Source organism: Xiphophorus couchianus, unplaced genomic scaffold, assembly GCF_001444195.1.
Source record: "Xiphophorus couchianus unplaced genomic scaffold, X_couchianus-1.0 Scaffold1000102, whole genome shotgun sequence".
NCBI lineage: Eukaryota > Metazoa > Chordata > Actinopteri > Cyprinodontiformes > Poeciliidae > Xiphophorus > Xiphophorus couchianus.
The window spans coordinates 254,389-511,525 of record NW_020963015.1 but is presented as its reverse complement, the minus strand read 5'-3'; the positions used below and the strand labels follow the sequence as shown (position 1 = coordinate 511,525).

General features: G+C 39.3%; 24 protein-coding genes, 1 long non-coding RNA gene and 2 pseudogenes across 43 annotated transcripts; 10 read left to right on the top strand and 17 right to left on the bottom strand.

Moving 5' to 3' along the window:
* Positions 1 to 10,279: 10,279 nt before the first annotated feature.
* Positions 10,280 to 15,204, bottom strand: prpf38a (pre-mRNA processing factor 38A). Its single transcript, XM_028011958.1, has 10 exons — positions 15,006 to 15,204; positions 13,800 to 13,959; positions 13,572 to 13,693; positions 12,656 to 12,741; positions 12,390 to 12,500; positions 12,191 to 12,297; positions 12,089 to 12,115; positions 11,917 to 12,008; positions 11,045 to 11,093; positions 10,280 to 10,663 (listed from the first exon to the last, which is right to left on the bottom strand). Exons 1-10 carry the CDS (start codon positions 15,133 to 15,135, stop codon positions 10,618 to 10,620), a joined length of 930 nt encoding a protein of 309 aa, XP_027867759.1. The 5' UTR covers positions 15,136 to 15,204; the 3' UTR covers positions 10,280 to 10,617.
* A 2,428-nt stretch (positions 15,205 to 17,632) lies between these two features.
* On the bottom strand, positions 17,633 to 31,500 carry LOC114141392 (zinc finger protein 37-like). Of its 2 annotated transcripts, XM_028011931.1 has the most exons (4): positions 31,172 to 31,500; positions 30,425 to 30,520; positions 30,083 to 30,352; positions 17,633 to 20,113 (listed from the first exon to the last, which is right to left on the bottom strand). In XM_028011931.1, exons 1-4 carry the CDS (start codon positions 31,208 to 31,210, stop codon positions 19,172 to 19,174), a joined length of 1,347 nt encoding a protein of 448 aa, XP_027867732.1. In that variant the 5' UTR covers positions 31,211 to 31,500; the 3' UTR covers positions 17,633 to 19,171. The 2 variants fall into 2 exon arrangements, with proteins under 2 accessions (XP_027867732.1, XP_027867731.1); XM_028011930.1 differs by lacking the exons at positions 30,083 to 30,352; positions 30,425 to 30,520; positions 31,172 to 31,500 and adding an exon at positions 21,213 to 21,797 and having other exon boundaries at positions 17,633 to 20,575.
* On the bottom strand, positions 22,341 to 26,082 carry LOC114141403 (zinc finger protein 771 pseudogene; annotated as a pseudogene).
* A 1,803-nt stretch (positions 31,501 to 33,303) lies between the features above and the next one.
* LOC114141381 (zinc finger protein 26-like) lies at positions 33,304 to 42,825 on the bottom strand. Of its 2 annotated transcripts, none has more exons than XM_028011901.1 (3): positions 42,568 to 42,825; positions 41,290 to 41,480; positions 33,304 to 35,399 (listed from the first exon to the last, which is right to left on the bottom strand). In XM_028011901.1, exons 2-3 carry the CDS (start codon positions 41,461 to 41,463, stop codon positions 34,170 to 34,172), a joined length of 1,404 nt encoding a protein of 467 aa, XP_027867702.1. In that variant the 5' UTR covers positions 41,464 to 41,480; positions 42,568 to 42,825; the 3' UTR covers positions 33,304 to 34,169. The 2 variants fall into 2 exon arrangements, with proteins under 2 accessions (XP_027867702.1, XP_027867701.1); XM_028011900.1 differs by lacking the exon at positions 42,568 to 42,825 and adding an exon at positions 41,746 to 42,561.
* Positions 42,826 to 44,547: 1,722 nt separating this feature from the next.
* LOC114141398 (zinc finger protein 569 pseudogene) lies at positions 44,548 to 48,647 on the bottom strand (annotated as a pseudogene).
* Positions 48,648 to 49,688: 1,041 nt separating this feature from the next.
* LOC114141401 (oocyte zinc finger protein XlCOF22-like) lies at positions 49,689 to 52,797 on the bottom strand. Its single transcript, XM_028011943.1, has 2 exons — positions 52,689 to 52,797; positions 49,689 to 51,433 (listed from the first exon to the last, which is right to left on the bottom strand). Exon 2 carries the CDS (start codon positions 51,416 to 51,418, stop codon positions 50,210 to 50,212), a length of 1,209 nt encoding a protein of 402 aa, XP_027867744.1. The 5' UTR covers positions 51,419 to 51,433; positions 52,689 to 52,797; the 3' UTR covers positions 49,689 to 50,209.
* A 1,534-nt stretch (positions 52,798 to 54,331) lies between these two features.
* Positions 54,332 to 56,801, bottom strand: LOC114141402 (zinc finger protein 571-like). The gene is made up of 2 exons (XM_028011944.1): positions 56,509 to 56,801; positions 54,332 to 55,666 (listed from the first exon to the last, which is right to left on the bottom strand). The coding sequence occupies exon 2, from the start codon at positions 55,631 to 55,633 to the stop codon at positions 54,440 to 54,442; it is 1,194 nt and encodes a 397-aa protein (XP_027867745.1). The 5' UTR covers positions 55,634 to 55,666; positions 56,509 to 56,801; the 3' UTR covers positions 54,332 to 54,439.
* Positions 56,802 to 58,937: 2,136 nt separating this feature from the next.
* On the bottom strand, positions 58,938 to 63,639 carry LOC114141375 (zinc finger protein 2-like). The gene is made up of 2 exons (XM_028011887.1): positions 63,384 to 63,639; positions 58,938 to 61,851 (listed from the first exon to the last, which is right to left on the bottom strand). The coding sequence occupies exon 2, from the start codon at positions 61,762 to 61,764 to the stop codon at positions 60,001 to 60,003; it is 1,764 nt and encodes a 587-aa protein (XP_027867688.1). The 5' UTR covers positions 61,765 to 61,851; positions 63,384 to 63,639; the 3' UTR covers positions 58,938 to 60,000.
* A 4,513-nt stretch (positions 63,640 to 68,152) lies between these two features.
* LOC114141374 (zinc finger protein 883-like) lies at positions 68,153 to 73,094 on the bottom strand. 3 transcript variants are annotated; one of them, XM_028011886.1, is made up of 3 exons: positions 72,864 to 73,094; positions 70,410 to 71,806; positions 68,153 to 69,220 (listed from the first exon to the last, which is right to left on the bottom strand). In XM_028011886.1, exons 2-3 carry the CDS (start codon positions 71,800 to 71,802, stop codon positions 69,186 to 69,188), a joined length of 1,428 nt encoding a protein of 475 aa, XP_027867687.1. In that variant the 5' UTR covers positions 71,803 to 71,806; positions 72,864 to 73,094; the 3' UTR covers positions 68,153 to 69,185. The 3 variants fall into 3 exon arrangements, with proteins under 3 accessions (XP_027867687.1, XP_027867685.1, XP_027867686.1); XM_028011884.1 differs by having other exon boundaries at positions 68,157 to 71,806; positions 72,864 to 73,093; XM_028011885.1 differs by lacking the exon at positions 72,864 to 73,094 and adding an exon at positions 71,916 to 72,073 and having other exon boundaries at positions 68,157 to 71,806.
* A 472-nt stretch (positions 73,095 to 73,566) lies between these two features.
* Positions 73,567 to 78,406, bottom strand: LOC114141397 (zinc finger protein OZF-like). The gene is made up of 2 exons (XM_028011941.1): positions 78,152 to 78,406; positions 73,567 to 76,241 (listed from the first exon to the last, which is right to left on the bottom strand). Exon 2 carries the CDS (start codon positions 76,224 to 76,226, stop codon positions 74,943 to 74,945), a length of 1,284 nt encoding a protein of 427 aa, XP_027867742.1. The 5' UTR covers positions 76,227 to 76,241; positions 78,152 to 78,406; the 3' UTR covers positions 73,567 to 74,942.
* A 787-nt stretch (positions 78,407 to 79,193) lies between these two features.
* Positions 79,194 to 90,740, bottom strand: LOC114141383 (zinc finger protein OZF-like). Of its 4 annotated transcripts, none has more exons than XM_028011902.1 (6): positions 90,631 to 90,740; positions 87,449 to 87,523; positions 84,676 to 87,082; positions 84,336 to 84,398; positions 83,429 to 83,553; positions 79,194 to 81,571 (listed from the first exon to the last, which is right to left on the bottom strand). In XM_028011902.1, exon 6 carries the CDS (start codon positions 81,483 to 81,485, stop codon positions 79,932 to 79,934), a length of 1,554 nt encoding a protein of 517 aa, XP_027867703.1. In that variant the 5' UTR covers positions 81,486 to 81,571; positions 83,429 to 83,553; positions 84,336 to 84,398; positions 84,676 to 87,082; positions 87,449 to 87,523; positions 90,631 to 90,740; the 3' UTR covers positions 79,194 to 79,931. The 4 variants fall into 4 exon arrangements, with proteins under 4 accessions (XP_027867703.1, XP_027867704.1, XP_027867705.1 ...); XM_028011903.1 differs by lacking the exon at positions 84,336 to 84,398 and having other exon boundaries at positions 84,676 to 86,526; positions 86,927 to 87,082; XM_028011904.1 differs by lacking the exon at positions 84,336 to 84,398 and having other exon boundaries at positions 84,676 to 86,526; positions 86,948 to 87,082.
* On the bottom strand, positions 89,999 to 91,158 carry LOC114141409 (oocyte zinc finger protein XlCOF8.4-like). The gene has a single exon (XM_028011952.1). The coding sequence runs from the start codon at positions 91,136 to 91,138 to the stop codon at positions 90,140 to 90,142; it is 999 nt and encodes a 332-aa protein (XP_027867753.1). The 5' UTR covers positions 91,139 to 91,158; the 3' UTR covers positions 89,999 to 90,139.
* A 2,257-nt stretch (positions 91,159 to 93,415) lies between these two features.
* Positions 93,416 to 107,149, bottom strand: LOC114141390 (zinc finger protein OZF-like). Of its 4 annotated transcripts, none has more exons than XM_028011919.1 (2): positions 97,209 to 97,605; positions 93,416 to 95,978 (listed from the first exon to the last, which is right to left on the bottom strand). In XM_028011919.1, the coding sequence occupies exon 2, from the start codon at positions 95,961 to 95,963 to the stop codon at positions 94,530 to 94,532; it is 1,434 nt and encodes a 477-aa protein (XP_027867720.1). In that variant the 5' UTR covers positions 95,964 to 95,978; positions 97,209 to 97,605; the 3' UTR covers positions 93,416 to 94,529. The 4 variants fall into 4 exon arrangements, with proteins under 4 accessions (XP_027867720.1, XP_027867724.1, XP_027867722.1 ...); XM_028011923.1 differs by lacking the exons at positions 93,416 to 95,978; positions 97,209 to 97,605 and adding exons at positions 98,391 to 100,338; positions 106,805 to 107,149; XM_028011921.1 differs by lacking the exons at positions 93,416 to 95,978; positions 97,209 to 97,605 and adding exons at positions 98,391 to 100,338; positions 101,277 to 101,472.
* Positions 107,150 to 116,858: 9,709 nt separating this feature from the next.
* LOC114141385 (gastrula zinc finger protein XlCGF26.1-like) lies at positions 116,859 to 121,863 on the bottom strand. Its single transcript, XM_028011913.1, has 2 exons — positions 121,487 to 121,863; positions 116,859 to 120,162 (listed from the first exon to the last, which is right to left on the bottom strand). The coding sequence occupies exon 2, from the start codon at positions 120,096 to 120,098 to the stop codon at positions 118,560 to 118,562; it is 1,539 nt and encodes a 512-aa protein (XP_027867714.1). The 5' UTR covers positions 120,099 to 120,162; positions 121,487 to 121,863; the 3' UTR covers positions 116,859 to 118,559.
* A 695-nt stretch (positions 121,864 to 122,558) lies between these two features.
* LOC114141400 (oocyte zinc finger protein XlCOF6.1-like) lies at positions 122,559 to 127,182 on the bottom strand. Of its 2 annotated transcripts, XR_003594824.1 has the most exons (3): positions 126,803 to 127,182; positions 123,762 to 125,676; positions 122,559 to 122,969 (listed from the first exon to the last, which is right to left on the bottom strand). XR_003594824.1 is itself a non-coding variant. In XM_028011942.1 (2 exons), the coding sequence occupies exon 2, from the start codon at positions 125,659 to 125,661 to the stop codon at positions 124,453 to 124,455; it is 1,209 nt and encodes a 402-aa protein (XP_027867743.1). In that variant the 5' UTR covers positions 125,662 to 125,676; positions 126,803 to 127,182; the 3' UTR covers positions 122,559 to 124,452. The 2 variants fall into 2 exon arrangements, 1 of the variants encoding a protein (XP_027867743.1); XM_028011942.1 differs by having other exon boundaries at positions 122,559 to 125,676.
* Positions 127,183 to 129,909: 2,727 nt separating this feature from the next.
* On the top strand, positions 129,910 to 132,936 carry LOC114141404 (gastrula zinc finger protein XlCGF8.2DB-like). The gene is made up of 2 exons (XM_028011945.1): positions 129,910 to 130,219; positions 131,505 to 132,936. The coding sequence occupies exon 2, from the start codon at positions 131,520 to 131,522 to the stop codon at positions 132,624 to 132,626; it is 1,107 nt and encodes a 368-aa protein (XP_027867746.1). The 5' UTR covers positions 129,910 to 130,219; positions 131,505 to 131,519; the 3' UTR covers positions 132,627 to 132,936.
* A 4,115-nt stretch (positions 132,937 to 137,051) lies between these two features.
* On the top strand, positions 137,052 to 140,130 carry LOC114141429 (zinc finger protein OZF-like). The gene is made up of 2 exons (XM_028011981.1): positions 137,052 to 138,591; positions 140,027 to 140,130. Exons 1-2 carry the CDS (start codon positions 137,095 to 137,097, stop codon positions 140,096 to 140,098), a joined length of 1,569 nt encoding a protein of 522 aa, XP_027867782.1. The 5' UTR covers positions 137,052 to 137,094; the 3' UTR covers positions 140,099 to 140,130.
* A 3,653-nt stretch (positions 140,131 to 143,783) lies between these two features.
* Positions 143,784 to 146,247, top strand: LOC114141362 (zinc finger protein 2 homolog). Its single transcript, XM_028011863.1, has one exon. The coding sequence runs from the start codon at positions 143,797 to 143,799 to the stop codon at positions 146,233 to 146,235; it is 2,439 nt and encodes an 812-aa protein (XP_027867664.1). The 5' UTR covers positions 143,784 to 143,796; the 3' UTR covers positions 146,236 to 146,247.
* Positions 146,248 to 146,623: 376 nt separating this feature from the next.
* On the top strand, positions 146,624 to 149,615 carry LOC114141348 (zinc finger protein OZF-like). Its single transcript, XM_028011805.1, has 2 exons — positions 146,624 to 147,074; positions 147,792 to 149,615. The coding sequence occupies exon 2, from the start codon at positions 147,901 to 147,903 to the stop codon at positions 149,419 to 149,421; it is 1,521 nt and encodes a 506-aa protein (XP_027867606.1). The 5' UTR covers positions 146,624 to 147,074; positions 147,792 to 147,900; the 3' UTR covers positions 149,422 to 149,615.
* Positions 149,616 to 151,185: 1,570 nt separating this feature from the next.
* LOC114141457 (gastrula zinc finger protein XlCGF57.1-like) lies at positions 151,186 to 155,851 on the top strand. 3 transcript variants are annotated; one of them, XM_028012000.1, is made up of 3 exons: positions 151,203 to 151,314; positions 152,948 to 153,114; positions 153,209 to 155,851. In XM_028012000.1, exon 3 carries the CDS (start codon positions 153,224 to 153,226, stop codon positions 155,105 to 155,107), a length of 1,884 nt encoding a protein of 627 aa, XP_027867801.1. In that variant the 5' UTR covers positions 151,203 to 151,314; positions 152,948 to 153,114; positions 153,209 to 153,223; the 3' UTR covers positions 155,108 to 155,851. The 3 variants fall into 3 exon arrangements, with proteins under 3 accessions (XP_027867800.1, XP_027867801.1, XP_027867803.1); XM_028011999.1 differs by lacking the exon at positions 152,948 to 153,114 and having other exon boundaries at positions 151,186 to 151,314; XM_028012002.1 differs by lacking the exons at positions 151,203 to 151,314; positions 152,948 to 153,114 and adding an exon at positions 151,321 to 151,549.
* Positions 155,852 to 157,500: 1,649 nt separating this feature from the next.
* On the top strand, positions 157,501 to 162,227 carry LOC114141456 (gastrula zinc finger protein XlCGF57.1-like). Its single transcript, XM_028011998.1, has 2 exons — positions 157,501 to 157,861; positions 159,525 to 162,227. Exon 2 carries the CDS (start codon positions 159,540 to 159,542, stop codon positions 161,481 to 161,483), a length of 1,944 nt encoding a protein of 647 aa, XP_027867799.1. The 5' UTR covers positions 157,501 to 157,861; positions 159,525 to 159,539; the 3' UTR covers positions 161,484 to 162,227.
* Positions 162,228 to 163,876: 1,649 nt separating this feature from the next.
* Positions 163,877 to 169,070, top strand: LOC114141458 (gastrula zinc finger protein XlCGF57.1-like). The gene is made up of 2 exons (XM_028012003.1): positions 163,877 to 164,237; positions 165,901 to 169,070. The coding sequence occupies exon 2, from the start codon at positions 165,916 to 165,918 to the stop codon at positions 167,743 to 167,745; it is 1,830 nt and encodes a 609-aa protein (XP_027867804.1). The 5' UTR covers positions 163,877 to 164,237; positions 165,901 to 165,915; the 3' UTR covers positions 167,746 to 169,070.
* Positions 169,071 to 169,335: 265 nt separating this feature from the next.
* On the top strand, positions 169,336 to 172,840 carry LOC114141459 (gastrula zinc finger protein XlCGF57.1-like). Of its 2 annotated transcripts, XM_028012004.1 has the most exons (3): positions 169,336 to 169,417; positions 169,516 to 169,698; positions 170,765 to 172,840. In XM_028012004.1, the coding sequence occupies exon 3, from the start codon at positions 170,780 to 170,782 to the stop codon at positions 172,430 to 172,432; it is 1,653 nt and encodes a 550-aa protein (XP_027867805.1). In that variant the 5' UTR covers positions 169,336 to 169,417; positions 169,516 to 169,698; positions 170,765 to 170,779; the 3' UTR covers positions 172,433 to 172,840. The 2 variants fall into 2 exon arrangements, with proteins under 2 accessions (XP_027867805.1, XP_027867806.1); XM_028012005.1 differs by lacking the exon at positions 169,516 to 169,698 and having other exon boundaries at positions 169,348 to 169,417.
* Positions 172,841 to 194,361: 21,521 nt separating this feature from the next.
* Positions 194,362 to 201,423, bottom strand: LOC114141454 (uncharacterized). The gene is made up of 8 exons (XM_028011995.1): positions 201,083 to 201,423; positions 199,726 to 199,830; positions 198,290 to 198,566; positions 197,015 to 197,038; positions 195,798 to 195,842; positions 195,586 to 195,695; positions 195,372 to 195,459; positions 194,362 to 195,150 (listed from the first exon to the last, which is right to left on the bottom strand). The coding sequence occupies exons 2-7, from the start codon at positions 199,819 to 199,821 to the stop codon at positions 195,400 to 195,402; spliced, it is 612 nt and encodes a 203-aa protein (XP_027867796.1). The 5' UTR covers positions 199,822 to 199,830; positions 201,083 to 201,423; the 3' UTR covers positions 194,362 to 195,150; positions 195,372 to 195,399.
* A 2,473-nt stretch (positions 201,424 to 203,896) lies between these two features.
* orc1 (origin recognition complex, subunit 1) lies at positions 203,897 to 215,463 on the top strand. Of its 5 annotated transcripts, none has more exons than XM_028012010.1 (18): positions 203,897 to 204,172; positions 204,909 to 205,036; positions 205,118 to 205,290; positions 206,400 to 206,796; positions 206,868 to 207,123; positions 208,158 to 208,229; positions 208,419 to 208,478; positions 209,775 to 209,861; positions 209,938 to 210,146; positions 210,232 to 210,340; positions 210,604 to 210,705; positions 211,270 to 211,441; positions 212,514 to 212,621; positions 213,206 to 213,355; positions 214,201 to 214,320; positions 214,395 to 214,549; positions 214,624 to 214,711; positions 215,137 to 215,463. In XM_028012010.1, the coding sequence occupies exons 1-18, from the start codon at positions 204,078 to 204,080 to the stop codon at positions 215,329 to 215,331; spliced, it is 2,676 nt and encodes an 891-aa protein (XP_027867811.1). In that variant the 5' UTR covers positions 203,897 to 204,077; the 3' UTR covers positions 215,332 to 215,463. The 5 variants fall into 5 exon arrangements, with proteins under 5 accessions (XP_027867811.1, XP_027867810.1, XP_027867809.1 ...); XM_028012009.1 differs by having other exon boundaries at positions 208,422 to 208,478; positions 209,938 to 210,160; positions 210,234 to 210,340; positions 215,137 to 215,462; XM_028012008.1 differs by having other exon boundaries at positions 209,938 to 210,160; positions 210,234 to 210,340; positions 215,137 to 215,462.
* Positions 215,464 to 227,297: 11,834 nt separating this feature from the next.
* On the top strand, positions 227,298 to 235,556 carry LOC114141464 (uncharacterized). Its single transcript, XM_028012013.1, has 6 exons — positions 227,298 to 227,487; positions 230,263 to 230,411; positions 230,499 to 230,648; positions 230,735 to 230,759; positions 230,849 to 230,893; positions 234,533 to 235,556. The coding sequence occupies exons 1-6, from the start codon at positions 227,454 to 227,456 to the stop codon at positions 234,739 to 234,741; spliced, it is 612 nt and encodes a 203-aa protein (XP_027867814.1). The 5' UTR covers positions 227,298 to 227,453; the 3' UTR covers positions 234,742 to 235,556.
* Positions 232,661 to 234,526, bottom strand: LOC114141465 (uncharacterized). The gene is made up of 2 exons (XR_003594844.1): positions 233,652 to 234,526; positions 232,661 to 233,152 (listed from the first exon to the last, which is right to left on the bottom strand). It is a non-coding gene; the product is annotated as an uncharacterized LOC114141465 (long non-coding RNA).
* Positions 235,557 to 257,137: the final 21,581 nt, after the last annotated feature.

Sequence of the window (257,137 nt, the reverse complement as noted above, 5' to 3'; positions counted from 1 at the left end):
GCAAAAACCTCAACCTTAGCAAAAACCTTAACAAAAACCTCAACCTTAGCAAAAAACCTCAACCTTAGCAAAAACCTTAACAAAAACCTCAACCTTAACAAAAAACCTCAACCGTAGCAAAAAAACCTCAACTGTAGCAAAGACCTTGACAAAAACCTCAACCTTAGCAAAAAACCTCAACCTTAGCAAAACCCTCAACCTTAACAAAAACCTCAACCGTAGCAAAAACCTTAACAAAAACCTGAACCTTAACAAAAAACCTCAACCTTAGCAAAACCCTCAACCTTAACAAAAACCTCAACCGTAGCAAAAACCTTAACAAAAACCTCAACCTTAACAAAAAACCTCAACCTTAACAAAAACCTCAACCTTAGCAAAAAACCTCAACCTTAGCAAAAAACCTCAACCTTAACAAAAACCTCAACCTTAACAAAAACCTCAACCTTAGCAAAAAACCTCAACCTTAGCAAAAAACCTCAACCTTAGCAAAAAACCTCAGCCTTAGCAAAAACCTCAACCTTAACAAAAAACCTCAACCTTAACAAAAACCTCAGCCTTAGCAAAAACCTCAACCTTAACAAAAAACCTCAACCTTAGCAAAAAACCTCAGCCTTAGCAAAAACCTCAACCTTAGCAAAAAACCTCAGCCTTAGCAAAAACCTCAACCTTAACAAAAAACCTCAACCTTAACAAAAACCTCAACAAAAACCTCAACCTTAACAAAAAACCTCAACCTTAGCAAAAACCTCAACCTTAGCAAAAACCTCAACCTTAGCAAAAACCTTAACAAAAACCTCAACCTTAACAAAAAACCTCAACCGTAGCAAAAAAACCTCAACTGTAGCAAAGACCTTGACAAAAACCTCAACCTTAGCAAAAAACCTCAACCTTAGCAAAAACCTCAACCTTAGCAAAAACCTCAACCTTAACAAAAAACCTCAACCTTAACAAAAAACCTCAACCTTAACAAAAAACCTCAACCTTAGCAAAAACCTCAACCTTAACAAAAACCTCAACAAAAACCTCAACCTTAACAAAAAACCTCAACCTTAGCAAAAACCTCAACCTTAACAAAAACCTCAACCTTAGCAAAAAACCTCAACCTTAACAAAAACCTCAACCTTAGCAAAAACCTTAGCAAAAACCTCAACCTTAACAAAAAACCTCAACCTTAACAAAAACCTCAACCTTAACAAAAAACCTCAACCTTAGCAAAAACCTTAGCAAAAACCTCAACCTTAACAAAAAACCTCAACCTTAGCAAAAACCTCAACTTTAACAAAAACCTCAACCTTAGCAAAAAACCTCAACCTTAGCAAAAACCTTAACAAAAACCTCAACCTTAACAAAAAACCTCAACCTTAGCAAAAACCTCAACCTTAACAAAAACCTCAACCTTAGCAAAAAACCTCAACCTTAGCAAAAAACCTTAACAAAAACCTCAACCTTAGCAAAAAACCTCAACCTTAGCAAAAACCTTAACAAAAACCTCAACCTTAACAAAAAACCTCAACCTTAGCAAAAACCTTAACAAAAACCTCAACCTTAGCAAAAAACCTCAACCTTAGCAAAAACCTTAACAAAAACCTCAACCTTAACAAAAAACCTCAACCTTAGCAAAAACCTTAACAAAAACCTCAACCTTAACAAAAAACCTCAACCTTAGCAAAAACCTCAACCTTAACAAAAACCTCAACCTTAGCAAAAAACCTCAACCTTAGCAAAAACCTTAACAAAAACCTCAACCTTAACAAAAACCTTAACAAAAACCTCAACCTTAACAAAAAACCTCAACCTTAGCAAAAACCTCAACTTTAACAAAAACCTCAACCTTAGCAAAAAACCTCAACCTTAGCAAAAACCTTAACAAAAACCTCAACCTTAGCAAAAAACCTCAACCTTAGCAAAAACCTTAACAAAAACCTCAACCTTAACAAAAAACCTCAACCTTAGCAAAAACCTCAACCTTAACAAAAACCTCAACCTTAGCAAAAAACCTCAACCTTAGCAAAAAACCTTAACAAAAACCTCAACCTTAGCAAAAAACCTCAACCTTAGCAAAAACCTTAACAAAAACCTCAACCTTAACAAAAAACCTCAACCTTAGCAAAAACCTTAACAAAAACCTCAACCTTAGCAAAAAACCTCAACCTTAGCAAAAACCTTAACAAAAACCTCAACCTTAACAAAAACCTCAACCTTAACAAAAACCTCAACCGTAGCAAAAACCTCAACCGTAGCAAAAACCTTAACAAAAACCTCAATCTTAACAAAAAACCTTAACAAAAAACCTCAACCTTAACAAAAACCTCAACCTTAGCAAAAAATCTCAACCTTAACAAAAACCTCAACCTTAACAAAATTGAATTCATTACATACTAAATTTCTCTGTAACTTTGTTCTTACCTGTGTGATTAGATGCAGTTTTTCCAACAGGTTCCATATTGACATAAATTTCCTCCATCGCTTCAGACTCTGTGTTGGCTTTAAACATTGACTATAAAATCCACAGCAGTAGTGGAACTAAGTGAAAAACTGTGGGAAAGAGGTGAAATGTCATTAAACGTAAATATAATTTAGAGATAACAACCAAATAAAGAAATTCATGAGCGCAGATTCAGTATTATTTTCTTAAATATCTTACACAACATCAAATTCTTGAAGGTTTCAATAGTTTCATAAGTTCATATTTGCTGATTCGGTTCTGTATCAATGAATATTTATTTTCTTTGTTTTCCTTCAGCTTGGTTAATCCTGCTCATAATAAACACATTGCACTTTTCTATGGGTGAAAAAATTATTGACTTTTACATTCATGCACAACTTTGCGGTTTACAGCATGGCATCAAAAATTAAAAATAGTTTTAAATCACTGATATAAGGATGTAAAATACATGTTGTGATGTTCCTGCTCTGTGTGTCCAAAAATATTTCCTAAAGGCTAATAAATTATTGGAGCAGATGACTGGTTCCCTCCTTGGTCTCATTCTGTCCTGATAACTAGTCACAGCCTTAGTCTCAGTAAAAACAACCATCATCTTTGTACTTTTCTTTCTAAATCCTTTTAACCCTGTTTTTTGTCCAGTAGCAGAAACACTTACATTAAGAAACCACAATCCCTGAATTGCTTTATCACCAAACTTCTATAACCGCTGGATCAAATAATTATGGAATTGTACATATTTATTCATATTTTAAAGGTATGTACTTTTAGGACTGCCATCGAGTGAAAAGCTGCATGAGCTACTGGTGTCTAAAACTCAGTCACCATGTCTCCTCATCTTCTGAAACGGCCACCAGGCAGATCAACAGTTTGACAACCGGTTTGCTTCACCGCCTCACTGGGAGGGAATCAAAAGGGAATCAGGTGCAAGTTGGGCAGGTTAAAGTAAGAGAAACCAGATACTGCATTCAGAGCATGATGAAGACCAGCAAGCAAAACATTCAGAGTGGATGTAGGAGAATATCAGAGTTCAGGAGATACAGGAGAGAAGATTTGACTGAATCAAGACATTGCCCAGAAGTTCAGACTGGGAAGCTAACTGGCAAATTGCTAACTAAGTATGTGGAGCAGGAAAATAGGCCGTATTTACTTTAATTTATGCAACCAATTGCCTCAAAAAGATTAAATTACTGCTGTAGAGGCTAAGCCAAAGCTTTAAGCCCCTGAGGTGGTACACCGGGGTAAAGTTGACACGCCGATCACTTATCCGCTGATTGAAATGAGAGCCGTCCTTGATGTTAGTCCAGTTCATCCATTTATTTCCATGACTCGGCAATCATCATCTTATTTCCTTTGTACAACAAGTCATTCCTCTAACATGTTGTCAATAACACCTCTAACATAGTTCCAGCGATCCACACAGCATTCATTCAATAGCATTGCGTCACGTTAATATTGTGTTGCGTTGCGTTGCGGTCAAAAATTGTTTCCCCCTTTCGGGTGGAACACACCTCCTGTCATCAACACCGCATGCTACCTAAATAGACAGCTGACAGATCATGTGACCCAAACCATTTAGAATACAGAAAGGCACAATCTGCTCCTACACACCGGCCCCTAATTGTTATGGCAGGCATACATAACAATTATACAATAACAATAGGAGCAAGTGAATACATATCTGTTGATTTACACCCCTTGTATCAAACAAAGTTTGGTAACAGGTCTTTCAATAATATTGTTCTTTGTCTGCAGTTTTACAGATCGCGCCATGCCTTTTTTATCACAGAAAACCGATATTACTTTAGCAAGAGGCCAGGAGCCACGTGGGGCAGATGAATCCATGATGACAACGACATCTCCAGATTTCAAATTTTGTTTCTGTTGATTCCACTTCTGTCTTTCTTGCAATAGGGGCAAATACTCCTTGATCCAGCGTTTCCAAAATAAATCTGAGATGTATTGAACTTGTCTCCAACGACGCTTCACATACATATCTGAGGGTTCAAACAGCCCAGGTGCTTTTTTTTTTTTCCTCTCTCTTTTTTCTTTTCTTTTTTTTTTTTTTTTTTTCTTGAATGAAGCAAGTAACTTGACCTCCTCCAACCACTGTTCCCACCGTTTCAAAATATCCAGTGGGATGACATCATCCCATCCACAGCTCCTCCTACAGAGCTCTTGCTGCATCATCTTAGCAGGTAGGATGGCTGGTGACAGAAAACCCAAAGGATCGTATACTGAACTGGTGATGGACAGCATGCCACGTCTGGTTGGAGACTGATGTTTCATCTCAATCTTAAATTTGAAGGAGTCTGACTCGACACACCACAGTAGACCTAAAACTCTTTCAGCTGGGAGGTCATCTTGATCCAAGTTGAGCTCTTTTAAATCCTTTGCCCAGTGTTCTTCTGGGATAGACTGCAACACTGCTCGACTGTTACTGATCCATTTCTCCAACTGAAAGCCACCTCTTTTACAGAGAGCATTTAATTCATTCACCATTTTTATGGCCTCTTCCTCTGAACCCAAACTCATCAGGCAGTCATCAACATAAAAGTTTTGCTTGACAGCAAGAACAGCTTGATCAGAAAAATCATCTTTGTTGTCATCTGCAGTTTTCTTTAGTGCATAACTAGCACAGCTTGGAGATGAAACGGCTCCGAACAAGTGCACAGTCATTCTGTAGACTTTCAGTTCTCTGCTGAGGTCTCCTTCTGGCCACCAGAGAAAGCGCAGAAAATCCCTGTGTTGTTCTGCAACCTTCACCTGATGGAACATGGCCTGAATGTCACCCATGAATGCTACAGGCTCCTGCCTGAAGCGAAGGAGTACTCCAAGTAAGGAACTGGTAAGGTTCGGACCTTGTAGTAGTTCTTTATTTAATGATGTTCCTTGATAAGTGGCTCCACAATTAAACACCACTCTTAACGAACCCTTTTTTGGGTGAAAAACACCATGGTGAGGAATGTACCATACTTTCCCAACTGTACCTTTCAACTGTTGATCTGGTACTTGCTCGGCATAACCTTTTTCAATAACATCCTGGAGGCAACTTGAATATTCCTTATGAAGTCGAGGGTCATTTACGAACCTCCTTCTTAATCCAAGTATCCTCTGCTTGGCTACAGAGTAGCTATTTGGTAGCGTAGCATCTGTGTTCTTAAAGGGTAGTTTCAGACAATATCTCTTATCCTGTAAAATTGAAGAGGATTCCATGATTTCCATAAAACGAATGTCTTCCCTTGACATTTCAGTTTTCTCTGAGGTTTTCTCATTGAAGTCATGGTCATACTGTTTGTTGAGCAGGAACTCCAAGTTAGATACAGAGATCTTGTTTACTAGAGCAGAACGTGGCTTCACTTTAGTACTGCTGTTATTTCCATCTTCATTCAATAGACCATTGATCACCCAGCCCAACACTGTCCTTGTAGCATATGGGCCATCTCCACAGCTGTTGACCACTTCCCAAGGCTCTAGTATCTTGGGAGCGTTGGTTCCTATCAACAAGTCAACATTAGCTTTTATGGTGGGGATTTGAACCTTTGACAAATAAGGCCATCTTTCTATTTCTGCAGCAGTAACAATATTATCTGAAGTAACTGGCATTTGCTTCTGTGTAAGGACTTCTGGCAGAGGATGAAAGTTGTTTCCATTCAACCCTGATACCTCAATGCCAGACAATGAATAAGCAGTAACAACCCTTTCTTGCCCCATTGTTTTTAAGAGAAAGTTAGTCCTTTTCCCTGAGATGTTTAATCTTTGCATAAGATGTTCTGAACAAAATGTAGCTGTACTACCAGGATCTAAAAAAGCGTATGTCTGTATGACATCCACTCCCTTGGTAGATTTTACTTGTACTGGAATAATGGACAGAATACAGCGACTCTTTCCGGCCCCTGTATGTCCACATGTCTGGGGAAGAGATGATGGTTTAACTCCTGTTGGCTCTTTTACTGGTTCAGGTTCAGAATTTGCCTTTGGAATATGCAACACAGTTGGGTGTCGTTGATCACAAATTTCACAGATTAAACGTTTATTACAATCTCTGCTGATGTGACCAGTACACAAGCATCCAAAACAAATCCCTTTGTCCTTCAAAAGACGGATTTTTTCTCTGTGTTTCTTGTTTTTAAACTGTTGGCATTTATCCATAAAGTGAGCACATGAACAACAATGACAGTATGGCCTTTGTGTCTTTGATCCATCTTCAGAGTAATCCACTGATGTTGCTGTGGTAGCAAAACTACTCCCTTTACTTCTGATTCTTGACTGTAGCTTGAAGCTGCTGGAAGACCTCAGGCCAGCTGTATGTTGTGGTGCATACACTTCAATGTCACCAAAAATTGGATCAGACAAGATCCTCACATGTTTCTCCAGAAATACAACCAAATCAATAAAATGAGCTCTGTGGTCGTATGACTCCAAAATATCATGAGCAACTCCATCTCTCTCTGAGTTTGTATGGCAGCTTAGAAATGACCAGTTTCATGTTACTTGGCATATCCAACTCCTGCATATAATGAAGTTCTTCCATCACATTGCAACATCCTCGTAGAAACAAAGCATAAGCTTGTAGAGCTTTAACGTCCTCTGGTTTTATTGATGGCCAGTTCAGAGCTTTGTTTATATAAGCAGTTACTATTTTGTATTCATTTCCAAAATGTTCCTGCAGAAGACCCTTTGCTACAATGTAGCCACGTTCAGGATCCATATGCTGGCAGCTGCGGACCAGTTCCTTAGGCTGTCCTGCAGTGAACTGCTCCAAATAATACAGACAGTCAGCTTTACTGGCTTTGTTTTCCACTCCTTGTTCAAACGCTTTAATGAAAGCTTTATATTGAAATGGATCTCCTTCAAACACAGGAATGTCTCGTGGTGGTAAAGACAGTAGACGCTGTTGATGCACAAGTGCAGCAGTTATTTCATTTTGCTTATGCATAATAGTGACAACATCTCCATTTTGAACTTGATCAGTTTGATGATTTATCCTTTGTCTGGTTTGATTTCCACAAACAGTTGTTACATCATGTTGCAAAACATGTGAATTTTGTAAGTCCATTTGATCATGTGCATCAAAATACTGCTTGCTCATAGAACTTTTCATTTCAGTCTGTTTTGGTCGCACATCCATTGTTTGCAGTTTGGTTTGTGTTGGTACTGCATTTCTTTGCTGCGTTACTTTACATGCTGCAGGATAGTAATCCTTTGCCATGACATTAAGAGTTTTATCTGATGTCAGTTTCCTTTTTTCCCCTTCAAAATAAGAGTTCATTCCGTCAGTTGGTGCACGGGAAAGACACTGTTCATCAGAAGCCTGCAGAACTGCCAACTTTGCAGTAGACGCAGCTAGCTCAGTTTCTAGCTCAAACTGTTCCTTTTTCCTTTTTATCAGTTGCTCCTGTTCCTCCAGTGCATGACGTTCCTTCAAAACAGCCATTCTTGCAACCAGTGCAGCTCGCTCTGCTGCAGCTTTTATTTGTGCAGAGGAAGTTGCACTTGTCCGATTGCTGGTAACACTTTTGTTGTAATGTTTACTCACATTGGAAACACTATCATTAGGCCTAATATCATCGTTATCCAACCCATGATTAATATCAGCACCACTAATTAAATGACCAGCACTTTCATTTTTAGGTTCATCGTTTTCTTTTGATTTAACCCACCTTTTCACATTTTCAGCAAATTCATCAGTGAACAACATTTTTGCTTTAAACCATATTTCATGTTTTTCTTTCTCCTCAACCGGCAATAAATTCATTAATGAATCATGCATGCATCTTATTTCAACACACAAGTCAATGTACCCATCAAGAGACGTTTGAACTTCTGAAACCAAACCATTTTGCATCAACTCTTGTATCTTTTTCCTTAAACTGCTAGCTTTATCTAGCTTAGCCTTTCTACTAGCTTGCAATCGATCTAACCGATCAGCAATTGCTTTAGCAGAAAGTTTAACCACTCGTTTGCCCGTTTGTGTGTCACAACTGCTGGTCAGAAAGTCCTGGTTGTCAGCAGTAAATGGCGCACTAGCACCCGCTGGTAAATCCACGTCCGCTATGCAATCTTCCATAATAAAAGTCCGTCAGTCAATAGATTGCAACCAGTTAATTGATACAAAGTTAATTGTTCCTCCACTTCAGCAACCAATGCATTGGATTTATGCCATTATGTGTGCACACGTTTAGATTTAGATTCAGATGGCCATCTTAATAAGTGTAGCGCTACACATACCTATTCGATGCATGCATTTCAAATCCAGCAACAAGGAAATCCAGGTGTCCTCCTGAACGCCGATCCTGTCCGACGTCACCCCAGGCTGCAGATGAGCTGATGCCAATCAGCTGACGCTCCGTTCCCAACAAACAGGCTCCGTCTGCGTCCCTCGTCGTAGACAAACGCCATCCAAAGTTCCTTTCCCACGATCAGTTCTTGTCATAAACAATTTTTGACTTTTATGTAGAGGCTAAGCCAAAGCTTTAAGCCCCTGAGGTGGTACACCGGGGTAAAGTTGACACGCCGATCACTTATCCGCTGATTGAAATGAGAGCCGTCCTTGATGTTAGTCCAGTTCATCCATTTATTTCCATGACTCGGCAATCATCATCTTATTTCCTTTGTACAACAAGTCATTCCTCTAACATGTTGTCAATAACACCTCTAACATAGTTCCAGCGATCCACACAGCATTCATTCAATAGCATTGCGTTGTTTTGCGTTGCGGTCAAAAATTGTTTCCCCCTTTCGGGTGGAACACACCTCCTGTCATCAACACCGCATGCTACCTAAATAGACAGCTGACAGATCATGTGACCCAAACCCTTTAGAATACAGAAAGGCACAATCTGCTCCTACAACTGCAACATATAAAAGACAGTGTAGTTACACCGTATGATTTTGGCAAACAATATTCTTAAACTCATACAAAATATTATTCTCCACAAAACTTCCTTTATTTCCTGCCTACAGCAGCTGCAATATATTTGCTACGTAGATTAAAGATTCATGGTCTCATTATTTGACATGGTTGTTTTGTTCAAAACCTTTTGGTTTGCTTGAGCAGAAATGGTGTAGTGTCTGTTTGTTAAAATGTTTAACTTTTACCACCCAAAATCCCCCCTACTTTCAAATAGTTCACTTTTTTTTCCAAATAGTTCACATCAGCCAGAACCCCAGGCTGCTGTCCGTGTCACGCTGCATTGATGCAGAGAGAATGCAAAAGGAGCCCCAACCGATGTCTCAGTGACCTGACATTTCTGTTTAAGAGCTCCTTTTTTATTGTTTTAGTGTCATATTCAAATATTCTGACACAAAGTTTGGGGTTTGATTCTCTGGTTCTCAGATTTAGTAGAAATTGAGGCTGGAAACGTTTCACACTGATGGATCTGTGGACGAGACGTTTCACTTTCTGAGTCGAGGGACAAAAACGGAATTTTTTCACATTAGTTAAATGTTTTAAAGCTGAAGCTTCATCATCTCAGATGCATTTTCCTTCATGTGACCAAGAACAGAATTACTTCAGTTCATTTACCTGAGAATAAACTTCATTAACTCATCGGTTAAAAATAACATTTCAATAAAACTGCACAAATAAAAACCTAAAAGAATCTTCGGTTGATCACTTGCAATAAAATAAAATCAGCAAAGTTTACAGAACATATTTATCCCAACAGAAATTCATTCAATGGAATGCTGTATTCATAAATTAAAACACAAACAGGATCAAATTCAACTTAATTAGATTGTTTACCAACATTTGTAAAAATTGAGATCCATCTTTAAAAACGACTTCAGCTTCCTAAAAAATTGCAAAAGGCGACACTAACCGTATTACATCCATCATCTTTTCCAATATTTGTTTTATTTCACCTGAAAAGTTCCCATTAATTTACTCCAAGCATAAAAAAATCATCTTATATCAAGGTTTTTATTTCTGGGATGTTTTCATTGTTCAGAAACAAACAAACAAAAAAACATTTCACTATTTACAGTTTTATCTGAGGCGCTTTAAGCATCTGGAGAATATTGTTTTGTTTGGTTTCCAGAACCATCAGAGGTCCAGATTATCAGAACCTGAAACTGCTGGAATAAAAATAAAAAATAAAAATGTCAAGTGGAAGATTGAAAAAAAGAGTTTGGGTGGATGAGAAAGTAAAAAACGTTGGGAGGGACTGAGGTCAGTCGTTTCCTCTCCGGCTCTTCTTGTGGCTCTTTTTGGAGCTTCTGAGGATAAAGCAAACAGAACCTTCAGTCCAACAGAACCAGGAACAGAAATCAGGATTTTACTGATTTTAATGGAAAAACCTGAACGAGCCTAAAAACAAAGTGGTAAAAATACAGTTTATGAGATAAACTGAGGCATAAATCTACACAAACACAGGAAACGTAACTAACATTTAACCGCTTAGGTGTTTTAAATGCTTTAATTCTAATATGAAATATGAAATAATACTGCTAATGTTTTAAACTGGAACAGCAGTTTAAACCCACTGGTTTAATGGGAACCAGTGGGACCAGGAGTTTCTGCTGCCAACTGAAAATTATTTCTGTTGCTAAACTTGATTCAGATGAAATCTGCTGGAGACGGAAGCGATCCGGACTCACCGCTCCGGGGTTTTGGAGTGGCTCCGATGTCTGTGGCTTCTGTGGTGACCTGATGAACAAACCAACAGCTCTCATTTATTTCCCATCATGCAGCAGGAGAAAACATCTGCTGCTTTAATATCTGAACTCAAACTGAAGCTGCAGGTTTAAACTGTTAAAACAAAACAAAGTGAAAGATTCAACTGCAGCAGAAAAAACATCCTGAGATGCATGAATCAAGGAAATTAATTCATATTTATCTAAAATAAATGTGGACATTTTGCGTTTTATTTTATTTAAAAAAGAAAATTAATCAACATGTTGTCATTTCCTAGTCATTTAATGCAGCACATCATACATTTATTTTCTCCTCTTATAAATCAAAAATACTGCAGGAAAGATGACAGATCTGCAGCTGATTGGCTGAATTTAATTATGTAATAAATTAAGATCTTTAAAATACATTTCATTATTAATTTGATGCATCAGGTTAAAACTGTTGGATGTTTAACCAACATTTATCACAGCAGGATTATTATCTAGACCAGATGTAAGGAGGAACGGATCTGGTTCTGGTCATGGACCTGGTCCGGTCCGATGGAGCTAAAACTGAAGGACGGATCAGATTTGGATGAATTTAACCTGAGAGGCATCAGAACCGGGACAGAACCGGGACAGAACGGAGAGCGTTTCTGTCCTGATGACTTCCTGCTGAGAAATTTGTCGACTATTTTTGCTAAAAGTTGCAGCCAAAGTTAAATGTGAGTCAATCTGTCCACACAGCAGCTATTCTGCAACAGAATGCAGCTGCAGTGGCCTAGTCAAAGACCAGACCTTTACCCGACTGTAATGCTGTGCCTGGACCGTCAGAGAGCAGAAAGAGCAGAACCTACCGGGCGATTTGGAGCGGTGCCGCCGGTCCCTGGAGCGGCTGCGGTGCCGTCGCGGGCTCTTGCTGCGGTGGCGCTCTCTGCGAGGCGACGGGCTGTTGGGACGAAACAAAACACGTTTAGAGTCCGAGCAGAACCCAAACCGCCGTCGGGTCAACGGAGTCGGGGGTCGAACCTTCGTCTCTTGGGCGATCGGCTCCTCCTGAAAGGCAAACGGTCAGGTTAGCGTCGCTGCGGCAACAGATCGGCTCTGATCGATAAACGGGCGACAACGAACCGGCGAGGAGAGCGGCTGCGTCTGTAGCGAGGCGACGGCGAGCGCCGAGGCCGGTCGTTGTCACGGTGACCGCGCCTGTGGGGCTCCGGGCTCGGCAGCCTCTCGAACTGCAGACCAGAGAGGAAGAGAAAAATGTTAAATCTTGAAAGAAAGGAGAAACTTCAAGGTTAAACGTCTTTAAAGGGCAGAATCATGTGACCTTCTCCTCTTCCTCGTCCTCTTCCTCGCTGCTCTCCACCTCGTCCAGGTCTTCCTCCAGAGCGCTGACCCGCGGGTCCAGCATCTCGGCTTCCTCCAGAACCTGTCTCTTCTGCAGCACACAGAACAAAATGGAGTCACCTTGACTCGGACCAGAGCGTGAAGAAGAAGAAGGTTCAAACACACAACAGGAAGCAACTGGAAAGAACTTCCTGTTTGAACCGACTTGGACCGGACCGGGCCAAACGGCTGGACGGACAAACGGACCTGAAGCCGCGGCAGGATGATGTCACACACTCTCTCTGCATGAAGCAGCTCATCGATGAACTCGTCAACGTGCATCAGCTCAAACTCTGGAGGAGGAACACACACACACACACACACACACACTAAGAATGAGTCTGGTTCTGTCCCAGGTCCAAAACTAAACAGGTTTCAGGTTAGAGGATGAACCCAGCACCACTCCAGTAAAACCAGTAAAGACTCAGCTGCTATTAATAACCTGTAGCTTTTGGATGAAAATCCAGAGATGAAATGTTTTGACACGTTTGAACTCAACCTGCTCCACTGGCACAAAGTTTCAGTTCAGATTTTCTTCTAAATGATCTCTGAGTTTTTTTCTCCAACTCGTCTCTTTGCTGCTTCAGCTACAAAACATTCAGACATAAACCAGGAAGTAATCGCTGCGTCAGACGCACCGATCAGATATTAATATCTGTATCGGTCCTGACGTTATGGCTGAGGGCAGATCTATTCAATCTATTTCTATGCTTTATTATTTGACTGAAGGTTTATTTTTGTATTTTTACATTTGACCAAGATAATCAACTTATTGTTTTAGTCAGTTTCATTTTCTTTATTATTTATTTTACAGTTATAATCTTAACTGCACTGAATAAATTAAAGTTATCAGATAAATTTGTAATCCAAAACATTTTTATGACTCTGTTTAAAACAGAAATGTTTTAAGTTAATTAGCTGTTTTTCAGTATCAGATCAGCCGGTTCTGATCCTCAGACGTCAGCAGTGAAAAGGCGGATCAGTGCATCTCTACATTACATCACTGACATAATTCATGTGTAAAAGAAACCAGATGTGTGTCAATCTAAAGAATCTTTTGGGCTTCCTGTCTTTTCCCAGAATTCCTCTCGGTTCCGGTCCCAGTGGATCTCCACCAGCTCACCTCCGTTCCGGTTCTGACTCTTGATCTTCCTGTAGTCGTTGTAGAGCGGCTCCAGGTACTTGTAGCAGTCCACGGCGGTGCCGGTCAGCCTCATGTACATGGCTCCCAGCAGACGGACGTATCTGAGGAAACAGAAAGGAAACGTTTCCTCTGAGCTTCATGGACCCGCGGCCGGTCCGGCCGACCTGCAGCTTCTCTTGAAAAGCCTGAAACCTGGAGGAATCTCACTTAAAATCCTCGTTTTTGATGAACTCCACGATGATGTCTTTCTCCGGCTGGATCTGGAGCATCTTCAGCGTGAGGCAGAGGAACGGAGTCGGCTTGATGTTCCCGCCATAAACTCCTCCCACAAACTTCAGCTCCATGGCTTTGTCCACCACCAGCTCCGCTGCAAACACACAGACACCAAACTGAATTTATTTAAACCAAAACCATCCGCTGGAGGAGAGACTGAAGTCAGAGATAAACCCATGAAACATCAAACTGGGAGAGAAAAACTAAAACATTGCAGAATAAATAAATATGATGCAAAACAACAAGAAACGCTGTTACTTCATGTTTAGTTTATTTAGTATCAAGATAATTAACTGAGTCCATAAATCAAGTGTTGCTTTTTTCAGCAGAATCAGTGCAATAATTGTTCTTAACTAAATAAAGAAAACTAACCCTGTTGCACAAAGTTTATTTCTGTGTACAAACTGCTGACATTCTGACTATTTTACTAGATAAAGGAAAAATTCCACCTAAATCAAGAATAAAGTTTTATCTGATATTTATTATAATGTAAAGTTTCTTGCTTGTTGTTTTATGTTTTCATCTTATAAAGCAGTTTAACTTATCTTGTTAAATTGTCCTTGACTTAATATTATTTTCTATCTGCTGAACCTTTTGAACGTCAAGTGAAGAAGCAACAAACAGTAAATATAAATGCTGATATTTTATCCTTTTATAACATACAGTACCAACTGTAAGTATTGGTTTAACTTTCAAGTTGAAAAATGTGACATTTCTTGGACGGTACCGTTTCCACCTTTACTTTAATAAAACTGATGAAGTATTGCTGCTCTTGCTTAGATACTTTCTATCCACCGCTAATTAGTTTGTCATTTTACTTTTGCTGCCTGTTTTCTATAATTTTCTGATTATTATTGTTTCTCATTTCAGTTGAAAAAGCTCATAATTTAGAAGGAGGCTGGTTTACATCAAATCCACTAAATGTATAGAATTAGAATGTTTCTCAACAGAAAAGGAAATTTAGTACCATATTAACTTAAATTAAAAACAACTATTTTACAGAAAACGTTAATAAAAAATGTAATGGGTTGAGTAAACCTGTATTTTAACCATAATTACCACCGTCAAGCAGCCCTGCAGGGGTTAAATGAAATCTCGTTGAGGTTAGCCTTCAGGGAGCTAACATGCTAACTCACTGACCGGTCAGACCGAAACATTCCTCCTTCCAGTATTTGGACTCATAGATTCGGGTCCGGATGATTTTCTCCACCAGGTACTGTGGGTTGGTTCCGTGGATGCTGTTTGCATCTTTAACGGTTCTGTTTGCCATCGGAGGGAAACTCTGCTAGCAACGAGGCAAACACAAGCTAATCGAGAATCACTTCCGGTTCAGCTTTGTGGGGGCGGGAGTCGAGGGGGCCCGTTAATACCCATCCTGCCCAGCAGGGGTCACTGTTTTACTGACAAATACTCAATTCTAATGAAATTGTTTACGTTCAAAATTTAATACATGAGAAAACAATTAAAATGTTGTTTTATTTCAGTAACTCTATCAATAGTAAACCTTTGGATATTAACATCTTTGTGCCTTCATTTTTGTTGTGATAATTTTCTGCTGCCAGTCAATGAAAATACATTTATTTTAAAATATTACGAGGAAATCTCTTGAATATAAAAATGTGGGATTACTGAAAACTACATTCAGTACCTATTTAAAGGTTCTTTTCAAAATGTACTTTTTAATCAGAAAAGCCCTCATCTGATCACAGATTCTGATTTCTAGATCAGGCTGTAATTGCAGAACTGAATATTTGTGACATTAGGCAAGGATTGTTAGTTAAAACCTGGATTCTTGCTGCTTGTAGAAAACTAAAATGCATAAAACACAAACCAAATGGACCTCAGTCAATAACTTTCTGAAATTGTATTTTAACAAATTACATCGGGATTCTTTGAAATACAGAACAAATATCAAAACTAACTTTTTTAGTTTTTCACAACATGTTTGTAATATGTACAGAAATATTATGTGTTGAATTAAGTAAAACTCTCTCAATAGTTGTTTTTGTAGTAGAGAATCCAACTACTGAGCCACCATTCGACGGAAGGCCAGCACTGAGACAGCTTTAGAAAAAATAATGCAGAATTAAACAAATTTACACAAAAATATCAAAAACTTTGCACAGAAAGACAAAAATAGAACTCTAAATAACTTACTTAGGTAGCTTATCAGCAGAAATGAAAAAGACTGATTTTGGGGTTAGTTACATTTTCAGTGTCTCTAATTTGAAAGTAGTCTGACAGGAAAGACATGCAGCAAATATCACCAGGCCGGGAATCGAACCTGCGACTACCACCATGAGGACAAAGGTTTCCATATGTGGGTCATGGTTTGCCTCTGCACCACCCCAGGGTTAGCTACACCTTAACACAAGCTTCTTGAGATTGATCATATTTTTTATTTACCTTCTGCGTGGAACTTCAACAGAAGAGATGAAGCAAAGATTCATTTCTTTAAGATAAAACGCGTCACCCAGTTCACTGGTTACACTGGAGTTCAGAGAATAGACTTTAAGAGACTGTTGTAGGTTTATAAATAACTGAACGGCTTAGTACCACAATACATTAAAGATCTGCTGTTGTATTAACCTTCCAGGCCTCTCAGGTTCTGGTTCTGGTCTTGAGGTGTCTGTGGCTAATATGTAAATGTGAGTGTTTAGGATCCCAGCTGATTCCAGGATGTTGATGACTGCAGAACATGGATTGGTGGTCTGAGAAAAATGACTTTCCTAATGGGAGCAGAGACGTACCGGACTTCCTCCTTCCTATTTCGTTGTGCATTGGCCAACACGTTTTATAATATGACATGTGGACGAGAGAGATAGTCACAGCATGAGCCAAGAAATAACTGAAAAGTGTCAAATGAACAATAATCCTTAAATTTTAGATCACAAAAACATTAAAGCTCAACGAAACATAAGAGCCGTTTAAAAAATAAATAAATAAATTTATATTTCCAATTACATCTAGTTTCAATAAAAAGCTAATAAATAATTTATTTGTGATGTCCCTGGAAAATGCACCTACTCTGGTTCTCTGTTGTAATTGCTCAGACTCTTTCAACGTCCACGTCCCGAGTCCAGCCCCAAGTTAAATGCGTATCCGAATTCCTCTCTTCCAACCTCTGGACCTGATGGGCTCCAGCAGCAGCGTTCTCCAGAACTCTCAATGAACCAGTTGTCCAGCTCTGCCTTTGTTCTGGCTTCATCAGTCTCCATGTCTGGATTTCCTCAGTCATTCCTCCTTCAGCGACTCTCTTTGCCTCTTGAAACATCTCATTACTGTAGTATCGTTCTCCATATTTATCATTATTTATCCTACTGAACTTTTCCCAGCTCCTTTTCCCCCCAACTGATACAAATCAGATACTTTGATCCTCTGATTCTCCAACATCTGTTGGGAACATTTTCAGCGTATTTGTTAAGTAAATAATATTTAGTGCTCAACAGCTGCCACAGCAGTTCAAACTAAATGTAACTAGAAGCATCACAGAGCAACATCAGAGATATTTTATTTGATATTTTTACAGAATGGGAAGTGAGGCATCATCTATATCTGAAACTAATATATTGTCACCTTCCTAAATAACGTCCTAAATATTTTTTTTTTCTTCTCAAAAGTGACAGGTGCAGGTTTAGAGGAATTTGCTAAACACAATGCAACAGCCAGACAGAATAGTAAGTCAGAGCCTGTTATAATTATGTTCTAGTTTTAGTGATGGGACTAAATATTATCTTATATCTTAGTCACAGAAGAAACTGCCAAAATTTCAGGAATCAACAGTTTATTGTTGTCTGTTTATGCAAAGAAACAAAAATAGTTGCATAAATGACATGAAATTACAGACGTGACTTTATTTTTATGGTCTGATATTTGGTGATGAAAGGAATCCAACCCTTTAAACGAGATCATTTCAGCAGATCAAAGCTACAACAGATGAATTAATGTTCAAGTGCAACTTATTTGATCTGTTCTTTGTTGAATCATGAAAGTGATGTGATTTTTATCTAACTTATCAGTGACATAAGCATCAAGAGACTGAGTTACTTTTTCATTATACAGAATAGTTTGATAAAATCCTGCTAATGACCCAGTTTATTTGGGTTAGCTTAAAAGGAGGCCCATCTAAAAGCTGCTGGATGTGCAGAGCCAAAAACTTGTTGCACAGTTACCAAAAAACGTTTCGATCATCCCAAAGACTTTTTAGAAAAGTTTCTCTGGACTGATGAGATAGATGTGGATCGTCTTGGAAGATGTTCATCTTGTTACGTCTGTCATACAACTAACAATATCACAAAAATGTAACCAACCTACAGTCAAACATAGCTGTGGTGGAGTGATGGTCTAGGCCTACTTTGATTCTTCACGACCGTAACTACAGGCCATAACTAACGGAGTAATGGATTTTCCTCTGTAGCAGAAAATCCTAAAGGATAATGTCCAGCCATCTGAACCGGACCTTAAGCTCAGTTACACTTTGGTTCTGCAGCAGAACAATGATCCAAAGTAACAATGTCAGGTGAAGTTTTCGAGGGGACTAGCCAAACCATGGACATGAATCCAACTCAAATACAGTAATATTTACACAATTCACCCAGGAAAACTCTGCAACATATCTGAATTAAAGGAGCGTTGACCTCAATCTCTCTGGTGATTTTACAGACTCTGTGGAGGTTGTTGCTGCCAGTGGCGGCACCATAACTAGCTATGGAGCAATTAGATTTTCACATAGAGCCAGGTTGGTTTGGATAGTTTTATTAATTAATGAAATCATCATTTAATTATGTTATTTGTATACAGTATGTTAATCCAGTTTAAAATAATTTTGATAATCTGAAAAAGTTAAGTGTGACACATAAGCAAAAATAGAATATTTTTACCCACACTTGGTGAAATGCTGTTTTATGAGGCTCAAGCAGATGGTCCAACTGCAGTCGGTCCTTTAAAAATGGGAAATTATTTTGCTCCACCATCAACATTGTATTATTATCTGCATCAGACTGTCAATGAAGTCATTTCTCAGATCAGATTGACAATGGAGGATTGATCAGTCACTCTGTCTGGACGTCTTTCATTTTTGCAATCTTTGCTCTGTCATGTTACAACAAACTCCATTTGCTTTCAAATCTACATTAAACCTCAGAGCTAAACGTTTACAGGTGTGTGCACACTTCCAGAGGGATGTATTGATGGTGTGTCAACCATCTTACATTGTGGCCTTTCAGGCCCGGGTCAAACTGCGGTCTGCACAGTGTATGAAAGATGTGCAACTATGACAGTCTCAAAAGCACGTGCCCATGTGTTGACTATTCTGCTTCAGGTGAAAAATATCTCTCCTCTGCTTTGTGAGTTCTCATATGTCTACCCATGCTACCACATTCAGTAAAGGATTTACCACACACCTTACAGGAGTAGGGCGTTTCGCCTGTATGAGTTATCATGTGTTCAGTCAAATTGCTGCCGTACCGGAAGGAGTTACCACAAACTTTGCAAGCATACGGCTTCTCATGTGTATGACTCCTCATATGTCTGGTCACTCTGCTACATTCACTAAACGATTTACCGCAAACTTCACAGGAATATGGCTTCTCGCCTGTGTGCGTTCTCATATGAATAGTTAAATGACAGTTTTTCCCGAAGGACTTCCCACAGACTTCACAAGAATATGGTCTTTCTCCTGTGTGGATTCTTGTGTGAACATTCAAACGACTAATAAAAGCAAAAGACTTACCACACACTTTGCAAGCAAATGGTTTCTCTCTAGTGTGAGTTCTCATGTGCCGAGCCATGCTACTGCTGCCACTGAAAGATTTACCACACACCTTACACATATGCAGCTTCTCACCTGTATGGGTTCTCATGTGACCCGCTAACTCACTGCTCTGTCTGAAAGATTTACTGCACAATTCACAAGGGTAGGGTTTGTCACCTGTGTGAACCTTTATGTGACGTGCTAACTCGCTACTCCGCTTATATGATTTATCACAGAGTGTACAGGGATATGGCTTCTCTCCTGTATGAGTTTGCATGTGAGACATCAAGTATTTACGTCTTGTGAAGGATTTGCCACATATTTCACAAAAAGGAACATTTTTATGATGTTCTGGTTCTGAACTATCCACATTGTCCCTGTGATTTCGAAAGTCCAGAAGCTCCAGATCGATATCTTTACTGGGTCCTGAGTCTTCCTGTTTGCTTCCTTGTTCATGACGGTTCGCATCTTCAGGATGGATCCCAGAGAGGTTCTGGTTCTTGTTTGGTTCTGGTTCACTGCTGTCCCTTAGCTCAACAGGTTCCTGTTTTAGTACAATCTGCTTCCCATCCTGATCACTACAGAAATCTTCCTGCTCCTCTTTAATCTGTATAAGTTCTGGTTCCTCCTTTGTCTCCATCATCTGCTCCAGTTCTTTCTCATTATGGAATATTTTCTCATCAGCAGGAATCACCGTAGAGGTGTTGCTCTCCTGCTTCGGTAAAAGCTGCCCATCATCCTGAAAGATCCCCAGTTCAGTCGGTTCTTCTTTAATTGACAGAGGTTCTGGTTCCTCTTTCGTCTCAGTGATCTGTTGTGGATCCGTTTCTCCCGGTTCCTGTTTTATTTCTACAGGATTTGAAATCTTGTGATCAACTATTGAGTTCCTTTCTTTCGTTATTAGAAGATTATCAGCCAGAACCTCCCATGTAGTGATGGACATGATGCTGTGGAAGGCCTGAGGACATAAAGAGTAAAACATCGCTGTAAAACACATTTAATGAGATCTAAAAACAAAACTAGACAGAGAAGTTATAAGGTCTGGACTATTGAGCACATCCAAACGGAGCTGCACCAACCAACTCTGAATGAAATGTAAATGTAAGATATTGACACAGAAAGACTGAACTTTAATGAAACATATAGCGGTAAAACAGAAATATGTACCATAAATAATTTTCCAAACAGTACCGTAACAAGGCTGCTTTAGAATAAAAAAAGAAAATAACAATAAAAGATATTTCTATGTTCTATATTGGACATTGTTTTATGGTGGACTAACTCTAATTATTGGCATGTATGTTGTTCTGTTGATTTACGAAATTAGCTGGTCTCAGTGGAAATGTAGTTTTCCAGCCGACTTGTGTTGCTACCTGAAGAAACGTTGCCACTCACAAGATGGTGGCGGCGCTGACGTATTGTTTCTATGAGGCATCTTCTCTTCATTTTTTGTGCTTATGCATCAAATTATTTAACCTGCAGCTAATCTCACTCTGTCCGCTGCTTCCCTCTCAGGATGCTGGACAAGCGGAGACGATCATTCCGGTAAATAGTAAATATTTACGGTCATAACGGATTAAAGATGATTCTCTTACCTTATTAACTTGTTTTTATTCTTCTGAAAAACAGCTGGGAACAGAGAAGCGTCCAATAAATGTCCAACACTCTTCGCCTGAGACCGTTTAGAGCTGTTCTCCAGAGGAAGCTGCTTTCCTTCGCTTCTCGGTTAGCATGGAGGCTAACTGGTCTCTAACTGGTCTCTAACTGGTCTGTTGCAGCTAAAACGGAGGAAATGACCGTAAATGAAGGAGGCAAATAAAACCAGAGTCAAAGAGGAGACATGATGGATAAACCGAGTTCCTGAAGAGCTGATTAGTACCAACTGTTTTGTTTTAAACCCTTCTGATCCCTTCCGTTCCTGTTGGTTCATTACTGCCACCTATCGGCCAGGAGTGTTTGTTTCTGTGGCGTTTTCAGCAACAACGAAGTTCAAAGTGATAAAACATAACAATAAACAAGCAAAAAACGATGTTTACATTACATTGGCACAATAAAGTTTTTAAAGTAAAGAAAAGTTGTAATCCAGACTAAAATTAATCAATTTTCCTCTTATTATTAACCAAAGGAAGTTAAACAAACTGGGTTTCTAGCCGTGATTTAAAGGAACTCAGTTTTGCAGTTTTCTGGAAGTTTGTTCCATATTAGAGGAGAATAAAAACCGAATGCTATAATAATCGCTTCTGTAAAACATTCAAACAGTAAAAATGTGACAAATGTGAATTACAAAGAAAATGATAAAGAATTAGTCTTTGGTCAATCAAGAAAACATGTTCTATACTGCAGGACATTTTAAATAAGTAAACAGAATCAATTCATGTAGAAAAAGTCAACATGTTAAATATTCCAGGCATTATAAGCAGGACAACTGAAACATCAAATTAATGAATAATATAGATGTTAGAATAAAGGTTTTTTGTTCTTTATGTATTTTGAAGTTCCTGTTTCACAAGTCATGTTAATTTATGATGAAGGGTAAATTATGATGAAATTATACCCTTCATCATAACTTATGATGAAGGGTATAATAATGTAAAGACTTGAATAACCCATGTGTGGGGAATATACTAACTTCTCCTTCACCATGTAATGATTTTTTAAATAACTTTGTTTCAGGTCTTAGTGAAATAACATTTGTAGAAAGTCTGTCTGATTTAAAGGGAAATAAAGACAAGACTTTATTAATGAGGGTCAAAAGTGCCACAGTTCAACAATAAACAGGTGTTTATATATTTTAATCATCAATAAACAGGTTTATAATATATAGGAACAGATGCAGAATATACATTAAATACCAATGATTTCTGTATACAAAATAAAAGTATGTGGAAATGATTTAAAACATTGAGATATTTACATGTAAAAATCATACAGAAAAATGTAAATATTTATTTAATATTCCATCTGAGGTTTGGCTTATTTCATTACTGGATGATGGCTCTCATTGAAAAACTCAAGGATAAAATGAGCCACAAAGCATTTGTTCATGTTTATTTGTTAAACATCTAGAACTTCTTTACTGTTTGAACTTCATTTTGCTTTTATTACGTACGCAGAGACACAAACTAAATGGCAGATGTGGAGTCGACAAGATATTAAAGCTTCAAACTCAACATCAATACTAAGAAAAATACTTAATACCACTGCAGCATTTTTAATATCCACAGTGTTCATTCCAGTAAGACACATAATTAATGCAATGATATTCCAACTTCATTACTTAGGGACAAAACCAATAAGTATGGGAGAATTCAGTCCTCATTTATAAAAATATGTGATTTAAAACTGTGAGTAAAAGAGCAGAAAAGGTAATGCTTCCTGTAACTGCTAATGTTAAATAACATAGTGTAGTATTATTTTCTGATGTTGTAAATGTACTCTTTACAGTTATTCAATTAATCAGATTAATCAGGATTAATCAATTATTGAAATAATCGTCAACTGTCCGTGACGCCAACATCGAAACTAATAGATGTTAGCGATGTATGCAAATGATCCTCTCTGAAAATGACATTTTTATAGCATCATCTATAAATAATCTCTTTACTGTTCATCAGCAGAAGATGAAAAGCATGTGATTTACATCCAAAACTGCTTTCCATATCCGCACATAAATACAGCTTCTCACCTGTGTGAGTTCTCATGACGACTCAAATGGCTGCTATATCTAAAAGACTTTCCACACATTTTACAAGAGTAGGGTTTCTCCCCTGTGTGGGTTCTCATGTGCACAGCCAAGGAGGATTGCCTTGTGAAACCTTTTCCGCAGGTCAGACAGGAGAAAGACTTCTCACCTGTGTGACTTCTAAGGTGACGGGCCAAATCACTGGGCTGTATGAAGGATTTATCACACACTTCACAAGTATACGGTTTTTCACCTGTGTGGGTTCTCATATGTCGAGCCATTGTATTACAGTGACGAAAAGATTTACCACACGCTTCACAAGAATATGGCTTCTCCCCTGTGTGTGTTCTCATATGTCTGGCTAAGTTACTACAGTGGCTGAATGATTTTCCGCACACTTGACAGTGATAAGGCTTCCTACCTGTGTGGGTTTTCATATGTTTGGCCCTGGCACTACAATCAGCAAAGCATTTATCACACAGTTCACAAGGATATGGTTTCTCACCTGTGTGAGTTCTTACGTGATCAGTCAGGTACTTGTATGTGGTGAAACATTTGCCACATACTTCACAGGATGGTATGTTTATTTTAGATGCTTTTAGTTTTGAGTTGTTTCCACCCAGGTTGCTTCCTGGCTGATGCTGGTCCTCGGCTTTAAGGCAGTTCTCAAAAAGAAGTTGGTCCTTGTTTGGTTCTCTGTTGTCCTTTAGCTCCTCAGCAGGAGTCACCACACAGGTGTCAACCTCCTGCTTCTCCACCAGCTGACCTCCATGCTGATCCTCCTCCTCCTCCTCTTTAATCTTCACAGGTTCTGGTTCTTCTGGTTCCTCTTTCACCTGTACAGGTTCTGGTTCCTCCTTTGTCTCCATCATCTGCTGCAGTTCCGGTTCATAGTGCAATATTTCCTCATCAGCAGGAGACACCATAGAGGTGTTGGTCTCCTGCTTCACTAAAACCCGCCCTTCATCCTGGGAGATCCTCAGGTCAACCAGTTCTTCTTTGATTGGTTCCGGCTTTGATTCCTCCTTTTTCTCAAAAATCTGCTGAGGTTCTGGTTCCTCCTCTTCCTCTTTTATCTGTGGAATGTTTGGAGTATTGTAATCAATAATTAGGTTTCTCTCTTTGGTTATGAGAAAGTTGTCCTCCAGAACCTCCCATGTAGTGACAGACATGATGCGTTGGAGGATCTGAGAGGAAGAACAGAAGATTGTTTACATTTCTATAAAATGTTTTTATCAAGAGAAAACAGTAATGTGAGATTTGTCATTTAAAGTGATGGTTGTAATTATTACCATGGTTGACTAAGTAAATCATCAATATCAATACATTAAAATATGAAATAAAATTTGTTTGCAATTTAAGCAAATTTTGGATATCAAAAATTGTTTAAATTACTCAAAATTTCCATGTAATATTTGTAATTTTAATTTGGAATAGAACTTTTCTAGAAAATTTTAGGAAAGTTTCCAGAAACATTCAGCCCCTGAACAGCCCTACTGTTGTTCTCATGAAGCTACATATGACATTGATATTGTCAAACTGACATGACATTGGATGGAAACATCCAACGTCCAGCAGGAAGCAGCAGGTGGGCAGGTTGAGGACCTGGAACCACGTGTTTACTTACAGAAAGAGCTGGTAGCGGTTCAGAGTCCAATAAATGTCCAGTATTTACTGTGTGAAGTCCTTTTTGTCCTCCTTAAGAAGAGACCCATTTCTTCTTGTTCTCAGTTAGCTTGGAGGCTAACTGGTGTCTTTCAGGCTGCTGTTGCTGCTAAAACAGAGAAAAATCGCTGTTACAGGAAGGCTAGTAATACTGTCAGCCGTTAGAAGACAAGCACAAAGTTTCTTTACAACCATTTACTTAAATGGGATGTCTTTTCTAACAAAGTATCACAATATCTCAATCTACAATAAAGATCAAAAGATCATGTCTTTCTATTCTGAGTCCATTACAATATTGTAATAATTCAAATTAAATTAAAAATGAAAAAATACTTTATTAATCCCAAAAGGACATGAAATTATAAGTACATTATGTGCATCAGTCGAATAGAGACCTGAGATGTTTTTATTTTGTTAATGATCTGGAAGATTAAAGTGCAGCAAAAACAAATGTTAACGATGTAAAATCGATGTTTGTACCGTGGATCACAGCAGAGACATTCATAACGAACTAAAGACAAGTTACATAGATTATATAGATTTAAAACATTTTTACTCCCCCATTTTGTCCCTGTTGTATTTAACACCATGAAAACTACTAAATAAATAAATAAAGTTGGAAATAAACTCCAAACACAAACAGTAATGAAGAAAACAAACCATCGAGCTGATAACTCGGACATTTCCTGCTTCCTCCGCGGCATTAACTAGTTCCTTGATCATATTTTCTGTTTCTCAGCGTTGGTTCATTCAGAACCGTAAACTTAACAGACAGGAGGTTCCCAGGTGATTTGGGTTTCCGTCTCTTCCTCCTAATGGACGGTGCTGTTGAATTTTTCTCCAGCAGCCGGAAGTCGGTCTGATTAATTTTCTCTGATGATGAACCGAAGATTTCGTTAATGTAGTCACTGAAATATTCAGCCCACAAAGCAATAACCGTTTTCTAGCCGAACATATACAGATGGAATCCTGGAAGCTAACGCTACTAGCTTCTTCTTGTTTGCTTCCGCCGGAAGTCCCACACGGAGATTTGCACTCAAAACAGTTCACATCTTTTGAGTTCCGACTCTAAGCATTTGGATTTTTATCAATTATTAATTTACTGTATTTGAGTTATAATCCAAACATAAAAATATTTTTTTATACTAATGTTTTAATTATTTAATACAGGGACCCAGATAGATAGATAGATAGATAGATAGATAGATAGATAGAGTTCTAAGGTATTTCTGAAAAACAATTAATACATCACTTATAAAGTTTCCAGAAAAAACTGGAGGAGTCTGTAATTAAGTTTAGCAGCTTTATTTATTAATTATTAGTTATATTAATATCCAGAAAGGCACCCAATGGCAGTAGAATAGCAAGGCTATAACTGACATGAAGACATAAACAATTAAAATCTAAGACCTGAAAATAAAATTCTAATTATTACTACACTGACATACACTCAAAAGACAAATAACGCTGCAGAACATCAACAGGTCCACCGAATTGTTAGTTTACCCAGGACCATTAATGCAATTAATGTTTTAGTGTAAAGTGCCAAGGGACAAAGTAATCTAATAAATATTACCAGTAAGTTACTGGGACAAGTTAAAATTATACACATAGGATAGATAGTCCTAAAAACAAAACATCACACGTCAGCATTATTGTCCAAAAAATATTTTTAATACCATCAATAAAATAAATGCCACTTTATTTCTAAAGCACATAAAATACAACACAGCAGCAGGCATGTACAAAAAATAAAAAAGACAACTACAAAAAAATAGAAATCAAAGCATCAGAAATACAAGTAAAGACTACAACAGTAAAACACAGATGCTACTTCACTCCTGGTTATAAACCAAAGGAAAAAAGTGTTTTAAATGAGCTTTAAAAACAGAAAGAGATGGTTCCTGCCTCACCTTTAGCAGCAGCTCATGCCACAGTTTAGGAGCTGAAAAGGCTCCGTCTCCTCTGGATTTCTAAAAGGTAACCAGGATTGCTAAAATTATCTGGGCAGATGATCAAACAGCACATGATGGGATAGAGAGGTAAAGTAGTTAAGGCAAATGACAAGGGCAAAGACCATTCAAAGACTTAAACACAAACAAAACTAACGCTGATCAAAAGAGAGTTACAATAATCCAGACATGAAGTAATAAAAGTGTGGATTACTGTCTCCAAGTGGAACGAAGGGGCTTGATTTGGCAGGTTTCCAATTTCACCCCAGAATTTGTGACAGTGGATTTTTTTTAAAGGGGCCAAAGGAAAAAAAAAAAAATCAAGGTGGAGATACTGCTGGGCCACTAGAACCCAGTGGCAGAACATAAAGTGAGAAGAAAAGAGAACCAAGAATACAGCCCTGGGGTACACCCTGAGGAGGGCTGAGGTAAAATGATCCATCATCACACAGAAACGTCGATCAGAAAGGTAAAACCTGAACCAGTGAAGAGCTGAACCAGTGGTGACTCAAACTGGCCAATTCAGGTTGTTTTAATATTTTCACTGGCTTAACCGTTGGCTAGCACTAACGACCAATGACTACAAAATGAAAAGGGATTAGATTAGTTTAACATTTACGAAATAATAAAAATGCAAATGCTAACACAAACACATTAGGTTTTGCAGTGCAGCTTTTACCATTGGTGGCACCAAGGTCATGACTCTTTGTCCACCAGACATAAAACCTTCCCTGTTACATACATAAATACAGACATACTAAAGATTTTTAACTGATTCATGAGTATATAAATACTGTAAGGCACTCACCAAACGACTCCACACTCAGAGGCAACACAATGAGTGCTGAGATCCAGACCTTGCTGGTCTTACCTTGATCAGTACTCACAGGATAAAAAGTTCTGGGTTCTGACGACCTACATCTCTCCTATCCAACTAGGATTCCCAGACAGAACCCATTAATAGTCATCCTCCATTTTGCAACTTGCTCTCGATTCTGAGCCAAATAATGTTTAGTGACTCTTATGGAGTCCCAGGATGTTGCATTGCTAACTTTGGGTTTAAGTCAACCATTAAAGGCTTCTCTAAAATTATGCATTCTTATTTATTAAGTAATGCTTTGCAAGGGTCAGTACAGCCCAATTCTGCAGAGCAGAATATTGAACCTATCCTGTCTTTAAACAACATTGAAACTGGGGGATTCCAAGCAGAGGCTTTGGGGAGACAGAAGTTTTTATGACCCAGATTTCTGCAGAAGGCAGATTGTTGACGCATGTTGAAATGGTTTACAGATGTTTGTTTTCACGCAGACCCACTGAGCCGAGCTCCTGTGAAACTCCGCCCACTGCAGTATACCTCAGTGTTTTCTCATATATGTGGTTCAAACAGTTCAGTAAACACGGCAAACATGGCACAGAGGTTCGACTATTACGAGTTCATGACAAACAAGCAACAATCGCTACATTTTCTCAAATATCAAAATGATGGGGCGTGCTGTGGTGGCGCAGCGGGTTAGCACGCCCCACGTTTGGAGGCCTTAGTCCTCGATGCAGACGTCGCGGGTTCGACTCCCGGTCCCGACGACCTTTACCGCATGTCTTCTCACCCTCCTTCCTGTCTGCCTACTGTACAAAAAATACGAGCCACTAGCAAAAACTCTTCGGAGAAAAAAAAATATCAAAATGATCAAACATGTAGTGTAAAATCCTGAAATAAAATCTATTTATGTTCCGGTTATAAATCAAAGGCAAATCTAATCTTTTACATTTGATTCAGCAGTTTGACAGTTTTCTGGAAGTTTGTTCCAGATTAGTGGAGCATAAAAACTGAATGCTGTTGCTCCATGTTTGGTTCTGCGAACTTGACCCAGAAAACCTGAGCGGTATGGACGGTTGATACGACGACAGGTCATTTTGGTGCTAAGCCATGTTAAAGTCTGTTCTCTGCACTACAGGGATTTTAGAACTGGGTTGATGAGTTATTCTTTTCTAGCTTCGGTGAAAAGTTAGGAAAGAAGAGGAGTAACAAGTTACACCAGGTTGTTTTCAGGCTTTGGGACCAGATATTACTCCAAAATGAATGAAACTGCAGATAAGAATCAAAGATTATACATATATAGATATCAGAGTAAACATTGATATGATTGTAGAAAATACATTCAGCAGCAGTCCTGATTAGTTTTTGTACATTTTCTTCATATTTTCTGATATTAAGTGTAGTCAGCAAAGTTTATTAGTACTAGTTCTGAGTTTCTGCTCTAAGAGTTATCTTCAGTCTGTCTCCACCATTTGTTCACGATTCCTCACATTATTACATCACAGCCAATTCCTTCACAAGCAAACAGACGAGTGATGGGGATGATGCTTTCTGGATTTACTGGTTCTACATGACATGTCCTCTGGTGGAGCTAGCAGACATTTAAACTTTTAGCAGCAGCTATGATTTTCTGCCAGTCTCACCTGTGTGAGTTTTAAGGTGACAAACTAAACTTTTTCTCAATCTGAAAGATTTATCACATAGTTCACAAGAATACGGTTTCTCACCTGTATGAATTCTCATATGGCAGATCAGAGCACGATGCTGTACAAAACTTTTATTACAGAATTCACAACTAAACAGTTTCTCGGCTCTGTGAGTTCTCAGGTGATCAGCCAAATTAACTTTCTGTATGAACGATTTACCGCACAGTTTGCAAGGATGTGGCTTCTCACCTGTGTGAGTTTTAAGGTGATCAGCTAAATGACTGTTGCGTCTGAAAAGTTTATCACACAACTCACAATGAAATGGTCTTTCATCTGTGTGAGTTCTTTGGTGACAAGTTAAAATACTTCTCGTGCTAAAAGATCTATCACACATGTCACATGGAAATGGTTTTTCACCAGTGTGTGTTCTGAGGTGACGTATTAAATTACTTCTTGTGCTAAAAGATTTATCACACATGTCACAAGGATGTGGCTTCTCCCCTGTGTGAGTTCTAAGGTGAGCAGTTAAGTAGTAAGGCTTAGTGAAATGTTTACCACACACGCTACACAGGGGCAAATCAGATTTTTGCCTTTCTAGTTCTGAATTGTCCTCATTGTCCATCTGATTTCTGGAGTCATGAGGTTTCTGCTCTGGCTGCAGATCTTTACCTCTACTGGATCCTGAGTCGTTCTGGTTGCTTCTTTGGTTCCTGTCTGTTGGAGAAACCATAATGATTTCAGGCTCCTGCTTCATTGTAAGATGATCTTCATCCTTATCTCTGTGGAGATCCTCCTCTTCCTCTCGAGTCTTCACAGGTTCTGATTCTTCTGGTTCCTTTTTAACCTCTGCAGGTTCTGGTTCCTGCTTTGTCTCCGTCCTCTGCTCCAGTTCCGGGTCATTGTGGAATATTTCCTCCTCAGCAGCAGTCACCATTGAGGCGCTGCTCTCCTGTTTCACTAAAAGCTGCTCTTCATCCTGAAAGATCAACAGTTGAATTTGTTCTACTTTGATTGGCTGCGGTTCTGGTTCCTCTTTTTTCTCAGTCACCTGCTCCGGTTCTGGTTCCTCCTGCTCCTCTTTTATCCGTCTCTGATCATCAACCAGAACATCTGAAGTAGTAACAGACATGTTGCTGCGCAAGACCTGAGTGAAGAACAGTAGAACGTTAATGGCAAATGTTTAAAGCTCATTTAATATAATCTGGAAAAACTTTAAGGATTAATATTTTACTAATGTCCTTGACTGTAACATATAAAATAGCTTTTAAAAACAATATTGCAAACCTAGGCAAGATATCTCTCAATTAAACATTTTAGGTCTCAGGAGCTTCTGGCTATTGCTGCAAATGTCATCAGAAACCCAGGCAAGGATCGTGTTGTTGGATGAAAACACTTCAGAATCCACATCTGAATCTGTTCAAAGTTTTCTCAGCTAGAATCGTGTTTATTAAAGCCGACAAACCCCCTGAAACACGAATCTTTTGTCAGTCCTCCATGTTTACACGTCGTCCAGCCACGGTCTGATTTTACAGCCACAGTGACGTCAGGAAACCCGGAGGGTCAAAGGTCACAAACACCTATTCTTCTGGTGCTGCAGCCCAGCTCTGCGTTTTACACAAAGAAAACTACAAACATAAAGACATTCAGCCCGAATTAAACCCCAAACAACAACTGCTAAAAGATTCAGGTCAAAAACACAAAGAGTGATGAACGAAGCAAACCAAATCACACCCATGTCTACTTCCTCCGCGGTGTCAACTAGTCCCCTGACCCTGCTCATTCAGACTGAACGTACCGGGAGGTTCCGAAATAATTTGGGTTTTCCAGCCAACATCCGACAGTCTGAGCTGATGATCGATTTCCTCCTCCGAATGATGACATCAGGACACTCAGACGTTTCACATGAAATCAGGCATTTCCATTCAAATTAATGTTCTTCAATATTTCAGTTGGACTCTGATGAATTTTCTCTCATGATGAAAAGAAGGTTTTGTTTATGCAGACACTGACATTTTCAGCTCACGCAGTAAAAACCATCTTCTAACCAAAGATATTCAAATGAATCCTAGGAGCTAACGCTGCTAGCCCCTTCTGGTTTACTTCCGCCGGAAGTCTCACATGGAGATTTGCACTAGAAACAGATTCCATCCTTTGAGTTCCGCCTCCAGCTCTAAACATTTGGGTTTTCATCCGATGATTTATTTTATTTTGGATATGAGCCAAACATGCAACAGTATTTCTTACATAATTTTTTTTTTTTTTTTTTACAGGTGCATATTATTTACATTTCTGTAAAAATACCAGTTAGCCAGAAGGCTGTTTTTCATCTGCAGTCCCCAGACAAATGGTACAAGTCTCCTTAAAAGAATAAGAGCAAAATTACATATTTAAATGAACAAAATAACAATTTCAATACACTTAGTAATTTATTTTCCTGTACCATAAATGTGCTATATTTATTTAAAATGTTGATGATCCTGGAATGAGGTTCCATTCAGTAGCAGGTCTAACAGAAAAGGCTGTTTTGCCAAAATCGCTTTTCCTAAAAATTAAAATACAATTAAAATAATAATACAGTCTCCCCTCACTGCAAAAATGAAACCTTGGTAATAAATACGATAGACTAAAACCTCCTTTATTTTGCATAAAACTTTTAAATACATATATTTAAAGTTATTTTTAAAAGTTAATAACTGTTTATTCTATACCATAATGCGGTATTCATTATGTTATGCATAAATATCCTAGATTTGAAAGAATGACTGAAAAACTTCCAGAAAAAAGGGGAGACAATATGGTTGAGCAAAGTACAAGTCATCTAAAACGTTTCTGTGTTTGTGAACAAAAGTTTGTCTAAGTGAATTCATCTTGTCATCATCCTTACAGAGGAGCTTGTTTCTCTCCACTGGTCATTAGGCAAGAGGTGAAGTGAACCATGGACATGTTGCAGCCAATCACAGGGCAACATAGAGACACAGGAAAAGAAACCATGACACTCACACAACTATCGATGAGAATTATGCAGATAGTTGAGTTTTATTTGCATAAACACATCACCATATCTTGGATACAGCTATCGTTGAGTCGGGGTTCTGTATAAATCAAAAACAACCAGAAAGAAAACTATTAATTTGCAATGGAAATTTTGTTGAATTCTGTTCAATGACAATAAATGCTATCTAATCTAATCTAATCTAATTTGGCTTTTATTTCAGAAAGTGGGTGTGAGGGGGGAGACATGCAGCAAAGGTCAAAGGGTCGGGACTCGATGCCGTGACGGCTGCATCGAGGACGGATGCTTTGGGTTTTCCAGCTGTTCCTCAGCTGAAGACTGATCTCTGATCTCTTCCTCCTAATGGAAAATGTTTTAAAATATTCCTCCAACAGCAGCAGTTAGTCGCTCTCTGATGATTAACCGAAGATATTGTTACTGCAGACGCTGAAATATTCAGGTCACACGGCAAAAACCGCTTTATAACCAAAGGTAACAAGAAGGATGCCTGGAAGTCATAGCAAGGTTTCCGTTCTTCTTCTTGTGGCAGGTAGTGAAGGCTGGCAAAGAAATAAATGGTGCATTACTGCCACCAACTGGCAATGAGCGTCGACAAAACATATAATTTAAAAATAGATCAATAATACATTTAAAAATGTAACAACTGACTAAACCCTCACTTATCATTTCAATGGATGTTTTAAGACCATCTTTTCTTCTCTTTGTTTCTGATATTGTTCCTTTAACTTGTTTGACATTTTTAATTTCTAATCTACTGAAATTTTGATCACAATTAAAGTTTCTCCTCTGAATACAAACATTTTTTCTCTAAGTTGACACGATTCTTGCTCCACATATAAAAATATATTTTCTCCCAATTTAATCAGCCAACTTTAAGAATGACTTTAGCATTTTACTAACAAACTACAGTCATGTCCAGCTAAAAATGGATGTTTATTACTGCTCTGGATTAGGTTTTTAAATTCTGCAAAAAATCCATAGTACAAGAAGTATACATCCATAACATATTAATGTGTATCTGTAATTAATTGTGCTACAATCTGGTCCAACCACTGCAACAAAGGAAAGACAGAAAGCAGTGATAAATTATAATCAGTGTCTTTTGGATTTTACAATTCTTTTTGTAATTTTTTGCAATCAAAATCACTGATTTTAAAAATATTTGTAAGAACTTTTGCTATAGTTTCTCCTCACTAGAAGAAAAAAAGAAAAAATTAAGCAGACAGATTGGACACAAATATTTTTACTCTAAAAAAATTCAGCTCCATTTTAAGTCCCAAATAAACATGAAGCAAGAAAAGACAAGGCAGGTCAGGATTCTGTACACAATGAAAACAAACATTATACATCTTCATCAAAATCACAAAATATTGTAATAAAAACTCAAATAAATCCATTTTCCAGTTTGTATTAATAAAACACAATTCTAAACAAATGGGATTTTAACCTTGATTTAGAAAAGCTGTTCCAAAATTGGATAAATCATTAAGTGTATATCAGTGTGAGTGATGTGCTCTACTGTCAGAGTTCTGATGAAAAACCAGTTCCACCAGGTTCTTTCTAAGGCTGCTCAGAAATGTTCCCACTGGGAAAAGAATCAAAGATCATTTTGTTCTAACATTATTTTCTACACTATATACATGGATCCAATCAGATTCACTGTTTGTTCACTTTTCCTCACATTATTATATTGATGCTAATTCCTTCACGAACAAACAAGAGTAATGGGGTGGACACCTTTAGCAGAGTTAGCAAGTACTGACTGTTTAGCAGCAGCTAGCTAAGGCTTTTTATCAGTCGCATCTGTATGAGTTTTAAGGTGAAGAACTAAACTTTTTCTCCATCTGAAAGTTTGATCACACTGCTTACAAGAATATGGTTTCTCACCTGTGTGAATTCTCATATGGCAGGTCAGATCACTATGATGTATGAAAGATTTATCACAGGACCCACAACTAAACGGTCTCTCCCGGGTGTGAGTTCTCAGGTGATCGTCTAAACAGGCTTTCTGTGTGAAAGATCTGTCACACAGTTCACAAAGGTATGGCTTCTCCCCTGTGTGAGTTCTGAGGTGACGCAATAAATTACTACCATGTTTAAAAGATCTATCGCAAAGCTCACAATGATATGGTTGTTCACCTGTGTGAGTTCTGAGATGAGATAATAAATTACTTCTCTTTGTAAAAGATTTATCACACATATTACAAGGCAGCTGCTTTTCACCTGTGTGAGTTCTGAGGTGAGACGCTAAATGACTACTCCGTTTGAAAGACTTTTCACAAAGCTCACAAGGAAATAGTTTCTGTACAGGTCCATCTGAGTGGTTCCTCATGTGAACCGTCAAATACGATCGCCTGGTAAAATATTTATCACATATTTTACAATACGGCTTATCCTTCATGTGGGTTTTCAAGTGAGCAGTTAAGTAGTAAGGCTTAGTGAAACGTTTACCACAAATGTTACACTGGTGAAAATCGGATTCTTGCCCTTGTAGTTCTGAATTGTCCACATTGTCGCCGTGATTTCTACTGGATCCTGAGTCGTTCTGGTTGCTTCCATCTTCAGGCTGGTTCTTGTCTGGTTCTGGTTCACTGTTGTGATTTTGATCATTAGTTGGAGTCACCATGAAGGATTCAGGCTCTTCCTTCACTACAAGATGATATTTAACCTGATTGCAATCCTCCTCTTCCTCTTTAATCCTCACAGGTTCTGGATCTTCTGGTTCCTTTTTAATCTCTACAGGTTCTGGTTCCTCTTTTGTCTCCATCATCTGCTCCAGTTCTGGTTCACTGTGGCACATTTCCTCATAAACACGAGTTGCTGTAGAGGTGCTGGTCTCCCGCTTTAAGATGAGCTGTCCGTCATCCTGAACGACCCACAGCTGGATTTTTTCTGCTTTATTTTGCCGTGGTTCTGGTTCCTCCTCTTCCTCTTTTATTCGTCTCTCTTTGTTTATGAGAAGATCATCAACTGGAACCTCTGAAGTAACAGACATGATGCCGTGGAAAACCTGAGGGAAGAACAGCAGAACATTAATGACATTTCTGTCAAAACCCATTAGATGAAGTCTGTAAAGAATTTCAGGGTATAAATATCCTAAAACTCTTTAGGAACCGACGTCACTGCATGTCATGTTTACGTCGCTCGGCGCCATCTTGTATGGCCACAGACCAAGACAAACTTTTTCCGGTGTTTTTATTGTGTTACTGCTGTATCCTCCTCTTCCATAATGCTAAAAAACAGTTTGACAAAATGTTTGCTATATCGCAAAAAGCTTCTCCCAGTAGCCAAAAAACGCTACATGGAAAAAACAGCTAAAATTGGACATACTGACCTGTTTGAAATAAAAGGTTGGAGCAGAGACCCTGATCATTTACCTCATTTGACCTTCCCAGACATATTTGCATACCTGGTCTGTGGTGTCAGTGCTTACATGGCGAATCAGTTCAAGAATTATAAGTCAATGGAGGCACATGTCCAGTTTACGAATGGCTGGGGACATTCGTAAATGTCCCCAGCCATTTGGACATTTTTACCCCCCGGATTGCGAATATGTTGTGGTTTGAACAAAAGTACTGAGCTCCTTAATTTTATATACATTCTTATTGTACATTATTTTACAATCAATCAGAATGTTGCTTGGTATGAGTACTAAAAAGTGTGAACACGTTATTATTAAAGTACTAACTGATTTGCGAAGCTCCAAGTTTGAATTAAATTACGGCAGTTCCACCTCATTTTTACCTCCTTTCAGCTCGTCTAACAAGAAAGAAAGACTTAGAATTAATTTGTCATTTAGACATGTACAATGAAAGAAAATCCAGTTGGAAAAACTGCAAATAAAGTATGAAATATGTACAATATAAACCTAAATATGCGACCGCTGGAGATACATCAGCACCTCTCGCAATAAGCGTGTTAGAAAACGGATGGATGGAAACCCAACACACAAATAGTGTTGCACTCACGAAACTGACTCTTCTTAAGTTTCGGCAACTTTATTTGCCCATGATGTGCGTATTTCTTTGGGGGTGGGGGGGCATTACGAAGTTTCTTCTTCCAGAGCTACAACGTTTTAACTGACTACTGACACAACACAACAAAACACTGACGTAGCGCGCAGCTCAGATTCTGTAAAACGTCTCTGGCTGAACAACAAAAAAAAAAAACTAGAAGAGACCTGCACCCGTATAGGTGCCCTACTTTTTAAGGTGGAAGCAACAGTGAGGATACGAGGCACAAAAACTGCTACAGATGAGCCAGCATGCTGGACATTACCTGGCAATCTGACAAAGATTCACCCAGAAGTTGGTTATAAAATTGACTACAGTACTTCAGCTTCTCAAAAGAAGATACTTGACACAAAAAATCCATGCTGAAGTCTCAACACCAGCCAGAAGCAGCCATCCACAAAAAAGAAAAATCCCACCTGCATATCTGGAAGATTTGGATCCTCTGCTTGACACACTGTTAGTTCACAGTAAGACTGTTGGTTTGTCCGGAATGGAGAAATATTACACACTATTCACACACAAAGCAGAGCAGCCAGTTATGTTACCTCAGCCACTTGCGTCTCTGTACAACTAAAACATACAGTTCAATGACTTGTCAGCTATTTTGCTGTGCTGTGAAAAATAAAAGAAGCTGCAATAGTGACTGGTGAGCAGGCAGAAGCTATTGAAAAGCACAAGTCTTCTGCCTGGTATGAATGTCGAGCTGGGTGAGTTACAGCTTCCACTATGCATGCTGTGTTTGCCACCTGTTTTAAAGCCCAGCACTAACAGTTGTAGGTGTGCAACACCTACAGTGTCTCCAGTGCAAACAAAATGGAGTAGGAATCTTGAGGGTGATGCACAAAACATTAAAATTAGAGCTTGTCACAAAAATCTAAACGTTAAAGTTATAATGATGTGGTTTCATCATAAACACTGACTTCCCTGAACTGGGAGCATCTGCTGATGGACTCACAATGTGTGACTGCTGTGGGAATGGCTGTCTTGAGATAAAGTGTCCTTACAAATACAGGACATCCTGCATCCAGCAGGCTGTGGATGCAAACAACTAAAACTTTTGCCTTCAGCTGTCTGGTGTCAAGAAAACTGGTATGGGGTTTGAGATCTATCCAGGTACACGCAGAAAAAGGTGCATGAAGGCCTGGAAGAAATAAAGCAATCTTGTGTTTTGATTTATAATGATTAAGTTGGACATGTATGAATACAATAGGTAAAATGACTGTGTGTAAGTAATCACTGAATGATTCTGAAGTGTACGAATCATGATCTGTAATGACATAACAACAATGAAATGATTAGGTTTGATGATTTATAATAAGTGAAAGAGGTGATTAATGCTTATGATTAATGCTTAAATGGAAATCAGCACATAGTTTTTCATATTTGACTGTGTTTAATAGTTAATCAGAGACTGTGTTTAACAGTTAATCAGAGAAAAGGGTGAGTAAAAAGAGAAGGGGAACTTGTGAGTTCCTGCTGTCGCAAGCAGTTCTGAACAGATGGCCAGACGCACAGGATGGGTGGAGCGGTATAGTTGGCTAAGATCAACACGCTGAGGAAAGGACGGGACTTTCCATCCCAGCCAGCAGACAGGAGGGGCCGACGGGGGTTTCCGTGAAATCAGCAGATGTTCAGGAAACCACGTAAACTAACACTCCCCATACACATACATGGCAGAGAACTGTATATAAGCAGACGGAAAAGGAGAAGTTCTTGTTCTTTGTCTGCGGCACCGAAGTAGAGCTAACAGAAGAAGCAGATCGAGGAAACAACAGCAGACCACACCCTGGAGCCACGGGAAAAGCTGAAGCTTCGTGCCGCCAAAGGGAGACAAGTTCCAATCGTCCAACCCGGGTTCCTGATTCGATCGTCGGTCTTACCTCAACCCAAACATTGCAACAGACTTGGAGAAAAGACAAAGGTCCCGGAGGGATAAAGAGTTGGGTTTTCAAAAGCAATTGAGCCCTCTCTACTTTGCTTCTATTCTAAAGAGGATTTTTCCACACAAGGGATAAAGACTCAGACCAAGGTTTTCGGACGTTCCTGTTGCTAAAGATCCACCACCAACTGGGCATGAGTTGAACTCGCTTCCTAAAAAGCTATCTCAGAATCTGCGACATAGGTTAGGGAAAAGAGACAGTAGGGTATGATTGCACATGTTGATCTTATTACACTGCTCTTGAATTATATACAATTGATTATTGATTTGTATGTCACATATCCCTGCTTAAGCTTGCTTAATAAATTCATACTCTAAAATTCTAATGAGGTTGGTGGACATTGGAATTAATTGAGTCATTTAATCATTTTTCAGTTCTTTTAATAAAGGTAAAACTAAGGTACATGGTTCTAGTAAAAAGGAGGCTTCATAATTTCCTTTGGCGAGAGTAAAATAACGACCCAGGGACTTACATCCAAGTCACTAAATTTAATCTAGCCGGTTCCAAGAGCAAGTTATATTTTAGAAAGCGAGCTACCGTTAACAGGAGTGGTTATTGGAATTATGCAGCTGTGAGGGCTACTCAGCTGACTGTTTCTTAACTGAAAAGGGTCGTAACTTCTGGATTGGAGGTAGTTAGAGCTAGACGAATCGCTTTCGATACCAGTTTGAATAGATTATCTCTTATAGATCTCATTTAGGGTAATACCCAGGTCTTAGAGATTTTCCGGACCTGTTAGACAGAGAACTGGTCAGTAGTCAGCCCCGGAGGGTTGTGATGAAGTGGGCGGGGCTAGCTATTGCAGGATAACGGACACTGGCAATGAACTTCAGCTGAAGAAACATCATCCTTACTACACACAGATACAAACTGAGATTTTTGTGACAGAATCAAACTGCTGTGACCTTGTCATGTGGACCCAGAAAGACATGGCCGTCTCCGTGTCTTTCCAGATCAGGAATTCTGGGAACGACGTCTACAAAAAGCACAAAGCTTTAAAAATATTTCCCTTCCAGAGCTTGTAGGTAGATATTTCTCAGAGCACAAATATACTCCAGCTTCAAGGCAGACGCAGTCTAACCACATGTCAATCATGCTGTTAGTCTAATATTTGCACTTATTTTTGTGTAGCAATTTTTCTATAAAATGTATTACCTCACATAGTCGTCACATTTGTTACCTGTAATGTTCACTTTCATAAAATTCTAGGACAGGATCTATTTCATTACATGTTCACTTCTTACCTGAAATATGTTAAATACAACAATTATTTACTTGAAATATGATTTATTTCATAACTTTTACTTGTCACCTTTATTGTTCACTCTGAAATGTTTAATTACACATCAAATATTTAAAGCTGGGCTTTCATCTGGTTTACTTGTTACATGAAATTTACTGCAAAATTATATAAGCGTTTACTTTAATCACATAATATGTTTATTTAAAAATGTAATCTATTTCATTCCATGTATATTTATTATATGAAATATTTTAATAAAATTTTTACTTAAAATGTAATTCATCACCTGTTTACATGCAACTTGAAGTGCTTGAATCAAATGTTTCACATTTACCACATTAAATTATTAAATGAGAAAACAGCCACTTCCATGTTATTATTCAATTCTACACATATTTCAATACAAAATCATGAATGGAACAAATGCAATTTTCTTTTTACCATCTACATTTTACATAAAACAGTACTGACTGTACAAATATTTCAAAAGAATGAGTGCAGAAAATCTCTTTTTTCAATCTGCATTTTAATTAATATCAGTGCAGTATTGCAGTTTCATATTAACATGTGCAGGTTTCATTTGCATGAGGTTTCACAGCCACACTAGAACACATGTTCACCAAGCTGCAGCACACATACACAATCTTGTCAAGACGTGTCACCTCTTCACCCTCACATGTAAACAGCAACTTAATTGGTGTAGTTCTGTGTAACATTTTGTATTTGTTCCTCATGCAACTGATCACTCTTTCCACATGAATTCTGAGGTGAGCTAAAGCTCGTGTGTCTTCGACATCTTTAGCATCCAGTTGACATCTCCCTTTAGTGAACGACGGCATTTTAACCTCAGCACACATCATTCCTACACTGTCTTTAATATCAAAGCCTCTGTCCGCTAACAACGTCCCCAGGTAATACATTGGAGAGAAGACCAGTTTTCTGTTATGTGCTTGTCTGATGTACGCCCGCCCCATCCCTTAGAAATAAAAGAAATCGACCCATGTGGTGTTACACCAATAAGGTATTTCATAGTGTGTCTGCCTTTGTATCGGGGGAAGGATTGGCGCTCGTGCTTTTAAATTTGAGGGTCTTTCTGTGTCTAATTAAAAACAGTCAACAATAATTGCTACACGTTTTCCAAATGTTTCCAAAAACTGAGGCATTGTAGCTTGTAAGCAATGCCTCTCAGGCCAGCTTACCATGGGCTTAAGGTGTGCATACAGCACATCAAGGGTGTCAGCAAAGGCATTAGACAGAGTTTTATGAGACACATTAAAAAGATGGCAAAGATGCTGAACAGGTAGATCAAGTCTGAGACGCATTAATGTAAGTAAAACCATTTGAAACTGGGAAAGATTTGTTGATGCTGGCAGAAAAGGCCTAACGGTGTTAAACAATTATAACAAAATGACAAAGCAAGGAAGTCCTGTATAATATTTTACTTTTTTTGTGTCACCCTTGAGATAATCTGTGTCCAGCTGTTTTTTATTCAGCTGTGACCTGAGCTCCCTGTTCTCCTGTAACAGGCGGTTTATTTCTTCTCTTCTCACACAAGTGACATTCTATTTGTTGCCTTTTTGCTGCTGGTTCATGTTGCTCTCCAGAGTTTGCAGCCTTGCTGAGCTCCTCTCCTGGGTTTCCCTCATCAGCCTGTCAAACTCGCTTCTCTTCTACAGCCTCCGCTACTGTGTTTTCATTATTTACCTCTTCTGGTGATTCTGTAACTTGTTGATCTACCATGGTTTTTGCTGCCTGGCCTTCAGCTGCGCTGCTGTATGGCCTCTTTAATTGACGCGCATGTCGGTCCGATGTTGTGGCTTTTCCCTCGCAGTGACCCAGATTCAGCGTTGGAAACCAGTCAGGATTGAGCTCATACATTTCATAGGCCGGTTTGCCTTGAAGAGGGCATATCGGAACACACATCAGTATTAATACTGTAAATTATAACACTAGAAAACTTCAATAGTTTACTTTGTAAAAATGGAATAACCCAAATATCCACTGTCAAAACTCGGACTATGCTACATAAAAAATATAAGCCCGACTTAAACCAGGTTGACCCACTTAAATGAACTCAACGTAACTGAACATGAGTCACCCGGACAAAATCATAGCAAAACATTATGACACAACAGCAACAAAGCGAATTTAGAGACTCACCAGAATGGAAATGTCTGGAGCAAACTTTTAGATATCTTGGGATGTTGGAGAACGTGATATCAGGACGTCTCACCGCTGATATCCAGGCCATTCGTCTCCTTTTTGTTAGCTCCGATAGCTTAGCCCCCTCGCGTTGTTTCCACGCAGGAAAACAGTGAAACGAAAGTCCGTTTTCCATCTTTTTACCTTTTCGGTCGTGTGATCGGACATTACAGCCAATAACGCAGCAAGTTTGAACCATTGCTAAATAATTTTAAGTAACTTATATTGAAAATATCTGTGAGACAGCCGTTTCTCTCAGTTGTGTTTATGGCCATACAAGATGGCGCTCATATCCCTACGCCTAGAGCAGTGACGTCACGTTCCAAAGCTCTATAAAATAATTTTATAACTGTACGTTTTACTTATTCTTGTTATTTTCGATATTATTTGATTGATTAGCTGAAATTATAAAGGGTAGCAACAAATACTTGTTCACTGCGCTGTTTATACCAGGAATCACAGAAGAGTCCTGACGAAGCGGTAGTTGAACTACAGATGGCCAGAATCATGCAGACATTACAAGATTACACTCCTTCTGTAACTCTCTTCTATGTTTTACATCACCAAACAACAAAAATAATCCCATTAAGACCGAAATAAACTCCAAACTCCAACTCCTAACAAAACAGCCCGAAAACACAAACAGTGACGAATAAAGCAAACCATCGAGATGTAAACAAAACCCGGGCATGTCCTGCTTCCTCCGCGGTGAGAACTAGTTCCCTGATAATATTCTCTGTATTTCAGTTTATTTTCTCCAGAGCCGTGCAGTTAACATACCTGGAGGTTCCGAGATGACTTGGAGTTTCCAGTTGTATCCAGCAGTCTGAGCTGAGGATCGATATTGATCAATATTTCCTCAGCAGCAGCAGTTAGTCGATCTCTGATGAATTCTCTCAGATGATTAACCGAAGATATTTTACTGTAGACACTGAAATATTAACCCAACAAAGCAAAAATCGTTTTTTAACCGACGATAAACACAAAGAAACTTGTAAGCTAACGTTGTTAGCGCATTGTGTTTTACTTCCGCCGGATGTCGTCTTCGTCTACTTTTTAAAAAAACCTTTATTGAACAAAATGAACAAAACAAACCGGTTTTCCATCAAAGAACAGTACAGTAAAAGCAAAGACAAGATATAATGTTTAAAGAATCCTTTGTGGAACAATAAAAAGATCAATTTATCTTATCAGTTTAATTTATTTTTCATATTCCCTTCATTGACTGCCTGTTTCTTTCAGAACTGTTTTTGAGATTTTGGTTTTATTTTAAAAGGTCCGGCACTGAGCTTTTACAGACACACATCCCAAGTATTTCTCTAAGATCTGTGGATCAAAAACCTGATAGTCTCGGTTCATGAACTTCTTCAGTAGCAGATTTGCTCTGGTGTGTCCAAATTAGCTGGATACACATGTACAGCATTTTGTTTTTTCTAAAGCCCCTGAAAAAGAAACAATGATGATAATGATACAGAATACACATTACTGCCGCCCTGTATGTCTTGTCCTTTAAATAAAATGCTTATATAATATAATATTGCATTCTTTAAAATTGTTATGCAATAAATCTTTCTGATCCCTGCTTATGCAATTCTTCAATGCAAACAATATGCATGGCCTTTAAATCTCTTTAAAAAGAGATAAAAGTAAAAGATTCACAATACAGACCAAAACAGCCTAATAATTAAAATATAAAGAGTCAATAAAATAGATCAAACCAGCCAAAGGTAGAATAATACAAGTATTATTAATAAATCACAAATTCATGAGTTATAAACCAGATTTATTTCACGAGAAGTTTGAACTGTGTTTTAATCTAAGAGATAAGCTCAACATTATTGGTCTATGGATGGTTAAAACTATCTCTAAGTTTTAATAGTCTGAATTCATTAGCTTTTAGCTGCAGCATGCACAGCTGGCTACATTTGGAACAGCACCATAAAAACACACAAAACGCTAAAATTAATCACCCTGTTATGACTGACCAGACATACCAGATGTGAACAGAGTCCTGATCAATCAACCAATCAATCAATCAAGTTTATTTGTATAGCACATTTCAGCAGCAAGGCATTTCAAAGTGCTTTATGTCAAAAACATAAAAAATTCATAAAACATCATACAGTAACAGTTGTGAAACCATCAAACATTACATTTTGAAGACTGCTGTCATCAAAAGTCACCAACACACATCAAAATGTTGTTTCAACAGCAACTCAGGTGGGTTTTAGGAGCTCTGTGTTTTGCAGTTTTCTGGAAGTTTGATCAAGATTTCTGGTGCATAGATGCTGAATGCTGCTTCCCCAGGTTTGATTCTGGATGCTGACCAGAACCAGACCCAGAACCAGAAGACCTGGGAGGTCTGTAAGGTTGATACAACAACAGAAGGTCTTTAATGTATTGTGGTTCTAAGTCATTCAGTAATTTATAAACTAGCATCGGTATTTTAAAGTCTATTCTGTGAGTTGCAGGGAGCCAGTGTAGGGTGGTGTGCTCCATCTTCCTGGTTTTAGTCAGAACACCAGCAGCAGCTTCTGGATCAGCTGCAGCTGGCGGATTTTAGATAAGATAAGATAAATCTTTATTGTCATTATCACAAGGACAACGAAATTCAAAGGGTGCCATCAGTCGGTGCACATCTCCAAAAACAAAAAATAACTGTCTCACAATTCACACACAACGCAAGAATCAACAAACAACTGGCAAAAAAAATTATATTATATAATTTTAATATAAGTTTTAATATAAATATATAAGTTTATATTAGAATGAAGCATTTTATGAATATTTATGAATAATTCACAAAGGTTAGATATTATTAATGCAGATATCTGCAACCTCCTAGATTGACCCATAATAACTGAACTGTTTTTCATCAAAAAGGTTACAGTTAGTTAACAGTTTCTTGTTTTGTCCAATTAAACAAGAAAAGTACATGCAAAAAAAACCCCCCACACATATAACATACAGAGAATCAGTATGAAACTGAGCATATAAAATTTGATCTGTTCAAATGTATTTACCATTATAAGCAATGAAAAGTAGCCACATTGAATAGAACATTTGTTCTTTGCTTATTTGTTCTAATGGTGCTTTACATTCCTAATGATATTTTGATGAGTAGGAGGAACTTTAGTTTAACGTTCTAATAAAATTAAATATCTGGCCAATAGCATCACAAAGCTTAACATTGAATTATGTTGTGAATAATTAATATCTGTGGGCACAACGTCAAATACAGACATTGAACCGGCGTTGGCCGCTTCACAGAGATTCTGGAACAACAATATCAGGGTTACGAAAGACATCCTTCACTTTAATAATTAATTAGATGTTTTTTTAATATAAAGCATTCAATTCAATTCAATTTATCTGCCAGACGATTTATTGGTGCCGATTTCCTTAATTTTGGCAGATCGGCTGATTTTTACATGTGGAGCCAATCTTATCCACCGATGTCATCAACCTCAGCAAAAGTCTAAAAATCAACCGTTGTGCTTTTCTTTTCTCCCGTGAGAGAAGTTTGACTGACCAGGTCACGTCTGCACATGTACAGTTAACAATAGTCACCCTGTTGTTGCCAATTCAGCAACTTTCTTGATATATTGAGCAACATTTCAGACAAAAAAATGGTATCAGAATCGTTAAGTTTGGCTTTTCAAAAAAAATGGTAATCGGTGATCGGCCAGAAAACTGCAATCAGTGCAGGACTAGCAGACAGGAATGTTTAGGTCTATGAATGTTTTGGTGAAAACATTTAACTTAGGCTGTTAATTTCAATCTGCTGTTGTATTACATTACCAGCATCAACGGCTGGACAAACAGGACTGGCTTCAGTGCTTTGGAATTTGGATGACAAACTATTCAGATATTTGATGGGTAGAATCATAACTATTGCATATTTTTTAAAGAAGACATGCTTTGCCTTAATAAATGTGGAATATAATTTTTGACATCAAATGTATTTTTTTATTTGAAAAATCTTTGCCAAGTACAGGAGACAGGAAGGTAACAAACCTCTGAAAAAATTCATTAATCAATTTGTTAACAAATGTTACAACTGTACAAAATACAAAAATACAAAAGGTTTTACTTAACAAAAAAAGTAAAGGGACTGAATTGCCCCTTGTTTGTTGGTTTTAGTTAAAAAGTTATTTAGTTTATAACTAAATAACTGCTTCCTACAAAAAGTGCATCTCATAATTCATGACCTCTCACTCGTATGCGTTCTCATGTGATAAGTCAAAGCACTACTTTTTCTAAAAGATTTATCACACAACTTACAGGGATACGGCTTCTCTCCTGAATGGGTTCTCATATGCTCAGTTAAGGCGCTTTGCTTGGTGAAAGCTCTTAAACAAGTCAGACAAGAGAAAGGTTTCTCACCAGTGTGGGTTCTTACATGAATAGTCAACTGACCGCCATATCTGAAAGCGTTACCACAAAAGTTACATGAATATGGCTTCTCACCTGTGTGAGATCTCAAGTGCACCGTCAAGTTAGACTGTTGGGTGAAATCTTTTCCACAAGTCAGACAAGAGAAAGGTTTCTCACCAGTGTGAGTTCTAAAGTGACGAGCCAACTCATTAGGCTGTCTGAAAGATTTATCACACAGTTCGCATGGATGTGGTTTCTCGTCTGTGTGAGTTCTCAGATGTTTAGCTCTATTACTGTGGTTAGTAAAAGATTTACCACACAATTTACAAGTATATGGCTTCTCCCCTGTGTGAGTTCTCATGTGGTCCATCAAGTACTTACGCTTAGTGAAGTATTTACCACATACTTCACAAGAGGACAAATTAGTGTTTTGTGTTTTTGGTTCTGAATTGTCCATATTGTCTCTGTGATTTCTGGTGTCCTGTGGTCTCCTCTCTGTCCTCAGGTCTTTATCTTTACTGGATCCTGAGTCTTCCTGGCCCTCATATTCAGGGTGGTATTCAGAGAGCAGCTGGTCTTTGTTTAGTACTGGTTCACTACTGTCGTTTTGCTCACAAGTTGAGGTTATTATAAAAGTCTTGGTTTCGTGCTTCATTACAAGCTGTTCTTCATCTTGACCACTGCAGATATCCTCCTGTTCTTCCTTAATCTGCACAGGGTCTGGCTCCTCCTGCTCCTCCTTCATCTCTACAGGTTCTGGTTCCTCTTTTGTCTCAATCATCTGCTGCAGTTCTGGTTCACTGTCACCAGGTGTCACTGTAGTGGTGTTGGCCTCCTGCTTCACTAAAACCTGCCCTTCATTCTGAAAGATCCACTGTTCAACCGGTTCTTCTTTGACTGGTTGAGGTTCTGGTTCCTGTTTTATTTCGGTCACTTGTTGCATTTCTGCTTCGTCCTGTTCCTTTATTTCTCTAACGTTTATCTTTTTCTCAACAACTAAGGTCTTCTTTTCAGTTACAAGAAGCTGATCAGCATCAACCTCCCATGTAGTAACAGACATGATGCTGAAGAAGGCCTGAAGAAATAAAGGACAATAAGAGATTAATGTTTTTTGTTTTGTGAAATGGCCTCCACTTGTATCATGTCCAGAGGATCCCAAAGCGTTTCACACCGTGATGGTGGCAAGCTACTGGACAGCAGCCACAGGTTCCAGTCTGACAGAGGAAAGGCTGCCACGCTACTGACCACCAGCAAGCAAGATGGGTGAAGTGTCTCGCCCAAAGATGGAAACGGACAGAGGGGTTGGAACCAGCCACCCACTGGTTACAGGACGGACTCCTACCACCGGTGCCACCGTGTTTCAGAAAACTGAACCAAATAGTTTTCTGTTTGGTCTTGTACTGGTTCAAAGCCAGTACAAGTAGAGCCAGTGTTGAACTGGTTCAAGAGAAGCAATTTGGTTTTGGTCAGGTTGGAGTCGCACCATTATGCCATTTTAGATGTTTTGATTTGAAGAATAAACTCTAGAATTTTAAATATGGCTCTCACAAGCTTGTCCAGATTGGGTGCAGTTCCCTTTGAGCCTTTAGCTCCTGACAAAATGTTAGCTATGGGGTTCTGCAGGGTTCAGTACTTGGACCACCATTAAACAGCATGGGATGCATTTCTCTTGTTAGGAGGATTATTCTCAGCTGTAATCATCTATGAATCCCAATCCAGAAGACATAAACGGCTGCATTACTTTTGGGGAAACCAATTATTATTAGAGGAGTAGCTGATTCCAGTTATTCTCTCTTGGTTTGTGTCAGTTCTGCTCTCTTTCAATTTCTTTAGTATTTTCAGTCCTTATCCATAATCCATTTGCTTTATTAGCTATTAGACAATACAAATAATTTTTTTTGGAGCATTTTAAAAAATATCCAGTGGAAAGGTGACTTTAGTTTCCGTTGGATCAATTTCAATATGGATTGATTGTATGAGCTGCACTTAAGGTCATTGCTGTGGCCATAAAGTGGTTTGTGGAGGTGTAGCGTCCGGACCTTCGGGCAGAAGTCGGTGTTGCACATTCTTGATGGTGGACATTCATTCATTTCTTTTTACAAACCCACAGTATTAAGATTTAAATGCCACCATGCAGACCAAATAACACAAAGTCGCTGCTGATTTCGACTTTTGCAGCATCTACCAGAACAACCTGAAGTCTGAGACGGTTTTCAAACAAACATCTCTGTCAAACCACCTCAATATATGGATACATGTTTCATTAAAAAATACTACCACACATATTTTACACAAACAAAAACTGATGATTCAGGTGCAGCATACCTTCCAGCTGGTATCCAGCAGTCTGAGCGGATGTTAAATATTTCTCCGATGAAAAGAAGGTTTTGTTACCGCAGATACATTCAGTTCACACAACAAAAACCGACGGTAAACGGAAGGAAGTCTGGAAGCTAACGCAGCTAGCGGCTTGTTGTTTACTTCCGCCGGAAGTCTCACACTGAAATGTTCACGAGAAACAGAGCTTTGCACTTCAGTTCCTCTTTTAGCACCCCTCCACTCCTGCCCCCGCCTTTAATTATTTTTCGTTTAATTCAAATTATTTCAAATATTCTGAAGATAAATGCTGAACAACATGCTGAAACGACAGATTAGAAACAATTAAACAATAAATAAATATAGTAATATGAAAATACCTATTAAAAATGGGCATTGATCAATATCGGGTGAGTTCATTACATTTTTTTAATTAGGTTTTTATATTAAAGATAACAGCATTTTTTAACGTCCTGTTACCAAAATACTGATGTCACCTAAAAAGGTTTTTTTTTAAAAGCTTTGCAAGTAATTCTGATGTTTTTCCAGGCAAGAAAGTTTTTATTTTATTGAAATTGTTGATTATATGCTCAAATAATTACTTGTGACCCATAAATACTCTAATATCCTATGAAACTGCGTTTTTCTTAAAATTCTAAAGGCACATTCATCAACCTGCATGTTTAACCTCTTAATAATATTAATAAAATGGTACTTGTACATCATTCATGAATAAAATTCAGAAAGTATAATCTAATATATTACAGAGAACAGAAAAGCTCACTAAATATGAAAATAATGAACCAGCAAGTGTAAAAGTGCCAAATGTCGATGATCATCTTTTCACCACTTTAGCATTCTCATAGTTTGAGGATAGAAACTAATATAGATGCTTTTGTACTTTGTTCAAATGTTTTTATTTGTTTATAATTCAGAATAATGACATTATTCCTGGCTCCTGGATAAACCTCTATACACTCAGGTGCAACGCATGAAGGAAACAAACGTCAGAAACACGCCTCTAACAGGTAAATTCAGGTAAACTGAATTTTTCTGTGGTGAGATAAACTTCCTTGGACTCACATTTTATGCAGAAAGGAATCAAAGTGCATCATTACACCCATAAACACAATAGGAATATTTGTCTGAAAATAAACAAAAATGATTTGATTAAACAAATATATATAAACTGTAGAGAAACAAGAAAATAAGACAAATTTTTTATTATCTCCCATCTTACAGCAGTGAAAATAATACATGTAAATCACTTAAAAAGAACAGTGATAATAAAACCCTTTTCTCTAAATATGAAATTTCAGGTTAAAAACCTCAAATGCTGAGTAATAAGAAAATAAAAACAGTTCAATAAATTAAAATGAAGTAAACCTCGTAAACACTACAGTAAACTGGTGAGTTTATTTGTATTCCAACATTCATACAAGAGGATTTAAAGTGCTTTAACAAGAGCCTCAATATTTTGCTTTAAAAGAGAGAGAACTCAACATCTCAGAAACAAAAGTTGGATCAAATGTTGAGGAGCATAGACGCTAAACGCTGCCTCAGCTGGTTTGGTTCTGGAAACATTGAATCTTCAGCTTCATACTTGAAATAATTCAGTGATTTCTAGATGAGCAGCAGAATATTACAGTTCATTTTCCTGGTGCTGGTTGTTGCTTTGAGAATAGACAGATATTGACATTTCCCTTTAATATTGAAACAAATTTCATTTTTACTCACTACTCAAAAAAGAACTAGACTTTTGTTGGACTGTGAATGGTGGCTTCTTATTCCTATGAGTTCTCATGTGAACTGTCAAATTAGACTGCTGGATGAAACCTTTCCCGCAGGTTAGACAAGAGAAAGGCTTCTCACCTGTGTGGGTTCTGAGGTGGCGAGCCAAACCACTGGGCTGGATGAATGATTTATCACACAGCTCACAATAGTAAGGCTTCTCGCCTGTATGAGTTCTCATGTGGACAGTTAGGTTAGACTGCTGGCTGAAATCTTTTCCACAAGTCAGACACGAGAAAGGTTTCTCACCTGTGTGAGTTCTTAAGTGATGAGCCAAGTGATTGGGTTGTGTAAATGATTTATCACATAGATCACAAGGATATGGCTTCACGCCGGTGTGTGTTCTAGTGTGTCTGGCTCTGGTGCTATGGTCAATAAAAGATTTACCACAAAATGTACAGGGATACGGCTTCTCTCCTGTGTGAGTTCTCATGTGGACAGTCACATACTTGCGCTTTGCAAAACACTTCCCACATACTTCACATGATGGCAAATTTGTTTTATGTCCATTTTGTTTTGAATTGTTCACAAAGACCCTGCGATTTCTGGTGCTCTTAGGTTTCTTCTCTGACTGCAGATCTGTGTCTCTTCTTGATCCGGAGTCTTCCTGGTTGCTTCTTTGCTGATGTTGGTTCTCATCTTCTTGGTGGTTTGCAGAGGGGAGCTGGTTCTTGTTTGGTTCCGGTTCATGGCTGTCCTTTTGCTCACATGCAGGAGCCATTATAAAGATGTCAGCTTCCTGGTTTATGTCAAGTTGCTTTTCATCCTGATGACAACAGTGATCCTGATGTTCCTCTTTAATCTGTATAAGTTCAGGTTCGTCATCTTCCGTATTCTCTACAGGTCCTGGTTCCTCCTTTACTGGCTGTAGTTCTGGTTCATTGTGGAATATGTTCTCATCAGCAGGAGACACCATAGTGTTGTTGGTCTCCTGCTTCACTAAAAGCTGCCCTTCATCCTGAACAATAAAACGTTCAACTTGTTCTTTCATTGGTTGAGATTTCAGTTCCTGTTTCCTGTCAACAATATGCTGTGGTTCTGGTTCCTCTTTTATTTTTATAGTGCTTGTTGTCTTGTGTTCAACTTTGTTTCTCTCTTCATTCATGGGAGAGCCACCATCAAGAACCTTCCAAGTGATAACAGACATGTTGCTGTGGAAGATCTGAGGGAATGAAGAACAGTAGAACAATTCAGTAAAACGTGTTTATGAAGATCTTCACAAAGAGTTGATCTGTAAATTATTTATATTGTGTTTTGCCAGAAAATCAAGTACAATGAAGTAATACTTTCAGGTATCAGAGACTTCTGGGTAGTGCCAAGTTGTTTGCATAGATCTCCATATCAATGTCACACAATTCATTATGTAAAGACTTTCCAACCCAAAGACAGACAAAGAAAAACACATATATATCGACAGCATCACCATACTGGGAGAACAGACATGTCATAAATAAGGTATGTACATGTTGTAGCTGAGACGGTCGATGAAGGATCTGGCTAATATTTACTGTAACTGTTCATAAAACATGGTTCTCTTGGTAGCAATGTAACATGTAATTCTTGAGACCTTTTGACCTGTTCTTTAAAACGACTCTCGTTGCCTCTTGTACTCTGTTAGCTTATCCGTTAGCCTGGAAGCTAACTGGTCTCTGTCAGGATGTTATTGTTAAAACATAGAGAAATTAATTAGAGAGGGAGTTTAATATTATCTGAGCTTTGAAGGGGAAATAAGGGAAGAAAATTTTTCTATTCAGTATTGAATTAGCTTCACTTTTTGACTCCTGCATTCTTATCTAATGTCCTTCAAATTCTTCACATCGCCCATTTGGAAAAATAATTGTCCACCCATTAGGAAGTGATTGAAATAAGATTCACAGATTAAACTTGTTATAAATATTAATATTTTCTATCTGGTATTTACGCTATAAAAACAGCAGAAATCAAGAACAAGTGCTGAAATACCAATATTTTAATTCACTTTAAAGTTTTTACATTTCAACAGTCCAAACTGAAATAGTGGCTAAAGTCTGTTATGTACATGAAGGAACGACTGTGAGAGTTTCAGCCATTTGTTTCATGTTGGAGGTCTAAACGCAGCTTTAAACATGAAACTCAGACTGTAGATACAACTTTTAGTTTACATGTTTATTATTTGAAGGCCACTGGTCTTAACTTTGTTCAAACAATTCAAATTCTTTATTTAGTCTCGGTTAAATATCTGACAGATTAAACGAAGACAAACGGCGAAAAACGAAGCAAATCATCGAGCTGTGAACAAAACACGGTCGCGCCCTGCTTCACCCGCGACATCACCCTGATCTTATTCTCTGTTCATTCAGAACAGGAAGCTTAAGGTACCGGGTTCTGAGATGATTTGGGTTTCCTGACCGGGTTCTTACAAATACTGAAATATTCACCTCACACAGCAAAAGTCGTCTTCTAACCGATGATAAACAGGAGGAAGCCTTGAAGCTAATACTGTTAGCACCTCATTGTTTACGTCCGCCGGAAGTAGCACATGGACATTCCCCCAGAAACAGTTGTAGCTCTTAAGGTTCCGCTTGGAGGAAAAAACGTTTGTATTTCTCCGGACGTTTTAGATCTCGTATTGTCAGCATTAATGTAGAACAATAAAAGGCAAACAATAAAATACACACACACACACACACACACACCACACACACACACACATTAGCCCTGGACTAATGACAAATAAAGTGAGCCATGCACATGCAGTCTGTGTACTCTTACCTCCACCCTCTTCTTTTTTGTATTTATTCACAAACAGCTGAAGTTTACTTTTAAACAAGCTGAATTCAAACTGTTACCATTTTAAACTGGTTTCTTCATTCCAGCATGAAACTAGTAAATTTAACAACAAAATAAAACTCACTCTTTCCAGAAATTGGTGCTTTTTGTCTTATTTCAGCACTACTTCTCTGGCGAATTGTTCCTGATCTTCTTGTGTCGCATCACATGTAGTCAGTAATATTTTATCATTCAACTGTTATAAGAAAATACCCACAATTTTAATACTTTTACATTCTGAATCCTCCTGTATATATTGATCAAATTACATATATTTTCCTAAATTCCTCCATGTGTCTTCTGTCATCATATTTAGGTGAAATCAATCCAGGCCTCCATATATGCTATGATTAAAAATCACATATTTAAGGCATAAAAGTATTGATCTGCTGAGGCAGAGTAATGTCAAAAGGCATTAATGTTGTTTTTCTCTTACAGAGCTGACTGTGAAAACAGTTTAGTTTTCCTTTACAGAGGAATAGATGCAATAAAATTAGGATTAAATGTAACTTATTTGTTCGATCCAGTTTCTGTGTTGTGTTGTTTTTTGTTGACTCCTGTACGTTCATATCTTAATAGTGTTTCTTGTTTCTCCCCTTCCTGTTCTAATCTTTCCTGCTCTATTTTGAATCTGTCTTCCTTTATTTTGGCTGCATTCTTTCTGCAAACATGAAAATTTGCTTTATTGTGAAAAGTTTCAACTCTACCTGCAAACATTTTAGTCCAGGTGACCTGAGTGGTCTGGAAGGTTGATCCAACACCAGGGCTTGTAGAACTGGGTGGCTCTGAAGGTTCAGGTCAAAGGTCAGCCTGATCTCTAGTTTCCTGCTGTAATCACCGGAGCTGTGTGCGATTCTAGATCGCTCCTCTTTGGTTAAAGATAACAACTTCAGTTTTATTTCTGTTCAGCTGGATAAAGTTATGACACCACAATGAACTGTTTCATCTGTTCAGTTTTCTTTTTACTTAAAATATAAATTCCCTTACAAAAGTCATGACCTACTGCTACTCACATGAACAAACTGTAATTTTCCATAAAATGCAGAATTTGAAACATAATGATCAGATTTTTTCTCATTTCTGGCTGAAATACATAATTTTATACCTCCTGTTATCAATTTGTTACCTGTTGGCTTTATATTAATGTGTATTTGAAGACAAAACGTTAAAATTAAAAGAAATAAAAACATCTAATCAGAAATTACACGACTCCACTTCAGACCCTCTGATGCTCATTTATCAGCTAATTCAGTTACATGAACCTGTTTTCAGCCATGTTTTCCTACGGTGACATGATTCACTGCAGTTTTCTCTAAAGCGATTAATCACACAAATCACTAGAATCACTCAAACCGAGAATTTATTTTAAATGTTTACCACACACTTCACAAGGAAGTGGTTTCTCACCAGTATGAAACCTTATATGTAAAGCTGAAGTGTTCCAGGTGAAACTTTTTCCACAAGTCTGACTTGAGAAAGGCTTCTTTCCTCTGCGTTTTTGAAGGTGATAAGGCAAACGGTCACATGCTTTAAATGCTTTACCACACACTTCACAAGTATACAGTTTCTCTTGTGTGTTTTCCACTTTACTAGCTTGGTTGCTAGATGTTTTGGCATATAGTATACATTTATTTTGGGTTTTACTGGTGTGGATTATTTTGTTTTTAATTGAATGACCTCCACATCTAAAAGCTTTACCGCACACTTCACAATAATACAGTTTCTCTTGTGTGTTTTCCACTTTACTACATGGGAAAATGTTACTAAACATTTTCCCATGTAGTTTATAGGTTTTGGGAGTTTCACTTGTGCAGATTATTTTGTTTTTATTTGAATGACCTCCGTGTCTAAAAGCTTTACCACACACTTCACAAGGATGCAGCTTCTCACCCGTGTGGGTTTTTATGTTGTCAGGCGGGCTTGGACCCATTCTGAAGAGTTTACCACATATTTCACAAGAAGCCATATATGCTTTCTGTCTTTTTGGTTCTGAACTGTCCACATTGTCCCCGTTACTTCTGGTGTCCTGATGTCTCTTCTCTGGCCTCAGATTCGGATCTCCTCTTCCTGAGTCTTCCTGGTTGCTTCCTTGCTGATGTTGGTTCTCGGGTTCAGGGCGGTTTGCAGGAAGGAGCTGGTTCTTGTTTAGTTCTGGATCACTGCTGTTATTTTGCTCATCAGTAGAAGTCACTGTGATGCTGTCAGTATCCTGCTTTAGCTGAGCTTCATTCTGATCACTGCACGGATCCACCTGTTCTTCTTTAATCAGCACAGGTTCTGGTTCCTCCTTTGTCTCCATCACCTTTGGCAGCCCTGGTGTGTTGTAGAGTATTTCCTCATGAGTGGGCATCACTACGGAGGTGTTGGTTTTGTGCATCACTAACATTTGACCCTCTTCCTGAAAAACCCACCGTTCAATATGTTTTTCTTTAGTTGGCTCCGGTTCTGGTTCCTCTTTTGTCTCAGCCATCTGCTGTAGTTCTGGTTCCTCCTGTTTTATTCTTATGGTATTTGACATCTTGTGGTCAAGAGTGGCGTTTCTCTCTTCAGTCATGAGACCTTGATCAGCAGGAACCAGACAGAAAACCTGGGACAGTAGAACAACATCAATACTGTGAATGTTTGAGGTTAATATCTCCTGCAGACTTCCTGGTTCGCTACAACATTTGGAAAGTATAAGGCGCTTATTTACATCTCTGACTGTTCCTGATGCTATTCTCATATTTCTGTGACTTTGCTGCCTTTCTTGCATGATGACCCTGATCCATAAATTGATTACTCAAACTCTAAGAACTTTTCTAAGCTATAGAAGAAAAATTATGATGAAACTTCAAGCTGATATCAATATCAATATCTAATATTGTTACTGTTCTTATGTCAGTATTTGCCAATATTTACTGATATCAACCCTGTAAGAGTTTGTGCTTGAGACTCATTTTGTTTTATTAAATCAGTTTCCATCAGTAGAAAACATCAGTTGAGAAATTAGTCCCTTCTCTTTCTTTTGGAAAAGTGTTTAAAGACACTTATCAGCTTTTGAAAACGATAGCCAGACTGACCGTTAATTATTAATTTTTCATATTTTCAAGACTTTTAGGTTCTCCAGCTTTAAAATGTGATAATATTTATACACCATTTAAACGTAGCAGACCAGATGACACGGGGAGATCAGCCGTTTGTGACCACAGCATTTATTAGGGAAGTAAAAACTTTCTTTCCCAGCAGCTTCAGCTTTCATGTCTCCTGTCTGCATAAAAGCACAATCACAAGGTTGCTGCTAACATGTGACGTCAGCTAGACAAGCGAGTTATTGGAAAGCCTTTGATGATTGGGTCTTAAAAAAAACTAAATTAAACTTGAAGAGTTTAGATCAACTGCTGATCTGTTCTGCATTTCAGTGCTGGTTCGTTTAGAACCGCATTAACAGACCTGGAGGTTCCGAGATGGTTTGGGTTTCCCAGCTAGTTGTTCTCTGGAGATGAACCGAAGATTTATTGTTCTTGTAGACACATAAATATTCAACTGACACAGCAAAAATAATAATAATAATTTTTAAAAACACGTCTTTTAATCGATGATAAACAGATGGAAGCCTGGAAGCTAACCCTGCTAGCGCCTTTGTCCCCCGGAAGTCTCACGGAAGTTTCCCCCAGAAACACTTACGGTCCTTTCGGTTCCGCCTCGAGTCTTTTTTTTTTTTTTTCTCCAGATGTTTTAGCTTCTTATCCCACACATGATCTTAGGGTCTGAATAAACTAAGCGCGAACTAAAACAGGAACTAAAACATGGCTGCAGACTGAAAAATATGTAAACTTTTAAAGATGACTATACTCATACGTATTTTTATTAATTTTATAGGCAAGGTAGTTTTATTTGCAGGCTAAATAGCACATTTCCAGCAGCAGGACAATTCAATGTTCTTTACATGAAGGAAAATAAAACAAATAAGTCACCACCAGGTTGAGGTCAGTGGACAGCTCCGCCTCTCTTCACCTGAATGTCAAGACATGCGGCAGCATATCAGATGAGATTGATAGGTATTTGTCAAACCTACATAAAAAGAGAACCACAGACAACATTTATGAGTTTTCAACCAAGCTTCTGCAGAAGAAGACACAGCAAACCACTTCTTCAAGGTGTTCACCATGCATTCTGAATCCCTGCAGCACAGCCTGTATTTTTATTAAGCAGGAGAAAAGAAGGGAGTCGAGAGTGAAATGTTGGAGAGTGATAAATCAAAGAAGGGGGCTATTCTGAAACAAGGAAGAGAGAACACAGAAACTAACATCCGACACACAAGCAGCTTAAGGAGTATCCCAAGATAAGAAGCAGCTGCAGCTTCAAGGTTTAGGGAAAAGGAAAGTTTTGTCTTTCACACGGTTTAAGAAATTCCTCCTCTCTGGGGTGTGAATACTAAACCTTTAAATGAAAAACAAACTAGTAAAACTGCCAATGTAAGAATAAGAACAACACACAATTATTCTAACAGAGATGGTCAAACTGCAGCCGAGGGTGTCCTGGTGCCAACAGCACATCTGGACACCTTTACACTTTATCATGGTGTTCATCATGGACAATCCATGACAAGTACAAAAGTCCCACAACAGAAAAACACTCGGGTTCCTCCTAATCACACCCCTCCAGATCTCACCGTCATTACTCACAGCGTTGAAGTCCCCCAGCAGAACAAGGGAGTCCACAGTGTGGGCGATCTCCAGTACTCTCTTCAAGGACTAAAAATGGTGGGTAATCTGAACTGATGTTTGCTGTTGAAGAAGGCACAGCAGAGACTGTACTTTCTGAGAATACTCAAGAAGAACCGTCTCCCCTCAGACCTGCTGCAGGCCTTCTATCACTGCTCCATAGAGAGTGTGCTCACATACAGTCTGTGTGTCTGGTACGGCAGCAGCACATCCGCGGACAAGAAGGCGCTCCAGAGGGTTGTTAGGGCAGCAGAGAGAACCATAGGCTGCCCCCTCCCCACTATGGAACAGATTTACACTTCCAGGCTCCACAAGAAGGTTTTGGACATTTTAAATGACTCTTCACACCCTGGCCATGGTCTCTTCCAGCTGCTGCCATCAGGCAAGAGATACAGAGCAATAAAAACCAGGACAAATCGCCTAAAAAACAGTTTTTACCCGATGGCAATCATGGCACTAAATTCAAAGGCATAAGAACTTCTGCTCTTGACACCACTTTGTTAAAAATTTAAATTCTGTTGCGACACCTCCAGGCGCTGCAACCATCTTCTGATGTCTCTTTATTTCTCATTTTGTACTATTTATTTCTTTATCTTTGTATATTATGTATATACACATAACCTGCATCTTAACTCGAGTCGAGCAAATCTCAATCTGTAATCTGTTGATGACAATGATAATAAATCTTATCTTATCTGTACAATTACAAACCGTCAGAACCCGTCGCCCCACCTGTCGGCAGAAGGAGGCTCCCTTCCTGTTCACTGGGGTGAACCCCAACGTACAGGGATCAAGCATACCATAACAAGGATGCCCATTCCTGCTCAGTGTCTGTCCCCAGGGGCCACTGCAGAGTGGAAGAGTGTCCAACCTCTGGTTCCAGAACCAGAGCCATACGTTAGGTGAGTCCGACTATTTCTGCCTGGGAACCTCTCAACCTCACACCAGCTCAGGCTCCTTCCCCTCCAGAGGCAACAATCCACATCCTTCAGCCACCACCCATCACATGTTGCACCCGGTGCCTTTAGCCCCTCCTACAGGTGGGAAGGGGGATCCACTCCCCAGCGTGCCCCACCTCCACGCCTGGCTCCAGAGTGGGGGCTGGTGACCCGTATCCGGGTCAGAGAACATTTATTTCATTGACTGTACTCATCATACGAGGTCTTTTAAATGTTTAATAGTCCATTTGAAACAATACATTGACATAATACAAAAACAAAACCTTCTTTTGTAGAGGACTTTACAAAAATAATTACATTTAAAAAAAAACACAGCATCAGGAAGAAAATCCAACAGTAAAAGAAATTTAAGATAGGATGAAAAAGTTAAAGGGAGGGAGATAGTTGTTCATTTGCTTTCTGAGTTTTCCACAACTAAGAAAGGAGGACTGGTCTACAAACTGGAGGTACAGTCTCCATGGCTTTACCACCGCTCCGTTGATTAAAATCATATTTTATACTGTATTTTATTTTATTCTGGAGTAACCTCACAACATTGGAAGCTCAAAACATTGTCCTGAGCCGTTTGCAACGAAATTTCGTTCTGTATTCACCCTGTGCATGCAAAATGACAATAAAGTCAGTCTAAGTCTAAGTCTAAAAACAAAAAGATCAACTGACATCGTGTGTTTATATCCAGACAACTATATGTTGCCGTTGCCCTTTCAACCATTTCACCAGACATTTGAACTTTTACTGGTGTATAAAAAGAGCATATATGGAGGTGCTGTGGTGGCACAGGGGTTCAGCACGACCCACATATGGAGGCCTTAGTCCTGGATGTGGCCGTCGCAGGTTCGATTCCTGGCCTGGCAACCTTTGCCGCATGTTTTCCCTTCTCTCATTACCCACTTTCCTGTCGATTAACTTTCAAATAAAGGCCACTAGAGCCAATAAAACCTTAAAAAAAGAGTGTATATAAAATTTGGTGGCGACAGTTCACTTTCAAAAAGAAACATTTACTTTCAAACATTTGTTCAGTATGAGGGATTGCTGCAGTTATTTATCTACTCAATGAATTCAACTGGACTTCCTTTGATAGAAATCACTTCACAACAGAAACTCAACTTGACTGCACTGGATTATAACAAAGACTAAATAGGAAACAATGCAGACGAATGGAATCAATTTGATACGACTCACTTGGTAATAGATTACTTTATAAATCAGACATGTTTGCTCTGTAAAACACCTTAGAACAACATTTGTAGGGAATTGCTTCATTTAGGCTCCCCACCCATATGAGTTCTTGGAGCCAAACTACTGTGGTGTCTAAAAGATTGATCACCATCGTCACAAGCATAAGGTGTCTCAATTATGTGAGTTGCGTAATGATCTATCAAAATCGTCTCACTCATGAAAGATTCATCACAAATGTCACAAGGACAAAGTTTCTTTCTCGTGTGAATTTTATAATGATTTTTCAGAATAGTCTTAGTCATGAAAGATTTACCACAAATTTCACAAGAATAGAGCTTGTCTTCATCGTGAATTCTTCTGTGGCGAGCCAAACTACTGCAATGTCGAAAAGATTTATTACAAGTGTCACAAGAATAAGGTTTCTCGCCCGTGTGAGTAACACAGTGATCTTTCAGATTAGTCTCAGTCTTGAAAAATTTATCACAAGTGTCACACTGATATAGCTTCTCATCTGTGAGGGTTTCTGAAAGATTATAATAATCTTTCAGAATAGTCTCAGACATGAAAGATTTGTGAATTTTTCTGTGTCGAGCCAAACTGCTGTTGTGTCTAAAAGATTTATCACAAGTGTCACAAGAATAAGGCTTCTGGCCTGTATGAGTGCAATTGTGATCTACCAGATCAGTCTCAGTCATGAAAGATTGATCACAAGAGTCACAATGAAAAATGTTATCTCCTGTGTGAGTTTTATAGTGATCTTTCAGAATAGCCTTAGTAATGAAACGTTTAGCACACAACTCACAAGAATAAAGCTTCTCTCCCCAGTGACTCACTCTGTGACGAGTCAAGCTACTGCTGTGTCTAAAAGATTTCTTACAAGTGTCACAAGAATAAGGCTTCTCTCCTCTGTGAATTAATCTGTGACGAGTCAAACTACTGCCGTGTCTAAAAGATTTACCACACAAATCACAAGAATAAGGCTTCTCTCCCATGTGAGTTCTTCTGTGACAAATCAAACTACCGTGTTTTTTGAAGGATTTATCACACAACTCACAGAAATGAAGCTTCTCTCCCATGTGGGTTTTTTTGTGACGAGTCAAACTACCGATGTATCTAAAAGATTTGTCACATGTGTCACAAGTATAAGGCTTCTCTCCCCTGTGAATTATTCTGTGACGAGTCAAGCTACTGCTGTGTCTGAAAGACTTATGACAAAACCTACAAGGATAAGCCTGCTCATATGAGTGGCTTTCCATGTCCACAGGTAAGTATGGACGTTTGCCCCTTAATTTGCGAGCCTTTGGCTCCAGATCTGCATCTCCACTTCCTGAGTCTTTCTGGTTGCTTCCTTGCTGATGTTGGTCCTCAGCTTTGAGGCCATTTGCAGAGAGTACTTGGTTCTTGTTCGGTTCTGTTTCACTGTCGTCTTTTAGCTCATTAGTAGAAGTCACCATAATGCTGTCAGTCTCCTGCTTCACTACAAGCTGATCTTCATCCTGATTAGTGCAGAAATCTTCTTTTTTCTCTTTTATGTTCATCAGTTCTGGATCATTTTGTGCCTGGAAAAGTTCTGGTTCCTTTTTAATCCTGGAAGGTTCTAATTCTCCTTGAACTGCAGGTCCTGGTTCCTCCTTTATCTCTACTTTTGGTACATTGTGGACTCTTTCTTCATGAGTTACCAGAGAGGATCTAGTTTCCTGCATGAGTAAAAATTGCCCTTCATCTTGAAAGGTCCACAGTTCAATTTGCTCTTTCTTGATCGGTTGTGGTTCGTCTTTTGTCTCAGCCACCTGCTGTAGGTCTGGTTCTCCCTGTTCCTCCTTTATTTCTGTAGCGTTTGGCATCTTTTGGTCAACAATGGAGTTTCTCTCTTCAGTTATGAGAATTTGATCAACAGGACCAACACAGTTAGACCTGATGCAGTGGAAAGCCTGTGGGAATCAAGAACAGCAGAACAACTTTAATGTAGTGATCCTAATTTTCAAATTCAGTTTTTCCTTTTTGAAGTTTTCAGATGCTGGCCGATCAAACGTAGAAGACTGTGGAACAGATAACCTGACACTGGTTTGCTTCAACTGTTGGGGAGTATGAAGTGTTTGTGATGTCTGCTCTTACTCATTTTTGTTTTGCTGTTTTCATCTTTTGAGCCTGTTAATTGGTGGGCGCTCTCAGCATCACTTGCATCAACTATGAACCATCTTTCAGGAATGATTCTGCTCTGCTAATAAAATGCTCAGCGCAACAAAGACGCTTGCAGTCTGGGGATATACTCGTGTATTAATATATATATATATATATATTAAACACCAAAAAAAGTAAAAACAAGCAATGCTCAGCCTGGTGGTGTTGGGATGGTAGGGCGGGAATAAAGCCTGGTGACCCACCAGGCTTATAAAACACTGGAGGAAACCCTGGATAAAGATTTACTTTCTCACAGGTTTTGAATACTCAGTTATAATAAACTCAAATGTTATTAGAAATGGTCAGAGGGGGCATAGTTATGGCAAAATATTGTTATTTCTTTACACTCAACACCATTTGTCAGTACATGGTCTACAGTATGACAACAGGAGTGGGCAGGACTGGTGATTCTTTGAGTAAAGCCAATTTAGACTAAGATAGCATTTAAGGCTACATCTAGGCTGAGTCTTTCAGCATCAACATGAATGTCAAATTCCCCAACTATTAGTACCTTATCAGTACTCAAAATTAAATCACAAAATAAAAATCTGACTTCTGATTTAAAAATTGAGAGTAATGGCCTAGTGGATGATACAAAACAACAAAAGTGTTTCTATTGCTTTGTGATTAGGCTGAGGAAAACGAATGTGTCTAAAAGAACTGTAGCTATTCATATGCCTGTGATTGATTAATAAATCTGAAAGAAAAAATGTTGGCTTCCTCTCCACCATGCCCAGTACTTCAAGGAATATAAAAACTTTATTAATTAAACGTTGGCTCCTCCATACTAGCATAGTTTTCATGCTGCAGCCTTTTTTCTGAGAGAAAATGAAATAACTTTTTCTGGCCAATCAGTGTTGTTATTTTTAGGACATTTTCATGATTTGCACTTTTTAGGTTAATCTTTAATCCACTTTATTTTGGCCTAAGACCCCGTTTTCAAATCCTCGGCGCTCTTTTCAATGTTTCCCCCTCAGACTTTGGAAACAGAAGTTAACAAAACAATCTGGACAAAATCAGAGGTCAACGTCCAGCCTGCCATTCATCAACAAAGTGATTAAAAGCTCCTTCACCACTCGGAGAATTGGGTTTATAATTACAGAATATTTGGGAATTTGTTTTTCAAAAATGATCGTGGAGTTATTTGGACCCGCTGTACTCTCCTCTCAACACATTTAAGCTCAAATATTCTTGGGAAACTTTTAAACCGTTTCTGTCTCGAAAGCCGCTGATCTGTTCTGCATATCAGCGTCAGTTCAACAGAACCGAGCAGTTTACATACCAGAAGGTTCCGAGATGATTCGGTTCTCCAGCAGTCGGAGCGGACGGTCGACCTCTGGATGGTGTTTTGTTTTTAATATTTCTGCAGCAGCAGAAATATTGTTGCTCTCTAATGATGAACTAAATATATTGTTACTGCAGACACTGAATAATTCAGTTCAAACATCTGAAAACCGTTTTCTAACTGACGATAAACAAAGGGAAGCCTGGAAGCTAACGCTGTTAGCACCTTGTTATTTACTTCCGCCGGAAGTGTCACACGGAAATGTACCCCACAAACAGTTGGGGCCCTTGGAGTTCCGCCCCCCGCCATAAACCACATGATTTCAAGGTCTGAATGAACTCAGTATTATCTGCAATAACAACTAAAACATGGCTGACATATTTATCTTAGTGATTGATTCTTATAAACTTTAGGAGTATTTCAATATGACTCAACATGGGGCCACACGGGGCAGTAAGTGTTAAAATATAAGGAAACAAATTACATAAATAGACGTCATTAGGGAGATAAAGAACTAAACCTTATCTAGTATAATAATAATTTGTCTTTGTCATTCTCTACAAATTATTTTATTTTATTTTCAATTTAATAATTCAACCTTCCAGTTAAAACCCTTTAACCTCACAATGCTAGTAACTGTCAGCTAAACTACTAAACAAATATTGAAATACAAACCTAAAACAGTAAACAGTAACAAATTAAAATAGTTATAAACAGTGAATTTTGAGAAAACAGTTCTCGTTTCCAGATTCTGTGGAATTTGGAAATGAAGCCAAATTAGCTTTCAGGTCATTTAGATTAGTTTGCATCAAAACTACAAGTGCTGGTCAAAACATTTGAGTATCACAAAGAACTTGATTTAAATCAGTAGTTCCATTCAAAAAGCAAAATTTGTATGTTATATTCATTCATTATATACAGACAGATATATTTCAAATGTTTATTTCTTTTAGTGTTGATGATTATTACTGAGGAGGTCCAGTCAAAGTTTCCACAGTCACTGATGGTTTGAGGCACCATGTCATCTGCTACTGTTGGTCCTCTGTGTTTTCTGAGGTCAAAGGTCAATGCAGCCATCTACCAAGAAGTTTTAGAGCACTTCATGCTTCCTGCTTTATGGAGAGGCAGATTTAATTTTCAAACAGGACTCGGCACACAGGGCCAAATCACCAGTACCTGGTTTAAGGACCATGGTCTCCATGTTCCTAATTGCCCAGCAAACTCACCTGACCTGAACTCTATAGAAAATCTCTGAGCCACTGTGAAGAGGAAGATGTGATGCATCAGACCCAACAATTCAATAGGTCACCATCAGAGCAACCTGGACTCTCACCTGAGCAGAACCACAGACTGATGGGCTCCATGCCACGCCGCATAGCTGCAGTAATCTGGGAAAAAGGAACCCAACTAAATACTGAGAGCTGAACATGCTTTTACTTTTTATGTTCATACTTCTCAGTTGGCCAACATTTCTAAAAATCCTTTTTTTGTTTTGGTCTTAGGTAATATTCTAATTTTCTGATATACTGAATTTGGGGTTTTTATTAGTTGTGAGTTATAATCATCAACATTAAAAGAAACAAAAACATTTGAAATATATCAGTCTGTGTAGAACAAATGATTATTATATATAAGTTTAACTTTCTGAATGGAATTACTGACTTAAATCATTTTTTTATATTCTAATTTTTTGGCCAGCATATGTGTGTTGTAAATTACACACAGCAGCACCAAAATATTAGAATAATCAAATAACTGAAGTTTGTTTGTATTGAATATTTCAACAGGAAGGTAAATCAAAGTGCTTTACATGATAAAAACAGAATGCAAATAACAAACACAACTCAGTGTTTCAGTTGTTTTGCAGTTCTCTGGAGGGTTGTTCCAGATTAGGGTTAGCATATAAAATAAATGCTGCTACTCCATGTTTGGTTCTAGGGATGAAGAGCAGACCAGAACCACAAGACCTGAATAGTCCAGTAATTTAATTTATGTAACTTCCACATTCCAGTAGAAGTTCATTCAGAACCATGCAGTTAACATACCAGGAAATTATGTGTTGATGGATTCTCTCTGATGATGAACTGAGGATATTTGTCACTGCAGACACTGAAATATTCAGCTCACACAGCAAAAGTCGTCTATTAGAAGAGGGGAAAACACTTGGAAGCTAAAGCTGCTAACGCTGCGAACGCCTTCATGACTTCTGCCAGAACCAGTCAGAGATTGATGGCAGAACAAACCTTTTGTTTCTCTCCCAGACACTTTGTATTGTTATGGATTCTGTTGTTTTCTGTGGGTCGTATTTTGATTGTTTTATTTCAACCTTTACTGTGTTATTTTAGAATGACAGTCCATTAGGAAAATGAGAAATTTCAAATATTAATGTCAGATTGTTCTGAACAAACACTTTTTTAAAAGGTATTAACACAACCAATATAAATCAATGTTATGTAGCAACTACTTTAATGTGCACAATTTGTACTTCTACAACATAGATGAAAGTTTATTTTTGAATAAATGTGAATATTATAGAAGTATAGATACATACATACATACACACCAATTCCATGTAGATGCTAATTAGCAGGGAATGAAGAAACAGAGGAGTTATCCAAGCGTTTTTAAGTGCTTTGTAATATAACTATGATTGAAATGGATTGTATAAAAGTCATTTTGAATATGACTATTTGGAATTTGAAAATTAGATTTTACTATACATTTCTGCATATAAATATGTCCTGTAAAGCAGCTTAAGATGACATTTATTATAAACCGACATGATAAAAACTGAATGAAGCTGAATTACAAGTTGTTACTTGAGTGAATCCTAAGGTGACGCGCCAAATTGCTGCGTTGCCTAAAAGATTTGTCACACAGTTCACAAGAATAAGGCTTCTCCCCAGTGTGAGTTCGAAGGTGACGAGCCAAATCACAAGTCTGTCTGAAAGATTTATCACACCACTGACAAGAATAAGGCTTCTCACCTGTGTGAGTTCTCATGTGACAAGTCAGATCACTACTTCGTATGAAAGATTTGTCACACAATTTACAATCATACCGCTTCTCACGCGTGTGAGTTCTCAAGTGCATAGATAAGGAAGATTTCCAGTTAAAGCCTTTTCCACATGTCAGACATGAGAAAGGCTTCTCTCCTGGATGAGCTCTCATATGCACAGTCAGCTGATGACATGAAGATAACAATTTACCACATACATCGCAAGGCAACAAGGTGTTTCTACACCTTTTTAGTTGTGCATTATCTTCCAATTCTACATTTTCTGTGTGATTTCTGTTGTCCTGATGTCCTGATGTCTCTTCATCTTTATCTCTGCTTGATTCTGGTTCACTGTTGCCTCTTTGCTCATTAGTGGGAGTCACCGCAAATGTTTCAGGTTCCTGTTTCACTACAATCTGATGTTCATCCTGATCATTGCAGAGATTTTCATGTTCCACTTTAACCTGTACAACTTCTAATTCTTCATGTTCCACTTTAACCTGTACAATTTCTAATTCTTCATGTTCCACTTTAACCTGTACAATTTCTAATTCTTCATGTTCCACTTTAACCTGTACAGGTTCTGGTTCCTCTTTCATTTCTACCGTGTTTGGGATCTTTTCTCAACAATAGTTTCTCTTCTCTGTTGCAAGTAGATGATCAGCCAGAACCCGCCAAGTAGGAACCGACATGGTGCTGTGGAAAGCCTGGGGAATGAAGAACAGTAGGACAAGGTTTACTGTAAAATGTATTTAAGTTTTTCTGGAATAAACTGCACTGCATTTAGCTTCCTTCCACCATAAGCGTTTTGTTCCGGGTCAGTCGAAAAGTTTTTAATTTAGGGAGTAAATTTCTACTGATTTGGTTCAAGTCTAAACTGGAACATGGGGCGAAGAAAATCTATCACAGAAAACTAGTCTGATTAATACAAAAGGGTCCGGAAGTAAATATATATCTATCTCCCCTCTACTAACAGCTACATTAAGTTTAGGTGTAAAATGGCTCCCTGATCTTATTGTGGTGTTAGTTCATTCAGAACTGTACAGTTAACATACCAGATGGTTCCGAGATGATTTGCAGTCTGATGACGATCGATCTCTTCCTCCTAAAGGACGAGGTTGTTGAATATTTCTTTAACAGCGGTAGATAGTCGCTCTCTATATAGAAGAATAGAAGATATTTGTCACTATAGACAGTAAAATATTCAGCTCACAGAACAAAATCCGTCCTGTAAGCGATGATTAGCACAAAGAAACCTGGAAGCTAACGGCTAGCGCTTTATTGTTTACTTCCGGTGGATGTACCCAGGTACAGATTGTCAGCAGAAACACCGCCACTACATGTAAAGTTCCGCTGAAAACTGTTCCCCTCCCGGCCCTCTTAAAAAAGTTTTATAATAAAACTATTACAATTACAAAATTCTTACAATGCTGATAAAATCATTCGGCCTACACAGCACTACTCCACTTTACAGTTTTCTGGCCGGAACATTGACCACCCTTGTCCAGGATGAAAGGTGCGATACAAGAACGTAAAGGCAGAGTAGAACACATTCAAACAAGGGGATATGGAATAATTCTGGAAATATTTTTCAAACTAATTTTCCTTTATCTAGATCTGGAAGACAGATAATCTCTAGAGTTTTTCATCCTTTCCTGTTGAAACCTCCCTGAAAATTTCCAGGATGGAATTAGGAAATGAATCCACATTAACTCATCTTCCAGTAATGGGGTTCCATACTTTATTTTCCTGGCCATTAAAAATACAGACTTTCCTTATATGTTACAATTTTCTGGGCTGTCTTTAGGTTTGTTTGGTTAAAATTGATGTGTAAAATGTGTACGTTACCAATAAAGCCAATGTCCTACTTGTTGTTATTCCACAGGTGCAGGAAATAGTTCAGTGTTACACTTAATAAACATCAGGCTGATACAAGACACTCACCACATCCTGACATTTATGCTGCTGTGTTCACACACGATAGTAACTCAATGCTTTCTAACCAAACTATCAAACAGGTGAAATGAAAAACAGTGCCATCTACTGGTGCAATGGTGCATAGATGGAAGACTGGCTTTGTAACTGTCTTTATGTGGCTTTGAATGTTCAGGTCAGAGTTCATCACCAACCCCGGATTTTGGATCTGATCACTAACTTCAAGCTGTAATAACTGAAGCTGTGCTGACTCTAGATCGTTACCCTGGGCGAGTGGGAGCATGTAGATATTAAATATTCAGATTTATCATTGGCCATTATAGAAGACAAGTGATTAGAACACAATTTGGAAATGAGTGTCTTTAAATTATATTAGGAAGATAATTGCATATTTTTAGATATAAATACTTACATTAAGAATTTGATTCAACTATTAAAAATGTTCTACGTTATTCAGTCAATTTTTAAGTTGCCAAAAAATAAAAATAAAAAAATAACTGGAATAAGAAAATAAAAACATTAAAAAATCAAAGTTGTTTTCTGTAAAACGTCTTTAATGCTGAGGAAAAAGAAAATAAAAACCAGTCCTGGATACTCTGACTTGTATGTTAACGCCTTTAGTAAAGCTTTGTTTTATAAAACACTTAAAAAGTCAAGTTTCAAATGGCTTCACATCAAAAACAATCAACATCATAATATTGTACATCATTAAGTTTTCTGTCCTCAGACTTTTTACAAAACAATGCAAATTAGTAACAAATACCTCAGTTCAACTTTCAAATGTAAGGGCAGCTGTTGGCTGTCAGTCCATCGGTGTACGCCACCATCAGTTTTTATTTCAAGGTCATATAACAATGTAATCCTAGTCACATGTTCACACAGTCACCAGACTTTAAACACACTTAAGTAGAAAAAAATAAAATTTTCATAACAATAAATGTGCTGGAAATTGAAAATTTTGTTATAAAGAAGCTTGTCCATCAATTGTGAATTTGTTTATAACCCAGTGAATTTGCAGCAAAGAGTCTGACTGTGACCAGAAAGTGAACCTCAGAAGGTGATATTAAGTATTGATTATAAAAGTGATCTGATCTTTGTCTTTCAACCAAGAAATACATTATTCCAGAGTCCAGAGAACGTCTTCAGATTTTGAATTTGTTATTAATCAATTTAAACCTGAAAGTAAATATTTTACACACAGATCACAAGAACAATAACTTAAATAAATGATTATTTAGTTTGAGTGATGAAACTTTTTCCCCAAGTCAACATGAAAACCTTTGGAAATCTTCTGAAGTGTCGACATCGGCTCTAACTACCGTAGTAACAAGATGAAAACGGAGTCATTCTGCGCGTTGTGATTGGTCGCAGGTTTGTGTAGAAATAAGCTTAGACAGCAATATTGATATTTTGCTTCAACCAGTATCTAGTTTTTGTATTCACAGGCTACATGAATACTTTTGAGGGACATTTACCGAATGCGGTGAGGAATTATGTATTTACGTAATTCTTCACTAAATAACTATGAAGACTGTCAAATGGCTACAAACTCCTGGACGGAAATTGCAACAACGTTGTCCACAAAGGAGGCTGTCTGCAGGAAGGGGTGGTGTTCTCTCCATGACCATTTCATAAAAGCAAAACGGCGCATTGATTGTTCAGCTTGACAAGTATGGGAGAGTCTCAAGTCTTCTCACCGGTGTGAGTTCTGAGGTGACGGGTCAGAATACTGCTCTGTCTGAAAGATTTATCACAGAATTCACAAGAATAAGGCTTCTCCCCTGTGTGAGTCCTCAGGTGACGAGCCAAATCGCTGCGTTGCATGAAAAATTTATCACACAAATCACAAGGATATGGTTTCTGACCTGTGTGAGTGCTCATGTGATTGGTCAAATAATAAGAGTGCTGAAAGGACTTACCACACAGTTTGCAAGAATATGGTTTCTCACCTGTGTGGGTTCTGAGGTGACGAGCCATGTTGCTATTGTCTCTAAAAGATTTGTGGCACAAGTTGCAACAAAACGGCTTCTCACCTGTATGAGCTCTTGTGTGAACATTCAAGGCAGATTGCCTTGGGAAACTTTTACCACAAGTTGAACATGAGAAAGGTTTCTCGCCTGTGTGCGTTCTAAGATGACGAATCAAATCACTACTCTGTCTAAAAGATTTAACACAGAATTCACAAGGATGTCTGTCACCCATGTGAGTTCCTATGTGACGTGCCAAAATGCGACGGTCTCTAAAAGATTTATCGCACACATCACAAGAATACTGCTTCTTTCCCATGTGAGTTCTAATGTGTCGAGCTAAATTACTCTGGTCTCGAAAAGATTTTTCGCACAGTTCACACGGATACGGCTTCTCGCCTGTGTGAGTTCTCATGTGCATAGTTAAAGCAAATTTCCTGATGAAGCCTTTCCTACATGTCATGCATGAGAAAGGCTTTTCACCTGTGTGAGTTTTAAGGTGACGAGACAAGTCATGTCGTTTTTTGAAAGATTTTTTGCACACTCCACAAAAACATGGTTTCTCGTTGGTGTGAGTTCCCATGTGTCTGGTCATACCTGTCCAGTCACTGAAGGATTTGGCACATAGTTTACAGTGATATGGCTTTTCCCCTGTGTGTGTTCTCTTATGAATAGTGAAATGTCCACCATACCTGAAGGACTTACCACACACTTCGCAAAAAAACGGCTTTTCTCCTGAGTGAGTCCTTTCATGCCGAAGCAAATTACCACTATTTCTAAAAGATTTACTACACATCTTACAAGGATGTGGCTTCTCCCCGGTGTGGATTCTCATGTGCAAACTCAAGTGCTGTCGGGTTGTCAGGTATTTACCACATACTTTACAGCAGGGTAAATCTGTTTTATGTTTTTTTAGTTCTGAATTGTCCACACTGTCCCTCTGATTTCTGCTGTCCTGTGGTCTCTTCTCTGGACTCAGATCTTTATCTCTACTGGATCCTGAGTCGTTCTGGTTGCTTTCTTGCTGATGTTGGTTCTCATTTTCAGGTCCGTTTGCAGAGAGCAGCTGGTTCTTGTTTGGTTCTGGTTCGTTATTGTCTTTTTGCTCATAGGTAGGAGACACCATAAAGGCTTCAGGATCCTGCTTCACTAAAAGATGATCTTCATCCTGATCACTGCAGAGATGCTTTTGCTCTTCTTTAATCTCTACAGGTTCTGGTTCCTCCTTTATCTCCATCCTCTGCTCCAGTTCTGGTTCATTGTGGAATATTTTCTCATCAGCAGCAGTCGCCGTAGAGGTGCTGCTCTCCTGTTTCACTAAAAGCTGCTCCTCATCCTGAATGCCCCACAGTTCAACCTGTTCTTCTTTGACTGGTTGATGTACTGGTTCCTCTTTTGGCTCATCCATCTTGAGTTGTTTTTGCTCTTTTATTTTCATAGCGTTTACAGTCATGTGGACATCTGAGTTCTGCCCTTCAGTTATGAGAGCATGAGCAGGAACAGCAGGAACAGACATGAGGCTGTGGAAGGACAGCAGAAGGTTAAGGATTTTTCTGAGATCCAGCACAGCGAAATGAAAACAGAGACCAGAATTACTGAAGGCGTAAACGAATCAAAACAAAGCCTAACCTGGATCAGACGGAAAATGGGGACGTCAAATATAGTTTTCAGTTTGTGTTTAGACTTAACATTTGTCCAAATTCCAGTAAACCAGTGTTTCTCATTCCGGCCCTCAGGCCCCTGGCCCCCTGACCCCCGGCCCTGCATGTTTTAGGTGTTTCCCTGCTGCCACACCTGGACTGAATCTGTGGTGATTAACAGGCTTCTGCAGCACTTGATGGTCATGCAATCATTTGGATCAGCTGTTCTGAAACAGAGAAACATCTAAAACATGCAGAGCAGGAGGCCTGAGAAGCTCTGCAATAAACAATAAATAAATAAAGAAAAAACAAAAAAAAATAAAAATAGAGACAAGAGGTGGGAATTAACACCTTCTAATAGCTTAAATGCTATGCTGCGTTTTAAGTGCTCAACCAATAGTTTTCTATTTTTCATATTTATAGAAACGGGTTAACTTAGGGGACCCTATTCTTCAAAGTTAAAAGTTACTGTATCTCTCCTCTGTTAAAAGAAGAGGATTCAATTTGTATTAAAGTCAGAAAATAGAATTTAATTTTATTTACTTAATTTTTAAAATAAAACGTTTAAATTTGTGTTTAAAACTGTTTTTTCCTTTTACTACGAACTGGAACAAAATACTTTTAGACTTTACTCCAACTTTCCTTTATTCTTTCTTGTTTATTTGCTTAATGCATGATCCTCTGCCTGCAACTCCTAAAAATAATACATCTTTATAGGATTATCTGCTATTCTTTATGATCTATTATTAGAGAATTTAACTGCATGGTGCCGTTTTATTTAGTTCCTTTGTATTTCTGGATCTTTCTGCGTTAACCTCACACGGCTCCTGTAATAATTATCTCCAGGTTTTAGGCACCGATGCGATTTCAACATGAATCTGTTTTGATCTGGTTTTTTGTGAATTCACATTCACAAAGATGAGAATGGGAATCTTACTTCGATTAAGTCTGGATCAGCAAACGCTTCCAGGAGGTTCCGAGACGGTTCGGGTTTTCCAGCTGGGCTGATGATCGATCTGTTTGAATATTTAGCCAGCAGCTCTTAGTCTCTCTGACGATAAACCGGAAATATTCAGCTCACACAGCAAAAACCGTTTTCCAACCGAACAGAAGGAAGCTAACGCTGCTAGCACCTTGCTGCTTACTTCCGCCGGAAGTCTCACACACGGAGCTTTACTCTTGAAACACACAACACGCTTAAAGTTCTGCTTGAAATTAATCTGTATTCTTCATACCAAAATACTTTTTAGTGTTTTTTTTTTTTTTTTTGGTATAGCAAATACATAGTTTTATCCAAGCTGAATTTAAGAAACTTTAATTCTGATTTCAATACCTGAAAAAAATAAAACTGCAGTCAAACCAACGGAAAATGAAACGCGGAATCAGAAGCTTCCTGTCCTAAACTAGAACACACATCTACTCCACACACACCTACTGCACACACATCTACTCCACACACACCTACTGCACACACATCTACTCCACACACACCCATGTTAACACTCAGAAATAACCCAGAAGGTTGAAGGTCACGCAATTAATGCAGGATTTGATGTAACTGGTTTTATACTTTGACTCAGTTTGTTGCACATTATTATAATTTACTACATTAATCAACAACACAACATCCAGATTGGTAAGACATTTTACAGAGAAATGTGTTTTATTGATGTTCATTATTCATAATGGTAATACAATCTGTCGAGAACCAAACTGAAGAAAAATATTTGAGTATAGAAGTTCTTCGTCTCTCAAAAATATTCAACATTTTTTCCTTTAAAGAAAAATAGCTGAAGAACAAAAACCAAACAAACTTTGATACGTCCCATATTCTAATTATTTACATTTTTATTTAACCACATGGTGTTTAGTGACAAAAACACTAAAGTTAGATGAAAAATCCCCCTGAAAAAAAAAAGCAAAACACATCAGGGTCTCACATGGTTTAGAAAACTTTTACAAAATTAACTTGAATACAAAGAAAAGAAAAAAAAACATTTAACAAACAGTTGTAACATTGTTCTTCTTTCTGGACAAACATCCCACTGTTGTTTTCAGAACACAGTTTATTCAAGTTTATCCAGAAAATTCAAATCTTCTCAGACAACCTTCCTGATCAGACCCGGCATTTTGGGATAAATAGAAAGATTTGTTTGCAAGAAAATCTTCGTTTCAGACGTAAATGAAAGACTTGTTTAATAAATGAACTGAAATAAAAATTTTACAAATATCAAAAATCCCTCTTTAGGAATCAATTAAGACAATTTTTAACTTTCTCAACTGCTTATTAGAATGCTGCCTGAACCTTCATGTCTCTTTAATAACGTCAGCTCAAATTAATTTCTGATCTCCACCTTTTACAAATTACAAATCACCTTGCTGCTGAAATGTGCTATATAAATAAAATTTGATTTGATTTTAGTTAAATAGAATTATGGTTTTAATCAGCTAAATCAGCATCTGAAAATAAAAGCTCAGGATTCAGAAACAGAACTGCTGAACATTTTTAAAACAGTTTGTGCAAATCTTACTCTGATAGGCTGAAATACTGATGGATCCATTCACATGTAGAGACTGGAAAGAAGAAACTTATAGAAGAAAGTCTGATAGAAATACTTGAAAGAAGTTGACTTCCTGAGTTTAAATGCTTTCCTTATTTTGATGGAACTTCAATGTTCAGTTAATTGGTCTTGAATCTGGGCTGGATAATGACTTTTAGCTGGTGGTAACTGATAAAAAGTTTAAAGTTTAACTGACTTTCAAGACAAATGTTTAGACCAACCAGACACGAGTTCATGCTTTACGACAAAACCATTGGAGAGCAATTCCTCACTAGTAACATGTAAGATGGAACCCAAGCAAACATGATAGAAAGACCCCTGGCTGCTACTCCCCTGAACTACCACCTTCTGCAAAGCAACAGAGCTACAAACTGCACCACTGCAGTGTCTGTGTGAAGTCTGATGGGGTAATTCAAATTTTTCTTTAGATGGAAACGTTTTCCACAGGTTACACATTAGAAATGATTCTGAACTGAGTTCTTGTGGCGATGCAAAGTATGTTTCAGACTGAAACTTTTCTTACACTTTCCACATGAGAAAGGTTTCTCACCTGTGTGAGTACTCATGTGGCGATGCAAAGTGTGTTTCCGACTGAAACTTTTCTTACACTTTCCACAAGAGAAAGGTTTCTCACCTGTATGAGTTCTCATGTGGCTCTTCAGATTGCTTTTCTGACTGAAACTTTTCCTACACATTTCACATGAGAAAGGTTTTTCACCTGTGTGAGTTCTCATGTGGTTTTTCAGACTGCATCTCAGATGGAAACCTTTCTTACACATTCTACATGAGAAAGGTGTGAAAAGATTTTCACCTGTATGAATTTTCACGTGGGTATTCAAATTGCATTTCTGACTGAAACTTTTCATACATATTTCACATGAGAAAGGTTTCTCACCTGTATGAGTTCTCATGTGGCTATTCAAATTGCCTTTCAGATGGAAACCTTTGCTACACATTGTGCAAGAGAACAGCTTCTGTACTGAGTGAGTTCTCTTGTGGCGACTAAAACTATTTTTGCTAAAGAAGCTTTTCCCACAGGTTACACATGAAAAAGGCTTCTCATCTGTGTGAGTTCTCATGTGGGCTTCTAAACTCTGGTTCCATTTGAAACTTGTACTACAAAGTTTACATATTTTACCCGGGTTAATTTCCTTGTCCTTCATCCCTTTGTCTCCTCTGCCTCTGGTTTTCACAACTCTCTCTTGATGCTGTTCATCTCTGCTGGATCCTGAAGCTTCGAGAGTTTTTCTGTCCTGATAGTGTTCTGCTTTAAGGATGTTCTTAGAGAATTGATTTCTATTGCGTTCAGGTTGTTCCGTTTCATTATCCGTCGCCATAAGGACGAAGGTATCAGTCTCTTCCTTCAGTCCATTCTGATTTTCCTTTCGACTTGTGTCATTAGCCTCCGTCTTTACCTTCTGCAGAAAGTCTGATTCACGCTCCTCTTCTTTCACTTGTTTTGGTTCTAACTCTTTGATTTCATCTTGACTAATGTCTTCAATCTTAATCATCTGCTGAGAATCTGATTGAGAATCATCTTCCTTTATTTGTTGCAGTTCTACTGGTTCTTCTTTTACTTCAAGAGATCCGGAATCTATTTCCACTAAGGTTTCTCTCCATTGCTTTAGTCCTATGTTGTCTTCTTTCTTTACAGTCAGCAGAGGTTCTGATCCACACTCTTCTTCCTTTACTCTTATAAGATGAAGGGGCTCTGCTCTCCCTTTAAGCTCTAGAGACATGATGCTTTGGCAAATCTGGAAAACAGAAAAAAGTAACAACACAAAATGTTACCATTTTAGTTTAAAATTTGCAAAGTGTTTTTGCATGAGGCCTCTCATACATTGGAGAGGCCAATACAAGAACAATATATGTAAACAATCATGCTGAGTTTTTTCAACTTAATTATTTATTGACAGAGACTTAATCTGATTAGATTTTCTTCCACCAGATTAACTGATGGACGTCCAGAGGAACCTGCAGCTGGTGTTCCAGGCTGTTCTGTTACGTATAAATCGTACTCACAAAAATGTGCGGCGCCATATTTTACGCACAAGTCGAGATGAATAAAAATGAATATGACGTCAAAGTTAATGTAAATACACACAAACCTTTTACCTGCCATAAAAATGTGCAGCAGCCACGCAAAATATTTTGTGGATAATAAACTACAAAGTGCCAAAATTCACCTAAATACACTGAACATCCAGTTATTTAGACCAAGAAGCATCAAAGCATGTTTTTCATGATTTTAATATTTTGTTTAAACATAAACAATGAAACTGAACCACACGTATCCTCAGACAATAATATAACACACACAAAAATAAATAAGAAAAAAATAAAGGGACGTGAAAACCTCACCAAAATGTAAATAGTGAATTTCTTCAGTTTTTGTCTCATAAACTGCATCAGTCTGTACAACGAAGTGCATGAAATGCTTGTTATCTGTAGGGTCATTTCATTCTCACTGAAAACTAAACCAGCGTTGATCAGCAGATCAACTGCAAACAGGTTGGATTATTTTCAAGGTGATCAGGTGTGCAGACAGTCACACGTATACAAGTAGCTGCAGAACGTTTTGGCTCTGATGGAGAACATCACCAATGGAAGGATTCAGAGGGAGCGATTGATCAGAGACCATATTGATCTGCTGAGAAATATTGATGATGGATTATTAGCTTTTATTGCCCAGCCTGATCATCCGGCAGCTCTGAGCAGAAGGAGCCGTGTGTTTCCGGTCAGACAGTCATCATTCAGACCAGCCATGTGAATAGAAACATCTCCATTCTGTAAATGTACAACTAATACATACAATTTCTCTATTTAAAATACACTTTCACATTTGTCCCTCACCACAAAGGACTCTCTGGACGCTGTCTTTCTTTAAATACCTTGTTGCTGAAAGGTGCTATACAAATAAAATATGATTTGATTTAATCCTGGCTGCTGTTCAAACCAGCATTTCCATGTTTTTTTTCTATTTAGAGTTTTTCCTTTAGTTTTTGTGTTAGTTTATGTTCTGAAATCATATTTTAATTAAAATACATGTAATTAAAATTACTTATACTGAAACAAGCCAGGACCGTTGCCGTGGTTACTGCTTCACGTGGTGGCGGCCACGTCTTTTTGTGCGCCACACTTTTCTAAACTTGTCTTAGTGTGGAAGCAGCGCACTGTTTTATACTTTGCTTAAAATAAAGAAGATCAGGTTTACTGGATGGTTAATGAACCTGAGCATGTTGCCTCAATGGACACTTATCTTAAGTGTCCATTAAATGGTGTTAAATGGCATTTAACACCATTTAACAGTGGTGTTAAATGCAATCAGGTTGAAAATGTGGGTAAACCTACTTTCTAAAACAGAAACTAAAACAACATCAATACAAACATTTCATTAAGCTCTGACAGAAACACTAAATATTACAGGGTATTTTTGATTAGTTTAAATATCTTAGTCGACATAAAATCTTACAAAACCACTCTTAAGTAACTTAAGAGCTTGTTTTCAGTTAATTCTACAATATCTTTTAAATTCATTTTGCACTGAAAACATTTTATTTAAAGAAACATTTTTCTTACCTAACAGAACTTTTAACCTGCTTACCTGTGAAAATAGCCGCTAAAATCAAGATGTGAACAGGAAGCATAGATGAGCAAACACTACCTGCTGGTTCCGAGATGATTTGGGTTTTCCTGCTGGAGTCCAGCCGTCCGGGCTGATGGTCGATGGTACTGAATATTTCTCTCTCTGATGCTGAACAGAAGATATTGTTGCTGCAGACACGGAAACATTCAGCTCACACAGCAAGAACCGTCTTTAACCGACGATAAACAACAGGAAGCCTCGAAGCTAACGCTGCTAGCATCATGTGGTTTACTTCCGCCGGATGTCCCACGTGGAGCTTTCCTGTAGAAACAGACACCGCGCTTTCACTTCCGCCTCGAACTAATAGTTTCAGTTTTTTCTTGTTTTGACTCAAAATATTTTCTGAACGCTGAATTTACACGAGTTTAATGCTGACTTCAACATGTGAATAAATTAATAAAAACTACAGTTCAGCCACACTGTCATTCTTACTGCATAAAAATAAGATATGGTTCTGTTTCTCTCTTTAACACAACATTTGATTTTTCTCAATCAGTGCTGAAAGAAATGAGTGAAAAATATCTTTATTTTTGTTGAAAATAAGAATATTTTTTCACTCATTTCTTTAAGCACTAATTGAAAAAAGTGTTTCTGGTCACAAGAGCAGATAAAGAATCATTAGAGTAGCAAAAGCAAAGGAAATGGAATAGCAAATGCTGTGATGCAGCTCCTCTGACTGCAATGGATCATCGTTGACGTCCAGATTTCACTCGGTCCACTCTGCAGGGCTGCTTTGAGGACAGACATGGATCCATACTACCGAAACCATTGAAATAATATCAGAATCATGACTGCATATCTAAGCTTCTCTATGAAAAACACAATGAAGTCTGATTTACCTCAGAAAACACAGGTGCCTGGGACAGGTTTAGCTCAGAACACCTAATAAATATAAAACAGTTTTTCACCTAATCAATGTTGGATCTTGTTCATTTGTGTTAAACGTTTGTATTTTCCATTTGTATGTTGTATCAAACAACCAGACTAAATATTTTCTGACGTCATCAACTGTTAGGTTATAAAAACTTTGCATATTTGTTGGAGTAAGGAAGATGCAAGCTGATTCTTTTAAGATTAATTTATTGAAATAATATGGACAGTTCATGCTCACACAAAGGTTCAGAGGTTCAGGAGAGAAAACTGCATTAATTCAGCCACAATCAGTTTTATACAATAAAGTCAACAAGACCGGAAAGTTGGGCAAGTCCATGAAAAGACATATTGGTACAACACTGATACTTTAGATTATCAATTATTCTTGTCTTCTGAATAGCAAATTTCAGCAATAGTGCATATGAAGGGTTATAGTGCTTTACTGTATATGATAAAAACACCATAACCAATTATGAAACAAGCAATAAACTACATTTTGTTAAATGCCATCATCAAAATAAAGCAAATATACATCAAATACATTGATCAATGTTTCAGTTGTATCATAGACAACTCTACTTAAGTCAGCATTTAGCCTTGATTCAAAGAAACTGTTGTTTTTAAAGCCTGGGGGGAAACACAGCAAGAAGATCTAAACTGAGTTGAGTTTCATGCCATTTACCTTCATCCCACTGGACACACAGCTTCTCTCACGTCTTACTAGCAGAGCACTTCTCCAGAGGTTTCTTCATACCAGACACAGCCTGAATGGTGCGTTCACACCAAACGGGTTTCACGCGTCTTGAAGTGTGGGGCGCGTTTTCGCGGCGTGTAATGCGTTTGGTATGAACGCACCATTACTATAATGGGAGCAATAGAATCCATGTCTGAAATTTTATAATCTGTCAGCGAATGATTCCCATTCTCACCTGTGTGTTCGCATATGACGAACCAAATCACTTTTTTGTATGAAAGATTTATCACACACTTTACAGAGATACGCCTTCTCCCCAGTGTGAGTTTTCATGTGTCGAGGCATACTACTGAACTCACTTAGTAACTTACCACACACTGTACAAGATGACAACTTCACACGCTTGTGAGTTTTTAGATGACGGGTCAAATCACTACGTTGTCGGAAAGATTTATCACATAATTCGCAATTGTATGGTTTATCTCCCGTGTGAACTTTCATGTGCATAGTCAATTTATATTGTTGTTTAAAACCTTTTCCACAAGTAAGACAGGGGAAAGGCATCTCCCCAGTGTGAGATAATGTGTGGTTGGCTAAATCGCTGCGCTTTCTAAAAGACTTTCCACACTTTTCACAACGATGTGGTTTCTCATCTGTGTGAGTTTTTATGTGACAAGCCAAATCACTTCTCTGTCGGAAAGATTTATCACACAATTCACAAGAAAAAGGTTTCTCACCTGTGTGTGTTCTCATGTGATACCTCAAGGTAGTTTTCTGGATAAAACCTTTACCACAGTCTAGACACTGGAAAGGTTTCTCACCTGTGTGCGTTCTCATGTGACACAACATGGTGGTTTTTTGGATAAAACCTTTACCACAAACCAGACACTGGAAAGGCTTCTCACCTGTGTGGGTTCTAACGTGGACAGTTAGGTCAGGTTGCCTAGGAAAAGCTTTACCGCAAGTCAGACACTGGAAAGGCTTCTCACCTGTGTGGTGTGTCATGTGAACCTTTAGGTCAGGTTGTCTGATGAAACCTTTCCCACAAGTCAGACATAAAAATGGCTTCTTGTTTGTGTGAATTCTCATGTGAGATACCAAGTACCTGTACCTACCAAAACTTCTGCCGCATACCTTACATGAGATCAAATTACTTTTAAAACCATTTGGTTCTGATTTGTCCACATTGGCCCGGTGGTTTTCAGTCTCTGGCCGCGGATCTTTATCTCCACTTGATCCTGAGTCTTTCTGGTTGCTTTCCTGCTGATGTTGGCAATCTTCAGGATTGTTCGCAAAGAGGATTTTGGTTTTGTTTGGTTCTGGTTCACTGTTATCTTGTTGCTTATAGGTAGGAGATGCAGCACATGTTTCAGTTTCCTGCTTCACTATCAGCTGCTTTTCCTCCTGTTCACTGTCAAGATCCTCATGTTCCACTTTAATTAGTTCTGGTTCCTCTTTAATATGTACAAGTTCTGGTTCTTCTTTAATCTTCACGAGTATTGGTTCTTCCTGTTCTTTAATCTGAATAGATTCTGGTTCTTCTTTAATTAGTACAGGGTCCAGTTCTTGTTTTGTCCCCATCATCTGCTGCAGTTCTGGTCCATTGTGGAATATTTCGTCATCAGCAGGAGTTACAGGAGTCATAGTGTTGTTGGTCTCTTGCTTCATTAAAAGTTGCCCTTCATTTTCAAAGACCCATAGTTCAATCTGTTCTTCTTTGATTGAATAAGGTTCTGGTTCCTCTTTTGCCTCGGTTATCTGCTGTGGTTCTGATTCCTCTTTCATCTCTGGTCATAGAGTTCCACTCTTCCACCAGGAAGGAATCAGCGAAAACCTTCCAAGTCAGAAACGGACCTGGAGGTTTGTACGGCCTGGGGAAAGAAAGAACAGCAGAACTTAAGCAGTTTTATGGACTGTGACCCAGAAGCCAACAAGCTTAGCTGGTACTACAGATGAAACCTGACACATTTGGGTATTATTTATTAATTGTAAAGCATCTTTGAAGGTCCTGAAAAGGGACTGAAAAGCGTTAAGTAAGTCTGACGTCATTTAATTTTAATTATTCACATTTTGACATATTTGATTTATGTTTGGTTTGCGTAGAGTCAGGACAAAGCATCGAACATTCGAGGAAATGAGACAATTTCTCATTTCCATGAATAATCTGAAAGATCCAAGAGCAAATGCTTGTTTGAACAGCAGAGCGTTCAGCCGGGATTTAAAGACAGACTGAGACCCAGAGAGGAATCGTGTGCATGCTCATCACAAACCTTATGAGAACGGATTGGTCTAAAACTGTTTTTATTTAAAGGAGCAAATTTATAAATAAAAAAACACTAAATATGATGAGCATTTTTAAAAGAAAATTAATTTCTTAAGACAGATGCTGTTTGTTCCTCCAATCTAACAGTTTTAAATAACCGACTCCAAACTAAGCACCTGATTTTCTGTTTTCAGTTTTAGTCAATACAAATCAGAATCACAAGAACCTGATCAAATTGACATTTCCATTTGTTTTTAAAATATTATTCAATTTTACAATGTATGATAAAGCTGCTGCCTTTCTCATATTTATAGTTAAACTGATGCATTAAACTCAGAGGGTTTTTCTTTTTCTCAGAAGTTAACTTGAACTAATTTTCTTCACTCTGTCTTCTCATTGATCAAAACCATGAGATCTTAATACAAACTCAGCCGAAACATCAATGCCGTTTTTTCTGCTGTTGTCTTATGTTTTATCTTTACTCTTTAATGGATATGATTTCAAATGTAACTGAGTGACTTTATTCAAAACAAATTCAAGTAAAAGTAAAAGTTCAGGTTTTGTAAACAACTTCAGGTACAAAAAAGACAAATTGTAATTACAGCAACAGATGTAAATGTAACTAATTACTTGTCGTTGTTCCAACCCGATACTCAATACACAGGCATAAGCTGCAGTTTTATGTTTTATGCAAAATAGTTTTCTCATGGCAGTGGCATTATTAGGCCATTAACACACGTTAATACAGATAAATGGAGAAAAATTAAACAGATATTAACGTTTAGAATAAAACCAGAAGGTACTGTGTTGCATTACAATATATAGCAACATTTAACCAAATGGAAATGAACTCCATAGAATCATATTAGAATATTTTCCCTTCACTGCCCCTTCCAGACTGGTTAAACTAGTGATTTTATTAATTAACATTCTCAGTAAAATGCTTTGAACATTTTATACTCAGAGTTTCTGTTTCTCCTCTTCAGCTGCTTTTCTCAAGAAAAGGAACAAGAACCAAATAAAGTAACTAAACAAAACTCATGTTTTAGTTTGACAGGAAGTGTCTGGAATGTTCTGGTCTCATAAGGTGTGATCAAGAACTTAACAGCAACACTGGTTCAACCAGTCTGGGAGAGGCAGTGAAGGGTTTTCGTTTCCTTTGAGAAGAAAGGAAACTAAAGTCAGGCTCCTCAAATCTCTCTTGGCATTAATAAGTTGTTTGTCAGTCTTTATCAGATGCAGCTCAGCCACAACGTGTCCACTGGACTGCGCAGGTCAGTGTGGAGCTGAAACGATAGGATATGCTTTATATCCTATCATGTTTTTTTTTATACATGCCGACTTCTGTGTAAAATACGATGCCACATATTTTTTGTGCGTACGCTTTATACATGAGGCTCCTGGTATTTTGTCAAGCTCGCAACCTTCCCAGGATTTAAGCTCCTTATAATCAGTCACTACTTGCCGGTTTGTCGTGTTACTCCATGCCTCCTCTCCTCATCTTCAGTCGTATTGATTACTGCAACAGGTCTGTCCAACAAATCAATCAAACAGCTGCAGCTGATCCAGATGCTGCTGCTGGCGTTCTGACTAAAACCAGGAAGATAGAGCACATAACACCAGTTTTAAAGTCCCTCCACTGGCTCCCTGTAGCTCAAAGAATAGACTTTAAAATACTGTTGTTAGTTTATAAATCACTGAACGGCTTAGCACCACAATACATTAAAGATCTGCTGTTGTTGTATCAACCTTCCAGACCTCTCAGGTTCTGAAAGCTGCTTCTCCTCGTTTGGTTCTGGGGATGCAGAGCAGAACCAGAACCAAACGAGGAGAAGCAGCTTTCAGCATCTATGCACCACAAATCTGGAACAAACTTCCAGAAAACTGTAAAACAGCTGAAACACTGACTTCATTTAAATCTCCACTAAAAACCCACCTGTTTAGAATTGTATTTGAAATGTAATCAATTACAAATTTATTGATGGAACTTGACTTAATGATTGATTCTATGTTTCATTGTGTTTCTGTGTTTGTAATGATGTAAAGCACTTTGAAATGCCTGCTGCTGAAATGTGCTATACTAATAAAATTTGATTGATTGATTAATTGATGTCTCTGGTTTGGATTTATTTTTGCTCTTGGACTTGCCTCTTTTTTTTTTACAAGTTTGATTCTTCATTCTTTTCATTATGTTTCGGGTCCAGCTGCATTTGGGTCCAGACTTCAACCACACATCAAGAAAATCAATGTTTGAAGTTTGTGCTGATTTGGTTGTTAGATAGTAGGTCAGAGTCCAGGAGGAGAAGGTTTTTGGTTTGCTTGTTTTTAGAAAGCCTCCTGCAGCTTTTATCTACCTCCCTGCTCCAACACACCTGAGTTTCCTCTTCAGCATTCAGCCATTCACCTCTGCCGATGCCTGGTAACGAGACATCCATCTGATTTAAGAGGAAAGGGGAAGGGAAGCGTTTAAACGGATTTGGTGTGGATGTCAAACACCTCCTCACAGGATAAAGTCCAAAATATTTATTTCATTCGGAGGTTTCTGCTTTACAAGCTGCTGAAATCAGTTTTGTAATGGTTTTATTGTTCCTGTTCATTGATCGATGTAAACAACACGGACACGTCCTGCATTTTCAGCGGCATCAAATAGTTCCCTGATCATATTCTCTGTATTCCGGTGTTAGTCCAATCAGAACCGTACAGTGAACATACCGGCAGGTTCTGAGATGATCTGGGTTTTCCAGCAGGTGTCCAGCAGTCTGGGCCGATTATCGATCTCTTCCTCCTAAAGGACGACGTTGCTGAAAGTTTCTCCACCAGCAGCAGTTAGTCGATATATGATGGATTCTCTCTGATGCTGAACCGACGATATTGTTACTGCAGACACTGAAATATTCAGCTCACACAGAAAAAAACGTCTTCTAACCGACGGTAGACAGACGGAAGCCTGGAAGCTAACACTGCTAGCACCTTGTTGTTTACTTCCGCCGAATGTCCCACACAGAGAGTTACCCTAGAAACAGTTTCCACCCTTTAGGTTCCGCTTCCAGCTACAAACACATACAGCTATTTACAACTTTCCAATAATAATTTTAAAAACAAGTAAAGATAAAGTTGACATAAATGAATTAGTCTTTATGTCAAACAAAATCCTTAAAGACATTAAAATGTAATGTTTATGACTTGAAACGAAGGTCACTGCTGCGGCATAAAACAGGACAAACCTACACAAAGTTGATATTTATTAGCCAAAAACAGAAACAATGGCAGATTGGAAAAAAACATGTGATTGAAAAACTGAATTTGACCTCTGAACAGAAGTAGCAACAACTTTCAGCTGTGGTTTCTGGAATAATTTCTCCCACTTGTCTTTAACTGGCTGCTGGTAGAGCAGAATTTCCCCACATGGAACAACAGAAAATTTCTTCCATACATTCAACACAATGGAGGAATTAAGTGATTTTTAAAGATTGTCAGTAAGAATAACATGACAACCAAAATGAGTCCTTCACATATATAAAAAATCTTAAACAGGAAACCTATAATACTGAGAATAGAAAAAACTGAACGTTTAACATTAAATTTAAGTTTATAAATCAAAACTTTACATACAAAATAATGACAACAGAAGACAATAAATGAAAATTTGTCGTTAGAAAGTTTCACTGCCTCCTACAGGCCATGCATGCTACATCATTTCTATCTAAAGTGTTTTCACTCTGTGAAGTGTTTTTGGAGCCGTTGTTGTATAAACAGGGTCTAAAATGTGTTTGAGAAGAGAAGAGCGTTGACTGAAGAAAGAAATGTAAAAATGTAAATTTGATATAATGAAATCTTAAAGTTTAGGGATTTTAAGGTCTGGCGTATTCAGGCGTTTATACAGCCAGTTGGACTCGGGGCGCCAGGAATGGGTCGAGTGTACAAGCCGCTTTTACAACGGAAACAAACACAAGTGGTGCGGTTGGCAGCACAGTTGCCTTGGAAGAAGAAGGTCCTGGGTTCGATTCCCGGCCCGGGGTCTTTCTGTTTGCATGGTGGGTTCTCTCTGGGTGCTCCAGGTTCCTCATCCAAAAACATGACTGTCAGGTTAATTGGTCTCAAAATTCTCCTTAGTTACACATGACTGTTTGTCCTGTCTGTCCCTGTGATGGACTGGTGACCTGTCCAGGTGACCACGCCTGTTGACCAGCGCTCCTGGTGAATCCACCGGGGATAAGAGTGAATGATAATGGACAGATGGAAAATAGATTAAAGAACCGCACCGACCCGCGGTGGAACGAAGCAATAATCTACAAAGTTTTCAAAGTTTCTCCAGTGAATTATAGCAAGCTAACATTTAGCTTAGTTTGTAAAATGAAAATATTTTACTGTTGTGTTTTTAAAAAATATATTTTCCTCTTTTATCTGTATAGGTTCTGGTTCCTTTTTCATCTGTTGCAGTTCTGGTTCTTCACCTGCAGGATTCTCCAGAGAGGCCTTGGTCTCCTTCTTTTCATCCTGAGGCCCACAGTTCAACCTGATTGGTTGAGAGCATTTTGTCTCAGTCATTTCCACTATGGACTCCTGGAAAAACAGAACAAACTAAATATTTCAATAACAGATGCATCAGAGTATGAAAATGGCTTTTTTAATTGACTGTGGGAAATAAAGTACATTTCTTTGTATTAAAGGTTTTAGGTATCAGAGAATTCTGGGTAATGGAGTAGGAATGTTTGCATGGAGCTCCATCATATATTCATTTTTTATTATAGCAGAAAACCATAAGTTTACATACCACACAAAAAAGACACATTTACCTTTTAACCAAAAGATGCTTGGATGTTTCAGTCTTTAGTGAATCTTTATACATTAATTTCCTTCAGGAAAATCTCAGGTTTTGGAAAAGTGACACTAAACTTGAGTTAATTTGGGCTCTGATTATTTTTGTGGTAACAAACAGACAGAGCTGTAAATTATGTCAGACCTGCTGGATGGAAGCAACAACCTGAAGTCAACGGATGTTTAAATGATGATTGACCGTCGACCTTAAGCAGACCGGCAGAAGGAGCAGAGGAGAGGCGGGGTCATCTGGACAGGTCGCCAGTCTGTCGCAGGAAGACATTTCCATTCATCCTTAAATCTAGAGCAATAATTCAGAAATACTTTCATTATTTTGCAATTCAGAGAAGCTGATCCGACAGTCTTAACAGCATTTGTGATAAATGGCAGAAATATTAGGTTTCCCCAATGAAACTTTGGCAAATAAGGACCAAATATCTCCAGATTCACAGGATAATTGTGATTGATGTGAGGAATGAACAACAAAATGACTGGCAGATGTTACACAACAAATACCCAAAATTTGATGCAAGCATATAGTCAAAGGTACCCCCCCCCCCCAAAAAACAAAACAAAAAACCAAACATATTGGTATTTCTTTTAATCTGATGTGAAAATTATGAAATAACTAGTTACTAGTTACCGACTTCTGTCTGAGATAACCTACCTGCTGGAGGTTCTGGGTTTATTTGGGTTTTCCAGCTGGTTTCCAGCAGTCTGCGCTGGAAATCGACCTTTTCTCCTAGAAGACAATGTTTTTGAAATAACACCAATAATGAACCAAATATATTGTTACTGCAGACACTGCTAATGCTATATGCAAATCTGCTAATGCTATATTTACTTCTGCAGCAAGTATTAAATGAGAGGTTTAAGCGAGTAAACCATCTTAAAGGCGCTGCGCCGCCACCTTGTGGTAAAGCAGGAGAAAACTTCCTTTGAAAAAGCAACAATAAATCTAATTCTTCAGCTTCATCTGCTTAAAAGTCATAAAACATTTAAATAAAAAAATAGCAAAAACTTTGACAAATATTTCAATAGTTAATAATTTCTTCTGTTTGTCTTTTGCGGTTTTTGAGATTATTCTATAACCCAGCACTGAAAACAACATTCCTAAACCACTCTGCCCATTAAGAGCCAGTTGGGTTACAGGTCTGGGCCCATCACATGCAGTGAAGATGGAGTCTATCTTTCCCATCAGAAATATAATCCTTCATGGAAAGCGCCTTCAGAAACAGAGCGCGTTATCACTGGGGCACAAAAGAGCGTCATCACAGATCCTTCCTCCCAGCAGCTGCTCAGTCTCTAACCTCACGGCTCCCAACAAACTCGGCGTTTACATCCCTGCTGTTCTTAGCACAGTAGATTCCAGTAGAGTAGATCCCTGATCGGGATTATTTTAATCTGAGTATGCTACTATTACTAACTGTGCAGTGCTGTATTTACTGTGTTGTAAATGCATTCTTATTGTGCAGTTTATTACTTTGATATTTTTACCAATTTGGATCCATGTTTAGCTTATTAACATTTTTGATTAATTATTTATGAAATTAAGTTAGAAATTGTTTAGTTAAATCTGAGCCATCATGAAGAACTTATCAGTATTTTGTGACATAATAAATTCAAAACTACAAGCAGAAGAAACTTCATATGAAGAATCATCACTGACACTTATTTCCAATGAAGTCCGAGAATTTATTCAAAAATAGCTTCACTTAGTAACTTTACAGCTGAATTATCTCTAAATAATCTCTAACTACTGACATGTGTAACGGTTGTGGAACAGGGAGTCAGGACCACCTCGGAACCAGGATTCAGGATAATTTTATTCCTGTTCAAAACAAGAACATTTTAAGCACAGCAGCTCCTGGGCTTCGGATTCTCCAAACACCCTCTCCCCAGCGCAGCTTGGCGCGAACTCATAGAAATGCATTAAACAAAACTAAAATTCTCTGACATACAAAGCAATTAAAATAAAACCTAAACAGAAATAATCTGCCCTACAATTACAATTTTCCACCATAACATAGAAATATGCTAAATACATTAATTTAACATCAGAATAAAATCTGAAACAACCCATATACCTGTTCAAAACAAAAACATTTTAAGCACAGCATCTCCTGGGCTTCGGATTCTCCAAACACCCTAATCAACCAAAAGGAAAAAAAAAATTACCACGTTGATACGGAAAACTTGATGGGTGTCACCAATGTGGGAGACAAATGCCCATCATAGTGCTGCGCTAAACATGAGTATATATATGTGAGTTTACAACATTTTTAGAACGTTTTCAATATTTTAATACTCGAATGAAAGACAACTCTGTACACTTACCTCTCCCCAGCGCAGCTTGGCGCGAACTGAGGAGGGCAGCGGGAACGCACAGGATGTAGCGCACAAACAGGAAGTAAGAAAATAAAAGCTTCCCCACCAAAACAAAATACAATTAAAAAACAAAGGAAATATTCATAGATGAGGATGGCCTTTTACACACTAGGGGCCAAAAATGAAAGCAAGATAAAACAGAAATAATATATTACAGACATGTCAATTCAAAGAAAATTAGTTTTGAGAAGGTTCATAAAGAAAAATAAAATAAATAAATAAAATTAATTCTGCTACATAATTACATTACATGCTACACATGCAGTCTAGCTACTGATGGAAAAGAAAATAAAGTTATATATACACGCATTTAATGATAAAGTTGGAAAATGAGATTAATGAACAAACTATGGCAAATGAAATGGAGTCCTGAAAAAATAACTTTAAAAAAACAGAAGACAGATCAGCAGAACCACACAGCAGCTAAACAGCATCACAGATCAGCGCGGCCCCCTGCGGTGACCTCTGACCCCTCTGGATGGCTTTAACTGTTCTCCAGGGTGAACTATGAAGGTGTTGTCTCCATCCAACAGAAGAAGGGAACAGTTTCTCTCTGTCTGTTAGAGGCTGAGCCCCCAAAAACACGAATCCTTGAGCTCTCCAGCTCCTTGCATTACTAGGTTCATCTTGGTAAAACGGAAGTCCAACAACTCCATCAATTGCTCTACTGCTCCCCCCTCACCAGGCAGGGCAGGCAGTCAGTGAAGACAATTTGACAATCCTGAAAATCAGCTGTTGCCCTAATTTGGTCATTTTGATCAAAGCCATCAACTTTGTTTGCTTCTGGAACTTATTACTAGCCAAACCGAACCCACTGCTGCAAAACACATGAATTCAAAAGATTTATTACAGTTTATAGATAAAACTGGATCTTATCTCACTTGTTTGAGTCACATTACAACTTTAGATGATTTTCCACAAAATCAGCTTGTGTGTCTGACGTTCCTGGGTGACGAACAGATTTATCAATTTAACAAGGATCCTGCTTGTGAGTTTTAAGGTGAATAGCCAAGGTTCCATGACGTTTAAAAGATTTATCACATAATTTACAAACATACAACTTCAGTCTTGTGTGAGTTCTCCAATGAGCAGTTAATGAAGAATTTGAGATGAAACGTTTGCCACAAGTTACACATGAGTAAGGTTTCTCACCTGTGTGAGTTCTCAGGTGAATAGTCAGGGTACCTCGCTGTTTGAAAGATTTCTCACACAGTTTACAAGGAAAGGGTTTCTCACCTGTGTGAATTCGAAGGTGGCAAACTAAGCTGGATTTTAGAGTGAAGAATTTATGACACACTTCGCAAGAATAGCGTTGATCGCCGCGGCGCCTTTTCCTGTGATTGTTTTTTCTGGAAGAGAGAGCTGAATATTTTCCACGCTTTGAACATGACAAAGGCTTCCTACCCAAGTGAAGAGCCAAAAATTCATCATCATCACTGTCACAGGAGGAAGTTGTTTCACCTGTTTCATGTCTCAGTGGTGAATCGTCCATATTGTCCCAGTGGCTTCTGGTGTCCTCCGGTTCCAGATCTACATCTTCCTGGATTCTTCGATGGTGATGCTGGTTCTCAGCCTCAGGTTGGTTTGCAGAGAGGATCTGGTTCTGGTTTGGTTCATGGTCGTCTTTTTGCTCTGTAGTTTGAGTCACAATGAAGGTTTCAGGCTCCAGCTTCACTACAAGGTGACCTTTAACCCAATCACCATAGAGATCCACCTGCTCCTCTTTAATCTGCACAGGTTCTGGTTCTTCTTTAATCTGCACAGGTTCTGATTGATCTTTAATCTGCACAGGTTCTGGTTCCTCTTTAATCTGCAGGATCTGCTCTGGTCCATGGTGGAGTATTTCACATGCAGGGTTCTCCAGAGAGGCCTTGGTCTCCTGCTTCACTACGAGCCGCCCTCCATCCTGAACGATCCACAGTTCAACACGCTCTTCTTTGATTGGTTGAGGGCTTTTTGTCTCAGCCATTGTTGCTATGGATACCTGGAAAAACGCAGAACACACACAATATTTTAATAACAGTAGCATCAGAATGTATGAATATGACTTTTTTTCATCATGGAAAAATAAATGTAATCTTTGTAATAAAGATCATAGATATCAGGGACTTCTGGGTAATCCAGTTATGGATCTTATCTTGTATTATCTATAAGTATACAGAGTTTTCTAAACACAAGCAGATGAAGGACATGGATTACTGGAACTCAGTGGCAACCAGTGAACTTCATGTCCAATAGAGTTAAGATAACATTGAAAAATAATGGAGGCCACAAAATCTTGACACTTTGAGCACAATTTGGACATTTTTACTCACTTTTGTAGTTTAGATATAATTGGTTATGTTCAGTTTTTGCTGAAGGGGACAGAAAAAGTAATCCGATTACACTGTCCGGTGTCATAACTGGGCCTGAAATTCACTGCAGATGTTGATCATTATCTAATCAATTTCAGCAAATTTAGTTTTTACAATGAGGGAAATTTCTGCATACAATAACGCTCCGGGTAGCGGGTGTCGGAGTTGCACGTTCCCCACTGACAACGTTTAACCATGATTCCGTTATTTTACACCAAATCTCTGCGGAACCCCGCCAATGTTGTCGGAGGTAAAGATGGCTTCCGTTCCTCCAGGTAAGGGGCGTTTCACTGGATTCTGACCGCGGATTGGTCAGTTGCTGCGCTGACGGAAAGGCGGCGTCATGCGGTCGTGACCATGTTTGAAGAGTCAGACGCGTTTGTTTAGCAAAGACACGTTAGTCTAAAGTTAAGTTGATGCAAAAGTTTAAGCAACACGATAATACGCATGTTTCCATCCTTACCTGTGGCAGGTAACACCGCTGGTCACGGGCAGCGGTTACAACTCAACCCAGAACATGAATGAAGAATCTTCTTCTACTGCTCAACAGAGAATCATCCAACATGGCGGCAACGGAATCATAAGCGCTTATAATATTGAAGTATCGAATAGATTCTGTAATGTATAGATTATATAAAGAATAGATAATCAATACTACTGAGAACCTGCTGCAGAGGTGACGCTGTTAGCGCGTTGTTGTTAACTTCCGCCGGAAATGTTCTTCTTCTTTTATAGCAAGCAAGCAACTGCCAGGTGAATACCGCCACCTAGTGTAGCAACACATCCATTAAGTTTTCATTTTTAATTTTTTATAATGACGATAAATATATAGTGCTTTCCATTGACAAACTACATTTATTCCCAGAATCACGGTGTATAACACTTCAACTGAAATATCATAACTAAACATGGATATTTATTATTAACATAAATAAATAAGCATGAAACAGCGACCCTGTTTCCATTAATATCCCTGCTGTAACGTAAAATCTTGAGAGTGAATAAAAACTTCTGCTTTAAACTAACGGTGAGACTGAGGCAGAATGTGTATTTGTTCAACTGTATCAGAGGAAAGGTTTTCACATTTATTCACCAGATGAAAACCAAACAGCAGCAAGAGAAAATGACATTAATTTACAGAAAACAATGTGTTTCTGTAAACAGAGTAAAGAAAGCAATGAAGACTGGAACATTGAGATTATCTTTACAGAATTAACATTCGTATAATAAGATACAAAAGGGAAGAAAAACAAAACAAGAATTTTAAAAAGTCATAACTATAAATCTAATTCAATAAAAAAAGAAAAATATTGAGACTAAAACTCCCCAGAGTCCAGAGCCTTCAGCATCTCAGACCTTAGTGTCTCTGTTCGTCCGTCAGATGTTTCCAGCTCAACCTCTTCACTCGTTTGGGTTTAGCAGTTCTGTTCAGTGGTTTCTCCGAGCCACCAGATCAAATTCAAGACCAGGCGGTGAAAGGTTAACAGTTCTGCTTCTCTCTTCAACCAGAGTGTCCAAGTTGTGATGCCACAGGTCTGATGATGCACTTAGAAAATTCATCACCCATCTTAAACCTGGCAGGCTGGTGCCAAGTGCACCTATGAACCGTATTATGCTCTGACACACGCAAATGTTTTCAGTAAGTCGTATTTAGCTGATTTTAATGTCAAAACAAACTTAATGTTACCAAACTATGACTGTCTCACACCTTAGAGCTTCAGCAGTCAAATAGTAAAACTGGAAATGTGGAAAAATGTTGTGACTGAATGAAATCCTCACAGTTGATTAGGTGGAATAGGTTCACAAAATAAAAGGAAAGTTTTATTTTTCAACTCCTGTTTTATATTAGAACAAAACTGAAATACATGAAATCTTAAAAGAAAATTTGCTGCTGCAGGAGGAGTTTGAATAATTTTAATAGTTTTATGTCTGCAAAGAAGTGTTACTGGACATGTTCTTGCTCTGTGTGGAATAAATACCTGGCAAAAAACCCACACACAATGGTTTAAAGACAATATAAATATATACAAAAAAATTATGAAAATTACACTGCCTATAGAACACTTTTAAAATTTTTAATTAAAATGTTTAAATAAGTCGCAAGTAACAAAAGAACTTAGAAAACTCAATCTGTAAGAAATAAGATATTAAAAGATATCTGGAAACAACACAAGATCTTCATAATCGGTCCTGCCCGATAACAACAGGACAGATTATAAAGGTCAAATAAAAACACAGAAATCAGTGAACCAGTGACTCTGTAAACAGGAACCACATCATAGATTAAGCAGAAACAGATTTATTCCAAGCTTGATGATGAAAAAGCAAGAAATAAAGTTTCTATGAACAAAATAAATCAATAGGAGCAATTTGAGGATCATGTGCAACAGCTGCACACAAATACAAGAGAACTGACCGTAGAATCATCTGACAGCTGAGCGCTGGCGACACCTGCTGGTTTTACTGGGAAACTGTTACTCATGTGAAAATAATTATTGCACAAAACAGAGATCCATGATCACTTTTAAATTCATCCAAATATGTAAAACTATGTAATTGGCTATGATAAAATGAGCAACAAATACCAACAATGGCATTATTGATATAATTATTATAAGATATTACTGGAAGAGCACAAATGTAGAGAAAATGTTTATTAGGGGCTTACAGTGGAAAATGCTTGGATTCGTTCTGTCACATAGTTTTCTGGATTGAAGGCCATGTTTTAGTTTGAAATCTATTCAAGCGCTTGTACAAGAGGCTTGATAATTCAAAATTATTATTTTCTTGACCAATAGATGGTTCTGCGACTCAAAATAAGGGGTTGGACTATTCGCAAAATAAGTTATAAAAATAAAAGCATTCTGATTCTGAAATGATTCTGATTTTAAGTAACAAATAGTATTTTTACCAGTTTAGTAAAATATCTGATGATATATACTGTGTTAAGTCAATGTGCATTTGACAGCAAAGAATTCATCACATAATTCATGACAAGATGGCGTCTTATCTGTGAGTTCTCATGTGCCGATTGAGAACATTTCTCCATCTGAAAGATTTCTCACACAATTCACAAGAATACGGCTTTTCACCCGTGTGAGTCCTCATGTGACAAGTCAAATCGTTATTCTCTCGAAAAGATTTCTCACACATGTCACAAGAGTACGGTTTCTCACCTGTGTGAGTTCTCATGTGGACTGTCAAGGTGCTTTGTTTGTTGAAAGCTTTTCCACAATTCAGACATGAGAAAGGTTTCTCACCCGTGTGAGTCGTTATGTGATAAGCCAACTGACTACTGCCACTGTAGGATTTACCACAAACTTTACAGGAATAAGGTTTCTCACCTGTATGCGTTCTCATGTGTCGTACCAAATTACTACGATCTCGATAGGCTTTTTCACACAACTCACAGGGATATGGCTTCTCACCTGTGTGAGTTCTCATGTGTGCAGTCAGGGCAGGTTGCCTGGGGAAACCTTTCCCACAGGTCCCACAGGAGAAAGGCTTCTCACCTGTGTGCGTTCGCATGTGACAAATCAAATTACTGCTGTTAATGAAAGATTTATCACATAGTTTGCAAGCAAAAGGCTTCTCTCCTGTATGAGTCCTCATATGCACAGTTAGGATTTGTCGAGTAGTGAAACATTTTCCACATACGTCACATAAAGGTAATTTCTTTTTATGTCTCTTTAGCTTAGTGTTGTCCACATTGTCACCTTGTTTTCTGTATTTTTTGTGTCTTTTCTCCTTCAGCTTTCTCTTATCATTTGATCCGGAGCCTTGATGACTGATTACTTGCTGTTGTTGGTGTTCAGCTTCAGGGGGTGTAGAAAATGGTAGATGATTCTTAATTGTTTCACTGGAGTCTTTTTGATCTACAGGAGGAGTCTGAGTAAAGCGACTAGCATCTTTTTTCACCAAAACTTCCCCTACATCCTGAAAGACGCAGAGTTCAACTTGTTCATCTTTTACTTGCCAAGCTTCCTCTTTCACCTCAATGATCTGCTTTGGCTCCTCCAGTTCGGTATTTCCAAGTTCTGGTTCTTGGTGGAAGATTTTCTCAGATGGAGGAGACAACTTTAAGGTGTCACTCTCGTGCTTTATTACAAAATGTCCATCCAGATCCTTGCAGATTTGCTTCTGTTCCTCCTTAATCTGGACCACCTTCACCTCCGGTACATTGTGGTATATTTGCTCATCATCAGTACTCACTGTAGAGGCGTTGGTCTCCTGCTTCACTAAAAGTGGCTTTTTATCCTGTTTTTCATTAATAGATTGAGGTTCTGGTTCCTCTTTCATTTCATTGATCTGTTGTAGTTCTGATTCCTCATGTTCCTCGTTTAAATCTACAGTGTCTGATATCTTTTGATCAAGAGTTGAGTTCCTTTCTTCATTTATGAGAAAGTGATCCGCAACAACCTTCCACGTAGTAACAGACATGATGCTGTAGAAGTCCTGAAAGAACAGCACAACATTAATAGTTTTGTAAAAAAAAAAAAAGTATTTTGATAGATAATGGGAAAAAACAAAATGTAGATAATATTTTAATTAATCTTTTTTTTCTACTATTTTCAAATTGAGAAAATATGTAACAATGGAGACATGGCTACTAAAATAACTCCAAAAACTGATTAAAGATTCATCCAGGAGGTCACAGAAGAGGCCAGAACTACATTTAAAGCTCATTCAGTCTCATTTGCTAGAAGAACATTTTGCTAATAAAGTAAAAACCCTTCAGATGTGTTGCAATACTGACTGCTACAGGAGAACCTTCCTGCCCACAGAATCACCATCAACAACTCGTTTGAGATACTTGGATGATAAGTTATGATATTTAATTTCCCTTAATGCTAACGTATCCTGAAATTTAACTGAACTGAAACCAAAACTGTCAGTACTTCAATGAAGATGTTTGTGACAAATAGAATAAATAAAAATTAATAAAGGTCCTGATCATCATGGAAAAGTGCATAAGCTTTTATTTTTGTGAGGTTTTTTATGTGATAAATGTTTTGGTGTTCAGTTAAACTGAAAATCATTTTCAAAAAGTAGATTTTCTTTAATCTTAAAAATTTGATTTCCAGCTTTGCAAATAATGTTTGAGCTCTTTATAAAGAAAATGAGAAACATTGTTTAAACATTGGTTTTTTAACAAACATTGTTTATTTTCTGTTTGTGAAACAGAATAACAGTAAATGTTCACCTATACTTATTAATTTGGTCATTTTTTTCACTCACACCACAATTACGTACGTTTTGGGTTAATAAATACACTATAATTCTGGTATTTTTCAGAAGATCCTGAATTAGTATGTCACATCATTGGCAGGAATTATTCAGCAGAACATCTGCCTTAGCAAAACAAAATCTAGATTTGGAAGCGGCCTAGTCAAAGCCCGAATTTAAATCTGATTGGGATGCATGTTTAAATGCTGACAAACTATCCAATGTGGAAGAATAAAATAGTTTCAGTAAACAAAAGTGGGCCTGAATGCCTCCCATGTGATGAACATGATTCATTTATCAATTATCAATAACATTATTTGTAAGTACTTGGATTATATAAGTGTGGTATTCTGTAATATTTTACCTTCAGATAACGTAAAATTAACATACTTAGCCAGAAACAAAACTTAAATATTGCCAATTTTTAAACAAGGTAAATTAAATGTTTCATAAACTTACCTTGTATATCAAGGTTCCGTCGACCTAAACAGGGCGGGCTGCCCTAGATCAGCCACCCCAACCAAATGATCATCCGCGGTATCAACTAGTTCCCTGAACGTATTCTCTGTATTCCAGTATCAGTTCATTCAGAACCGTGCAGCTTACAGACCCGGAGGTTCCGAGATGATTTGGGTTTTCCAGCTGGTATCCAGCAGTCTGAGCTGATGATCGATTTCTTCCTCCTAAAAGTCGTTGTTGAATATTTCAGCAGCAGAAAGTCGCGCTGATGAAGAACTGAAGATGTTGTTACTGCAGACGCTGAAACGTTCAGCTCACACAGCAGAACCCGCTTTCTAACCGACGGTGAACAGGAGGAGCCCTGGTAGCTAACGTTACTAGCCTTCTGTTGTTTACTTCCGCTGAATGTCCCACGCGGAGATGTACACCAGAAACAAGAGCGCACCATTAGTTCCGCCCCCAGCACGAAACTGAACCTGGCTTCCGATTTCAATTTTTATTTTTTATTACAAAATGTTCAGTGGCTTAGATATTCTAAGTTTCAAAATGGTAAATAATTTTATTAAAATTAAACAGTTAGCCAAACTATCATAAGTAAATTATATATTTTGGAATACTTTCTCCAACCATATTTTAATCTAGTGGGTGAACTCAGATTCTTATTAAAATTAGAATTTTTTTTAAAAATCCATTAAATTGTCCACATTTTATTAACAAGCTCTCCTGGCTTACATGCACAATTTCTCTTAAACTAATATGGAACACCTGCAATATTATGTATAATATACTTTTTTTATATTTGAACACTGCTGCCTTTGTACTTATAATCTTCTTTTTATCTGTTCTGGCTTAAAAACTAGATATGTAGACTCTAAACCCGAACTGGAATATTCTACACTTGTAGCAATAAAACTCAGTTTTTAGTTTTTAAAACCTTCTCTGATCCCAACAAACTCAGTGTTTGTGTTTCTTTAAATGACTTTTTGTAAAGTGCCTTGTGAGATATTTGAAAGTGAATTACCACTACACAAAACACTCTGACACGAATTACTAGTTTTTTACTACTTGTCTGTTTTATGTAAACTTGTGCACACTCAACACTTATCAAAGTAATGGGTACGAATTGTGAACTTGTTAACTTTTAAACGCAAGTCGGTGGAAAGACAAAAAGCAAAAAACCAATTAAAAGAATGAATGTAAATAGTTTAATCATCCAAACATAACATAGTTTAATCATCTGAAGCAGGATACCTCTCATACTCAGGAAGAACAAATCAATAATAAAACCCCTTATTTTAACACTTCATTCATGTTATATCATCACATAAAGCTGTAAGCTTTGTTGAAAAAACATTTTAAAAAGTTGCTTTACATGACATGCAAGTTACAAAATAATCCCCAGATATAAAATACAGCAATCAGTAATAAAATGATGGGGAAACCCAAGCAAAATAAAAACATGTTAAAAAGGGTGTATTCTGATGAGATTTATAAACATTTCTATCACAACATCTTTTGGAAGCCCCTCTGGCCAATCAGAAATCACCAGTAGAGGCAGTGGTTTCCTGCCTGTGACCAGCTGGCTTGGTGATTCAGGGGTGTAACAGAGGAGGGTTGACTTCAACCCCCTGTATCATCATATGATTTTGATGATGGGATTTGACAAAATGTAGTTTGCTGCGTGTTTCAAAATTGACTATTGTGTTATGTTTTAATCATGTAAATCATTTCGAACTGCCTTGTTGCTGAAATGTGCTACAACAATAAACCTGCCTAGTTTGTAAATCAGAGAGCACCTCTACTGTCGCAGAACTTCCTGGTTGGCATTTTTACATTTGTGTTTAGTCAAACTAAATTTGACAGTGAAGGATTCACCACATGCTTCACAGGAGTAAGGCTTCTCACCTGTATGAATCCTCATGTGCACGGTCAAATTATTCTGCTTGGTGAAACCTTTTCCACAGATCTGACATGAGAATGGCTTCTCTCCCGTGTGAGTTCTAATATGACGAGCCAGATCGCTGCTCTGTCTGAAAGATTTGTCACACAAGTCACAAGAATATGGTTTCTCCCCTGTGTGCGTTCGGAGGTGGCGGGCCAGATCGCTGCTTTGAATAAAAGATTTATCACATAGGTCACATGGAAAAGGCTTCTCACCTGTGTGGGTCCTCATGTGATAACTCAGGGTAGTTTTCTGGATAAAACCTTTACCACAGACCAGACAGGTGAAGGGTTTCTCACCGGTGTGGGTTCTCATGTGGACTGTCAGGTCAGACTGAGCAGTAAAACCTTTTCCACACGTCAGGCATGGGAAAGGTTTTTCAGGTGTGTGAGTTCTCATGTGTTTGATCAAATGACTGCTGTCAGTCAAAGATTTACCGCACACTTCACACGAGTAGGGCTTCTCACCTGTGTGTGTTCTCAGATGAATGGTGAGATGACTGTTGTCGTTAAAGGATTTACCACAAAACTGACAGGAATATGGTGTCTCGCCTGTGTGAGTTCTGATGTGACGGGCCAAATCATTGCTCCTCCTGAAAGATTTATCACACAACTCACAAGGGTACGGCTTCTCACCTGTGTGAGTTCTCATGTGGACGGTCAAGTTGTACTGCTTGTTAAAACCTCTTCCACAAGTCAGGCAGGAGAAAGGTTTCTCATCTGCTTGAGGTATCATGTGACTAGCCAACTCATTATGCTGCATGAAAGAATTACCACAAAACTCAAAAACATTTGGTTGTTCTTCATCCTGATTACCACAGAGGTCCTCCCGCTCCTGTTTGATCTCTACAGGCTCTGGTTCCTCCTTCGTCTCCATCATCTGCTGCTGCTCTGGTTCGTCCTGAAGTGCTTCCCCATAATCAGGACTCTCCATGGAGGTGGAGGTTTCAGCCTCTTGCTTCACCAAAACCTGCCCTTCATCCTGAAAGACGCACAACTCAATCTGTTCTTCTTTAATCACTCGAGGTTCTGGATCTTCTTTCTCAGTCATCAGGGGTTCTGGTTCTTCTTTTATTTCCACACCGTTTGGTAAATCATGGTCAAGCAGATAGCTTGACCTCTGTTTGCTAATGAGAATGTGATCAGCATCAACCTCCCAAGTAATAACCGACATGATGCTGTGGAAGACCTGAGGAAGTCAAAAACAGGAAATTAGTAACTGTTTAATAAAGAACATTTATGTCTTTTTTTGACAATGTTGGATGAAAAAGAACTAATCACAACCAGCACTTCCAAATACCGCACTAAGCTGCAGAAACAACAAAACAAAATGGCAGGATAAGAAAAACGCAAAAGATGATAAAATAAACTCTTAAATTCTGTAACCTAAGAATAAATGTAATACACAATTAAGCTTTTCTAATTGTGAAATCGTAATTCACAATTATGCTTTCATTTTAGGTTATATTCCCATATTTGTTGAACTAAAATGTAACGTGTGAAAAATATATCATAATTTAACTGCAGACTTTTAGAGTTAGACCTAGGAGATAATCCTGTCAGCTCACACACCCCACACTTTTAAAACTTTGCAGTGCATCTGCAAAAGAGTGTTTGGACTCTCCTTTTTGTCATCATTAACTTAAGAAATTTTTATTATTAATTAACAATCTGATTCAGCACTCACATCGTAGTTATGAAAACCATTTGTGAAAAATAGCTGATTTATTTTGTATTCCTGAGGACAGTATGCCACTCCCAAGATGGCGGACGTAAAGACGTTACGTTCTTGCGGAGCAAAGAAACCCGAAGATGTGGAGTTTTGAGCTCCATCTCAAGTTGATCTCCAGTCACAACAACATACGAGTTTATTTGTAACACCAGTAGATCTCAATAAAAAAGCTGAATATTAATTGGAAACGTTTAGTTTGGCAGCTTCTGTTTTAAAAGTTGTTGATGAACTGCCTATATTTTGTCCCCGCTTACTCTCTTATGTAAAATATTAACATAAAGGTGATTAACGACAACAAATTGATTAACTAACTGACTCATCTTTCCACCTCAGCTACATTTTCATCATATTCCTTCCATCCTGTTAGTTCATTCAGGACCGTGCAGTTAACATACCTGCAGGTTGAGATAATTTTGGTTTTCCAGCTGGTATCAGCAGCGCGGCTGATGTTGAAACCAAGATATAATTACCCCAAATACTGAAATATTCAGCTCACACAGCAGAAACCGTCTCATAAACGACGATAAACTGAAGGAAGCCTGGAAGCTAACGCTGCTAGCGCCCGGTTGTTTACTTCCGCCGGATGTCTCACACGAAGATTTACACCAGAAACGGGGTTTGTGCTTAAGGTTCCGCCTTCAAACATAAACGTTTGTTTTTCTACAGAAGCTTTTCATTTAATTTTGTCTCGTTTTCTTCTGCTTATTTTGATTTCCAATACAGAGAACACTTGGCCCAGTCCTGAAACATTTCAGTCATACTGCCTGCGTCAAGGAGACTTTTGATTTTAAAACATTTAAAGTGTACCTTCTCTATTTGGTTAGAAAGAATAGTTAAACTTCAAATAGGCTTTCTCAAGTCAACAAGTACAAAAATAATTTACATTCAGATTAAATAATTATTTTCCAGTTAATATTAATTGAAGGCAACTCAACCAGTTGTCCTTAACCTTGATATAAAGGAACCTTTTTTCACCTGTTTAAAAGGGTTTTAAAAAATGTATTTCAGACTTCAGAAGCATAAAAACTGAATGTTGCTTCTCTCCATGTTTGGTTTGATTCTGGGGGTGCAGAGTGGACCAGAACCAGAAAACCTGCGTGGCCTAGAGTATTGATAAAACAGTTCAATGTCTGACAGGAAAAAATGACAGAAAAGGATCAACAGAATAACGGTTTGGATTTATTAATGCTCTTCAAACACCAACAAGATGCATCATGAGCAAATAGCTTACAAACTCTAAAATAATTTTGGTATCATGTTATAATACTCAATATATCTTATAAAAGATAAGGAACATGGACTTTCCTCCGTCAATGGGTTTCTCAGCATTAAATGCCACATAAACCTTTTAAAGTAGAATTAACAGGAATACAAACTGTTGGAAATCCTAAAGCAACTTGTGCAAAACAAAAGGAGCTGAGGTAAACCAAAACAAAGTTAACTTTTTACGTAGACATACTTAGATGTTCGGCCATTTCAGCATCGTTTAGAAAAGTGGGGATTTCTCTACTTTTTGTAAAAAAAATAACTTAGTTTTTCACACAACAAAAATGGCTTGTTTTTGAATATTTTTTGCAAACTACAAATTTAGTTTTTATCAATAAGCTGCTTTGTTTGACTCCAACTGGAGCCTAATTGCAGTGCAAAAACCTTTTACATCAAAACATTTATGAGTCTACAGTCCCCCAACTAATGTTTACATCCTTACTGCGCTCAGCTGTACTCGTCGGGCCACTGCTCAAAACAGTTTCTTTTCACATTCAGACAAAGAGCGACTTTACAGGCCTTTACAGGCGAATTGAAGTTTTCACCTTTTGGGCGACAACCTGAAAATCCTCCTTGACTTGGTTGCGGTGCCACCGTGTAGCCTGGCACTCAGATTACTGTTGGTGTAAACGTGGGTGCAGCCAGTGATGTGGATGAGGGCAACAAGTTGTCAGAAAACTGCAACTTTTGTTTTGCAAGCTGCTCCTGGAACCGTTTGAACGTGTAGGCCGGATCGGACTGCCTGCTGTGTAGCTGCTTGTGTATGATGAAGCTGTTCACTATGGTGATATCAACAAAGTGGTAGAAAAAAGTCTAGTACCACTTCATCGTTTTGTTGTGCACAGAGTACCTGCCCATGACTGAATCCGACTGGTCCACTCCCCCAATGTTCTTGCTGAAATCCACCAGAGTGTCAGGGACAAACACCTGACCGCTTCATTCTGCGCGGCACGGTGTTCCCAGAGAAGGCTTTGTGCACGTGGAGCACATGGCCACTTCTTGGGAGACCATCCACTTCAGAAACAGAAGGTTCTCTTTCTGAATCCAGCGCATGTCGCCCCTCTCCATCTGTTTTGTAAAATCTTTCTTGTCTGTACGTGGAAATCCAGCGAGATCTTTGCTGATTATGCCACAGCAGCCGATGTGCTTCGTGTAAAGATGCTGAAAGAGAGGGCTGGTCAAAAACGGTCTACATACAAAGTGTAGCCCTCAACCTGCAAGGACAGTGGCAAGAGGTTCACAACAGACCAGTAATTCGGCCCTGACTCACGCTGGACTCGCTCTTCTCAGTATGAACAAAATGTTCCAGGTGTAGCCTGTTGCTGAATCCGTCAGGATGTACAACTTGTACCCCCGAGTTGTGGATTTGCCCTTTATGAACTTTTTCATTTTAATTCTATCCTTGGATGAGATCATCCTTTCATCAATGCAGATGTTTTTATTTGGATGGAAATTAGCCTGACAAGCTGTGATAATCTGGTTGTAGAGGGGTTTGATTTTAAATAGACAGTCATAGTCTGGCGTGCCTTTCTTCTTCTCGTTCTCTGGGTTGCTAATGTGCAGCGACCAGAGAATAGACTCGAACCTGCTCCGTGACATGCTCCAGGAAGGGAATCTGAAGTTGTATGGCCAGTCTTGCTTCCAGTAGTCTAACCTGTTGTGCACAGTTACAAGGCCTGTGAAAACAATAATCACCAGGAAAACATATTAGTCTTTCTCTGTAAGAGCCGTAAGAGAGAGAGTGGGGTCCAGGATGTTTCCTGGTCTAAGGTGGGGCCTGGTTTTCTTGTTGGGTTAAAATTGAAGTGGTGTTGATGATGATCCTCCTCATCTTCGCCATGCCAAGCTGTCGCACCGTCACCAGCAGCCTTTTTGGATTTTCTTCTTCTCTTCTGTTGGTATTCCTCCTTAGAGTTGAATTAAATATGATTGCTTGTTAAAGAACCAAGACAACATTCAAACATGAGTCATTTTCCAAAAGTAAAGAGATTACATACCTCTCAGGCTCATATGAGGCAGAGCTCAAGACTTTCCTCGTTGGCTCATCACCTCTGTCATCACTAAGCATAAAAGAAGAATATTGTCAAAATAACATAAAATCATCCATTATTTCCCATATGTGGAGGAGTATGACCTGTTTGTTGTTTGCCATTTTATTTGACTGAACAAGACTTAAAACAATCTTAAGGTTCCCACATACTCGGCTGTACTGTGTCCACTCCATGAGCTGTGCCTGCTGTCTGCCGACCATTGAGACTTCATATTCAAGCGTACTGATTGAATATGAATCAATCAGACACATTTTTTTATTTACCACAATAAAGCTGCTAAATCAAACTATTTGCTGCACCTTTTTAATAAAAAACTATCAGGATTGAATCGAAGGTTTTTGACACTTTTACGGGTTCTTTGGTAGCAGTAAAAGGTCTGGAGAGTTTAACAAAAGATTAGAAGGCATTAATAGGTTGCCATTAGCCAAGATTTATTTAAAAAATTAAAAACTCAAAGCTTACTTTGATATTAAAATTAATCCAGGCTTGTACCAAGAACCTGTTTGTTATAAGAGAAGAAGCTGCTGTTAAGAGGCGTGGATCAGCGATGCTGGCCGGTCAGAAAGGGAAGAGCTGACAGAAAATAAGAGTGATTATGTTTGGAGTTTGATTAGATTTCACAGTGTGGCTTTGAAATACATTTATTGAGAGAAACCATGAAGCGCCGTGTGAAAAACCCCCATCTTACCTCTCAAGTTCAAACTCCAAATCTTCATCATTGTGAGCTGGAAAAACGAGGTCCTCATCTTCAGACGAGGAATCCTGGACACACTTCTGTCCCCGAGTCTGAAATGCTTCCTCTACACTATAAAACTTTTTGTTGGATTCAAAAAACAAACAACCTAAGAGGTGAAACAAACAGAACACAAGCGTGAGTCTGGTGTGTAATAACATAGGGCCGGAAAAACTCAAGTTTTGATTGGTCAAATTTTAGAAATATATCCCTTTTTATCTTTAGAGTAGCTAGAATAAAATTTTCTTCAACACGTTCATTGCAATGATCTCAAACTGAAAACTTTGTAACTGGGTGAGAAACATGGAAATAGACAAAGATTGCTAAGAGATGTAATTGTTCTGTAAACACAGTTTAATTCTGCTCGATTTAAAATGTTTATAGATGATTTTAAACATGAGTTATACTTCTGGTCTTTTGTTGCTGGTTGAATACGAGGTTTACGTGAACCTCAACACTTAAATCAGGTTTATTAATCAATGGGAAAGAAGTGGAAACAAGGCAGATCACTCAATGAAAACAGTTGGAGGAAAGTTTTAAAATCTATAGGAAGGAAATCCCTGTTTACCACTGAGAGGAGAGAAATAACTAGAACGATTTACCACGCAGATTACAAAGCTTCTCGCTTGTATGAATTTTTATGTGATGAGCCAATTGAGTCGTTTCATTAAAGTGTTTACCATACAATTTACAGCAAAAAGGCCTCTCACCTGAATGAGTTGGTAAGTGGTCGGTCAAATCGCTGGGCAAGCGGTAACATTTACCACATATTTCACAAGTGTGCCGATTTGTTCTACGAGTTTTTGGTTTTGAAATCTCTACCTTGTTAATGGGCGAGCTGATGTTCAGCTCCGGAGCCTCCATTTGCTCCGGAGGCTTCCTGGTTCCTGTTCTCCTGCTGTTGTTTCTTAGGTTTGCTGCCTTGTGCAGAGAGGAACTTTTTTTGGTTTGGTTTGAGCATTACTGGAAAGACCTTTCCATTTCTTCAATACAGGTTCTGATTCCTCTACTAAAGGTTCTAGTTCCATTACTATCTGTACAGTAGTACAGAGATGGTTCCACTTTAATCTCCACAGGTTCTGGTTCCTCTTTCATTTGTTCTGGTTCTGGCTCCTGTTTGATCTGCATTGGATCCGGTTCCTTCTTCATTGCTACAATCAGCCGTTGTTCTGGTTCATTGTGGAATATATTTTCACAAGTCTCCATCTGACCTTCATCCTCATAGATCCACAGTTCATCGTGTTCTTTGGTTGGTTGTTGTTCCTCTTTAGTCTCAGTGATCTTCTTCGGTTCTAGTTCCTCCCGTTCCCCTTTTATTTTAACATTTGGCATCTTTTGATCAAGAAAGGATCTCCTCTTTGAAGTTATTGGCAGCGTGATTAGCAGACATACTGCTGTGGAAAACCTGATGGAATAAAAAACAACAGAACAACATTAATGACATTTTTATATCAGGAAGAAACATTTGCAGCCTATCTCTATCACGATCTGAAATTTCCAGTTCTTGTTCAGGCCGTATTCTTCTACCGCCACCACTAGACAGGTAAGTGGATCTGGAGCGCATGCACACCTGCTGCCTTTGGGTTTCCAAACCGAAGATATTGTTACTATAAACTGTCTTTTAATTGGTGATATGCAGCCTAGAAGCTGACGCTTATTGTTTACTTCCGCCGGAAGTCCCGCCCCCTTTGAGTTCTTCTGCATGAATTTATTAATGATATTTTTAAGTTTGTATTTTATTTAAGCCTTAAAGATAGTACTGAAATATAATGTTTTATAACTCATTTTCACTCACATTTCAGTAAAAATAAGCTGAAAACATCTGATTTTATACTCGAACCTCCCGAACCCAACCGGATCGACAGTAACTTACTCTTTTCCTGGAGTGTCTGGGAACTGGAGCTGCTCTGTGCTGTTTGGTTCCGCTGGTACCGTCTTCAGCTGTGAAAATGGAAGGGACCGCAGTCGGTTTGATAACCCGTCTGTAACGCACTTTCAGACCGAAAGCCTCCTTTAATCCGGGCGCCTCCTCGAAGCAGTGCGCAGGAAAATGCTCGCTACAGAGAACAGAGGACGCAGTGGGAACCCAGCTGCCTCTGGTTCTCTGGACCTGCTTCGTCCACTGGTTCCGAAGCTCTTCATCCTTTGGGAATGAGAACAGTGAGATGTGTTCACTCGGGTAATTAGAACAACCAGCCGCCACGCAACGTTTCGGCATTTTGTCTTATATATATTTCTAATAGATAGTTTATCTATCAGAGTTTTGCCACTCTGTGATTTTCTTTAAAAGCAGCTCAATCTGTATCTTTTTAAACGGCTCTTCATTTAATGGTTCTGTACTCTGTAAAAAAAACACTTTTATCAGTCAAAGATGTTTTTTCTCTTATCAAAAATAACTCCAGGGGAAAAGCTGGAGACAGTAAACATCCAGTGATCTGTGTGAAGTCTCTTCTTTGTTTCCACTAATCTGTTGTATGTTTTTCTAAATAATTATTCACATTACATAGATATTCAAAGGCTGAAGGCAGAAAGATATTTGTTTATATATTTAAAGAGCCCAATGGCTTTTATTCCAGTAAGCAGCTTCCCTGCTCATTTCACTTGATTTACTGCCCATTGTTGACCTCACCAAAGATGGCGGACGCGCTGACGTGTTTGTGCAGCTCAGTCAGTGCAGATGTTAAAGACCCACTTCACTTTTCTACCCCTAGAAAAGTCTCGAAACAGCCAAAAATGTCCGCTGTAGCGTTTCTAGTCCAAGTTATTCTTCCACACAGAAAGAAATGTCCACGGAGAGTTAGCTTCTGGGTTAGCTCGGAGGCTAACTAGTATAACTCAACTGCATGTTCTGTGTAAGCTAGAAAAAAATGCAGTGCTAAACAGTCTGTAAATACTTTAAATGCGCGTGCTTTGGGAAATATTTACACATATTTTGTCTTTTCTGTTCTTTGTCGTCCTTCTAGGCAACCAGCTGAGGCGCGCTACCGCCACCTATTGGAGCGGAGTTTCTTCTTCTTTTTTATAATGGAGGATCGCAAGCAGCTTCAAGGTGCATACCGCCACCTGCTGTGCATGAGTGTGTAGCAGCATTAATAAGTTACATCCATTAAACTGGTTTTAAATTTTGTAGCATGAATAATATTTTCCTTACTGTATAATTTTTGTCCTTATTTCCTTCAGGTCCTTATATTCCTTTAAGACTCCATTCTTGTCCCGTCCAGTCTCTCTCCCTTTCAGGGACACGTCACAATTCATCAATAAATGTTTCACATTTTCTTTCCCTCCACATCCTTCACTCTCATCATTGGTTTTTCTCCCAATTAAACACAATGTCATTTAGATATGTATGGTCTGTCTTTAGTCTCATCATTATTATTTCTTCCCATCTGTTTCACTCACTAACATTTTAATGCAGCTTCAGGACACATGATGTCATCAATGATGTCACAGAAGCCTTTATATTTTAGCTCTCTGTATTCTGTATTTCTCAGCTTTCTGATCTGCGTTTCATTTTGCTCTAAAGTTTTCCTTTTCAAACAAAAAAATCTCAAAATGTTGAACTTTTTCAAGAAAAGGGAGGAATCTGCTTCCTTCGACCCTGAAGAAATGCGGAAAAAGAATAACAAGGCGGTCCAAGAACTCACCGAAATGAATGAAAAGCTTCAGAACACCAAAGACCTCCAATTTCAGAAACGAGATTGGAAAACTTTGAAGAAAGCTGAGATGAAGTTGAGCAAAGCATGTGAAAAACAGCATGAGAAGTTACATCTGGAGTTAGATATCTGGGAGGCAGAAGAAAAGAAACGGATACATTTAGAGAGGAAGGCATTTGAACATATAGAGACGTCAAAAAGGATGAAGCAGGAATTAATTCAGAAAGAAATGTTGGAATCTCAGTGCACGGCGTCCAAAATGGAGCAAGAAAGGCTCATAAAACTTAACACAACACTATTAAAAAACCTTAAAGTACTGAAAGACAAACTTTCATATCAAAATGGACTGTATCATAATCACAGACTGACTAAGAATTCAATTGAAACCTTGATGAAGATTAAAGAAAATGTTGTGAAAGAGATGAAGAATCACGAGGATTACTGTTGGGCTTGGAAGGAGAAAATCTGTGAAAAAGATAAAACATTGGAAACAGTAAAAAGAAAGACTATTGAACTTTTACAAGAGCTTAATATTATTGAACAACAATTAATTGATATGCCTGTCTTGAAATATATCTACAAGAGTGCAAAACAAGAGAAGGAAAGGCTGAAAAAACTGAACACAAAGCTAGAAAAACATCTTCAGATCCTAAAAGATAATCTGTCCCATCAAACTGAGCTGCTCCGCGATTACACCGAGGCTGAAAATACCGTTAAAGAGCTGCAGGAGATTCGAAAAAATTACCTGAGAGAGATTCAGGATCTAAAAGTAAAAGAAAAACTGGAACCTGGGACCAAATCAAAGTTTACCAACCATGAGGATGAGAAAAAGTTTCGCTTCTGAACTTCCTTCACGGGTCAATTTAATCCTCCCAAGAAAGACTTGACTTCCTTCTAACCACACATTTAAAAAGATCAGTGGCTAAAAGAAGGACATGAACAAAGAAGGGCAGCAAAAAACTTTAGATTCAATTTAGATTCAAAACTATCGGAAAGAAAACAAAAGTTATTATAATCGTGAGAGAATGGGTTTCCTCCAGGTGCTCTGGTTCATCCAAAAACATCCTGCGTTCGATTACCTCTAGCAGTAAGTGTGTGTGTGTGTGTGTGTGTGTGTGTGGAGGGGGTGGGGGGGTTCGTGTGTGTGTGACTTTGGTTGTTTTTCCTGTGTGTCTCTGTTCCTCCATCACAATATTATAGTTCAGGGTTCAAATGTAACAACAATTGTAATAATAATAATAATAATAATAATAATATATGTTTACATGAACATGAGATTTAATGTTATATACAGAATAAATCACATTACTCGTCCAACATAATTTCAAACATCATCACAGTCTTGTATATTTATGAAATCAGACTAAAGTATAAACTATTATAATAAAATAATTTATTTTATAAATTAATTATAAAATAGTTATATTTAATACCTACCACAATATAGATTAATATAATATTAGCATGCATTAAGTCTGTTTTACAACAAACATGAAATGGGCGATGTTTTATATTTATATTTATTAAAAACAAGCATCACTCCAGTGATAGACAAACACTGTGGACATCAGTCACTCCTTCCCTCCTCCATGATATTCATGCAATACCAATATTTTGATATTTGATTTACATTTTCCTCTAAAGTAAACTAACTACTTGTTTTAAAGACAAAATATTAATTTTATTTAGAATACTGAACAAAAGATTGGAATATTTAATATTTTAGCCACAATTATTAATTCCAAAACACAGAAAGCTGTAAAAATGCTAAACTTTTGATTTTTTCCCAATAGTTTCTCTAGTAAATGTAGTTAGAATCCATCACTGGACCTGATTGACAGATCGAAGCTAAACTTGGTATTTTACTCTCACTGCTTTGTAGAACAAATGTTCTCTAGACTGAACAGCAATAAACCAGTTTTACTCCCTCTGATCAATATTGAGCAGATAACAGAAAAACTGCAACAACGTCTAAGAGGAAATATTGATAGTTTATAAATATGAAACTCCTGAAAATGTTCTGGTTTTCCAGAATATATCCCGTCATCGGCTGGAGTTCTGCTTGATTCATGATTCTCCTCCACAGAGTCCAGACCAAATTCACTCAGCCGCTGCATGCTGGGGTTTGGGTTGGGGAGGAATCCTCTGCACAGTTCTGTTAACCCAAATAGATTCGCTTTTGTTTCTCTGATTGTTGATCAGGGTTCATGGCTCTGATGTTTCTTCTGTCCTGATCTTCTTTATGTTTCTGGTTTAATTGTAGTTTTCTGTCTTCCAGAAGCTATAAAGTATATCCCAGCTGATGGATTTTTTCTTTCTTGTGTATCACAGAAATATTTCTCCGCATGAAAATATAAACTTAATGTGTGTATTGATGTATTTGGATGTTCTGGTTTGTAGAGGTTGATGTATAATTCATGTTTGTTTGCAGCATGACTAATATTTAGTCCTCTGTGTTTAACTTGCTTGACTTTAATAAAACTAGAGGAACCAAGAACGATTTGATGCTTAGAAAAATACTGACTATCACTGCACGCTATTTGAAAATCAAAAAGTGGAGATGTTGGTAAAATAATCACAATATCAGCTGCAATAAATTTACATTTCTTCAGTCCTGCTGTACAGTGTGATCTTTATCGTCCTACACTGCCCCCTTGTGGTCAAATAATTTATCTGACAAATAAAATCAAATACAAATGGAAAATAAATTTCTTTTTAAGCAACATAACAGGCACCATAACTTAATGAAGGGAAACAAGCAGCAAAGTGCAGAAACCTTTGGGTCCTCAAAGCTAAACAGAAGAACATAAAACAAGATTTTAAAACAAAACAGCAACATAATTACATCAGGTTGAAAAACAAAAACAAATATTCATCAGGAATATAATATGAAATCACGTCATACTAACTCACTGTCATCAGGTGGGACAATGCAAAGCAAAAGTAGCTTTTGTTTTACCTCCTGGGTACAATGTTGCTGGTTACTGGTGAGAAATGATCATTAAATATTTAGCACATTAAGAAATAATTTAAATTGCTGCTTGTCTGACTGAACAAATTAATAACTTGTAGCTGGTCGGCTTCCACAGCGGCTTTAAAGGTCAAAATAACTCAGAGAGACTAGTTCTGCTTTTCTCCTGTAATGTTGTGTTTGTAGTTGGAGATGAAATAAATTCATCTTTTGCAGACAGCCATGAAAAAAACATTAAATCCCCACTAAATAAAAATAAATCATAATTTATATTTATTTATGTGTTGTGTCCACTGGACAGTGTGAAAGGCAGCAGGTGTGTGTGTGTGTGTGTGTGTGTGTGGTTTTTTTGGACAATTTTACATGGAATATTATTTTTAATTATAAAGAAATCTGGTCTTAGACCGGAGACTTTCAGCTCCAAGCTGATTGCAACCTCTGATTCTAAAACCTGATTGTTTTCCCAGTCCTCAATCTCTGCAAAGGGAGAAATTAGACTGAATGCAAAATGCTAGATTTCTCATTTATTTACAGGAATAACAGCAAATATATTGTGTCTCAAAGAGATTCATCTGACATCTGGTAGCAAACCACAAACAGTTCAGTCTCATGAAATTCACACAGCAGGCCTTGGTGGTTAATTCAACATTTTTGCTGAAATAAGTTTGCTTTTTTTGCCTGGTCGTTTATGCTGCTAATTTATTACATTATTATTATAATTTATTTAACTGCAGTGAGTCTTCAATGTGAACAGTTGAACTTTAACTGTTCATTGTGAGCAGTTAAAATGTGAGCTGACCTTTCAGACTGCAGACGCTTTGAAACAATCGGATACGTATCAGAATTAGCTCCACATACGGAAGTGGCTCAGGTCATGTTGAATGAAAAGTGAAGAGTCTTTAGGAAACATGAAGTCCAGCTGATGTTCAGTCAAACACATCTGGAAGCAGAGTCATGACTTCAATAAGTATGGTGAAAAAAACATGAATCATTTCTTCCAACAACAAAGAAATGAAATAAGATCAGCAGCATCTGAGAAAACCAGAAAAATCTCAGATTCTACTATAAATCTTCCTCTGGGTATAATATGTCCAGCAGATGGCAGCAGCACTCCAAGCACAGAAAGGATTGAGTGATTTACTCATTATGCTAATGTTTGCAGGTATTCTAGGAATTAACTGCAGACATGTTTAGTCAGTTTACGTCTTGATGTAAAAGCCTCACCACACAACTGGCAGGAAAACGGCTTCTCACGTGTGTGGGTCTTCATGTGCACCGTCAAGGTGTATCTTTTAGCAAAACTTTTCCCACATACAGGACATGAGAAGGGCTTCTCGCCTGTGTGGGTTCTTATGTGGTTGATCAGCACAGTGTTGTCAGAGAAGGATTTACCGCAGTCATCACAAGAAAACGGCTTCTCGCCTGTGTGGGTTCTCATGTGAATCGTCAGATTACGCTTCCGGGTGAAACTTTTTCCACAGGTCAAACACGGATGAGGCTTCTCACCTGTGTGAACTCTCAGATGTTCATTTAAACTGCCTCTCACCCTGAAGCATTTCCCGCAGGTTGGGCATGAGAACGGCTTTTCGCCCGTGTGAATCCTCATGTGACGAGCCAGATCGTAGCCAAGCCTGAAGGACGAGCCGCAGACCGTACAGGCATACGGCTTCTCCTCTGTGTGAGCTCTCACATGGATTTTAAAGGTGGTCTTTCTGATGAATCGCTCTCCACAAATCTGACATGAAAACGGCTTCTCTCCTGTGTGGGTTCTCACATGGATGGTCATGTCAAAGCGCCTATAGAAGCATTTTCCACAAGTGGGACAGGAAAAGGGTTTCTCACCTGTGTGGGTTCTAGTGTGACTATCCCACTGACTGCTGGTTCTGAAGGATTTATCACAGAATTCACAGGGGTACGGTTTCTCACCCGTATGAATCCTTACATGTTTAGTCAAGTTATTCTGCTTAATAAAACCTCTTCCACAGGTCGTACATTTGAATGGTTTCCCACCTGTGTGAGTTCTCAGGTGAGCAGTCAGGTACCTGAGCTGAGTGAAACGTTTTCCACACATTTCACAAGTGGGCAGATTTTTTCTTTGTCTCTTTGGTTTTGACTTGTCCACATCGTCCCTGTGATTTCTGGTGTCCTGATGTCTCCTGTCTGGCTTCAGATCTTTTTCTCCACTTGATCCAGAGTCTTTCTGGTTGCTTCCTGGCTGCTGTTGGTTCTTGTTAGGTTCACCGTTGTCTTTTTGCTCACAACTAGGAGACACCAAGAAGGTTTCAGCCTCCTGCTTCACTACAAGCTGATCTTCAGTCTGATCACTGCAGAGTTCCTCTTTAACCTCTACAGGTTCTGGTTCCTCTTTAGTCTCCATCGTCTGCTGGAGCTCTGATTCATGTGCAGGATTCACCATGAAGCTGCTGGCCTCCTGCTTCACCACAAATGGTCCTTCATCTTTAAAGATGGACAACTCAACATGTTCCTCTTTAATTGGTTGAGGTTCTGTTTCTTCTTTTATCCTGGTCATCGGCTGGAGTTCTGCTTCCTGCTGTTGCTCCTTCATTTCTCTGGTTGTTGGTTCTTTGAGGTCAACACTGGAGTTGCTCCAAAGCCGACATGATGCGGAGGAAGGCCTGAAAACAGGAGAACGTCAACTTTAATGTGAAGTTCGGAGGAAATGGTCAACATTAACTCAGCCAAGTGACACAATTTGACCGACTTTGTGCTTTAAAACCAATAAAGATAAAAGTTAGTCAAATATTAACTTTGACAATGTTGCTGTACTTTTATTTTTCACCTCTGGTGATCAGGTGAAGGACAATCATAAAACATGCTTGTTGTAAAACACTAATAAAACAACTTATACAGATGTTTTTTAAAGACCTGCCTGTTGATTTTCTCTACATTTGTGCATCAGACTGAAAGCCTTCCAGCATACCTTCATATACAATAAAACTAATTTTCCTTCTATTTCCACTCATCGACAGTAGTGTGGTTTTAGTGGCTCGCTGAGGCCCAGTGCGCGTCATGAACCCGGGTCGGGCGGACTGAGTGGACGGTAACTCCGAACCCAAAACCACCACATTTTGGAAACAGTATCATTTTACAGTCAGAGGAATCTGTCCCAGGAAACTGCTGTAGAAGTGATTCAGTGTAAATTATATTCCTACAAAATCAATATTTTGAGATTTGATTTCAGCTCTCCTTTAATCTAAAACTACAAGCTTTAAAACTGTTCAAAGATCAAATATATTTTTAATAGAAAGCTGAACATACGATTGGAATATCGGTTAAATTATCCTCAGATCAGAATTATAGATCTAATAAAACTGCAAAGAAATTAAACTTATTTATTCCTAAAAGTTTTCTTAATAAATGTAACTACTGCCCACCTCTGGACCTGGTTGATGGATCAATACTCAAACTTGATATTTCACTCACCAAATGTTGACTAGACTGAAAACACCCAGGTTTACTCCTTAGAGACTCTGATTAATATTAAGCAAATAAGAAAACAAAACTGTTGCTTTGTCTTTTTGCTGCACAGCCTAAAAGTTTAGTATTTAAAGTTTTGTTGAAATACTAAAAGCAAATATTAATAGTTTATAAAAGTGAAACTCTAGAAAGGTTTCTGGTTGTTCTGTTGTTGAAGCAGAGTTTTATTCCTAAACTCAACAATGATGGAAAAGTTCTGCTGGATGTTGAAGTTAAAGATCTGCAGGACTCTGACCTCTGACCTCTGACAGAGATGTTTGGTTGCAGCACAAAAGTTTTACAGCTTTTTTAAAAGATGCATTATCATCTAACCCTAAATAAAATTGAATTGATATGAATATGATGTAACCTTTGTCCTGTCTGGGTCCCGCTGCTGTTTTAGTGCAGTTAGGAAACAGGGAACAGAAATCACTGAGCAACCAAACACATCCAGTTTCTACAGCAGCAAGGAGTCTTTTGTTTCATTATTTCATACTGTGGAGAGATTAGATCTTAGAGGTCTGACATTTTGGTGACTCTGTTGTTTGTTTTGAACTGAAAACTGTTGTGAAGATGGTTCAAATTTAAACTTTATTAGGTTCAAATTTAAACTTTATTACGTTAAGAACTGTTCTCCTACTGGTATCAACCTGGAAGCTGAATGGAGCCAACATCTGCTGATTGGCTGCAGCCTCTCTGCACTGCTATCAGTTAAGTTTAAATTTTAAAAAAGTTGAAAGTTTTTCTTTTCATTGTTAAAAAATATATATTTTCCTTCTATTTCTGACGTTAACAGGGTCAACAGATAGCAATACATTAGAATAATATTACTGGAGTAAACATATGGAGTGTGAAACAACTGATTTAAGTACAATATTGTGAACAACTTACTCAAGAAACTGCAACTAATTACTGTCCACCCCTGCATATATTACAAGCACATATGGGCTTGTATGTGTTGTGAACATATTTGTTGAATTTTATGGTCAAAATATTGACTCAAAGTTAAATTATGAAAGATTTAGCAAAAGAGAGAATTGATGTATAAATAATGTTTCATTTTATCAAATCTTTACGTTTGTAAAACGTAAGAATAAAAACGTTTGTAATGCTTTTAATGGCGATACATCTTCCCCTCCCAACATGGCGGACAGCCTGACGTCCTGCCGCAGCTAGCTCGTCACCGCTCGCCAATAACGGCTTTCTTACCGGCAAAACTCGTCTCTGTTCCTCGGGAAAATCCTCGAAACGATCCAGTGTCTGAAAATGTGGCAGTTTTCTCAGCGCCTGCGCCTTTAAAAGGAAAGAGCGTCTTCTCCTCGAACACTTAGCTTCTCACTTAGCTCGGAAGCTAACTAGCCGCTCTCACGCTACTGCTGCTGATAAAACAGATAAATCTGTATTAAAGCAATACTAGAGATGATGTCCGCACTTGAAATGAGAGGTGATTATGTTTAGCATTTTCCAGTGATGAGCAGAACCGCACCAACCTTTTATTTAGCGTTTCTGCTTCTTGCTGTGGTTGGTAAAGCTACTGAGATCATTACCGCCATCCTGTGGTCAGTACGGGATTGACAACAAAATACTGTGTTCTGCATCAGACAGACAGTACAGTAAATATACCCACCGTAGTCACATCCACCTTGTTATATCTCTTATATAAGCATCAACAGTTCAATTTTATGCTTGTGTTACATAATTTAGCATTCAAACAAAAAACATTTTCAACCATCATTAATAATTTGCTAGTTTATATATACCACAGAAAAGAAGCAAAAATAGCTGGTAGATTTTCAAAATGTTTGTATCATAAAAACAAGAAACAATTCATCTTTCTCAACTTTAATTTGGCATGTCTTCTTCACATTCACTATAACAAACCAATTATCAGCAGAGCAGAACATTATTACATGATAACGCTCATCCTTAAGCGATCATCTGTCAGGGAAAGTTTATAAAGTGGCGGAAAAGTAAAAAATAAAGCTTAAAATGATGTGCCCCCTTAAATAAATGTTGTTTTCCATTGTTTATGCAAAATTAGCTTAAATAAATAAATGTAATTTCCAAATTATTTTGTTAAATAAGGGCTTGGTTAATAAAAAAATGACAAAAAATGAAGAAAAAAAAAGTATCAGTCACAAATGAGTTAAAAGTGTCATAGATCATAGAGTCCAAAACAACTGCAAGGATGTTATGGGGGTCGGTCTAGCACATGATTTAATATTAGAGTATAAAATATTTCAGTTAGTCTCATAATTGATTACAGATGCAACAGAAACAAGCCAATCACATTTACAGTGAGATAATTTGAATTATTTACCAATGAAAGAATCAACAGATGGTATTTAATGTTAGTCACACTTATGCTGATTTGTAATAAAATGATTAATGATTAAAAAGGTCCATCTACGAAATAATAAATTTACTTAAACATATTTTCCAAACTGATGATTTATCAGAAGTTAACTGCTAATGAGGTTTTCAAAGAAAAGGATTTTACGGTTTTATTTGGAGTAATTAAACCAAACGGTCGGAGAAAATGAACGTTTCAGAACAGCATGGACTCCGAAGGAACTGACATTTAAAGTTCACTTAATATAGATTATATTTATTACATTCTGAGCTGTTGAATAAAAAAATACAGGCCGATTTAATAAATCAGAATATTAAAGAAAAATACATTAATTTCAGGAACGCCACGTCAAACTATGTAGATTAAATATTCAAACAAATGCTTGGAAGCCTTTATTTCTGTTATGATTTTTCACTTACTAAATTGTAACTTAACATTAAACTTAAATGTTACGTTTTAAAACACGTAATATTTAAATTAGATCAAAACAATAAAAAAACATTTAAAAACATAAATGTGGGCTTAATGAAAAGTGTGTTTAAAATCTGCTTGAAGGTAATTTTCATGTTCTTTTATTCTGACATATGAGCCTCACTGGGGCTTTTATTCTACTTTATTGAATATTACTGTACCTTTAGCTATAAACCTGTAGCTTCTGCCAAACCTCTCATATCAAACACAAACTCTAAAATGCAGCTTGTGAAATTTGGTACCTTTATTTTGTTCATAAAAATGAGCAAAAATACTTTTAATTTATTGTCATTTTAACCTGGATTTGAATTTGTCCAAAAAAGATTTTTTTATTGTTGCATTGTACAAGTGCACTCAGTCATTCCAAAATGAAAGTACTGATGGGTAATTCAAAGATAATTATTATTAATTTTAAGCCAATCAACTTCTATTAAGCATTAATAAGATTTTTGCTTTTTAGAAAACTGAAGACAAGAAAAAGTCTGGAGAAAAATCAGATGTTTCTCCATAATGTGTTTTCTTTCTTCGACTAATCAATTCCTGAACAAGAAACAATAACAATAAAATTATTTGTCCAGTAGGTGGTGCTGTTACTCCAAATCCAGACAGGTTCAGTCATAACATAGATCAGTATTTACTCTTTTTTGAGTAAACGAAGCTTGATATCCATTACTAATGTAAGTAAAACCAACTGGATGCTCATTTAACACACATGTTTAGTCAGTTTGCCTCTGGAAATAAAGGCCTCCCCACACGACTCGCAGGAAAACGGCTTCTCGCCTGTGTGAGTCCTCATGTGGACAGTCAATGTGTATTTCTTGGTGAAACTTTTACCACAATAGGGACATGAGAAAGACTTTTCACCTGAGTGGGTTCTGACATGATTGAGCAGTATAGTGTTATCAGTGAAAGACCTTCCACAAATATCGCAAGAATATGGCTTCTCGCCTGTGTGGGTTCTCATGTGAATAGTCAAGTTGTGCTTTCGAGCAAAACTTTTCCCACAGTCCAAGCAGACATGGGGCTTCTCGCCCGTGTGAATTCGGATGTGTCCGTTCAGACTTCCTCGCTCCCTGAAGGTTTTCCCACAAGTCAGGCACGGGAATGGCTTCTCGCCCGTGTGAATCCTCATGTGACGAGCCAGATCGTAGCTGTAGTTGAAAGACGAGTCACAGACCTCGCAGGCAAAGGGCTTCCCCTTCGTGTGAGCTCTCACGTGAAAGTTGAAGGTGATCTTCCTGATGAAACGTTCCCCGCAAATATGACACGAGAAAGGCTTCTCGCCCGTGTGGGTTCTCATGTGGACGTTCAAGTCGTAGCGTCTGGAGAAACCTTTACCACAAGTTGAGCAGGAACAGGGCTTCTCGCCTGTGTGGGTTCTTGTGTGGCTGGCCCACTGGCTGGTGGTTCTGAAGGATTTATCACACAGTTCACAAGGATAGGGCTTCTCGCCAGTATGAACCCTTTCGTGTTTAGTTAGGTTGTTTTGCTTGGTGAAGGTTTTCCCACAGGTCTCGCATCGGAAAGGATTCCCAGCGATGTGGATTTTTGTGTGGCTGGCCCACTGGCTGGTGGTTCTGAAGGATTTATCACACAGTTCACAAGGGTAGGGTTTCTCTCCCGTGTGAATTCTCATGTGGACGGTTAAGTTATTCTGCTTGTTGAAACCTTTTCCGCAGGTCGCACACTGGAAAGGCTTCCCGTCTTTGTGAGTCCTCAGGTGAGCCGTCAGGTATCGAAGTTGAGTAAACGTTTGGCCGCATGTTTCACAGGAAGGCAGGTTCTTTTTACACTGTTTCTTTCTCGGCTTCGGCTCTTTATCTCCATTTGATCCCAAGGCTTTCAGGTTGCTTCCTTGTTGATGGTTCTCACCGTCAGGAGAGTTTGCAGAGAAAAGTTGGGCTTTGTTTGGTTCTGGTTGATTCTCTTCTTTAAACTCTTGCTTCACTACAAGCCACTTTTCATCCTGTTCCTCCTGTTCCTCCTTAATCAGCACCGGTTCTGGTTCCTCTTTAACCTGCTTACTAGTCTCCCTCATCTGCTCCAGTTGCGGTACATTGTTGACAACGTCCTCATGGACAGAAGTCACCAAAACCGTTTCTACCTCCTGCTTAATTAAAAGCGTCTCTTCATCCTGATGGAGGCAAAACTCTCCCACTTCTTCTTTGATTGACTGAGATTCTGAACCCCTGCTCTTCGCCGCCATCGGCTGGGATTCTGGTTCCGACTGCTCCTCCTTCATTACTTGACATTTAGTCCGTCGAGCCAAAGACTGGAGGTCTTGTCGGAAATGGGATTTGATCAGCCTGCAGGAAAAAATAGATGTTTAATGTTAAGATTGCTAAAAATGCAAAATGTTTTCCTTTAAAGATTTGATCAAAATGTTTAAAAAATGCTTTTAAAATCAATCAGAAAACATCAAAACTACAAATTACATATGAAAAAATAAGTTAATATTCATAAAGAAAATGGTAAAGAGCATAAAGATTATTTTAAATAATTTTAAAACTTTTAAAAAATTAAAATAATAAAGCCTGATGTATTCAGTTGCAAGATTTCAGTTTCTTTTCATGTTTGCTTCATTGAGAAACCTTTTTAAATTATTTACATCAAAACTGTTAAACTGGCTGAAAGTGTACTTAGTTTTTAACGTCACTACTTCCCAAATTAGGGCCAGACTAAAGAATTTTGGTTTTTAATTACAAGAATAAAGTAGAAACAATGTGAAATTAAAGTCATAATATTAGCAGAATAAATTTGGAATATTAACATAAAATGTGGTAAAATTACAAGAAAAAAATAATTTTAAAGAACAAATAAAAGCTTCAATCAATAATCCAGATCTGAATCATGTAGAACTGATTAAATTACTACTTTTTTCTTCCAGAAGTATTAATTCATTCTTGTATTATGACTTTATTCTCACAACTTCAAAACAATTCTCTTAATTTTGCAATGAAACATTTCATAACCATTCCATGAAGCACAGTGTTCATTTTCTAACTTTAATTGGCATATTTGTCCATTTGGGGAGGTAACACTTCTGGTTTTCAGCTCAATTCACAGGACTTGGTCTAACAGGAGAAGAAGAGTGGGGGACATGATGCTGATTTAAAGCGTAGAATGACTTAATTTGTAATAATGATTTCATGTTGCAAAAAGTGGACCTGTACAGCAAAACCTTCAGATGTATTTAAAACTCTGTAATGATGAAAAAGCAAAGTTTGGTTTCAGCAATAGCAGCATCAACAACAAAGGAAAATTCAATCAACATTCACCCAGTACACTGGGATTTAAAAGTCTGTTTTATTCCTTAAGTGGCAAATCTGAAATTATTTTTGTTCAAATAGATGTAACTTCAGGGACTACGAAGTTAATATTTATTTTTCTTGGTGTTTAACTATATACAGCAACTATTGTTGCTTGGGGTTTATAACAGTTTACTAAAAATGCAAACAAACTCCCTTTAGTCCCAATAAAGCCGCAGCTCCGGTAACTTAAATACTTCTTTGGCTGAAGTTGCCTCTGCCAAGATGGCGGCCACGTTGACATGTTGCTGCAGCTCCGCCAATGTAGCAGATAGGCAAGCTAGCATTTATTGCTATAGTTGAAAAGACAAGGTCCTCTTACCGATCAAACTCGTTTTCCACCTAAATGAGAAACTCATTAAACATCCACGATCCAATAAATCTCCAGTTTTGTCTGTTTTTCAGACATTTTCGTGTTTTTGGCTTCAATAAAACTGGTTGCTTGTCCCTCGGGGAGTTAGCTTCTCAGTTAGCTCAGAGGCTAACGGGTTTCCCTCAGGCTGTTACTGTTGACAAAACGGAAAGGAAACGGCGTTAATGGCGAGCTGTAGCTACTGTCAGAGCCTGGGATGGAATATCGTTTAAGTGATCGTTAAAGGAGGAGCACGGAGCTTTTTTCGAAGCAACCAGCTTGGAGAAACATTATCGCGATTTCTCTGTGAGGATGTTTCCCAACATGCTCTGCACTGCTGCACAGTGTCATCACCGCTGGTGCATTAAACTCACATACCCTACATTTATAAAAAAAAAAATTAACTTATAGTGAAATAAAATGGTCACCGCAGTCATATTCAATACTTTCCAAGCAACATGATTCTAAGAATAAAAGAACTAAAAATGACAGCAATAGTTGCTTTAACTGTATAAAGGATCTTTACATTTTGGTAGAAATAAGGTTTAGATTAAGGCGTCATTGAAATGTTTTAATTTCATCGCATTTTATCACTAAAAGCACTAAAATGGCTTGTTAGTCTGCTTGATGGGATTTAATGTTTTTAACTTGTAAGTTAAAAACATTATTTTTCTATTAATTGTTTGACTTGAATACATATTGTAGACTAAAAATGATCAATGATGTTGCTTCACTTCAAACTTCTTTGGGTAATTTTGCATATTTTTATGCAAATTAAAATATATAAGTTACTCATTGCTCTTTCAAATTTATTTATCGAGTTGCTTGTTCTGAAAGTTGAAGACAGAAAACATCTGTACAACCTGGTTTTTTAGTTACTTCATGTGCCTGAGCACAGTAAACAGAATGCACAATGAAGAAAGTCACTAAGCGAGGAAGCTTTAGGACCACAAAAGAAGAGATGTGTGTGTTTTAAACATTTTTAGCCTCTCACAACAGGAGCAGTTCTGCAAAAGGACCACTGAGGTTCTGCACAGCTACACAAGGTCATCATTTTATTGGGAAAAGCATTACCGTCCTTCTGTTCTTCATTTGTGTTGCTGTGGTTCTCCAGGAAGCGGTTTCTCTTTGTTATGCAGAGAGACATCTTGCACCTGATGCATCACATGACACATACCCAGAATAAGCACAAATAACGTTTCTCTAAAGCGTAGAAATTTATTAACACAATAGTTTAACCTTGAAGTCAAAATATTGAGCCAAACTCAAAGTTATCAACATGCAACCTGACGACTACACAAAAGGAAAAAGAAATAAACTTAGAAACTCATTTATAATAGTCAAATAATAGAAAACAGCAATGCAGCAAAGTCACAGTTCAGGATGGGATTTAGTACAATATCAGTCTACAAGCTAATAAGGAATCAATCAGGGAAACGGGTCAAATGCAGACCTTACAACAGACGGCAAGGCATGAAAGCACCTGCAGCCGTTTCTGCAGGGTGAGTTAAGTTTAAGCAAAAGGTTAGCAACTCATTTGCTTGTTTTTGCTAATAAGTGAATTTAAACAAAATAGAAGTAGAAAAAAAGAGGGCTAAATGTGGATTTTTAAACATGCAGCATTGGGACGGCTGCATGCGCTGGACCGATGTAGGAATAACTAACTGTTTGGGGGAAACTAGTTTTTTGAAGATGGCTTGGGAAAAAAGTTTTTTATTTACACATTTAATCATTAAATGTTTTGAAGCAAAGATCAGTTGTAAGTTATTATACCCACTCTTCAAGGTGTGAAAATAATTCAGCTCACTGCTATCAGATGTAAATATATATTTTTTGTTTAAAATAAAGTCAGTTAAAGTTTAAATTTACATTTTCTTTTCTTTGCAAAGAGAAGTGGTGTCATGGTGTGTAAACTAGAACAACAGTGAGTCGTAGAGTAAAAACATTTTTACAAGAGACATAAGTGAGTTTCAGTCGCATAAAGTGATGGAGATTCTAAAAAAAGAAAAAATAACCAATAGATTAGTTTACTATTAAAATAACTGTTAGTTGCATCCCTACTCTATCCATCTAATCAGCTCTGCACAATAAACTCTGCTTTAAAACGGTCCATTGGAAAAGTTAATCAAGCAATGAAATGGTTGAATATTCAAAAGGAAAAATAGGATTTAGCGATTTGAAAACACATCAAACCAATAAAATAAATCAATATCTGAATCCTAAACTAATTTATCGCTGCCCAGACACAATCCTTTACTCTGAGCTGACCGGCAATAATATTCTTAGAGTAAGAAGTTCAGTAAACCTTAAAGGGCAAGGTCCGATTTTCTTTTTTGAAATCACAAGAATAAGGTCGTCATATGTGTTAAACAAAGAGGATATTGAATATTACGGGAAAAGTTTGTTTTAATGACAGCAAAATTATCAAGATCTGACATGATCAACCCAGCAAGTCGATGTGGTTCTTTCTCTGAAATAAACTCAGTTATTTGCATGGTTGCTTCAATCTACTGAGAATAATTTAATGCTTAAAAATCAAGTATTTCATTTTTATAAAACTGAAACCAAAGTATAACTTCACAAGACATTCCTCATTTTAGTTATGTTTCAGGAAGGAATTCTAATAAAATTATTACTGTTCCATCGTACGTTTCTAACACTTTCCTGCTTCATTCCCCTAAAAGACAACCTCATTCTGGTAATCTGACTAATCTGAATATAATCACTCTACTCTATTCTTATGGCTGTTCTCATATTATTGCAACTTTATTGTGCAATAACAACCTTATTCTCATATCTATTTTTGCTAGCCTGGCCCTTATATTCCATCGTACGATCCTAACACTTCCCATTTTAAGATTTCAATATCAAAATTTCAATCTTTGAGCCCCACTGCTGGGTTTCTAGAGATTACTGCTCGATGGATTGAGTTCCTATCACCCAAGATGCTTTTCATCTTTTCGAGACCTTATGTGTTGCCTGAAATGACTGTTGTCACTGAAACATTTACCACATGCTTTGCAAGAATACGGCTTCTCTCCTGTGTGCGTCCTCATGTGAACTGTCAGATTATACTTCTGAGCAAAACCTTTTCCACAAACGCGACAGACGAAAGGTCTTTCACCCGTATGAACTCTGATGTGTGTTTTTAAACTTCCTTTCTCCCTGAAATTCTTTCCACAGGTCACGCATGAGAATGGCTTTTCGCCTGTGTGAATCATTTCATGATTAGACAAATGCCAGCTATAATTGAAAGAACTGCCGCAGACTTTACAGATATACGGCTTCTCGCCCGTGTGACTCCTCTCGTGAACATTCAAGGTAGTCTTTCTGGCAAAAAGTTTTCCACATGTCAGACATGACAAAGATTTCCCACTTGAGTGAATCTGCACGTGCCTGTTGAGTGTGTTTTTATGGGTAAAACATTTTCCACAAGTCGGGCATGGAAAGGTCTTCTCCCCTATATGAGTTCTGGTGTGGCTGACCCACTGACCGTTGGTCCTGAAAGATTTATCGCACAGTTCACAGGGAAAGGGTTTCTCCCCTGTATGAATTGTCCTGTGGGCGGTCAAGTTGCTCTGCTTGGTGAAACCTTTTCCGCAGATGGCACACTGGAAAGGTTTTCCATCTTTGTGAGTCCTCAGGTGAACAGTCAGGTATCGAAACTGAGTGAAACTTTCACCGCATTTTTCACAGGAAAAAGACTTTTTCTTCCGTGACGTCAGCTTTTTCACTTCATTTGTGTCTTTCTGATTTCTTCCTCGTTGAAGTTGGCTCTCATTTTCATAAACGCTTGCAGAGAGGAGTAAGTCTTGGTTTGGTTCTGGTTTACTGGCAGGAGCCACCATGACGGTCTCTGTCTCCTGCTTCACTACAAGCTGCTTTTCGTCCTCTTTAATCATTACAGGCTCAGGTTCCTCCTTTATCATGTCGTCACCAGCAGGGGTCACTGTGACGGAGTCAGTCTCCACCTTCATTACAAGCAGCTCTTCCTCCGGAGAGACGCAGAGTTCAACCTGTTCTTCTTTGACTGGTCCAGGTTCCGGTTCCTCCTGTTCCACTTTAATCTCTAGAGCGTTTGGACCGGAGTTTATCTCTTGGTGAACGAGAAACCGATCAGCAACAACCTCCCAAGTAAAAGACATGGTGGAGTGGAAGACCTGATGGAGAGAAGAACAGAAGCAGAACTTTAACTAGAAGATTTAACTAAATCTGGAATATTTGGAGTTGCTTGCTCAAGATTAATTGCTGCAGATTCAAAAGCTTGATTAAATCTCTGCTCTATCATTTAGGGATGAAACAATTAAAGCAGGTTAATTGTAAAAAACTAAATAATCATCAGCTAATTTAGTAATCAAATAACAAAATATAGACTCAAAAGAAGACCATTTGCTGAGAAACAACACAGAGATGCAATGAAACTAAAACTGTATAGAAAAAAAATTACAATTTGAATTTAAGAAGTCTAAATCTGTTCTACTCAGAATCTTTCAGGTGGCATTTTTACCTGCATCACATTTCTTAAAAATAATAAGAAGAAGAATTAAAAAATCTCCAATTGGACAACTTTTTCTATCCAAGTACTAATTAAAACCAGTATCACCAGATCAGCCCTTCACTGTACTGGACGCCCAGTCCAGCAGAAAGGCCTGAGCTTTTCACATGTTGATGTTAGAAGTATTTATTTAGCTGCAGATGCTTCCTTTGCTACAAATGATCCAGTGTTCACTAAAGGAATGCTGCGTTACTGAATTTTAGGCAGTGTTTATTTTCCTACTTAAAAAAGATTGGTTTATATTTTTATGCAATTTTAATATTTAAAATGGCAAAACCAGCAATTTTGTTCCATTTGATCACTGGAATACTGAAATCATTAGCTTTCAATAGCTGATTTTTTTGTCCATTTTGTTAATGTAAAAGTATTAACAGTTGTGAAAGTTTCTTACTGTTGCATAAATCTGCAGGTTAGTGCTCTTTTTATTATTTTAACTGGACTAACTATTTTAACTGAGATCAATTAGTTTATAATACGTTCTTCACTTTCGTAAAGCTGTGGAGTTACAGTATACAATCAATATCAGACTCCATCGACAAGTAGGCTCTCAAAACTATTTATACATAGTTTTATACTCATACATGTATTTTTGTATGAGTTTGTTTACTGTTGTGTTTCTTTCTGTTTTTACTAGCCGCTGTTTCCACTCCCAATATGGCGGAAAGGCAACGTCTCCGTCCAGAAGCTAGCTAACATTCACTGTCCCAGCACGTCACATATTGCTCTCTTACCGTAGAAATCTCGTTCGTGTTCCTCGGAGAAGGAGATGCTAGCAGTGCAGAGCCCAGTTAGCCTCCAGAAATATCCGTGAACAGTCGGTTTTGTCCCCTTTCTTCTAAAACTAAACTGTCTTGTTCATAGCGTTAGCTTGACCGCTAGCTTTGAGGCTAACTAGTCTCTATCAGGCAGCTGTTGCTCCTAAAACTAGAGGAAACTGGGTCCTAAAGGCGTGTTTCAAATATTAACAAAGCTAAGAAGGAGATATGACTGTTTTAATAGAAAGTGAAGAACTCAAACTTTATTTCCTCATCTTCTTTCTTTTTGCTTTTGGGGTTGGAACATAGCCCCATTCATCGTGCATTGCTTCGTCTTCTTCGCTTGTAATTATTGGCGTTTAGCAAACAACCTAAAAGTTCACCACTGCTGCCACCAGCTGGTAAGGAGTGTGGACGTTGGATTCTGACATCTAATTCAAAGTACACTGAAGAACTTGTAATATCGTAATCTCCTGATATATATTTCTCATTTTAATCTTTTCAAGGTAGAAAGTGAAACAAGGTATCATATTTCTTACAGTGTACCATAATGTGTTCAACTGTCTCTTCCTGATCATAAAACTTTCAATTGATTGTTTGTGTTTATTTTCCTCACTTTCTTCTTCTTCTATTGTACAATTTGAATTATTTGTTGTTATTTCTACCGTTAACTTTTTGCTTTCTCTGCTGTTTTTCTCTCCATAGAAGCTACTTTGGTCAGACGTTCTGATTGGCTGTGGTTCCTTTCTGGAGGAGAACGTCAGCTGAGATAATGATGCATCAACTAACTGTTGTCCTTCTCCTGCTGCTAATATTTTGCTGGTACTGAGCCCGTTCTGATGGAGGGTTCTGCCTGCTAAAGGGGAGTTTTTCCTGTCCACTGTTCCTCGATATGAGGGACTGCTGTACGGATGACACGAAGCTGTCATCCATACAGCAGGTTTGAAAGCTATAGGTCAATAATTTGATGCAATCTGCTGATTTCCTAAGATAGAAACTTTTTAAATTACTTTCAATCATTAATTGAATTAGTCTGCTGTTTGATAGGGTCAGTTATAAATTAAATATTAGAGTGACAGAAATCATCAGCAGTGATTTCCATTGTGGCTCCTGGAACACAGAGAAATACATTCAAACAGAGAAGATCTGAACAGCAGAGCTGAAACATCAGATCAATGAACCCTGATCAATAATCAGAGAGAAGAGAGGAAATCTATCTGGGTTTACAGAACTCTACAGAACCACAAACATAAACCCCAGCCTGCAGCGGCTGAGTGAATCTGGTCTGGACTCTGTGGATCAGAGTCATGGATTCAGAGACGCTGTAGAAGGACAGAAGACCTGCTCCGTGGTCCAGGTACACTCCCACTCTGGAGGGAACTGGACCGGAGATGGAGGTCCAGATGTCATTGTGAGAAAAGTTAAAACCTTTTTGGGAACAAGTTAATGCCCAAGATTTCTCCATACCGCCAAATAAAGATTTATTCCTCATTCCTGCTCTGTTGATGCTCTTGTAAACGACTGCAACACGAACTAGTTTTCCGCTCCAATCCACCTCCCAGTAACATCGTCCAGTCAGACTCTCTCTGCTCAGAACCTGAGGCTTTTTAATGAATCTGCCTGGATCACTAGAATAAGACTGAAGTTGAGGCATCGCTGCCACCTTCCTGTTCCCCTCTGATAGGACCAGCTGTGTGTCTGCTGTGTTTGGATCCATAGTGATTTCACATGAATATTTTAAGAATCCAGCTCTGGTCTTTGGTTCTGGTTCTGTTATTAAATCATCTTCAGTTCCATCAGTGAGATGTTTGTCCATGAGTCTCTCAGGACGTCCTGTAGTTTCTCTCTGAGCTCTGACACAGCTGCTGCCACGTCCTCAAAGTGTCTCAGAGGACGGATGTTGATGCTGGATGAGTGTGTAGACTCACTGAGTGCTGGCAGTGAGGGGTAGTTGAGGAGAAACTGGCTGTGATCCTCTGTGTGTGAGAGCTGCTCCAGCTCAGCGTCTTTCCTCTTCAGCTCAGTGATCTCCTGCTCCAGCTTCTCCTGAACATCTTTGACTCGACTCACTTCAGTTTCCTGCTGGGATCTGATCTGCTGCTTCACATCAGAGCTTCTTTTCTGGAGGAGACGGATCAGCTGGGTGAAGATCTTCTCACTGTCCTCCACTGTTTTATCAGCAGAGTGATTGATGGCAGAAGTGGAGGAAAACATAAATACTCTCTGCATCACTCATTTACCTTGATTTTAATCAGCGGGTCAATTTGACCCTGAACAGTGTGTGTGTCTTAAATTCAATTATAAAGATCACCCATAAAATACAATTTTAATTTACCTCAACTATTCCAACAAAATGGCCTGTGTGCCACATTTGCATAAACTCCAGGAGATTTGATATAGTCAGGGAGCCAAGGCCAGCCAGCCAAACCTTTCAGACACAGGGAGCAGATTCAGAATAAACAAACTGTCTTTAGACTTAAAATTTTCACCTGCTCTAGAGTCTCAACTGGTTATTATCCAGATTAGCATTAGCGCTTCTGAAGCTGCTACCTCCGCAACCCGACCCTGGATAAAGCGGAAGAAAATGGATGGATGGATGAGTGTTATGGGTGTCCAGTTGGTGCAGATATGGTGTGCAGAAAGGAAGTCTTTATCGCTTAAAAAGGTTCCTGACCTCATTATCCTTTGTGCAAATACACGTTTTGATGATATTGACTTTTCAACCCCAAATAAAATAATTTTAAGAGTGTTGTTCTTTAAGATACAGTCTTTAAAATTAGCAAACACATTTTACACCTTGTAGATAATAAACTCCTGACTATCCAAATAAAATCCTACTTAAAAATTTGTAAAGCTGCAGCTCTTCTGTACTGCAGGCTGTCTCTCTTCCTATTAGGCAGAAACTGACATTTCTCCTGAAATGAGCTAGTCAGTGCTACATCTAGCTAGTATTCATTTTAAGGTGGATTTTCAGCCCATCTTTATAGACTCTGCATACCACACCGTGCTGGAAGTTCTGATCCACGCCACCTACCATTAGGTGGCGCACTATCGTGTTGTTTTTACAATAAAGACCAGAAGAAGTACGAAAACAAGAGACCGAAAATGAAGAATAAGTTGCGTCAATGTTTCGCTGTCTTCTGCTATTTAATTCCACCTTTCTGCATTTAATGTACCATTATAAGCTTTGATAGTATTTCTTAGTTTGTCTTTAACACCGATTTTTCCCTGGTTGACCAGCAACAGCAGCCCGAAGAAGACCTGTTAGCCCCCGAGCTAACAGAGAAGCTAACTGTTTCCTTTAAGGATAAATGGGACGAAAGGAAACTTTACATTGAAAATATTGGACATTTATTCAAGTCCTTCTCGGACGAGCAAACACGTCAAGAGTCGGTAAGAGAGCGACATTTGGCGATCTGTTGCATTAAATCCTAGCTAACAACTTCTTGTGCTGCGAGCAGCTGTGACACGTCAGTGACTCCGCCATATTGGGAGAGGAAAGAGCGGCCTGTAAAACATCAAAGTGAATGGAGGAGCTGCAGCTTGAAAAGCTTCAAATACAGTTTAGTGTTTGCATTTTACATAAAACACATAAATGTTTCAAATATAAGTGTTTATTCTCATACCTTTGACCGTTTCTGGCATGAAAATAACCTTCTGGCTATTGATGGCATATTAACAGAAATGTGTTTATTATGCACTGTATATGCAAAAAATAAATAAATATTCAGTCACATTGCCTATGTGCAGTAAATTTATATTTTGTGTTTATTAATGTTAACTGCCTTGTAAACAGCTCTCCATATCACAACCTGGAAAGTTCTGGGATTTTACTTCTGAATCTTAAGGTATGAATAACTTTTAATAAAAAGCTGGAAGGTGAGAGAGGGTTTTGGAAAATGTCTTTCCATATATCCCTTATGTTTATCCTTTAGTCCGACCTTCCATTCACTTGTCCATAGAATATGTATTAATCTGCCCATTTAGCCAACTATGGGATTGGAGGGATTACAGCTAAAATGACAGTAAAAGACAGTAGATAAGAACACACTTAAAAATAATTACTATTTATATTTCTGACTTGGTATTTATCTTTATTCTTGTGATAGTATTAGTTTCCTCAAGACGAACAAACAAACAGCAGTTTGCTTGCAACCCAAATGTCCTGTTAGGTTTGGTGGTACAACCCAATCCAGTGTTCTGTTCAGATCCGTTCAGGCTTTGCTTGGTGACCTGTCCTGGTGTAGAAACCATGTATGAAAAATGTCCAAATGTTCAGAGTTATCTGTTAAAACCAACAGCCTTTAATTTATGATGAAATGACTGAAGCTGCCACTAGGGGCAGCAACAACCTGCTGGTAACTCATGAGTCCTTAAAAATCAACAGTATGGAGTGTAAACGGTGATTGAAGGAGGAATGGTCAGTAGCCAGTTTGGCAGTAGTTCAGATATTTAAAACAAAAAACTAATCAATAATTATCTAAATCAACTGATATGAATACTTATCGTCACATGTTTTTCAGCCATATTGCCCAGCCCTAGTTACTGAAGGACTGAATGACAACAGCGACAGAGCTCTAAATCAGATATGTGGAATATCCACATTTTCTTTCCTCACATCTCACATAGATTTGTTTCAACCCCATTAATAAGCCCTAATTCTCTCTTGTTAACGCAGGCTTTCCACCGCATCATGTCTGTCATCACGTGGGAGGTCGTTGGCGATCACTTTCTCATCAACCAATCAAGCAACTCCATTCTTGACTGTAACCAAGGCAATGCAGTGGAGGAGAAGCTGGAGGAACCAGAAGCTCGACTAATTAAAGAAGAAGAGATCGAAGTCTGCATCATTCAGGATGAAGAGCGGGTTGATGTGAAGAAGGAAACTAACAAATGTATTCTGACTTCCACTTGTGAGGAAACGTTTCTCGGTGAGCCAGAACTGCAGCAGATGTTGGGGAGAAAGGATGAACCAGAACAAATTGATAAGGAACCAGTTGAAGGCAGTGCCTTCCAGGAAGACGACCAGCAAGGAGTGAAGCAAGAGACGGACACCTTCATGGTGATGCCTTCTTGTGAACCAGAACCAAACGGCGACATCGTACAAGACAGAAGCTTTTCTTGTGAAGTTTGTGGTAAATGCTTTACTAAATCTAACTACCTGACTGATCACATAAGAACCCACTCAGGTGAAAAACCCTTCTCATGTATGACCTGTGGGAAAGGTTTCACACAGAAAACTAACTTGATTGTACACATGAGAACCCACACTGGTGAAAAGCCCCATTCCTGTCAATTATGTGGGAAGTCTTTCAGAGCCAGCGGCCATTTGGCTAGCCACATGAGAACTCACACAGGGGAGAAGCCTTTCTCATGTTTGGTCTGTGGGAAAGGCTTCACCCAGCAAAGTAACTTGACTGTTCACATGAGAACTCATTCTGGAGAAAAACCTTACTCCTGTGATGTTTGTGGGAAAGCCTACAGTGACAAAACATACTTAAATGATCACATAAGAAGTCACACAGGCGAGAAGCCTTATTCTTGTAAAGTGTGTGGCAAATCCTTCAGTAACCGGAGTCCTTTGACCAACCACATGAGAACTCACACAGGTGAGAAGCCGTATCACTGCAAAACCTGTGGTAAAGCTTTTAGCGACTGTAGCAATCTGGCTAAGCACATGAGAACCCATACAGGTGAGAAGCCCTACTACTGTAATGTTTGCGGTAAAGCGTCTAGTGACAGCAGCAGCATGGCTAAGCACATGAGAACCCACACAAGTGGGAAGCTGTATACTTGTTAAGTTTGTTGAAGTTCTTCCAGAAATAATTAGCAGATTACATAAAAACTCTTTATATTCTGTCTGAGCTGTTGAATAGCTTGTAAATCCATCTCCAGGTGCCTATCTGCTGCCGGATGTAGGGCTCACGTTGGAAAGGCAACAAAGGACAAACAACCATACACTATCCATTATCAAACACACTTATTCCCTGTGGGGTCGTGAGAGTACTGGTGCCTTTCTCCAGCAGTGAGGCGGGATCACTCTGGACAGGTCGCCAGTCCATCTCCACTTTATTTAAATTGATTAATTACATGTTTGTAATAATAATAATAATAATCATAATAATAATTTGAAAAAAAAATCAAAACTTTTCATGTTCAAAATTCTTTCAGTTTAATTTTTTTTCAATTTCAAAAAATGTTTTTAAATAAAAAAAATCTTTTGAACAAACTTTATGGCCACAATTTATCTCCATAGATTTTCTTTTAAATGTGTGAGGAGTCATTCACTCCCAGAGAGAAACTGCTTACGTTTCAAAGTTAACGCAGGGAATGTTCTAGAAATGAACAAAAGGAGCATTTTATTTCACAACTATGACAAAACAACTTACGGCTTATTCAAAGTGCCTTACTGGTGGTGCATTACAATCTCATTAGTGCGTCTCTGGTCCTTTTCCCTGTCCAGGTTGTTAAAAACTTGATTGTCTAGATTGTTAACTTCCTACATGGATGATTCTGCATACTGAATACAAATTGTCCCAATTTCCTTTTTTTAAAATCTGGTCTTAATTTTCAAAGATCAAAAAAATGCTTGGAACTGACATATCTGATCTATAACGCTTTTCCCAACATTTCTGTAATCACAAATCATTTCTAAAAAAAACTCCCAACAAATGTTGCTGCAGTGAGAGGAATTTAGATTTCTGGCTGGTTTAGTTGTGAAAATTGGACATATTATGGAGCTTGCATCTGTATATTACTTTAGCTTTTTTCTTAGTATATAACAGATTTGTTTAATTGTTTTTCACTTAAAAGATCATTTAAGTCAACATTTTTTCCCTTGAAGCCTTTTATAAGGACTGGATTTTATTTGAATCTGGATTAGTTCTTTTTATCTGCGGATATTTTGTGTATCTTGTGTGAAGAACATTGTGTGTTTTTTTGCATTTGCACTTTTATTATTCTTTAACAGTATTTCTGTTATCTTGATGGAAGATGCTGTTTGTGTGAAATGCGTATAAATCCTAGTCTTATTTCTAACTCCTGTTTGTTTCTGGCATTACACCCCCTCTAGTGGACAAATGAAGAAATTAGTTAAACTGTTTGACGATTATTAAGTCAGACATTGTTACTGGAAACTGAAAAATTTACTGGGCTTATTACTTCCTGATGGATCTTGGAGATCTCCTTGATTATGTTGCTTTGCTTCAGTATAGATTTATAAATTATTCTTATGGCATGAGAATGTTCTTTTAAAACACAGGAAACATAATGAATAGAAATGTTATTGCTCCTCTGCAAACTCTGCTGACTCTGCCAGCATCCGTGTGAGAAGCCATTTCCTTGTGAGTTGTGTGATAAATCTTACATAGCCAGCAGTGATTTGTCTCGTCACATCCGGATTCATCCCGGTGAGAAGCCATTTTCCTGTGGCTTGTGTGAGAAATCATACAGAACCAGCAATGACTTGGCTTTTCATGTCAGAATTCACACACGGGACAATCTGTTCTTCTAAAGTGTGTGATAAATCTTTCAGTGTCAGAAACTACCTGACTGTTCACCTAAGAACCTGTTCAGGTGAGAAGCTGTTTTCTTGTGAAAAGTCTTTTGACTAGAATAGTGATCTGACTCGTCACTTAAGAACTCACATGGGCTAGAAACCATACTCCTGAGAAGAATGTGACTGTTGTCACCCTGCAGATCACCTGGAATAAAGTGGAGGTGAGGCCGTTTTCCTATTGAACAGAAAATATTTTATTTGATCGACTGCCCACTATAGAGATGCATTTTATGGCAGCTATGTTTGTGTTTAATACATTGTGACCTCTAAAGATTTATAAATTGCAAAGCTTTGTTTATTTTATAAGTGGTTTGTTGTGTTTATGTATCTCTGTTACATGTTGTGTATTTTTACCATTGTGACATTTATGTTTGTTTTTTTTTCCTTTTTGATGATCATAACTGAATCATTGGCCATCCTTGTATTATTTTCAGATATTTCTAATAAAAAACTTAATTTAGACTTTAGTCTAATTCTCAAATTTATTGTTTTACTGCACTTTTTGGGCACTGGTCAGAAATTCGACATTGGTGATGAATAGCTTTGGTCACATTTCTCTGTAGAGAAATTTCAATATTGTAGCCAAACATGCATCTACTAAATACTGGCTTGAAGAGGGTGAATATGTATTCAATCTCTTGTTTGACATCTCATTTTAAAAAATTGTCATTACGTTTTAGAAATCAGTTTTCACTTTGACAGAGGTTTTTTTTGTGGGTTTTTTTTGGTCAAAAAGCCAAATTTTGTTTCTCATGGCTGATTTGTAAAGTAATAAAATGGGTAAAACATCCAAACGGATAAATATGTTTTAGCGGTATAGCATAATACCTGGATGACTCGCAATGATTGACAGAAACTGCTTTGAAAGAGGGGAAAAAAATCTGTCAAAATGATTTCAGCTCAAACCCTGAGAACAGAAATGAAAACCGTTTAAGAAAAAAATAATTACTTTGAATGTGTTATGTCAGGAGTTTAAAATTGAGTTTAGTTTAGTCTAAAATAATTATGAGGTATAATGTAGTTTTTACAAAAGATCTGTTTACATCCTGTCCAGTAAGAGGCGGTATTCTACTTACAATTCGGTTGTCAACTATTAAAGCCGAAGAAGAAGAAGAAATAAGGGAGTCTGCGGCCCCGTTCTCTGTATGTAAAGCCTTCTTCGCGTTTTGTCTCATTATGAACTTTAATAGTATTTGCAGTCAATCTTTCGCAGCGATGTTGTTTCTGTTTTAGCAGCTCTAACAACCTGATATCACAGTTAGCCTTCGAGCTAACTGAGAAGCTAGCTCTGAGAAGAGATGCACAGCTAGTTTCCGGTCAGTAATAGTGTTTCAATAAAGCTTCATAATTGAACGACGTGGTGCAAACATAATTTCTTCTAAATACTGAAACATGACAGTGCAGTAAAAGAGCTGTTTTCTATTATCTGTGACAGCAAATGCTTGGCAGGAGCTGCTTTGATTGCTACGTGTTAAAACACGTCAGCACGGCCGCCATATTGAAAGGGGAAACAGCAGTTAGTAAAGATGAACTGCTGCAGTTTTAACTTGATTGAAAGCGGTCTAAGGCTTATGGTGAACAAAACTATATATCGTACTAGCTGGGCATTTTTTGACACTATAGCAGTAGTATAGTATACTACTGCTTTTATTGTCATAAACAAGTTGAGCCAAAGACAAAAATATATGTATGGTAAAATTAATCAACAGTGCAAAAATATTGAATTAATCATATTCTGATTTTCTTTATTTAAAACTACTATGTTTATATAGTTTTTACATGATGAGTCTAGGCCTTCCAATTGAGTTTATCCTAAATTATGATTGCTAAGAACGTTCAGTAACTTTACTTAATATAAACCCAATATTTTTCCAGATGTCTTTGAATATTTATTGAAAAATTAAAACCACTAATTAAGCTTTTGTTCATCGTCCTCTCAAACCAAGGTTTCAATATAGACATTTCCTCTGATGCACTTTAACATGAATATCATCATCTGAAAGAGACACATCAGCAAACAACAGGGTCAAAATTGTAATGGCTCATTTACATACACGATTAAGAGTTTTGTTCCCAATACTGACCCCTGGGGGACACCACAACTCATGTTCTAACTCCATGAACTGTTGTCTCCTGCAGAATTATCTGATTAACCAATTAATTGCCACCCCACTCCTTAACATTCACAGTAAAGTGAGTAAAGAGAACAAACTAAAGTGAGAGGCCAGACTAGCTGCTCCTCCTCTGCAGAAAGAGAAAAATGACTGGAATATAGAAAACTTCTCTCCAAAATATATGAACTAACAAAATAATTCAAATTTCCAGGTAAAACACTTTATCAAACTTACAAATCTAGTAATACTCAACTAAACTACAAAGTAAAAATGAAAAGCTGAAAGCTTATGAAGTACCAAAAAGTAAACATTTAATATTGTAATTATTGTTTTATTAACTGTGCTGAGGAAAAACAACAGAAGTTGAGCTAACTTCCAGTGAGCAAATGCTCTTTTGGAGCTTTTGCTATTTCATTGGGGCTTTTCTGTTTGGGTCAATCAAGATGAAGAGGATGATGAAGGAGAAAGTTGTAATAGGCTGAGCGAAAAATTTTAATTTCTTTGCTAACAAAGTGATGATTTCTACATCCTCATCTTCTCTGTTGCTTGTGTAAAATCATTTTGTTTTGTTCTACCTTCAGATCCCAAACTGCATCATGTCTGTTAACATTTGGATGGTTTCTGGTGATCAGTTCCTTATTCAACCAGTAAGCAACTCCACTCATGACCACAACTTACCAAATGATCTAGAGATGAAAAAGGAACACGAGGAACCAGATCTACTGCAGATTACAGAGATGAAGGAGGAACCAGAATGTCAACGGATCAAAAAGGAACATGTTGAGTTTGACAACTTTAATAACATAAAGTCTGAAGTCAAGCAGGAGGCCGACACCTTTATGGTATGTGCTGGTTATGATGACACATTCCAGAGCAAACCTGAGCTGCAGATGATGGAAATAAAGGAGGAAACAAAACCTGAACAGATTAAAGAAGAACTGGAGGAGCTAGAAACTGTTCAGGTTAAACAGGAGGAGGAGGAGGAACTCTACAGTAATCAGGATGTAGATCAACTTTTAGTGAATCAAGAGGCCAGTAGAGAGATTCTTATTTATGATGAAGAAGATCACAGCCAACCAGACTCAGACCAGGTTCACTCTTCAAACTCCCCTGATGCTGAAGACCAAACTCAGGGAGGAAGGTCTTTATCTCCAACATCAGAGGGAGAAGAAGAGCTGAGTACTGAGAAAGAACATCAGAAAATCCAAAAGGTGCCTTCTTGTAAAATATGTGGAAAACGTTTCATTCAGCAGAGGTACTTGGCTGATCACATGATTATTCACACGGGTGCAAAACCGTTCCAGTGTGGGACTTGTGGAAAGCGTTTCACCAGGAAAACTACCTTGAATTTTCACATGAGAATCCACACCGGTGAGAAGCCATATACCTGTGAAGTCTGCAGTAAGTCATTCAACTACAGCAGTGGTTTGGTTCGTCACGTGAGAATCCACACGGGCGAGAGGCCATTTTTGTGTCAGACCTGTGGGAAAAGTTTCGCCGATGGAGGTAGCCTAAGCACTCACATCAAAGTTCATCAGGTAGAGAAACCATTTCCATGTAGATCTTGTGACAAATCTTTCAGAAACAGCCGAGATCTGGTTCGTCACTCCAGACTCCACACAGGCGAGAAACCTTTCTCGTGTGGATTTTGCGGAAAGAGCTATCCAAGTAGAGGCAGCCTGAAAACACACTCCTATGACCACATGCATCAGAAGCCGTTTGTGTGTGAGCTGTGTGCTAAAACTTTCACAAACAGGACTAACTTGGTCCGCCACAGGAGGACTCACACAGGCGAGAAGCCGTTTTCCTGTACAGCATGTGGTAAATTTTTTAGTGACAAGAGCACTCTAATTAGACATGCGAGAAGTCACACAGGCAAGAAGCCATTTTCCTGTAATTTTTGTGAAGTGACTTTTATGGACAACAGTCAACTGACCCGTCACTTGAGGACCCACACAGGAGAGAAACCATTTTCATGTGTGACCTGTGGGAAGAAATTCTCCAAACTGTATGGTCTGACTTTGCACATCCGGACTCATACAGGCGAAAAGCCGTATCCCTGTCAACAGTGTGGTAAATTATTCACTGCCAGATATAAACTGACTGCACATATATGTAGAAATAAACCTTAAAAAGATGTTAAAGTTTGTAGAACATTATTTATTTAACCTGAAGAAGGAATGTGACCCATAACTATTATGATTTATCTACTCTTTTCTTTTTTACCTGTAAACACACCATTTCACACCCATATGCTTAAACCACAGCAGAAAAATATTTTGTTGCCCTCATGGATTTTAATGAATTGTGGAGATGAATAGCAAAAATGCTCAAATTCATCCCTCTGTTGTTGGTATGCATAAATATGGGCCCATTCAGTTCATTATTTGATAGAATATGGTTTTTAAAAATGTGTTTATCTCCTGTCCAGTAGGAGGCGGCATTGCACCTGTAATCTGGTTGGACTAGAAGCTTATTGGAGGAAAAGGGAAAGAAATTTAAAGATAGGATGGCTGGAGTATTTAAAGTTTATGATACAGATTTTAGTCCAACATTACTGAGGCCTTTAAAACTTACATTGATGTTGATGTACATAAACCATTATCAGTTTTTAAGAAGAGAAAAAAAGACAAATATTAGCCAATAGTTTTATAATCATTAGAAATCAGTGATTATATGCAGATTTATACTGATGGTTCAAAACACCAAAACACAGAAGTGAGTGATTTCAGAGTTACATTTTAAGATTATTAAAAAACAACATTAAATCGATTTAAGTACATATGCAGAATAATTACTTACAATATTTTTGGATTGAGCATAGAATACGAAAAGTAATTATTTGCAGTGATTCACAGGCAGCATTTGTGAAGATTCAAACAGGAAGTACAAATAATTATTGGTTGGTTGGCGATTTAGAAAGTAAATATTGGTATGCAGATAAAGTTATTCAAATCTGAGAATAAATGCATAGTTTGGTGGGAAAGTAAGAAGTTATGAGAAAAGCGAGGTAAAAGTGAGGCATGCAAATAGAGTGGAAAAAAGTATTGATGTTAAAAAAATACAGGGATAAGAGATTATAAGTCAAAAAACTTTTTAAAACTTTTTTTTGAATGGTACTCGTTTTAATATGGGAAACAATTTTATAGTTAATAAAGAAACTATATGTTTTTATTAGTTGTAGGAAGAATGTGAATCAAAGCGTAACCTTGGAGATTAGTAGGGAAGTGAGGTCTGAAATTGTGGTTGTTCGATTAAATCAAATTGATGAGAAACTGGATTTACAAAGAATATAGTGACAAGAAAATGATGTTTACATGTATGATCCGAGAGATGGCGGTAGTGCAACTATTTGGATGCAAACTGCCGTAAAACTAAGGAAGAAGCAATCAGGTGTTAAAAGAAGAAGAAAAAATATCAAGGTTTGTTTCGTTCTGCTCTTCGATTAAACCGTTTTTCACATCTTGTCTCATTGTGAGCTCTCATAGTAATTACTGTAGACTTTAACACTGATGTTCGTCTGTTTTTAAAGCTCCAACACTGAGAGCCCAGTTAGCCGCCGAGCTACCTGAGAAGCTAACTCAGAGAAGAAGCAGCTAGTTTCTATTTAAGACAAAAGCACAAAAAAAAAACTTCACAAAGTGATTATTGGACATGTCTGGACGTTGTGCGGCTTCTAGCTCTTCTTCTGAGGAATAGAAATCCGGTAAGAAACATCTTATGACGAACAACAAATGCTTGATAGCTGCTACTTTGACTGCTAGATGCACGTCAAAACGGTCGCCATATTGGGTGGGGAAATGGCATACATTAATTGGCAGAGGCAGATGGCTATTTAAGACACCTTTATCAAACCAGGAAGTGAACGTTGAACTTAAAGAAACACAAATATGATAAAAAATCTGATCTGATTTCATAAGACATTTATTAAGTAGTTACATTAAACTAGAAATACTTTTTATTGGTTGAATGTTGGTTGTGGCTTCTTTGAAATATCTGCAAAATGTGAATTATGCAGAACTTTGAGATCATTGAGCAATGAAGAACTGAGTCTTCAGAAGACAACAACCAGTTCTGCTTTGCTTCTATTCAGAAGAGGATTTTGCCGTACAAAGACAAGAATCAAACCAAATCAAATCTTATGTTGAGCCACTAAAAACTGTCTAGTCTGTAACAAATGCTCGTTGTTGCCGTTAACAAGGGTGGTTATTGAAATTATGCAGTTGCAAGGGTTAGGACCCTTCAAGTTGGTGAGAGAACTCTCGTCCATTGTGATCGTGGCCGTCTACATACCACCGAGGGCTAATGCTAAGCTAGCATTAGAGGAGCTGTACTGCCTGATCAGCGTGCAGATGAACTCCAACCCGGAGGCGGCCGTGATTGTGGCGGGGGACTTTAATCACGTGGAACTGAAGGCTGTGTTTCCCAAATTCCACAAATCCATAAACTTTCCCACCAGAGACAATAACATTTTGGACCAGGTCTACTGCAATATCCCCGGAGCCTACAAGGCTGTAGCAGCTCCACATCTGGGCATGTCTGACCACATCTCAGTGGAGCTGATTCCTGTCTACAAGCCTCTGGCCTGCAGAACTAAGCCGACCACCAGAATAGTTCAGGTCTGGACTGAGGAGGCCTCCTCTGCACTTCAGGACTGCTTTGAGCATACAGACTGGAGTGTGTTCAGGGACGGCGCAGACTTGGAGGAATACTCATCGTCCGTTCTGTCCTATGTTCAGTTCTGCACCGACGCTGTCCTCCCTGTTAAGACCATAAAAGTGTTTCCAAACCAGAAACCATGGCTGGACAGCACAGTACGGGCCCTGCTGAAAGCCCGGGATGCTGCCTACAGGTCTGGAGACGGGTTGGCTTATAGCAGGGCCCGGTCGGAACTGAAAAAAGGTATTAAGCAGGCCAAGCTCCAGTACAAACAGCAGATTGAGGAACATTTCATCAACAACAACCCCCGAAGCATGTGGAGAGGCATCAGAACCATGACGGACTACAAACACAGCACTCAGCTGACCAGCCGCGACCCCACCCTGCCTGACACCTTAAACAGTTTCTTTGCCCGCTTTGACACGGCGGGCAGCAGAGAAGCTGTACATCTACCCCAACTGGAAGAGCAGCACCAGCCCCTCGTCTTACAGAAGCATCAGGTGACGTCCACCCTGAAGAGGATCAACACCCACAAAGCTCCAGGACCGGACAAGGTGTCAGGCCAGACGCTGAAAACCTGCGCCGACCAGCTGGCAGGAGTGTTTCTGGACATTTTCAATCTGTCCCTGCAGCTCGCCATGGTTCCTGAGTGTCTCAAGTCTTCCACCATCATCCCTGTACCGAAGAAGAGGTCCATCACCAGCCTGAACGATTACCGGCCCGTCGCTCTGACCCCGGTGATCATGAAGTGCTTTGAGAGGATTTTTCTGAGGTACATCAGAGACTTCATCCCCACAAACCTGGACAGCCTTCAGTTCGCCTACAGAGCGAACCGGTCAACAGAGGATGCTGTCTCCATCACTCTGCACACAGCCCTGACCCATCTGCAGCATCCCAACACCTACGTCAGGATGCTATTTGTAGACTTCAGCTCAGCATTTAATACCGTCATCCCAGACAAGCTGGTGCTGAAGCTACTCGAGGTGGGGCTGCCCGCTTCACTGTGCCACTGGATCAGAGACTTCCTCACCAACAGGCCTCAGGTGGTGAGAATAAGTGGCTCAACATCGTCCCCACTGGTCCTCAACACAGGCACGCCGCAGGGCTGTGTGCTCAGCCCAGCTCTCTTCACCCTGTTTACACACGACTGCGTGGCCATCCACCCTACCAACACAGTCGTGAAGTACGCGGACGACACAACAGTAGTGGGTCTCATTTCAGACAACAACGAGACCCACTACAGAGAGGAGATTCTGCAGCTCACTCAGTGGTGTTCAGCCAACAACTTGGTGCTGAACACAGAGAAGACCAAGGAGGTCATTGTGGACCACAGAAGGTCCAGGAAGACGGATCACACTCCCCTTCTCATAGATGGAGAAGTGGTGGAACGTGTGGACAACATCAAGTTCCTGGGCCTCCACATCACTTCTGACCTCTCCTGGAACACAAACACCTCCCACCTGGTGAAGAAAGCACAACAAAGGCTCTTCTTCCTCAGGAAACTGAGACTGGCTGGACTTTCCTCACGGCTGCTCGTGAACTTTTACAGGGCGATGATCGAGAGCATCCTCTGCCTCAACATGACTGTGTGGTATGGTAGCTGCACAGCATTGGAGAGGAAACAACTGACACGGGTGGTGAGAACAGCACAAGGCATTGTGGGATGCCCCCTCCCAGACCTGGACTCCATTTACACAGACCGGGTCAAGAAGAGAGCTGGATCCATAGCCATGGATTCCAGCCACCCGGGCCACAGACTGTTTGTGCCGCTGCCATCAGGCAAGCGGTACAGGAATATACGGACTACAACAAATAGACTGAGAAACAGTTTCTTCCCCACAGCCGTCAGAGCCATTACTCCCTGCCGCCCCCCCCTCCCACACATATCATAACCTCGCAGTCACACATACATATCCCCCACCCCCACACAGCCACACTGTTCTGCACTTTGCACTGTCACATTATCTGTACTTTGCCATAATTGGACCTGCTGCTACTTCTTTGGTGTGGTTGAGTGCCTTTAGTTAATTTAGTTGTATATATTGTTATTATTATTATTGTGTGTTTGCTTATTTATACTGTATATATTTGACCTTTTGCACGGGAGCTGCAATGGAAATTTCGTTGAATTCTGTTCAATGACAATAAATGCTATCTATCTATCTATCTATCTACTCAGCTGATTGTTTCATTAACTGAAAAAGGTCATAACTCTTGGAATGAAGGTAGTTAAAGGATAGATGAGTCTCTCGACACCAGCTTGAATAGATTATCTCCCCTAAACCTATCTAAGAGTAAGACTCGAGGGTTCTAGAGATTTTCTGGACCCGTTAGACGGAGAGCTGGTCAGTAGTCAGTCCATGGGAGTTGTGAGGTTTAGGGCGGGGCTGGCTATTGCGCAATAACAATTCAAAATATTGTGATATGTTGAAGAAAGGCCAAAATGCTGAAGCTGCTGTTTTTAAGCAGTCTCATAAATATCCTGGCCACTCGTGGCTATGTGTTTCCATAATATCATTATGTCAAGAGGGAGACAGTTTCTGTCTTCTGAATCTGTCAAAGTCTTGATTCTGCTTTGGTCTTTCCAGATAATCATGTGATTATGCATTTTGTCAATCTTTCAGGTCTCCAGCAGCATCATGTCTGATCAGTTCCTAATCCAACCAGAAAGAAATACCATTTATGACCACAACTTACCAAACGATGTCAAGATGAAAGAGGAACCAGATCCACAGCAGATTACAGAGATTAAGGAGGAACCAGAATATCAACCGATCAAAGAACAACAAGTTGAGCTCAACGTCTCTCATGACAAGAAATCTGTAATGAAGCAGGAATCTGACACCTTCATGGTGGCTGCTGGTTGGGATGAAATATGCCAGAGAACACCTGAACCGCAGAAAATGACGGTGACAAAGGAGGAACCAGAACAGATTAAAGAGGAACTGCAGGAAGCAGAACAGATTAAAGAGGAACTGCAGGAACCAGAACCAGAACAGATTAAAGAGGAACAGCAGGAACCAGAACCAGAACAGATTAAAGAGGAACTGCAGGAACCAGAACAGATTAAAGAAGAACTGCAGGAACCAGAACAGATTAAAGAAGAACAGCAGGAACCAGAACAGATTAAAGAAGAACTGCAGGAACCAGAACAGATTAAAGAGGAACTGCAGGAACCAGAACAGATTAAAGAAGAACTGCAGGAACCAGAACAGATTAAAGAGGAACTGCAGGAACCAGAACAGATTAAAGAAGAACTGCAGGAAGCAGAACAGATTAAAGAGGAACTGCAGGAACCAGAACAGATTAAAGAGGAACTGCAGGAAGCAGAACAGATTAAAGAGGAACTGCAGGAACCAGAACCAGAACAGATTAAAGAGGAACAGCAGGAACCAGAACCAGAACAGATTAAAGAGGAACTGCAGGAACCAGAACAGATTAAAGAAGAACTGCAGGAACCAGAACAGATTAAAGAAGAACAGCAGGAACCAGAACAGATTAAAGAAGAACTGCAGGAACCAGAACAGATTAAAGAGGAACTGCAGGAACCAGAACAGATTAAAGAGGAACTGCAGGAACCAGAACAGATTAAAGAGGAACTGCAGGAACCAGAACAGATTAAAGAAGAACTGCAGGAACCAGAACAGATTAAAGAGGAACTGCAGGAACCAGAACAGATTAAAGAAGAACTGCAGGAACCAGAACAGATTAAAGAAGAACTGCAGGAACCAGAACAGATTAAAGAAGAACTGCAGGAACCAGAACAGATTAAAGAGGAACTGCAGGAACTCTACATTAATCAGGAGGAAGATCAGCTTGTAGTGAAGCAGGATTCCTTCAGTGAAACTCCTTTGTATGAGAACGAAGCTGAAGACCAACATGAGGACAGATGCAATGATGGCGACCAGGTATTGGATGGAAATCGAGAGTTGATGATGAATCAGAGCGACAGTGTTGACTGTTCTAAACTCAAAAAGTCCCAGAAAAAAACATGTTCTTGTAAAATTTGTGGGAAATATTTCATCAGGAAAGGTTCCCTGAATTTTCACATGAGAATCCACACCGATGAGAAGCTGCATAGCTGTGAAGTCTGCAGTAAGTCTTTCATCCATAGCAGCCATTTGGTTCGTCACATGAGGATCCATACAGGCGAGAGACCGTTCTCATGCAATATCTGTGGAAAAAGTTACATCGATAGAAGTAGCTTAAACGCACACATCAGAACTTACGTGGGAGAGACTTGTGGATTGTACAATAAATCTTCCACCAAGAATCAAGATCTGGTTTGTCACATTAGACACCACAAAGCCAGGAAGCCGTTCTCGTGTCCCATCTGCGGAAAAAGCTACACAACCAGAAGCAGCCTAAAAACACACAGCCTAGTCCACGGAGGCCAGAAGCCGTTTTCGTGTGGACTGTGTGATAAATCTTTTACAAACAAAGGAGATATGGTTATTCACATCAGAGTCCATACAGGTGAGCGGCCGTTCCCTTGTGCATCGTGCAATAAATCTTTTATAAGCAATAGAGATCTGGTTCGTCATGTCAAACTCCACAAAGCTGAGAGACCGTTTCTGTGCACCACCTGTGGAAAATCCTACACCGACAATCGCAACCTTAAATCACACAGCAGAGTTCACCTGCAGGAGAAGCCATATCCCTGTGACCTGTGTGCCAAATCATTCGTAAACAGGACCGACTTAGTCCGTCACCGGAGGACTCACACAGGCGAAAAACCATTTTCGTGTGAATTGTGTGGGAAATTATTTACTAACAAATACACTATGTTAAAACATGCAACAGCTCACACAGACAAGACGTCTGAGGCGCTGTTTCCTTGTAGTCTTTGTGATGCGTCTTTTACTGACAGCATTCAGCTGGATGATCACCTGAGGAGCCACACAGGTGAGCAGGTCTTTTCATGCGTCACCTGTGGGAAGAAGTTCTCCAAACCATACAGTCTGACGATGCACATCCGGACTCATACAGGCGAAAAGTCGTATTCCTGTCAACTATGCTGTAAATTATTCACTGCCAGATATAAACTGACTGCACATGTATGTGAAAATAAAACTTAGAAAGATTATAAAGTTTGTGAAACATTATTTTTTTGACCCACAGATGGAATCCAACCCATAACTACATTAACTATTACCTATTTTATCATTTACAAGACATTTCATACCATTCTGTTTAAACCAGGACAATTCAGTTTTTTGGTCAATTGTGCAGATCAATGGAAATAAAATGCTGTGGTCCAATCATCTATTGTTGATGTGCATGAACATGAACTCGGCTCAAACATCCCCTTTTTATTTGTGTTTTGCCTCACGGCTCACTTTTGGGATCAAAGATTTAGGATTAATTTGTTTTCCAGTGTGCACAGGAAGTATGTGAATGATATCTACTGTGGAAGACTGGAAGTAGGTAAGGAGTGACGTGACGGATGGGAAAACGTGACGCTGCGTGAGTGTGCATGTACTGTATGTTAAGAGAATATAGTGAAAAGAATTATGCATATAATCCGACAGATGGCAGTAACGCAGGCTTTTGTGTGCAAGCCGCCGCTTCAAACTAAGGAAGAAGTAATCCGGTTAGCAACCTCAAGAACCAAAATATCAACTCTGGTTTCGTTCTGCTCTCCATTTAAACCTCTCGTCACAACTTGTCTCTTTGTCTGAAGAATATTTGAAGTGTACCGTTAACACCGACGTGTGTCTATTTTAGCAGCTCTAACACCCTGAGAGACACCAGTTAGCTCTGAGGCTAACTGGTCGGAGTTAGCCCGGAGGCTAACTGGCTTTTTCTTCTCAAAAAAGAAGCAAATAAAAAAGATCCACACGGAGATTTTTGGACAGTTGGACTGGACTCTGTGGCCTTCAGCTCCTCTTACAGGGAATAAAAGTAAGACTAAACGGTAAGAGACGAACTGAGACGAGACTTACTGACTGCTAGGCTTGAACACGTCAGCGCGTCCGCCATATTTAGAGGGGAAACAATCAGTCCAATTCAAAGTAATATACGACTTATAGTTACTAAGTGTTTTTTGTAGCTTGACCTCTACAGTTTACTGGGTTCACAGGTCATTCAGAGTGGATATTAAGATGTTTTCTTTTTTGTAAATAAAAGAAGAAAATATGTCTAAACAAAAAATGTAAACACTATTGATTCTTTCAATTTGTAAGTAAAAAGCATGTATTTTTTGTACTGATTTAATTACTTGAGGTCCCATTAAAGCCAATATAACTTAACAACAGCAACCCAAATGGCCTACCAGTAATCTTAACACTTTGCATTTTACTGTCCCTGTTTTCCTCTCAGGCAACTTGGATCCTTTTTGTAACAGAATAACTTTTATAACTTGCCTTGGAATTTGGTATTTCGAGCTTAAATATTTTTCATTTATTAAATTATTTATATTAAACATATGCTGTTTGTTTGAGTTCTTTCAACTATTTGTGTTATGAATAGAAGATGTGTTTGACAGGAGAAACATGAGCTGAAACCTTCTAATAGCTGAAGTCTTTCAGGTGTTCTTTTTATTCATTTAGTTATCAAATGTAAATGAAGCAAGTCATATGTGTATTTTGTCAAAATCTTTGACATTAAAATGTTTCGTTTGTTTTGCCTCTAGATCTCCAGAAGCATCATGTCTAAATATTTGAGAGGTTGGTGGTGATCAGTTATTTATTAAACCAGAAAGCAACTCCATTTATGGTCACAACTTACAAAATGATATAGAGATGGAAGAGGAACACAAGCAACCAAATGTACAGCAGATTAAAGAGGAGCCGGAACTTCAACCGATCAAAGAAGAACAAGTTGAGTTTAATGTCTGTCAAGACGTGAAACTGGAGGCCAACACCTTTATGGTGGCTGCTGCTTATGATAAAATATTCCAAACTAAACCAGAGCTGCAGCAGATGACGGATATTAAAGAGGATCCAAAATCGGCACAGACTAAAGAACTGCAGGAACCAGAACCTGAACAGATTAAAGAAGAACCAGAACCTGAACAGATTAAAGAAGAACTGCAGGAACATGAATCTATACGGATTAAAAGAGAACAGGAAGAACTCTACAGTGATCAGGATGAAGATCAGCTTGCAGTGAACCAGGATTTCTCCAGAGAAAATCCTCTCTATGAGGAAACATACCAAAGTGAATCAGACCCACACCAAAACCAGACCCACTCTTCAAACTCCCCTGAAACTGAAAACCAACACCAGGACAGATGCAATGATGGCCACCAGATATTGGATGGAAATCCACAGCTGACAATGAATCAGAGTGATGGTGTTGACTGTTCTAAAGCGAAAAAGCTAAATATTCATTCGCATTCTTGTAAAATATGTGGAAAATATTTCACAAAGAAATGTACCTTAAAAGTTCACATGAGAATCCACACTGGTGAGAAGCTGCATGCCTGTAAAGTCTGCTGCACGTCTTTCAGATGCACCAGTCATTTGGTTCGTCACATGGGAACCCATACAGGCGAGAGACCGTTCTCATGCACGACCTGTGGAAAAAGCTACATTGATAGAGGTAGCTTAAACGCACACATGAAAGATCATCTGGAAAAGAAACCGTTCACTTGTAGTGTGTGTGATAAATCTTTTGTCAGGATGCAATATCTGACTTGCCACCTCAGAGTCCACACAGAGGAGAAACCGTTCTCGTGTGAATCCTGTGACAAATCCTTCAGACACAGTCAATCTCTGGCTCGTCACGCCACATGCCACATAAACGAGAAGCCGTTCCCGTGTCCCACCTGCGGAAAATGCTTCCCTCACTTACGCAGCCTTGCGTCACACAGCAGAGTTCACCTGACTGACAAGCTGTATCCATGTGAACTGTGTGCTAAATCATCCCTGGACAAAAAGGACTTGGAGCGCCACAAGTGGTCTCACACAGGAAAGAAACCTTTTTCGTGTGAAGCATGTGGTAAATTATTTAGTGACAAGAACATCATGGTGAAACACATGGCAAATCACACGAACAAGAAGCCTGAGAAGCAGTTTCCTAGTTATGTTTGTGATGCGTCTTTTACTGACAGCATTCAGCTGGACGAACACCTGAGGAGCCACACAGGTGAGCAGGGATTCTCATGTGTCACCTGTGGAGAGAAGTTCTCCAAACCGTACAGTCTGACGATGCACATCCGGACTCATACAGGAGAAAAGTCGTATTTCTGTGAAATGTGCGGTAAATTATTCACTGCCAGATATAAACTGACTGCACATGTATGTGAAAATAAACCTTAGGAAAATGTTAAAGTTTGTAAAGCATCATTTATTTGACCCACAGTGGGAATGTGACCCATAGCCACTATGATTTACCTACTTTTTTTTAAACAAACATTTAAAAATGTGTTTAAATTAGGGCAATTCAGTTTTTTGTTGTACTTTTAGATTTTCATGGTAAATAGTAATAAATTGCAATAAAATGCCCAAGTCCATTTGTTGTTTATGTCCATGAATATTGACTCATTCAGGTCAAATATAACATGTCTTAATTTATGGAGTCCCTCAAGGCTCATTTTTGAGACTCTCTTTGTTTGCATTTCATATTCAAATTTCAATATGAGCAAATATCAATTTATTGCTCAGTATAAATTCTGCATATTTATATTGCATTGCCTTAAATATGTTAAACAAGTGGATGTTATTAAAACTTTTCAAATTAAATGAAGCTAAAGGGAAATTATAATTTTGATATTAACAGTGTTTCAGGCTGTTGATCCTCTTATTGTAAGAAAATTTACATTTTCTGATTTTTATCTTGTTTTGTTTTCAGCCCAGGACATTCTGGTAAATTAGATTTTAATCTCAAAGGCTTTTTTTCTTCCTGGTTAAATAAAGATTTTAATATAAAAAACACAAGAAGAAATACCTGCAAATACTTGAAGTTTTATTTTAGGTTTACTGCTTTGAATTAATCTAACAAAAGGAGGAAATAAATGCTGAGTTGACCTCCAAATGGCTTAACAGAAAGAAATTTACATTAGAACAAAAATGCTTGTGAACAAAGTCTCTGTTTTAAATCAACTGCATTTTTGGTTCAAGTATTTTTTTCATTCAGGGCATTTAATGGAATAAAAATAAACTTGTGAACGAACAGAGATTAAATTGATAGCATATATTTTGTTTTTTGAGAATTGAGAATTACTCTTTAAAAGTTGTTAAAGCATTGATTAATATCTACTAATATACTGTATATTGTAAATTTAACTGAAATGTTAAAAATAATAATTAGGACTGGGTTGTCAGGAGCTACTATTATTTTTTCCCAACTTAAAGCTTTGTGGGTCCAGAGCATGAAAACAAGAGTGGGAAGGTCTATGGATAATGTTAGCCATGCTAACTCAGTATAAGATAGCATTAACGGCTACGTCTTGTTATCACTTTCAGTGGCAACATGTTAAAATTTCCTGTATAATGACCTTTTCACTTTTAACACTAAATTAGATAAGGGATCTGAGAAGTACAGTACTCTAAAAATTGATAGTCCGAGTGGACAATTTAAATATTTTAGCTTAATTTAAGATCATCTTTCTTATGGTGATTGACGTTTATTAGGATCAACTTTAATCACCATAAGTACTATTTATAAGTTATTAGACATCTGAATTAGATTTTTTGTGTAGTTGGGCAATTGGAGCAGAGCCACAGTTATATAATTTATATTTTTCTTTTACTTTTTATTTTTCTGTATAATTTATGTCTGTATTGTTTACTTTTTTTTGTTTTTTTAAAACAGCTTAACCTGTCCACAGGATCCAGTTTCCATTTTGTTGCTTGAAAGAAGAACATAATTTAATACGTTGGAGATAAAATGTTGAAGGAATTTAGAAAAAATAGACAAACATTTAATTAAATAAATTCATAATTCATAAAATAAAATTATTCCAAGTTTAATTGGGTTGTTTAGGAAAACAAAATTCATTAAAAAATATGACAATCGATATTGAAGGTGTAAAATAACAACGCATTTTGAGCCGTACTCCAGACCAGTAGGTGCCGGTGATACACGGCTTAAGTTTCTTGGTAACCGTCAAAACAAGAGAAGAAGAAAAATACTACAGGAGAAGAAGAACGCTGCTTCGTCCTGCTCTTCGTTTAAACCGTTCTTCACATCTTGGCTCGTCGTGAAATCTGGTAATATTGTCAGTTTTACTTTAATAGCGATGTTTGTCTGTTTTAGCAGCTTCAGCGCCCAGAGCGAGACCAGTTAGCCTCCTAGCTATCTGAGAAGCTAAAGCTCATGACGAGAAGACGCCAGTTTCGTGCTGGAGAAACGAACGTAAAGTTTTCACAGAGGAGATTATTGGACATTAGTTGGACGCTGTGTGGCTATTGGCTCTTCTTCTAAAGAATAAAACAGGGCTAGCTGGTAAGAGAAGCGTCTTTTCACTAAATTAGACAACAAATACCTGCTAGCTGCTGCTTTGACTCCTAGCTTCTAAAACATGTGAGCGTGTCCGCCATATTAGGAGGGGAAACAAAGGCGAGTTAACCGTTAAACAGAGCGGAGGTGTTGTGATTTTAATCCAACTCACACAGGGATTTACGGCTCATTAAACGAAATTATGTATCGTACGAGTTGGGACGAAGCTAAAGTTGGTTTCAGATTCCAGCTTCCGATTCGGGAAATACTAATTTTTCACTACCTTCCGCATCTTTAACCAACTCTAGTTTAAAAACTACAAACCTGGACTGGATTATTCTGCTCTAATAGCAGAATATTTGGAACCATGTTTGGAATTTGTGAAACTTTTTTCTGATTTGTGAAACTTCACTTCACTTAACAGATCGTTGCAGAAGATCTTTCCTTCAAGCAGCCATCACCATCTACAATAACTCTTTGAAGAATTAATGAGTTACACCAACATTTAATTTCCCATTGGGGTTAATAGAGTGGCTTTGAATTATAATTTAATTTTGAATTTGAAAAAAAGAACTGCATTGAACAAGTGTGAATAGTAATCTAAACTTCAGTTAAGTTTCACAAATCATGTAAAGGTTTCACAAATCTCAAACATGGTTCTAAATATTCTGCTATTAGAGCAGAATAATCCAGTCCAGGTTTGAAGGTGTTGTAGTTTTGGAATTGGAGCAGTTATACTATGACAGAGATCCAAAAAAGTGGTGAAATCAACCTTTATTGATTTCACCACAAAGCAGAAAAACTTTTTCTGCAGTTTCACAAATCAGAAAAAGGTTTCATAAATCCCAAACATGGTTCTAAATATTCTGCTATTAGAGCAGAATAATCCAGTCCAGGTTTGTAGTTTTTAAACTAGAGTTGATTAAAGATGCAGAAGGTAGTGAAAAATTAGGTGGAATCGCCCTTTAGTCATTTCCCTAATCAGAAGCTGGAATCGGAAACCAATTTCAGCTTCGTGGAGTTAGGCCTCTACAGTCTACCAGCTCTTCAGCGTTTTATGACTCCAATGTAGGATTATCTGGAGGAGGTCTACAGCAGTGGATACAAGTAAACACAAAGGAATGTCTATTAACAAAAATAATATTGACTCCTCCAATTTGTAAACACATTTTTTGTATTGATTTAATTCTCCCATTTAAGTTTTACCCCAGAAACTACTTCTAGCAATCTTAATTATTTTATAGTCCTTATTTTTGCGGCAGATTAAATATCTCTTCAAAAGCATTTTTTATGCGCATAAAATTACTCTTTAAAAGTTCATCAGGTTACACTTTAAATCTTTCAAAACCACTTTCTTCATCCAACAAAATAGGAAGGAACTGTTGGTGCGTGAGTCTTTGTCAGGCTGAAGACGACTGTCCAGCTTCAGGACGTAGACGTTGAGTTTGGCAGTGATGCCTTCAGTTCAGTGGATGCAAGACGATCCATCCTGACCAGTTCGTTTGATTAAATGGATGCCCAGCATGGGTGGCATATTATTATGGACTGGAACCTACTAACACCTGAAATCAGTTTGTTTTGTTTGCTTGTTTGTTTTTATAAGGAAAACAATGCATATAAATACATTTTGTCAAAATTATTAAATTTGTTTTGTTCTACCTTCAGGTCCCAAACAGCATCATGTCTGTTAATATTTGGGTGGTTGCTGGTGATCAGTTCCTCATTCTACCAGAAAGCAACTCCATTCATGACCACAACTTACCAAATGATCTAGAGATGAAAGAGGAACCAGAGCCACAGCAGATTACAGAGATTAAGGAGGAACCAGAATGTCAACGGATCAAAGAAGAACAAGTTGAGCTCAACGTCTCTCATGAAGAGAAATCTGTAATGAAGCAGGAAGCTGACACCTTCATGGTGGCTGCTGGTTGTGATGAAATATTTCAAAATAAAAATGAACAGATGATGGAGACAAAGGAGGAACCAGAACCTCCAGAGATTAAAGAGGAACAAGAACCTGTTCAGATTAAACAAGAGGAGGAGGAACTCTACAGTCATCAGAATGAAGGTCAACTTTTAGTGAAGCAGGATTCCTCCAGTGAAACTCCCATTTATGAGGAAAAATATCTCAGTGAATCAGACCCAAACCAGGACCAGATCCACCCTTCAAACTCCTGTAGAGCTGAAAACCAACCAAAGGACCGATGCAATGATGGACTAGATGGAGATGAAGAGCTGACAGTCAATCAGAGCAACATTGTTGACCGTTCAAAAATGAAAAAGCTCCAGAAAAACATGTGTTCTTGTAAAATATGTGGAAAACGTTTCATCAGAAAAACTGCCTTGAAAATTCACATGAGAAACCACACTAATGAGAAGCCGCATACCTGTAAAGTGTGCAGTAAGCCGTTCAGCTATAGCAGTGGTTTGGTTCGGCACATGAGAACCCATACAGGTGAGAGACCGTTCTCATGCAAGACCTGTGGAAAAAGTTACATCAACAGATGTAGCTTAAGCGCACACATCAAAGCTCACCTTGGAGTGAAGCCATTCCCATGTGGATTGTGTGATAAATCTTTCACCAAGAGGCAAAATCTGGTTTATCACATCAGACTCCACACAGGGGAGAAACCATTCCCGTGTTCAACCTGCGGAAAAAGCTACGTAAGCAGAAAAAGTTTAAAAAAACACAGCGAAACACACATCACAGTTCATACAGACGAGAAGCTGTTCTCGTGTGGATCGTGCAATAAGACCTTCAGAAACAAACGAGGTCTGGATCGTCACAGCAAACTCCACACAGGCAAGAGGCCGTTCTCATGTTCCACCTGTGGAAAAAGCTACGCCAGTAGAGATGGCTTAAGAGCGCACTTCAAGGTTCACCTCCCTGAAAAGCCGTATCCGTGTGACCTGTGTGATAAAGCTTTCACGGTCAAGATCAACTTCGACCGCCACAGGAGGACTCACACAGGCGAGAAGCCGTTTTCATGTGAAGTTTGTGGTAATGTTTTTATTGATAAGTTGGCTGTGGTTAAACACATGAGAAGTCACACAGGCGAGAAGCCTTTTCAGTGTGATCTGTGTCCTAGATCTTTTCATACCAAATTTCATTTAGGCTGCCATAGAAGGACCCACACCGGCGAGAAACCCTATGCGTGTGACCTGTGCGGTAAATTATTCATAAGCAGAGCTAACGTGGCCCAACACATGAGGACCCACAAAGGCAACAAGCAGTTTACATGCAAAAAGTGTGGAGAATCTTTTAGTGACAGGAGCAGTATAGCCAAACACCTGAGGAGTCACACAGACGAGAAGCAGTTTGCCTGCAATGTTTGTGATGCGTCTTTTACCTCCAGCATTCAGCTGGACAATCACCTGAGGAGCCACACAGGTGAGCAGGGATTCTCATGCGTCACCTGTGGAGAGACGTTCTCCAAACCATACAGTCTGACGATGCACATCCGGACTCATACAGGAGAAAAGTCATATTCCTGTGAAATGTGCGGTAAATTATTCACTGCCAGATATAAACTGACTGCACATGTATGTGAAAATAAACCTTAGAAAAGATGTTAAAGTTTGTAAAACATCATTTATTTGACCCACAGTGGGAATGTGACCCGTTGCTGTTCTACTTGACCTACTTTTTTTTGTTTGTTTTGTTTTACCTGTAAACCGTTTTATACCAAAGCAAACCGGGCAATTCAGTTTTTTGTTTCCAAAAAAAAAATATCCAAATCCATCCATCTACAGATCCTGGCCATGAATTTTGGCCCATTCAGCTCAAAGCAACGAAGACGAGCTGGACTTTGGTGCTCAAGGTCTATAAATCTATGGAGTCCCTGAAGGCTCAATTTTGAGACCACTGTGGTTTGCATTGTTCATGCTGCCAGTTTGTTTCACAGTATAAATGTTCCTTTTGCTGCTTTGCTAATGTTTTGCAGATTTATTTGCCTTTAAAGGCAGAGATGGACTCATTTCAGCTGTTGTCACATTGCCTTAAACGTGGAGGTTCTTAAATATTTTGAAATTAAATGAAATCTAAACAGAAATGTTTATTTCTTATTGAAGATTTTTACAGTGCTTCAGGCTGTTTGTCAAACTATTTTTAATTATCTTGTTTTGCTGCTGAATGGCCCAGAAGACTGATGAAAATGAGATTTTTAATCATACTGAGTTTTTCACCTCCTGTCTAAAACTCCTAAACATTGAAAGAAATACCTGCACATACTTGAAGTTTTTTATGTATTCTGCTTTGTATTAATTCAATTAAAGGAGGAAATAAATTTCTCGGTGTCTTATGTGAAATGTTTTTTGTTTGTTTTTTTTACAGTTTGGGTTCAAAGTGTCAAATACTTTTGGAGCATGAAATTAAATAATTTGAAATTGGAAAAGAACAGATGTGGAAAATGAAACAAAACGAAGAAGAAGAAAACAGACAAAAAGGATATTATATAAGTATTTCATGTATTTTTCATGCAGCTGCTCACAAGAGGATTGTTTATCTGATTAACACCTGGAGGAAACGCAGTGAAATATTATTTCACAAGAATTAAAAAGCTTGTGAGAGTTTTTTGGTTCAAGCGTGTTCTTCATGCTTCAGGGACGTTAGTGGAACAATAACATAAATTCAGGAAAGTGCAGATATTAATTTGCTGCCACCTGCTCTGTTTTTTTTAGATCAAGAGAAAAATAATGGAAGTTATTTTTTTAGAACTTGTTACAACTGATGATTTACTATACCAACATTTTCTCAGGTTTGGATTGTTTTAGTAAATTAAACCCCTTTTTTTAAATGGTCAGACAGACAGTGTTTAAAATGAATTATCTTATTTTCTCCCACTTAATACCATAAATCAGCACAAGGTCTAGAATATGAAGACGAGTGGGTAGGTTCGCCTGATGAAGAGGATCTGTGATTTTGTTCTGATTTTTTTCAGTAAGCAGATTGTAAGAGGAAATGCATAAACCAAGTTTATGGTTTTATTAGGTAGGAACCTGGGTTGATGTTCAGATTTACTCAAGTCTGATTAATATTACAAGTAAGACATGAAAACGTAGAGATAAAGTTTAAAAAAATTAGGAACAAACTGTTATAAAACAGCATCAAATTTAAGTCCATATATGATGGAGTAGCAGCTTTGTGTAGACCATCATCAACCGACAGTCAACACCAGGGTTGGGTAGTAACTAGTGACATTTATTCAACTAAATTTAGTTGAGTAACTTCTTTAAGAAAGTGTACTTTTAAAAGTATTGTACTTTTACTTGAGTGATTTTATTGTGAAATATTTCTACTCTTACTTGAGTAAAATTTTCTACCTGCTGAATAAAGAACAAACTTGAACAAAAATTGACCAGACACAGACCTGCAGCTGATACGTTGTTTCAACAAACTGATTTGGAGAAAATTTTCTTTTGCCTGATTTCGTTATATTTTAGTTACTTTTATGAATTATTGTAATTTTCGTCCTTAAAATACCAAAATTTCCACTTAACTTTATATTTTGGTCCGTCTGATGTACATTTTTTATATTAAATTATTGATAATTTTATCAGTTACTCAGAACTTGAGTTTACATTTTATCAAATACTTTTAACTTTTTCTTGATATGTTTTAGAGCAGTCAAAATGAGAAAAACAGGGCAAATAATCATAACCGAGTTTTGTTTAAAACTGGGGAAAAATCTGACAGAATTTTTTTGTATTTGTTTTCAAGAAGAGAGTTAAATACTCAGTTACAAGTTACATCTGGACATACAAGACATTTTGGATAAACTCTCTGTTTCTGAATCACATAGAGAATATAGATTTTGTGAGTTTTTAATTATATTTATTTTATTGGTTAGTTTATAAATCTGTGTAATGTGTTTAGCATCCCGACCCACACCCAATTCCAGTAGGTGGCGATAATGCTCACCAAAACGTTGCTCAATGAACCGCCGTTAAACAGAAGAAGAGCTCGGTAGGCATAGGCAACCGCCACAACCAAAAGCAGAAGAAGGAATTTGAACGTTGGTTTCGTTCTGCTCTTCGGTTAAATCTTTATAATCTCCACATTTTGTCTCATTGTGAGCTCCGATAATATTCACATTCTTACTTTGATGCCGATGTTTGTCTGTTTAAGGAGGTCAAACATCCTGAGTGAGACCAGTTAGCCTCCGGTATTCATGAGAAGCTAACTGTCAGGAAAACTAACCAGTTTCTAGTTGGAGAGAATCGCAAAAAAAAAAAACTTCACACGAAGATTTTTGGACTCTTACTGGATGCGGCGCGGCCGCCGGATCTTCTTCTGGGGACTAAAAGCAACACTATCCGGTAAGAGAACCGTCTTTTGACCAACTAAGGCAACAAATGATTGCTAGCTTCTGCGTTGACTGCTAGGTGCTATAACACGTCAGCGTGTCCGCCATATTGGGAGAGGAAAGAGCGACAAGTTGATCAGTACAGGGAGCGGAAGTGCTGGTTTTAAGCTCCTTTCAGGGCAATTTATGGCTCATATTGAACAAAGTTACGTGTCCTACTAGTTAGGCTATACAATTTTTGATTTTTGTGAAATAAGTAAACTAAATTAAGTCAAGGTTATTTTTTTATAGCAACAAGGCAGTTCAAAATTTCTTTCATCATAAAAACATCAAACATATATAAAACATATATAACAAAAAACAAACACCCAGTAACACATCTGACTTCCTATTTGTAAACCCTAAAAACATTTGTAAAACTGATTTCATTCCATTTAATTTCCACTGTCTCATATTGTTCCAGTTTATGATCTACAACAACATTTAATTTCCCTTTGGGATCAATAAAGTATTTTTGAATTTGAATTTAATTTGAATTTAGCAATTATTATTTTCTGGTAAATTGCATTAAAAATATTGTTTCATAGCCACATATTCACAGTTTTATCCACAGTATAAAAGACTAGGATACAAAAGGAAATGCATTCAATAAAACAACACATATAAACGTGATTCTCCAAGCAGTCAAAATTAATCAAAATTAATCAAAATTAGCATTAATGTTTGGCTTATGACATTATTAATGTTATGATTAATAATTTATTATTAACTTTTGAATAAATTGCGAGTTTCTTTAGTTGAATAAGGACACCATTCCACTCTCCCAGGAATCATAAGTGAAACTTGTCAGCCTGTCATGAAGGAATGAAGTTATGCTACAACATTAAACTTAGAGACATTATTAATTTGAATGGCCAATATGCTTTAACATGCAGGTTCTTTTATAAATAAGAAACATGGTAACGTTGCAGATATTTTGACGTTACCTCGTCAGTCATGTTTCAGTCCGTTTCTCGTCCAGATGTGGCAGAACTGAGTCAAATTTTAACGGCTTCATGGAGCCCCAAGTTGGCAAGCTAACCTCAGTGTTAGCATAGCACTTCTGGCAGCAGAACTGCCATCAGGCTTTTATTGTGAAAGGGTGACTGATTATTTTCTGTCACACAATAATAGAAAAGAATCTAAAAACCCACATCTTAATAAATTAAAAAATAAATGATGCTTCCAAAAATTGTCAAAATATTCACAGATGACAAAGTGCTTCTGCTAAAGGCTTGAATTTTAACAAGCTTGTGGGAGAATTTCATGGAGAAACAAAAGTTTTTGACCTTTTCTTTGCATTTTTTTCCATACAGACGATTTAACCAAAATTAAAAAATTTCTCAAAATTCACTATTTTGCAGTAGAATTAGTAAAATATGACTAAATGTGCTTTTCCTTCATGCTGCATTTTTCATAATGTTCTGTTGAAGTCAAAGTGAAGAAAAAAACATTATAGGGTAGAAAACGTGAACAGGAGGAACATGACTGTTATAGAAACCTGAATTGGAACCTCCTAATATCTAAACATCTTCAGGTGTTTTTATGCTTTTTAAAAAATTTATTCAAATCAATTCATGTAAATATATTTTGTCAAAACCTTTAATACTAAAGTGTTTAATTTGTTGTTCCTTCAGGTTCCAAACAGCATCATGTCTGTTAACGTTTGGGTGGTTGCTGGTGATCGGTTACTCATTCAACGAGAAAGCAACTCAGTTCGTGACCGCAACTTACCGACCAATCTGGAGATGAAAGAGGAACACAGAGATCCAGATCTAAACCAGATGAAGGAGGCGCCACAATATCAACCCATCAAAGAAGAACAAGTTGAGCTCGACATCTTTCATGACCAGAAGTCTGTAGTGAAGCCAGATGCTGACACCTTTAGGGTGTCTGCTGGTTCTGATGAAATATTCCAGCGTAAACCTGAACTGCAGCAGATCACAGGGATGAAGGAGGAACCAGAACCGGAACAAATTAAAGATGAACTGGAGGAACCAGAACCTGAACAGATTAAAGAAGAACTGGAGGAACTAGAAACTGTACAAATTAAACAAGAAGAGGAGGAACTCTACAGTGATCAGGATGAAGATCAACTTGTAGCAAAGCAGGATTCCTTCAGAGAAACTCCTATGCATGAGGAAAAATACCACAGTGAACCGGATCCAAACCAGGACCAGATCCACCCTTCCAACTCCCCTGGAGCTGAAAACCAACCAAAGGACGGATACAATGGAAAAGACCTGGTATTAGATGTAGAAGAAGAGCTAACAAAGAATCAGAATGAAAGTGTTGAACACTCTAAAGTGAAAAAACTAAAGAAAAACATGCGTTCCTGTAAAATATGTGGAAAACATTTAATCAGGAAAACTCTCCTGAAAATTCACATGAGAATCCACACCGGTGAGAAACCGCATACCTGTCAGGTCTGCAGTAAGTCGTTCAGCTTTAGCAGTCATTTGGTTCGTCACATGAGAAATCACACGGGCGAAAGACCGTTCTCGTGTCAGACTTGTGGGAAAAGCTACATCAACAGAAGTAGCTTAAACGCACACATCAAAGACCATCTGGGAGAGAATTCATTCCCATGTGGATTGTGCAATAAATCTTTCACCAAGAGTCAAAATCTGGTTTGTCACATGAGACTCCACACAGGCGAGAAACCATTCTCGTGTCCAATCTGCGGAAAAAGCTACGTGAGCAAAAGCAGCCTGAAAAAACACAGCATAACACACAACATGGTCGACACAGGCGAGAAGCTGTTCTCGTGTGGTTTGTGTGATAAGTCTTTCAAAAACAAACGAGGTCTGGTTCGTCACGTCAAACTCCACTCAAACAAGAGGCCATTCTTGTGTCCCACCTGCGGAAAAAGCTACACAAGTAAAGGCGCTTTAAAAGAACACTCTAGAGTTCACCTCCCTGAAAAGCCATATCCGTGTGACCTCTGTGATAAAACCTTCGCAGCCAAGATTAACTTTGACCGCCACAGGAGGACTCACACAGGCGAGAAGCCGTTTTCATGTGAAGTTTGTGGGGATTTTTTTATTGACAAGTTGGCTGTGGTTAAACATATGAGAAGTCACACAGGGGAGAAACCGTTTCCATGTGACCTGTGTCCTAGATCTTTTCATACCAAATTTCATTTAGGCTGCCATAGAAGGACCCACACCGGCGAGAAACCCTATGCGTGTGACCTGTGCGGTAAATTATTCATAAGCAGAGCTAACGTGGCCCAACACATGAGGACCCACAAAGGCAACAAGCAGTTTACATGCAAAAAGTGTGGAGAATCTTTTAGTGACAGGAGCAGTATAGCCAAACACCTGAGGAGTCACACAGACGAGAAGCAGTTTGCCTGCAATGTTTGTGATGCGTCTTTTACCTCCAGCATTCAGCTGGACAATCACCTGAGGAGCCACACAGGTGAGCAGGGATTCTCATGCGTCACCTGTGGAGAGACGTTCTCCAAACCATACAGTCTGACGATGCACATCCGGACTCATACAGGAGAAAAGTCATATTCCTGTGAAATGTGCGGTAAATTATTCACTGCCAGATATAAACTGACTGCACATGTATGTGAAAATAAACCTTAGAAAAGATGTTAAAGTTTGTAAAACATCATTTATTTGACCCACAGTGGGAATGTGACCCGTTGCTGTTCTACTTGACCTACTTTTTTTTGTTTGTTTTGTTTTACCTGTAAACCGTTTTATACCAAAGCAAACCGGGCAATTCAGTTTTTTGTTTCCAAAAAAAAAATATCCAAATCCATCCATCTACAGATCCTGGCCATGAATTTTGGCCCATTCAGCTCAAAGCAACGAAGACGAGCTGGACTTTGGTGCTCAAGGTCTATAAATCTATGGAGTCCCTGAAGGCTCAATTTTGAGACCACTGTGGTTTGCATTGTTCATGCTGCCAGTTTGTTTCACAGTATAAATGTTCCTTTTGCTGCTTTGCTAATGTTTTGCAGATTTATTTGCCTTTAAAGGCAGAGATGGACTCATTTCAGCTGTTGTCACATTGCCTTAAACGTGGAGGTTCTTAAATATTTTGAAATTAAATGAAATCTAAACAGAAATGTTTATTTCTTATTGAAGATTTTTACAGTGCTTCAGGCTGTTTGTCAAACTATTTTTAATTATCTTGTTTTGCTGCTGAATGGCCCAGAAGACTGATGAAAATGAGATTTTTAATCATACTGAGTTTTTCACCTCCTGTCTAAAACTCCTAAACATTGAAAGAAATACCTGCACATACTTGAAGTTTTTTATGTATTCTGCTTTGTATTAATTCAATTAAAGGAGGAAATAAATTTCTCGGTGTCTTATGTGAAATGTTTTTTGTTTGTTTTTTTTACAGTTTGGGTTCAAAGTGTCAAATACTTTTGGAGCATGAAATTAAATAATTTGAAATTGGAAAAGAACAGATGTGGAAAATGAAACAAAACGAAGAAGAAGAAAACAGACAAAAAGGATATTATATAAGTATTTCATGTATTTTTCATGCAGCTGCTCACAAGAGGATTGTTTATCTGATTAACACCTGGAGGAAACGCAGTGAAATATTATTTCACAAGAATTAAAAAGCTTGTGAGAGTTTTTTGGTTCAAGCGTGTTCTTCATGCTTCAGGGACGTTAGTGGAACAATAACATAAATTCAGGAAAGTGCAGATATTAATTTGCTGCCACCTGCTCTGTTTTTTTTAGATCAAGAGAAAAATAATGGAAGTTATTTTTTTAGAACTTGTTACAACTGATGATTTACTATACCAACATTTTCTCAGGTTTGGATTGTTTTAGTAAATTAAACCCCTTTTTTTAAATGGTCAGACAGACAGTGTTTAAAATGAATTATCTTATTTTCTCCCACTTAATACCATAAATCAGCACAAGGTCTAGAATATGAAGACGAGTGGGTAGGTTCGCCTGATGAAGAGGATCTGTGATTTTGTTCTGATTTTTTTCAGTAAGCAGATTGTAAGAGGAAATGCATAAACCAAGTTTATGGTTTTATTAGGTAGGAACCTGGGTTGATGTTCAGATTTACTCAAGTCTGATTAATATTACAAGTAAGACATGAAAACGTAGAGATAAAGTTTAAAAAAATTAGGAACAAACTGTTATAAAACAGCATCAAATTTAAGTCCATATATGATGGAGTAGCAGCTTTGTGTAGACCATCATCAACCGACAGTCAACACCAGGGTTGGGTAGTAACTAGTGACATTTATTCAACTAAATTTAGTTGAGTAACTTCTTTAAGAAAGTGTACTTTTAAAAGTATTGTACTTTTACTTGAGTGATTTTATTGTGAAATATTTCTACTCTTACTTGAGTAAAATTTTCTACCTGCTGAATAAAGAACAAACTTGAACAAAAATTGACCAGACACAGACCTGCAGCTGATACGTTGTTTCAACAAACTGATTTGGAGAAAATTTTCTTTTGCCTGATTTCGTTATATTTTAGTTACTTTTATGAATTATTGTAATTTTCGTCCTTAAAATACCAAAATTTCCACTTAACTTTATATTTTGGTCCGTCTGATGTACATTTTTTATATTAAATTATTGATAATTTTATCAGTTACTCAGAACTTGAGTTTACATTTTATCAAATACTTTTAACTTTTTCTTGATATGTTTTAGAGCAGTCAAAATGAGAAAAACAGGGCAAATAATCATAACCGAGTTTTGTTTAAAACTGGGGAAAAATCTGACAGAATTTTTTTGTATTTGTTTTCAAGAAGAGAGTTAAATACTCAGTTACAAGTTACATCTGGACATACAAGACATTTTGGATAAACTCTCTGTTTCTGAATCACATAGAGAATATAGATTTTGTGAGTTTTTAATTATATTTATTTTATTGGTTAGTTTATAAATCTGTGTAATGTGTTTAGCATCCCGACCCACACCCAATTCCAGTAGGTGGCGATAATGCTCACCAAAACGTTGCTCAATGAACCGCCGTTAAACAGAAGAAGAGCTCGGTAGGCATAGGCAACCGCCACAACCAAAAGCAGAAGAAGGAATTTGAACGTTGGTTTCGTTCTGCTCTTCGGTTAAATCTTTATAATCTCCACATTTTGTCTCATTGTGAGCTCCGATAATATTCACATTCTTACTTTGATGCCGATGTTTGTCTGTTTAAGGAGGTCAAACATCCTGAGTGAGACCAGTTAGCCTCCGGTATTCATGAGAAGCTAACTGTCAGGAAAACTAACCAGTTTCTAGTTGGAGAGAATCGCAAAAAAAAAAAACTTCACACGAAGATTTTTGGACTCTTACTGGACGCGGCGCGGCCGCCGGATCTTCTTCTGGGGACTAAAAGCAACACTATCCGGTAAGAGAACCGTCTTTTGACCAACTAAGGCAACAAATGATTGCTAGCTTCTGCGTTGACTGCTAGGTGCTATAACACGTCAGCGTGTCCGCCATATTGGGAGAGGAAAGAGCGACAAGTTGATCAGTACAGGGAGCGGAAGTGCTGGTTTTAAGCTCCTTTCAGGGCAATTTATGGCTCATATTGAACAAAGTTACGTGTCCTACTAGTTAGGCTATACAATTTTTGATTTTTGTGAAATAAGTAAACTAAATTAAGTCAAGGTTATTTTTTTATAGCAACAAGGCAGTTCAAAATTTCTTTCATCATAAAAACATCAAACATATATAAAACATATATAACAAAAAACAAACACCCAGTAACACATCTGACTTCCTATTTGTAAACCCTAAAAACATTTGTAAAACTGATTTCATTCCATTTAATTTCCACTGTCTCATATTGTTCCAGTTTATGATCTACAACAACATTTAATTTCCCTTTGGGATCAATAAAGTATTTTTGAATTTGAATTTAATTTGAATTTAGCAATTATTATTTTCTGGTAAATTGCATTAAAAATATTGTTTCATAGCCACATATTCACAGTTTTATCCACAGTATAAAAGACTAGGATACAAAAGGAAATGCATTCAATAAAACAACACATATAAACGTGATTCTCCAAGCAGTCAAAATTAATCAAAATTAATCAAAATTAGCATTAATGTTTGGCTTATGACATTATTAATGTTATGATTAATAATTTATTATTAACTTTTGAATAAATTGCGAGTTTCTTTAGTTGAATAAGGACACCATTCCACTCTCCCAGGAATCATAAGTGAAACTTGTCAGCCTGTCATGAAGGAATGAAGTTATGCTACAACATTAAACTTAGAGACATTATTAATTTGAATGGCCAATATGCTTTAACATGCAGGTTCTTTTATAAATAAGAAACATGGTAACGTTGCAGATATTTTGACGTTACCTCGTCAGTCATGTTTCAGTCCGTTTCTCGTCCAGATGTGGCAGAACTGAGTCAAATTTTAACGGCTTCATGGAGCCCCAAGTTGGCAAGCTAACCTCAGTGTTAGCATAGCACTTCTGGCAGCAGAACTGCCATCAGGCTTTTATTGTGAAAGGGTGACTGATTATTTTCTGTCACACAATAATAGAAAAGAATCTAAAAACCCACATCTTAATAAATTAAAAAATAAATGATGCTTCCAAAAATTGTCAAAATATTCACAGATGACAAAGTGCTTCTGCTAAAGGCTTGAATTTTAACAAGCTTGTGGGAGAATTTCATGGAGAAACAAAAGTTTTTGACCTTTTCTTTGCATTTTTTTCCATACAGACGATTTAACCAAAATTAAAAAATTTCTCAAAATTCACTATTTTGCAGTAGAATTAGTAAAATATGACTAAATGTGCTTTTCCTTCATGCTGCATTTTTCATAATGTTCTGTTGAAGTCAAAGTGAAGAAAAAAACATTATAGGGTAGAAAACGTGAACAGGAGGAACATGACTGTTATAGAAACCTGAATTGGAACCTCCTAATATCTAAACATCTTCAGGTGTTTTTATGCTTTTTAAAAAATTTATTCAAATCAATTCATGTAAATATATTTTGTCAAAACCTTTAATACTAAAGTGTTTAATTTGTTGTTCCTTCAGGTTCCAAACAGCATCATGTCTGTTAACGTTTGGGTGGTTGCTGGTGATCGGTTACTCATTCAACGAGAAAGCAACTCAGTTCGTGACCGCAACTTACCGACCAATCTGGAGATGAAAGAGGAACACAGAGATCCAGATCTAAACCAGATGAAGGAGGCGCCACAATATCAACCCATCAAAGAAGAACAAGTTGAGCTCGACATCTTTCATGACCAGAAGTCTGTAGTGAAGCCAGATGCTGACACCTTTAGGGTGTCTGCTGGTTCTGATGAAATATTCCAGCGTAAACCTGAACTGCAGCAGATCACAGGGATGAAGGAGGAACCAGAACCGGAACAAATTAAAGATGAACTGGAGGAACCAGAACCTGAACAGATTAAAGAAGAACTGGAGGAACTAGAAACTGTACAAATTAAACAAGAAGAGGAGGAACTCTACAGTGATCAGGATGAAGATCAACTTGTAGCAAAGCAGGATTCCTTCAGAGAAACTCCTATGCATGAGGAAAAATACCACAGTGAACCGGATCCAAACCAGGACCAGATCCACCCTTCCAACTCCCCTGGAGCTGAAAACCAACCAAAGGACGGATACAATGGAAAAGACCTGGTATTAGATGTAGAAGAAGAGCTAACAAAGAATCAGAATGAAAGTGTTGAACACTCTAAAGTGAAAAAACTAAAGAAAAACATGCGTTCCTGTAAAATATGTGGAAAACATTTAATCAGGAAAACTCTCCTGAAAATTCACATGAGAATCCACACCGGTGAGAAACCGCATACCTGTCAGGTCTGCAGTAAGTCGTTCAGCTTTAGCAGTCATTTGGTTCGTCACATGAGAAATCACACGGGCGAAAGACCGTTCTCGTGTCAGACTTGTGGGAAAAGCTACATCAACAGAAGTAGCTTAAACGCACACATCAAAGACCATCTGGGAGAGAATTCATTCCCATGTGGATTGTGCAATAAATCTTTCACCAAGAGTCAAAATCTGGTTTGTCACATGAGACTCCACACAGGCGAGAAACCATTCTCGTGTCCAATCTGCGGAAAAAGCTACGTGAGCAAAAGCAGCCTGAAAAAACACAGCATAACACACAACATGGTCGACACAGGCGAGAAGCTGTTCTCGTGTGGTTTGTGTGATAAGTCTTTCAAAAACAAACGAGGTCTGGTTCGTCACGTCAAACTCCACTCAAACAAGAGGCCATTCTTGTGTCCCACCTGCGGAAAAAGCTACACAAGTAAAGGCGCTTTAAAAGAACACTCTAGAGTTCACCTCCCTGAAAAGCCATATCCGTGTGACCTCTGTGATAAAACCTTCGCAGCCAAGATTAACTTTGACCGCCACAGGAGGACTCACACAGGCGAGAAGCCGTTTTCATGTGAAGTTTGTGGGGATTTTTTTATTGACAAGTTGGCTGTGGTTAAACATATGAGAAGTCACACAGGGGAGAAACCGTTTCCATGTGACCTGTGTCCTAAATTTTTTCATACAAAATTTAACTTGGCGTGTCACATGAGGACTCACACTGGTGAGAAACCCTATCCTTGTGACCTTTGTGATAAATCCTTCATATCCAGAGGTAACTTGGACCGTCACCGGAGGAGTCACACAGGCGAGAAACCGTTTTCATGTGAAGAATGTGGTAAATTATTTACCAACAAGATGTCTATGGTTAAACACATAAAAAATCACACAGACAAGAAGCTCAAGAAGAGGTTTTCCTGTAATCTTTGCGAATCGTCTTTTACCAACAACATTCAGCTGGACGATCACCTGAGGAGCCACACAGGTGAGAATGTCTTCTCTGTGGAAAGAAATTCTCCAAACTGTCCAGTTTAACAGCCGGACTCATTCAAGCACTAAATTACCTGCTCGGTAAATTATTCAGTTCCAGTTATAATCTGACTGGATATGTATGTAAATAAGCCTTAAAAAGAAGTTTGTAGAATATCTTTTGACAAGCGGAAGGAATGTGACCCAGGGCTATTATTATTACTTATGTATGTATTATTGTTATCCTCACTTTGTATTTTTAGGATTTTACCTGTAAAAAGGCATTTCATGCTAACTGGCTTATGCAAGGGGAAATCAGTAAACTTTTCTAGTAGAAAACCAGCAGCTGTCTTAATTGTAAGCTATTCAAAATATAGAACGTTATTTAAAACGTTTATCTTTTTATCAGCCCTGTTGCCTGTAAAGATAATTTTTGTCCTTTGTTTCATATCAAACCTGATTGCAAATAGTTTCCAGTTGATCAAGGAGCCTCTTTTATTCTGTATGTTTGCTGGAACCCTTCATCTGAATTGTTCTTAGTTTTGCTGTTTCTTGATTGTTTTTCTGCATAATAAATGTGTATGTAAAAGAATTTAACTTTTTGATAAAACTGTTTAATGTCAAAGTGAATATTGATTTCTGCAAAAAATAATTAAAATTAAATAATATTTAATAAAAAATAATTGATTGCATAAATATTCATTCCCTTTGGTGTTTCTAGTTTCTGGATCTGGGATCAATTGAGAGCAGTGAGTCTGTAAATAAAGACTCGTCTGTCTGGACGGTCCATTCACTGGTTCATCAGTATCCTGGCTACTGCAGGAAGATTAAAGAAAACTTCGACCAATCAGAGAAAAGCTTATTGAGAAGCTTCAACCGTTTTGTTAGGAAGAATGAAGGAAAACTGCAGCGTCCAGATGTCTAAACCTTTTCACACAGACTTTCTGATTCCAAACAAATGTGCATCTAAACGTTGCACATTTTAGATGCACATTTGACTCACCCCTGAGTCACATGGGGTGAATATTTATTCAACCACTTATTTTATGTTGCATATTTGTATTTCTCATTATTTTATAGAAATCTGTTTTTACTTTGACATCAAAGGCTTTTCTTTTGCAAATTTCTGCTAAAGGCTCCATTATGTTGCTTAAGATTGATTTGTAAAAACAATAAAAAGTGTAAAACATGGTGGATAGTTTTATATGTGCTTTATATGCTTCTGCATAAAATATTAAAATGATTTACAAGATTTCAGATAAAACACACGACTAAACAGCCACAGAGGAAAAGAAGAAATAACACAAACTCAGACTCAAAGGTCAACCAACCATCACCATTATAAAATCAAATGAAATATTGTGTTAATCAACTGTGTTATGTTTGTGCAGCAAAAAATGTGCGTGTACTGTTCTCATGTTAAAGATATTAATAAATGTTTCCAGAGGTCATCAAGGGTCAACCAACCTCACATTTTGGTGTCAATCAACTGTGCTACAAATATTTTAGCAGCACAGCATGATTAATATATATCAGTTTTGTAAATGAGACTTAATTCTCACAAGATATCAACAACAGTGATTTTTTAAAGACAGAATTTACAAACCTTTTTAGATGTCGTGTTTTTTCCCCCAATCAGTTGCACTGCTCTCCAGAGTCCGACAGGTGGCGGTAATGCGTCCATCTGCAGGCTGGGTGTCAACAAGAAGAGAACGAAGGAAAAGGGATCAATTAAAAAGTTTGTGCTCTTTATTGAGTTTTCCCTCATATTTTATCTCATTAAACGCTCTCAGCCGTTTCAGCCGGCTGGTCACAGCGCTGACTCTCCGTTTACAGAGCAGCAACAGCCGCAGGGAGAGGGGTTAGCATCCGAGCTAAGTGAGAAGCTAACCCCAGGACATAAGAAGGAACCGGTTCCCCTTTAGAGAAAAGGATAAAGATGAGTTCACACCGACAACACTGAACGTTCATTGGGAACTGGGTTGCGTTTTCTGTCACCAAAGAGTACAAGATAACCGGGTAAGAGAATCATTTTTAACGAACGGTGTCAGCAATTACAAGCTAACAGTGTTCTTTAGATGCGGCGACACGTCCGCCATATTGGGAGAGGAAACCTCGGTCACCTAACCCTTAAGATGAGTAAATGAACAGATGTTTTAGCCGTTAAAGCGTTTAAATGAGATCAGGCTGGAGTTCAACACGTCTTCCACATCAAAATGAGTCAGTTGAGGCGATTCTGCATCCACATAAATACAGATTGTGAAAGAACCACAGCGTGAACAATTAAAATATTTGACACCATTGACCATGATATATTATTCCAAATGGAGAGTTGGGTTTGACTCTCTGGAACAGTACCTTACTGGGTTGGGTCTTGCCTAAAGAATAGGGATTTTTTTGTATCAATTTCTCATCATAGGGGACAAAACTGCTATGATATAGCAACCCCTTTTCTTTAATATCTACATGATCCCAGTAGCTCAGGTTACAACAAGTAAAGAGATTAGCTGCCATAACTATGCAGATGATAGTTATGATATCATCTGAAATGTAGATGATACCATAACTTTCTAACTACATTAGTTATGGTAGCTAATCTAGTAATGGGATCATCTGCAGACCTGATGGTATCATAATGACTCTGATGGGTTCAGAGTCATTACAGCGACTCTGAACCCATCCAGGCACTGAACAGGTGCTTAGAACAAATCAATGCATTTATGTGCCATATTTTCTCCAACTGAACAGAAATAAAGTTACTATCTTTGGACCTAAAGAGTCAGCACACAAATTCAGTTATTACAGCTAGAAACTAGCAATCGGGTTAGAAATTTGGTTGTAGTGATGGACTCTGACCCGAACCTTCAGAGCCACATAAAGACAATTCTAAACTCCTTCCACTGGCTCCCTGGAGCTCAGAGAATAGACTTTAAAATACTGTTGTTAGTCTATAAATCGCTGAATGGCCTTGGGATCTCTCTCCCCAGTGACATTTTCCCCTTCAGATTACTTTGACTTGATCCTGTTTACATTTTGTTCATCTGATGGTAAAAAATAAATTTTTACTTGTTCTTCTTTCCGTCAGGCTGTCGTCTTCATCATGTCGGCGTTTACCTGGGAGGTTGTTGATGATCACTTTCTCATTAACAAGGAAGGGAACTTCAACCCTGACAAGACGAAACCAAACGACCCAGAACAAGAACGACCAGAACCAAAGCTGCTGACGGAGATAAAAGAGGAAGAAGACCAACAGGTAGAACTGTTTGATGGTGCAGAGCAGGTTGTTGTGAAGCAGGAGACTGACTCGTTCACGGCGAATCCTCCTCCGGAGAACACCGAACCAGATTCACAGACAACTGAGGAACATCAACCAGTCAAGGAAGAACAGGTTGAACTGAGCATCTGCAACAAAGTGGTGAAGCAGGAGGCAGAAACCTTTACGGTTCCGCCTAGTGAGGTTCTCCTCCACAGAGAACCAGAACTTCAGATGATCCAGGCGAAGGAGGAACTGGAATCTGAAGAGGTTAAAGAGGAACAGGAGGATCTTTCCAGTAGTCCTGATGAAGACCAGAACCAGAACCAGAACCAAATCCTCTCTACAAACTCAACTGAAGCCGACAATCAGCAAGAAAGCGACCACAGTGAGACGCTGCATATTTGCAAAGTGTGCAAGAAAACCTTTGAAAGTAGCAGTCATTTGGCCGAACACACAAGAAGTCACTCTGGTGAAAAACCCTTCCAGTGTCTATCCTGTGGAAAAGCTTTCACCAAACAAAACAACTTGGCCGTCCACATTAGAACCCACACAGGCGAGAAGCCATTCTCGTGCCCCACTTGTGGAAAAGGTTTTACCCAGAAAGGTAACTTGAGCATTCACATGGCAACGCACACGGGCGAGAAACCGTTCTCCTGCCCGACTTGTGGAAAAGGTTTCACTCAGAAAAGTAACCTCCACATTCACATGAGAACCCACTCGGGCGAGAAGATGTTCCCATGCGAGCTGTGTAGCAAATCCTTCAGCTTCGGTTGCCAGTTGGCTACTCATATGAGAACCCATACAGGCGAGAAACCGTTCCTCTGTGTGGCGTGTGGAAAACGCTTCTCACAGCAAAACTACTTGACTGTCCACATGAAAATCCACACAGGTGAGAGGCCTTTCTCCTGTCCCACTTGTGGAAAGAGTTTTATCAAGGAGTGGAACTTGTCCGTTCACATACGATGCCACACAGGTGAGAAGCCGTATCCTTGTGAAGTTTGTGGTAAATCCTTCATCAATAAAAGTCATCTGACCAACCACATGAGGACTCATACATGTGAGAAGCCTTTCTCCTGCCTGACTTGTGGAAAGAGTTTCACCAAACAGGGTAACCTGACCGACCACATAAGAAGCCACACAGGCGAGAAGCCATATCCGTGCAAAGTGTGCGGCAAGTCGTTCGTCAACAAAAGCCATTTGACCAACCACTTGAGGACTCACACCGGGGAGAAGCCATACGACTGCAAGCTGTGCGGTAAATCTTTCACAGACTGCAGCAGCATAGCTCAGCACATGAAAACACACACAGGGGAGAAGCCGTATCCTTGTGATGTTTGTGGTAAATCCTTCCGGAACAGAAATCACTTGGCTTGTCACATAAGAACCCACACAGGGGAGAAACCTTTTTCCTGTCCGATCTGCAGAAAAAGCTTTACCCAGAAAGGGAACTTGAGTATTCATGTGAAAACTCACACAGGCGAGAACACACAAGCGTGAGAAGGAGCATTCTGCGATTTACATAGTAAATCTTTTTATTCAACATGTTTATAGTTCAACTTTTGTTATCTTAGCCTTCTGAGAAAAATATTTAAATCTAAAGCTGCTTTCATACCTGATGGTCCAGTAGACTCGGTTCTGTTCCAGTAGGGATGTCTGGAAACGAAGTTGGCGTTTCTCAAGAGCCATGAAAATAAATCTTCATTCAACTTATTATTTTTAAAATGTCACCAGCTCACTTCTCTGGAATCAGACTTTCACTGATTTATTTATTGTCATGAGCTTAATAAGCACTTAGAAAAACTGGTTACATTTCAAAATAAGAGCATCAACATAAATCATACTGTTTGAATAACTAACAGTAGTGAATTTTGAGATGTTTCTAAATATTTCTATCTCGCCATTACAGTAAAAAGCTAAATCTGTTTTAGTTACTGAAATACTATGAAACCTGACATAAATAGTTAAAAACAAATAATAAAGAAATAGAATTAAAATGATCATATTATTATTAATCTGGCTTTGAGACAGAGGATGGAGCCTTAACTTATTTTCTTCACCCTTTATTCTTTTTATTTGTATATAGTATTTATGTTTTCTTGTCATTTTTTCAACTATATATGGACTGTAAACAAATTGATTAATAAAATTCTCCTGACCTGTTTAATGAAATGTTTTGTTGAATTATTTAGTGATTTATTGAATCTTATTTTTAACCAGTTTATTTTTAAATCTGTCAGCCTGAAGCTCCTTGTCTTATTTTTCTGACTTTTCTGGAAACGTTTAATCAACATAAACAAACCCAAATGTTTTTAATATATAATGCTAATTAAAGACTTCAAGTTTCTAACAATTTAGATTTGATTTATTTCTAGCATTTCATTAAGTCGTCCATAAACATACCAATTAAATAAAGTAAAATTTAAAAAAAGCAGATTTGTTTCAGTTACCCCAGAATAAATTACACACAGGCTGATTGGTTTCAAGCCTTTATTTCTGTTAATTATGATCATTTTCTTCTTCCAGAGGCAGAAGATATTTTTTAGATCTGATTTAAAATATTACATCAGATCAATTAAACACATTTAAATGCAGATTGTGAGGGAAAAGCACAGATACTGTGATCTGGGTGAATAAATTTATACTGAAACAAACTGCATCATGTTAGATTTTAAAAACTAAAGTCAAACATTTTGACTAATCAACCAAACGTTGCTTCGTCTGGATTCCACCACTAGATGGCGACATTGTTCCTAAACTGGAATATAATCATGTCAGAGTTTCAGCCCAGATGGAAAATATTCAGCTGATCAAGAAAATCCAACATTTATAGGGATATTATCATTATTATTATTATTATTATTATTATTATTATTCAATCAAAAATTACTGATTTATTAAACAATTAAAAATCAGAACAGCAGCTTCTCTCTCTGCTTCAGGTGAATTTATTCATCAGTTGCTGCAGAATTTTATGAAGCTGTTTTTAATTAGCTTATAAATATCCACAGCCTTTACAACAGATTAATGTGTCCAGAAACTGAGAACAAAATGTAACATATCGGCTTCTAATTGAGAAGAAATCTGGAAATGCATAGAGAAACGTTACATTAATGCAGAAATGAATAAAGCAGACGCTTTAAAAGGTCAACACTGCCACGCAGCATCAGCAGCTTTCAAAAGGCTCCTGGACATCTAGCAGCTGCTAGTCTGCTATCCTGTAAACAAAACAATCAATCAGTTAATTATTGACTAAATATTCAACCTAAACGTCTGATAATAAATATATGCTTGAAATAAAATCATGTCTTCAGCTCCAGATTGGTGTTACTGTAACGTTTTGACCCGTTTTAGGAGAAAATTCACAGGAGGAGCCGCTGCTATTTATTCAATCAGTTTAACCTCAATTAGAGGATTTTATTGATCAGTCAGTAAAACATTTCACAGCTCACTGAAACTGTTGGAGCTGTTTACACACCAACCTGCTGAGATCCATGAAGTTTACAGATCAACCACATGGTGATGAAGAGGAGGAGCAGGAGGAAGCAGGACACAGAAATGTGAAAACCAAAGTTTCTCTCTGGGTGAAGGAGGAGACAGAGTTTTATTCTCCAACAACAAGATTCCACTTTCACTCTTTAAAGGGGCAGCATCATGTAAAGTCAACTTTATCAGCTTTCTATTATGTTATAAAGTTATTCTCTCATCAAAAACATGCCTGTGGTGTTGTTTTAATCGCCATGGCAACCTGAGCAAAGGACCAGCTCCTAGTTTAATAAACTTCAGTCTCATCTAAAAATATCTCAGAGCTTCAGTCACTTTCATGACTGTAAAGATGCTAAAATCAAAACTCTCACTGTTTATGTTGTAATTTTGTAATGTTTGATTGATCGGCTTTAATCCTGCTAACAGAACGTTAGCTGCTCTGTTTCAGTGTTTTAGTGAATTGTGTGAATGGACTGATACTCACTGACGGGTTCGGGTCGAGGACAGTCTGGAGCAGAAACACCAGGAACAGATTTCAGGTCAACATGTTCTGACGCGTCCAGCCGAAACGTTCAGATCTAAAATGTTTCTGGATGTTTTTACCGGTTCTGTTGAAGAGGATTTGGAAACCTGGACCTTTGAACTTTAGCTCCTCGCTGCCTGTGAGGTTCCATAAAACCAGGAGGACGGTCTCTGGTCTGGCCGAGTCACTGAGGCACACGGAGCATTTAGAGGAGAAGATGGAGGAGGAGTCACAGGGGGCCAGCTCTGACCCGTTGGTACGTCGGGACCAGAAGTTTCCCGATCGCTGGAGGACGTCGCAGACGCCTGTGATGACTTCGGCCTCCGAGGAAGAGGAGCTGAAGCAGCTGAAGTCTGCCTGAAGAAACAAGGATTTCACCAGGAAGTTAAAGACAAACAAAAGTAAAACAGAAAAAGTGCCACATAGAGAGTGATTGACAGCGCTAAGCCCCGCCTCCTGGCTCTGATTGGTTGTTTTAGTTAGAACTGGGAGGAAGCAGATCACAGATTATCTCATACCAAACAACATGGTGACAGTTTCTACTAATATATACAAGTATTTTTTTAATAACAGTTACATACTGCAGCTTAAATACATTTCTGAAATTTAAATTTTACAGCTAATGTCGAATTTATTTATGCATAACATTTCCAACACAAAGTGAATCACAAGTTAAATGCAAACCAGGAAAAGTAAAAATACATAACAATACAAATACAAGTACAGCCAAATATTAAAGTGTCTAAAATGCAATAAGAACAGGCAGGCAGCTTTAAGGTGAAATATTTGGTTAACATGAACTAAACATCGATTTAAAATATTAAAAATGTTTCTGCAGCTCTGATGTTTAAAGGCAGACGGTTCCACAGAACCTCAAGATTTACATTTACAACCCGGATTAAATAATCAGTATCACTAAAGTTAGCAGCAAATCCACAAGCGCTGCTTCCTGTCCAGCCATTAAAGGTGTAGAAATACTCACTTCCTCTGGGTTTTCTGCCAGAACCAGAACCGGAGCAACTGCAAGAACTGAAGCAAACAGGAACCACATCTTTGGTGAGCCTAGAAAACGTAAAAAAAAAAAAGATCCTCAAACCTTTACAGGCTGAGGATCATTTAACAAACACCTGGAATCACCTGCACAGTAACACCTCAATATAACAACCTGAAATTAAAATATTGGCCTCTTAACTCATTTATTGTTTTCTTTATTCGTCTGGAGGAGAAGTTTACAAAATCTGACTGGCCACAACAAAACCATCAACAAATTCACTGAGTTATTTACAGATCCTGAATTTTGCATCATGAGTCACATGATCAACAACCGGATTCAGGATTCGTTTGGTTTCATCTGCAATGGCAGCGCAGCAACTGTAACCAGCTGTAAAACCCAGCAACAGACATTATATTTCATCAAGTGTCAACAGTAAAATAAACAAAACACATCAAATATTTTGGTCAATTTTCCATTTACTTTGGTTCAAAAGAAACTAACCTTTTGCATCAAACAGGCCTAAAGGTGAAAGTTGAGACCGTTTGTGTTGAGCTGCAGAATCTTTGATGCAAAACAATCAAATCTTCACATCGTAGTTCATTAATAAATCCAGCTTCTCTTCTCTGTTGGGAAACGACGACAGCCTGATGTTCCAAGACCTGCTGACCAGAACCTGCAGCCAGAATCAGTTGGACTCGGTACTTTTGTTCTCAGAAGGTTTTAATCAGTTTCTTACCTTTTGATTTTTCCTTGACAGCAGCTCTGGGCTGGAGGAATGAGCAGGAGCTGAAGGGCAGAGCGACCTGACAGTTTTGTCAAACCGAACGATTACTGAGCAAAATTCGCTCCACCCAGCATAGAACCAAGAAACAGGAAAACATGAATCACTGAGGAATTCAGGAAGAATTATGAAGCGATTACAGCTCTGGCTGCTGAGAAAGTAACAGGAATATTATTACCTTTCATTTATTTTCTTCTCTAGACTTTCATCAAAAATATATTTTCACATTTAGTTGACAAATTCTTGTTTTCCTTCATTTTCTATTTACTTTTAATGAACAAAAATACATTCTGTTCTTTAAGGTTCTAACTTGAGGATTTCTGCCCTTATGGCAAAAGGTTTTTACTCCATTGATGAAGCGTCATCAGCTGCACTTCCATTACAAATCTGCACAAATCTTTTGGAGTTGCAGTGTTTCCATCAAATAAATGAAATTAAAATAAGTTTGTTCATGCAATAAGTCATTAAAAATCATGATGAAAACAGTAATATTATATACATTAATAATTCATCCATGGTGCTAGCGCTTGTGTCTCCTTCAGGTGATTTCAACTGGTGAAATGTTACCTGATTTCAAACCTCGCTGCAGAGGAAACGTTTAGTGTATTCATCCTGATGAGGACACACGTTAATGATCTGTTCAGCTTACTGAATAAAAAACAGAATGGAAATGAAATACAATTAAGTGTCATTATTATAATTAAAATAATTATTTTGATCATTATTCAAAATGAAGGAACCATAGCGCAACCTTTGCTCCAAACTACAAACATTTTTGCCCCCCCTCCCTTCTTCAGGTTGTTTTTGTCACATATGAAAGTGATTTATTAATAAGCTTTGACTGGAGCAGAAACCATCTGAAGCTATTCAGTAAAGCTGGATTAAAGTTTATTCAAAATGATTTAAGGCCTTAATTCTCCACATTTTCTTAATGTTTTTTTGCTCTGAAATATTAAGTGAAAAATAAAAACATGAAGTCTCTGGAAGGTGAGGAGTTTTTTATTTAAGTCCATTTCTTTTTGCTGAGGAAATGGAAATTCTGTTGTTTTGGTAGTGATCATTATTGAAGAATAAATTAGAAAAAAGTATAATTTATGAATGAAAATTTAGTTACAAAAAAGTTAGATTGAAGGATCCAGGTTTCTGGTTTCCGTCTGTTGTCATGGTAACTAGGACCAAATCTACTCTGGCTTTTACTCTAAAGTTCACCGTGGTGCATCCAGGTGTTTTCAAATGAAGACCTACCCAGTTTCTGATTTTGTTGTTGGCAATAAAAATATTTCTTTAGTTTTTTTCAATTGAGGCCAAAATAATAAACAAACTGGAGGCTTTCATTTCATTTTGGACCTACAATCCTGTTCCTACAAAAAAAGAGAATTTCCAAAATTCATGCTTAGTTTGTTAAAAAAAAAAAATCAGTTTTATAAAATCTTTTTGTATTTTTGGCTCATCTGTAATCTTAAATTTGACAATTTTGGCCAACACGACAAATTTTGGACACCTGTGGTCTAAACCACAAAAAATAGAAAACATACAATAATAATAAATTAACATCAAGATGAAGAATTGAATAAAGTGTTTTTATTTTATCAGATTACAGTACAAACATGCACCTATCCCCAGTAACACTGGCAACATAATGAGCCTGAGGCATCAGAGATGTTTTATATATGAATCCTTCGACCAAATGTCATCAATCATTAAATACTGTGTATCATTGAGCTTTAAGGTTTATAACCAGTAGTAGACGTTTGACACATCATTGTGATTTGTACGCAAAAGCTGATTGGCTCCTTTAAGTGAACACAGAAACAATCATTTAATGATCCTGATGTATAAATCTTTACTCGGTATATAATGCAAGAGTAAAAAGTGCAGATAGAAAAATATAAAAAGCAGCAAAAATATTTTTACAAAGAGCTTAAAATCTAAATATATATATATAATTTTTTTTCCCCAAAAAAACTTTGCACACATTAGTGTATATTTCTGAATTTTTACCAAATCATATTGCATTATTTTTGTAAAAATGTAGAAATACATCACATTAATATTTACAGTGTTAGAGTGCTAGAGGTGTTTTGCTACAGTACAGCATTTCTCCAGTTGAACATGGCAGTTGGCTGCTTGGACCTGGTTCTGCTGGAGGTGTCTTCCTGTTAAAGGGGAGTTTTTCCTCTCCACTGTCGCTACATGTATGCTCAGTATGAGGGATGAATATAAAGTGAATAGTCTACTGTTCCTACGTCCAGGACGAGGGAAAGCTAAAGCTCAATATACTGGTTTCCTCAGATAGAAACTTTTTAAGCTAATTTGAGTAATTAACTTAAGTTAATGCACTGATTGATAACTTGGTTTAATTGGAATGTATGTGAGATTGAAATGACATTATTTTTTTTGTAAACTGCATTGAGACGACATTTTTGTAAATTGGCTCTTCATAAATAACTATGTAAAACATCTGTAATCTAAAAATTTGATCAAATGTGTAAATAGTGTGCAAAGACTTTAGAGTTTGATTAAAAACACTATCACATGGGGGCAGGGGGAAAAGCAGTCGATAATAAAGAAAGTTAAGAGAATGTTCTGAACAGGGAAGAACCAGGTTACATGAGGTCAAAGGTCTTCAGACATTCAGCTGCTGGTATCCTGTAAAAAAACAGAAACCTTCAGTTAATTACTGACTAAATAATCCACCTGGAAGTCTGATAAACAGAAGCTAAACTCTCGTCTTCAGCCTCTGAGACCAACTGAAACGCTCACCTGCTGGGATTTATGATGCTTCCATGCCAACAAGATGAGAAGGACAGAGAAGAAGCAGCCCAGAGAAATGTAGAGTCCAATCCTTCCTCCTGAAAGAAAACAGTTTTATTCTCTAGCAGAAATGTAAAGTTAAGTTTTCTTTGTTGTAACCAAGGTTAGATGCTGGTTTTTAAACAAGGAAGGAAAAAGAAACTTACTGTCATTGTTTGGGTCAGTTCCTGGAACAGAAGAGAAACATATTTTTTGTTATTTGAAAGATGTATTTTCTGATTTTATCCAGAAATGATCTGGATTATTTGAATCAAACTTCAGTTCTTCCTGAATCTGATCTAAAAACATCTCAGAGATTCACCTGAAACACTTTAATAAAGGTAGAGATGCTGCAGATATCTCTGCTAAATATTAAATTATCAGACTTCACAAGTAAAATGAGCAAATACTCACCAATGTGTTCTGGTTGAGGACAGTCTGGAACAGAAACACCAGGATTAGTTCAAACTGTTCTGTAAACCAGCGGTCCCCAACCTTTTTATTACCACAGACCGGTCAAGACTTGGCGATTTTGCTGCGGTCCGGGCGGGACAGTCAGATAAGACTTGGTGTTGGTGGTGTTCCCGCTAAAGCCTTTCATTTTGTTTTATTTTATTTTTTATATTATTTTATTTTTTGCCCCGATTTTCTCTTTAGGCCAATCTTACAACGTCCTGCAGTGTGTGGTGTGTTGAATATTCAACAGTGTCTTGGCTCGATTGTTACAGGTTTTCCCCGACTGGGAGCGAATCGCAGCCTGTTGAATGTGACAGGTAGCCAATCAGAAAGCGCGGTGACGTAAAAACGGAGGGAATCCAAACAGTTGACATGGCAACTGAGAGTCCGGTGGACATCAGGGGTGATATGTGGAAATGTTTATTACTTTATGTAAAGGTCATTTTTATATATGTTTATTATATGTGGTTATGATTATTCAGTTAAAAATGTTAACTATGAACAAACACAACTCACCTCCCAATCATAGTGCAGCAAATAGAGCGGCTGCTCCGCCATCTTTTATCAAACACCTTTTCTTTTTGTTTCGTCTTTTATCGATTAAAATGAGCCACAAACTGTCACTGCTGCTTCTACATCATCATCCTGTTTGATTATTCTACATTCATCTATGGTATGTTGGGGGTTTTACTGGATTTTCTTCTGGGATGTTGGTGAGTGGAATCGGTTCTGTGGTGTGTTGCTGCTGGACTCACGAACCGACCGAACCTGTTGGACTTTTATCAGCTCTGTGGTCGCAGAGGTTTGGAAAATCGGCCGACAATCCTTAAATCGTGTCGTGTGAACCAGACCTAAAACTCATAAGCTCTACTCCTCTCATCTCGTCTCTCCACTGCCCTAACGCTCTCTGACTCTGGTCGCTATGGTAACGTTTATATATCCCTTCAAAATAAGATACAGATGCGCCACAAAAACGAACATTTTACTTTTGTGAAAATTTTAACGACTCATGGAGCCCTGAGCTTGTTTCTCTGCAACCAGACGGTCCATCTGGGAGAGATGAGAGACGATGAGACCGGAAGTGTTGCTGATGCTCCGGGTTCTTGGTCTCTAGTGGAGAAGCAGCTTGAAGCTTCATTGCCTCATTAACATCCGGTCACCATATCATGCAGAGCTTGGACTGTGGGAATCACCTACCGGGATAAATCCATCCTCCTGGCTCTTCTCTGGGCCTTTTCCCTTCACAAAGAAACTTTCCAAACAATCTGATCCGTTTCTGACTCATTTTGCTGCTTGTGGCTCCATGTTGGGCAAGACGGAACCGAGAGAATCCGGTTAAAGGATTTTCAAAATAAAAGATCCTCCAGATTCAAATAATACATAAAACGGCAATATTTAATTATTTCTTGCGCGGCCCGGTACCAATTGGTCCACGCAGCCCGGGGGTTGGGGACCACTGCTGTAATCCGTGGAGCAACAAGACGCATCTGAGGTCAGGCTCTAGAGCGCCACCAATGTGGTCAAAAAGGCAACTTCATTTCTTAACAGTGCACCCGAATAATATCAGAGCTCACCCCAGTTCAACCAGTGGGCTGTTTCACTAAAGTAGGATTATGAAATCCAGGATAAGAGATAAAACCAGGCCTGACATAGCACTAGCCCTGTTATGATAACTAATTTTGCTGGGCGATTAATTGTCCCAGAAATTATTGCGATAAATGATAATATTGTCATTTTGAGACTATTATAGCATAAAATAGCATAACAATGCAAATACACCCTCTGAAAGATCAATAAACTAATTTCTAAATAACATGTTAAACTTAAAAAATACATAAAACAAACCAGGAGTAAATGAATATAACAAGAGGAGCCATCTTCATGGGTTTCAGTGTGAAATCTAGAAACGTGTTCAAATATAAAAATGTTTGTGGATCTTCTTACCGGTCTTGTTGAAGCTGATGTCGCCATGTTGACCCTCGAATATCGGCTCCTCCCAGCTCGTCAGGTTGCATAAAACCATGACGACGGTTTCTGCTCCAACAGGGTTTTTGAGGCAAACAGAACATTTACGTTTTGAGGCGTAAACGGACGAGAAGTCGCAGGAAGCCAACGCTGAACCATTTCGGAGCCAGAAGTCTCCTGCAGTGCTATGCTTGTTGTACACCATATCGATGGATTCAGCCTCTGACAAAGGGCAGCTGAAGCAGATGTAGTTTGCCTGAACAACAAGAAACAACAAGTTTAAGTTAAAGACAAACAGAATTAAAGCTAAAAGCTCCTTCAGCTCTGGAACAAAAACGATGGTGAAAAAACTCAATCAGTGTCGAGATGAAAACAAACTGGAAACCGATTTTAAAAGACAACAATCAGACCTAAGATGTTAAAGAATATCACAGAGAAACAAGATCCATTCATCCATGAAATTCAAGAAGTAAAACTGCTGGTTGAACAGATGTGGGGGAATATCTCCTCTCCCAGTAGGAAAAACTGAGAGAAGAGAAAACTAGCTCCTCTCTTAACATTAAACTCCTTCTGGAAGAAACATTATGTTTTAATTCAAGTTTAATGGAAAGCTTTAGCTTAAAGACATAAGAGACCACCCCCAAAATGCTTTTCTCTGCAATTCATATTTTAATTTGCATTAAATTGAGATAAGGTGTAGGATTAGATCAGAAAAATAAAGCTAAGCTAATTATTTTGTTCCTGGTTATGTATGCATGTTTTCTCTTGTCCAAGTGGTCACTTATATTCTTTACTTTGAAAAACCCTGCTGGAAATAAGCAAAAATAATCAAAACTCACAAGAAAATTTAGTACAGTAAAGTGACCAGCGGTGATTAAAATGATAATTGAAATTATATTCAAAAGTATATATCTGAAACTAAATTAAAATCTTGCATCAATAGCAACAATGTTGCTAAAAATAATTTCATTAAAAAAAGAAAAGAAACCTACTAAACCACCTTTGAGGATTTTACTTTTCCAGGCTCAAACAAGCACATATCTCTGTCTGTTTGGCTATTTTTTTTTAGTACAAGTACAAAAGTTGAGAATGAATGTATTACGAATGTTTCTGCACTAAAGTTTCAGATATAAAGCGTGAAGGCTTGACTAACGGATAAACAAATAGCAGATGCACAGAAAAATGGTGGTCAGAAAACTTCTGGACAGGGAATGTTTTGTTTTTTTAAAAACTTATTATGACCTTAAAATCTCAGACTTAGTGTATTATGTGGGAACCCTCCATTGTTTTTTTTTTATGTATCCTCTCTGGTTTCTTTTTATTTCGATCTCTGGCTCACAGGCTGATCAATAAACATAACTGCTTCAGATTATCTCGTACTATAAAGTGCTTAGTCACTCTACTTGTTGATTAAAGTCAGTCTGGAGTAATTTATTACAAACAAAAATAAAGTAAAAAGAAAATGTATAGTTTTTAATTTATATTCCGTTTCCACACCAATTTTTTAAAAAGTATCCAGTGTTGTTACACCTACAGACTCAAGGACTGAAATATACTGTTGGATTGCAGGTAATGCGCATTATGCATTTGATTCCCTCAAATCTAGTTTTTGTGATGCAGAAAATTCCTGCTTACAATCCCAGCGATGTGTAATAACGTGGTCAGAAAATAAAATGAAGGGGAAAACTTCCAGCTACCTCCCCTCTCTTTAAAGTATGAGATCCCTCTGCTGTCCCAGTATTTCTTACTTGCAAACCACCATGGTATAATTATGCACCCATTTATAAAAAGAAAATATTAGGCTCTACTAACATAATCTTTCACCAGTGTAATACAGACAATAACCCAGATGTCCCTGAGCCTGTGGTAGCCAGCTGGACTATTAAGTATATGTCAACGTTACTTACTTCTCCTGGGTCAAAGGCCATAACCGATGTGAGTAACATAAAAGTGTGAGCCTCCATGTTTTATGAGCCTGGAAAAGAAGAACAAAATAGTAAATTTATGTGAATAATTCAGTTTTTTTCAAATATTTGTAAAATCGTTTCCTTCACGTAAATAAAGAAATGTTTGTGGTGGTTTACATTTCTATGTTTAATATGGTCCAACTTTGTGTTCATTCATCGTGACATGGTGGATGAAGCTCATTTAAACAACACTCTTTTTAATGGCAGAAATCAAAGTTCAGCCATTAGCTGAGCTATTTGCTTAGCTTCTCAACTGGAAAAGAAACAAACTCGTCGACGAGCTCCGGCTAGCCAACGAGCTAACCGGAGTCTCCCGGTTGGACCGGAGTCTCCCGGTTAGCCAACGAGCTAACCGGAGTCTCCTGGTTGGACCGGAGTCTCCCGGTTAGCCAACGAGCTAACCGGAGTCTCCCGGTTGGACCGGAGTCTCCCGGTTAGCCAACGAGCTAACCGGGAGACTCCTGGTTGGACCGGAGTCTCCCGGTTAGCCAACGAGCTAACCGGAGTCTCCCGGTTGGACCGGAGACTCCTAGTTAGCCAACGAGCTAACCGGAGTCTCCCGGTTGGACCGGAGTCTCCCGGTTAGCCAACGAGCTAACCGGAGTCTCCCGGTTGGACCGGAGTCTCCCGGTTAGCCAACGAGCTAACCGGGAGACTCCTGGTTGGACCGGAGTCTCCCGGTTAGCCAACGAGCTAACCGGAGTCTCCTGGTTGGACCGGAGTCTCCCGGTTAGCCAACGAGCTAACCGGAGTCTCCCGGTTGGACCGGAGTCTCCCGGTTAGCCAACGAGCTAACCGGAGTCTCCTGGTTGGACCGGAGTCTCCCGGTTAGCCAACGAGCTAACCGGAGTCTCCCGGTTGGACCGGAGTCTCCCGGTTAGCCAACGAGCTAACCGGAGTCTCCCGGTTGGACCGGAGTCTCCCGGTTAGCCAACGAGCTAACCGGAGTCTCCTGGTTGGACCGGAGTCTCCCGGTTAGCCAACGAGCTAACCGGAGTCTCCCGGTTGGACCGGAGTCTCCCGGTTAGCCAACGGGCTAACCGGAGTCTCCCGGTTGGACCGGAGTCTCCCGGTTAGCCAACGAGCTAACCGGAGTCTCCCGGTTGGACCGGAGTCTCCCGGTTAGCCAACGAGCTAACCGGAGTCTCCTGGTTGGACCGGAGTCTCCCGGTTCGCCAACGAGCTAACCGGAGTCTCCCGGTTGGACCGGAGACTCCTAGTTAGCCAACGAGCTAACCGGAGTCTCCCGGTTGGACCGGAGTCTCCCGGTTAGCCAACGAGCTAACCGGAGTCTCCTGGTTGGACCGGAGTCTCCCGGTTCGCCAACGAGCTAACCGGAGTCTCCCGGTTGGACCGGAGACTCCCGGTTAGCCAACGAGCTAACCGGAGTCTCCTGGTTGGACCGGAGTCTCCCGGTTCGCCAACGAGCTAACCGGAGTCTCCCGGTTGGACCGGAGACTCCTAGTTAGCCAACGAGCTAACCAGGAGTCTCCCGGTTGGACCGGAGTCTCCCGGTTAGCCAACGAGCTAACCGGAGTCTCCTGGTTGGACCGGAGTCTCCCGGTTCGCCAACGAGCTAACTGGAGTCTCCCGGTTGGACCAGAGACTCCTGGTTAGCCAACGAGCTAACCGGAGTCTCCCGGTTGGACCGGAGTCTTCTGGTTAGCCAACGAGCTAACCGGGAGACCGGAGAGACGGTTAGGGTTAGAGCTCCGGTCTCCCGGTTAGCTCGTTAGCAGTGCACTGCGGTTAGCTTGCAGTACAGCGTTATCTGCACTGCAAATAACACAACTTTGCAGCCGTAACTACTTTGTGAGTTCATGACTCGGATAAGTTTTGAACGTGCTGGTGATTTTTAATAACAAAACATTACTGTATTAGCACTACTGTAGCGGGTTTCGCCTTCATGTTTAGCGGCGCTGCACGTGAATCAGATCACCCCTAACTCTAACCCTATAATAGTGAAGTGAAATAAACACGTTATGTTTATTGACCGGATATTAATTCAATCATAATTTATACGAATGGAAATAGTTATTTTTGCCAACCTTACCGCTACTGACTGATTAAAGGACAGCGCTTCAGAAGGCTGACAGTGTTTTGATCTCCGATCGCTCTGCTGCCACAAACAAGATGTTAGTGACGTAACGCAGGACTCAGCGCTCAATGGCGCGTTTACTTATCATGTCTATGACGAATACGACGTAGAGTGCTGAGTTTTACGTTACGTCCCCTCCATCTTGATCTGGAGCGATCAGAGCTCCGTAAGTCATTTGCTGTTTCAACCGTTTTACAGTAGAAACTGGATTCATTGACATTTCCTTTTACAGGTAAGAATGGAAGAAAAATTATACAGAAATTCTTACGAGCAGAATTTGTTGACTTTGCAGTCAGAAACTAGCTTCTAGACAACCGATAAGTATTTCCTATGGCCTGAAGTAACCACTCTGATCGTTATTTTCTTAGCGTAGCTAAAGTTTTCATACTGTGTTTTCTAATGAGAGAGAACTGATGAGAAACAACTGTTAGAGAGGAAGTGCATTAAAGACCGGGGGATGTTGTGAGGAAAGGCCAGTCACATCAGAGCTGCAGCGTTTTTCTTAAGTCATGTTTCACCGCTCAGCTTGTTTAACTGTGTTTAAAGATGTTACTGCCCCAATATGCTGAAAACATATGTCCATTCTGAATGTGAAGAAATCAGTGATGTATTTTCTATTCACTGTCAGATAATTTCTCTTTTATCCTTGGCTTTAGCCTGTGTCTACGAGGATGTCTCGGAAGTCACTGGACTGCTCCCAGTTTGACCAGCAAACTGAACCCCTGCCTGTGGCCAGTGTTCCCAGTATAATATAATATAAATAAATAAATAAATTTGTTTTATTGCACACTTTTATTCTCATTATTTATTAATTGAGCTACCTTATAATATAATATTTGTAAATCAACTGTTAACTTCTGAGACATTTTTCATGAGCCTCATGTAAGAAATAGAAATCTGATCTGAAACGCACGATGCAAGCAGCCATCTTTATATGCTCAAGTATTTTCTCAGACTATAAAATTCACATTTTTATCTTATGTACTCTTTTCTTTCTGAAAACCTACAGTATTATTTTGTAATTTTTATTGAGTGATGCAGTAATTTGATTGGTTCTGTTTCAATGTATTGTATCTTACATAGATTTGTGCTCTCAGGTTTGTGAACAAATCATCCCCAGCGGAAAGTTCGAGTGTTATGATGGTGTTTTAAATTAGTAAAAATGACGGTGTGATGAATCCACTCCTACAAGTAAGTCGTTGATTTTCGGAAGACTTTTTATACAGAAAGAAACAGAGACCGTGAGAACAAAAAGCTATTTTACAGAAAGATTACCCAGGTACTGAGAAACGGATCATAAGAAGTTAATGTTTTAAAATAATGTCATCACGATGACAAAAATGGAGTTATGTGCAAAGTCTGGAAAATAGTTTTTTAGATATCTACAACGTAAGTGCGGATAGTCAGGCGAAACAGATTTTATGTTAAAACGACGTGGATTACATGTGACCGAGTTGATCAGAACCAGTACATCGGGACCATGACGTCATTACTGCTGACGGTCTTTCTACAAACATTTTCTGAAAAATACACCTAATAGTGTGACGTGTGGAATCGAGTTTGAACGGACATGGTTTCTGAGAAGTCACTGTGGTGTTTCCACCACATTAAACTTTGATGTTTTTGTAGTAAAATATTAATAATTATCTAAAAACAATAACTCACCATTTTGCTCTCCTTCCTGTTGGCCTCTTCTAGAAGCTGTTCAACGAACTGTAGAAAATAAAGTCGTCCACATGTGGAAAAGCTCCAACATTACCAAACGAAAAATCACTGATACGTTTTAACAAAACCGAAGACAGTAAAGCCGCCATTAGGCTTCCTCCGGGTTTTTCATGGCAGCCTTTCAACCAGGATCCGTCGTCCTAAATCCAGTTAGTAGCGATCCACAGAAAGAACACGATGCTAACATTTTTAAATAAAATATAAAAACCATCTAAGGCCAGTTAAATATTCTCCTTTTCTGGACACAGCAGTAATAGGTCCGGTTTGTTATCCGTTCCTAAACTCACGGACTTGTGGGGGGGAAGGGAGAGACGTTAGTCTGCTGTGCTCCTCCCCCCCCAACCCAAAGTCTGTTTAGACTTAGACTGACTTTATTGTCATTTTCATGCACAGGGTGAATACAGAACGAAATTTCGTTGCATTCGGCTCAGGACAATGTTTTGAGCTTCCAATGTTGTGAGGTTACTCCAGAATAAAAATAAAATACAGTATAAAATATAAAGTGCAGGACTGACAGTAAAAAGGATTTTACTGTTTAATTATCTTCTACGTGTCCTTTACGTCTCAGGACCTGTAACCATGTAATAAATAAATAAATACACAAATAAAATAAAAATAATTTCCTAACCATGAACCATTTGGGCCTACAGAGACGGTACAAGTGAGCAATAGCCTACAGAATAATATAGAAGGGAAACAAAACGATTACAATATGACAGACTGAAGGATTTAATTAAATAATATTAGAAATACATTTAGTTTTCTGAAACAAATTAAATCACTTTGTGAATTTGAATCCAAATATTTAAAACTATTTATGAATCGAATCAGGATGAAAATGTTACTCATTTTATTCTCTCTTGATTAATCATCACATTTCTAGTTGAATATAAACAAAAAAATTATCTAAACATCAGACAAATGATTTTTTTTGTTTGCCTCTGCAGGAACTTCATAAGATCAACTAAGATTATTTGTTAAGTTTAATCTTTACTCCTTTGTCCAGAGTTTTACAACCTCAGGCTCCAACATTTAGATTCTATAGGAACCAACTAATATTTTTGATATTGATGTAATAACACATCCAGGTTTTAGCAGTTATTTTTTCATTAAATAATTTCACTTCTATTCTCTCTCTGAATTTCCACAGTTGAAAGATACTAAAAGTACCAGTGTCATTTCTTTATATCAGTTTTCTTCTTATATGTTATGTTTAGTAGTTTAAAGGAAGCAAGACACAAACCACAGTTTGGAATGATAGAAATGATTAATTATAAACGAACAAGCCTAGGCAGCGACAACACAAGGAAAAACGTAAAGTGTTCATTTGTAGGCAGGCAAAACTTGAGACACAGTAACAATAATGAAGCAAGAAACAAACGTACATTTTGTCAAATGTCATCAAAATCCTCAACAATAATCATCATTAACTAATATATGAATCAATGTAAGTTACTAATAATCAAATACAATTCTAAAAGATTTTTAACCTTGATTTAAAGCTGCAGTTTGTAACTTTTATTTTAAAAAAGTATATTTTGTTTACATATTTGTTGAAACTATCCTGACAGTATGTAATGAGAAAAAATGATTTCTCCTCTGCCTTTTCCCACTGCTGATTAGAAACAACCAATCAGAGCGAGGAGGAGGCAGATAAACGGTTTTCCTGTAACGGTCTGTTGTTTCTCTGCCATTAGCACATTTAGCAGCAAGTGCATGAGGATGATTGACAGTGGTAAGACCCTTCTCCTGGATCATTAAAGCTACGACTGCTTGTATTTTAATCTACCATTATGGACTTGCATCAGGAAATAAAAGTGTTATTTTTTTAATGATTTAACATTTTTAAAAACATGAATACAAAATATTGCTGCACTTTGACGTGTATGGAGATAATTTAGGCCTTATCCTGCCAACATAAAAAGCTATAAAGATGTTTTCAGAATTGGCACAGTGAGATCTTGTAAAGCTGTGCAACCTTAACCAGGTGCATGAACTGAACAGAAATGACCCAAGAAAAGAGATTTCTGTTGTTCAGTTTTTCTCTGATTTAAGTTTGAAAGTTTCTTAAAGCAGTGATGTCAACTTTCAATATTTTTATTTGATCTTACTTTGATAATAATTACAACAAATTCTCTTTTTATTTAACTCGTTTGTTTTTTCATTATATGCTTTATTTACAAGCCTAAACCTGAAAAGCTGTTTGAGTTCATGAGCACTTGAGCAATTTGATGGTATTGTAAAAAATATTCTTATGTAAAAGATTATTTTATTTAGAGGAATAACATACAAAAAATACAATTTACCACCTAAAAAAATAGAAATCTAGATTGCACAAGAAATTGCAATAGGTGCATTAGGTTTTGCCATTCTGTCCATTTTAGTTTTTAATTATTTCAATACCTATTGTAGGGGAAATATTTCATCATGCAGGCACTGTTCTAAAGGTGAAAAATTGCAAAACTAGGAAGTTGTGCTAAACGGTTTGACTCTCCGCAGAAATAAGAACGAAAGAGGAGAGAGCAAAACACATTATTCAGACAGCCAACCTGAATCAGTGACAATAAACGGAGCAAATACTTTGCCACAAGACTTCACATTTTTAAACTTGTTTGATTTGACTGATAGTTAAAGGTAATTTAGTCATTTCTCTTCTTGCAGTGGGACTGAGTTTTTGTCATCCACAGAAACTTTGAAACTGGAAGAACAAACGACTCCGTGGTTCTGCAGGTACATGTTTGATTCTGTTCCGGACTCCACGTGCAGGCAAAGCATAAAGCAGAATTGGAAACGTTCCAGAAGGGTGGAGTCAAAATATAATCCCCGTTCCTCTCTGTAAAACTACAAAAATGTGAGCAGAGAGAGAAAATTGAGCTGTGCACTGTGGAAACCCCGTGACCGCCTCCATCACACTGCTAACATCTCACTTCTGGATAAGAATCAGAATCAGAATGTTTTATTGTTATTGTAACGGAGCATTATAAAATTCACTTTAGTGCAGCCCATCCAAAGAAGACAATAAACAGGCAAAATAAAATAAGGCTGACAGGATGCAGGCATCGAAGCCACTGCACTTTATTTCTGAGGAAGATGAAAGGACAACAGCACAGTGTTGTATAAAGTACTGAAATCTCAGAGTCAAGTAAAAGTACAAGTACCTCTCCAAAATATGACTTTGGTAAAAGTCCAAGTCACTGACTGAAATGTTACTTGAGTTAAAGTCTTAAAGTATCTGAAACTTCTTGTACTTAAGTATGGAAATTACTGTAAAAATGGATGTACTCAAGTAATGTAATGAAAAGTAAAACAAAGCAAATGCAGTTTGAATGACATTTTTTATATTTTGGTAAACTTGTCAAATACACTTAAAATAATGTACACAACCAAGTGCAGGCAAAATTAAACCTGCTAATAGATATACCTGCAGGCATCATTTAGTTAAGAAAATTAGGTGCTTTACCTATAGCACAAGGTTAACTTAACCTGCTTTACAACTGAACCAGCTTCTTAGTAAACCCTCCAGGACAGAAAATACAAAGTTTTTGTAAGCCTTAAGTTTTCCCTTCAAGTAAGGTCAGTGCTGAAAATGAGAAAAATAAATAGTACAGAAAATGCGGCCAACATGAAGAAAAAGAGCTGTTACGATTACTCTACTTCACAAATCAGTGAATCAGTCAATGCTACAGTAAGTAGGTGGTGCACACAACTGGTCGTTATGCAAAAGAAAAAAAGAATTGGGAGGGAAATGCAGCTTATTGGCATCTGTAAACCTGGTTTTGAACTTGCATGCCTTTCCTATATTCGTTAAATTTAGTCTAAATTGCTATCGCTATGGCTTCTGTCCCCCTTGAACAGAGGAGTCTAGGTAGCCTGCTACAGTCAACATTAGGCCTAAGCTAAATACACCACGTATGGAACTGAAACAATGCCAAACAAAGTTCATTTATGGTCAACGTTTCACAATACAGCAGTGTCTAGTGACCAAACTATAGTTACTGAAACAGGAGGATTATAACCATTTCATAAGACGTTACCTCGATGTGTTTCTTCAAGTTGGACGGGGAGTTTTTGTAAGATAGAATTTCCACATCTTTGGGCAGGAATAACATAAACTGCATGCAGTACGACGAATCTTTAACACCCATGAAAGCGTGTATTGTGTTTAAATAAGACCATGGGCTCTCATCACCAGCTGGTGGTTCCCCTGGAGCCGTGTCCAACGTAGTTGCAGTCGTTGTGGTCTCCGTCTCCTCCTCCATGTGGCTGCTGCTGATTGCGAGACTTGCTTTGTGTTTAATGGGAGAAGCGAAACAGGTGTATCCTATTGGTGGTGATGAACAAGCCCAGGCAAGTAGGCTACGGACTTTGTTCGGTAGCCTGCTTGCTACTTGCTAATCAGTAGGTGGGGTCTGTTGTTGCGCAACCCCCCCCCCCCCCCTCCTTTCTGTCTCTACTCTCTCACTCTCGTACTTCCTCTTCTGAGAGGGGAGATGTGCTACCAGCTCTCCGTCTAACGGGTCCGTTGAGTTTCCTAAATCTGCTGGGATTTACCCTGTCCAGAACTGAAGTAAACTCTGTTTAAGCTGGTTTCGAGAAACGATTCGCCTGGTTATCTGACGGCCTACATCCAGGTGTCCCACCCTTCTTCCCCCTGTGAATTAGCCAGACTGAGCAGCCTACAGCCAACTAGTTTCACAGAGCACACCTGTTAACGGTCGCTCGTTCTCTATTTTGCAACTTGCATTTGTTATTGAACCAGGTAGGTTTTAGTGACTCGGTCGAGTCCCAAGGATGTTGTTTTAAATATGGGCTACCAGCAACCTAAAAACATTTTCCACCTCTTCCTCTCCAGAATCAAACATCACAGCTATTTTACAACCATCAAAGAACTTTAAGGTGACTCATTAACTGAATGTCCACAACATCTTTTAGATTTTCTTTATGCTAAATATTTTATTAGTAAGGCATTTTTGCAAGGGTCAGTACAGGTTAATTCAGTAGCAGAAATAATCAAATAAGTAAAATCAATCATCTAGTCTATCTTTCCCTACTGCTGATACTGAGAACTAAAAAAGGAACCTTAGAGAGAGACGGACGGAGTTTGGCGTTTCGAACCCCAGACCTGGCTTGATGATGAAGAAGGTGTGGCAGCAGGAGGAAGATGTTGATCGGCGAAGGCCAGGATCTCCGCAGGTCCGATGAGCTTCTTCTCCGCATGGATGCTGAGGTCACACAGGACTTGGTGCTGGCAGGAAAAAAGGCACCAGTTCTTCTTCCTTGTCTTTGTCTTCATCTTTGTCTTTGGGGTCTGAACCCAGCCGATGAGAGAAGTGCGATTCGAAGCCACAGATTGTGGGCCAGACGGGTTGGTCTCCATGTGCAGGACAGTCTTCGGCTCTGTGGCCCCGGCTCTTCTTCAGCTGCAGAGTTCTTTGTCCATCTCGATCTTGGCTCGAAGCTGCCCAGAGGATCCAACGAACGGTTCCTCTTTTGCACCCACCTTATATAGGGTTCATCTGTCTGCTTAGACAGATGATCTCATATCCGTCACTGTCTTAAGAGACATCATGTCATGATGTCTGTGCCAATGTCTCAGGGCTGCTCAACCTCCTGTTTCCATATAAGGTGCTGATCATCTCTGCTCTCCTGTTAGTTCCCCTTTTTCCCTTCCTTTCACCTTTCACCTACCATCTACCTCCAACATATCAGTGATGTTTAATTGCAGTTTTACAACCTTTTACACCATTTCAAGTTCAATGTCAAAATCACATTTATATCACATTTATTTTCTTTAGCTTCTCTGATTTAGCATTCATTTATAATTTTATAACCATAACTTATTAGTTACTCTTATTATGATCTTAATGTGAGTTATTACAGATGTTTTTCTGAAAAGAAACCAAGAATAATCTATTATTCTAATTATTTGATACCAAAGTTACATTTGCTTGTTTTTCTTATAAGTGTTCCCACAAATATAAGTGTAAGTATTATTACAAGTAAATCAATATTAATATAAGTATTTTACTTTGAATCTTATCAAATTACTCAAAATGTTTAGATTTCATTCTTTAAAACTTTCATGCTTTAAACTAAGAAATAGTCTCAGCTATTTTTATAAATCTGCAGGCTGGAAACTTCCTCTTTTTCCAGGAAACCTGCTTTTCCTGTTTAATGACTCTCTCTGACTGACTATGATTTCTTATGATTAGATAGAAAAAAGTAGAATTAAAGCAAAGTTTGCATGTGACAAAAACAACACACACAACCAGATTTATTTTATTGACACTTAAGTCTACTGCTGGGCCTTGATGTCACTTGAGTGATTCATTTTAAAGATAACTTTATTTATTATTACTGTTAAACTAAAATCTCCAGCATGGGGAAGTGGGATGAGCTCGGATTTTCTTGACAGGTCAAAACACTTTGTTTATCTCTCTCGCTTTTTTGTAACGAGTAACTAAACCACACATTGAAATGTATCGGAGTAAAAGTACGCAATTAGCAATATTTGCAATAAATACAGTTGAAACAGGAACCAGTTAATTTCCCCAATAATCTCAATAAGAATAAATTATAGTATAATTCACTTGGACAATATAAATTAGGGTTGGCCCAATTTGTCAGCGGTGATTTCCTTCATTTTGGGAGACGAGTGATCGGCCGATTTTCATATATGAAGCTGATCCGATCCACCTCAGCAGAGGTCAAAGCGTCAGCCGCTGTGTCTTCTGCTCTGCAGTGCGAGGCTGGACCGTTAGCCCCGCCCACCAAGTCATGTCTGCACGTTTGCAGTTAACAACACAGCAACAATTCAGACAAAACAAAAATAATAATAAAAAGATATTAGCCAAGATCAGAAATAGCAGGTCAGGCTTTTTAAAAATCTGTGATCGGCCAGAAAAGTGCAATCGGTGCAGCCCTAATATAAAATAGCTACAGTGAAAAGAGCAAGAGAAAAAAAAAGAAACTTTAGAAAGTGCTTGTCTTAATGAGCATTAAAAAAAGACTTTGGATGTTTGTGTACTGTATATATATTATATATTTTATCTAAATCATATTGCATTATGTATTTTTAGTAAAAACCCTAAAAATAAATCATGTTCACAGTTTGACCCTTGACCTCAGACTCTGAGTTCACGTACAGACCACAATGCTGTCAGTCATTTCACCAAAGAGTCTTCATCATCCCTGTTACTGGAGTATAAAAAACTATTCAAGATTTTAAAAAAGCAACATTTGCTTTGGCACGGTGAGGATGGCGAAGGGAGGAGACTGGTTAACCCACCTTCTGATGGCTCAGCTTAATTTACATATCACTGGGTAAAACACGCAAACAGTGAGCAAAGTCTTCAGTGTATGATAAAAAAAACATTAGAAAAGTAGAAAGATGATGATGATGATGATGTCAACTAAAGACCTTCAGGCTCCTACAAACAAAACAGAAACATTCAGGGAATCATTGATGAAATATTCATCCTAATAGTCAACAAAATATGAAATAAAATCCAGTCTTCAGCTCCACTGTTTCAGAAAAAACGTTTTTAAAAAGTAAAAAAAGAAAAGTTACAGCCTGTCTGAATGAACAGGTTCTTCCCTCTGAAACTATTAGCTGCTTGCAGCAACTTCAGTCCAAGAAAGATAAACAAACAGGAAATAAACTTCCTGTAAGTGGTCGTTTAAACACCAGCTCCATTTTCTGGATCAGATGAGTTGGTGTTGGATCCATCAACTGGATTCTGAAGAACCAAAAGGTTCAGAGAAACAGAGATTAATGTTCAGCTGATCCTTCACCTCATGTCTGACGTTCAGACGAAGAGATCTGTTATTATAAGAGAAACTCTGAGACCAACTGAAACGCTCACCTGCTGGGATTTATGACATTTCCACACGATGATGATGATCATGATGATGAGGCCGAGGACGAGGACAGCGAATAAACAGGCTGTTGCAATTAAAGGACCTGCACTTCTTCCTGGGTGAAAGAGGAAACAGGATGCAAGTTTTTTCTCTTTAATAAAGTAGGAAATTAGTTGATGTCTAATTGTTTGAAACTAGGAAGGAAAACTAAACCTACCGTTTGTTTGAGTGGCATCTCTTTGAGGGCTAGGTTCAAAGAGGGCTGTAACAGAAAAAAAAACTGGGTTGTTTTTACAGAAGTATTTGTGATTTTATCCAGAAAGCAGGCGGATTATTTTAATCAAACTTTAGTTCTTCCTAAAAACATCCCAGAATTTCATCTGAAACACTTTAAGAAACGTAGAGATGCTGAAATCCACAAAATATTACAGTATTCATGTTTCTGTGAAATATTAGATTTAGGGTTGTTGTAAATGATTTTAGTAATCGAGTACTCTAAAAAAACAATAAAATAAATTATTGGTAAATACAAACATAACAGCAGTATTACTATAGGCTATCAATGTTGGCAAAGATTTTCATATTCATGCAGATCTACAATAACTTTTCTGTAGTTAAGAAAATTAACCTGTAACAATAATATAATAGCTCATTTTTAAAGTACATCTAGACAAAAATTATACAAAAATCTAAAAGTATGTTCAATCAATCAATAAAGAGGCAGGCTCACAAAGACATCAACAAACAATGTCTATACTCCAGTTTTTAGTTTATGTATTCATCTTCAGTCAGTTTAGGAGATGAACTCTCACTTTGGCTCCTTCATCACACAGAAGCACATCTACCAGCTCTGTGCCGCCACCAGGTGCTTTGCCAGCCATTTGTTGCGACCCGAATGGTGGTAAATTTATTTTCCGGTTCGTCTGTAAAGCATCAGCTGCAGCTGTGCTCAGATTATATCTGCATGCGTCTGCACATGTGTTAATACACACGCCGCGCTCTTCCTCACTGTTGGCTCTGAACCGACCACCAGGCAGCAGCTCTGGGAGGAGAGAGGCTGCCGTACTCCAGGCATCGAGCCAGATAATAAACGATGCTTATTGGTCCCCCAAAAACAATAAAAACCCAGATATTATTATTGATCAATGAAATTCCCCAGGACCGAACATGGAAATTAGACCTTATGCTGCTAACACTTAGCATTCATTACCAACTCACAGGCGGAAGTGAGAGAGCTGCACAACACAAATAATCACCTGACCAGAACAGGTGATTATTTAAACTGTTAAACAGTAAAACATAAGTTAACGAAGCTTCGAGGCAGACAATTAACCTCGAAGAATTTTAATAATTGAAGAACTCAAATCATTGGAGGAATTGTTACAGCCTTAATTAAATAATCCGATTTCATAAATAAAATGAGCAAATACTCACTGCTGGGTTTGGGTTGAGGGCAGTCTGGAACAGAAACACCAGGATTAGTTCAAACTGTTCTTTAAACCGTGGAGCAACAAGAGGCATCTAGGGTCAGGCTCTAGAGCGCCACCGATGTGGTCGAAAGGCAACTTCATTTCTTAACAGTGCACCTGAATAATATCAGAGCTCACCCCAGTTCAACCAGTAATTTGAAGGGAAAATAATTAAATACAAAAACATCCTCACTTTTCCCATAGTTTTGCTCAAAAACTGCATTTCCAGTCTGATCCATTCACACTGCTACACAAATTTCTATATTTGTGTCCCCAACCTGAGCACAGTGAGACTGATGTAAGCGCACAGGTTGTAGGTTCGAGTCCAGCTTCCTCCTGCCACATGTTGGTGCGCCCCTGGGCAAGGCACTTTACCCCAAACTGGCTACCAATCTGCGTAACGTTGTATAAATGTGTGTGTGTTTGTGAGTGCAAATGGGTGAATGTGACTCTAGTGTAAAACGGTTTGAGTTGTCAAAATGATTGGAAAAGTGTTATATAAGTTCAGTTCATTTACCATAACTCCATAACTCCTATCTGCTCTGAACGTTAAGAGGAGTTATGGAGTTACGATAACTTCTCTGAAGAACTCCTCTTAACGTCCTCAACGTTCACAACGTTAAGAGCTTTTAGACTTGACCTTTACGTTGGTGCAGTATTCGGTAAGAAGGAGCCCAGAGGGGTTATGTAGTGCTGGTGCAGGTGAACCTGCTCTGCCACAATAATTACCCCAAGTTTGAGACTTTACAATTGCAGTATGTAACTTATTTAAATATATATAAAATAAAATATATATTTGTACATATTTGTTAAAATTATCATCATGTAGCAACAGTATAATACAAGACTGATAATTCAAAATTGAGTTCCTCTGCCTTCTCCCAGTACTAAGGGCAGAAATACGCTGAGTCAGTCAGAAACCACCAATCAGAGGCAGGAGGAGAGTCTTAGTGCTGTCAATCATGCTCGTGTAGGTGCTGCTCACCCTTCCTCTTGCTCTCTGCTACACTACAGCTGGTTCACCACAACACAGTCTGCCAGGAATGCTAAGGCTATTTAGCATAGCCACTGATGACGGCAGATAAATGGTTTTCCCGTAACAGTAAGTTGATTCTAAATGTGCTAATGCTAATTCCCCGCCGCCAGTTCTTGTTAGCTTTAAAGTTTTTATTTTTTGATGGGTTTCAGTGTGAAATCTAGAAACATGTTCAAATATAAAAATGTTTGTGGATCTTCTTACCGGTCTTGTTGAAGCTGATGTCGCCATGTTGACCCTCGAATATCGGCTCCTCCCAGCTCGTCAGGTTGCATAAAACCATGACGACGGTTTCTGCTCCAACAGGGTTTTTGAGGCAAACAGAACATTTACGTTTTGAGGCGTAAACGGACGAGAAGTCGCAGGAAGCCAACGCTGAACCATTTCGGAGCCAGAAGTCTCCTGCAGTGCTATGCTTGTTGTACACCATATCGATGGATTCAGCCTCTGACAAAGGGCAGCTGAAGCAGATGTAGTTTGCCTGAACAACAAGAAACAACAAGTTTAAGTTAAAGACAAACAGAATTAAAGCTAAAAGCTCCTTCAGCTCTGGAACAAAAACGATGGTGAAAAAACTCAATCAGTGTCGAGATGAAAACAAACTGGAAACCGATTTTAAAAGACAACAATCAGACCTAAGATGTTAACTAAACTTTACACCTCTTAAATTTAACGTTAGACAATCTAAAATCTTTTAATTAATCTGCTGGAAACATTAAATAAAATTTAATACCATTGTCATTCTGAATAAACAGATAGTAAAATTCAGTTTATGCTGACATTTAACTGCGGCTTAGTTCATTTATGCATTGGGCCGGTGTTCTGTCTGTCGGTGCTACCCGTCTAAAACTGCTACCGTCATGTTTACAAACAGAAACTACAGCAGGTTGTTATTGTTATATATATTGGATAACATTATTCGAGTGACGGGACTGAAGTGGAAGCTTAGCAGTTATGGTTAGCTTAGCATTGGAACAATTTATATCCATGACAAAACCACAAGAATATCACTTCCTTCATCTGAATATCCTACCCGTTTAAAATGAAAAGCTGTAGATGTTTGACCTAATCCTTTATTAGAATATAATGCCTGTTAAAATATATTTGAAACAGATGTTTGTAAGAATAAAACAGCATCAGACAGGGGAAACGCGTTTTTATTGGAATTAAATTAAACACAGACTAATACAGATCACCGATGTGCGCATCACCACAGGGATTGATGGGTAGCACAGACAGTCAGAACACCGGCTCTAAATGCAGTCAGCACTGCATCATGTTTTCAGATCCACTGGCTGATGAATTAGTTAGGATTTAACAATGTGCAAAAAAATTATTTCTTTTTTTTTTTGCTTTGTTATTTTTAATACTCTATAGTTGTGTGTTAACATCTTCCAGTAACATAATTAATCAGTAATATTTTTACATTTCCCGTCACTGTAACACTGTTTAATATAAAAACATGGAGGCTGCCTGAATGAAAAGTTTGGACTGACATCAATTAACACAGATTATTAACCTGAAAACCTCCAGTGAGGGAACGGCTCTGTACTCTGTCTGCATACACTCAAACACAGCTACTCCTCTGCCGGTGCTGAAGGCTGTGTGGTTCTGTAGGATCTCTGAAGGTGTGTGCTCACCTTGCCCTCCAGGTTCTGGGAGCTGCTGACGCCTGAAACCAGAACAAAAACCACGACTAGAACCAGCAGATGGTAGAACTTCCTTTGGCACATCATGTCTGATCTCTGCAAAACAAATAAAAATACAAAGTTAAAGGTAAAACTTCACCCATTCAGTTCATGTCAGCAACTCTTGTGCTTTTAGACAAGGACAGAAACACCTAAATCTGATTTAGAGATTATATATAATATATCATAAACTCATATTACACCAGCTGCAACACCAACTGTCTTGATGCAGATCGTAAGACCGGGGTTCGGATTATTAAGTCGTTTTAAGTTACTAAGTTTTATTATTATTATTATTATTTAAAGTCGTTTCGAGTGACAAAAACGAGACGGGCGTATCCAGTTCGACGCTGTGTACTCTGAATGCAAACCCTAAAGCGTCTTTCTCTTCTCTTAAGAAAGCCTCATGTGGGAACCTTTAGTGGTTGCTCCTCGCTGTCTGGCTACACATACCAAATGTTGTGAGTACAGCAAATATAATATCAAAGTTAACTAAAAGACAGTTATTAGAATTGACCGAGGCTGTGAATCAAATGCAGACAATAGTGTGATGGTTTCGCTTAAAAAACCACAAGTTAACATGAAGAATTATATTTAATTAAGAGCGGAACGCAATCCAGACATCCAGACATCCAGACATCCAGACTCGGACTCTGGCTGTCCTGGCATGTTGTTTTAGTGAAGGCCACGCGGTGTTTGCCCACAAGATGGCGCAAGTTTCCATTAAATTACAGTAGGACCGAGTAATGGCACTTAGACTTCTGAAGGAGTGGCAGCTAGTGATGATGATGATGATGGTGGTGGACTCCACCCAAGTGGCACTCCAACCCATAAAACTGTACCTTGTATTTTGATGGAGTCAAAAAAAAGTACCGTCCCTTTCAGTGCTAACGTTTATTAAAGTTTGTTAACACTCTAACAAAAAGTTTTGTTAGCACCGAGGTTTATTAATCTCGTAATTAATAAACCTCGGTAGCCTCCCGCTAAACTTCGGGATTTTTGCAGTTATTTGGAGGCCCAGCAGAGCGGCACCGTGGAAGCAGGCGTTTTAAACCAAAAACCTTTTCTACAATAAGGACAAACTAAATCACCACATATTTTGGTTGCGTTTTTTTAACGGTATCTGTGGAATGAACAGATATATTTTTAATACTTATTCAACAACAAAATCTTTTTTTTTTACTTAATAAGAACCGATTTGGACAATAAAACATTTTGCGTTCTTACCATGATCTGCACCGAACAAGAAGATATTTTTGTTAATATTATGATCAGTGTCTAATTCAACTGGAATAAAACAGTAACTCACTGTGATCGTTGCGGACCCGCGTTAGGTGGCTGGCTGTCGGTATTAAAGGTGTCCTCATCTGGATGATTGGAGCGGAGGGAGTCGGTCTGGTCAGTAACGAAGCTCCGCCTCCCGTCGCTTCCGACTTCCATCGAGGTTATGTTCTGGTCGACAAAACCCAAAATGAGGCGCATAGTTCGATCCAATTCCTCCATTATCTCCAGAGAAAAATACATCGTCGGTGTCGCCAACACTTAATGCGCTCTTCTAGATAAAATAAACGTTAAGTCGTCAGTTATTCCAACATAAATCGTGACAGCAGACGAGGTTGTATCAACGTCTGCTGGCCGGCGGATGAATACTAACAATGTGTCGGCGCATGCGTCAAGCCCATAGACCAACACCAGTGTTGGTGCGTATTGATTTCAGCAAGTCACGTGACCGACACAGGAACTGTTTCGAAATGACGTTGCTGCTCCAAACTGTGTTTATAAGGAAGCGAACCTGTCAACAGGATGCATTTGCCAAAAAGATTCTTTATCTTTTATTGTACGGCATCAACTATGGAGCCTCAAGGCAAATGAAAGTTTTCCGCAGTGTGGGACCATTTTGATCTTACATCGGAAAACAAGTTTTCATTTCGTTGTTTCAAACGAAAGCCGGAGTACCCGGAGAGAACCCACGCATGCACAGGGAGAACATGCAAACTCCATGCAGAAAGACCCCGGCCGGGAATCGAACCCAGTGCTACCAACTGCGCCACTGTGCAGCCCCGGTTCTTTTCAGTTTGTACTTGATCTTTGTGAATCCAAATTCAGCTGAAATTCAGTCTTACTTTACTTTCATATTATGTTCTGCAGGTTAAGTGTCGCACATGTTTGACAGAAATGTCTTATTTAAATAAATTCACCTCCTCAATGCTGAGTCATTATAGGGCAAAGCATGAGAATGAAGTCGCAGATACACCTGGATAAACTCAGGTATGCAGCAATTCTACAAATTACTCAGTTGCTTTTTATAAATTATTTCATATGAATGTATTGTTTACTTAAGTTTTTTCTACAGCAGGAGAAGTTGTGTCAAAAAAAAACAGAACAGACTAAATTACAAAATGTTGGAAAAACTTATTTTTTTGAATGAAAATTTGTGGGGAAAAAAACAAAACAACAAAAAGTCCACCATCATCCTCATTCCAAACATGTTCACTTTCATTTTCATCGCTTGGTTCATATTCACATTATTTATTGACTGTATCGAAGAATATAAAATATATTTTGAATTTAACTGAAGATATGAAATAATACAATATATAATATACAATAAAATACAATGACTTAAATCTTATTGTATAGACTAGCCCAGTGGTTCTCAAACATTTTTCAGTGATGTACCCCCTTAAAAATATATTTTTAGTCAAGTACCCCCTGACATGGGCAAAACATTTTTGGAATTAAAAAGAGGTACAGTGCTGTAAAATCACTGTCTGATTTATTAAAGCCAAACAACTTATATCAGTGAACCTGACAAATACATCCATATTGCAAACATTGCATGGTTAAACAAAAAAGAAAAACAGAAGACGGTGACCACCAGGAAGGTATAAAACCAGTCAAACCGTTTTATTTTAAAGGATTTTGAAACTAAATACTGAATATAAAATTCAGTGCATGAACACACATTTATATTTTATTGAACTTTTTACAAAATAATTTTTCCCAAGACTTATTATGAGGAGCCTACTGATTTTTTAAAGATATTTTGAAAAGCTTCACGTACCCCCTGGGGTACGCGTACCCCCACTTGAGAATCACTGGACTAGGTCATCAAATCAGTCTGTGAACTTCGTTGCCTGTAGAGATTTTGAATGTCCAGCAGGTGTCAGTATTCAGTGACGCAGCATCGACGCAGTATCAATACAGTTTTGCTTTGGGTCGAAACGATACATGACGCCTCATTTACCTATCACTAATAAAAACAAAGATAAATTACAAGATTTCAAATTTCTTAACATTTTTTATTGACAAGTCAACTTTGTAAAAGTTCAAAAGATAATGTTTGTAGTTTGATTTATGTGTTACCATGGCTACAATTTGATGCTATGAGTTTAATTTTGTGTTTGAGCTTTGGATTGCTCTAATAACAAATGACCACTGATCACTTTTAAGCTTGGCCTGTTAAGCTTGGCCCCCTTTCCCATATTCCACCAATCTATATTGAAATTCATAAAGAGGGGCCCCTAAATCATATTCTGCTCAATTTTCGGCTAGCCTTGCGTGAATAAAACTACTGCACTGCATCCTTCTGCTGAACGCAAGAGACGAAAAGGGAGATTTAATTAATGTGTCACTATTTGGGGACCAGGCTTTTCCGTTTCCTGACGGTTTAGTTCATTGTCACAGACGTTTTTGGGTTGCATGGGACTGGTCGAGGATTAGGGCCAGTGAAAAAGAAAAGATCAGATTTTTTTTTCTCATGTTATTGACTTTGATCTGAAAGTCAAGTACAGAAAAATCATTTTCTGTATGAATACTGATGCTCTTACTTGAGTTTATATTTTGTCTTCTTCACTTAATTAAGACAATTTTACATATTCAGATTTTAAAAAAAATGAAATCACCAAAAGTCATAATAAAAACAAGACCAAAAGGAGACAATGGAGAAAAACAAAGAAAAAGTACGAGGTCTACTTATTTTCCTGTCACTCTAGCGGAAGGATACCTTTGAACTTTCAGGTGTTGTTCGGAACACAGAATGATCACGTGACTCCTCCGCTACAGCCGCTGCATTATGGGAGTAGATACGTGCGTTCTCCGGTAGGGGCGCTGTTTAAAACTGAGTGGCTGGAATATTTTCCCGCGAACTTCTTTCTTCCTTTCCACCTCACTTCCCCCGAGCCTCTAACTGAAGCAGGTTTTTAATAAAACTACAGGGACAGTCCAGGTTTCCTCCCGGACCGGGCAGAAGGACGGTTTCAATCTTCCCGCTCCGGTTCCGAGCCGCCAGCAGGACCGACAGGATGAAGTATTTCACCAGGCTGAGAGTCAGACGGGTCTATGAATGGCGCGGAGCTGCGCTGGGCTTCAACAGGAAGCTCCAAACTTATGAATATGGGTGAGAAGAACCGAGCAGCGCGTTTCATAACCGCTTTAATCTGACTAATGGACCATTTTATCACCTGATAATAACTAAACAGATCTTTGCATCTTTTTAGGAGATTAGAATGCCACATGAGAAGTTGATTTATTTCAGTTGTTAATGTCAAATTAAATTTATGCAGATTAATTACACATACATTTCAATAATTTCAGTGATTATGGCTAAATATTACATGAGACCGAAAAATTAGGATTATTAGACAATTACTGAGCCTCTTCACAGCCTCCAAAGAAACTCCCCAGTAAACTGTATTCAGATATACTGATGGAAAGTTGTGTGGAAGGATAACTGCTGCCTTGAGTATTATGAAGGCAAAGTTTATTAGTCAAGTCCTGCTGGAAAATGAAAGCAGATCTCCTTACAGATGGATCCAGTGAGTTCAGACTTGATCCAACCTGTTGGCCCCAAACAGCCGATGACTCGGTTCTCCTGAAACATCAAACTGGACCTCAGACAGCTTTAGGTTCTCAGCCTCTCCACCGTGAGACTATGAGGCCTTGATTTTCTAAATGAAATGCAAGATTTACTTTTATTTGTTTCCTGTTTTCTTTTCCTTCCACTTAATTTTCCGTGACTATATCTGAATGCAGCACTGTGTAAACCTCCAGCCTCTTCAGGCCATCATATTGACCAACCATAACTAAATCATTTTTATCAGTGTAACATTAGTTTTTTTCCGTTTGGTTTCCAGCTCTCTCTCCATCAGGGTGGAGGGTCTCCCTCATTCCACCGTCATCAGCGCCGGGCAGCACATCCTGATCGAGGGTGACGACGACGACAACCCGTACGTCGCCCGAGTGGTGCGGCTGTTCGCAGACGGTCGGTTCCAGGAACCGGATTTAAACTAAACCAGCTGACCCGGGTCAGAGCGAGCTGACCTTTGACCTGCTGCCGTTCCAGAGAGCGGCGCGCAGAAGAAGGCCGTGGTCCAGTGGTACGTCCGGGTGTCTGAAGTGCCGCCGGGCAAACTGAAGCTGCTGGGCAGAAACCCTCACCCACAGGAAGTCTTCTTCTACGAAGGTCGCAGCTGTGAGGACGAGGTCAACGCCGAGTCCGTCCTCCGACCCGTTCAGGTCACCGACGCTTTTCAGTTCCACTCTAAAATAACCATGTTGACGTTAACTGAAGGTCTGAGTGGAAAAAATAATCATCTACTTTTTCTCTCAAATGTAAATTTACCGAAACGTAATCAACTAAATGTATAATTAGAGAAAAAACTACAGATTCAATAAATTAATTCTTCAACTTAAAATTAATGACATTTCAAGACTTAATGGACGATTATATTCTGCAAATTATATTTAAAATACAAAACTCTTATATTGCCAACATATTTATTAATTTGAGATGATCAGAGTTTTAAAAGTCAAACAAATGTTAAACAAATGGATCAAATTTGATCTAAAGAATCAAATAAATTTATTCTTAAAATTCAGTAGAATGCTGTATCGTTATAATGATTATATTTATTTAATTTTGCCTGTTTTGTGTTTAAAGATGCATCTATATGGATAATTGGATATGTTATAGATGGACTTTTGTAAGATTAATTTTATTTGTTCTATTTATTTTCATTCAAAACTTTTATGTCTTGAATTCAGATTCTGAAGCTTCACATTTTATTATTTTATTTGTTAAATATTTTATTATTTACATAGTAAATAGAATATAAAAAAATAGTTTTCTTAGACAAAAATATGCTCAAAGTTTTATAGAGAAACATTTAATGAGTCGGTGCATTTTTTATTCTTAATTTTTTTAGTATTTTAAATCTTTGTCATTCTGTTTAATTTTTTTAAATTCTTTTTTATTATTTACATTATTTATTCTTCTTTTAATTAAATGGATGTATTCCTATTGTGTTAGTTCAATCATTATTTTCTGATATTTATATTTAGATATTTTTATTAATAATTAAGTATTAATAATAATAACAATAATGCTGTTTATTTAATAGATGTTAAATAATAATACATAATTATAATCATTTTATTATTATTTTGCAAGGTTTAAGTCATTTTCCATTCTTTGCTCTTCTATCTGATTTTATCAGGTTATTTTTGTTCATTTTCATAATTTTTATTTTTTTTCTGAATATTTTTGCTCGTTTTAAATCCTTTCTCTGCTCCTCTCTGTGATCTGGTTGTTGACCTTTTGACCTCTGAAGCCCCTCCCCCTGCAGGTGAGACACGTGGACGCCGCCGCTCCGTTCCCCGTCTCTGAGGACGGAGACATTTTCTACGTCAAACTGTCCTGGGATTCCAGAACCTTCCGACCCGTCGACCCGTCTCTGCTGGACGCTCCTCGTCCTCCCTGCCCCTCCCTCCCTCTCTCCCCGCCTAGCTCGCCCCTTGCGGCGGCCCCGGCTCCTGGGGGCCCGGCCCGCCGCGCCCTCCCCACCCCGGACCCCGCCGTGATGCGCGGCGCCATGGCGACGCCAGCGAGCAGCAGGAAGCCCGGCGCCGAGGCCGAGTCGCTGCACTCCCTCACCAAACTGTCGGCCTCCAAATGCCTCAGCGCCAAGCGGCGCAGCGCCACCTGCAGGACGCCGGGCGTCCGCAAGAAGCTGCAGCTCAGCAGTGAGTCTTCCTCGCTCGTCTTTGTCAACCAGGAAGTAAAACTGGCCAATCGCAGCTCTCTGTCTCCTCAGGTCCAGACGACCCGGCGGCGCTCAGAGACGACGTCCTGCAGCAGCTGCTGGAGGCGGAGCTAGAGAAGGGGAGGCGGTCCGCCGCCACGGCGTCCCCCTCTGAGCCGCTCCACATCACCCACAGCCTCACCCCCCTCCGCAGGACCAGCAGGACACCCGGTCGCCACGACAACTTTCCCCTGACGCCGTGCTCCGTCCGCCGCCGGGAGTCCCAGAGCGAGACAGACAGTCCGCCGGCCGGAGACGACCTCAGCAGGTCAGAGGTCAACCTTTGATACAAACCAGACAATCAAATTCTCATTTTAATGATTTCCAGTTAAATTTGTTTAATTTTGCAACAAAAACGCAGAAAAACCGCTGTGCTCAGACGTCACCATGGTAACAAAGAAACAGTTTGGATTTGGGTTAGGGCGATATGGCATAAAAATAAAATATCCAGTTTTTTTATATCAGATCCTATTTCAGTGATTTTTCTCACTTTTCTTTCTAAAAAACATAATTTACAAATGACAGAAAGTGGCTTAATAATTGATTTTATTATTGAGGCCTGAATTTTTATTTAACTACAATAATAAAGTCATAATATTAGCAGAAAAAACATTTGATTTTTCCTGAAAATAACGTTTCAAAACTGTGAGGAAAAAGTTGTTCAGGATCTGATGTGATCAGCTCAGTTTGTTCGATTTTTCTCTAAGGATAATTTGATGTTGATTCCATAAAAGATGAAGTATTATTTCTAAAACTTATACCAAAACGTAACTTAGTAAGATGCTCCTCCTTTTAGTTTTATTTTTTCTGTTGGAATTCTGTATAATCTGTATAATCAGTATAATCTGTGCATATAGCTCCCATATTTATATTTATACACAATATCTATATCTCTTGCTATAACCCCTTATAGTCCATACATACATAGTCTTGTACATCTGTAAATAAATATCTATATCTCATAGAGCACTTCTGGATAGATGCAAACTACATCTCGTTGCTTGTACTTGTGACAGTGGAATGACAATAAAGTTGAATTCTATTGTATAAAATACAATCTTAATGTTGAAATGCTTTGACTTTATTATCACAATTGAAAAAATAAAAATCTTTGTAGAGTTGATCTGAACTCAAAATCCAAATAAATAAAAGTTTTAAAACAAACTTCTCAAACAAAATGGCCGCCCTCAACTTTCTGCCATCACTCTGATCTTCAGAAACCAAAAAGTTACTATATGGATTGGAGATGTTTCCAGTTTGTTTGAACTGGTTCTGAACCGGTTCTGAACTGGTTCCTCTCAGTCCTCAGCTGGAATCCTCCAGCAGCAGAAGAAGAGTCGCTCTGGGGAGAAACCACGCCACCTTCAGGGAGACGTGAGTCTGACCCCCAAACGCATCGCCGTGTTGCGTTTAGGTCACCTGGTGACAGTGGGAAACTCCAGCTCTGAAGCAGAGGCTGCTGGGAGTTTGAGTCTTGGGTCACTGTGGGGTCGTGGTTCTACACAGGAGGTGAATCTGGACCTTAGAACCAGAGATGACCTTTGACCTTCTCTGTGTTCCCAGCAGAACCAGCACCAGGAGGAAGGAGGTCCAGACTGGGACGGAACCGGTTCTGGAGGTTCTGTGAGTATTTTTACTTTTCAGTTTCAATCAGTAAAAAACATTTTTCTTAGTGAATCAGCCTAAACGGCCTATCCAAAGTAAAATGAAAGCTGTTTTGTACAAACAGATGGAAAATGAATGAAATCACCTGGGCGACATATTGGCCACCTGTTTAAAATATTTTATTAAAAAAAACAAAGTATTATCAGTTATCAAAAGAAAAAAATGAACATTTAATTTAAAAGATTTTTTTCTAAGCTGCTTTTAACCAGTTAACTCATTTTACCAGTTTTAGGGTTTAATTAGATCAAACTCCAGGCCTCGAGGGCCGCCGTCCTGCAGGTTTTAGATGAGCCTCAGGTACAAAACGCTGGAATGAAACGGCTTCATCACCTCCTCCTGGTGTGGATCGGTTCTCCAGAACCTTAATGACCTAATTATTCTAATCAGGTGGTGCAGCAGAGGCTCATCTAAAGGTTTCAGGGCAGCGGGCCCCCAGGGCCCCCAGGGCCTCCAGGGCTGGAGTTTGACACCTGTGCTGTAGATGGTACCACTGCGCCCCCTGCTGACGCATTTGGTATCAGCAGCCTGTTAGAAAATGAGCTTTATGGTTGATAAATGCTTTTATATCATCTGCCGATACGTTAATGATCAGAATATATTTTCTAATGCAGTTACTAATAAATCAATCAATAGAATTTGAATTCAAAACTGAGAAAATCTCATGTAGATTCATCAGACAGATTGATAATTTCAGATAATAAAAACACAAAATTAATTTTCTCCTGATATTATAATGTTACATCAGATCTTTTTTTTTTTAAGACGGATTTAATCGCATGTTGAGCGTTTGGTGATGAACTGAATGGTTTTGTCTTCCAGCAGGACTTTTGGAGCCTAGTCAAAGTACAGAGTTTGCACACATGGAGATACTTGAGCTCAGGGTTGTTTAAACGTTTCGTCACATGGGCCAAAATCATTGAGTTGGGCCAGAAAAAAACTAAAATCAAGCAAATGAAGGAGTCAAATTTTATGTTTTGTTGGAAATTCATTGTAGATCCACATATATATATATGTGTATATATATATATATGTGTGTGTATATATATATATATGTGTGTGTGTGTGATCTAATAATCTGAGAAACAGAACTTCAGTTTTTCATCCCAGAATTGTGTAAATTTGCAGAAAAACAGATTAAAATTGATACATTTTTAGAATACATCCCTGTTTATATGTTACTCTGTTGAGTTGGACCCGGTTCTGTTCAACCCGGTTCTGTTCGCTGCCTGACCTCTGACCCGTTGGGTCCCTCAGAGACGAGGAGGAGGAGAAGAACGGCGCCCTGAGGATCCCCAGGAGGAAGTCGGCTCTGAAGGTGTCGTCTCGGATCAGGAAGCAGCTGTGAGCGCCGACCCGTCCAGAACCTCCCTCTGACCCGTGGGTCCGATCTCTAGCGGTTCTGATGTTTCTTCTTCAGGAACCTTCTGGACGACCGGCTGAGCTCTGACGAAGACGAGGAAGAGGAGGAGTTTGTTCCCTCCAGGAAGGAGCTGCAGAGCGACGAAGAGGAGGATGATGAAGGTGATGAGGAAGAGGATGAAGAGTTGGAGGTGAAGAAGAGCCGCCGCTCCTCTTCCTCGGCAGTGTCTCGTACCAAGCAGAGAACCTCAGCCCGAACGCCGAGGAAGACTCCGAGGAAGGTGAGTGTTGCCGTGGCGATGACGGCCGACAGCAATTTCTACGGTTCTGAGCTCCCTGGTTCTGGTTCTGCAGGCCGGTCCGAAAACGCCGCGGACTCACCACCACGCCACGCCCAGCATCCCGAACCGGGCCCAGCCGGCCCGTCGCCCCGGCAACATCCTGGAGGAGGCCAGAGCCAGGTGAGAACAGGAGCTGGGTCAGAACCAGAACTGGGTCAGAACCACTTCCTGTAGTTCCACCTGGTTGTCCCTCAGACTCATCTGACCAATCAACAGCCAGAAGGTTCTCTCCTGGTTTTAGAGTCCGGTTCTGGTTCAGTTGGAGTTTAATGTAACAAACTTTGACAAACTTCCCGGCTTCATTCCAACCGACCCGACCCGACCCGACCCACAGATTGGTCCTCCAGCTGCAGCCGCTCAGCGGTTTCTCTCTGCTCCCTCAGGCTCCACGTGTCGGCCGTGCCGGAGTCGCTGCCCTGCAGGGAGCAGGAGTTCCAGGACATCTACAGCTTCGTGGAGAGCAAGGTTCTGGACGGAACCGGAGGGTGAGGACGGTTCTGACCCAAAACACGCAGCCAACAGAACCTTCAGAAGGTGTCTTCAGTTCTGCTGCTTCCTGGCGTTTAGCCTCAGAAAAGATCTGTGTTTAAATGAGGAGAATCAAGTCGCAGTGATACGAACATGAAAATAATAAATCAGGAACATTTTATGAAGTGAAGCTTTTCTTTAACATCAGCTTCTAATTATCAGCAGAACTTTTTTGGTTCAAACGACTGAATCTAAGAATTTGACTTTTCTATAATTACGACTTTCTTTTCATATTTTTATTTCATCTTTATGCTGCTAATATTGTGACTTTATTCTTATAATAGTATGAAATATTTATATCTTTTCTATCTTATGCTGCTCCTATTAGTCAAAAACAAAACCTGGACGTCTCTTTGTAACTTTATTCTAATATCTTAACATTTTTATTTTTTCCTGTTTTTAATAATTTGTTGTTGGAGCCAAAGCAGAACCAGAAACATCCAGTTAGAGCTGCTGCAGTTCATCGGTCTGTCTGCAGGGGGAGCTCTCCGCCCTCAGGCTGACCCGCTGCTCTTCCTCAGGTGCATGTACGTGTCCGGCGTGCCGGGGACGGGGAAGACGGCCACGGTGCAGGAAGTGATGCGCTGCCTGCAGCACGCCGCCGAGCAGGACGAGATCCCGCCGTTCGTCTTCATCCAGATCAACGGGATGAAGATGACCGACCCCCACCAGGCCTACGCCCAGATCCTGCAGGTGATTGGCTGAAAACCGACCAATCAGCTCACTGACCCGACTGACCGCCAGGCTGACCTCTGGCTGACCTCTGGCTGACCTCTGACTGACCTCTGGCTGACCGGGTCATGTTTTTATTTCAGTTGAGAATTAAAGGATCCACATTTTCAGTTTTTCATTAGTTTTGCTTTGATAGTTTGGGTTCCTTTAAAGAGCCGCTTCCTTTTTATGAGTTTTAGTTCCTTAATTTATTAAAAATATAATATAATCTGGTGAATATCATCCTATATTTAAAGTTTTTATTTCTTGTTATTTTGATGATTCTGGTTCACAGAGAATAAAAACCTAAAAATTAACATCTAAAAAAATTAGATTTAAAAAATGTAATTAATTTAAAAACCATGGATTTTAAACAGAAATGTCAGTTGCACCTTTTCCAAACACAACTTTTCCTTCCACTCAACTTTCTATAAATACACTTTTTAAGCTGCATGTTTTCAGGTAGATGAACTACAATAATATTCTAGAAAACATCAGATTGTATATTATTATCTGTTAATGGTGCACATTTTCACACTTTTTCCTTCCACTTAACCTTCCATGAATATTGAGCTGCAGTTTTTAAGGTACATGAAGCCCAACCATATTCAAGGATATTCTGATTGTGTTATTGCTGTTAATGGTTCACCTTCTACTATCACACTTTTTCCTTCCTCTCAACTTTCTATAAACAATCTTGAGCTGCACCTTTTAAAGTTGATTAACTACAATAATATTCAGTGAAACCCGACTGTAGATTTATATAAACTCATTTATCTACAGTTGATACATGCAGCTACAGTCGCAGCCTCTCTAACTTTATGCAAATTTTTTATTTTTTATTTCTTTCAGTTTGAAGAACAGGAACTGCAACAAAACTCATCTTGTGATTTTACTATTTACATCTCAGTAAAACGTTTTTGATGTTTTTTTCCTCTTTTCTTCTAGTTTTTACAAACAAACATCCTGTTATTGATCATTAATCTGATGATATTAAAACCTGATGATGGAATCAGATTGATCAGGTAAATAAAAAGTTTCTGTTTCTCTGCAGAAGCTGACGGGTCAGAAAGCCACGGCCGACCACGCCGCCGCCCTGCTGGAGAAAAGGTTCAGCCATCCGGCGCCGAGGAAGGAGACCACGGTGCTGCTGGTGGACGAGGTGGGCAAGCAGCGTGGGCATTTAATCCTCATGAGTACAGATTGGATAAAAAAAAAATAAAATCAGCAGCAGATTTAAAAGTTAAAAATGGCAGCATGAATCTTCTGCTCGTTCTCCAAGGTGTGACCTCATTTCCTGCCCTCAGATTTGTTGGTTTGTGGTTCTTGTACTGAACTTCCTGTTGGCGAAACGCCGACCCAAATAAAGCCGGCCTGGTTTCGTTCACATTCAGTCATGTGATCCGAAACAAAGTCCAGGTTCAAACCCCGAGTAGAAAACAAACTGGTTTAGCTGTGCAGCACGGCGGTGGAGGGGTGGTGATGCGGGCTCAGAGGTCACAGTAGTCCTCAGAGTTCTATGGGTTTTTTTCAGAATAATGTCTTTAAACTGAGCTTCCTCCTCCTCCTCTTCATCAGTCGGCCTCCTCATTAAAGCAAAACGTAAAAAGAATAAAAACATTTAAAAATGTTCAGTCAGAAATGAAAAGGTTCTGAATTATATTCAAACTTTGCTAAGCCTTCACTACCATAAAGCGTTGACTGGCTGGCCCGTTGCCACGGCGACCTGTCTGTCCGTCTGTGCAGCTGGACCTGCTGTGGACCAGGAAGCAGAACGTGATGTACAACCTGTTCGACTGGCCGACGCGGCGCCACGCCCGCCTGGTGGTGCTGGCCATCGCCAACACCATGGACCTGCCGGAGAGGATCCTCATCAACCGCGTGGCCAGCAGGCTGGTGAGGGAACACTGAGGTCAAAGGTCATGGTGACGCCAGAGGAACTCTGAACAGGTCACATATGGAGAACATGGAGAACCTGAACCATAACTTAAAGATCATTTCACTGGTTTCATGTTTCCTGAGACTTCCAGCTTAGTTTACTGCAGCGGTGGCCAAAGGGCGGCTCCGGGGCCACTTCTGGCCCTATAAACGAATTGATGTGGCCCTCCAACTCAGCTCAAGAATTGAACAAAGACAATTTATCATTTTTGAATTATAAGTTTTATCAGCTTGACATTTAAAATTTTGGCTTTTTATGTCTTTTATCAGCCAACAGGAAGTGAGAACATAAACATCCAATAATATTTACTAAAATAAAGGTGTGAACACAAAATGTTAGCAAGCTAGCTATCTTGCTAGCTAACTTAAAGAACACACTTAGAGCAGTAATTAAGCCAAAACTGAACAAACAATATGTACATTTTGTATTTAAGGTAAAATAACATTTCTTTGTCTGTAAACATGTTTGACCCAGAAATCCTCAGTGTGGTGCAAATTATGTAAAAGATAAAAATAATAATAATAAGTCTCCTGTTAAGTACCTTTTGCTCTCCAATTATTGATCAGTTAATGCAAAAAATAATCAATGAATCTACAAACTGTTCACTGAAGCTGTTGTTGCACTTTAGGTAATAAAATAGTTTTTCTTGTATAAAAAATAAAAATGCTTATTTGCATCTTTGAATGTATTTCTAATATTGTATAAAATCAGTGATTCCATAAAAAAATCTGTCAGAATAATGTAAATAATTGTTTTATAATATAAAAACCTGAGTGAAGCCCCTCTGACCTCTGACCTCCAGGGTCTGACCCGGATGTCCTTCCAGCCGTACTCCTTCAAGCAGCTGCAGCAGATCGTCACGTCTCGCCTCAACAAGCTGAAGGCCTTCGAGGACGACGCGCTGCAGATCGTCTCCAGGAAGGTAAGCCTCCCCTCCCCGACCTGTTTCCGGTCTCCGTGGGAACCGGCTGGCTCAGCGCTGCTCTCCTCCGCCAGGTGGCGGCGCTGTCGGGCGACGCCCGCAGGTGCCTGGACATCTGCCGGCGGGCGACGGAGATCTGCGAGCGCTCGGCGGCGCGGCTGGTGGGGATGAGCCACGTGATGCAGGCGCTGGACGAGATGTTCTCCTCGCCGTACGTCGCCGCCATCAGGTGAGCGTCCCGACGGGAACGGCGGTGGGCGGAGCTTCCAGGAGCGGCTGACGGACCGCCATCTTTGTTTCCAGGAGTGCGTCGACGCAGGAGCAGCTGTTCCTACGAGCCGTCATCGCAGAGTTCAGGAGGCTGGGACTGGAGGAGGCCACCTTCCAACAGGTCAGGTCAAAGGTCACAGCCGGTATCACCTCCAACAGGTCGGGTCAAAGGTCACACATTGGTCAGAGCGGAACCAAACAGAACCAGTGAGCAAAAATTAGAACAAAGAACTCAAATCCTATCGTTCATAGAACCGTTCGAAGGAATCAAATCGCCTGTGAACGACTCGTTCTCGTTTTGTTGCTCTTTTCTGTGTCGGCCATCTTTGAGCTCAAAGATGGCCGACACAGAAAAGCAGCTCACACAGTGAATGAAACCATGAGAGGAATCTCACACGTTCACCAACCACTGATGTAATTTAAATGTTGTAATGTAGCGAGCCATGATTACAATATTTCTAATAATAAGAACAGTAAAGTGTTGACCGGTTCCAAGTGTTGCTAACCGTCAGATTGTCTGGCTTTGCCCTGCGTTCGGTCTGCCAGGTGCTGGTGCAGCACCAGGCTCTGTGTCGGGTGGAGGGCCTGCAGCCCGTCGGCGTGTCGGAGGGCCTGGCTGCGTGTCGGCGCCTGGGAGCCTGCAGGCTGCTGCTGCTGGAGCCCAGCTGCCTGGGGGTCCTGCAGAGGGTCCGGCTCAACGTGAGCCAGGACGACGTGCTCTTCGCCCTGAAGGCCGACTGACGAGGAGGAGGAGGAGGAAGCTCGGTTTTAAATGTTTTTCATCTCTGGTGTTATTAAATGTTTCCGGTTCTCAAAGTACTTTAATGTTTTCTGTCTTAAATATGCAATAAAACCTTTAAACAAAACTTTTATTGTGATTTTATTTATTGATTATTGACCCGTTATTGTAATTAAACTGAGTCTCTTATGGTTTTTAAGCAGAATATAAAAATCTTTTTACCTTCATTTGAAAGTCGATGTTTTCTCAAATCTTTTTAAACTTGGTAAGAACTTGATAAAAACAAAGCAAGATTTAAACAGGAAACACACACACACCATAAAATTTAAAACGTTTAATTTATTAAGCCAATAAAAACATCCAGTTATGGAGGTAAAACTTTTTCACAGGTTCATCTGTGCGGCAGCGTCTGGTTCCTCCGCTCTGTGAAAACAGGAACGTTTTCTTTAATCACCAAAACCTGAAATAAAAACTCAGATAAATGGAAAAAACAGATGATCTTTGTATAATTTTCTGTTTATTTAAATTCTTTCATGACTGAACAGCAACAGTGGGAACACGCCTGCTAATGCTAATTTTAGGTTTAGCATTTTTGCTAACTTTGAAAACTTTTAGCACATAGCATTAGCTTCCGCTAACTACCATATTGCTGTAGCACATTAGCTTCTGCTTAATACTGAGTTGGTGTAAAACTTTAGTTGTTGCCAAATATTTAGCATTAACTTCTGCTTGATGATGGTAAATAAGTTTAGCATTAGTGATTTAATATTTAGCATTAGCGCTTTATTGTTAGCCAAACCTTTGTTTAGCTAGCGATGCCCAGCAGACATGTTGATCATGTGACCAACCTCCCATTACAGAGACATAAACCAGAATAATCCTTCATTATGGCACCAACCTGCATGTCTGCCAGGCTCTGTGGTTCCTTTCCTCTTCCTGTAAACCAAAACACCGATGATGATGATGAAGATGATGATGGGAATGACGATCAGCCACCAGAGATTCTCAGATGAAGGAAAACGAGTCCAGTTTGTGGTCAGGAGTTTTTCACCTGGAGTTGAATCAACACCAACATCTGATGTTTCTTCATAAATAACCATAAATGTGTTTTTATCCAGGCTGGTTGCAGAGAAACTCACCAGTTTCCATGAAGACGGGACATCCTGCTAACAGATTAATAATCTGGGATTAGACTTACAGGTTAATTACAAACCCAAACTGAAGTTTAGTCAGTTCATCTCACCGCTCTCCCTGGTCTGGATCTCTGTGCCGTCTCCCTCCATGATAAGGTCAGAGGTCACGTTGTTGCAAACAGCATAAGTCTTTTCCTGGTAACAGACCAAACATCTGGATGGAGGAGGAGGAGAGATGGTGGAGCAGAGCGGAGTCACACCTGGAGTCTCCCACAGGTTCCCCTCAGCTGCTCCAGCCTGGTACAGCTGATCCACCTGTCTGACCTTTGAACCCGCTGCCTGAAGGCATCTGAGAGGATCCATCCTGAAACACAAAGAGCCGAAAAAATCCTGACAAATCTGAGACTTTGTGCTCTTTGTAAACGATCAAGTTCAAACGTTCATATCAGCAACAGTTTACTGCCAAGAAGAGTTTAAGGCCAACAGCTGTGAAGAGTTTAAACTCACATTAAAAAGGAAATCTTCTGTTGAATATGAAATAAAACTAGAATATGACAGGAAACTAGGCTTTAGATGCCAGAATATTTATTTGGGTTATTTGGGAAATAAAATTTTGGAAATTTTCTTTCCAAAATTTGAGTATGAAATATTCAAAGCTGGGTAGTAATGACTTTATTTTGTTATTAAACATAGTCTTATACAACTGTAATTATAGGTTTTCTATGAGTAACAGTATAAAGTATTGCTAATCTTACCTGAGTGAAACTTTTGGATCTGAGAAGCTGAACTGGGTGAAAATCAAACACGATTAAACCAGAAATGTATGAAATACAAACATCAAAGAGTTCAAAAGCTTTATTTGGTAGTTTTTGGTATTGAGACATTTACAGATGGCTGTAGTGAAAATAGATTAGATAGTGTCACTAAGTATGTTCTTTTTTATTTTAGTATATAAAATACCATTTAACTTTATGTTTTTGTCTATTTTATTTTTTTCTTAACCTCTGTGGTTTAGTAATTTCGGAATGCGGGAATATTACTTTGATTCACTTTTGGTTGTTTTCATTGAAGGATTCCTCTGATTGGCCAGGAGCTCGCAGCCGGCAGAGGCTGCAGAGCAACATGAACATGTGAGGTTTAAACCCAAACCTGTGCGCTATCTCCAGTTTCACTGCACAGTTACGATGGTGGGAGTGCAAACTTAACGCCATATTTTACATACATCTGACACGTAAAACCGGCATTTCCTATGGGCGCAGCATTTCCTAAATTTCTTCTTCAAAGGGAATCACCCTTCAGTTTCTTTACTGCATGTCTCTCAGGCCTGCAGGGCTGGAAATGTCAAACTCTCTAGTTGGTCTGAGTCTAATCTTCCCCCGACCTGCTCTATGCGCGCCTCCCTCCGCTCCTCGTTGAGAGACATCCCGCGGGATTTTCCTCACGTTTTCACGGACATCCCGCAGTATTTTTCCGCAATCGGAGACTAACGCAGACTAACCCGCTGAGTGATTGGGTCTGTCTCTGTGTTGCCCTGCGGCAGACTGGCGACCTGCCCAGGGTGACCCGCCTCTCGCCCCCCCATCCCAACCCAAAAAATGCCGCTGAGCTTTAATAACCTGCGGGAAACTCGGAGCAAGACAGATAATTTCGACTGAAACTCAACCTGATAGACGTGAAAATGTCTCCCTCTTGAGAAGTCATCGTCTGATTTCCACAATTTTAGATGAAATATTAGATGAATAATTCTGGAAGATTTTACCTTTACCGCTGCAGTCGCTCCGGGTCTGATGTGTTTAAATGCGGCTCCGATGGAGAAACACCCACAGCCCGTATCACTGGTTGGTTATGCAGCTGCTTCCTGACAATGAAGAGAACCAGTGCTGACCCAGATCACAGAGGAAGGCTGGACTTAAGGGAAAAAAACTTATTGCCAACTTATCACAGGCTGCGGGTTGGTTGTTACTTCAGCTCACCGCCCCCAGGTTCAGAATCTGCACAGAAACGTTTTTAACGTCCACAGATGAAGAAATGACATCAGACTGAAAAACGTTTATTTGAACTCAGACTCCTTCACTCCTTGTTTCCTTGTGTGGCACGAACGTAATAGTCTATGTAAAATGATATTGTTTTGTGTCTTCTGTGTTATTTACTTGCTGTGTTCTTGGGGTTAGATCAGAAAGATTTTATAATTCTAAAAATAGATGATATTATTCATCACCGTATCACTGAAAAACCGAGTTCTCCAGGAAATATAATCAGACAGAGATGACTTTCTGAGACGGAGGAGCGCCGAGTGGAGCAAGTTCTTCTATTTGAGTTATTTTGTGTTGCAAACCTTCAGTTACATCACAGGTGTCAAACTCCAGTCCTCGAGGGCCGCTGTCCTACAGTTTTTAAATGTGCCACAGGTACAAAACACTGGAATGAAATGGCTTAATTACCTCCTCCTTGTGTAGATTAGTTCTCCAGAGCCTTAATGACCTAATTATTCTATTCATGTGTGGTGCAGCAGAGGCACATCTAAAAGTTGGAGGACAGCGGCCCTCGAGGACTGGAGTTTGACACCCCTGAGTTACATGTTGACGCATCAATCACCAAATCTGTTTTACACAGTTCCTTCCTTGATTTCTTTCATTATTATTATTATTATTATTATTATTATTATTATTATTATTATAGACGCTGAAGAAACAGTAACTAATGTGGAAACGCGGATCGACGGGCGGGTTGCCAGATCCGCTTCGATCTTCATTAAAACTGTCTCAATATTCGATTTTAAATAGAAAATTTTATTATGACTAAATCATGAAAAAGATTATTAACACAGATTAGAGACCGGCCTGTAACTCACTGAAGGAGGCTGTGTGTCAAATCTGAATCTCATATTTGGTTCCGACCAACTTAACTTCCAATATTCTTAATTCGTGGCCTGCAAACACAGAAATGTGTGTGTGTGTGTGTGTGTGTGTGTGTGTGTGTGTGTGTGGGTGTGCGTGTGTGTGTGTGTGTGTGCGTGTGTGTGTGTGTGTGTGTGTGTGTGTGTGTGTGTGTGTGTGTGTGTGTGTGTGTGTGTGTTGTGTTCGGCTCCTTGCTGCATATTTCCGCATTCTTGTGACGTGTGTATTTCTGTCAGACCCGCTTGGCAACGGGCCTGAAGGCGGAACAGGAAGCGTCAGCGCGCTCACCATGAACACCGGGGATCCTCCAGATCTGGACATTTTCCCTCTTATTGATCAGAACTTGGACTTTTTCTCTCTGATGACCTTGACTGACCTCCACCGGTTCTGTTCCGGATGGTTCTGGGCGTTTTGGATCGGACTGTTGACTTCGGACCTTTTCTGTAAACCCAGCCGAAACGAAAGATCTTTTATTGTTTTTATATTATTCGGACGAAACGTTCCCTCTGGCTCACTGCTTGGATTATTTCTGATTCCCAGAGAGCAGTTCGGAAAGAAAAGGCTGAACATGGGAAGAGCGGTTCGCAGGACGTTCTCCGGAGGGAGGTACCGATGCTGGACCAACCTCCCTCCGGATCCGACGCACCTCCCAACCACAATGGAAAGAGTTTTTCTGACCACCCAGACGAGAACTGCACGTGTTGGACGTCCTGCAGACCTACCGAGTTCACCTTTAACCTCAAGCCTATTTGGACCCAGCAGAACCAATCATTGTTTCACTGCATTAATAAAATAAAATCAGGTGAGTTTGAATTCAGACATTTATTTTTGCAGGTGTATTGTTCGCTGTCAGGATTTGAGTTTCTGTGTCTCTGAATCCTTGAGACAGATCACTGACTCCTCGTTTCTCTCAGTTATTTTTGAAGAGGTGGAGTGGAACAGACAAGCCGCTTTTGCACAAGTATTAGGCCAGTTCCACCTCCAATCTGCGCCGCTGCAGCCTCTCTGCGCGCAGAGCCGCTCCGGCTGCAGGCCGGCGGGCGGCGCGGCCTGCAGGTGGCGTGCTCCTTGCTCCTGTATTTAATGTCTCACCACGTCTCACCGCAACTCCTCACGTTAGCAGACGAGAATGTTGACATACCTCTTGTAGTTTCTTGATTTAAATATATTTTAAATGGAAAACTTAATAATTTTAACAGTTTTTATTGCGTAAAGAAACGTGAATGCAATTAATAATCATCATTTTCCCCCAAACGCCATAGTTAATAATTTTTATGAGTTATTATAAGGTATTAAAATATTGTATATTAGACCGTTCGACCCATCAACTATAACCACTTAATTTACATATTTATTTTGTTGCATTATGCAGATAAATTCCTGCTGCACTGTTAACGCTCGTCTTCAGTTGGTTCAAGGTTTGCAGAGAGGTTCCGGTTTCTGAATTTGTGTTTCCTTCTAAAAATAGCTGCAATAAAACGGCTCAAAGGAAACAATCCACTGCTGCAGATTTCATCTCAAAGATCGTTCAAATTTTCTGGATTCATTAAAATCACAAATAAACCAAAATGCGAAGAAAAAACATGTTTCTGTTTCAGAAGCTGTTAAGTGATTTATTCACCTATTCAGCTGCAATTATTGTGAAAGTGCAGAGCAAGCAGGTATTTTAATAGACTTAGACTTTGATTCAGACGTAAATTTCCATTTAAATGGTCTGAGCCTCAGCTAATCAGTGCTAATGTTCCTGAATCCTCACTGGTTACCTATTGTGTTTATTGCATATTCAGCTAAAACACTAACAATAAGATAATTTATATAAATCAGCCAATAAATGAGAATAAAGTTCAAAGGTCAGGTTTGATCTCAGTTTTTCTTCTTCTGATAAAGAATGAAGCGTTTGAACTGATCGGAACTTTGTTACAGTAGACTACAGACAGAAACTTTAGTCATTATTTCATAATGCAAATATCTGAGGCTATGAAAAGTTAAGGTCCGTGAAAAATCAGGAGTTTATATGCGGCCTGCTGATAGAAACTTCATCTATCTGGAACTGAGCAGTTTGGAAAATTATGATCTATGAAACTTTATTAAATTGAAGTTTGCTTCCTTATCGGGGAATAAACGGCGCAAGATGATTGTTTGCGCGAGAATCAGCGACAAAATGAAGTTAAAACCATAAAAGCTGCTGGAGGTGAATAAACTTCATTCTAAGCGTCAAAAAATGCTGATTGGTGATAAATTATTCTTTTTCAGGAAGACATTTCCTTTCATATTCACGGTTTTTACACATTTATTTTCATCGGTATTTATTTTATCTTGTTAAATAATCGACTTTAAATTCATTTCCCTGTTTTTCCCTCATTCAGTGAAAAATAAAACTGTCAGAAGGAAAAAAATCACCAAGCTGAAAACACTATTAACCTGCTAATAATAATAATTCAGAATTAAGATAATTCAGGATTATTTTAATTCTGAATTATTTTCTATATAAATTTAAATACAACATTTAAAGAGGTGGTGAGTTTCTGATGAAATTCTGACCAGCAGTTGAGATGAAGTTTATTCTGACTTTTTGTCCTTCAGGCTCCAGACATGTCCCTCCATGTTGTCCTGCTAACTGTTGCTGCGACGGTTCTGGTTTCCGCCGACAGCCGGAAGCTGCAGGTCAGTTAGGAACCAAACAAGCATCGGATTTATTAGAAACAAGCAGGAACTCTGAAATCTCCTCCTGCCTTTCAGACCAACCTGACCTGCTTCACGTCCTCGGATCCAGCAGCCGTGAACGCCACGCAGCTCCACGGTAACCATGACGACCAGAGTTTCCTGTGGACCAAGGATCCAGATGCCGCTCCTCTTCCTCAGTGCTCCTCTTCCTCCTTCTCCCCCCCTGCGTCCCGCTGTGAGGTCTGTCATCTCGGCCAGATCTTCATCATCTGCGCCGACCTGCCGGATGGAGCCGCTCTGTACCTGGAGCGACCCGGAGTCCCTTACCGGACCTGGAGGAGCGGTACGGACCGGCAGCACACTCTGGACCCGACCAGAACCCGACCAGAGTCTATTTATCTATTTATCATTTATTTAAAAATAATATTTTAGGAAATCCAGCTGAGACAAATGAGTAAATATCATTCTGCTAACGTCGAAAAAATACAATTTTGTATTTGTCATGAAATAAGAAATTAAATTAAAATCACACTGAATAATCCGAGTCGTTAGAAATCAGCGGTGACAGTTACATCATCACCTATCAGATTGTTGTAGCCCAGAGATTTTCTCCGTCTGAGGGGAAACTCCGCGGAAATAGTCGGTGATTTTAAAGAATATTTATGGATTCAACACGTTGGAAAGACACAAAATCTCTTCTGAACTGCGACGCGGTCAGAGTGGAGCAGCTCTGCAACACTTGGTGCAAGAAAATGTTTCAGTTTTGGGGAAAATACTGATTTCAATACGGCCGAAAAAGAAGAAGAAGAAAAAACACCTCATCCTAAAGCGCGAAGACGTTTTATTGAAAAATATAAGTTATGTCAAAATGACAGTTTTTCCATTAGGCCCATTTATTTCCGTAATTCCAATTTGCGCACCGACTCATGAAGGATCATTTTATTCAAGTTTTTCTTGTTTGAATCATCCAGTGGCCTCCGCTTCTTAAAATTAGTCATTCTCAAATATCTACATCTGAAATATAATCACACAATAATTCTCACACTGTGTGTCAGCCAGAGAAATCAAGGAGATGCTTTCTAGGGTAAAATCTTATGATGAACTTCAGCTTTATTTCCTCAAACGTTTCGCAACAGTTTGTGTCTGAATTAATTCAGAAATGACTCTCTCTCTCTTTCTGTCTCTCTCTCTCTCTCTCTCTCTCTCTCTCTCTCTCTCTGACTGGACCTGATGCTGCAGAAACTCTTTGCTGCTCAGCCGATGGAGAAGCAATGACAAGAAACATCCTGATTTCAAAGCAGATTCATTTGTTTTTAAATGAACTTGTCCTACTAATCTAACCTGTCCTTAAAATATATCATAAATATATTGGGTGTACAGCATGTTTGTAATTTTAATGTATTTTTTATACTCTAATTTTATATTTAATGTGTTTTTCTGAGAGCATTGAAACAAAGTCAAACTTAAGCTGATGACTGAAGCTGATCGTGTTGCTCTGTTCCAGCCTGCCCGCCGCCGCCCCCTGCTGTTGAGACTCACTCAGGTAAAATCCCGCCCAGGTGACTCTTTACCTGATCTTTACTTCCGGCTGCAGCATTATTCAACAAATCTGCTGGTGTTTAGATTTAAAAACGTAAAAACTGGATTATGAGTTAATTCATTCAAGAGTATCACAAAATTATGCTAAAGTAGCAGCAAGTCAATATAGTTTTACTCGTAAAATCCCCAAATTATTCAAGTGAGAGAAAAAGAGTATTTGATAAAAATGCCAGTCCCTTCAGATTAAAATAGCAGCTGCATCTCAGAGTACCTGTCATGATTTTTTAAAGTCTTTTACATACGAGACAGAGAATCTGTGAAAACACTGATCTTGTCCCTGAGCTGCTATCGCTATCGGTCTGAAAAAATGCACCAAAAACAACCAATCAGAGCCAGGAAGCGGGGCCTTGTGCTTTCACTCAACTCGTGTACATGCTGCTAAATGTGCTAACTAGCCTTAGCATTGGCAGGAGGCTATGCTAGCTGCAGCGCAGCAGAGACAAAAGGGTGATTGACAGAATTAAACTCCGCCTCCTGGCTCTGATTGGTTGTTTCCCGTTAGCACTGGGAGACGACAGAGAAGCTACAGACTATCTTCTCATACCATATTTTCACTACATAGTGATAGTTTCATCCAGTAAGCGTATTCCTGTCTGGATCTTGATGGTTTCAGCTATAAGGTGTTCCTCAGCGCTGACTCTCTCTCCTCTGTCTTGATGATCTTTGCTCACCTGTTGCCAGGTTTTCCACAGATCATTCAGCTTTAGGTTTGAATCGGATCCAGTTTCTGCTCCAGAATCGTCTCTTTGACCCGAATTCAGTCTGACTTCATGTTTCTACAGATGAGAACACAAGAAATCACTTTGCTGCTGTCGCCTCCCTGATCCTCTTCCTCATCCTCATCCTCACCGCGGTGGCTCAGTGTGGAGCTCATGGCTCGCAGCAGGTGGGTCTTTCTGAAGCAGAATAGTAATAAAGTTAGAATCGATTTTCTCTTTTCTTGGTCAAACAGAAGTTTTGCCCGCTGGCCACCAGCTGCTCTTCGTCTCTCCAGCCTCTGAGCTGTCAGTCAGCTGGATGACGACCAGCGAGCAGAAATCCATCCAAACCTGCCGGTTCTGGTCCTGCACTGATTCATTTAACTATAGGTCTCTATATTTAAAGGAATGTAAATATGAACATTCATGTTGTTGTGATTATCAAGCTTTTCTAAACATTTACCACTTTAGAAAATAACTATTCCACAACAAATTCATTGAAAAAATTCAGGCTGGAACTTTAATATGTGTATTTATATTAAATATACAGTATTCATCTTTTCTTAAACAAAAAATAAAGCGTTTTTTGTATATTTGTTGAAAGTGCCACCATGTCGTAACAGAATGTTATGAGACAGATAATCAGAGCTCCTCCTCTGTCGTCTCCCAGTGCTAACTAGAAAAGAAACAACCAATGAGAGGCAGGAGGCGGGGCTTAGCGCTGTCAGTCACTCTTTTTCTCTGCTACACTTGCTAGCATAGCCTGTTGTGAATGCTGAAGCTAGTTAGCGTGGCCACTGATGATGTTGGATAAAAGTTTGGCTGATTGGCAGCGCTAAGCCCCGCCTCCTGGTTCTGACTGGTTGTTTTAGTGCCTTTCTTCAGATGCAGCTCCAGGACGTCGATCTTAATGTTGCAGGTCAAAATGGTGTAAATATGCGTATTTAGCAGAGTAGCTGAGTAGTTGAGTCCTCTGACTCTGAGCAGCAGCTGCAGCTCAGTTTATTGTTTTAAGTTTCAAAACAATTTCCAAATTCGCTTTATTAACTCCATCAGTAACATTTGATCAGTCTATGTGATTCTCAAAAGAGAAAAAGTGTGAATTGTAAACATTTGTCAGCTTCTTCCACTCGTTTTTCAAAAGGTAAACATTTTTAAACATTGTTTTTATTAAAAACTTGCAACAATGTTTCTTATATTCCATCTTGTCAGAAGAGATAAAAAGTGCATCACACTTTGCATTAACAGCAGGTATGTAGGATTCATCCATGTTCTGCTCAGACTGAGTATTTTTACCTGTTTATTTTAAATATGAGTAAAGTTGTAGTTTTATGAGATAAAGTTGTAGTTTTTTTACACCAGTCTGCGCTAAAATGAGGATCTTGTGAAGTTATAGCCAGTATTGATTTTACAAATAAAGAAATCTTGTTTGGTCTGAACAGTTTGTGTCCAGCATGTGTGGGGTCTGCAGAGATGTCAATATTTCTTTTCAGCGTGTTTCCTAGGAAACGATAGTGACTGTAGGGAGTGACTCGGTACCAAGCACCACTCTGTATTTTATTTTGAATATTACTTCTTTATTTTCTTGTTTGATTCAATAATTTGCTCATTAATAACGACAGGAATGTCTCTGTGTTCACAGAACCGAAACCCGGAGCAGCAGATCTGAAGACTCCAACACATCTGCTGCAGGATGTTTATCTCTGCATTTTTAGGTTTTAGTCTTCTATTATCTTAATATTAGCAGTTTTATTTATGTATATACTGTAAATACTGTATATATAAACAATAAACAGATGCATGTAGAACTAACACAAAGTTAGATTCCTAAAGACTTTCTGCAAAATAGGGCCAAATGTTGAGACTTTTTCATGAAGCTAAATCTGGTTCTTAGCCAGCTGTCCTCAGTTTGTGCTGAGGTTATGAAATCTCTGTAAAGGGAAATGTCTAATTGTTATTACAGTGAGTCAGTTTTGAGTCATCCAGAACTTCCTCTGATGAATCCAAACTTTTCCTCAGACTAAGAGACGTTTTAATCTAGAAAAATACCGTTAGACAAATATTTGATAAACTTTGATTCTCTGCTAAAAAACAACCTGACATTCTTTATGTTGTATAATCATCGTTCAAAAATTGGTGTTGATGAGTTTTATGGTTGTATCTAAGAAAATAAAAAATAATTTAAATTCCTGTTTCCTGCCGTAATTTGGGCTGTTTAGAGTCATGATGATCCAAGATGTCCCTTATATATCATTGTAATCTCTCATTTCCTTTACTTTGTCCCTGTTTTAAATAAATAAAACACATTTAACTTCTGAAAGAGCTGGCAAGAAAGTTTAGTTTGAAAATTAAATGTTAGCAAAATAAAAAGTTCATTTGGAGGTAAATATTTTGCTTCCTAAGTATTTAATTTGAAAGCTAAATAATTATCTTGTAAACATTTCTTGTGAATTAAATATTAGTTTAATTCACAAATAAATGTATTCCTACACATATGTGGTGAAAATGTGACTTTGATAAATTAACACCCACATTTTTGTCTCTGACAGGCAAAATAAACCAAATGTTTTGCTTCTTTTTTATTGTATAACTTAATGTATGGCACACCCTGTAACTGTATTTATTTTTTTAATGTTATGACTCCAAGATTTTAACCCATGTCGGAGAAAGGTTTGGACATTAGTGATGTGGTTCTGCTGATGGAAGGTCTTCTGGACCAGGAAGAACCAGGTTCTGGATCTGCTCTGAGGATCCAGTCCAGGATTTATTTGGACCAGAAATAAACTGAGAAGCTCCTGCAGATCCACTGGTGACTCTGCAGCCCGTCATGAAATACTCAAAATAATTCAACATAACGCGTAATATAAATGTCATTGTAGACAATAAAAGTGATTCGGAATCTCATGTTTGAAATTCAAACTTGTGAAATACTTGAATGAATGTTTTTCGATGAGGCAGCATCGTCTGACGTGAGACACACGTGATCCGCATAGTGGGACTTTCCTCGGCCCTCCTCCGCCCTCCTCCTGGCTCCTCCCTGAAACGCCTTTATAACGCGCCTTACTGCGAGGTTCCAGTTAAACCCACTCAGGACCGGTACCAGGCTGGTTCGGAGGTGCGGATCCTGCTCAGCATGGACCGGATCTGCAGGCTGCTGGCGCTGACTGGTGAGTCGGAGACACAATGATCGAGTCAAAATCATTCCGGATCAAAATGTCCTGATAGAACCGCATTAATACAGTAAATAATGTTATCTATTTGATTATTGCCTCATTGTGAGAGTTTTATTCGGTTAATGTTTCACCGTTAAAGGTTTCTCGACTCCAGTCTGACGCAGGAAATAAACACGCGATAGGCGTTTTTCCCACGCCTACAACGCGTGTTCTTCTGTTTTGGTCCGAATCGGTTGATGTTTTTATTGCTTTTTTTAGTTGCTTGCTTTTTCTAGTGGCTTTTTCTAGTTGATATTTGTCCGGCGGGTCGTTTCCTTATTAAACAGAGAAAATCTTCACGGTCAGGTGAGTCACTTGGATGTTGGAGGTTCGCGGTGCGAGCAGGGAACCAACGAGCAGAAAATGAGAAGCATAACGATCTTAAGTTTGTATTTATGACATATCTATTACTTTTACATACATATACTATTTCAAGAATAAACATTGCATAACTTTACTGCAGGTTTTAGAGACTCATTTCTCCCCATCGAGAACATTCAGGAATTTATTTCCCCCAAAGAGGCGACAACAAACTCTCTGAATTATATGAAATGATTCAGAAAAGTCTCCGTCTGTCTCTGACTTGCAGCATTTACTCCTGTAGCGACAGTTCGGTTAAACTGCTGGCGGCTGATTGTAGTTGAATTGTTCTGGTTTCGCTGCACAGGAAGAATCAGGAAACAGCAGCAGCAGCGATCAGGTAACCACCAAGTGGTGTGAGTCGTTTTATAAGATCAAATCTGGCAACCACAAGCCAAAAACTTCGTGTAACTGAAATTGTAGCAACACAAACAGGGTTGAGCTCAGTGTTCCTGTCAGACAGAACCACTGGGCAGCAAGAAGGGAGTTTTACACTCAGGCTTTAAATGTGTTCACCTCTCACTCCTTTACTATGATGTAACCGAAAATAGCAGAATCAGATTTTCTAGTCTGAGTTGAGTCACATGTCTCATATTTGCCATTTTGTTACCACATGCTTGAGATGTTGTATTATCTGGTTTAGTTTCAGTTCTGCTAAATTAATTAAAAACTGGCCACTAAACCCAAAAAGCTCAATAATTATGTTAAATAAAAGCAGTGGAGCCTTTTTCTGGTTGGTTTTGCTTTTTTGTGACCTATAATCAGAAAAAAGCAGCTTATTTAGTGAAGGGGAAAAGTTCCCAAATCAACTTGGCTCAATGTAAAACATAATAAACTGATTAATCGTAGCAGACGCACAGGCTGCAGTCCTGGCGGTAGAAGTAACCCTGTTTACACTCAGGTGCCTTCCTCCTTCACCTGCCTTCCTCCTTCACCTGCCTTCCTCCTTCACCTGCCTTCCTTCTCCACCTGCCTTCCTCCTTCACCTGCCTTCCTCCTTCACCTGCCTTCCTCCTTCACCTGCCTTCCTCCTTCACCTGCCTTCCTTCTCCACCTGCCTTCCTCCTTCACCTGCCTTCCTCCTTCACCTGCCTTCCTTCTCCACCTGCCTTCCTCCTTCACCTGCCTTCCTCCTTCACCTGCCTTCCTCCTTCACCTGCCTTCCTCCTTCACCTGCCTTCCTTCTCCACCTGCCTTCCTTCTTCACCTGCCTTCCTCCTTCACCTGCCTTCCTCCTTCACCTGCCTTCCTCCTTCACCTGCCTTCCTCCTTCACCTGCCTTCCTCCTTCACCTGCCTTCCTCCTTCACCTGCCTTCCTTCTCCACCTGCCTTCCTTCTCCACCTGCCTTCCTTCTCCACCTGCCTTCCTTCTCCACCTGCCTTCCTCCTTCACCTGCCTTCCTTCTCCACCTGCCTTCCTCCTTCACCTGCCTTCCTCCTTCACCTGCCTTCCTCCTTCACCTGCCTTCCTCCTTCACCTGCCTTCCTCCTTCACCTGCCTTCCTTCTCCACCTGCCTTCCTTCTTCACCTGCCTTCCTTCTTCACCTGCCTTCCTTCTCCACCTGCCTTCCTTCGGTCTGCAGACTCCACAGCGTAAACTTTTCCCACTGTAGCTCTAGTGAAGGAGCCTTGTGGACACGGAGGCTCTGATGGAGGAGCAGCTTCTGGTGGGCAGGAAGGTAACGGTCACAGGGCACCGGCCTAGTGAAGAAACAGAACCTGTCTGGAAACTCTAAGAGTTCAGCAAGTAATGCCCCGAGTCCAAACAAATCCTAAAACGGATAATAAACGGACTCTGACATCTATCAGTCTGGAATATGTCACAAAGCCCTTTCCACCTGAATTACAGTACGAGTTACTTGCTCTGTAATTCAGTACAAGAGTTGCAAAGTTAATTCAGGATATCTGGAATGTAATTAAAATTACAGATTAAAAACCCGATTTTATGTTAAAACTGCCTGCCATAGACCGGCCCATGGGGAAAATGTCCCGGTTCTCCCGATTAGCCGATCGGACCTGCTGAACCTTCTCCCAAAATGACCCAGAGAATCCATCAACGGCGCCTCCAGGAGGAAGAACCCAGAACAACATCTAAACATGATCTGTTTTCTGTTTAATCCAATTTAAAATGGAGACTGTTGGCTAGCAGGTTGCTATGCTACCTTGTTAGCTAGGAAACTCTTCCTGTGTGCAGCTGATTGTTTCTGCCTTACAGCTGTTTTAAAACTATAACTGCTGCACCACCTAAAACTAATATCAGGCATATCATTATGACCACTTAGCTGATGGTGTGCTAGCTTGTTGACTTGCTCTTTGATATCTAAACATTCTTCACTTTCTGAGCTGATTTTCTTTGGATTTATTTCAGGTCTGGTGGTGCTGCTGCTTCCTGCAGCTGCTGCAGACCTTTCACCTCTAGACTGCAGCGTCAGTCGACTTCCAACCCGTTTCTTCAGGTACCAGCTGTCCCAGTGGACCGCCTCAGATGACTGCGACACACAGTGGACAGACCATGACGTAAGTAAAAACAGAGAGAAGACATTGAGATGAGAAATAGTTTACTGCAGAAAATAAAGTGATTATATAAACTACTTCATCTTCCAGAAGGTTGTGGTTGCCCAGGGTTCTTCCGTCAATGAAAACCTGGTGGAGAACGTGACTGTCGACCACATCGACCTGAAGACCTGCTATCCTCACCTGACGCACATCACCAAGTGTTGGAAAGTGAAACAAACTTCACCAACAGAGACTAAAGTAGGAAGTGTTAAATAGTTTTAGCATCAATCTGTGTAGATTTAAATGCTGCATTGGATTTAAATGTCATTGTTTCCTTCCTTCAGTTTGATCGGTTTGTTGACTGCAGAGGTAAGAGCTGAATGTTTCCACAGAAACATGTTTCTGTCAACATGTCGGCTTTTCTTCAGCTCATCAGCGTATTTCCTGTCGTGTTGCAGTGAACTGCAGCCTCTTGGAGCTCGATGGCGTTCCTCCACCAACCAGTAAGAGCTCTGAGTTATGTACAGTCATACAAAGATGTGGTTGTAGATATTTCCTCATTTTGAGCATATTGCCTTAAATATTCAGATGACCTTTGCTGAAGGTAACATCATTTCAGAAACGTTTTCTTCAGTCAAATTGAGGCCAGATCTCATACAGTATGTGGAAACTCCTACACAGTATTTCATTTGTTGTCACTTTCCACATGCAACACAGATCTGACACATTCTTATTGGTGGATTGTGTTTAATTAATTGTTCTCCATGCATAATATCCACAGTGTGTTTTTCCAAAAAAAGACCTTCATGTCTTCTTTCTTGCCTAAAAAGTTTGATGACAACTTCTTTAAATGTCAGCAACACTTAAACATTAATTAAATTAATCCTAAAGCACTAATCATAAGCATTAGTTCTGCTGATGCTAAAGTAGAAGCTACTTGTGCTTGCATGCACATGCTGAAGGGTTTCTGTATCTTATGTTTTCTCCTACATATTATGTTGTTTTTAAGTTATTTAAGTGCCCAAAGGTCTGTATTATTATTATTGTTGTTTACATTTTTTGTTGCTAATTTTGTTGCTAACTCTAATGCTAATTTTGATGCTAACTCTAATGCTAATTTTGCTAACTTGACTGCAGCAGGACTTTGGTCAGAAAACACACAGAACATCAGTAGATTTTCAGAGCTGATGTTGAAAATTAATTCAACCATCTGGAAAAACAAAGTGAGCAGAAACAGTAAATGAAGAATTAGCAGAAAGTTGCTCTGCTCCTTAGATATTGCCTTGATTAAAACCCAAACTAAAACAAGTGTAAAAGTACATTATTCACACTCGGCTCTGATGCTCAAACAAGACGGATTAGCTAAGAAAATGTATTTATTGTTCATCACAGACACAAAAGTCTATAAATCATAAACCAGTTAAGTTATACAATAGAATAAAATGAAAAACTACAAACTTGAGAAAACTAAACAGTTTTCTGTTTTTTCAAAACCTCCAGTCAGAAAAGCGAAGCTGCAGGAGAAACTGTTCCACTGATTAGATGATGTGAAACTTTCATATTACTATTGCAGTGGAAAGAATAGTAATATTGTGCTTGTGCTCCAGATGACTGACCTTTGAACTCTTTGCAAATGAATGTCAGTAAACAGATTTCTGCCCAAGTACTGAAGAAAACTGGCATCATTTTCCATAAAGACTGAAGGTATTTTCAGGTCAAAACTGCTCTGCATGCAGATATTTGAAGGAAACAGGAAGTAGAACTCCTGCATTGATTACCCAGAGAGGCAACACGACTTTCAGGGGAATTTCAAGACAAAAACACCCAAAGAAAAAGAACAATAGTCACTGAATGCTAAATGAAACCATGTTTACATGTCACATTAAACCTGCACAGTTTGCACTTCAGGAAGTGATTCTTTGGGGCACTTCTATTGAGACACCACGGAGATATTGTGCATAATTCACTCTGTAGTTAAAGCAGAATTGAATTTCACAATGAATGAGTGAATTAGTGAATGCAACATCCACAAGGTCAGCCTGAAAACCTCAGACGTTATCAGATTCTGTGGTTTATCTGAATCAGTGGTGTTCAAACTTCATCTCAGGTTTTATCTTCTGTTTTACTGATTTAGTTCAAACCACATTACCTGCAGACAGATGGCTCAGTCTGAGCCTTGAGCAGGAAACTCCTGACTCTTCTTCTGCGGTCCAGTTTGGTGCCGTCCAAGTCTCATCAGTTCAGGTCTTTTGTTTTAACTACTATCTTTAGCACCAGGATGTTAGTTTTAAATTATCCAAGGTAAACTTTAGCATTTCTGTAGCTTAAGGAAACCCTGTATTGTGAGGATTTGGGTTTTTTGTGTGTTCTGGTTAATTTAGCCTCTTCTACAGTTGCTGTCCCTCGTTTGCTCATTTTCTCCTGAGTATTTAGTCTCACTTGTTTTCTGTTCCCTTGTGATGGAGACCAGGGTTCCATCCCTAATAAATGATGATTGATATTATATTATGTTGTTGAATTTATTTACAGACTAAATGCTTTTTGTTTCAATTCTTTATTTTCATTCACATTGTGACATTTAAACATTCATTCAGGCAGAGGGACTGGCCATCCTTCCTGTAATGGAAGGAAATGTTAGTTAGTTTCTGATTTAGATGGTTTAATTTGAGTTTGCTAATTGTTTTGAGTTTTACCTTCCTCAGCTGCAGGTGATGTTAAAAAGCTCCTGGCGATTATCATTTTCAATTAAGAGGGGCAATACTCTGAGGAGTTAAATTAAATAAGTTAACTTTAATCTTTGACTGACCTTAGATTAGTTCAGTTCTAATGATTTGCATGCATGTAAATATTTATTGGTACCATTTGTTGTTTTGTGTTAGGTTTGTGTAAATGTTTATTTCTTTTGTTTCGTCTCCCTTTACCTGGTATCAGTGTTGGAATTGCCCAAAGTATAAAAACCAGCTTCTTTGTCTCTCTGTGATACTGGGAGTCGGTTCAGATGTGACCTGCAGCTTCAAATAAATCCGTTTGCTTTCTGTCGCCTCCCGTCCTGAACCAGAACCTTCAGCCCTGCTGGCTCATCCTGGTGTGTCTGGATCCGTCTAACTGGTTTTGGACATAAACACTTTTTCCATCCTCATCCCAGTAGACCACTGTGTGGTTCCCCTCACCTTATACTCAAACCATGACATGTGATTTGTACGCATGTTTTATTAAATTAAAGCTGCAGTTTGTAAAAAAATAAAATATTAAAACTCTCACCAGTTATGAAGCAGATGATCTGTGAACAGATCGATCTTCTCCTTCGTCTCCCTGAGCTGCTATTGCAGTCTGAAGAAAAACGGCAAAAGCAACCAGAGCCAGGAGGCGGTTCTTAGTGCTGTCAATCATCCTCATGTAGTAGTTGTTCAATCTGTTAATGCAAAAGAAAACCACAGTTTTCTGTGGTTACAGAAAAACCGATATCTGCCATCACTGGTGGCTATGCTAACTAGCCTTAGCATTCAGAAGTCTCTGCTAGCTGACAGCGCTAAGCCCCGCCCCCTGGCCCTGATTGGTTGTTTCTAGTTAGCACTGGAAGAAGGCAAAGGAATTTTTTTACATTTATTTTCTCAGAACATGCTGTAACAACGACAAATCTGTAAAAATATATGTATTTTTTTAATAAGAGTTGATGTGTACAGACCTGTACTGGCCCCTGTTTTAGTATTTGCAACATTAGCCCCGCCTCTTTTTGGATAAACCCCCAAATGTCTCCACTAAGATGTTTGATTTTGTCTTATTAGAGCAACTTTTAGTTTTTTGGTGTGAAAATTTCACCTCTTAACTAAATAATGACATAATGTTACCTATAGTGGAATAACGTGTCATAATCTGGAATATTGAATGTTTGTGAGGAGATTTTTATATCTCAACAAACTGTTGAATTCTTTGTCTTGTTTTTGTTCTTCCAGCAGAAAGATTTTTATCAATACCTGCTGGACTAATTGAAACTGTGAAGCAAACAACCCCAAAAATAACATCTAACTGGTTCAGCAGAGCAAACGGAGATCAAGAAACCCCCATCTTTAAATTCACATAAATCAGTTTTTTGTGTTTTCTTTTGTTCTTGTCTCTCTGCAGTAACTCTTCTTTTGTTTCAGAGTTTTGCTTCTCTGAATCCGTGTGCATCGACAGTTTCACAGCACGTCTCATCCTCGCTGTTCCAGTTGCTGTGATTCTCTTGGGTTTGATCATCTGGTTTTCCGTCTACAAATTCAAACTGGGAAAATGTACAACTGCATCATACAGTCCTCCAATTCAAATGCAAACCAAAGGTCATGTGATCGATGGAGTGCCTGTTTCTGTCTGAAGTCATTTGGCAGCTTCTTCATGTTTTTGAGCTGAACGTTCAGCTAAACATCCAGTTATTTTACAAAGATCTTCTTTAAGTTCTTTCAAGCCTTTATGAACCACCATAATAGATTTATCAGCATTAAATTTACGGTTTGTGTTGGTGTGCTGCTGAAATGTATTGGGAGAAGAGATGCTTCCAGTCCTGGAACCAGAAACGTTTCTGTCTGAATAAATCCGTTTGCTTTGTGTCGCCTCCCGTCCTGAACCAGAACCTCCAGCCCTGCTGGCTCATCCCGCTGTCTGAACGGCCGCGTCGCATTTTATCCAACATGTCATAAAATTTCTTCAAAATATAATTTCTAGAAGTTTTACTTTGTTTCCTTCGTCTTATGATTTCATGACAGTTGGAAGATTCTTGGAAGGATGCAACCTCTGGATTAATAAAAAGAAAATGAGCTTTGGAACAACATGAGCTCACCGTATTTACGGTTTTTACGGTTTTTACTGTTTTTATTGTTTTTACCGTTTTTATCGTTTTTATTGTTTTTACCGTTTTATCGTTTTTATTGTTTTTACTGTATTTACCGTTTTTACAGTTTTTGCCATTTTTACTGTTTTTTTCTTTATTTTCTGTCTATCTGAGGTTAATTAGGTCAATGTGATGCACAAAGTTGCTACTTTCTGCTGAATCCATTGATATAATTTCTGTTGGTGCTTTGATACCATTAATAAATCATGTAAAGGTGTGAATATTGATCTAATTATTTTTATTTGTCTGTAAAACTGGTGCTGGTCTGTAGATTCAGCTGCAATAAAATACTTTTTACAAGACAAGTTTTGCTGCAGATCTTTTTTTTCTAACCTCAGAGATGAAGTTGTGGCCGAATAATGAAGTTACTTTTGGCTCATAAAGCAGCGATAAACACTGGATTATGATGCCAACAATGATTAAAAACCATCTACTTTTATCCATCTGTGAAGGAAACAAGAAGGTCTCAGTTTTTATATTTCATTTGTTTCTTTTTTCTTTTGCTAAATTAACGTTAATAACTGGTTAAAAGTCTTAACATTAGATTTAATTTCACTATTTTACTCCCAGTTGTGTGTTTTATGATTTAAATCCTGTTTTAGCTGCTGACTGACAATCCAAACTCGCTCATTAAATCTTTTATCATTCAAATGTTCCAGGTTGTTGTTTTTTAAAACATACTAGATATGAATCTGCTCTAAAATGCAACAATTTGTTTGCAAAACTATGACAATAGATAACAAAGCAAAGTCTTAGTCAGCTGGAATCTTTCAGGAAATGCAAAACTGAAAGTAACACCTTGGTGGACATAAATCTTTGCTAACATCTCAGTTCTCGCCCCTGAAGCTGACTCATAATTCAGAGGAAATGTGTTTGTCTTTTAAATAGATTGTGGTTGAAGCACCAAGCAGTGGGTGTAACTCCAAAGAGACAACTCTGGCACCTTAAGACGGGCTTTTTATTAAACGCTGTGAAAACTATAGAAATAAAACACAAAATAAAATAAAATACATTTACAGACAGACAGGTGACACCTGCTTTGACAAACGTTACCTCATGGCCGCTGCCACTTCGGACGTTTTTAAAGATTAATTTGTCGTTGTTCACTCTAAACCAAAATATTAAGTAATTAAAACACCATAAAACACCATAAATTCACAAAACATTATAAACATAACTACAAAATACCTGGACAACAGGACATGAGGCTCTGTTCCAGGTTCAGTTTCTATGTTTATTTACGTCTCGCTGCATCACATGAACACAAATCTCACCATAACTTTCAACAAAAAATAATTTGACACAAAATAAAATACAATCATTTAACACAAATCTTAAAACGTGAACCAAACAACTTAAAATACATTATCCTAACTTTTAGAAATAAACACACATTTTTTCATGACATAAATCATTTTAGTGACACAGTGGAGAAAAACAAAAACTGCTCACACCTCTATGTTTGGGATGCTGCCATCAGGCAGGAGGATCCCAGCTGCACAGAAAAGGCAGAAGATGATCAAATGTTAATGAGTCATAAAGTCAATTACAAAATTACAATGCTTCTGCTATAACTCCTCGTTTGTTGTGGTGCTGCAGCAAACCAGCAGGACACACAGAGGTTTCTGAACTGCTGAGTCATGCAAAAGGCAAGAGGAAAAGAAGAAACAAAAGGAACTAAAACCAAGAAAAAAGAGAAATCAGCAGCCAGATGGAGGCTGAGCAGGGCGACCTCTCAGAGACTAACAGTACAATACACTGTAAACAACATAATAAACAACAGAGTCACATTTCTCTGACTTTCATTATCCACTGACCACAACTGGCAGCAGGATAGAAAACGTCTATGATCTCATTTTCATGTTTTGTGTTTTCAAAGTTGAAGAAGAGGAATGAGTGTAAAGTCAGGAGGAAACAGGTTTTAAGGGTAACCGTAACCCACAAGGCTGCAGTCAAACATTTGTTCATATCAGGGAAAAGCTGCAGATCGAATCACAGAACATCAAACTGCATCCATCATAATGAACTCTGCAGCTGGTTTCCACTGTGAGCTGAGAAACACGTCCAGACATGTTCAGCCAAAACCATTCAAAGATGCTTTGTTCTCAAAACCACATTTACTGAAGTAAATTAGCTGGTTTGATATAAATGTACAGATTCCAGTAGATCTTATTTATGTTTGTTTCTATTATTCCTTTTGAGCAGCAGAGCTGAGGAAACTTTGATCACCTTCTGATTTTTTCCCAGGTGTGAGCAGGATTTCTGTCAGCTGTAACTCCTGCAAGAATGAGCAGAGAAAAGCAACCAGAAAGTCGATAAGCTGCTGCTATCAGGGACAGCAGACTGCAAGAAGCTTCAGCTGTGACTGATGTGTTCATGGAAAGTTCCTTAGTTATCCCAGCGTGGGAAAGCAAAGTATATTTCTGTTCTACTCTACAGGACAGGCCGGGTAAAACAAATCTAAGACTGAGGAGGTAATAATCAGTAATAATCAGTAATAATCAGAGTCAGGGTGAATGAAGGAAACTTCAGAGTTTGATCTAATAAATGAAAATAAATCCCCCAAGCACTTGTGAACAGACACTCGATCGTGAAGAAATCCCAACACCGGTCACTCGTACAGCACACAGGTCCAGTTCCTTTGGGTTCAGCGTGGGACAAAATGGTTATGATTTCTGAACGTTTGATGAAAAGTGGGCTGGTTACGTTGAAACATCTGCTTGAGCTTGTTGGATCTGAAATGGATGATGTTGTTCCTTTGGCTTCACTCTCTAAGAACTGTAAGTATTATGTTGGCAGCTTTTAAGCGAATGTTATCTGAAGACGACAAAAGACTCATAAAGGGATGATGGACGTCTAACACCTGATGAAGCAGATCCCTTCCTTAAGCTCTTTTAAGCCACAAATGAAAGACCTTGAATGTTCTGGACCTTTTTTAGGGAAAGGAAAAAAATGAATGGACAATTTTGGATTCTGTGAATGGAAAGTTAATAAATATGAAATGTGTTAAGGCTTTGAACAAAGTCAAATTAAAAGATAAAAAAGATACTCCTTGGAGAGATTATTTTAAAGTTGGTTCTGATGTGAAACCTGTGTGGGGATTATTATATAAACCAGCATTAACTAAAAATGTTGGTGATTTACAATGGAGAATTTTACATGGTATTATTGCGGTTAATGCTTTTGTTTCTATTATTAATCCTGTTGTTTCCGATAAATGTCCTTCTTATTTATTAAGAGAAACTATCTTTCATTGTTTTGTACAATGTCTTATATTAATGGATTTATTTACAATAAGAGATATTTGGAAATCATTTGGAGAAGGTTTTATAGAACAGTCTTTTATTTTTGGTTCTTTATATGGCAAAGGAAAAAAGAAAATTGGACGGTTGTTAAATTTTTTTTGCGGTCAAGCGAAGCTTGCAATATATTTGAGTAGAAAATTTAAAATTAGTAATGAACAGAATACTGATTGTGTAAAACTGTATGGTTAGAGCAAGAGTGATGTTAGAATATAAATATTATTTAAAAGTGGATGAACTAAATATTTTTCAGAAGATTTGGGATTATGAAGGTGTTTTATTTACTTTAAATAATTCAGAACTTTCATTTATGAATGTGTTAATTTGACTTGGTGTTGGATGTTCCTATGTATCACCACTGAGTGAATAAATGAGTTTTTAAAATAAAAAATAAATCTCTCTCTCTCTCTCTCTCACACACACACACACACACACACACCCACACACACACACACACACGTCCGTGTTCATTCCAGGAAGTCTCTCTTAGACACACACACATTCTGAGTGACGCACATTCAGACTCAGAATGTGTGTTTTAGACACATTTCTGTGTTTTAGAAATTCTTGAACGATCTGAATCTGAATCTTTTCTTTAACGGACATTAAGAGAAATCAAGATGAATTTTCCAACCTTGCTCTCTGATTCTCTGGGTCTGGCTGCCGGTTCCGGTTCTGGTTCTGGTTCTGGACCTTTTCTGGCGAACCGAGGTTCCAACCAGAAACTAAACAGACCAAACGAGGTGAGTTAAACAGCGCTTTTTATTTAGTTCAACTCCGATGTTATAGTTTCCTTCACACGGAGCTTCCTGCTTTCTGATGTAACAGCTGCCTGGTTTTCTACGAGCCTCTGCAGGCCGAAATCAGGAAAGTTACATTAAAATAATATATTTTATTACTATCTCTGTTTTAGGGGGTTTCTGAAATACTTTTAGGACTTTCTGTTGATGGTTTTTATTTTTGCATTTTATGACCAACCTTTTTATTTTTTTTTAATTTTTTGATTAATAAAAACTCCGAACTTTATCGAAAGCGAATATTAATTAAAAAAAATGCAGTTTTCCTCTTTTGCACAAGAGTTCGAGTTCCAAGCAACTTGCGCTGTGAGGAAAGATCAAGAGAGAGAGAGAGAGATACACACAGAGAGATACACACAGAGACGCACACACACAGAGAGAGAGAGAGAGAGATACACACAGAGAGATACACACAGAGACGCACACACACACACAGAGAGAGAGAGAGAGATACACACAGAGACGCACACACACACAGAGAGAGAGAGAGAGATACACACAGAGAGATACACACAGAGACACACACACACAGAGAGAGAGAGAGAGATACACACAGAGAGATACACACAGAGACGCACACACACACACAGAGAGAGAGAGAGAGATACACACAGAGACACACACACACAGAGAGAGAGAGAGAGATACACACAGAGACGCACACACACAGAGAGAGAGAGAGAGAGATACACACACAGAGAGAGAGAGAGAGAGAGAGAGAGAGATACACACAGAGAGATACACACAGAGACGCACACACACACACAGAGAGAGAGAGAGAGATACACACAGAGACGCACACACACAGAGAGAGAGAGAGAGATACACACACAGAGAGAGAGAGAGAGAGAGAGATACACACAGAGAGATACACACAGAGACACACACACACAGAGAGAGAGAGAGAGAGATACACACAGAGACGCACACACACACACAGAGAGAGAGAGAGAGATACACACAGAGACGCACACACACACAGAGAGAGAGAGAGAGATACACACAGAGACGCACACACACAGAGAGAGAGAGAGAGAGATACACACACAGAGAGAGAGAGAGAGAGATACACACAGAGAGATACACACAGAGACGCACACACACACAGAGAGATACACACACAGAGATACACACACAGAGATACACACAGAGAGAGTGTGTGTGTGTTAATCTATAAATAGAAGCCCTGACGCGTCTGCAACAGGAGGAAAGTGCAAAAGTTGCTCAAGTTGTTGCACAAGTGGACTAATTAGGGAACTTCTGAATGCAACTGGTTGTTTTATGTCTTTATAGTCAAAAGAGTGAATATTAATTTTGAAAAAATACAATTTAGAGATTTTTATCTAAAGAAATTTAGTATTTTCTTTCCATTTCGGAATGTATGTGTAACCGGGTGGTCTATAACGGTGTTTATATAAAGTGGCTGTAAATTCCCACCCGTTTCTGGCCCTTGAATGCATCATGCCCCGTTTCCCCACCTTTATTTCCGTTAGCAGCACGACAGGCTCATTAGTGCGTATATAGGCACCAGGTGTGTTGTGCGGTTTCCGTGCCAACATTTGGATCCTGCACATTTGTGCTGATGGTCGCATTTCATTGGTTCTTTGCTGCAGCATCTGAAATACGCTGCTGTGTGGCTGATAAAGATTGATGATGTTGCATATTATGCTCTCACCTGGGGGCATTTTTTGATGCTTTGGGTTAAATTAATAGGTTGAGCTAAAGAGCTGGAGTTGTAGCACAGGCTCCACAGTACAGAGCCCCCTAGCGGACATGGGGGATTTTTTCTTTTGCGTTCCCTCACAATACTGTACTGGTCAGTTATGCAGCATAATTAAATCCTGTAAGCCTTTCTTACTTTCTGCTTTAATATAAGGTTATGTGAGGTTTTTCCGTGAATGTTAGTATCTTTTTGTGAAATATCTGAAGTTTTATATCTTTCTTTAGGATAGAAAGGCGCCACAAACCTACGATATAAACAGAAACCTTCCGTAAGTAGGAAAGAAATAAAAATACATTATAATTTGGACTATCTCTGAGTTATTATCGCGGGTAATAAATCATCTGACAGTTTTGATTGTGTCTCTGTTGTGTTCGTAGTCTGAATGGTTTAAAGAGCTGCTTTCAGTGCCGCTCCATCTTCGCCTTAACAGACATAAACAAGCAGTAATAAATCGATTTTCAATCAGTGTTTTGCACCAAGCAGTTTTTATTATTAACAAATTTTTATTATTAAAAACACGACAAACTAATGATGGTAAAGGGCCGCACTGGGTTAACTCGGGGAATCTCATCTGTCCGTTTATCAATCAACTCCAAACCTTTTCTTTGTTCTGTCACAATTATCGATTTATTTCATTTTGATGATCAGGCTCCAAACTTTGCAAGGACTGACCGCCCCGCTCATCTGCTTCCTCATACACACAAAGCCAGCAGGTCAGTATCCTTCCCATTCATACCTGGTGACGTCACTCCCACGTCGACACACCTAAGTGAAAGCCTCCTGCTCCTGTCATCAATAATTACTGATTTCATTCATATGGCTCTTACAGAGACTCAGTGAAAACTTGTGTATTATTTGTTGCAGCCTTTCGTTCCAAAAAAAGCAGGCTGCGACATTTAAGTCAAAAAATCATTCTACAAAAACCTCCCGTCCACCCCAGACATCCACCAAACAATCCACCCAGCACCCGGTGTTTTCTTAATTGCTCAAATTGGTGGGCGGCTCTAACAATTAACAATGTAATCTAAATAATTCCAAATATAAAAATTTATTACAAATTTTGAACCCAAATTAACTTAAATATATTCCCAAAAAACAAATCAAAATTGGTAGATATTATAAACTACAAAACTTTTACATAAATGGCCACGACATTATTATTAACTGTTTGGTGCAAAAAACTGATTGAAAATCGATTTATTTTCCTGCATGTTTATGTCTGTTAAGGCTGAGATGGAACTGAAAGCAGCTCTTTAAACCAGTCAGACTAGAACAACAGAGACACAATCAAAACTGTCAGATGATTTATTACCCGCGATAATAATTTATTTCTTTCCTACTTACGGAAGGTTTCTGTTTATATCGTAGGTTTGTGGCGCCTTTCTATCCTAAAGAAAGATATAAAACTTCAGATATTTCACAAAAAGATACTAACATTCACGGAAAAACCTCACATAACCTTATATTAAAGCAGAAAGTAAGAAAGGCTTACAGGATTTAATTATGCTGCATAACTGACCAGTACAGTATTGCGAGGGAACGCAAAAGGAAAATTTCCCCATGTCCCCTAGAGGGATCCGTACCACAGAACCAAACTGTTAGTTCGTATTTTGTTGTTTTGTTTTATGAATTAGCTGATTGGGTGCAGCGTCATACTGGGCTGACGCAACGTGAGACTTGTTTTTTTGTGTTTTGTCTAACATTATTTTGTGTCTTTAATTTGTGTGGTTACTAATTTGGTTTGCAGTTTTTGTTTAAGTCTCAAATTGCTTCTAGTGTCCTGAGTTGCTGAGCTCTATTGGGTTTTAAACTAGAATAATAAAGTCTATTTTTATTATTGTAAAAGAATGTATACATAAAATATATTTTGTATGCTATTTCTGTTTCATCATTTTAAGCCAGACCTACCTGTTAATTGGGAACCCTGGGCTATTGATGAGATTTAAGAAGTTTACAGTTGGCTTTAAGGCCACATCCTCTGTACATCCGGGGTCTTCCCGTGTTACCTCTGCTCTACCTGTTTGTCAGATAAAATGCTTCATTCGTTGCTGCGGTTTCCTCCAGCTGAATCTATGTGGGCTGGGTGTTTCTGAGGCTCCGGTGAGTGAAACTGACACACCCACGTCCAAAAATTCAGCAAGTGGTTTATGCAGCTTTGGTTTCTGAAATATTAAAATTATTTTTTAGGTCATCCAGAGTTCACCATCCGCCCATGTTGCTCCAAAACAATCCAAACTGGGCTACGCAGTTAGTGCTCCGTTTGTGCCGTTAAAATTTTTGTTAGTGCAGCTTTCGTTTCGAGATATTAAAAATTATCATTTTGGCCGATTACGTCACCATGTAACCATGTTACAAAATAATTTTCAATAATGCATTGTTACTAGTCTTGCGAATTGGCAATTTAAGTACTTGTTAAATTTTTATTTCACTTTGGAATAAATTATCTATGTTTCAACAGGTTTAAAAATTCTGGACTTCAAATATAAGTTGTGAATTTAAATAAATTGATATATAAGCTATCCATGCATAGATCCTCTCTGCTTTATGGGGATGGATTGCATCGAGTCAACATTTTATATGAAACCTGAGCATTAATTTACTTACCTTGTTCAAAAATCAAAATCAGAGGGTTGGAAAAATTCCAAAGATGACTCTTTCAAAACGATTTCTTTCAGACTGAATAATTTGAAGGAGAGGCTGAAATTACACCTGCTCTGCCGCAAGAACACTCGCTGCAGTGTGGGCGGAGCCAATCACAGTTCACGCTGTGAGAACTTTGTCAAAGTTGGCAAAACATTTTACGTGCTTTTAAAAGTCCACGCACATACATTTAATGTCAGAAATTGGATGAAATGAAACTCGTTGCATTTAAAATATATTTACTAAATATTAAGTACATTACTTGGATGAACTTTGCTGAACCAATGACGCTGCCGTGCACTTCCGGTTTTACTCTGCAAAAACTTTATTTGCTCAACTAGCATGTTAGCTATGGATTTTTTTGTTGTTGTCGTTTTTTACCCTTTTGCTGCATAATCAGCAGAAAGTAAGTCAACAATGTGAATGTAATTGTTGAAACCACCTCTGAAACCAAAGCACAGTTGAACAGTCATACAAATACACACATTACGTCACGATCACAGCCGCAGGTCCTGTATTGACAGGATTCAATTATTGTGGAGAAAGTTTTATTGGTGAGAAAACATTACTATCTAATAACATTTCTTGAAATGAGACAAATTTCTTCTTGTTCTAAATCTTTATTGAAGTTGAAAACAAAAGAAGGTACACATTGTACACCAGCTGAAAATCTGCAGAATTTAACTTACACAATAACATACGAAATTAATAACTGCTTGCTGTGTGGTTATGTCCAGAGCAGGACACAGTCATCAGTTTAGGGGAAGTCAGTTGGCGTATGAAAGAAAATTATGTAATATTTCATAATGAGCAGTAGCCCAGTTTGGTTTGTTTTGGAGCAACATGGGGGGATGGTGAACTCTGGATGACCTAACAAATAATTTTAATATTTCAGAAACCAAAGCTGCATAAACGAACATTTTAACGGCACAAACGGAGCACAAACGGAGCACAAACCACTCAGAGTCTTTGCTGAATGTTGTGACGTGTCGCTTCACTCAGTCCGTCCAGAGTTTAGAGCGATGCGCGCTCCCGCCACAGGGGGCGCAGCCTTCATTGCTCAGATTGCTTCAGACGTGCGCCTCCTTTAAGGTACGTTTACGATTATTATTTGTCTTTTTTACATAATAAAAAACTTGTCTTGAGAAATGACGCTTAATTTATTTCAAGCATTTCTCGCAAGTTTTCACAAAGTCCGACGCGATGCTTCAGGTCCGAGCTGGTTTTAACGGTTTTCTGTCTAGGCCTTTAGATCGGGCCTAATTAAAACATTAAACCGGATCCGAACCCGAAGTCAATCCGACATAATATTTCAAACTGTTACCAAGATTCAAGATACAAGATTACAAGATGCGCGTTTTAACAAAGGTAGATCTGCTCATCCAGACCGATGTTTCCCCGGTGCAGGCCGGACATGAACTGGGTCCAAACCCGCCTGAAACCGGGAAAACCCCGAAATGAATCCTCTAAGCTCAGAGGACTTCACTTTGTAATGCTGAGGATATCTTGGTTTTAATCTCGTAAATTTAAGTCCAAATGTTCGGTTTTTCTCTCAAAGTTCTGACTTTTCGACATCAGATGATGTCGGCAGGTTCTTCCAGCTCTTCCGGGGGAATCCCGAGGCGTTTCCAGGCCAGCTGAGAGACATAGTCCCTCCAGCGTGTCCTGGGTCTTCCCCGGGGCCTCCTCCCGGTGGGACGTGCCCGGAACACCTCACCAGGGCGGCGTCCAGGAGGCATCCTGACCAGATGCCCGAGCCACCTCAACTGGATAAAATTAATTTAATAAATCATGTTTGGTTCATATTCAGCTCTGGGTTTTCCTTTAAAGCTGCATTTTTATTTTTCAGTGAAGGAAACTGATCAAATCATGAATGTTCTTCACCCTGCAAGTTGAAATTAAATCTTTGTTTCAAACAACTAAAATGTCAAGGGAAAAATTAAATAATTAAGAAAACCAAAAACAGTTATAGTAATAATTAAACATAAAAGTGTTAGCTTTCTGTTAATCTGTAACCAGATCCAGGTGGTTTAAACACTGAGTGAAGCATTAAAGACCGGAAGTTTTATAGTCAATTTGACCCAAAATATTTTCACTCCATCAGTTCAAATTTCGTTAATGCTCCCAATACTCAGGTGAAATAATTTCTTATTTAATGGAAACTCAGCAACTGTTAAATTGTGTATTTTCCAACATTAGATTGTAGACAAAGATTTTGTCATGATATGGGTGGTGAGGCAGAGGCAGCAGACCCAGGGTAAGATGAAAAAGATGGTTTAATAACGAAAGTAGTCCAAAAATCCAAAAAATATACAAAGTCCAAAAAACCAGGTAGGAGCGCAAGGCAAATCCTCACAACTGGTGACACAGGCAGACTAGACAAACACGACGAGGACCCGACGAGGAACAAAGAACACAGGTGGGGTTAAACACACAGAGGGTAATCAAGGAGACAAGAAACACCTGGGAACAATCAAGGGGAGAAAATACAATACGGAGACTAAGAGACACAAAAACTCAAAATAAACACAGATAAGGAGCAGATCCTGACAGATTTGAGATACATTTGTAATTGAAGCAGCTGCTGCTGTAATCAAAGCGACTGGTGTACGGAGCCTCCTGCCGGAAGAAAAATGGCGAGTGACTGAGGATAACTGCGCGCAACAGAAACACTGTAAATTCTAGACACTAACAGGTACCATAGAATTGCACGAAAATCCGTGAGAGACTCCGGAGTCCCAGAGCGAAATTCAGTGAAAGAGGTGAACGGAGCCTCGTGCCAGAAGCCCATTAAAATGCTGTTTACATCGTTTTAAACTATGTGATTGTGAGTGGGAATAAAAATAGCAACAGGTATTTTGATCCACAGTAGGACTGTAACAGGTAAACCTTCTATGGGAGCAAAAGCAAGAACCCCCCACTTGATGACTTAGTGTTTTATATTATATATTCCTTATTTAACCAGGTAACCCCGTTGAGGTCCGAGAGACACACAGAGACACGGCCGCGACTGGGTCCAGAAACGACTACGACCAAAGATTCAGCTTGTAGAAACTTTCTGTGTCGCATGAAAGCTGAATATATCTCTGCATCGGGCACAACTCGCTGCAAACTGCTCTCTTGTAGCAACCTGTTCGCAAATCAAATCGGTAAAAGAGAAATATTAAAGGGAACATATCAGCAACGTTCACTACGACCAGAGAGGCACATGAAAATCTGTCACACAGAGACACGGCCACTGCTGCAAACTGAAATATTAACGTCAGCTCATCGGCAACTGTTGAAGCATGGACACCATGGACGGAGACGCAGCAACAAGCCCAATCTGCAGGTTCAACATCCGTGGGTTCCCGGCACATTTGAACTGGCACGAGACCCACGGACCGGTGCTGCACATTCCAGGACTGTGTGGCTTAGAGATCCACCTGATCTGCCTCTACAAGGCGTGGAAATGCCTCGGCAGCTGGATTCGCCAGAAAAGACAGAAGCGGCAGCGGCCTGTGGACCACAAGACGGTTTGGGTCTGAAATCCGCCGCCAGAGTTCATGTGGAGCAGGCTGTAAAATTCCTCCAGATGACATGTATTGTGAATGGCGCTACATCAAGAAACTGAATAGAACATAAACTTTCAGACTCCCCGCTATCTCTCTGATTTCCACAGTTTATTTGCTTTCCGGCTCTTGCTGCTTCTCCCCCTTAGCATGTACCGTGTCTCCGTCCTAGAGCAGTGCGTTCAAGTCCTCAGAGCGCGTCAGTAGCCGGTCTCTCTAGAGCCGGGTGTGTCGCCCCTCCGTTCTCTTCCCCCTCTGAAGAGGTGTGGGAGAGCTGCAGAGCTTGGAGTTGTGCAAAACCGTCCCGCCGTGGTTCGTCAGGGAGCGGAGACAGGGGAGCTGCTCGGCCTGAGATGAAAACGAAGGAAAAAGTCGGCGGCAAGTCACGAAGAAGGAGCGCGGCACCTGTCAGCAGCTCCATGTTATCATATAAGAGGAACAGAGTTCCTCACCGTGACGTCGCCGCGGCCGTAGTAGAAAGGCTCCTGCATCCGCGCCTGGATCGACAGGTTCATGGTTCGAACCAGAGACGGGAGCTGAGAAACAAACAGAGACACGGCCGCGGCTGGAAACACGGTCCGAGAAACGACTGCAAATATTCAGCTTGGAGGCGCTTTCTGTGTCGCATGAAAGCTGAATATATCTCAGCATCACGGGCAAACACACCAGTACCAGAGACACACAGAGACACGGCCGCGGCTGGAAACACGGTCCGAGAAACGACTACGACTAAAGATTCAGCTTGTAGAAACTTTCTGTGTCGCATGAAAGCTGAATATATCTCTGCATCGGGCACAACTCGCTGCAAACTGCTCTCTTGTAGCAACCTGTTCGCAAATCAAATCGGTAAAAGAGAAATATTAAAGGGAACATATCAGCAACGTTCACTACGACCAGAGAGGCACATGAAAATCTGTCACACAGAGACACGGCCACGACTGGGAAAAAGTCGGCAGCGGTCCGAGAAACACGGTCGAGAGACAAACAGAGACACGGCCGCGACTGGGAACACGGTCCGAGAAACGACTGCAAATATTCAGCTTGGAGGCGCTTTCTGTGTCGCATGAAAGCTGAATATATCTCAGCATCACGGGCAAACACACCAGTACCAGAGACACACAGAGACACGGCCGCGACTGGAAACACGGTCCGAGAAACGACTACGACCAAAGATTCAGCTTGTAGAAACTTTCTGTGTCGCATGAAAGCTGAATATATCTCTGCATCGGGCACAACTCGCTGCAAACTGCTCTCTTGTAGCAACCTGTTCGCAAATCAAACCGGTAAAAGAGAAATATTAAAGGGAACATATCAGCAACGTTCACTACGACCAGAGAGGCACATGAAAATCTGTCACACAGAGACACGGCCACTGCTGCAAACTGAAATATTAACGTCAGCTCATCGGCAACTGTTGAAGCATGGACACCATGGACGGAGACGCAGCAACAAGCCCAATCTGCAGGTTCAACATCCGTGGGTTCCCGGCACATTTGAACTGGCACGAGACCCACGGACCGGTGCTGCACATTCCAGGACTGTGTGGCTTAGAGATCCACCTGATCTGCCTCTACAAGGCGTGGAAATGCCTCGGCAGCTGGATTCGCCAGAAAAGACAGAAGCGGCAGCGGCCTGTGGACCACAAGACGGTTTGGGTCTGAAATCCGCCGCCAGAGTTCATGTGGAGCAGGCTGTAAAATTCCTCCAGATGACATGTATTGTGAATGGCGCTACATCAATAAACTGAATAGAACATAAACTTTCAGACTCCCCGCTATCTCTCTGATTTCCACAGTTTATTTGCTTTCCGGCTCTTGCTGCTTCTCCCCCTTAGCATGTACCGTGTCTCCGTCCTAGAGCAGTGCGTTCAAGTCCTCAGAGCGCGTCAGTAGCCGGTCTCTCTAGAGCCGGGTGTGTCGCCCCTCCGTTCTCTTCCCCCTCTGAAGAGGTGTGGGAGAGCTGCAGAGCTTGGAGTTGTGCAAAACCGTCCCGCCGTGGTTCGTCAGGGAGCGGAGACAGGGGAGCTGCTCGGCCTGAGATGAAAACGAAGGAAAAAGTCGGCGGCAAGTCACGAAGAAGGAGCGCGGCACCTGTCAGCAGCTCCATGTTATCATATAAGAGGAACAGAGTTCCTCACCGTGACGTCGCCGCGGCCGTAGTAGAAAGGCTCCTGCATCCGCGCCTGGATCGACAGGTTCATGGTTCGAACCAGAGACGGGAGCTGAGAAACAAACAGAGACACGGCCGCGGCTGGAAACACGGTCCGAGAAACGACTGCAAATATTCAGCTTGGAGGCGCTTTCTGTGTCGCATGAAAGCTGAATATATCTCAGCATCACGGGCAAACACACCAGTACCAGAGACACACAGAGACACGGCCGCGGCTGGAAACACGGTCCGAGAAACGACTACGACTAAAGATTCAGCTTGTAGAAACTTTCTGTGTCGCATGAAAGCTGAATATATCTCTGCATCGGGCACAACTCGCTGCAAACTGCTCTCTTGTAGCAACCTGTTCGCAAATCAAATCGGTAAAAGAGAAATATTAAAGGGAACATATCAGCAACGTTCACTACGACCAGAGAGGCACATGAAAATCTGTCACACAGAGACACGGCCACGACTGGGAAAAAGTCGGCAGCGGTCCGAGAAACACGGTCGAGAGACACACAGAGACACGGCCGCGGCTGGAAACACGGTCCGAGAAACGACTGCAAATATTCAGCTTGGAGGCGCTTTCTGTGTCGCATGAAAGCTGAATATATCTCAGCATCACGGGCAAACACACCAGTACCAGAGACACACAGAGACACGGCCGCGGCTGGAAACACGGTCCGAGAAACGACTACGACCAAAGATTCAGCTTGTAGAAACTTTCTGTGTCGCATGAAAGCTGAATATATCTCTGCATCGGGCACAACTCGCTGCAAACTGCTCTCTTGTAGCAACCTGTTCGCAAATCAAATCGGTAAAAGAGAAATATTAAAGGGAACATATCAGCAACGTTCACTACGACCAGAGAGGCACATGAAAATCTGTCACACAGAGACACGGCCACGACTGGGAAAAAGTCGGCAGCGGTCCGAGAAACACGGTCGAGAGACAAACAGAGACACGGCCGCGACTGGGAACACGGTCCGAGAAACGACTGCAAATATTCAGCTTGGAGGCGCTTTCTGTGTCGCATGAAAGCTGAATATATCTCAGCATCACGGGCAAACACACCAGTACCAGAGACACACAGAGACACGGCCGCGACTGGAAACACGGTCCGAGAAACGACTACGACCAAAGATTCAGCTTGTAGAAACTTTCTGTGTCGCATGAAAGCTGAATATATCTCTGCATCGGGCACAACTCGCTGCAAACTGCTCTCTTGTAGCAACCTGTTCGCAAATCAAATCGGTAAAAGAGAAATATTAAAGGGAACATATCAGCAACGTTCACTACGACCAGAGAGGCACATGAAAATCTGTCACACAGAGACACGGCCACTGCTGCAAACTGAAATATTAACGTCAGCTCATCGGCAACTGTTGAAGCATGGACACCATGGACGGAGACGCAGCAACAAGCCCAATCTGCAGGTTCAACATCCGTGGGTTCCCGGCACATTTGAACTGGCACGAGACCCACGGACCGGTGCTGCACATTCCAGGACTGTGTGGCTTAGAGATCCACCTGATCTGCCTCTACAAGGCGTGGAAATGCCTCGGCAGCTGGATTCGCCAGAAAAGACAGAAGCGGCAGCGGCCTGTGGACCACAAGACGGTTTGGGTCTGAAATCCGCCGCCAGAGTTCATGTGGAGCAGGCTGTAAAATTCCTCCAGATGACATGTATTGTGAATGGCGCTACATCAATAAACTGAATAGAACATAAACTTTCAGACTCCCCGCTATCTCTCTGATTTCCACAGTTTATTTGCTTTCCGGCTCTTGCTGCTTCTCCCCCTTAGCATGTACCGTGTCTCCGTCCTAGAGCAGTGCGTTCAAGTCCTCAGAGCGCGTCAGTAGCCGGTCTCTCTAGAGCCGGGTGTGTCGCCCCTCCGTTCTCTTCCCCCTCTGAAGAGGTGTGGGAGAGCTGCAGAGCTTGGAGTTGTGCAAAACCGTCCCGCCGTGGTTCGTCAGGGAGCGGAGACAGGGGAGCTGCTCGGCCTGAGATGAAAACGAAGGAAAAAGTCGGCGGCAAGTCACGAAGAAGGAGCGCGGCACCTGTCAGCAGCTCCATGTTATCATATAAGAGGAACAGAGTTCCTCACCGTGACGTCGCCGCGGCCGTAGTAGAAAGGCTCCTGCATCCGCGCCTGGATCGACAGGTTCATGGTTCGAACCAGAGACGGGAGCTGAGAAACAAACAGAGACACGGCCGCGGCTGGAAACACGGTCCGAGAAACGACTGCAAATATTCAGCTTGGAGGCGCTTTCTGTGTCGCATGAAAGCTGAATATATCTCAGCATCACGGGCAAACACACCAGTACCAGAGACACACAGAGACACGGCCGCGGCTGGAAACACGGTCCGAGAAACGACTACGACTAAAGATTCAGCTTGTAGAAACTTTCTGTGTCGCATGAAAGCTGAATATATCTCTGCATCGGGCACAACTCGCTGCAAACTGCTCTCTTGTAGCAACCTGTTCGCAAATCAAATCGGTAAAAGAGAAATATTAAAGGGAACATATCAGCAACGTTCACTACGACCAGAGAGGCACATGAAAATCTGTCACACAGAGACACGGCCACGACTGGGAAAAAGTCGGCAGCGGTCCGAGAAACACGGTCGAGAGACAAACAGAGACACGGCCGCGACTGGGAACACGGTCCGAGAAACGACTGCAAATATTCAGCTTGGAGGCGCTTTCTGTGTCGCATGAAAGCTGAATATATCTCAGCATCACGGGCAAACACACCAGTACCAGAGACACACAGAGACACGGCCGCGACTGGAAACACGGTCCGAGAAACGACTACGACCAAAGATTCAGCTTGTAGAAACTTTCTGTGTCGCATGAAAGCTGAATATATCTCTGCATCGGGCACAACTCGCTGCAAACTGCTCTCTTGTAGCAACCTGTTCGCAAATCAAACCGGTAAAAGAGAAATATTAAAGGGAACATATCAGCAACGTTCACTACGACCAGAGAGGCACATGAAAATCTGTCACACAGAGACACGGCCACTGCTGCAAACTGAAATATTAACGTCAGCTCATCGGCAACTGTTGAAGCATGGACACCATGGACGGAGACGCAGCAACAAGCCCAATCTGCAGGTTCAACATCCGTGGGTTCCCGGCACATTTGAACTGGCACGAGACCCACGGACCGGTGCTGCACATTCCAGGACTGTGTGGCTTAGAGATCCACCTGATCTGCCTCTACAAGGCGTGGAAATGCCTCGGCAGCTGGATTCGCCAGAAAAGACAGAAGCGGCAGCGGCCTGTGGACCACAAGACGGTTTGGGTCTGAAATCCGCCGCCAGAGTTCATGTGGAGCAGGCTGTAAAATTCCTCCAGATGACATGTATTGTGAATGGCGCTACATCAATAAACTGAATAGAACATAAACTTTCAGACTCCCCGCTATCTCTCTGATTTCCACAGTTTATTTGCTTTCCGGCTCTTGCTGCTTCTCCCCCTTAGCATGTACCGTGTCTCCGTCCTAGAGCAGTGCGTTCAAGTCCTCAGAGCGCGTCAGTAGCCGGTCTCTCTAGAGCCGGGTGTGTCGCCCCTCCGTTCTCTTCCCCCTCTGAAGAGGTGTGGGAGAGCTGCAGAGCTTGGAGTTGTGCAAAACCGTCCCGCCGTGGTTCGTCAGGGAGCGGAGACAGGGGAGCTGCTCGGCCTGAGATGAAAACGAAGGAAAAAGTCGGCGGCAAGTCACGAAGAAGGAGCGCGGCACCTGTCAGCAGCTCCATGTTATCATATAAGAGGAACAGAGTTCCTCACCGTGACGTCGCCGCGGCCGTAGTAGAAAGGCTCCTGCATCCGCGCCTGGATCGACAGGTTCATGGTTCGAACCAGAGACGGGAGCTGAGAAACAAACAGAGACACGGCCGCGGCTGGAAACACGGTCCGAGAAACGACTGCAAATATTCAGCTTGGAGGCGCTTTCTGTGTCGCATGAAAGCTGAATATATCTCAGCATCACGGGCAAACACACCAGTACCAGAGACACACAGAGACACGGCCGCGGCTGGAAACACGGTCCGAGAAACGACTACGACTAAAGATTCAGCTTGTAGAAACTTTCTGTGTCGCATGAAAGCTGAATATATCTCTGCATCGGGCACAACTCGCTGCAAACTGCTCTCTTGTAGCAACCTGTTCGCAAATCAAATCGGTAAAAGAGAAATATTAAAGGGAACATATCAGCAACGTTCACTACGACCAGAGAGGCACATGAAAATCTGTCACACAGAGACACGGCCACGACTGGGAAAAAGTCGGCAGCGGTCCGAGAAACACGGTCGAGAGACAAACAGAGACACGGCCGCGACTGGGAACACGGTCCGAGAAACGACTGCAAATATTCAGCTTGGAGGCGCTTTCTGTGTCGCATGAAAGCTGAATATATCTCAGCATCACGGGCAAACACACCAGTACCAGAGACACACAGAGACACGGCCGCGACTGGAAACACGGTCCGAGAAACGACTACGACCAAAGATTCAGCTTGTAGAAACTTTCTGTGTCGCATGAAAGCTGAATATATCTCTGCATCGGGCACAACTCGCTGCAAACTGCTCTCTTGTAGCAACCTGTTCGCAAATCAAACCGGTAAAAGAGAAATATTAAAGGGAACATATCAGCAACGTTCACTACGACCAGAGAGGCACATGAAAATCTGTCACACAGAGACACGGCCACTGCTGCAAACTGAAATATTAACGTCAGCTCATCGGCAACTGTTGAAGCATGGACACCATGGACGGAGACGCAGCAACAAGCCCAATCTGCAGGTTCAACATCCGTGGGTTCCCGGCACATTTGAACTGGCACGAGACCCACGGACCGGTGCTGCACATTCCAGGACTGTGTGGCTTAGAGATCCACCTGATCTGCCTCTACAAGGCGTGGAAATGCCTCGGCAGCTGGATTCGCCAGAAAAGACAGAAGCGGCAGCGGCCTGTGGACCACAAGACGGTTTGGGTCTGAAATCCGCCGCCAGAGTTCATGTGGAGCAGGCTGTAAAATTCCTCCAGATGACATGTATTGTGAATGGCGCTACATCAATAAACTGAATAGAACATAAACTTTCAGACTCCCCGCTATCTCTCTGATTTCCACAGTTTATTTGCTTTCCGGCTCTTGCTGCTTCTCCCCCTTAGCATGTACCGTGTCTCCGTCCTAGAGCAGTGCGTTCAAGTCCTCAGAGCGCGTCAGTAGCCGGTCTCTCTAGAGCCGGGTGTGTCGCCCCTCCGTTCTCTTCCCCCTCTGAAGAGGTGTGGGAGAGCTGCAGAGCTTGGAGTTGTGCAAAACCGTCCCGCCGTGGTTCGTCAGGGAGCGGAGACAGGGGAGCTGCTCGGCCTGAGATGAAAACGAAGGAAAAAGTCGGCGGCAAGTCACGAAGAAGGAGCGCGGCACCTGTCAGCAGCTCCATGTTATCATATAAGAGGAACAGAGTTCCTCACCGTGACGTCGCCGCGGCCGTAGTAGAAAGGCTCCTGCATCCGCGCCTGGATCGACAGGTTCATGGTTCGAACCAGAGACGGGAGCTGAGAAACAAACAGAGACACGGCCGCGGCTGGAAACACGGTCCGAGAAACGACTGCAAATATTCAGCTTGGAGGCGCTTTCTGTGTCGCATGAAAGCTGAATATATCTCAGCATCACGGGCAAACACACCAGTACCAGAGACACACAGAGACACGGCCGCGGCTGGAAACACGGTCCGAGAAACGACTACGACTAAAGATTCAGCTTGTAGAAACTTTCTGTGTCGCATGAAAGCTGAATATATCTCTGCATCGGGCACAACTCGCTGCAAACTGCTCTCTTGTAGCAACCTGTTCGCAAATCAAATCGGTAAAAGAGAAATATTAAAGGGAACATATCAGCAACGTTCACTACGACCAGAGAGGCACATGAAAATCTGTCACACAGAGACACGGCCACGACTGGGAAAAAGTCGGCAGCGGTCCGAGAAACACGGTCGAGAGACAAACAGAGACACGGCCGCGACTGGGAACACGGTCCGAGAAACGACTGCAAATATTCAGCTTGGAGGCGCTTTCTGTGTCGCATGAAAGCTGAATATATCTCAGCATCACGGGCAAACACACCAGTACCAGAGACACACAGAGACACGGCCGCGACTGGAAACACGGTCCGAGAAACGACTACGACCAAAGATTCAGCTTGTAGAAACTTTCTGTGTCGCATGAAAGCTGAATATATCTCTGCATCGGGCACAACTCGCTGCAAACTGCTCTCTTGTAGCAACCTGTTCGCAAATCAAACCGGTAAAAGAGAAATATTAAAGGGAACATATCAGCAACGTTCACTACGACCAGAGAGGCACATGAAAATCTGTCACACAGAGACACGGCCACTGCTGCAAACTGAAATATTAACGTCAGCTCATCGGCAACTGTTGAAGCATGGACACCATGGACGGAGACGCAGCAACAAGCCCAATCTGCAGGTTCAACATCCGTGGGTTCCCGGCACATTTGAACTGGCACGAGACCCACGGACCGGTGCTGCACATTCCAGGACTGTGTGGCTTAGAGATCCACCTGATCTGCCTCTACAAGGCGTGGAAATGCCTCGGCAGCTGGATTCGCCAGAAAAGACAGAAGCGGCAGCGGCCTGTGGACCACAAGACGGTTTGGGTCTGAAATCCGCCGCCAGAGTTCATGTGGAGCAGGCTGTAAAATTCCTCCAGATGACATGTATTGTGAATGGCGCTACATCAATAAACTGAATAGAACATAAACTTTCAGACTCCCCGCTATCTCTCTGATTTCCACAGTTTATTTGCTTTCCGGCTCTTGCTGCTTCTCCCCCTTAGCATGTACCGTGTCTCCGTCCTAGAGCAGTGCGTTCAAGTCCTCAGAGCGCGTCAGTAGCCGGTCTCTCTAGAGCCGGGTGTGTCGCCCCTCCGTTCTCTTCCCCCTCTGAAGAGGTGTGGGAGAGCTGCAGAGCTTGGAGTTGTGCAAAACCGTCCCGCCGTGGTTCGTCAGGGAGCGGAGACAGGGGAGCTGCTCGGCCTGAGATGAAAACGAAGGAAAAAGTCGGCGGCAAGTCACGAAGAAGGAGCGCGGCACCTGTCAGCAGCTCCATGTTATCATATAAGAGGAACAGAGTTCCTCACCGTGACGTCGCCGCGGCCGTAGTAGAAAGGCTCCTGCATCCGCGCCTGGATCGACAGGTTCATGGTTCGAACCAGAGACGGGAGCTGAGAAACAAACAGAGACACGGCCGCGGCTGGAAACACGGTCCGAGAAACGACTGCAAATATTCAGCTTGGAGGCGCTTTCTGTGTCGCATGAAAGCTGAATATATCTCAGCATCACGGGCAAACACACCAGTACCAGAGACACACAGAGACACGGCCGCGGCTGGAAACACGGTCCGAGAAACGACTACGACTAAAGATTCAGCTTGTAGAAACTTTCTGTGTCGCATGAAAGCTGAATATATCTCTGCATCGGGCACAACTCGCTGCAAACTGCTCTCTTGTAGCAACCTGTTCGCAAATCAAATCGGTAAAAGAGAAATATTAAAGGGAACATATCAGCAACGTTCACTACGACCAGAGAGGCACATGAAAATCTGTCACACAGAGACACGGCCACGACTGGGAAAAAGTCGGCAGCGGTCCGAGAAACACGGTCGAGAGACAAACAGAGACACGGCCGCGACTGGGA

Excerpts from the sequence above, each read along its gene's own strand:
- LOC114141381 (XM_028011900.1), bottom strand. The coding sequence starts at position 41,986 with ATGGTTCAAACTTGCTGCGTTATTGGCTGTAATGTCCGATCACACGAC. Across the intron at positions 41,481-41,745 it reads CTCCAGACATTTCCATTCTG|GCAAACCGGCCTATGAAATG; the intron begins GTGAGTCTCTAA and ends GCCCTCTTCAAG. Across the intron at positions 35,400-41,289 it reads TTACAGAATCACCAGAAGAG|GTTTTCCACGGCATCATGTC; the intron begins GTAAATAATGAA and ends TTCTTCCCTCAG.
- LOC114141385 (XM_028011913.1), bottom strand. The coding sequence starts at position 120,098 with ATGAAGGAGGAGCAGTCGGAACCAGAATCCCAGCCGATGGCGGCGAAG.
- LOC114141429 (XM_028011981.1), top strand. The coding sequence starts at position 137,095 with ATGTCTGTTAACATTTGGATGGTTTCTGGTGATCAGTTCCTTATTCAA. Across the intron at positions 138,592-140,026 it reads GTAAATTATTCACTGCCAGA|AAAGCTCCAACACTGAGAGC; the intron begins TATAAACTGACT and ends TCGTCTGTTTTT.
- LOC114141458 (XM_028012003.1), top strand. The coding sequence starts at position 165,916 with ATGTCTGTTAACGTTTGGGTGGTTGCTGGTGATCGGTTACTCATTCAA.
- LOC114141362 (XM_028011863.1), top strand. The coding sequence starts at position 143,797 with ATGTCTGATCAGTTCCTAATCCAACCAGAAAGAAATACCATTTATGAC.
- LOC114141409 (XM_028011952.1), bottom strand. The coding sequence starts at position 91,138 with ATGGCTGAGACAAAAAGCCCTCAACCAATCAAAGAAGAGCGTGTTGAA.
- LOC114141454 (XM_028011995.1), bottom strand. The coding sequence starts at position 199,821 with ATGATGTGCCAAAGGAAGTTCTACCATCTGCTGGTTCTAGTCGTGGTT. Across the intron at positions 197,039-198,289 it reads CATCAGCTTCAACAAGACCG|ACTGCCCTCAACCCAAACCC; the intron begins GTAAGAAGATCC and ends TTTCTGTTCCAG. Across the intron at positions 195,460-195,585 it reads AATGTCATAAATCCCAGCAG|AATCCAGTTGATGGATCCAA; the intron begins GTGAGCGTTTCA and ends TTGGTTCTTCAG.
- LOC114141348 (XM_028011805.1), top strand. The coding sequence starts at position 147,901 with ATGGAAGAGGAACACAAGCAACCAAATGTACAGCAGATTAAAGAGGAG.
- LOC114141456 (XM_028011998.1), top strand. The coding sequence starts at position 159,540 with ATGTCTGTTAACGTTTGGGTGGTTGCTGGTGATCGGTTACTCATTCAA.
- LOC114141390 (XM_028011923.1), bottom strand. The coding sequence starts at position 107,149 with ATGCCGAAACGTTGCGTGGCGGCTGGTTGTTCTAATTACCCGAGTGAA. Across the intron at positions 100,339-106,804 it reads CCAGACACTCCAGGAAAAGA|GTCTTCCACAGCATCATGTC; the intron begins GTAAGTTACTGT and ends TGACTTCCTCAG.
- LOC114141457 (XM_028011999.1), top strand. The coding sequence starts at position 153,224 with ATGTCTGTTAATATTTGGGTGGTTGCTGGTGATCAGTTCCTCATTCTA.
- LOC114141402 (XM_028011944.1), bottom strand. The coding sequence starts at position 55,633 with ATGACTGAAGAGAGAAACGCCACTCTTGACCACAAGATGTCAAATACC.
- prpf38a (XM_028011958.1), bottom strand. The coding sequence starts at position 15,135 with ATGGCAAACAGAACCGTTAAAGATGCAAACAGCATCCACGGAACCAAC. Across the intron at positions 13,694-13,799 it reads ATCAAAAACGAGGATTTTAA|ATACGTCCGTCTGCTGGGAG; the intron begins GTGAGATTCCTC and ends CTGTTTCCTCAG. Across the intron at positions 12,501-12,655 it reads TCATCCTGCCGCGGCTTCAG|AAGAGACAGGTTCTGGAGGA; the intron begins GTCCGTTTGTCC and ends TGTGTGCTGCAG.
- LOC114141397 (XM_028011941.1), bottom strand. The coding sequence starts at position 76,226 with ATGTCTCTAGAGCTTAAAGGGAGAGCAGAGCCCCTTCATCTTATAAGA.
- LOC114141374 (XM_028011884.1), bottom strand. The coding sequence starts at position 71,802 with ATGTCTGTTCCTGCTGTTCCTGCTCATGCTCTCATAACTGAAGGGCAG.
- LOC114141404 (XM_028011945.1), top strand. The coding sequence starts at position 131,520 with ATGTCTGTCATCACGTGGGAGGTCGTTGGCGATCACTTTCTCATCAAC.
- LOC114141459 (XM_028012004.1), top strand. The coding sequence starts at position 170,780 with ATGTCGGCGTTTACCTGGGAGGTTGTTGATGATCACTTTCTCATTAAC.
- orc1 (XM_028012008.1), top strand. The coding sequence starts at position 204,078 with ATGAAGTATTTCACCAGGCTGAGAGTCAGACGGGTCTATGAATGGCGC. Across the intron at positions 205,291-206,399 it reads CCGTCCTCCGACCCGTTCAG|GTGAGACACGTGGACGCCGC; the intron begins GTCACCGACGCT and ends CTCCCCCTGCAG. Across the intron at positions 214,712-215,136 it reads AGGAGGCCACCTTCCAACAG|GTGCTGGTGCAGCACCAGGC; the intron begins GTCAGGTCAAAG and ends TCGGTCTGCCAG.
- LOC114141383 (XM_028011902.1), bottom strand. The coding sequence starts at position 81,485 with ATGAAAGAGGAATCAGAACCACAGCAGATAACCGAGGCAAAAGAGGAA.
- LOC114141400 (XM_028011942.1), bottom strand. The coding sequence starts at position 125,661 with ATGTCTTTTACTTGGGAGGTTGTTGCTGATCGGTTTCTCGTTCACCAA.
- LOC114141464 (XM_028012013.1), top strand. The coding sequence starts at position 227,454 with ATGGACCGGATCTGCAGGCTGCTGGCGCTGACTG. Across the intron at positions 227,488-230,262 it reads CAGGCTGCTGGCGCTGACTG|GTCTGGTGGTGCTGCTGCTT; the intron begins GTGAGTCGGAGA and ends GATTTATTTCAG. Across the intron at positions 230,894-234,532 it reads TGGCGTTCCTCCACCAACCA|AGTTTTGCTTCTCTGAATCC; the intron begins GTAAGAGCTCTG and ends CTTTTGTTTCAG.
- LOC114141392 (XM_028011930.1), bottom strand. The coding sequence starts at position 20,560 with ATGTCCATCACTACATGGGAGGTTCTGGCTGATAATCTTCTAATAACG.
- LOC114141401 (XM_028011943.1), bottom strand. The coding sequence starts at position 51,418 with ATGTCTGTTATCACTTGGAAGGTTCTTGATGGTGGCTCTCCCATGAAT.
- LOC114141375 (XM_028011887.1), bottom strand. The coding sequence starts at position 61,764 with ATGCCAAACGCTACAGAAATAAAGGAGGAACAGGGAGAACCAGACCTA.